At 42.5% G+C, this 251920-nt stretch overlaps 4 protein-coding genes across 5 annotated transcripts; 2 read left to right on the top strand and 2 right to left on the bottom strand.

The window, feature by feature from the left end:
- Nucleotides 1-15340: 15340 nt before the first annotated feature.
- On the bottom strand, nucleotides 15341-42435 carry FBXO28 (F-box protein 28). Its single transcript, XM_063124113.1, has 5 exons — nucleotides 42194-42435; nucleotides 26091-26200; nucleotides 22403-22541; nucleotides 21742-21937; nucleotides 15341-17577 (listed from the first exon to the last, which is right to left on the bottom strand). Exons 1-5 carry the CDS (start codon nucleotides 42410-42412, stop codon nucleotides 17183-17185), a joined length of 1059 nt encoding a protein of 352 aa, XP_062980183.1. The 5' UTR covers nucleotides 42413-42435; the 3' UTR covers nucleotides 15341-17182.
- Nucleotides 42436-61133: 18698 nt separating this feature from the next.
- On the top strand, nucleotides 61134-126138 carry TP53BP2 (tumor protein p53 binding protein 2). 2 transcript variants are annotated; one of them, XM_063124110.1, is made up of 18 exons: nucleotides 61134-61387; nucleotides 90375-90522; nucleotides 98160-98273; nucleotides 99189-99268; nucleotides 100477-100578; nucleotides 101379-101553; nucleotides 105200-105381; nucleotides 105726-105890; nucleotides 106227-106464; nucleotides 108124-108252; nucleotides 108430-108584; nucleotides 110022-110502; nucleotides 111864-112642; nucleotides 114941-115078; nucleotides 115305-115438; nucleotides 116073-116239; nucleotides 118775-118974; nucleotides 125356-126138. In XM_063124110.1, the coding sequence occupies exons 1-18, from the start codon at nucleotides 61361-61363 to the stop codon at nucleotides 125395-125397; spliced, it is 3456 nt and encodes a 1151-aa protein (XP_062980180.1). In that variant the 5' UTR covers nucleotides 61134-61360; the 3' UTR covers nucleotides 125398-126138. The 2 variants fall into 2 exon arrangements, with proteins under 2 accessions (XP_062980180.1, XP_062980181.1); XM_063124111.1 differs by lacking the exon at nucleotides 90375-90522.
- An 83-nt stretch (nucleotides 126139-126221) lies between these two features.
- LOC134397443 (calpain-2 catalytic subunit) lies at nucleotides 126222-177387 on the bottom strand. The gene is made up of 20 exons (XM_063124112.1): nucleotides 176965-177387; nucleotides 171795-171864; nucleotides 160706-160824; nucleotides 157496-157629; nucleotides 156451-156619; nucleotides 154020-154103; nucleotides 148777-148862; nucleotides 146426-146500; nucleotides 145413-145573; nucleotides 143598-143779; nucleotides 140183-140394; nucleotides 139039-139075; nucleotides 137460-137525; nucleotides 137246-137303; nucleotides 135266-135330; nucleotides 133580-133648; nucleotides 132884-132962; nucleotides 132186-132302; nucleotides 131124-131182; nucleotides 126222-128137 (listed from the first exon to the last, which is right to left on the bottom strand). The coding sequence occupies exons 1-20, from the start codon at nucleotides 177199-177201 to the stop codon at nucleotides 128114-128116; spliced, it is 2103 nt and encodes a 700-aa protein (XP_062980182.1). The 5' UTR covers nucleotides 177202-177387; the 3' UTR covers nucleotides 126222-128113.
- Nucleotides 177388-198453: 21066 nt separating this feature from the next.
- Nucleotides 198454-251518, top strand: LOC134398320 (calpain-8-like). Its single transcript, XM_063125594.1, has 21 exons — nucleotides 198454-198690; nucleotides 204252-204321; nucleotides 207757-207875; nucleotides 208947-209080; nucleotides 209627-209795; nucleotides 211318-211401; nucleotides 211985-212070; nucleotides 213961-214035; nucleotides 215063-215223; nucleotides 221836-222011; nucleotides 225119-225130; nucleotides 228227-228438; nucleotides 231168-231204; nucleotides 231625-231690; nucleotides 233876-233933; nucleotides 235887-235951; nucleotides 242107-242175; nucleotides 244409-244487; nucleotides 247256-247372; nucleotides 248749-248807; nucleotides 251495-251518. The coding sequence occupies exons 1-21, from the start codon at nucleotides 198454-198456 to the stop codon at nucleotides 251516-251518; spliced, it is 2109 nt and encodes a 702-aa protein (XP_062981664.1).
- Nucleotides 251519-251920: the final 402 nt, after the last annotated feature.

Here is a 251920-nt window from a genome sequence, read left to right as displayed (position 1 = left end):
TGCAGCTCTGTGACCAATATTTCATCCCTGATATAAATCTTGCATCCTAGTTCCCCACCCCCATTGTATTTTTCTCCCTTCTTGTTTTCTACCCCATGATAATGGAAACTCTGTTTTCCAAAGCAGTGTACCTCAGTACTAAATACTGGGGGACAAATGAGGTGGTGAGGAGGACTGTGGCCTTCATGCCCTCATTGTTTACCATACGCATCCAACTTCTGGGGGGAAAATGTTTATATTCTTCTCACCGTTTTTCTCTAGGAATTGTCTTGGCTTGATTATCCTATAACGTCTGCCTTTCCCTTGATTACACACCCACACATACTCCTCCCCCTCTTAGATCTAAAGGTTTTACACAGAATCTTTACAGCGAAGGCTTCCTTTTTATTGACAGATGGAAATAAAGACAGGTTGCTTACCTGTAACTGTAGTTCTTCGAGTGGTCATCTGTGCAGTCACACATATGGGCTCTGCGCCTGCGCAGGGCCAGGTTCGGAAACTTCTATAGCTGAAATTCTTTTAGGCGGGAACCCCTCCCCCACCGTCCACTGAGCATGCTCAGGGGTTCCCGCCTAATCCCCTCAGTTCCTGAAACCGCCTATACAGTCCCACTGAGGAGAACCACCAGGTGATCAAATAATGACACCATAGTGGGGATGGTGGGAGGGTTGTGTGAATGCACAGATGACCACTCGAAGAACTACAGTTACAGGTAAGCAACCTGTCTTTCTTCTTCGTGGTCTCTGTGCATCACACATATGGGCGATTAACAAGCTGACTTACCGGAGGTGGGTGGTGTCAGTTGGTATATTAGTAGTCATAGGATTGCCGATAAGACTGCACGCCCAAAGGCACAGTCTCTGCGCGCCCTGATGTCCAGGCGGTAGTGACTGGCAAAAGTCAAAGGTGTCGACCAGGTAGCTGCTTTGCAGAGGTCTGGTAGAGCGATCCCCTTTTCAAAGGCTGTAGAGGTGGCCACTCCTCTGGTGGAGTGAGAACGCACCTTACCCTCCAACGGGAGGCCAGCAAGTTCATAGGCTAGATTAATAGTCTGAACCACCCAAGCAGATATTCTCTGTGGAGATGCCTGGAGTCCTTTTTGCTTGCCCCCATAACAAACAAAAAGTCTATGGGATCTCCGGAGGGTGGCAGTTCTGGACTGGTAAAAGGCCAGAGCCCGTCTCACGTCTAGGGTATGTAGAGCAGACTCAATAGGTGACGTTGGCAAAGGAAAGAAACTTGGAAGCGTAATGTCCTGCCCAAGGTGAAAAGAAGAAACAACCTTTGGGAGAAAAGCTGGGTCCAGTCTAAGGACCACCTTGTCAGCGTGAAACACCGTGTATGGTGAGTCTATGCGGAGTGCTGCTAGTTCGGATGCACGCCTGGCAGATGTGACTGCAACAAGGAATGCCACCTTGAAAGTTAGTAATCGCAAGTCTGTCCTTGCTAAAGGCTCAAAGGGCTTGGCAGAAAGTGCCTTGAGCACCACCGAGAGGCTCCATTGAGGGACAAAGGAGCGGACTAGTGGGATGGTATTTTTCATGCCCTTCATGAACCGTTTTGTCAAGGAGTGCGTGAAGACGGAACAGCCCTGAACCCAATGGTGTGAGGCAGAGATAGCTGCTAAATAAACTCTAAGTGACGAGAACTTGAGTCCTTTTTTAAATAAAGAAAAAAAAAAGGAAAGCACTGTTGCTATTGGGTTCTCGTTTCTACTAATGGCAAAGGCAGAAAAAGCTGTCCATTTGTTTGCGTATGATTTCCTAGTAGCTGGTTTCCTAGCTGCTAGGATAATGTTCCATATGTCAGTAGGCAGCGGTTGGCTGTCTAGCGATGCCTTATCCTCCAAGCCGTTAGGTTTAGGGACTGGACATCTGGATGGAAGATGAGTCCCTTCCCCTTGGAGATGAGGTTGTGGCATTGAGGTAGTCTGATATACTCCGCTGAGGACAGTTTGAGTAGCGGAGTGAACCACGGCTGCCTTGGCCACCAAGGTGCTACTAAGATGGCGTTGGCGTTGTCGCTGCGCAGCTTTACGATGACTCTTGAGAGGAGTGGTATGGGGGGAAACAGGTACAGGAGCTGTCCTGTCCACGTCCTCTCGAAGAGATGTCCACGTCCTCCTAGAGATGCTGCCCCGTGGCCCCCCCACGTGCAGTATTGGCTGCAGATGGCGTTCTCTGGTGACGCGAATAAATCTATTACAGGCTGTCCCCATGCCTGAAAGATCCTGTCCAAAACAGTGTCCTTCATCCGCCACTCATGCGTGTCCACAAAAGTGCGGCTGAGGTCGTCTGCCAGGATATTGTCCTGGCCTGCGATATGAATGGCAGACAACGTCATGTCGTGGGCAATTGCCCAATGCCAAATGTCCAGAGTGAGGGAGATCAGGTCCATAGACCTCGTCCCACCTTGCTTGTTTATGTGCCAGACAGCAGCCATATTGTCTGTATGGATCTGGATTATGTGACCCGATAAGGTCTGCTGAAAGGCATACAAAGCTTTTTGGATAGCCATCAACTCCAAGACGTTGATGTGTCTTTTCCTGTCGAGGGAGCTCCATCGCTCCTGGATAGTTAGATCCCCGCAGTGGGCTCCCCAGCCCAATAGGGATGCGTCTGTCATTAGATGTTGTGATGGAATTTGGGGTTTGAAGTCCAAGCCTTGTGTGATATTGGAAAAGACCGTCCACCAAAGGAGCATGTCCTTTATTTTGGCAGGGAGCGACAATTTCACTCGGTGAGCGTCCAATGTATTGTCGTACTCCCGCAGAAGCCACAACTGTAGGGGTCTCATGTGCAGACATGCCCAAGGGACGACGTTGACCATCGCTGCCATGAACCCCAATAACCTTTGCACCTGGAAGGCAGAGGTAATTTTAGAGCGGAAGAGCTTAATTGCAAGTTTAATTAACGTATTAGCTCTATCCTTTGGGAGGAAAGCCCTGGAGCAGGTTGAGTCCAGAATTGCTCCAAGGAATTTAATTTTTTGGGTTGGATGAAAATTTGATTTTTCCTTGTTGATGCAAAGGCCTAATTCGTTGAGTAATTTGATGGTGAGGTGGGTATTACGGGTGGCTTCTTGCTCCATATTAGCCACTATCAGCCAATCGTCCAAGTAGGGGTAAATTTCTACCCCTCGAGTCCACAGAAAGGCGCAAACTGGTGCCATACACTTTGTGAAGACTCGGGGTGCCGTAGAAAGCCCAAAAGGAAGCACTTTGAATTGGAAAACGTCTTCCCCTACTATGAACCTGAGGTATTGGCGATGATCAGGATAGATTGAAACATGAAAATATGCATCCTTAAGATCGATAGACGTAAACCAGTCCCCTTGGGAGAGGAAAGGTAGGATGCTTGCTAAAGACTTCATCCGGAATTTTTTAGGGTTGATGAACTTGTTTAGCTCCCTGAGGTCCAAAATAGGCCTCAGCCCCCCATCCCGTTTCGGAACCGTAAAGTAGCGGGAATAGAACCCGCTTCCTAGAGTGTGAGTCGGTAATCGCTCTATGGCGCCCTTTTCCAACAGAGACGTAGTCTCTTGTAATAGAGTGTCTGTAGGTGGTGAGAACCTTGCGGTTCCGAGGGGAGGGGGAGGGGAGAATTCTACTTTGTAGCCCCGAGATATGATGTTAAGGACCCATGTATCAGATGTAATAGTGGTCCAATTGTAGAAAAAAGGGGCAAGGATGTCACCAAACTTAGGTGTTAGGCTGTTTGGTGTAAGATAGTCAAAGACGCCATCTTTGATTTGGGTCAGGTCTGCTCTTGTTTTGTTTGAACTGACCCGGGTGCTGTTGCCTCCTGTACTGACCCTGAGGTTGGTATGTAGCAGGGCGGTCTTGCAGTTGGAATTGCTGCTGCCTAGGCTGGAATTGCTGCTGTGTTCTGGGCCAGCGTCTCTGGCGGAATGGTCTCTGAAGCTGCTGTTGCTGCTGACCAATCCCCATTTTCTTAGCCGTGTTCTTGGCTTTTTGGATACTCTCCATGGACTCGTCCGTGGACGAGTGGAAGAGTCCTTCCCCATCAAAAGGGAGGTCCTCGATGCGTGTGCGTGCCTCCTGGGATAGTCCTGCGGACCTGAGCCACACATGTCGCCTCAACGCAACTGAGGCTACCATTGCTTTCGAAGCACAGTCAGTGGCGGGCCTTGCTGTGTTTAGCTGTTGACGTGAGAGCCTCATGGCTTCTGTGTAAAACACGTTTGACAGCTCTTTTTGGTCATCTGGGAGGTATGCAGAAAGCGACGCCATTTTCTCCCATAAAAAGGACTGATATTTTGCCATGGTGGCTTGGTAACTGTGCACTCTTAGGGACAGAGACGTAGAAGAATATATTCTTCTTCCTAAGCCGTCCAGCCTACGACCCTCCTTGTCAACTGGAGCGTTGTGTTTTCTCTGAGTGCGTCCTTGGGATGCCTCCACTATAATTGAATTCGGCTTGGGGTGGGTGAAAAGGAATGGAGCTGTCTTTTCTTGGATCTTATAGATGTTATCAAGCTTCCTCGACGTTGGTGGCATAGAGGAGGGCATTTTCCATGACTGTTGGGCGGTACGCAACAGCACAGGCAGGTATGGGATTGCCGCTGGGGTAGCCGATTCACAGTATAAGTCGTCGTATACTGGATCATTTAACTTCTCTAATGGTTGAGAAGTTTCGATCCCCAGGGACCTCGCCATTCTCTGCACTTGATCTGTAAAATGGGTCAAGTCCTCAGAGGGGGAGATAACATCCGTGGTTATCACGCAATCATCCGGTGAAGGGATTGATGGTGGAGGTGATGGTTCCTGAGAGGAGTCTGATCGATATTCCTCATCAGAGAGCTCATCTAACGCACTTCCCCTCATTCTAGCCGCAGGTAGGGCTTGCAGAGCCTGCAACGGTACCGATGTTGTCGGTGCCGTAGGTTGCAGCTGTTGAGGTGGAGGCCTCGGTACCGATGGCTGCGTTGGCAGCGGCATAGCGGTAGCCTCTTCCGCGGGTGGAGGACGGGAAACTGTCTCCGATGGAGGTTGCCGGAAGTGCGGATAAGGGGCATACTGCTCCTGATAATAACAGGAGTGTTGGTCCCTTCTGTATCTCCAGTCCTCGTAGTAGTAAGGAGGATACTGTGGAGGATGCCAATATTGAGCCGAATGAATCGACACCGGTGAACGGTCTCGTGGCACTGGCCGGTACTGACGGCTGTCGGTATCGGAGAGTGGCATGTCTCGGTACCGATGTGTGTCAGTATCGAAGTCTCGGCGCCGAAGTGCGTCGGTATCGAAGTCTCGGTACCGATGTGTGTCAGTGTTGAGCATCGGACGAGACTCATGTCCCTGTCGGTATCGATGTCCATCAGTACCTATGGGTGATTGTTGGCTTTGGCGGTATCGAGGGGAGATATGACCCTCTTCTGCCAGCGTTGGATCTTGTGAGGAGGTTCTGATCTCTCCTTCCGAGATTGATGCCCTTAAGCTTGTCTCCTCAGCCGGTACCGTAATGATATTGAGAGACGGTACCGGGGAAAGCATCACTTGCTCCGTCTGTAACGACGTCAGGGCCGGTGGAGAAGACGGAGTTGCTCTTCTCGGTATCGAGAAGGCTCTCGGTACCGAAAGCATCGGTATCGGACTTGCTGATATTGGAGGCGTCTTTTGCAGGGAAAGCCTCGATATCGGGGTGCTCGGTGCCGTAGGGCGCTTCGGTACCGAAGTTGTCGGTAACGGAGCCCTCGGTATCGACAGTTTTGACTTTGTCGATTTTTTCTTTCCTTCCTTCGATTTCTTTCGTTGGGGTTCTTCAGACCCAACGTGCTCTCTCGCTCTCTTAGATATCTTCTTGGCCGCTTTTGAGGAAGCGGATAGAGAGGAGGAAGGGGGGTGAACCGGGAAGGCATCACTCCGCGAAGGAGGAGGTTGGGGCATTGACTCCATAGTATTGGGAGATTTGGAGCGTTGAGACGTACTCGGTTTCTCCACTGCCTCCAACGCCTTTTCCCACAGTAACGCCCGAAGGCGATCTGATCGGTTCTTCCTGGTTTGCCTGGAGAATTTTAGGCAAAAGCAACAGGATTCGACGACGTGCGTCTCCCCCAAGCACAATAAGCACTGAGAATGTCCGTCGGTTTGTGAGATCTTTTGCCCACAACCGGAGCACTTTTTGAAGAGGCCTTGTAGTGCCATAGGCACCAAGGCTGAGGTAACAACACAAGAAAAATCTTCTTCTTCTTCTTCTTTTTTTTATAACTAGATAGAAAAGTTAGAAAACTGTAGAAGTAAGAAAAGAATGAAATTAGTATAATTCAGCTAGGTGTAACGATACCAAACAGAGAAGTCTCCAAAACGCTGTTGACCCTACAGGCGGTTGAAGAGAACTGAGGGGATTAGGCGGGAACCCCTGAGCATGCTCAGTGGATGGTGGGGGAGGGGTTCCCGCCTAAAAGAATTTCAGCTATAGAAGTTTCCGAACCTGGCCCTGCGCAGGTGCAGAGCCCATATGTGTGATGCACAGAGACCACGAAGAAGAACAGAGTCTTCTGGAATTTTCAAGGCTTAGGCTTCAATCCTATGTACACTAGTTAGTGAGTAATTTCCATTGAGAGATATTGTGTGAGAGTACTTTCAGATTACAGAAGGGAGGGATGAGTAGAGTTAAACCAATTAATAAATGATGTTGCATGGTTTCACGGTTGTTTTTCCTCCACCTTTATTTTTGGAGCGTCATCAGATTAGTGTTTTATCACACGCTCATTACTGCCCACTCATGGTTTTTTGCACGTCCTTTAGACGATGCCATCCATCTCCTGTGCACCTCACACTCCTTCTACTCGTTTTCCCATCATAAAAAAGACCCAGAAAATATGACTTATTTTTTAAAAAACGAAACTTGCTACCATTTCCTGCTGTGTGCAGGAAAACCAGCGCAATAAAAATACCCACTGAATGGGCCACGTGGTTGTTGCTGCTTCCTCTTTCTCTCCCCATGTAAAGTGATTGTTGCTATTGTGGGACAGCAGCAGGAGGCCATAGCGACGGTAGGGAAACGTGAAAATCCCCCTGTACAGGACAGGACAAACTGCTGCTATAAAGTCAAAACTTCTTGATTCCTGTGTATCATGATGAAAGAACTGTAGCTCTCTCCACATGAAAAATCAGAGTATTGCTATGCATGTGGGTTTTAATACATGTATTAACATACTTCCTTGAAGGCCACACGGAAGAGTTCAAAATCAGGTGGTTGCTGGCAGACACAGACAACTTTGTAAGGTACAGGGTGGCCCTCTTTGCCCCTAGCAGCATTAAAGTTCAGGAGAGCTTTTGTGGCAGGTCTGGATTCTGACCTTGGGTAAGGTAGACAATAACACAAAGAGTATGGCATTGATTTAAGATAACACGTTTTATTGCTGCTCTATTTTGCGTAATGTGTTAACTTGTCCTACCGTTTCAACAGTTTTAATCAGATTAATGTTTTAATGTTTTAACGTTTTTAATGTTTTTAATGTTTAAATGTTTTAATGTTTTATGATGTTGTGATGGCCATTGGCTACAAACAATAAAGAAAGAATGAGAATGAGCTACATGTATTAACATGGCTTAACTATTCTATTGCTCTTACGCTCAGGATGATTAACGAGTGGTCAAAGAGAAGAGTGGAATCTTTTCTGTGCATGCTTAAAACCAAAGTGAGAAGTTAACTCTTAGTTAGCAATAGCAAAGGGTGGGGTTAGAGGGTGAGTCAGAAATTCCACTGGGCTGTAGCGGTCTCCTTGAATAAGCCAAAGCAGTTCCTGGTTTTACTTGGATCCCAGGAATTGCTTTGGCTCATTCAAGGAGACTGGCGAAGCCCAATGAAATTTCTGACTCACTCCGTGCCATTACGCCCATTGAACAGATTACACCGCTGCCATACCATTATCAGAAGGTGCTTTGGGGATGAAGCTGAAACAAACTCTTCCAGGGAAGCCTTTATTCAGTTCCGATAACTGGAGCCTGTGATCACACCGGGGGCGGGGGGGGGGGAATCACGTTTCCTTACCATTGCTTCTCTGCCCACGCTTCTGTTCCTCATTACTTCCTATTTGGAAAGAGGAAGTAAACAATGTGAACGTGACCCATTCAGTGGTCCATTTTCATCGTGCTGCTTCCCCTGCACACAGCAGGAGATAACGGCAAGTTCTGTTTTTTTGTTGTTTGTTTGTTTTTTTAAGTCATATTAAAAGGGGTCTATATTTTGCTATGGAAAAATGAGTGGAAGGAGTGGGAGGTGGATGACATCATGTAAAGGATGCGTGCACATCTGTAAGTGGGCAGTAGAAACATTCTTCAATAAAACACTTTTCTGATGAACCTATGTGCCATCATCATGCACCACTGGCACCCAAATCAGAAAGGCCCTCCAGCAAAACCAAACAGGAGACCAGGAGACTGCAACTATTTCTCCTTGAAATGTCTGTTCATCAGATGCAGTAAATATGAAACTGGGGCTAAATCTACACTGCTGCTTTATAGCGGTATTGAAGTGCAATGAAAACTATTGGGGCACATTGCACATTCCACATACTGTTTTCATAGTGTTATTTCCTGCTCTTTATTCTACATTATCCAAAATACTGCAACAAATGTCATTGTGTTTCCTATGAGGTATAAATGCACAAGAGGAATATAGCGTCCCCAAGATGGGATCGTAATGATTTGACACAAGGTATAGATCTTGCCAGATTTAAGAGAGACCCATCATTTTCTGCTTCAGTTTAATGTAGAATTGGATGAAAGAACATTAGAGAACTGAGGAACTGTCCTGTTTGGGGAAACTATTAGACTTTCCATGATGTTATATTACTTGAATTGTATGTGTTAATGAATATATAGGGGTGTAACTTAAAATGAATTAACATAATTGATTTGAACTGTGAACAAAAGGATTTAGGAGTGCTGATTGATTACATAATTTGAATGAATAGAACTAAACTGAATTACCATTTGGATACATTTGTATCCTGTTGATTTTCTTGGACTACTCAGTTGCTTTCGATATTATCAACCCTGGTGTCCTTCTGGATGGACTATCTGGGCTAGGTATTAGAGATTTTGAAACCCAGTGGTTCTGCATTGGGTGGCTGATTCTACAAATGCTGCTAAGGGTTATTGTTCTGCCCCTTAGCACATGCCATAGGAATCCATTTTATCCCCAGTGCTGTTCAACATCTACATGAAACTCTTGGGAGTGGGGGATTATCTGGAGATGTAGACTGAGTTGTCTTGAATATGTGGATGACACCCAACTCTATATCTCCTTTTCATCAAATCCAGGTGAGGCAGTGGGTGTTCTAAATCACAATGCCTGGGTGCAGTAATGCCTGAGACTCAATCCAGATAAGATGGGAGTATTCTTAGTTGGTGGTTCTTCTGCCTGGATGAGTAATATTACTCAGCCTATTCTGGAGAGGGTTGCAGTCCCCGTAAAGGATTCGTAGTTTGGGGATGCTGTTGGATCCAGTACTGTCACTAGTGGTACAAGCTGCCTCAGTGAGGTGGAGCATGTTTTAGGCTGATATACCAACTATGACCTTACCTAGACAGAGATAACCTAGCTACAGTTATCTATGCTTTACTATCCTCGAGGTATATTACTGCAATGCATTATATGAGTCTGCCTTGAAAAACAGTCTGGAAACTTCAGCTGGTCCAAAATAGAGCAGCAAGATTGTTAACAGGGGCTGGCCGATTTCATAGTATACCAATGCTTTATGATCTGCACTGACTGCCAGGCCGTAGCTAGACCTAAGGTTTATCCCAGGATCATCCCGGGTTCGTCCCTGCCTGAGCGCTGGATGCCCTGTGTGGCACTTAGATGAACAGGTTTGACCCCAGGACTATCCTGGGATAAACTTTAGGTCTAGCTACGGCCCCAGTCTGTTTCCAGGCCCAGTTCAAAGTGATGGCATTAATCTACAATGCCTAAGCAGCCTAGGGCGAGGTTACATGAAGGGTCGTCACCTTCCAAACGCTTAGATCATTTTTGGAGGCCCTTTTCCGGGTCCCCCCACTGAATGAAGTGGAGCTGGCAGCTACCAACGAAAGGGCTTTTCAGTGCTGGTATACCGCTTGTGGAATACCCTCCCCAGAAAATCTCACCTGACACCTACATTGTGGTCTTTTTGGTACCAGGTGAAGACCTTTTCATTTTTCTATGCTTTTGAGTTCCATTTTAAAAGATTGTGTTGTTTTCAGATGTTTGCGCTGCTGATGGCTTTTATCTTGGTTTTTACTTTGGTTTTATTCTGTTTTAAATTTAAGGTGTTTATATGTGTTAATTATTATATTTATATCCCACCTTTCCTCCATCATGAAACTCAAGGTTGCTGCATGCATTTCCCAGGTGGTCTCCCCTCAACACTCTGACCAGAGGTGGACCTGAGTAGCTTCAAGGAGGGTTGCATCATGTGCCCTCAGAACATGCCCTGGGACCTAATCGAGATGTCCAAAGAATAGCCATGCCCAAAGTATATTTCTAGAATTGTTCCCTTGCTTTAGGTTCCACCATGAGGCAGTGTTTTGTACTGCCTGACTGCTAGTGGAACTGATGGCTAGTACAAGAAATCAGTTTTCAAAATGTGTGACAACACTTGCGACATGATCTGTTCTGATAACTTGCATTAGTGCTCATTTCTGAGGTTAGTTTTCAAACTGCTAGTTCCTGTTTTGTGGGAAGTAGGTTCTGCTACTGATAGTATAGAGGTAGTATGGATTTTACTAATGGAAACAATGGTGCCCGACATACTTCTTGTGTGGGAATCCAGTGCCTCCATTACTGATATATTTCAATGATTTGTGCTTGTTTTGGTAGTATCCAATTATGGATCAGCTTCTGTCAACAGAATGGGGAAGGGATGATTCATAAGCCCCTGCTCACCTTCATAATCTGCCCCACAGGGTTGGGAGACGTTCCAGAACAGATTTTTTTGGGGGGTGTAAAGGGCTATAGAGGAGGCCAAGAGTAAGGGTGAGTCCAAATGCACTGGTGGAATTCTCCCACAACACTGAATTTTGCTTTTTGCCTTTTGCTTTTTTTCTTTGAGAGTAAAAGTACAGAATGGATCTAGTGGATAGGGTGACCAAATGAAAAATAGGGCTGCGCAAATCTCAGGCCTCAGATTCGAAAATCTGAATCATGGAAGCCATTTTATGGTGGAGCCGCCATTTCCTTGCACAGCAGGGTCACCCAAGCCTAGTGTATAGATTCTCCACATGCAGAGAATTATCTAAAGTTTGATTCATGTTTCGGGTTGATATATGGATGCTTCTGTTGTAAGTTATCTGTTACGGGATAGGAAGAAATGTTACATCTCCCTTCCTCCTTTGATGTATCCAGAAACTGATCAAAACAGACAAAACAGATAAGTTGTACAAGAGTGACTTTCACGTCTGATTTTGACAATGAACTTCACAAAATTTAAAGTTTTGGAGCTATAGTTACGATAAAGCTCTTTATCCCACTGTTGAAGACACTTGGTGTTGAAATGCATCTGGGCGGGAGGCTGTGTACTAGTATAGCCTACTATATGATTACTAGAAACAAGTAATATCACCATGTTTGTGGACTGCCTAGTTTCCATTATGGTATAATTTTATATAGTTTGTTATATAATTAAATTTTTACAATTACTTTTATACTTGTGTTATGAATTATTTTATCACAGTTTATTAATGTTTATTTATTGGTAGCTCCATCCTAATTTTGCACTTTACAAGCTCTCTTAAACCCATTTTGCTTTGCGTTTTGAGTTTGGTTTAAGATAAGACATTTATTAATAATTGCAGTTAGTATATGTTCAATAAAACAGTTTTTGAGTCAAGGTTCTTTGTTTTCCTGTGATTTCCCTCCATTTCCTCAAATACTTTGTTAAAAAATGTTGCTATAATTTAACAGTTCCACCACATGTGAAGATGTGCCCCTTTGTTCCACTTCGCTCCAATAATTAGATCTGTGGGGTTTTGTTATATGTGCTATTTTGATTGATGTTATATATATCATCTGCGGGTTATTTTTAAGGGGTTTTCCTAGATGTGGGCTGAAATGGATTTTAGGGGCTTCCTTTACCAGGTGAGTTTCCATTGTTGTGCTAATATTTCAGTCCCAATGTCCTTCTCCTATGCTATTGAGCCCACTTTTAGTTTGAGAAGAATTTGATATAGTTTAGAGACTATACCTCTTGTGCCGTCTTCCTGAATTACTGATTTAAAGGATGAAAGGGTCCTAGAAGCCTGTTCCTGAATTTCCTCCATGAAATTGCCTTTTACAAAAAAATAAATCTCTCATTGGGGTCTCTCTCTCTCTATTGAGTGTAGCAATAATTTTTGCAAAGGCAACATCTCTCTCTCACACACACACACACACAAACACACGAAACTGACCAGACTGGCCATTCAATCATACTTCAACACTGCTAAGGTACAGTGCACCTGAGGGAAGCAGGCTTGCATAGAGGATGTAGTGCAGATTGTGCCACACAAAGTTGTTTTCCAACACCTTGCTACTGCTGCCTGCCTCTTAAGCATCTGCTGCTTGTAGCAGTCTCCCCATTTTGCTTCATGGTAGGGCTGATCCTGAGTTTGTGGTTACTGTATGCTGCCTCTGGCCCCTTGTGTTGCTTTACAAAAATGTGTATTTCTCCTTTGTGCAGGTATTTGTATGGTCTTTTACATTTCACAAATGTTATTCACATTTACCTCTGCCTTTCCATGTATGGATAGAATTGTATTTATTGGTTAATAAGTCAATGGCACAAATTCTTTTTGTATAGTTTGTATTGCTGCTTATTTATTTGCAAGTCTTTACTTTCTTATTCTTGGCTTGTTTTTTCTCTATGTGCAAGTCCACTGCATTGTGCTACTTATTGTAGCCCTTTTCTGAGCCTTTTTCTAGCAGAAAATATAAGTTCAGCAGCATAAGCAATTAAGCCGCCATTTTCCATGCATTGGTTGATAGAGTTATTCTGTCTACTTGGTAAAGTAGGCAAATAGGCAAACCTCATCTATAGTGGATTTTTACCTCGTGCAGTATAGGCATGACACTCTGTGAAGTGCACCAGGCTGTAAGTATTGTAAAAGCATTATCAGGCTCCCACTATATTTCAATGTTCTAGCACTACAGCTTTAAGTGTAATGTGCAAAACAAATTACACTTACAATGTCCTAGGGGTTTTTGCTCCCTGTTTTGGTGCTAATACATAGTGTGCTCATTCAGCGTCTTAAGCTTCCGGGGATGACTTTGTTTAGGGCACAATCCTATCAGCTGTGCCCTCAGTGATCAAAAGCCCCCAAACATGGAGTTGTGCAATCATCCAGTGCAGGTTGGGTCTTCAGCTGCCTGCCCTCCCATCCTGCAGATTTCACTAGATGGTCCTTTCAGCTAGCCCAGGGGCCACAGGATTGCTCTCCCAATCAGGTGACTAGAAAGTCTAACATTCTTTCTCCTTAATTGCTTTATTGTTCTCTTGTTTACAGTGCCCTACAGCACACTTTTAAGTTGTTTGTTATCTCACCTGCATTCCCTGCCTGAGGGTAGGTTTTTTTTAAAAATCTGTTTATTGCAATTTTGTTTTTTCAGAGAAGAGTGAGGAATTGTTGGCTCAGGAATTCTCAATTCAGGCCATCATCTTTCAGGAAGCCACTGGCTGTCATGAATTTTAATGGGCAAACATTTTAGGTGTGAAAAGGGAGTTTTCACGCACCCCTCCAATACTATTCGAAAGACACCGCCATCTTAAAGAACATCCCTCCTCTTGCCAGCTACATAATCCAGTAAATCAGGGCTCATCATGTATCAAGTAGCCATGGCTCTGTGTGTGTGTGTGTATCTATACACAAATTTAACAATTAAGACCAAAGACCTGTCTAGTACAGCTTCCTGTTTCCCCACAGCGACCAACCAGATGCCCAAGGGAATGCCACAAACAGGACATGGGGGCAATAGCTCTCTACCACTGGTGTTCAAATTTCAAGTTGTAGTTGCGAGTAAGACTGTTAGCACTTAACCCTAATGGAACGACTACTTGTAGGTTAACTGTGGTTTGTTTAACCCAAATTAATCTATAGTGTCCAGATCGGACATCACATAGCAACCCTTGATCAGTGAGTGAATATTCAAAAAGGCCTAATCACTGGATAATTAACCCATGATTTGCCACTGTTATGTGCCAACTGAGTCAATATGTTCAACACTGTGATCTTTGATTTTATAGTGCAAATATCAAGGCAACATCACCCCATGTATAATATGTATTGGTATTTCCAGCTTCCACTTCCTGACTGTCCACAGTTTTCCCAATTTCAACATTTTTACTGAACAGAAAGATGCTATTACAAATCTATAGTGTTTTTAATGAATAAAAGATTGACACAAACTACATACTGTATCCTGTAGGCTTTTGTTTGCCAAACCCTGTCCAGGTATTACTTTTAGTTAGTATAACAGCTCTCTAGGCTGCTAAGATGGCTTTTCATAATAATGTGAATTTAAAATTATGAAAAAGACTGTAAAATTTAATAATGAAACTTCATTCTTCTACACCTGTAAGAACATGCCCAACTAGGATATAAATGTTTTGTACATATTTCTTACCTGTGGGAATGTAGTTCTTTCCTATGCCGCTTCACAGGTAGGAACCACATTCACCAAACCACCATAATTCCCTTTTAATACTGGTGTAGAATCCAGCCACAGAAAAGTGGCATACCCACCCTTAACCACCCACCCCTTGGGTAATTCATGAAGCAGTTCTTACCATGGCAAGTATCTGGTTGAGGGCTTCTATATAGGTAAGCAGACTGATGTTTTGTGCAATGGTGCTAGGGTATTGGGGAGTAACCAGTGGTGCCTCTGAACTAAGCACTAGTGACACTGCACTAGCGTAAGTCAATGGTTGTGCAGTGTAACTAGCACTTGCTAGGGCAATGAGGAAAAGTGGCAATTTGCTACTAAAAGTTCAGCAGTAAATCACTCATTTTTCCCCATTGCCCTAGCAAGTGCTAGTTAAGTTGTGCAGGCAGTAGCTTGTGGTAATGCAACATCATCAGCGCTACCTCAGGGGCACAGGTGGAAATCCTGACAGTTTGTTCCAGAGGAAAAGATGGAGAGGGCCTAAATTTACCCTTCTTCTCAGGCATCACCAACATGGAGGAAAGCGACTGGATAATGGAACAAATTAAAACCAAATGTATTGCATATACAGGAGGAATGTAGTAATTGCTGGGGAAACGTCTATCCATTTATGAAGATCTGGAAAGCAACCTGAATATTATTCTTATAGTGATACTGATTTGGTACAATTGAGCACCGTAAAATAAGTAACGTTCAAATGACTGTTTCAAAACTGTTATATTATCCTTGAGACAATTCAGTGTTTGCCCACTGCTAAGATACAATAGCCTGCTCCCATTTAAAATAAAAAAAACACACACAGTAAAAAGGTCTTAAGATAGCAAAACAAGAATATAATTTAAAAAAATTAAACACTTCAAACTCTTGACATCAATTTGCAATGTTTTGTTTTAGGGAAAACCTATTCCAAATTATGAATTCATGGACTTTTAACAGCCCAGAACAGTCTTTAGGAAAACTTTATGTTTATCTGTGACTGACAAGAGAAAACAATAATTAAGCTTCCATTTTAAACAAAGGTACTTCAGCAAAATGTCTTTCAAGAGTGGTCTTTTGAGCTACCACTCAAATACAATTTTCTGTTCCCAATTTAATCTTATCAAAAAGCCCAGTTAGCAACAGCAGATTAAGAGAAAAATGTAACAGTCGAGCAACAGAGCTACATCATTTAGTAACACCAAATTAAACCATGGACAGCAATCTTTGTTGAAGGTTAAAAGAAATACAACTGGGGGGAAATCACTGTACATTACAACTTGGAGGCTGTTAAAGTGACAAATCCAGAGACTGTACAGTGCAAGACATGCTTTTCCAGTTACAACTTCTAAACAGAAGGAGTGCAAAAGAAATTAAAGCTTTTTTTTTGTCTGAAGTCAATTTACTTATTAGGATAAGGTAAGCTAGAACACAGTATTACAGAGAGTTCTTTCCACATAACAGTAAGGTCTTTTTCTCAACACAAATTTTTAAAACTTGAACCATGCCTTATCAAGCCTGTGTATTGCAAGAACAAATAACTTTTCGTCCAACACTTAATAGACTTTTAACCTCTGAGTTGGCATCAGTAGTGTATAATCAGAAACCTACAGGCAAAAGGAACCAACCTCTGAAGTTCTGCTTTAGCTAAGAATACCTGTGCTATCTACAGGCAAGCAGAAGCAGCAATACAACTTGGCTTATATACTCTCCTGCAAAAGTGAGACAAAACAGCCTCATAAGAAAAGAAACAGCGGTGCTGAAAGCATATGCAGAGTCATGGCTAAGGGACCAAGAAACTGCTCTACAAAAAGGTGGGAGAGGCCAACGATTTAACAGCAACTCCAGGCAAATGCTTTACCAAGCTGACTAAGCAATGCATGCATCTCTCCATGCAAGATAAAAATATGGCTCCAGGTGCTTAGAAGTAGGGTATGCATTTGTGAAGAACAGACTGAAGTCCCTTGCTTGTTAAATTTACAAAAATATATATAGCCAATACTGTAAGCTTAAGAAGTCATATTTACTCGTTATGCAGACTCTCAGATGTATAAACTACTTTTCAGACATTCTAAACAAGGTCACTTGCAACAAAAAGATCAACCTTTTTTTTCTGAATGCAAGATTTTTTAAAAAAGTGGGTCTTTCAAGTGAACAGGACACCTGCTGTTTATCCATTTTTAATTTTCTAGTCAATTAAACCTGGATTTATTTAAGATGCTCATTTAATGGGAACAGATGCATAAACGTAAGTTTCACTTTAATAGTTATCTGCACAGAAAATGAAAATTAACTTTCAGAACATGATAGAGCAGGTCTGGTTAGTACAAATCTATGGCAAATTATAATGATCCTGTGCAGCAAGCCCACTCAAACAGAAGCAGGTTGGGGCTGGGTTGGGGAGTAACGTCTTAGCAACGGGAAAGTTGTTGTTCAAGTCTATGGTGTTCTGAAGAACCAGCAGCCTAAATGACACCATGCTGTGCATCGCAGCATCCAGACCAGACAACCTGCTTGGGCTACTAAAGCAGTGCGTTCCCCTGGAGGTGCCATTTATCCAAAAGTTATTTATTATTTCGAAGACGTTTCGACTTCCTAAGCGAACCTATTGATTCGGCAGCCTTCTTCCGTTTCCTAGGAGCCTCCTCGCTCGGAGCGGATCCCGAGGAATCTCCTACTGCGCTTTCCATCACCTCTCGCAGTTTGCGTTCGAGCTCAGCCAGTCGGGCATTCTGCTCCCCTATGATCTGGGTTTGCTCAAGCAGTTTCTGATCTTGGTCTTGGAGCTGCTTCTGCTGCTCTTGCACTTTGGTGCGAAGCTCTGAAATTTCGCGCCTCAGCACGGTCACGCCTGCGCCGTTGGTTCTGATTTGCTGCTGGAGCTTGGTGACCTCCTGCCTTGACGGGTTTTGTTTGGAGAAGAGCTGCATTGTAGTTAAGGCTGCTGAAGGACCTGGAACTGCAGGGAGAGGGATTTAAGTTTCCCCCCTTCTTAATTTCAGATTTTGATCCTTTTGACTCTCAACCTCGAGCATCAAGATTCGTAAAGAGAATGGGAATGTGCAAATCTACAACTATTATACAGCACAGGAGCGCATAACATTAGGCCCAGGGTCTCCATCCAGCCCTCTGGATTTCCACACCGCCCCATCCTAAAGGATTGAAATGCCACTTCTAAGGCTGAGTGAGTGGCAGTAAGAGCTATCAGCTAAAATAGGGTGGTATCTTTGGTCTTCTTGGCCTCACCCATTAGTGTCTTCAGCCCCACACACCACAGGAATGCACCCCCCCAAGAGCTGCTCTGGAATGGAATTTGGCCCTCAGTGTGAAAGAAGTTCTGCATCCCCTGTTAGAACACACAAATATAACGTAACCTAGAACAGGGTTTGAGGACAGTCATTGAATGTTCTTTGTACATTCCTGCTTAACAGGTAGAGAAGAAGAGGCTGGCTAGAGGATCTATTACTCTGGTCTACAGCCAGTAGAACAGGTTGCACTTCAAGCTAGTATTCGCCTTGTGACTATTTAGATGTTGTTTCAATGTCACATTCCAGGCCCTGTATGCTGCCCTGTAAATGTTACCCCCTGGTGGATCAGTGGTGTGTTTCTGTAAACAGCTTCTGTGAGACTCGGGCAACAGTTAAATGACACACACACACCCTGGATGTGAATTGAGACTGATCCTATGGCTCTCTCTCATGGAAATGGCTCTCTCCACTTCCTGGCAAAGTGTTAACTGTCGTCATTGCACACATGATCACCCTTCACCAATATGGCGGCACAATTTAAATGGTATCCCTGCCATGCAGGAGTACTTTGGGGGGAGTACCTTGGGTTACACGGTAAAGGGTCCTGATGAACAGTACACACCCTCCAATACTAGGGTTGTAATATTGGAAATCAAGGTATGAGAATGAGGTTGTGATAAGACTTTTATCTCCACCTAACTCCTCCTCCCTTTTCCACTGGAAGTTTTCCCTGCCCCTATGTCCTTACTGGCTACCTAACCGCCTCTATTTCCTTACTTCTGTCTTTATAATTTTCTATTATCACAGTCATTACAAAGATATTCAGAAGCCTCTGAAAACCTGCATCTTGAAAGAAGAATAAGTTGCCAAAGTAAACAATTGCAAACATACTAATTCTAACCTTTGTCATTTTCATTTTAGTGAAGAGATGCTGAGAGGTTCTCTAACGGCTGATTCTAAGTGTAAGGAGTGGATTCTTTGAAGAAAAAGCAAGCTTCACCCCAATTACATCGCTCTGCTTTTAAGATTCAGATTTAGCTTAACAGTCCCAGAGCTGTATACAAAACAGAAGACTGAAGAAAGTGTACCAGATATAGACACTGACTGAAGTAGGAGCGCATTCATTTATGAATCTTGTGAAGCTCCTTGTAGTTAAATGTGATTGCAAGTCTAAATCTTCTGAAGTTCTGCTGGCATTTCATGTGGAAAATATGAGTGATTTAGTTATAAAAGAGATGGCCTGTTGGTAGCACAGGTCATGATGCCTGCGGACAAGCAGAGTGAAGTTATCCATGGTCTTCAAAAGAACTTGAAGCACGTTAGCTTGGTAAGAATCACACTCTCTGACTGGCTGGCTGGCTTAGAATTATCTTGTAATTTCTATGTTGCTAATTTACCCTAAAGTTTTCCATTTTAATTAATGATATATAGTGTTACAACAGCTCAATATTATCTTTTATTCTGTTTATTATTTTTCATTATCTTCTGCCACTATAGATTAAGCATTCTCATTTTGAGAATAATGTATTCTATTTATTTCATCCAGTCATTTGTTAAGATTCTCTTTTTGAGGTCTCATTATTACCTAAAACCCCAATTCCCAACCTAATTTGGATAGGAGCTAAATGTGGTAATCCAAAATGTATGCTAGCAGGAACCACAGCTTGACAGGATATTAACATGCAGCAGAATATTTGCAAAACTAGCACATTAAGGAAAGCTCCCCATGTACTATCTGATGATACAGTCCCAGTTAAGGCATGATTTTGCTGAATATGTACCTCTGCTTTAACAGTTTTAGGGCATCTGCACACCCTAATGAAAACTTCAAAGTTCTTCTGTTTTATCCTACCTGAAAGCTAGAAAGCTTAACAATCACAAATTATGTTGCTCTTCACTATGTTGCTTCTGTTAATGCAGCTTTATTAATCTAGGGTGCAATCCTATGCATGTTTAGACAGAAAGAAATCCTACAACTCCCAGCATTCCCCCAGCCAGCCATGTTGGCTGGGAGAATGCTGAGACTAGTAGGAACTTTTCCTATCCAAAAATGCATAGGATTGTGCTGTTAGGTGGTTTGCCAGTATGAAGTTGCATTCATTGGTATAAAAGACATTACTAACAAAGATGCCTACAGAATAAAGGTTCTCCTTTTTTTAGACAGCATGGAATTGGATCCAAAGGACTCCTTTTATTTACAGAAGGATGTCCAATCCAGCAGAAATTCCCACAAATAGAAGGGGGAACTGGTTTCCACCAATACCCCCTGCAGTCTCCTCCCATGGTGTTCCTGAGGGGGGCCCAACCTTCCTGAGCAGACATGGAGGGCACAAAGAGAGACGGAAGTGGCAAATATTCTCCCCCCCTCCATACAAGAGAACCAAAAGCACTCTTTCCATGAGCAGAACTCTGCTCATAGGATCTCTAGGTCCAACCAATACTTTCCAGTTTAAAACATGTTATGTTCTGCTTACTGAAGTCTAATATAAGCCCATTTTTAAATGATCACATTCAGAGGAGACAAAAAGTCCCCTGAAAGTGGAGCTATTACAGAAGGGTAGCTGTGTTAGTCTTTGTTGTTGTGGAACTATGATACCGTATTTCTTCGATTCTAAGACGCGCTTTCCCCCCCATATAAACACCTCTAAAAACGGGGTACATCTTAGAATCGATGGCGTCTTAGAATTGCCTGCAAAGTGCGCTGTTATCACTCCACCCTGCTCTCGATGCCCAGGCGGCTCGAGGGCTTGTTGAGCGTGCCTAAGCGGTTCTGCGCTCACGATGTAGGCCGGGGAATGCACGTGGCCTGATTGGGGGCCTCAGCGACTATCCGCAGCTGCCCTGGGCCTATTCGTGCTCCCCGGAGCTAACCGGGCTCACACGCACGTCAATGGAGCTCCAAGCCCTAAGCGGGCCCTGCCTGCCCGCCACGAGCACAGCCAGCCGGGTTGGGCCCAGTGGGCACAGCTACGCGGCTCCGGCCAGGTCGGGCCTGGCGCGCGCCTCACCTCGTGCATGGGGCCAGGGCGGACGCCGCTGGGCTCGTGGAGGGTTGTGCGAGGCGGGCGGGCGCCGCCGGCTTCTCTGCCACAGCTGCGTCTGCTGGTTCTGCGCAGAGGAGGAGACGCAGCAGCGCCGGCCGGGAAGACGGAGGCGACTCCCGGGAGGTGAGTTGCTGGGCTGGGGTGCGGGCGGGCGGGACGTGCTCTGGGACTTGCAGCTGCGCTGTTCTCACGCGATATGTGCGGGAGAGGAGCCCGGGGCGCCTGCAGGGCAGGGGGGTTCTCTCTGCCACCGCTGTGGAGCTTCCGCTGGGCCGGGGGTGGTAGTGCAGGTGCTGCCTTCTCCTTCGTGCCTCGGGGAGTTTCCACGGCCCATCTAGCCATGCCTGGAAGAGGCCCCTCAGCACTGGCAGCTGGAGCTGGCCTGAAGGTGGGCGCCTCGCGAACGACCCCCTCCCGGTCCCCACAAGAAGTGGTGGCAGCTGGTGAAGCCTTCGGGCCCTTGCAAGTGCTTCCCGGTTGGCCCCCGCCCCCGGCAGGTATCCTTCGCCTGGCAGGGCCCACCCCACCAGGCAACGTGGGCCTGCGACGTTAGGGGTAAGTGCCTTGTTTTTGGCTTACTTGTAACCTGTCCCAGCCCTGTGGTGCCAAAACCATTGGCCCAATAAGAATTGGCCACATCTCTTTCCTTACCTGCCTGCAATCCCCTCCTCATACCCAGGCGTTGCCAGGCATGGCGGAATACTTTCCCCCCCCATATAAACATCTCTAAAAACGTGGTGCGTCTTAGAATTGACGCCGTCTTAGAACCGAAGAAATACGGTAGTTTCCTACTGACTAAATACGACGCCTCAAAGAAGTCGAAAGAGGTACCTGGAGCTGCTGCTATAAGACGTCCTGATACATCCGACCCTGGCAATTTTCTTTTTAGAATTGGAACAATCTTCTCATCAAAATATTCCATTGCCATAGAAGAAATGTCCCTTAACTCCTGAAGGACTTCATGGGCTCTCTGAGGAGCTTTGGTAGAGTTTACATACCTTAACACACGATAAATTTCATCAATTACCTAAAACGAATGGGAAAAATTGAGATATGGCTACTGGCAAGATCAAAGAGAAGCATACCTTTCTACAAGGACTTGGTTATTTAAAATAACTTTCAAATTATTCTAAAAATAATTGAAAAGTATTTTAAATGACCTAGAAAACAACTTAGGGATCAATTACAATTTTGTTTGGTTTACAGGTACAGCAAATCTGAGCAGTGGGAAACTAGCCAAATTTAATCAACATTTTTCAGTGAGTATGTTTGCATACCATATTATCAAAGCCCTAGCAACTAGGTAAACCAATGTGTTATGACAAAAGAACAGTGGTCTCAATCAAGAGTGTGCAGATAACAAACCTTTGAGACATGACTACAGTATGTCTTTAACTTCCATCAGTGGGCTCCTCAAAAGAATATTTAGAGCTTATGAATGCTATTGCTTTTATTCCATTACAATTTAATGCAACACTTTTTTGCAATTTACCTTTCCCGGAATGAAGCAGCAGAGGTTAGAATCCACATACTTCATAAACGTCATATTTAGCAGCGACAGCCTTGTTTCTACAGCAGCAAGAATATCTGCGTGGCGAGCTAGTGAGTGATTTCTCCTTTCTGATTCCCGTCTAAAAAAAAAAATCATCCAAGGCAGCCATTAAGTAAAACGGCAGAGCTGAGCAATTAGCAGGAAATGCGAAGCATTGTAAGAAGGGAGAGTACTGAAGCTTTCACCCTTACAGGAGCAAGGTCAGATTCTGCCAACAAGAAAATCTGACCCCAGAACTGATGTGTGTTATAGGAACCAAAGCAAAACAACCAGTTCCATTTATCGTTCCGGACTAAAAAAAAAAAAAAAAAAAGTAACTTCATTCCTATGATTGAATCAGCTTCTGTTTAGGCAAAACAGTTATATAATTTTTTCAAGTAATTTTCAGACATGAGTGTAATGCACAAGCAAATTGCTTGGCAAGAACCTCATTCTTCACCTACAGCCCATGTCCAGCAGCCGTAGTCCATAGGTCCCTGTTAGCCCCCGTGTCCCTCCCGGTGAGGGCTCTACTATAGTTCGCAGCCCTTAAGCCCACAATGAGCTGCAGGAATATGCTCTGAAGTTTTCCTTCTCTTCAGCACATCCTTTCGAGTGGGCAGGAGAACACGTGTGTGTCATTAAAAAAATGTTTGAGGATCAGTTCTCTTTTACTAAAGTAACATTCTAGATTCAAAGGGTGAAGAGCACAACGCTTTTCAGCTTTACATTCTGATGGCTACATCAGGAAGTTGTTTAAATGTCTCCTCCAAAAAGATGAATTAACTTGTTTTGTATCTCATTATTATTATTATTATTATTATTATTATTATTTATTTATATAGCACCATCAATGTACAGCTGGTTAGATTTCAAATTCTGCTAACTATTGTCAAGGGTCAGCAAGCTTCCAGGGCCACTCATGCGTCACCTGAGCAGAGTACGAACAGCAGTTTGATATTTCATGATACAGCATAAGAACCTGGATATAGATAACGTTGCTTAAACTAGGACAGTAAACCTGGCCAACTTCAGAACCTACAAGTAAAATATGAAAAGCTGCTGCTAATTCATTTGAACAGTGATGTTTGCCTTTGACACCAACTCCTGCTCGTATGCCATGACTGTTTATGGCCTTCTCGTAGGGCTGCAACATGTAGCTGATTAATTGGCTAATAGATTAAACACAACTAAAAGGCACCTTATTTAAAACAAAAGTACAACATATAAAGGCTACATTTAGACTCAAACAAGCCATCATTTATTGCTATGAGAAAGCACCACAGCGAGGCCTGGCCTTTCAAGCTCTCCCTCTATTTTCCTTTGCTGAACTTGAGATCCTGTGTTTGGATGAAACATGAAGTGTGGTTTAATACAAACCAGAAATGAAAGCTTCACATTTCCTTTCCTTCACAGTGAGGGAGGGTGGAGACGTGGGTCCAAGACTTGCCATGGCACATTCTTGTAACAAACCATGGGCTGTTACTTCTGATTGTGGCCAAAAATGTAGATGGCAGACACCATCTTAGAAAAGGCATCCCCGTCTGTGTGAAAGATGGAATGATTTGGCTCACATAATCACCACAGTCCACCGTGGCTTATTTAAGGGTCATTCAAACTTGGCATGGGTGGCTTGTTGGGTGGTTAACGAACCACCGCACAACAACAGGCCATGAGTTCTGGGTGTTTTGTTCACCACCCCAACAAGCCACCTGGACTGGATTCGGACTACACAGGAAACCACAGCCAATGAGAATATTTATGAAAATCCGGCTGCCATATGTAGGGTGGTTAACAAGCCACCATGACTTAAAGGAGGTTCGCTTGGCACCTACATTATATGCTTTTAGACGCCAGGTGAAGACCTTTTTATTCTCCCAACATTTTAACAATCTATAAATACATTTTAACATGGTGTTTTAAATTTGTAATTTTGCATTGCTGCTGTTTTTATCTGGTTGAGCTTTTTTATTGTATTTTATATTATGGTTTTATACTGTTGTTTTATATTATGAATGGTTTTAATTTTTGTGAACCGCCCAGAGAGCTCCGGCTATTGGGCGGTATAGAAATGTAATAAATAAATAAATAAATAAATAAAATAAAATAAATAAATGACTGATTAACCACTCTCGCGTTGTGTGAACCAGCCCAATGCCTTTTCTTAGATGAAGCTTGGTTGGTTGCCAGCTAAATAAGCACTCAAATCTTCCCCAGCTAAATAAGCACTCAACAGCTTTTCCTTCAGACAAGATTTTCCTGAGCTGCACCCTAATTCCTCAGGAACAGATGCTGCACGCCTGTCTTTCTCTGCCTCTTCCTTATTATTTTGGCTTGTAGGAGCATTGAGATATTTCAGGGACTACTTGCTGAAGTTCGCTCTGATCAGACATAAAATAGGAAACTAGCTTGGTTTGCTCATAAAATTATTATGTTTGGTATATAAAATTTAAAAGTATAGTTTACTCAGACAATAAGTACAAATTTGCTAAGTTTACTTTTAAATGTTTTTAATTTTATTGATTTTATGATTAAACCAAGTTAAAATACATTTTATCTTCCTAAAGTAACACAGAGATTTTAGATCCATAAAGAGCACTAAAAAAAAAAATGAGTACTGCATATTTTCTCCGTGTTTCCTGAAATTCCCACCCATGGGGGAAACTTCTTTTTTCCATGGCTTCAAAATTTCTCAAAATTGTACATCTCTAGGGGATTTTTTGACAGGGGAGAAAGAGGGCTGAGGAGTGTGAAGCTGATGAGGGGGAAAGGAAAAAATGTTGCTTGGATCCAGTGGAGCTGTCCTAATGAGGTGGAAGCTGTGATCGGATGAAGGAAGCAGCAGTGGAGTTTGGAGGCGGAGTGGTACAGTCTGTGTGATGGGAGTCAGAAATGGCTGTGGGGAGCAGGGGATCTGAAACCTGCCATACAGAACGTCATCTCACTGAGGCACAATGGGAACACTATCGCACTGATGGGGACTTAGTCAACTGAAGTGTCATTACATTTTAAAAAGAGGACTATGGCATAGTGAAAGTGTCTTAAATTGAAGCTATTTATTTATATTGAAGCTATTCATTCACTCATTCATTATATAAAGTTTTTTTTTTAATCCAGAAACATCTTGCACTGGTTTCAAACTGTAATATGACAAGCTTGGACCTGTCATATTACAGTAGATCCACTGAAATCAGAAGCATTTAAAATCGTAAGGCAGGCAAGTCTGATTTCAATGGGTGTATGCCAAGTATAAGCATGTACAGATCCAAGCCTGGGTTTATAATGCAGTATAGATCACAACCACCCACATATCACTGTTGGAGCATTTCTTTGTATCTCCTCTGAAGGCGAGGCAGGAACTAACAAAGTAGAAAATAGCAATGTAGGCCAAGCAGAAGGCTCCATCGTCAGAATGTTCTAGGTTTGGATTGTCACACACAGCAGTAATAAGGCACACATAGAAGGCAGGGCATCCTTCATGCTGCTTCATTACTGCCATAAATCCTTCTGGCATAAGATGGGGATACTTTCTTCATCCTTTAAATAGTGATTCACAAGCTATTATAAGATAATTGTCTTTGTGTAATCTTCTACATACAGATACACCCAAGAATAATATTTTTGATCTTCAGCTGTGGTGAGTGCATACCTTGGAAGCTGTGCTTTAACCTGTTTCTGGCACAAGTTATGGTATCTTTCCACTTTGAGAAATCCCTGATTCAGCATTCTCTGGCAGACCAAGTCCATTCGCTTACAAACCTACATTGAAAATACAAAAACAAAACTTAAAACATCTGTCATAGTTAAGAAGCTGTAGGCCACCTTCATGATGTAAAGCATTCCAAGGCTACATAGCAATTTGAAATGGGTCTGACAGTGAAAACACCACTCAAAATCATTTCTTCCAAAGCTCCAGTCTTCCATCTCATCACACATAATTTTGAGAAAGGTGAGCTGAAATTCAAAGTGCAATCTTGACAGGTACCTACCAGCTTCTTGCTAAAATCCTTCTCTGTGATGCTTCACAGAGGCTGACATTTTCAAGATACTGAGCATGCATTTCTCACCATAGGGAGAAAATTGGGCTTTTAAAGCTACAGGGAAATTACGCCTACACTATAAAAATACGAATAAAATGATACATAAAGCTTATTAAATACATTTTAAATCTTATTCTTCACAATACTTCTGTGGTTAGGTAAGACTTTCTTGAGGGTTCATGTCTTCTCACATGATTTTTCTGGTAGTTCCAGAAGTCTAATGAAGCTAATTATATGCAAATACATATTTAAGACCAAATGGCTGCTTTTTCCAGGGCAGCCATGGGGAATCTCCAGCCGTTCCAGTCTGTGAAGAGCTTTCAGACAGAAACACTCTCTTCTGGAGACCCCACTCCCTTAACTTTGATATTGGGGCACTGGGATGAAAATCTGGATTTCTCTGCAACTCATATGAGTTGCAGAAAGGTCCCAATTTTCATCCCCAATGTGCCACGATAGGGGTTAAGACTGGGAGCTTTCTGCTGTGGAGAGATCCTGATCTTGACCTCCATTGGGGTAATTAGGCAGGGAGGCTTCAATGCCACAACAGGGATAAAAATGCCCGCCTTGTTGGCTGATCTGCACGGATCAGCTGAGAGAGACAGATCAGGGAATGGTGTCTGTGTGTGTAAATGTGGAGTGCATCACGCTGACAGTAGCTCCTGACAGATGTGGAGAATCTGTAAATGGTTCTCCATGCCTTTGCTAGCAGAAAGAGAGAATATTTAGGAGTTAGAGAGGTAACAGAACAAGAGATGAGTGAGCAGGGGAGAACTATGTGGTGTAGTGGCTGGAGTGTTGGACTGGGACTCGGGAGATCCAAGTTCTAATCCCCACTCAGCCATGAAGCTCACTGGGTGACTTTGGGCCAATCACTGACTCTTTACTTAACCTATCTCAAAGGGTTGTTATAAGGATAAAATGGGAGGAGAAGGATCATGTAACCCACTTTACCTTCTTTGCAAGAGGAAAAGAGGAGGGATATAAATACAGTAAGTAATAAACTAAACTGTAAAATACAATTATATTGCTTGGGCTCTCTCTTTACTGGCTCTGCTTCTATTAAAACTTTCTCTTGTTTGTCTGAAGATAATAATGTAAGAAGAGCAAAGCTGGATCAGGCCAAGGGTCCATCTAGTCCAGCATTCTGTTACACAGCGGCCAACCAGCTGACCACAGAAAACCCACATCGGTCAGATGCACCATAGCACGCTCCTGGTCACGTTCCCCAGCATCTGGTATACCGAGGCATAGTACCTCTGATATTGGAGGTAGCATATAGCCATCAGGACTAGTAGCCATTGATAGCTTTATCTTCTATGAATTTGTCCAATCCCTTTTAAAACCATTCAATTTGGTTGTAGTGAATTCCATAGTTTCATATGACCCCGGTCCTATCAAGAAAGAGAGAAAAATATTTCCCTATCTACTTTTTCCACATCATACATAATTTTGTAAATCTCTATCATGTCTCCCTTTATTCATCCTTTTTCCTAAGCTCCAGCATCTTGATCACTTTAGTTGTCCTTTTCCCAACTCCGCAGTGTATTTCTTAGGTGTGGTTACCAGAACTGTACACAGTATTCCAAGTGTGGTCTCACACTTGGAATACTGTATGGTACTGGCAGTTTCATTTTTTATTCCTTTACTAATTATGTCTAACATGGAATTTGCCTTTTTCACAGCAGCCACACTGTGACAGCTTCTCTACATTTAACACACACCCTTACTGTTTTCTGCTTCCGTTTTCATTCTGGTATTACAATCAGTTCAATTACATGGGCGGCCATGTAGTTTGGATTGAATATGTTCAATGTGCATCACTTTACACTTGTTTACATTGAATGGCATTTGCCATTTTGATGCCCTTTCTCACAGTTTGCAGAGATCCCTTGGAGCTCTACACAATCCCTTCTTTTGTTTTAACCTCTTTTTCACAATGCTTTTTTGTTTTAACAAAAAACAAAATAAAAATGGAGTTATCAGCAAACTTAGCTACCTCCCTGCTCACTTCTAATTCCAGATCATAAGAACAAGTTGAAAAGCAGTGTTCCCAAGACAGATCCTTGTGGGACTTCACTGTTTACAACCCTCCATTGGGAGAACTGACCATTTATTCCTACTCTCTGCTTTCTGTTCCTTAGCTAGTTAACGATCCATAAGAGGACCTCTCCTCTTATTCCACAGCTGCAAAGTTCCCTCATGAGTCTCTGGTGAGGGACTTATTCAAAAGCCTTTTGGAAGTCTTGGTAAACAGGGTCTACTGGGTCACCCCTGTTCATTTATTTATTGACATTCTTGAGAACTCTTAAGATGGGCTTAAGAGGATGTGGCAGGCTTTGAAATTATGTAGGCCAAATTACATGTCGCCTTCTTTGCAAGATATATCAATAAGCTTGAGTCATTTCTTCATTTCCACCATTTTATGGATAATTTATTTTAATGGATTAGTTGATCATGTTGGAGAAGCATTGAAAGCACTTGAAATTGGGCATGTATTTCTCTAATGGCAACCCCACCCATGCCAAACCATTTCTGAAACTGAGACAATTCAAGAGCCGTTTGTGACAAGACATGAAGAAGTCCCACTGGTCATGTGTAGCCCCTACACAAAGCAGTCCCTTGTATCCTAACCCAAAAGGCAACTTAACCTTCTTTGGAAGCCTTGCTGCCTCTCTGAAAAATGTAAACATTACAACATTTTTACTTTACATTGCTCTTTCTTTTATCGCTTCAGTAGTATGGGTAAAAAATTGAGGTCAAACTAGTTTCAGTTGGGATTAAAACACTTTTTGGAACTGAAGACTGAAAGTAACCAGAGGGAGCAATCCTATAGACCTTAGATAGCATTGGGGTGGGTGGGGCACATAGAATCTTTCAGATTCCTGGATATAAGGTTAGAGGCAGCACTCTGACCTTGGAGCCATGAAACTGCACTCCCCGCCGCTGGGCAGCCAGCGTGCAGAGAACCACATTGACCACTTTTTTGAGGTCACTTTTAGATAAAGGGGATATTTATGTTGGAGGGGAGGGGACTGGATAGGCTGGCTTATGAAGTATCCCCAGGACTCTCCAGTCTCCTTTCCTCCCCCTCCGCAGGGCCACAGCTAGATGCGCAAAAAAAATTCCTTCTAGTGAAAATGCAGAGCAGGAGGAGTACAAAGGTGAACATCGCCTCCACTGCTCCCCCACTGTGTATTGGATTCCCGTAAGCCCCCGAGTTAGGAGGCTTACGAACATTGGGATAGGATTGTGCCCTAAATCAATTAAGATACAAGCTCTGATGTAAAAACGGGACTAGAAATTCTATGAGGGGTTGGGAACCTTTAGAGCACCACATATGGTTTAATAATGTGCAAACACAGCTCATTTCTAATCTCAGTTGGAAATCTGGCATGTGAAGGGTAAAATTTGAGTTATACCCATCTGAAAAGTTATCTAAAGCCTTCACAGTATTGCAAGCCCTTTTTGCCCACCCAAAACCTATTTGCTATGGAAGAGGTTGGTTAGCAGAATCAAGACTTTAGAAATTAAAAGCCGATGTAATATTACAGTTTCGCGTGTTACAAATTTCACTGTTTACAGAGGAAGTTCATTGGGGCTGGAAGACCAAAGAAAAGCGTGGGTACATTGAGGCTAATTTGTAAGCAAGGAAAATGTGAGATTTTAGAAAGCATTTATTGCTTACATGGCACACACCTGAAAGCCAGGAGACCTAACTTGCCACTTCTATACTTCCAAGAAATGTTTTAACTCTTCTTTTAAACTGGAGGGTTTTTTTAAAAAAAATCTATAATCGTTTTTATTATACGTTCATCCCACTTTTCAGGCAAATATCTTCTAAAGAGGGTTATAAACTATCAAGAATTGCGAGGCAGGCTCTGCCCTTGGTCTTGCATACTAAAAATGCAGGATACACAAGGGAAAGAGAGAGGAAGGAAAAGGCAAGAGGGGAGAGATCAAAGACAATGCCAGAACAAAGTGCTACTCAGCTGGGACAAGCTGACCTGCCCACACAGGTATGCTTGCTTGAATAGAGGTGGTGTAGCGATGTGGTGGCAGAAATTGGACAGGTTCCTTCCCTTCTCTTTCGTAGTCCCAGAGCAGAGTCCTTTCTGACAGGAAAGGAGGAAAGCAAACTCTCTGCAGCTGCTCCTTCTCAAGCCAATGGCTGAAACCAGGGTGGTCTTCCCCTTGCCATGGGGAAAGGAAAGACAAGTTCTTCTTGGGTGTGCGTGTGTGTGTGAGAGCGACCTTTCAGTGACTATTGCTACTGGTCAAAGGAACAGAGTATGCTTCCCCTCTTTCCTTTCATTAGAAATAGTGGATTTCTGATTGTTCTTTGTTCTACAAATTTAACTACAAATATTCTATTTTCTCCACCCATTCACTGCCTACCCCCTCACAACCTTAGGGCCCTTTCTACACCTAAGGGTGATCCCATGAGGGATCGTCCCTGCCTGCTCCCGGAATCCCCTGTGTGGCATTTGGATGCACAGGAATGATCCCGGGATATAGGGCTGGTGTAGACATGCCCTAGGTTGTGCAGGTATGCTTTCCCCTTTGAAGGCAACAGATGCTAGAACTAAAACTCTTCTGTTAGAATTAATGAAGCACAGATTCCCCAAGCTCTCAGTGATACAAAGCTACTGGAAACTAATGGAGGGTGGGGGAGCTGAACCTCTGTTTTGGTCAGATTTTTAAAAGAATGTAGAGAGACTAGAGAAGATTACGAAGAAAGCAGAGTTGAACAAAGAGTTACAATGCCATTCACATGAGGCAAGACTGAAGAAACTGGTTCTGTTTATCCTAAAGAAAAGCTGAAAACAAACATCAGCAGAAAGGTTTGGGGTGGGTGGGTGTATCTGGAGGAATCAAGAAAGTTCTTTGCAAGCAGAAAACAAAGGCATGTTGCCTCTCCTGTCCCAGCCACCTACACAGCAAGGAGAACAGCTGACCTTCCAAACAGACAGCAAATAATAAATAAAATAAAAACTAGATCAAACCTTTTATTATTCTGATTATCCCTGTGCAGTTCAGGGTGGCTAATGGAAAAAAAGGCAGCAAAAACAAAAACATGTTCTTAGCTGTGTAATCAAAACAGCTGCTGAGGGAAGCTGTGCAATTTCCATCACCAGCCATTTCAAAAGAAGGAGCAAGGTTCTTGAAAGACACTCGACATTCCGTGGTCTTGAGCAGCGCCCAGCCCCAGCCCTTGCCACTCCTATATTTGTTGCCGTGGCAAAGCAATCTGTGGTATGCCACTGACATTTGATAGAGGCCTAAAAATAAGGTGCGCACCTTGTTTTAAAGCTACATTTAGCCACTGTTGCAATCCGCCGTTGAATTCCGGCTGCAAACCACCAATTGTTTGGACAACCCACTCCGAGCAAGACCTAAAGTCATTGAAGGTGCAATTGTATGAATGTTTAGACAAAAAAAGGCCTATAATTCCCAGCATGCTCCAGTCAGCCACAGTTTTTATTTTATTTTTCCTACATTGCTGAAACAATTTTCTAAGATCTAACAGGAAGACAAACACACTCTCAATGTTATTAATTTTTTACCTGAAAACAAAGGATCCAACAACATGCTTCTGAAACAGATGACAGCATTTGTATCTGAAATGTATACTCAAATACTAGAAGTTTAAATTTTAATGCATCATCAGTGCTGCATATTCTACAAATCAAAGCAGGTTTTGGCAAAATACGTAGTGTAAAGCAGGAGTAAGCAACCTGGGAAACTCTGGAGGGCAATTTCAACCTGCTACCCGCCCCTGGAGTATGCACTGCTGCTGTATGCTGGTGAATTTTGGCAACAGCAAAACAACTGTGGTTTGCAGTCAAAATTCAGTGGCAGATTGCAACAGTGGCCTAAAAAGGCTAAATATAGCTTTAAAACAAGGTGCGTGCCTTCTTTTAATTTGGCTTTTTTAGGCCACTATCAAATGTCAGTGGCAAACCAGAGATAGTTTTGCCGTTATGACAAATACAGACGTGGAGATGCTCACTGCAGGCCAGAGGCAGGAGGCTGTTTGTTGTTCGCCCAAGCTGTTAAGTCTCTGATCTTGGAGTCTCCAATTAAATTTGTTACTTTATCCCCTCCTGATCTTTCCCCACCACAAACCCATGGGGAGATGGAAAGTAGAAGGGAAGACAATTGCACTAAAGAGAGTCACAGCATAATTTTCTTGCTGCTTTGCAGATTGGAAAAAAACTATCTATAGCCTAAAAATTCATTGCTATGTAATCTCAGGATTACAGCTATAAACTTCCAGAACTTCAAGACTATAGTTTGCAGGAAATTGTGGGAAATCATGGGTCAATTAATCCACAAATTGTGGGGATGCATGCCATGCCGGGGCTGCACACTAACTGCTTCCTGTTTGTGTTAACAACCCCTGAATGCCAGATTCGAAGGTTGTTTCCTTGATGACCAAGCACGGGCACTGGTTAAACAACCCTAAGTTAACCCATGGCTTGTTCTTAGGTTTACTTGGGGTTGTTTAATCCACAAACAACTGCAAGTGTCTCTGCTCAGACATTTGTTGCATTTATGTTCTGCCTTTTTTCCTCCAAGGAACCCAAGGCGGCGTACATAATCCTCCTCCTCTCTATTTTTATCCTCACAACAACAACCCTGTGAGGTATGTTGGGCTGAGAGTTTGTGCCTGGCCCAAAGTCACCCAGTGGGTTTCCATGGCCGAGTGGGGACTAGAACCCGGATCTCCCAACTCCCAGTCCAACACTTTAGCCACTGCACCACACATCATGGAAGCAACCTTCAAAGGTGGCATTTGAGGACTGTTAATGCAAACAGGAAGTGACTTAGGTGCTATGCACATCCTCACAATTTTGTGGGTGTCAGGATCAGGTCTGTTCTCCCTAGTGTAGGGGAAGGGGTTTCAGGCTATCAGTCAGAATCAGATTCTGAACCAGAAGAAGCAGGACTAGAAATTTACCAGCCAACACACGAAGTGGGGGAGGAGATTTTCCCTGGCTCTTCAGGAGCCAGGGATGAATGTTCACGGACTTTATCTGAGAGAATGCCAGAAACTCAGAGTCTATAGAAACTCAGATTTACTCAGAGGGGGAAGGGATTTCAGAGTTGACCGATCCCAGATTCCACCGCAGTGTCAAGCAGGCAGATCTGAAAGCAGGGGAGAGGCAATGAGCTTGGCTAGCTTCTTACCAAAAACTTCTTCAGAAGAATCCTCCCTGAAGCAAAAGCAGCAATTGTCCCTTTTGTTGAAAGGACAATTGCCTAGTTTAATCAGCCAAGTTTAAGCCTAGAGGAAAGTTCCTATCGTTTACACTCCCCTTCAGGTGCAAATAGATGTTTATTTGCTGAATAAAGTATTGTGGATTACTTGGCAGACCTCTTTATTGTTTCACATCATAGCGGGAGGGCTGGGAAACACAACAGCGGGTTAATTAAACCACAAGGTCTATAAGTCTCTCAAGAGAACTCTAGTAATAACTCCTTCCTTCCCTCTCCCCCTATTTAGATAGCTATAACATCCTCTGTCCCATTGTAGAGTTGTATTGGTCAACTACTTAATGTCAAGATTCACCACGCACTAAATTTCAGTAGTTCCTTGATGGATAGATTGTATAGCAAATGGTAGTCCTCTGACATCTAGTGGCAAAACAGAAAACTGCAGCTACAAGTCAAGTTCCAGCTTGTAGACATAAACAAGATCTATGAGACCAATGCTATTATTCATTCATAAACAATTTAGTGCCAGAATGAATAGAGGGGAAGCCAAGTTTGCAGACAAATGGCCAAACTTTCAGAGAGGTAAATAATAAATAAAAACAGAAGATCTTCATAAGTCTTTTTCCAAACTGGAATAACAAAATGGCAACAAAATGGCAGATGAGTTCATCTAAAAACAGGGAAAGTGATGCATGTTGGGCCAAAGGAAAAACAACTGCTGAAGCCAAGGGGGGTCTTTTGGGGGATTATGGGGGGTGGGGTGGCAGGGGGGAAGACTCATGGTAACGCTTAAAAGCCTAGTTTTCATTGTATTTAAGGTTGCACTACTAAAACAAAAGGATATTTTTAAGAGTATTTGGCATGTTTATTTTAAAATGACAGCAAAATATCTGTAATTCCTGAGAAATAATCACATGTGGTCTTAAACAGTATTATTTATTTATTTATTTATTACATTTTTATACCGCCCAATAGCCGAAGCTCTCTGGGTGGTTCACAGTACCCCTGCTACAGCTATACAGAAAAGATCTTGAGACCATAGAAGAAAGGTCACTGAAGATGCTGACTCAGTATGCTACAACTGGGTGGGTGGGGTGGGGTGGGGTGGGGTGGGGTATGGCCCAAAGACAATGTTGGGAATTATTAGGAAAGATATTAAAAAGACAGCAAGAATCATAATGCCATTACAACAATATGGGGTGCACCCACATTTGGAATGTTCTGTGGAAAGGGTACCAAAGAACAAGAAAAGGAACCCAAAGTAAATCTGAGTAATGTAATCACATTCTCAAAGAATTCCAGAACAGTGGTGGTGTTCATCTGTTAAAGCCAAAACCAACCAATATATTATGGTCTGAACTGTCCTAAGCTATATACCCTGCATCAACAAATGCACAAAGTAGTCATGCACTTGGTGAAGTAGGCTATTGCTAATGGAAAGTTGAGGCAGAATACATTTCAGGCTTTATATGACCCAAGAGGCCCATGAATGACATGAAGAGTGTGAAGGGGGGGGGAATCACTCTAAGGCCTTAGCTAGACCTAAGGGTTATCTCAGGCAAACGGAGGGGTCATCCCTGCCTGCTCCCGGGATCCCCTGTGTGTCATCTGGATGCACAGGGATGATCCCGGGACAATCCCGGAATATAGGCCTGGTCTAGCCATGGCCTAAATATGTGGGGATGATCCATTGACACTAACAAGGCGGCAGCAAGTACAATTTGGCAAGGAAACATGTCAGGCAATGCATAGCTTATGGAGTTTATTGCCACAGGATGTTGGCACCTTTACCAGTGCCATCACTTTTTAAGAAGGAATGAATTCAATGAATTAGGTATTGACTATGATAGTGAGAAACGGAATCTAAATGGCAGTATACCTTTGATTACCAGATGAACTTCCCCAGAACAACCAAATGCTGAAGGTAAGAATGCTGGGCTAGATGGACTTTGGATTTGACGCTGCAGAGTCAATTTTATTCTGTTATCCTACCTTCATTACTTATATTTAAGACACATATTTTCACTCCATCTATTCTTGAGTGATCCCTCCCTTTTACCTTCCTCCCTAGCATGTCTGGTCTTTGATTAGATTGTAAGCCTAAAGGAAGGGCCTGATTCTCTTGGGCTGCAATCCTATGCTCACTTACCGAGAGTAAGCATCACTCAACAGAATGGGTCTTACTTCTAAGTAAATATGCGTAGGATTGCACTACCGATTTTCTTAACACAGCACAATTGGTTTTAGGTGCTTTAAGTTAAAATGTAGTAAAGTCATTGTCCAAATCCCTGGAGAAGACACTTTATATAGTTATATTAGCACAGCATGATATTGCTATCATTTTGAGAAGGGCTGAACAGAGTGATGTCGAGATTGTGGAAAGTCTACCTCAACATCAAGTTTAATGCAAATTTCCTTGTCCCACTGTCTTCTTATTTCCAGTTTCTCCTACCTTAATGAGTAATTGAGACAAACTTCAAATACCAACCCCTAAAATAGCCAACTGGCACCAATATCTAAAAACGCCCAGCTTGATATGTTTAGACATTTCCCAGGCAATAAGCCTGAAAAGCAACCAACGCTGTGAAAAAGAAAGTAAGAATTCTTACTTATAATGTCATATATAAAGATACAGATTGGTTTAAACAGGTTTCAATAAGAAAAAACTGTTTAGATTTTTTTTAAAAAATCCTTGTCAGTGCCACTGTATACGATGCCAAGTCCTCCCAGGCTATTGTTTCCACTCCAATGTCAGGAAGAAGAAGGTTCTACTGGAAATCGGCCAACATAAATGTAAGTCAATAATAGCCAGGGGTGGGCAGGCCGAGAAGGCTGTACTCTTCATGGCAAGTATGAAAGACTGAAAAAGAAGAGGTTAGCTGACTTTGCAACCTAGAGATACTATGAATGCTTCAGCATTGCAGGAATTTCTGGGGATGAAATATCTTGTCCTCATATTCTACTGACTTCCTCCTTTGCAGTTTTCATGGGTACAAAAGGAGCTGAACTTGACTGCTGAGGCAAGTGACAACCCTTCTGACTCCAAAAGGCAGAGAGAGGATGGGAGAGAAAGAGAGCACACGTGTGTCTACCAAGCAAAGGTGCCAGCTGGCTACATTTCCACTAGCCTTTAACACCACATAATGTCAGATCCACACATAGCCCAACATGGCAGCATCAAGTTCTAGGCCTCTCTAGCCTTCCTTTTCCTTGAATGCTCCCTGGTGAAGGACAATTGCTACTTCAGGCAAGTGGCAAACTGCAAACTTGCATTAACTGCTTTGATCTAGGACAGGTAAGACTGCCACTTCTTCCTCCAGGACTGATTAGCATTTGAACAATGGACTTCCCAGCTTTAACCATTATGCCATACCAGCTCTCAGAATGAAGTGTGAGGAGAAAACAGGGATGTATTAATTTGGCTGAACTTGGCAGCATAACAATATTTGTAATAGTCACCATGTCTCAAATTTTTGTTTCCTGCTATTAAGTATAGCAACTCCTATCCCTTGAATGGAGCCAGTCAGCCAGACGTCATTTTGAAGGAGGTACTCTATGTTGCAAATGTTTTGCTGTCAGTTTACTCCTATAGTGAAGTATACTAGAGACTCCTCTTTTGTTCAAAAGAATTACATTTTTAATCACCTCATATTTGTGGACTCCTGGAGGAAATATTCTTCCCAAATGGTAAAAACCAAAAGGGTCTTCACCATTTATTTATAATCTCTTGCCATGATGTCTGAAAGGCAGAAGGCTGAAGAAGACTAGCCCATGCTTTCAAATATCATCTTTGCAACCATAAAAACCAGAAACTGGATTTGGTGTTTTTTTTTAATTGGAAGTCTAGTCACTTTGGAAACTAGATCCTGGAGCTTTTCAGGTACTGATTGGAGAATGCTCACAGTTCTGTATTTCTATACTAGAATTCACATCTAGTGAGTTCTGCTTCAGCTAATTTAAAAATAAAATCAGTTTTAATGTGCATCTGAACGTGCGTCATACAGATAGCTTTTTCCTGTCCTTATTACAGCTTGGAGAACTATTCAGGGGCATTTTATAAAAAATAATTTCAAGGATAAAGGCATGTTTTATTCAGTTGTCCTAAAGCAGTAAGCAAAACAATATCTGAAATGGCCTTCAAGTTTTTTCAAAAGGCCTCTATTCTGATACTGGGCATGTCCCCAGCTGGATGGGGAACCATGTCCCGCACACGAAGTCCTTCCATCTGATCCAGCAACTAGACTGGGCATGCAAGACTTTTCATACAGTTTGTAATTGTACTAATCAGGGGGTAGGTTTCACTCCTTCCTGTGATAGCACTTTAAGCTTTTCGAAAAGGATTTGTGGATGCAGCCCTTGTTTCCCCCCCCCCCCCCTTACACCTGTGCACTTCTGTGGATTAGGCTGGTTCACTTTCTGGAAAGTCTAAGCATAGATATTTGGAGGTCAGTATACGGAGCAAGCTCAGGATGATGGCTTCTGAATACTTTCAAACTGAAGTGGTCTGAGCAAGCGCTTCACTAGAAAATTGTGCCAAAACCTGCTACTGTAAACTAACAGGATTAGCATGGCTGGCAACCATTGTGCTCAAACAGTGTCAAATTGTTGTGCTAGATAATAATGTCACCTTTTCTTCCACAACCTGCCTAAAGCTACCTGTTCTGAAAAGATTATAGTGTCAGGGTCTGGATTTATTCCCAGTATCCTTCTATTGTGCTCTTCCAGAATAGCCTTGGGGTTTACAAACATAGAATGACTTTGCATTACTTGAGGTTTGTCATGACCTAAGGCAAAATTCTACCATGTAATTTGTTTTTATTAACATTTATTTTATTTAAAATATTTATAGCCTGCCTTTCCACAAAAGTGCTCATGACTCTTATGTGATCACCTCCTCCGTTTCCTAAGTGATCCTACAGTTATCAGCTTTCCTCAGCTATTCAAAAAGGAAAAAAGTGGTAAAAATCATGCAAGTCTTCATACTCCCCAAAATACGGCATGTTCTTCTAGTCAAACACTCCAGCTTCCATTAACCAAAACCGCCATCTCAGAGGAGAGAAATGTACAATTTCTAGGATCTACTTTAGGCATGCCCCATCTCGTGGCATTCTGGTATTTTCAAATTGCTTCAAAAGGGATGTACAATGGAGGACAGTTGTTCAAAGCCTGTAAACCATTGGGTGAATGAAACTAGCCTCATCGCTCTGTGGATTCCAGGAGATAACTATCAAGTGATGAACAAGTGAGTGCAATTAACAAGGCATCTTAAAGATATAGTATTGTGATATCTCCTCTTCTTGAGCTACATTTATAAAGAAGTGAATCCAAAGAAAATGATTGGGATCAGGAGGGTAATAGCTTTCAGGTTTATTTTTATATATCTATCTGTTTGATAACCACTGTTATGCATGCTGCTGTGGGTATTAAGATGAAAATCAGAACTCTGAACAGGAAAAAAACAACCCAGAGCAGAACACCTGCTGCTATTCTATCATGTATTCATTTTTCTGATGAGAAGCTGCCTGGACACAAAGGGAGCCATCCTATGCATGTTTAGATAGAAAAAAGTCCTACGATAGCCAGCATTCTCCAGCCAGCTTGTCTGGCAAGGGCATGCTGGGAGTTGTAGGACTTTTTCCTGTCTAAACATGAATTATGATTGCACCTTAAGCGACAAATATCATATGCAGGTTATGCTTTAATGATAGGAATATAATCTTCTGCACTTTGATAGAAGGGAGTCCCAAAATTTTATCTCAGTTTTTGTAACTTAATAGCATGATCTGAATCTTCTGGATAAGATATGGGTAGGTGGACAGAATCATGGCCAACAGTGAAAATGTGTTGCCCGTATAAGACAGTGGTGCCCAGTGTTACACGAATGCAAGGTCTTTAAAACAGTATTTTGCTCTTCCAGAAAATGGAGAGATGAAGAAATGATAATCTTAGGCATCCTCATACATACTGTTCACAGAATCAATTCCATCTTGTACTGGAGAGACACTGTGCCCCCAAAACACGTTTAAATTCTGTCACCAACTGCGCAGACAATAGGAATGGATTGTACCAGGCACAAATACATCATACCAGGGGAACAACAAACAACTGGGCCTGCACAAGGTGTCTGCCCCTGACAAATGAGACAGCACAAATTTTAGGAAAGGAAACAAACTGGATGACTGTAGGATATTGAACCGTTTAGCCAGCTGATCTAAGTTTATCAGATTTTCATGGCATACTATGAATACAGTTAACACTCTTGAGATACTGAAACAGGAAGGGATTTTACTAGACCTTGTGTCAATTGCTAGGTACTCAGTGAAAATGGGTAGAGTGTGTTTGGTTGCTTAGCTACATTGGTTTGACTCCTGCTGTACATAAACACTTACATTAGCTGGTCAAAAGAAGAGAGGGTTTGGCACCTGCTTTACAAAATCAACTAGAGGCCCATTGTAACTTCCTTACAATGATTTAATAGTTTACCCAAGCTAGTTGTTAAATATCACAGTGAAGAAGTGGCTATCACAACAGTAGTTTTTAGCAGCCTTTCTTTAGCAAAGAAATTGAGCATCCAGATACATCAATACTAATAAAGATATTTAAGGTAATCCCAGCTGCAATACTAAATTTGCTTATGTGGGAGTAAGGCCCACTGAACAGAGTGAAACTTGGTTCAGAGTAAACATGCAGAGGGTTGGGCTGCATGTTAGACAACATCCCTTCCCCCCTCCAAAGATCAAAGGAATGATGCCCATGTGACAAAAGCATGGTGCCCATTTTCTCTTCTAATCCAGTGTTTGGACCAGGTGACATTATGGATGTCTACTAAGATATGGCACACATGTATCTATTTTTTTCAAAGGGCTGCAATACTGTTGATGCAGAAGCAACAGACAATGCAAACTGAAAGATGGAAATATCCTTCACAGCTTGACCAATTTCAACACCTTTACAAAGCTTTAGTTATTTTTGTGAACCGCCCAGAAAGCTTCAGCTATTGGATGGTATAGAAACGCAATAAATAAATAAAATCATGTGCTTTCACATAACATGCGCAGCAAGAGCACACAGCCGCACATATTTTCCAACAATTTTTGAAATGTTTGATATAAAGACATCATGGCAATATTTTAGCTTTCATTTATCAGCTAGCCTTATAATGTGTGTGAACATAAACAGCCACATTACTTTAGGAGGAGGATATAAGTCTTAAAGTATTACATTTCTACTTCTTTATTTTCAAATGCTAGAACAGCCTTCCGCAACCTGGCAGTGATCAAAATCCTCCATAATCACCCAGCCAGCGTGGGAATTGTAGTCCAACATATCTGGAGGTTGCTAAGTTGGAGAAGGCTGCTCTAGAAAAACTGACTGAATTCAGGCTTCTTGTTCCTTTACCAGAAAGCCACGTTAAGAGATGCTCCTATTATTCCACACATTTGCCACTACACCCCATTAATGCTATCCATCAGATGTATTTTCTGTGCCTAGATCAGCATTCCTCAAACTGGTATTCTCCAGCTGGGTTGAACTACAACTCCCAAGATAGCCAGCCAGGCTGGCCTAGATGAATTTGAGATCTTCACAGAGTATATACAACTGTCTCCAACTCCTTGGAATATTAATGGCATAAATTACAACATTTCCCCTTCCACACACTTAAAAAGCACTAGAGAAATTATATATAGTCCCAAGGCATATATTATCTATACCCTGTCACTGTGCATAGTGGAGCAAATTAACTGTTTAGGAGGAACCATATCCAAATAGAGGAGCAGTTCTGGAGACAATGCTATAAAGAGATATCATGATCTGAAATAGAAACCTGCAAATGAAAATTAAAATATAGAAAGCACCGTGAGCAGGGTAAAGGAAACAGTCCTACAAAGATGATGAACATATGGTTGCAGAGACCTCATTCCCACTGTTAACCCATCAAATTTCAATCCTTGCAGAAAGGTTAGCAGAACCGAGGCAACAGAGCTCTGTCGCAAAGGGGCTGCGACATGTGGCGCTCCTCTTTTACTCCTCCTCGCCAAACTCGGATCCTCCCCGACGAAAAAGTGGGCGCTTGATTAGAAAAGACGACTTCGAGGAAAAGGAGTCTAGAGGTCATCCCGTTAGACCACCAGCAGCTACACAACACTGGGATGTCATTTCCCCCACCACCACCACTTTTCCCGCTTGCATTGATTCCGGGCCACTTCCAACACAGTGGACAGAGAACAGCCAGTGAGGGAAGAAAGGAGTTTGGCTGAAGGGACAATCCGGATTCCGATTCGGTTTTGCCCCAAGTGGAAATACTTGTAATACCGGGCCGAGGGGTGGGGGGATGGAAAGCGAGGCTAACAGATGTTTCTCTTTCCCAATGTGCCCCCAGCGCCGCCCCTAATCCAACCCCAGACGGAGCCACCTCTTCTTCCACCTCGCTAGCCCCTTCCCCTCCTTTCTCCTCCTCCTCCCACCCCTCCACGACGACCCGGCCCCTCACCAGGCGGAGCTGGCTCGTCTCGTCGTAGGACAGGAAGCCGAGGATGCTCTCGATGGCCACGATGGGCAGCCCCACCAGGGTGTTGCTCTGCGGGAGCTGCTCCAGGGCTTGCGCTTCCCCACGGGGCTGGGGCAGAGGCGGAGGCGAGAGCCGTGCGGAGTCCATGGCGCCTCCTTCCCCCTCCGTCAGGAGCCGCTCAGCCGCCGCTACCGCCGCCATCTTGGGGCCTTTCCCCTTCCTCGGCTCCGGGAGGAGGCACTTCCTGCGGCGACGTTCCCGCCTCCTTCTCCGGCAGGACACTTAAAGAGACAGGCGCTCCTCGCTTAGGGTCTCGTTCTCGCTTCCTTTCCCTCTCGGGAGCTGGGAGATGGCTTGCTTGGCATACTTCCTGCTTAGCAGTCCCAGCCATGCTCTCTGCAAGCTCATTCCCGACGGGTTTGGGTTGGTTGTGATTACTTAGGAGCTTGTTTTCACGTGCATGGGTGTCACTATTTGATTTCCCTACACTTCTTCCCTGTTCATTTGGTGGCCAGTAATGTGAACTGGCTCCATATTGACCTGGCTAAACCAACCCACACTCCTTGAACCATGGTTCGTTGTGTTGTGTTAACTCTGTATGTTGATCACAAACAATTCACAGTTCACAACCCAGCAACAAAAGATGGGTTCTCTTAGTTGGTTGCTCATGGTTAAACATGGTTTGTTTAAAAAAACATAGTTTGTTAGGGTGGCTGCGTTCACTCAACACAACAATTCACAATTCAACAACAACCCATGTTTCGACAAGCCACACTCAACCTTGACTATGGGTTAAATGTGGGTTATTGTGTTGTGTGAACCCAGCCATTGAAAAGCATTGGTGTGAGGTGATACAAACTTCTTATCTGTGGTGGAATATCTGCAGTTGCCCATTCACACATGCAAGCAATCATGTCATGCAGCAGACATCAAGTGACAAACACGCTTGTATGAATCAGGCTGAATTTCAGTAACAGACAGACTCTAAGGTTGGAGTGGTGCCCATGGGCACCAATGTACTTATTATTATTATTATTTATTTATTTATTTATTTATTTATATAGCACCATCAATGTACATGGTGCTGTACAGAGTAAAACAGTAAATAGCGAGACCCTGCCGCATAGGCTTACATTCTAATAAAATCATAATAAAACAATAAGGAGGGGAAGAGAAAGCAAACAGGCACAGGGTAGGGTAAACAAGCACTGGGTAGGGTAAAACTAACAGTATAAAGTCAGAACAAAATCAAGTTTTAAAAGCTTTAGGAAAAAGAAAAGTTTTTACCTGAGCTTTAAAAGCTGCGGTTGAACTTGTAGTTCTCAAATGTTCTGGAAGAGCGTTGCAGGCATAAGGGACAGCAGAAGAAAATGGACGAAGCCGAGCAAGGGAAGTAGAGACCCTTGGGCAGGCGAGAAACATGGCATCAGAGGAGCGAAGAGCACGAGCGGGGCAATAGTGTGAGATGAGAGAGGAGAGATAGGAAGGAGCTAGACAGTGAAAAGCTTTGTAGGTCAACAGGAGAAGTTTATATTGGATTCTGAAGTGAATTGGAAGCCAATGAAGAGATTTCAGAAGTGGAGTAACATGGTCCCAGCGGCGAGCCAAGAAGATGATCTTAGCAGCAGAGTGGTGAACAGAAACCAACGGACTGATGTGAGAAGAAGGAAGGCCAGTGAGAAGAAGGTTGCAGTAGTCCAACCGAGAAATAACCAATGCATGAACAAGAGTCTTGGCAGAAGAGACAGACAAAAGTGATCAAATCCTGGCAATATTATACAGGAAAAAACGACAGGATTTAGCTACTGCCTCAATATGAGGAATAAAGGAGAGCGAGGAATCAAATATAAAGCCAAGACTACGAGCTTCCTTGACCGGAGTAAGCGTAATATCATTGACAGTAAGAGAGAATGAGAGATGAGGAGAAGGTTTAGGAGGAAAAACAAGCAATTCAGTCTTTGCCATATTAAGTTTCAAACGATGATGAAGCAACCAAGCTGAGATATCTGAAAGACATGCCGAGATACGATCGTGAACATCAGGAGAAAGATCCGGAGATGAAAGATATAATTGTGTATCATCGGCATACAGATGATATTGGAGGCCATGAGATTGAATAAGATTACCCAAGGGCAACATGTATAAAGAAAACAACAACGGACCAAGCACCGAGCCTTGGGGAACCCCTACTGAAAGGGGAAAAGAAGAAGACGAGCTGCCATTAGCCAACACGCTGAAAGAGCGACCCGCTAGATAGGAGGCAAACCAGTTATAGACAGAGCCACAAAATCCAAGGTCATGAAGGGAATCTAAAAGAAGATCATGATCAACCGTGTCAAAGGCTGCAGTTAGATCAAGGAGAATAAGAATGGAATAATGACCTTTAGACTTGGCAGTAAGAAGATCATTGGTAATCTTAGTAAGGGCTGTTTCAGTGGATTGCAAAGGACGGAATCCAGATTGAAAAGGATCCAGAGCAGAGTTACTAGAAAGAAAATCAAGACAACAAGAGTAGACCACACGCTCCAGGATCTTTGAAACAAACGGCAACAAAGAGACAGGTCGGTAGTTAAACAGAGATAGCCTATCAAGAGTAGGTTTCTTGAGAATAGGAGAGACTGTAGCATGTTTAAAAGCAGAAGGAAATGAACCAGAGGACAGAGAAAAATTAATAATATGAAGCAAGGAAGGGAGGATAGCAGGGATAAGGTTTAATAAAGACGCGAGAAGGAATCGGATCACGAGAACAAGTGGAAGGCTTCGAAGAGCGCAGTATTGTAGACAGTTCATCAGCTGAGACCGAAGGAAACGCAGAGAAATTTGCAGGAGGAACTGACAGATGAGGAACAGGAACTGGAAGTACTTACAGACATTGTACTTACAGACATTGGTCTCACCAGGCAGTTTGCCCTACTTGGTTTTTATTTAAGTTGTTTAATTAAAACAATCTGGAAGACTGGCATGCTGCAAAGGGAAGAGCTTCCCTTCGGCACCATCTTCAAAATACTAGTTTTATGTTTTGGAGCTCAGACACCACCTGTCTTGTTATGTGCTTAGGTTTTTGGGCTAGCTACTTTCCTTTCAGTCTCACCAATTTGCCTTCTGGGAATGGGGGTTTAGTGAATGGCCATGGCCACCATGGCAGCCATTTTATAAACTGGAAATCCTTGGCTCCAAGGCAGCCATTTTGTAGGAGCACCCATGGCACTCAAAATTCCAAATGTTTATTAGCAAAGTCTGGGAATCTGGTAGAAGCGAGGAGAAGGTACATTGGTACTCATGGGCACCACACTGGAGACCCCAGATCTAATATATGAGGGAGATACATGCATGGATTTTGAAAGTTGTGGACACTCATGTAAAAGACACCCATATCAGGTGTGAACAAACTCCAAGATAATGTCTATATATGGTCTTCTATGGTAGTTAACAGCCAGACCATTCAGCCATATGCAACAATTCACACAGACCCCTTGCATATCCAAGAGAGTAAGCATGGGGAACTGGAGGTTGGGCACAGTCAGTACAGCCCAGGGGAAGATTGGCGACTTTTGTATAAAAAGTCCTTGTGCCAGTATCACAGTATGCTTTGCCTCAGAAATGTCAGTTGTGATCATCATTTGTATTGCACTCATACCTATGGCAACCAGTTAATCAAGAAAAGTTTAGTTTAATTTGACTGTATTTACGTTTTCTGGTTTAACTGGTTTGTAGTTTGGAGGATGTGGCTCTTCAAGTATTTAGCTCATGGATACCTTACAGTTCAATTGCTTCGAGGATGGAAAGATATGTGATAGACACTACTGAGTGGCTGAATTATTAAATGTGTTACTTCTAAGTATATACTACAGTACCATTTAGACCAGTGGATGCTTAGCCTTTACACGTCCACAGTACAAAAGTAGAATATTCTGTTAAGATGCCAAGGATGCCAAGAAATGCAGTTCAGTGTCCCTGCTCCATATTACTCATTAATATCAGCGAGTTCGGAGGGTCAAGACTTTACCCACAAGTATTTCTACAAGGTGCTACCACTTTCTCTTGCTTAGATCAAGCCCATGGAACTCTTGTCCTGCTTCTCTGCAGTTCATAGAGTCTATTCTGGTAACCCTGACCAGCAGGAAGCTTAAGTATTTCAAGATGAAAATAGACTTAACTTGACTCTTATTGGATCTACAGATTTGTTCCCCCCCGCCCCGAAAGCTGTTGTGTTATTGTTGGAAAAGGGATGCAGTCATTTTACGGCCACATGCATCTCTGTCTTGCAAACTGACTCATTCAACATAAGTGCAGCTTGTGGCCCACTACATATTTAGCAAGCTTTAAAAAAAAATTAAGTTTGCCAAACTCATACTGGTTTAAAATCTGTATACACATTGAGTCACTCACAATGATGAGGTATGATGATGCTCTTACTGATTGTTTTGTTTCTCTTATAATCATTGATGCTCACAGAATTTTTTTCTGTGTTTTTAACTTGTTCTATTGTGTTTTGAAATTTTGTAAGATTCCTTGGGTATTCAATTGAAAGGCTGAGTGCAAATCACTATAATCAATAAAAAACAATGGCGTACACATGAATATCCATAATGAGGCAATTCTTAAACATTCATATTGTGCATAAACAATTGTCTACAACTAAATCTATCCTTTTGGGATTTGTTTTCTCTATTCAGAATCAAATACAAAGCTTGATTTTGTTATGGTTCTAATTAATAATGTATACCAATTTGAGATGTCTTTCGCTGGAAACTCTAAAAAAAAGACAATATTGTGTTAAGTTATTCTTTTCCCATTCAATTTCTTGTAGAGTTCAGAGTTTAAGGCTTAGGTGGCAATCCTGTGCTAACTTGCATGGAAGTAAATGCCACTGGGCAGAGTGGCTTTTCTGAGATAACATGTATATGAATGGTTTGTTAGTAAACAAATTGACTAGCCTCAATAAGTTAGATAAAGCAAAAGCATAACTTGGCTGCAATCCTATACCCAGTTATCTAGGGGTATATCCTGTTGAACTCAATTAGACCTAGTTCTGAGTCAATATGCGTAGGATTCTCTTTTGAAAACAGTGCAATCCTAAAGATAGCTGTTCAGAAATAAACCCCACTGAGCTTGCTCCCAAATATGTACACATAAGCTTATGGCCTTAGTCCCATGATTGAACACTTGAGGACTAAAGCAAATTAAATATAAGTATAGCAATTCAAATGACAGGTGGATCACAATCCATTTAAGTGCTATATCTGCACTGGCTGCTTATGAGTAATATTTGATTGGCATTCTTATGTAGCAAATAAAACGATTTGTTAAAAAGGAAGAAAAATAGTCAGTAGTACAGTAAGCATTTAGTGGCTTAGGACCTGCCTGTTCTTGAGAGGCTGCCTTTGTGTCTCTTTTACTGCAATATCCGCACACAATTGCAAAATCCTTTACCATCGAAACTCCTAAGCCTACGCTCCCTTTTGTTTAGGGAGGCGGTGCAATAAAACGCCAGTAGCTTCTTTCTGGAAATGTCATCACCTGTCTAGCTAGAGAGGTGCTACAGAAGAATGATGGATGATTTGGCAAGTGATACAAGATGCAACATCAACAAAGGAGCACTCCAGCTTAATAACAATGATACAAGACCGTCCCCTGCCCAAAAGAACATCCTGCATCCTACCAAAAACAGAGATAAAGTACTGGTGATTGTGTTACAGGAGACCCTTTTAAGTAACCAATGCTGTGTAAGTATACCGAGCTTTTAGTTTATACTCTTAAATGGTATCCTATATCAGATCCCTAAGACATCACTCTGTTGCTTTCCTCTTTTAGAAAATACTCAAATGACAAGCTTAATCACTAGGCTAGTTACATTATACTGTGAGGCCTCAGCCTTGTATGCTCTCTTCTTTGTGAAGTCATTTGAGCTTCCTAGAATGGCAAGTGTACTTATCCTTTTTGCCTTTCCTTCTGTATGTTTCTTCTTTAAAGTTCCCTGCAGCACAGAAGATGCTGAAATTAACCCAGGGAGGTTAAGCAGTTTGGTACCTTAGCTTAAATAATTAAATCAATGCTTTCCTGTTCTTTCAAACTTTACTAATATCTACAGTGGCCCCAGGAAGCCCTCAATCATTTGGCGCTGTGACTTATTGAACAATGATTCAATCTGTTTTGCTCCTAATTTTTTATTTCTCTTTCTTTATTTCATGGGGGTTAATGCTATCAATGGGTATTAGACATGATGGTTTTATATTACCTCCAGCATCAGAGGCAGTATGCCTCTGAATACCAATTGCTGGAGAACAGGAGTGGAAGGAAGCTATTGCATTCATATCCTGCTTGTGGACTTTCCGTAGGTATTTGGCTGGCCACTGTGAGAACAGAAACCTCACAAGCATCTGGTCTGATACAGCATGAATTTTCTTATGTACTTATACATACATACCCCTCCTTGGCCTTTCAGCTTGGCAAAAGATTGCTTACAAGAATTTAATAAGCCCTGTCACAAGGGTCTCACTGTTTAAGTAATGGGCAAGGATGCCTTCAGGCAGGGGTGGAGAGGCTCAGACACACACACCCCCAGCCAATTCCAACACACCTGGGGTCCCAATCTGGCCCTCTGGGGTTCCCTAGATTTCCTCAAGTTTTGCCCTTTCTCCTTTCCCTAGAACATCTGGTGGTTATCCAATTTTTGCACATCTTGTCCCCCCCACCCCAAATTTCTAAAAGGTTGCCTCTCCTAAGGCTTAGTTACTGGAGTAAGAGTTTTAAGTTAAAATATGCTGGTATTTTGGGCATGACCAGTACTGGAACAAGGCCCTCAAGAGCTTCTCTGAAAAGGAATTTGTTCCTCAGCCTTCAACACCCCAGTCTTAAAGAAAGAAAGGAGGGCAACGTAAAATATTTTTCCCCTTATCATTATTACTATTTTTATTATTACTATCTTGCCTTTTTCCTCTTGCAAGGAGCCTCCTCTTACATGAACCTCCTCATCTCCATTTTATTCTTACAACAACCCTGTGAGGTAGGTTAGGCTGAGAGTCAGTGATTGGCTCAAAGTCACCAAGTCAGCTTCACAGCCAAGTCAGGACTAGAAAACAGACCTTCCAAATTCCAATCCACAGTCTAACCACTACACCACACTGGCTCCTTTCTATTCACAAATATTTCCTTGTCTCTATTCATTCCTTTTCTGAAATTACAGTTCTGTCAAATGTATATTTTTCAGGTGTTTCGCCTGCCCCCATATATCCTCCCCTTGAATGTTCAGGCAAAGGCAAATGTTCATTCCCTACCACCCCCCACCATCTAAAGATGATATATCTGCTCTTCAAATTGGTTGAAAATTGGAGAAACAATTTACAGTTGGTAAAGCTGCAACTATAGTGGAAGTACTTCCTGACAGAGCTGCTTAAGGTCTTAGGTACTCTTGCATTAATCACAGGATGCCTCTGAGAACATGAAGAGTGCTTTCCTCACTAGGAAATCACATTTGAAAAGCAAATCCAATTCCAAGATAGCAATTCCATGTAATTTGGAATATATAAATTACCCTTCCCTTTGTATCCAACCTGTAGCAACATGTTGTGAAAGTGAATTCCATAATTTAATTATGTATTGTATGAAGAAGTACTTCCTTTTGTCCATCCTGAATCTCTCAACATATAGCTTTAGTGGGTGACCCATATTCTAGTACTATGAGAGACAAAAATATTTGACAGTCAAGTGTTAAATACTGTCAGTCCAATGGAGATTTGGAAGGATCCAAGATTTAACATGATAAATATAAAGACAATCAACCTACTTGTTAATTTCAGACGTGGCATTTTGTCTATTCTGCTGTTGCTTAAAACTAGTGACCTCAAGCCAAGAGCAGGAATAGGATGATGCTGAAAACTTTTGTCCCCTCCCATATTCAGAAGCACAACATACTCAGGCTGCATCTAGTGGCTCATATTGTTCCAGCAGAGTCCACTTTTAGTGAGATATTAATTGAACATTATATTGCATGGCAGAATATAAATGAAGAATACCTAAATGTAGCATATTCTCCCAAATAATCCCTATAAGCTTACCAAACTGTTGTGTTTTGACACATGTGGATGCAACCAAAGATAACTTCATTCCCTTCTTCCCAACTTTGAAAATTATCCCGGTACAGAGGGCATAACCATTATGTTCAACGGACAGGTTATCTGGACCATAATAAATGGTAGACATCTGTATGCTATTTTCATTTTCTGTGATGAAACCACTGCAAGGCTTGCCTTAATACTACCCCTATATATTAGTACTAGGCAACCTGGAGCAGCTGCCAAGGTCAGCAATTACAGAAAGCTCATCTTTTGCAGAAGTTACTCCTCAGCAGCAATAAGTGCACTGCACTGCACCTGCTTTTTCACCACCAGTACTGGCTTCTGGCCCTGATGCTGAAAAACCAGCCAGGACAGTCAACTCCCATATATTATTTAAGGATAGGTAGTTTGGCTTCTAGGTCATCGTATAGCTTTTCAGCAGGAGTAAACTAAACATACCAGCAATACTGCTTTAATATATTAGTACTGGGGGGGGGGGAACAAATCTCAAATTGAATTAACATAATAACAACGTAGAAGTCAAACCAGGAGAAGTAAATCTACAGGGCCAGCTTCAGGACTGAGGTGGCTCTGTGCAAAGTATGCTCCACTGCCCCCCCCCATCAGTGGGCCCAGGCAGGCTTACCTGGTGGCGATGCTCCAAGCAGCACCAGGTGAGAGGGTCTAGCTGCCATTTGAATTTCCCGCAATGCCTCCAACATAGCATCACTCCAATGCATTGTGAGAAATTTAAATGGAGGCCAGACCCAGCTTCCTGGCACATCTTGTAGTACCATAACAACAACAACAAAAATCATTGGTGGGCCCTGCCAGAGCACTAGGGCAACCTTCCAAACCTGTTGCCCTCTAGATGTGTTGGACTGCAAGTCCCAGCATCTCCAATAAACATGTCTGTTGGCGTTGTTGGCTGGAGAAGATGAGAGTTGTAGTCAAACACATCTGGAAGGCACCAGGTTGGGGAAGGCAACACCACCAGGACCCCAGCAGTAGCCCAAGGACGCCAGGTGCTGAGGCTGGCTCTGAAATCCTATCTTGATAAAAAAATTCTAGGGTAGTTTGTGGTTGATGTCATGTCTACATTAGAAAATAATGATTAGGTTACCAATTATAGATTGTAATTAGAACCTTCTAAATTACACCGATGGTGTGTTTAATGCTAAACAGGAAAGATCTAGGGTATAAGAAAAGAGAAAGGGTTTCAAAGGGCCAACTTGTGTGTGACAAGGGAGATCCATGATGAAATCTCTAGACTTCTTTAACTGTACAAAAGACACAGGGGGGTCCAAATTGAGGCAGACTTGTGGTGATGAAAGAAGGGATTCTTTAATCCTCCCACCCACCTTGGACTGAGTCGCTGTACCTATGTTTTTCTTTCTGCAAGGCAAATTGGAATGCTCCTCTTCCTATTTTAAAGTGAAAAAAGAAGAGCTGCCACTATTGGCAATGATTATTGCGTGGACATGCTCCAACATTATACTTCTAATTCTGATTGATTTCAGTGGTGGAGAGCTATGTCGGTGCTCAGCTCTCCCACCGAAATAGATTTGTCTTAAAATTGGTTGATCGTGCCCTGTGTCAGTAAAGGGTAATTAACAGTTTGAAAAAACTATGGGTCATTATGGCCAAGATATTACTTGGGAAATCTTTGCAGCTGATGCTAGTTGACAGCTTTGTTGTGCTGTTCCAGTGGTCTTTTCTCTCTCCATCCAGTTAGACTTCAGGTTACAGCACCATATACATTGATGGTGCTATATAAATAAATAATAATAAATAATAATAACCCATCACTTATAGATTGTATAGTTGTGACCCTCTTGCTTAAATTTATGCACACAGGATAGGGTCTCATGTCTTTCCTGATGGCTTTGTGACGTAAAAGTTCTAACATACTTTTCCAGAGGGGGACAGGACTGCAAAATATTGATGCTGTTTATTGTTATTTTGCTGATTTATCTGTTAGAAATTAGTTCCTTTTATGTTCTGCTGTGTTTTTTTTAAAAAATGTACTTTCTAAAATGTGGTTTTATTACAACTGATGTTTTGAATTCTGTTGTGAGCTGTCTTGTGGGGCATTGCTAGGCACTAAAAAAATTCAGGGCCCAGGCCCACTGGGCACAAACCTGCATATGAGTTATATATGCTAATTTATATCTATGTATGCCAATTTAGAAATACTAGGATTTATTTAAATTTTCACGATAGGCAAAGTCGGCCAATTAATTTATCATCCAATCATCCCAAATAAAAGCCTCCTTTGGCAACAATTAGGTTTTTTTTCTAAGCAACTGTCATGTTGGGGAGGCGTGTGTGTGTGTGTGTGTGTGTGTCACAGTGCACTGGAGAGGTTAACCATTCCCTCCCAAACAGCAACCTTCCTTGGAAATCCTACTGCAGGGCAATTAAGCTCAGAACAAACCTTCCAATAGCAACAATTGAAGTGTTTTTCCTAAGCTTTATTGTAATCTTGGGTAGGGTGGGGGTGTTGATTTTGAGTTGCACCTCATGGGGAGGGGAGGGATTAATCTTTCCCTTTTCAGCTTTGATTCCACCCTGAAATCACAATCAGTCACACACACACACACACACACACACACACACACACACCCCTGGCAATTAAGCTTAGGGAGAAAAATTCCATTGGCATCATTGGTGCTCTTGGTAATAGATCAGGGGCCCTGGAAAATAGATTCAGGGCCAAGACCCCACAATACCAATTCAAAAAAAGGCAATAGCATAAGTGACAGACTGACATGACTAACCCTCCTGAAGTTTTTGGAGATCAGTCATCTTATAGGCATATCTTAATTTTGTCTAAGGAATGAAATGCTGAGTATAGCCACATGCATGTCTAAGTTAAGACATATAAACTGATACAGATTTTTTTTTCATTATTGACTAAAAGAGAATATGTGATCACGTTGATTGTTCTAGCAATCAAGTGTCACCCACACCATAGCAACCTAGGTTTAGAGAGGTCAATGTGGCTTTCCAAATGTTTGCTTTATTTATTACCATAAATTATTAGGAAAAAAGTTATTTGCAATTTTAAAGTACAAAAATGGAGTGCAGTTTATGTAACACACACGAAAGAGTTAATTGTAGTGTTTTGGCTGTTCCAAAGCGTTGCTAAGAAACACTGTTGGGGCTTAGCCAATGAAACGCACCCATGATGATGTAATGGTTTTGCTTTATGTTTCTTACCAGTCAAAAATTACTGAAAATTTAACAGGCTACAATACTCTGGAAAACTAAATTTTAATTGCTGATACAATAGCTAAGGTTGTTGCTTCTTAAACTTCCATTCTTTTTTCTTTGTTTTTACCTGAAAATGTAACTCTTCCTGATATTGCAGCACGCTCAATGCACATTAAAGTATTTATACAGCCAAGTGGTCATCTGATTGTTTCCTATGTGACTAGAATGGTTTTCAGCTCGTGATGTAGTATACATATTTATATTGTGAGACTTACTTCTGAGTAAGCATGCATAGGATTGCACTTTTAATGTTACAATTAGATGTTGAGGGACTTAGTCTGTTTTGCTATTTCCAGTGTTTAAGAATAATAGCTTAACAAAATATTAGCTAATGGAATAACACTATTTATTGTTGTAAGAGCTGTAGCTGCCCAGGTTAGGGTAAGTGAAGGGCAGATTGTAATTAAAGTCTTTAATATTAAGTTACTTTCAGAACAATTAGAACAATTTCTATGGGAAATTCTTATTCCTAATTAGTGTACACAGTGTTTCACAATTCTTATGATCCTTTCCCTGCTGAATGTATTGTTGTGTCAGTGATGTGCCATCATTGCACAGTGGTTCCAAACAGTTTTCCTGTTTTTAGAGGATCAAAAAGGCTTTTCTCCAGCCTCTATTTGAATTGAATGGAAATCGCTTTCCAGCATTCAAATTGCAATTATCAGCTGAAGAGAAAATGCAGAGTTCCCTGCAGCTTCTATTTGAGTTTCAGTTCCATTCCGGTTGTGAATACTGTATTAATCCATGTGTTGTACATGAGGCTGCTGTTGAAGAAACTGCATTTGGCTCAGAAAGTGGTACTGTGCTGCTTTATGCCCCCCCCCTCTGTTGAGAGGGGGGGGGAGGTAAAACAGGATTAATAACGTGATGAAACATTTGAAAACCCTTATTTATTATGCTGTCCCTGCACTGCATACCAACTCTTACACACACACACACACACGCACACAGAGTGAGCATGGGTTGAAAATTAAAGCCCCAGGGTGCCTTGTGAATCTGTCATTGGTCCTTTCTTGATTATACCAGTTCAAATGCATTACCAGGGTACAGATCATGTCCTGAGATGAAGTCTAGAAACTAGAGGCTGGGGTATATGCTGGGAGAGATTCTGATATCAAAGAATCTATGCCTTTCTTTGACTCCCTCTGACTCCTTTTGCCTCTGTTGTTCATGTGTAAATTTAAGCTCCTTAAAATAGTGATGACAGTGGTGAGAGCAAGCAGAAACAGACAGGTATGCTAACCTTTATGAAATACTGGGGAAACATTTCACCAAACATTCTTCATCAAGTTAAGAGTACTGGTATGACATTATGGGAGTTCCTGCAAAAGATGTCTATTACCCTTGTGGACCATTCTGGAGTTTACCCCATATTATAAACCATTCTGGAATTTCACTCAACTGCAGCTCTTCAGCAGATTCCTTGATGCTCTTCCCTGAGTCTGTAAAAGAGTAGTGTTTAATAACTATGGCATTTTAAAATTATCCAAGTATTGCTTATGCTAATGTTGTTAAAATTCACGGTTTAACATGATTAGATGTTCAAATAAATAAATGCCACCTGAGTTGCCTCTCAGCCCAGCAGATGCAGACACCCAGATGTGAGTTTGTCTAGAAAAAAAGCTAAAGCTAAATATAGAAAGATATTTCTATACAAACACTGTCAGATCAGTCATATCTCCAGTGCCTGGAGGCTGTAATGGGCTGGATGAGGGCCAATAAACTGAAGCTGAATCCTGATAAGACGGAAGCTCTGTGGGTTGGTGGTTCCCGAGTCCGGGAATTGGGAAAGCGACCTGTTCTGGATGAGGTGGCGCTCCCTCTGAAGGAACAGGTATGTAGCTTGGGAGTACTCCTAGACCCATCATTGTCACTGGAGGCCCAGGTGGACTCTGTGGCACGGAGTACTTGGGGTCAGCTTCGGCTGATCTGTCAGCTATGGCCTTTCCTGGACAGGGACAACCTAGCCACAGCAGTGCATGCACTGGTAACTTCCTGCTTAGACTACTGCAATGCACTCTACGTGGGGCTGCCCTTGAAGACGACGCGGAAATTGCAGCTAGTGCAAAATGCAGCAGCTAGACTGCTGGCGGGTACATCTTACAGAGACCACATAACACCGGTCTTAAAGGAACTGCACTGGCTGCCTATACACTTCCGGTCAGAATTCAAGGTATTGGTTAAGACGTTTAAAGCCCTAAATGGCTTGGGACCTCGATACTTGAGAGAGCGCCTCTCCTTAAGTATGCCTGCCCGAGACCTTAGATCTGTTGGAGGAGCCCTTCTCCACATCCCACCAATGCAACATATACATTATGTTGGGACAAGGGAGAGGGCTTTCTCTGTTGTGGCACCCCGACTGTGGAATGCCCTCCCCTTGGAGGCCTGATTGGCACCAACATTGATTGCGTTTCGACGCCAAGTAAAAACATGGCTTTTTAAAAAAGCCTTTGATGGTTAAACACACTGGCACATTGTTTTAACTGTTTTAACTGCTTTTACTGCTTTTAAATTATATATTGTTTTAACTTGGATCATGGTTTAATTTGTTTTTAATCTGTACATTTGTTGTTTTATACTACATGTTTTTATCTGTACGCCGCTCTGTGATCTTAATGATATAGGGCAGGATATAAATATTTTAAATAAATAAATAAATACATAACTCAATTTGCATTCCATAGGGAATTGCTGTTAAAATGAAGGACTATATAGACTAAACAATAATTCCCCGAAATAATAATACCTTAGGCAGATAAGAAATGTAATAAATAAATGCAGACTCATTTGAAGTTACATATCACTGCCTTCATGATGTTAATTTTCTCACAAGATTTCATTGTCCCCTTTGTCATTGTTTAAAATTATTCTTAACTTTATTGCTTGCTGGTGTCTATGTAGATGAGCAGCATTTAGCATTTGTGTGAAAGACCTTGGCTGCATTTGGATGACATAATAGTCAACCTTGTGGGCATAGCCCACTCCACGGTTGCTAATGCTCAAATGTGGTGTACGTGGAGCCCACAGGGTTGACTATTCACCTCTCCCCTCACCTCTCCACCCTCCCCATAGAATGGTGGCACTGGTTCTTGCTTACTATATCAGGGTGCCGCCATTCCGTGGGGAGGGTCGCCGTTTCTTGCTGTGGCAACAGCTGCGGTGCGTCTTCTGCTGCGGCCACAGCAAGGAGGTGGGGGAGCGATATCCTCTCCTAGGATATTACTCCCCCACCTTGTTCTTGCTATGGTGGTGTCTGTGGCAGAAGATGTGCCACAGATATCGCCGCAGCAAGAAGCAGCAGATGGGTCTCCTTATCTGTCAGGAGAGGAGATTGCTGTGCGCCACTGCCTTCCCTGGCGGGGCTATAGCAACAAGGAAGGGGTTGGCTATAGTAACATGGGTTGTTGCTACAGTTGCCCCCTTCCTTATTGCTATAGCCCCACCAGGGAAGGTGCCGCCGCAGAGCAATCTCATCCCCTCTCAGATGAGAATGCTCTGCCATGCCACCTCCTTTTGGTGGGGCCAAAGCAACCAGGAATCAGGTGGCTACAACAAAAGCAGACCCCTGTTCCTATAGCTTGGTTGCTACGGCCCTGCTGGGGGAGGCTTTGCTGAGTGACACATCCCCAGAGAGGGATGGTATCCCTTCGCAATGCTTCCTTCCCCATTTTGTGATATGCTGAGGATGGAGAGAGAAATTGTCAGGAGAGTCTCTCCTGACAACGTCCCCCTGCCTTTGGCATAACAACAAATCACAAATGGACAGGATGCAAGAGGATGTACTCACTCCTCCTGTGCCCCGTTCTCTGCAAAGTGTTTGCGGCTAGCGATGGGGGATGCTAGGAGCACATGTACATCCCTGTGAACACGTGAAGTGCTTGACTGGGTTCGAACAACACAATAGTCAACTGTAGATTAAATAGTACACCTTTGACTATTGTGTTGTCTGTCAGGAAAAAACATGCCATTGCTGGTTATTTTCAAGAAATAACCAATGTAAATAATCAACAGTGTGCAGAGACAGACTTATCACATGTCTGACTTGTTTCTCATGGCTGTGTGCCAAAGCCTGTTTGGCCAATGCATAATAAATTCGATTTCATATTCGAAAAAAGAAAAGAAAGCCCTTAGGCTGCAATCTTATACCTAGTCCCCTAGGAGTAAGCCCCATTGAACTCAATATGCCTTATTTTTAGTAGACATGTATAGGCTTGTGCTTTAAAGATGCAATACCCGCTTACCTAAGAGAAAGCCTTAAGTGGGACTTAATTCTGAGTAAACATACACAGGATTTTATTGTAAGTTGACAAAAGTACATGGAGAAAGATATTTGAATCTGACCTCAATAAACATCAGGAGTGGTGAAAATTAAGAGCTCACCTGGGGAGTCCCTGAGAATGTAGAAGTTCTCAGTTATATTGTATTTTAAGTGTTTTAAAATTGTATTTCTTCTGTGTATATGTGTGCCACTTTAGGGGGCCTTTATAGGATCAAAAAAGAGGTATATAGATAATTGTACAAATAATTAGAACCCCCTACTTTGTATAATGGTGGTCCAATTTCAATGTCCTACTGGTCAGCATAGTAAGCACCAAGTTTGATTGATTGAGGGAATGATGAAAAAGTGGAGGGAGAAATCTTTAAGTGGTCCAGGAAAGCTCTTCTGAAAACCAAAAAGGTGGAAAAATAGAACAAAGTAGGAATAAGTGGGGGAAAACAAGTTCAAGTTAAGACATTCAGCACTGATTCAAAGCAAACTGGGATAAAGGGGTGTGTGTGTGAGGAGAGCATGCTAAGAGCGGTAGGACTTCTTTTCTGTCTAAACATGCATAGGATTGCACCTTTTAATTTTTTTATTTAACTCTTTTGATTTTATGCTGGTTTAGTATTTTAGATGTTTCACTGTTTTAGTTCTTGGGTTGTTTTCACTGTATTTTGACTGTATTTTGTTTTGTTTATGCATGTTTGTAAGTCACCATACTCTGAAAGACAGGGCGTATGTGATTTAATATATAAATATAAAAAGGAACAGTTCTAAGACAGTCTCAAGAAAAAAATGAAATTGATAACTATAGAAATGTTAACAAATAGACTGGGTTTTTCTGAGAGGGTTGGTAGCTTACGTCTAAAAGCTTTAAACGAAGGCGTTTAATAGTGCAATTCTATGCACGTTTACTGAGACATAAATCTCACTGTGTTCAGTGAGGATTACTCCTGGATCAGTGCGTATGAATCCTACAACTCCCAGCATTTCCCAGCTAGCCATACCGACTAGGGAATGCTGGGAGTTGTATGAGATTTTTCTGTCTAAACATGCATAGGATTACACATTATGAAACAAATGATGTAGAAAGCAGCCATGTAGGTTCTGATAAACAAAAAATAGTGGGAAAAGCCCACTGTGATAGTGTTTATTGACTTGTTTGAGCACACAATATAGACATTTAGCTCTTGAGTGCCAAGATGTAGGCAAAGGCAAGAGAGTCTTGAGGCACTATAAACATTAACAGATTTATTCTGCCATAAATTCCTGTGGACTATAGTCCACTTCATCAGATGTATGGAGTATTATGGAGAGTTTCAGGGTTTTTAAAATAAACTACATAGAAACTTATGCCAGGATAAAATTGTTAGTTTTTAATAGGGCTGTGCATTGCCTTGGATCCAAACCCTGAATTCAAAGCGGATTGGGGTGATTTGGACCCTTCTGAACCAGATCCGAGGTGGTTCGGGCGAAGGCCGAGGCAGCCCAAAGCCAATTGGCTCCGAAGCTTCGGGCCGCCTCAGTACTTCAGAGCTGGCCCTATCCCCCACCAGTCTCCTTACCTGCTGCCTCTGTCACCACCATCTTGGTTCTGGTGGCTTCCACTGCCACCAATGCATAAGATGGGAAGTAGGCTGCGTGGCCTACTTCCAGGCTTATGCGTCGGCGGCAGTGGAAGCCACTGGACGCAAGCGGACGGCGGGGGCAGCAGGTAAGTGGGGAAGGGGGCTTACCTTGTGGTGCTGCTGCCGGCACCCAGAAATGTCCGAGTTGCCTCAGAGGGCCCAAATTCGGGGGCTCTGAACCGGCCTCCGAGACAGATTGGGGTGGCAGTGGCTGCACAGTCCTTGTTTTAAAGGTGCCTGCTTCAAGTCTCTTTGCTGTTTTTGCTGCAATAGACTAACATAGCTACCCTCTGAAAACTGGTATAAGCAGTTTGGTATATGGATCAAAATTTCTCAGACATTTGAGGTGTGAGGAAAGTGATTATTACCTATTACAATACAAAGGTCACTGTCCCTTTAGGGTTTTTACAAGGGCATCTTCTTTCACACCTTTTCTATTCACCACTATAGAAATTTCCTTTTGCACTGTGGAAGTCAATTTCAAAATTCCACTTGGCCATGAAATATATATTGCTTTATTTATTTACTTATTTATTTATTACATTTATATACCGCCCCACAGCTGAAGCTCTCTGGGCGGTTTACAACGGTTAAAAATAGTAAACACTAAAAAGTACACAAGATTAAAAAAAAACATCAGAAGCATAAAAACAGTATAAAAACAACAGTATCCATTTAAAAACAACAATTCTGGGGTGCATTAAAAACAAACTTAATGTTGTTAAATGCTGTTAAAATGTTAAAATGTCTGGGAGAAAAGTCTTGACCTGGCGCCGAAAAGATAGCAATGTTGGTGCCAGGCGAGCCTCATCGGGAAGATCATTCCACAGTTGGGGGGGGGGGGGGGGCAACCACTGAGAAGGCCCTCTCCCTTGTTGCCATCCTCCGAGCTTCCCTCGGAGTAGGCACTCGGAGGAGGACCTTAGATGTTGAGCACAGTGTACGGGTAGGTTCATGTTGGGAGAGGCATTCCATCAAGTATTACGGTCCCAAGCCATGTAGGGCTTCATAGGTTAAAACCAGTACCTTGAATTGGGTTCGGAAACGTATAGGCAGCCAATGCAAGCGGGCCAGAATCGGTGTTATATGCTCAAACCTCCCTGTTCCAGCTATCAATCTGGCTGCTGCATTTTGAATTCGAGTGATGTGTCACAATGTACCAATCCTAAATTTTACAGAACAGTCCCTGTCATCCTAGTGTTAATATTATATAAAATATTCTATATTGGATCAAAAAATGGTGTGCGTATCTTGAGACTTACAAACAAAACAAAGGTAGGTGCAAATCGCTCACAACACGCAGTAATTTTGTTGCTGGTCATCATCTCTCGCTCAAGGTATTATACCATGTGTGGTAAGTGCCGCACGTTTTTATGGCAAAAAAGTCCCAAGCACATGAACAAAAGCGACTGCAAACGTTCAGAGGCCCCAACACCTTCTCAGCAAGTCTAGGGAGGAGGGATGCTGCTTCCAAACTCATGGCGGGAACTCCGTCTCAGGCCCTGCGGCAGCAATTCTCCTCACCCTTCCGAGAGGTGGAGAGACACGCGCGGAGCGGCTCGCCTCTTCCGAGCCGAGCCCAACCCGCTTTGGGGGTGGGACTCGGGCGGGGCTGGAGCTCTGCTGCTCCTCCCTGCCGGGCCGGCGGAGCATAGTTTAGGAGCGGGCTCGAGGGCGGCGGCCGCTTGGGTGAGGGGAGCCGGAGCGGGTCTCTGAGGAGACAAAGCGTCGAGCGCGAGCGGGGCCCAGGTCTGAGGGAAACGCAGGCCGAGACGAGTGCCGCCTAGCCTGGGAGCGACGCGGGTCGGAGTGCCTCTCGCAACAGGTTCCTAGCCCAGCAAGGCAGGCCGCTCCGCCTCCCCAGGCCCCGGCCATTGGTCTCCTCCTCGGTCCCGGAGGGGGGGGGGAACCAGCAACACCCGCCTCAATGCGGTTCGGAGCCAAGATGATGCCGGTAGGTGAGAGTATGTGTTGGCGGGGCGGGGGGCGGCATTGCTTGTCTCCGGAGCGGCGAGGTCACCAGAGTGGGGAGTCAAGGCTGCGGGCTGGGTTGCTGTTTTGCCCTCTGTCTGCTGCTTCGGATATCTTGATACTTACTTCGGTGTAGTCAGCCTGGGGCTAGTTGGCTCCCCCTCCCCCCCCCGCCCGGGTCAAACTTCACTTAGAGGGAGCAATTCGAGAAAAAGTTGGAAAACGAGGTTAAGGGTGGAAATGATAAGTTACAGCTAACAGAGTCTTCCGTAGCAGCGGGTACTTTTAGACTGTGTGTCTGTTGGTCAGCCTCCCTCGAATGATCTAAGATGGGGCAGCTCAGTCTGGGGAGACGCAGGAAGATCAGCAAATGGAGCTGCTGCTTTCTGCTCCTCGCAGCGAAATCTGGGAAGAAAATGGAGCGCTGCACTCTAGTGCCTAAAATTCCCCTTCCCAGAAATCTTTTCTGATTTAGGTTCCTTCTTTATGGCTTCTGTTAAAACACACACACGCGCTCCAAAACTTCCAACAAAACTGTGCTGCTTCCTGCTTCTCCTTGTGGTCAGTTCAGTTAAGGAAATGGAGGATTAATAATACACGCACCTTGTACAGAGAAGCGCTGTTAGGTTAGTAATAAATACAAAAGCACCACTGCCTGGTAGGTTTGCCAGGTTAAATCGTGCTCGACAGGAGAGCCTGAGTTGCTGAATGGTGAGGAGCAGGTAGTTTCCCAACAAAACATGGAAAATGTAGGCTGTCTTCCAAACATTTGAAGAGATAGATGGGGTTATTTATTTCAGAGAAGGTTTAAAATTAAAGGCTTGCTGCTCTCCGGCTTTATCGGTGTAATATGACTAAAGACAGTGTTGAGTCGGCGTTCATTATAAAACCTCTACTTTATTCTTGCTGATACTAATTCTTTTGTGTTCTGTCTTCTTGTGGGTTTTTTTTTTTTTGGTCACTAGTGGTATAGATTAAAAAAAAAGTCTTCAATATTTCCTTACACTGTCAGGGCAGAATTGCCTTAATTTTCTTCATCACATGAACATTCCTGAATGTGATTAAGAAGTCCCATCATATATCCAGAAGTGCTATTTTTTGAAGAGTTACTTATGTCTCATGTACGTATTTAGGCACAAGAGGAAGGTGTGTTTGTGCTTCTTTAATTTTATGATTAGTTCTGAAATATTCCAGTGACTGGGAGTCTAGTTTTGGTAGATCAGGTTTCATAAAAACAGTTCACAGCTCCTTAACATATTATGATGATAGTATATGAAAATACTTACATGTGTGTGGAAAGTACAGGAAGCCTATGTGTAGAATGTTATGTGTAAAAGTTATAGAATCATAGAATAGTAGAGTTGGAAGGGATAAGGCCATCGAGTCCAACCCCCTGCTCAATGCAGGAATCTACCCTAAAGCATACCTGAAAGATGGTTGTTCAGCTGCCTCTTGAATAAGTCCTAGTCCTACTTATTAAATTTACTGCGTATACATGCATTGGGAAACTATTATTGACCCTGCAGACTTGCATACGCAAAGCAAATTACATTCAGGTACAATTTCACAGGTAATGATTAACACAAATGTTATCTGTGTAGAAAAATCATTTGTGTGCTGACTCTTATGCTATTATTGAAGTAGGATAAAAGAATAGCATCGCATAGTCCTAGCTCAAAAGCAAGAAGTCACCTCATGTTGTCATTTGGCTAATTTTAAGATTACATCTGGTCATTTAGGAATATTGGAAACAAATGTAACATCTTGGATAATTCTCCAGCAGAGAAAGGCAGTGTGTGTGTATGTCTACCCCCCCTCAAATTTTCTTTGAGTATTTTAGACTAGAATATATTGCTGAAACTTTGAAATGGTTATTAGCTGTTCATACAGCATCAAAGCTGTTTTATTAAACAAGAAATATATTACTCAGTTATAAATTGTGGGGGTGGGGGCAGGGAGGTGAATCCAAAGGCTTTCTCCTAGCAAGCTTGTCTGTTGTGGAGAAACTTTTCTTAGCACTCAAACGGCAATATTTGTTGATGGGAAAATACTTTCCCATTCTTGTCTTTAATGCTCTGTGGAAACTGACACAACTGGAAACTAGTGGCAAACTTCTAACTGCATATTCTCTGTTCCTGGCTCATTTGGGGGTGGGGGAGAATTCAACACTTTTAAAGGGGGGTATATTTCAAGAGCTCATATTGTCTTCAAAAATATTGGCAGTTCTTAGTAAACACTAGGAAAACTACCTCTCACCCTGTCTGCAATTCTGTCAACCCCTTCCCTGTCTTTCCTTCTAGACTCTATGCTCTCTCCTTCCTTAGGGCTGGAGTGCAGATTTATTTATTTTTAAGTGAAATGGTGATCTCTTGAAGTGTGGCTACCATCCCTTTCATTAGGTGGGACAAGCCTATGCTTTTTTTCTCAGCAAATTGTGTTACAACCATCTTGAGAAGTCATTGTTCTTGGAAGGAGATCTTGAAGTTACTTTTAAGATGTATTAAGTAAGTTGCTTGGGAAAGTAATTTCAAATTGCAATAATAGACTGACATATTAATAGGAAAGTGAATTCCGTTTGACAGTAGATCTTGGTTATCTTTTATTAAATGTTTCTTTGTTTCAGGTAAGATGAGGTCTGCAACTTTTCTTATCAAAATGGAGATGAGCCTTTCCCTTACAAGAAGAGTGATAGATTGGAATGGGCTGGTAGAATAAATCAAGGGAAATGTTTGTTATTGAAGTAACTAATGATAGAGCAATTAATACAAACCCTTGATAAAATTTATCTGCTTGTGAAAATGAATAAACAGGATTGTAATAATAGGGCATCTGTTTAAAAGATTATTCAATTAAGCCAAGGAAGCTTTATGTCACCTGGCAATGAAACCTGCTTAGGAGTATCCTTATTAACTAACGTCCTGTTTCTTATGGAGCTTGCTTCAGATAATTTCATTGATGTTTCTAATTAGTCCACATTAACCATTTTCTGTACACATAACCAGGATGACTGGAGACTGATATAAGTGTAGATTTTCTCACTTTGAATTAATATTAATAAAGGAGCAGTTGTAATAAGTTTTTGTAAGGTGCATAGTGAAACTAATATCAAAGGTATGGCCAGACTTGTTATATCCTATTTTTGTTTTACTACTTTTGCTTTTATATTTTGAGAATATATTTGTCTTTGCTTGGGACAACTCTCTTAAGTATAGCAGCTGTGATTGCTTTAATGGTCTGATAACACTTTCTATGACAGAGAGGATACTGAAGTGTTCATTGCAAAATTATCATGGCACATTATCCAGCTGACTAAATCATGGCTTTTGCTTTAGCAGATGATTTATTATATTTGTATGTTATCTCTTCCTCGAGGTAGCTCAGGATGGTATAAAAAAGTATATCTTGTTTCCTCACAACCTCCCTGTGAGATAGGTTCCAGCCTTCCCTAGCCTTGTGCCCTCCAGCTGTTTTAGACTTCCATCAGCCCCAGCCAGCATTGCCTATGATGAGGAATGTAGTCCAAAACATCCTTAGGGTGCCTGATTGGGGAAGACTAGGCTGAGTTACAGTGGTTGGCCCAAGGTCACCCAGTAGCCATCATGGCTGAGCAGGAATTTGATCATGTGTCTTCCTAGGAAAGTTGGCCATTCTGCCATACTGGCTGTTGACTGTAATGAATTACTTTGTTCCACATTCTTCCAAGTCTAGCGTTTATATAACATATGCAATTTGAAATAGGAAGGCCTTTTTTTAAGAAGAGAAATGGCTCCTATTACAGCTGATAAGATACTGCATGGATGAAGGGAAAATATCTGAATACATTTTATCTTAATGTTCATCATTTAAAGAGGAGGTGATCAATCATACAGTTAAAAGGAATTACCGTATTTCTTTGATTGTAAGACGCCATTGATTGTAAGATGCACACTAATTTCAGTACTACCAACAGAAAAAAAGCTTTGATTCTAAGAAATAATAAACGCACCCACGATTCTAAGGTGCACCCCATTTTTAGAGATTATATGGGAAAAGTGCGTCTTAGAATCGAAGAAATACGGTATGTAGAATTGAAAGACTGTATTTCACACACATAAGATTTTCTGTTGGAAATCTAAATATTTTCATTGATGTTTCTTATTAAACATTTTCAAACATTCTTTACAAGTTACTCTTTTAACTTCATATTTTCTTACTGAGAAGTAGTAAATCTTTTACAATAATCTTTGCTTTGCAAGGCAAACGCTGACTGTGTTCAGATGTCATGATAACCCATGATGGGCTAATTAAGGTACAATGACTTAATTAACACATCATGCGTTATTGTGTCATCCTGTGGATTTTTTTTTTTTTACCCATTATGGTTTATTTGGCCACAATAATCCACTCGGATAACCCACGGCCTGCAAAGTGGGTCATATAACCCATTGTGGATTATCGTGTTGTGTGGCCGTCACTGTGAGCTATTTTGGTTGTCAGTAGAGTTGTGCAGCAAGAGTGGTGAAAAAAGTTGCCACTCTACTCTTCACTGGTTTACACCTTAGGAACACATTAAAGCCAGCAGTATAGAGAAGGCAAGATATGAGGTTTGATCCCGATCCTGCAAACCCACATGGTGTTATAGGCATCTTTCCCTTTTAGGCGCACCTGGGATTTTCACTGATTTCAGAGTTAGGGCGCTGGGTTTTTATAATGCATTGGATGATTTCTGCTCTGATCCAACAGCGTCCCAGTTCAGTGGAACTGAAAAAAATGGACTTCTCCCAATTCAGGCAGTTACAGCACTCACCCTGCACTTTACTCTGCTTTATTTCTGATGGTTTGGGCAGAGTCCTGCTGGCCTACATGAACGTCATCCTGGGATCCTTGTTCTCCCACTTCCCTTGTTCTCTACTCTGGAAAGGGAAAGCATGGTGAAGGGAATGAGGCATCCTCAGAAAAGAGCATTGCCTATGGTCTGGAATCCTGAGTAGCCACCAACAACTCTGCTAGCCCATTTTTCCTCTAAACGATAGTAGAAGGTATCCTAAGAACTTCTCTGTAACTAGCCAAATGTTGATATTCTAAAAATCGATATATCTGCACGTTGAAATATCTACATGGTGATATATCCACACATCCAGATATCTATACATCCTTATATCTACATGCTGATATATTCACACATCCATATTTTTATACAATGATGTAACAAAATTGCTCTGATACTGAGAGTAGCTATTTTGGATGGGAGAATTTTGACTTAATGCGAAATTGAAGTAATGGCCCTCATTGGTTGTTTAGTAATGCTGAGCTGAAATCCCATAAATCAGAGGAGTAGAGAATAGAGGTAGGTAACAATGTAGTGAGTGTAGTAAATGTGCAGGGGTTAAATTATCGGGTGCCTCCCAACTAGGAGAGCTTGTGTATGGAGTTTGGTCCTAATCTTGTAGCTCCCCAGTCATTTTCTAGGCACTTCCCCCTTTATTGGGGCACTCAGGATTTTCCCTCCTTTGTGAGCTATCAAGCAGGGGATTGATGGGGGAATCAGGTGCCTCCTGACTGGGGGAGGCTGTATATGAAATTTTGTCCTGATCCTGCAAATGCCCTGTGCTTCAGAGGTGAAACAGTGCTACTGCTTGGGTGGGAGGACTGCAGCAGGACAGTGGTTTGGGTCGAGGTGAGTCAAATTACATACAGTAGATTAATAAACTATTAATAAAGTAGCTTATTAGCACACTTTTGTGAATGGAGGTCATGGGCTATTTGCTCACAATAGCTTATTAACCCATCTTGGGCTATTGTGATGTCTGGACACAGCCACTGTATTGAGCAAAATGAGCTAGTGGTCAACAAAGAGCACTGCAGCAGAAACCAAACAGACACTGCAACAAGTGATATTACAAAATCTTTAATAGGGTATAGTGAAGTACTGCTTGTAGAGATAAAGAGTTAAAAAAAAAGTAAGTGATTAAAAGTTCTCACTCTTCCATATGGTGTAGATGTGTGGGAGTGTGACTGCTGCATAGCAGCAATGAGGGGCTAAAACATTTTAAAAAGCATAGCATTTTGCTATATAATTAGTCCCCTTTGTCTATTTTTGCCTTGTTGTCACACGTTACGTTTTAGCATGAACATGTTACAAACCCACGCTGCAAGAAAATTTATTTTAAATAGGGCTGTATATTACTTTTCAAAATCACGTAAGCTTTGGGTGCACATGGTTTTAAAAAAGATTGGGTTGGGGAAAAAATAAATTCCTCCGCTTCAAATGTAACTTTTTTTTTAAGAGTCTGTAAACTACGGTATGTCCTGTGTTCCCCTAAAATGTAATGTAGCTCTTAAAAAAACAAGAACAAAAACCCTGTAGTGTTTGGTATCTTGAACAGGCTGCATGAGCTCCTTGGTGTTCTATAGATGGAATAACATCAAGCCGTAGGATTAGCTAGCTCAGGGGTGATAGAGGTCCCATTTAATCTGAACATAAAGGTCTCCTTTCATCAAAGACTTTGTCTTGTGCTGTGAGCAGATCCATTTGCTTTGGACTCCTTGCAGTCTATAATTATTGTCACAGATGGGCATCAGGAGTAAGTACTGAAAATAATTAAAGTTGTTTAAGCCTATTGACATTTATAAGAGTCGTTCAGAAGACCAGAAATCTGCATTCTGGTGCTTTGACTTTACTGAAGTTATTCAAAATTATGCATGTCAATCAATTTAAGGTACTGTTAAGGGAAAAACACTTTGAAATTGATTTAATGCACAGAAAGGAAAGACAAGGTTTTTAAAATTTGGAAATGATTGAATAAAGTGTATCACATTTCTGGTTTGAATATAATGATATTTTAATTTATTTTACATTCTTACATATTGAAGGAAATTAGAAGAATTTGGAAACATTTAATGTGCAATACAAAATTTCCATTATCTAGAAAACTCTAAAATATATATTTTCTGTACACGGGCATTCTCTTAGGACTAACTTCAACATTCCTAATGCTGTGCTGCCTGCTAAGTAGATCCAGTGAAGTTTAACTATAAACACTTTTTCTCTGTAAAAATGATACACACTTTAAAGAAGCTCTTTACTATTTTGTTCCCATTATTGGCATTAAGTAATTTTAAAACAGTATATGCTATAATATGTTTTTAAACCAAACAACAAAAATGATTACAAGTATGTTTAAGGAAACAAAAGGAATTGTCTATATGCACAGTACATAAATCACCTATAGATAGCCCTCACCACAAGATGCTATAAAATCTGAAATATAAAAGGTTCAAGGAAGGATTAGATAAACAAGTAGTACATTAATGGAGTTTACTTGCTTGATGACTATAAATATGTAACATCTCTGAACAAGGAAGTTGCATCTTAAAATCAGATGTGGACAAATGGGTTGTCATTACCATCTTGTTAGAAGAAAAAATCTGAGGTTTTTCTGCTGGACTTTAAGCATTCAAGTGGATGTGTGTGTGTGTGTGTGTGTGTGTGTGTGTGTGTGTGTATGTGTATATATATATAATGAAGTTTGGAACCCCTGCCTTTTTGGCCATGGCATTAACCCTATGGTTGGTGTAATTCTGAAGAAGAAAACAGCGAAAACAGGATTAATTCACACCGGTAGCCTGTTTAGCCTATTGAAAGAAGCTTATGTCAATTCAAAAAGCCTATTGAAAGAAGTTTAGGTCAATTCAAAAATACTGTTGAGATTTGTATTTACATTTTATGATTCTGTGTTTCTACAATTGTATATCATTATTCTAATGTGTACTATGACCGTTTATAGTTGCTTATTATGTTATATAAACTTTTGTTTGATATAAGTGTTCACCCCTTTTTTAGTATTTAGTATATTGTATATTACTATAGTAGTTGTGTGCCTTTGGAACTCGTTGGTTGCTATTACCACCTTTATTGACATTTTCTTTCCCACTATGGATAGATGAACAGCTTAGTTAGTTTGGCTAAGACCTTGTATGGCAGTCCTAAAGGTGGTCTTTTAATAGAAAACAGGCAAAATAATATATTTGTCCATAATATTGTTAACCATAAGGAAATACTAGCCCAGGAGCCCCTGGTTACCAGGAATTGTTTGCAGGTGAATTAGTGGTTAGCTGCAGAGAGATGGATCACTTTGCCCACCTTAGAAACCAGGTGGGTTGCTAGAAGAGGAAGGCCCCTTCCCCTCGCCCAGCATAGAAATGCAGCTCTCCATCCTCCCGTTTCTCAGTCCACAGCAGGCTAATTTTTTAAAACTTTTTTAAAAGCTTGCATAAATTGGGTCTGTAATGCTTTTCTATCCTTAGTTTTAATATAAGTAGTTTTGATTAGAGACTTCCGCCCTGCATCCCTCCCCAATACTTCTTTCTAAAAAGAATACACTCTGTGGTTCTCTAGCATGAGCATTCTTGTTTTATAACAGTATTTTCTAAATTTCTACTTGAGGGTACCCCTTTTTTTAAAAAAGCAAAATTGGTCTGTGGGGTGAGGGGAAGCCTTAGGATAGATCCAAAGGCTCTATGGGCTGGAGTTTCCCCTACCCTTGCATAGACAATACTGAGTTAGATGGACCAATGATCCATCCCTGTAAAAAAAAATATCATGTTGACAAATCGAAAAGCTCATCCCTTTTGTGATTGTGGCTTGTGTTTTTTCATACTAATAAAATAATGCTTTACTAGTGTCCACAGGTCAGCTGTACCTTGATTAGGACCAACCAAAATGACACAAAAGTGTGCAAGATTTCAGGTTTTCTAGAACTCTTTATCAGGCTATGTCAGTGGTCCCCAACCTTTTTGGGTTTGCAGGCACATCTATAATTTTGAGAGTTGTGGGTGCTCTCATAAAATGGTTGTCATGGGAAGGGCTTATCCATTCATAAAATGGCTACCATGATGATAGGCAAAGCAAATCACAAAATACTCATTTCCCAAAAGGTAAACTGGTGAGGCTAAAAGAAATGTAACTTCCCCTAAGAACCCAAGTACAAGGCAGAGATGGGATCCAAGCACCTAAATTTAAACCCACTCTTTTGAACTCAAATTAAAAAAGGTGCTAGAGTAGGGTGACCATATGAAAAGGAGGACAGGGCTCCTGTATTTGCATAAAAAAGGGAATTTCAGCAGGTGCCATTTGTATATAGAGAACCTGGTGAAATTCCCTCTTCATCACCACAGTTAAAGGTGCAGGAGCTAGACTAGAGTGACCAGATTTAAAAGAGGGCAGGGCACCTGCAGCTTTAACTGTTGTGATGAAGAGGAAATTTCACCAAGTTCCCCATATATACAAATGACACTGGCTGAAATTTTATTTTCAATACAACTGTTAAAGATCCAGGAACCCTGTCCTCCTTTTCATATGGTCACCCTATGCTAGAGACCAGCTTGCAGTATGCCAGCCTTCCAGGTTTTGGGGTTTTAATAAAGAAAATCTTAAGAAATAAAATAAAAATCAGGAGGAACAAGGAGCGTGGTGGGTGCCTATGGTCATATTTCAGAGCTATTGGGCAACATGTAGGAAACCCCGTGGTTTGGTGGTACAAAACAGGGCATAAGGGAAGAAATAGAACAATTCAAAAATTTGGCCAGGTGTTATTGGCCTTGAGATCTGCAATTTAGATCAAGGGTCAAAATTGAGATTTGCTGGCTGAATGAATTAGTTATTTTTGGAGGTATCAGATTACACCTAGCAGTGTATTCTGGGTCAGAGAAGCAATGACTGATCTCTGTTTCTGAAAGCAGAAAGTCTGGCTTTCGTCGGTTGCCTTGGGCAAAATACGCAGGTTAAAGAGGTGGCATAGAGCACAAGTACAGAGAAGCATAACAGTCCTTATATTAGCAAAGCCAGTAATTAATTTTAGGCAGTGCATTAGGTTAAAAAAGAAAATTGAAGCCAAATTCTGAGTATTACCTAGTGGTTAGAGGGATTTGAAGTCATATGAGACTGAAGGATGAATCTTGAATAATTTCAGTAAATGTTTTGAATTACAAGGAGCTATAAAAGTTATTTGTTAGATGATCTAGTGTCAATTCCTTGATAACATGTGAAATAGCCATTATTTTTATGTGATACTACCTCTTGTTCCAGTGTTCTCGAATCAGTCCAAGCTTTTGCATCCAACTTGAGGCACATAAATAGTTGCATATTGACACTGCACAGCCAGGGAAGAAACATCTTAAAGACAAACAGTGCTTTTTATTGCTATATTATTACTCCGATATTATGAAAACTTTTAAATTAGAAACTTTCTGTAGTCATTCATTAGAATTCTTTCATCTGTGAAATCTTAGCAAGATAGAAGCCAATTCATACCCTGTTTTTTGTTAGTCACTTCGTTAGCCCTTTCTATTTTTGTTTGTGTTCAGAATTACTCACACAAATGTCACAACCTTTATTTCACATTGTTTCCACAAACCCAGACTTATGCTTATATTTAGAAAGGTTTAGTTGATGATGATATTTTCTTTTTCTGAGAAATGGAATGTAACTAGCTTGTCCCATCCACCTTCTGTCATTTATTTGGACTTAAGTAGGCAGGAATAATTTGAATAGTTGTGCCTAATTATTATAAATAGCTCATCACTTTTAAATTGATGAGTGCTAGTTTATGAGAGAGGACAATGTGTAGTCTTCTTTATATATTTGTACTATATCCCACACTTTTCTAGAGGGTACCCCAACCCTTGAAGGCAACTTTTTTGGAGTGTGTGTGCAGAGGGACAGTAAATATTGGGCACCCCACGCTATGTGAGTGTAGGTGCTTTCTACTAATATGCGGTTTTATCAAACCTTACATCTACAAGGCCCCCTTGGGAGAACTGAAAATTACTTAGGCCCACAGTCACAAAATGTCAGTGCCTGCTACAAAATGGTGATAAATGGAGGCAGAATTTGATGCAATCAGCTGGCAACTATTGATAGTATTTTTCGGAAATGAAAAACAATTCTTGTAAAAATAGTTCTTTAAATGCTGTAAAAACAATTCTTTAAAGGCTCTAGTACTGTATTTCTTCGATTGTAAGACGCCATCGATTGTAAGACGCACACTAATTTCAGTACCACCAACAGAAAAAAACCCCTAAGACACACCCACGATTGTTTATATGGGGAAAAAGTGTCTTAGAATTGAAGAAATATGGTAAGTAATAACAAAATGTCTTGTACATCAAGCAACAGGTATTCTTTCCATTCCGCATACTTGCATATATTAGGTTGTATCCAACATGATTAGGCATCTGGTCATACAACAGTTTTTTTCAGTTCCTTTTTGCACACTGTCTAAACCTCATTAAAAGGCGACCCTGAGAGTTTTTGGACCCTCTGGAATGGTGTGGGATGAGGCTCATTGGGCTTCAATGGGAGTGGAATTGCCAAAAACTATGCTGAGGCTACATATGTAAGAAAACTTTGTTTGTTTCAACTACTTCTATCCAGTTTTTAGCGATGCTCCCTTGCAATGTTCACGGTCTTTTCCTGAGTGTCCGCAACTTGTGGGAGAGGCTTTTCAGGGAATTGTAGGGTTCTGAGGGAAAGCCCCATTGCATGAGTGGACTTAGTTTTGTGTAATGGTGTATTGTGTAATGGTGTATTGTACTACAATTGTACTACTTCTGTAGATGAAGATATGTAACTGATAAATGAACGGTATGGCAGTTGTATTAAAGTAAATTAAAATGGCAGTTGTATTAAAATAAATGGGATTTACTTCTGAATAAATGACTGGGATCCAAAGAATTAACTGTACCCAAGAGGGGTTTTGGCTTATGTTTCTTGTCTAGCATTCCCGTTTTCTCTCAAGGCTGCATGGAAAATTGGCAATTGCTTTTTAAATTGAGGGGAGTCTAAAGCAGTATTTTATATGCTCAAACTGATAAAAATAACCAAAACCAAAATCTCACTGGGCTAGCACAATCTCTTGGCTTTGCCTAAAAGAGCTCTTGAGGACTCAGCCATCGTATTTATGGCTCAACTACATATATCTAACGCTCTCTGCTGATATATGATGGTGGCTAGTGATTTATTGCAAGGCACTTCATGAAAAGAGGATAATACAGCTGTTCTATACATGTCTACTCAGTTCAGTGGGACTCACTTCAGGTAACTGGTTATAGGATAGAGCCCATTCCTCTTTTTTGAGGCATTGTTGTGTAATACTCCATATGATTCTGGTAACTTTAAGAGATGCAGGCTTTCTGCTGCGTCTTAATATTTTAAGGGTGTAATCCTATGCATGTTTATACAGAAAAAAGTTCTACCACTACCAGCATTTTCCAGCCCAGTAAAACATTTTTCTTTCTAAATGTTCATAGTATCCCATCCTAAACATGTGAGGTTAATAGCTATGTAAATAATTGGCATCTAAATTTGGTTTGCTGTTCTGTTTTTTTGCGAAGGTGCAGAAAACTGCTAGTTATATAGGTTCTGAGCTTCAATGGATTGAGTTCTGGAATTGTCATTTTTTTGTTCTTTCATGATACCTGGTCTGTTGAATAGAAGACATACGTCTGTATTAATACTATATATTTTTGCTTTGTAATAAATCACTTGAAATTTAATTTCTTTTGTTTTCCTACTGGAGACAAAACATTCCCACTCATATTTTAAAAAATTAAGTATTTCCCTATCTGAAGTTGATTACTTGCCTCTCTTGAGAAGCCTGTTGTGTTGTATGAGTAGCTGAATTGAAAATACTTAGAGTTATAACATGTCTTTCTTAGTGGAGTAGATATGTTTTATGATAACGCTGTTCAAGAGTGCTTTGTTAGAACAACAAAATACAATGTTAACTGCTATGGATTTTTATAAATCAGTCAAAGCTTGGAAAGTGAACCAGTGTATGCTAAACTGTACGGTATTTTAATCAATTGATGTAATCAATAAGATTGATTTAAGCCATCTTGTATAACTGTGCTTGAAAGAAAGTTCGGAGTTCAGGGATGCAGGTTTTATTTGCTGAAGGTCATACATACATCAACGATTTAGTAGAACCCCAGAGCTCATGTGAAGTTTATTGCTACACTACATTTAAAATAAGAGTAACTCCCCCTCCCCAGCAGCACACAGAGTTGACTTTACTCTTGAGATTCATCATTATCTAAGAGATAGTGTATGTGTGTTGCTATAACGCTAGGATTTTTTTTATATAGATAGTACTCTAAAACTTCATATTATTTATCTATTTACATATCTAAATAGGTTCTGGAGTGGTGAACAATGAAAGATAAAAAGGATAAACCTTGATATTAATTTTTTTGTTTTTAAAATCAGAGTACCAACAAAAACCATGGCTGTTCAAGGAAGGCTTCTTGAAATAAAGGTGTTTTTAGGAGTTATTTCTGTCTTGACTCACATGCAGCCACCTTCAATAAATCATCTTCCATGCTGTACTTTTTGTACATACAAAGGCATGCTAAAACCCTTATTGGATTAGTGAGCACATTTGGAATTTTGATAAGAGTGTCACGTGTGCTCTCACAAAATGACTGCCATGGGAGCTTGTCCCTTCATAAAACGGCTGCCATCTAGTGGGAAACATTAATTTCCCAGAAGGTAAATGGTGACCAAATAAATAGTAACTTGCCCAAGAACCTATGTACAAATTGTAGGTGGGTCTGAGTTCCAAAACACAAAACCATTCTTTTGAGTGGTGTTGTGTTTTGGAGCTCACTATCAATTAAAGATGGTGCTCGAGGACAGCACTATGCTTTGCAGTATGTCAGCCTCCCTGTTTAAAATAATAATTAAACATATTTTAAATACCATTAAAAACATGAGGGGCAGAGAGCCAGGTGGGCACCAAGAGAAGTATCTGTATGCACATTGGTGCCAATGAGCACCATGTTGAGGACCCCAGTCCTTATTGTCTTGCTGGGGTTATTGCCTGTCCTCTAGTACTATTTTTACATCATTATGTATACATTTATATCTCCCCTCCCCCTAGCTAACTTTAGTCTCTTCTGTGCTGGCATCACAGAGCCGCCGCTGTAGCTGAGCAGGTGGTGGGAAGGGAGGTGATGCTGGCCACTTCAATTGATCCTTCCTTGAACTTTCAGTTCTCATTATTTTTATTTTTAAAGTAAACCTTTATCCCCTTTTCTTGTTGAGATAGAAGGAAAACCTGCTGGTGCTATTCTGACCCAATTATTCAGAAAGAAAAAAGCCTTCTATTGCGTTTCAGTGTTCAGGGCAATAAGTGCAAGGGTACTTGGATGATTGATATTTGAAGAACAGCATCTTAATTCAATTTTATTTCATTATTTCTTAGGTTTTAGTGTCTTGCTTCAATTTGCAGTGCTCTTCTCTTGTACAGTGTTTCTGGCTGTGGCCTTTCTTTTTGTCAGTTATTTCTGAATGTCTCTGCTTCAATCTTTGTTCATTACCACTTATTACATTTTTCTAGTCTCAGAAATGGAAGAGCTGGTGCTTTTTGCTTGTAACTGCAATGTGTGCCAAATACGTTCTGTAGCCTTTTGACTATTCAACTCCCGATCAGGCAAACTGATGTGATATCTGAACTCGGACAGTATAGGTTAATTGGTGGTTATCTGTGGATTGTTAACCCACAATTAACCTATAGTGTCCAAGTTCAGACGTCATGTAGTAACTCTGAATTGGAGATTGAATATTCAAAATGGCCATGGCCCATGACCAGCATGCACCACAGCAAATAATGGATTAATTAATTAACCCACAATTTGCCACCGGTACCTGCAAACTTGTTCTAAATCTAGGTAGTGATAATCAACATGGGTTCATGTTTCTCTGCATTTCCTGCCTGGGGTTGGTCAGGAATGATTTCTTGTATGTATAAATTGGCCATGTTGCTTCTGTATTAGTGCACTGATAGTTTTACGAGTAGAGTGAAATTTCTTAGAAAACAAGTTACTCCTGGTATGTTGTTTGGTAGGAGTTACTCCTGATATATTGTTTGGTAGGAGTTACTCCTGGTATGTTATTTGGTTTGGAAACTGATTTTTATTCCCCTTTTTATTTATAATCTCTAGCAGTAAATCTTGATTTATGTGGTTAACGATCAGTGCTATGTTCCTGTATAAAAGCATGTGTATGTTTTCTTGACTTCAGTGCAAATCTCTATTTACAAACATGCTCTGGAAAAGAAGGGGAAAGACTCTGAAACTTGGTACAGTATTACTAGTGGCAGTTAACCAGCAGCAATGTGAGCATTGAGCATAGTAGCTTCCAATTTCTCAGTATGCTCATCTTTGGTTGCAGACTTGAGGGGACATTGTCTTTGCATCACTAAGCAACATGGTTAGACGTCAAACTGTAGCTGGGGTGGAATGTTATCCTCTGTTATTCAAAGGCTGCTTCAGATCTTGCCATGCCATATGAAAGCTTGTGATAATGCTGTAGTATGGCAGTGCAACACATGGAATGTTAATGCTTCTATAAACAACTTGCTTTGTAGCCAGGGAAAATAATGTGAAATCTTAGCATACCAGCAGGCACTTGGGAAGTATGGAGCTTGTGTGGGGAAGTGTCACGTAATCCACCCCAGTCACTTAGTATGTTTACAAACATCATGGTTTCTGCACTGAGCTCCTTTATGTAGAAGTGTAACTTAATGCTTGTAGGGTTGGTAGCATTTGAATCAGCTCTTAGATGAAGAGCATTGTCCTTTTTATAGCATTGAACATATGTGCACACCAAACAATTGAATTTCTCACAATAGCATCCCACAGGGCCTCTATGAATACAATTCTGCTGGACTCTAGCCATCCACTGGCCTCACATAACAACACTTCTAACTTTGGGAGTGGCATTGCAGTGAAAGCACAGGACCTGTTTTTAAGGAAAGTTTCTATGCAAAATTGGCTTGTCTGTCTGACACAAGTAGCAAAAAGCAAAACAATTGAAGCATAAGGCTGCTGTATTCACAACTCCCTTTTTCAAAGATGGCCTTAAACTTTAACTTTGATGGCCTTAACAAATTGTGCAAACCTAACATATCAGGACCATTTTACCTCCCTTCTATATGATGCTGCATTAGCAGAGCTTCATATTTATTACGAAAACTGTGCTTTGCTGACTTTGTTCTGTTTGAAAATGCAATTGATTTTTCGAATGCTGACGGTGTGTTTTTGACAGCATATCAGGTATAAGGTGAGTGTGGTGTCTGATATGAATACAATCAAAAGGACTGAATCTGTGGTGCAGCTGGGGGTAGGAGTCAGTTTGAAATGAGGCATAAATAATCTAGTTCAAATTCTAGTTTGAATTTGAACCATAGTTAAATGGTTCTCATAAATCTCAGGTTTTATGTGAAGTGACCTCCCTATGTAATGGTTTATCAGTTGCCCTTGAGAAGCCAAACAAATATGAAGGAATGAAGGGGAAGTAAAGTGGAAAGTAGAGGAACTTGGCTATTGTAAGATGCTTCAGTGGGAAATAGCTGCCCTACTCCAGGTATATCTAGGTGAATCAGTGTTTAGACATTTCAGATCCAACCACTTGCTATGCTAATTGCATAGCGTGTAGCTGAAGCTTAGCTTTTTAAGCATGCATGGCCCTGATTCAGATTGGGACTGCCACATACCAGGAGGGGAGGATTAAAACTTCCATGCACCACACACCATTACATTAAAAAAAAATAGGCTCCATCAGTTTCAATGTAGGCTTTTTTTACTTCTTTTAAACTCTCCCTAAGTGGGAGGAAGGTTTAATCCTCCTCTCCTGTTGTGTGGTGGTCCCAGTCTGAATTGGGGCCATGCATGCTTACACCAGAGTAAATAAAGAGCTAAACTCTAAACATGAATTCAGAGAACAAAGATAATCAGGGGACTAGAAACTAAGTCCTACAAGGAAAGGTTAAAGTAACTGAGTAAGTTTAGCTTTGAGAAAAGAAGGCTGAAGGGGGATATGACAGTACTTTTAACCTAAAGGTTGTCACACATAAGAGGGCTGCAACCTATTCTCTATCATTGAAGACTGTAAGATGTGAAATAATGTACTTTTGTTAAAGGAATGCAGATTTTGGTTAAATATAAGAAAAAACTTCCTATAATGGTCTAAACAGTTAGGTCTGGAACCCACTGCCCAGTGGGGAGGTAGGTTATCTGTTGCTGGAGTTGTTCAGGCAGACTTTGGACAACCGTCTGTCAGAGTCAGGGACGTTTTAAACTGGATTCCTAGACTGAGGTTGGATTCAGTGGCCTCTTCCAAACCTTTGATGCTATTTGTGAGTAGCGTAACGTGCAGTTTGGCATTCAGTTTAGCTTCTGACTGAGTTTTGGAATCAAAATTCTTTTGGTCACGCTAGTGGATGACCTATGCCAGGATCCAGCTTGGGGGAGTGTGATGATCCTGTTAATTATCTTGGACCTATCAATGATATTTGATACCACTGATTGTGGTATTTGTACATTTATTTATTTATTTATTTATTTATTACATTTCTATACCGCCCAATAGCTGGAGCTCTCTGGGCGGTTCACAAAAATTAAAAACATTCAAAGTATAAAACAACAGTATAAAACCATAATATAAAATACAATATAAAAGCTCAACCAGATAAAAACAGCAGCAATGCAAAATTACAAATTTAAAACACCAAGTTAAAATTTATTTATAGACTGTTATCCCATCTAGATAAACAGTCAGGAATTGGAAACATTGCTCCCCAGTGTTTCTGCTTCTGCCTTGAGGATGCATGTGCAAATGTCATCCATAGGATAAAGCACATTTAATTGCTTTTGCAGCTGTTCTTGGAAAAAAATTACAGTTATTCAGGCTCTGGCAAAATTCAGGTTTGATTATATTTGCTATATGTGGAATTGCCTGAGAAGACTGGAACACAACCATTTTTGATTGTATGGAAAATCATAGGAAGCTACTTTATACTAAGTCAGACCATTTCTAGCACAATATTGTCAACACGGACTACCAGCATCTCTTCAGAGTTTTAGGCAGGATTTCCCCATAGAAACTGGGTATTGAAACTGGGACCTTCTGCATGCAATGCATGTAGTCGACCACTGAGCTACAGCCCCTCTCTTAAGTCTTGGGTGGCATGTCTGCTATTGTATTGCGCAAACTCATATATGTGAAAATCATTTTTTAAAATTGTGTTTGGAAACTGAGTGTCTTGAAAATCTGTGTGGTTATCATTGACTTTAAATGGTGATGTTAGCACTAGCGATCCAAACCACAGTGAAATGTAGCCTGGCTCTGAGGTAGCTTTTGATAAAAGCTCTGGTGTTGAATTATGTGCAGAGACAAAGTTGTGGCTAGGATAGGATCCAAAGAAATTGTATCTGCATGTGAATGAGAACCACATCTAGAACAGATACTTTCTTGGATGTGTGTGCAACTGTAGCTCCCATAGCTGAAAAGGAAAGCTGCTCTTTTAAACGGAATATTAGCTAGGCTCTTTGGCTGTGGGACCTGGTGAGGTAGAAACTCAGTGGAACTTCAGGCTCAGTGTGCAGCCCTTGTCCAGCCTGCAGTGGTGTTGGCCAAATGTTTTGGCAAGTGTACTACAAGGTACAGCCAAAGTAAGAGAGCCAATATAGTGTTTATTTTGGTGCCTATGCTGTCCCCAATGTCTTGGGGTGGTTTTGCTTATTCATTTGCCTCTGTGACTTGGAGCACTGTTCACCTGCTTAGGTTGGTGCACCAGTTGGAGGCTTACTTGGACAAAGAGCCTGGCTACAGGTCTCCATGCTCTGTTAACAGTAGTCCAGATTAAGCTACTGTAATACATGATACATGGAGCAGTTTCTAAAGATCATTCAAAAACTACATTTTAAAAAATACAGCTGTCAGGTTACTAATTGGTACCAGGAATTTTGATCACATTATGCCAATGTTATAGCTCCTTGACCATTTATGGGCCCAATTCATAGTGCTGGTTTGACCTTTAAAGTCAGTCATGGTTTTGATCTTTCATGGCTGACTATGTCACTGTCCGTACACCAAGATTTTCGACAGTAGCCCTTCTTTGGGTATCCCTGCCACCTGAGATGCAGTGGCTGGTTAAAGGTATTTTCAGTGATGCCTCCCCAGTTATGGGATTTCTTTTTTTCAGGGAGGTTTGCCTGGTTCCTGTTTCATTATCATTTTGGCATTAGACTATTTTATCTCTATTTTCTTTTGTTTCTGTTGAAGGTTTTAAATGTTCTTCTGTTTTTGTATGGTATTTTTAATTTATATTTTCTGGTTTTGCACATTCCCAATAACTCACCTTAAGGTCAGGGTAAACATCAAGAAATAATATTAAAAATAAACATCTTGTTGAATTGTATATTTGTTTCTCATTCCTGTGTCTGCTAGCTTTTTGACTGCAGGCATAACTTCCCTCAGAAAGCTTGATTTCAATAGATTGTTAGTCTAATAAGCTTGCCTGCTGTGTTTTGTATTTATTTTTATTTGATCCAGCTGTTGCAGTGATGAAACCCAACAATGTTTTGTGAAAGGTAACTGTTCAGGTAATCATTACTGTCTGTACTCTTTGCATTTCAATTGCCTCTGACAACACACTTTATGTTTTCCTACCCCACCCCCACATGTGTATAGGCCTGCCAATTTGAGGTTAACACTCCATGCATTTGATGAAGTGCCCACAAAGACTTATGCCAGAATATATTTATTTGTCTTTAAGGTGCCACAAGACTCTTTCTTAACTTCAGCATGGTTAGTTCTATATAAATCAGCATTTCCCCCCTATATTCAGATCCCCTTGTTTTACTTTTTCTCCTGTTAGTGTAATCAAAGAACATCTAACCAGGGTGTTTAATGCAAGAAAATATTGACCAATTGTCAGCAATCTTAGAGAACAGAAAGAACTTGCAAGAGGGAGAGAACTTCCAAGTTGCTGTATCAGCTTCATTTGGATGTGTTTCTTCTAACCTTTCTCAGGACATCTGTCTTGGAAGGTGTGATCATGAGGTTGGTGTTAGAACCATGAGGTGTAATAAAATCTTAATACTTTGCATTCTTGCTCTAAAATTGAATACATTGCTGAGAATATCACATTTATAGCTTGTGGCATGATATACTGAGACTGATGTTGACATTCCAGATGAGGGTGCATCATATATAATCCTATACATGTCTGCTCAGAAGTAAGTCTTATTGAGTTCTGAGAAGACATGCATCAGATTGTTCTGTTTTAAAACAGAAAAAAATACAACTGATCATAAGCATTTTATTACTTAATTTCTTAAACATTTCATAGGTAAGGTCTCTCTAGGCGTTGCACAGATTAAAACACAATAAATCCACAAACAATTAAAGTTCTGCACAGAAAAAAAGTCCAACAGATTGCTGTAGTGTATTAAAGGTATTATGTTTCTTCTCTGTTCTCCACTTTTGAAAGGCAGAGTTTCCTAAGAGGTGTGTGTGTGTCTGTGTAGTGAATGGTGAGCCTGCTGAGCAGTGCTCCGCTGGCCCTCTTCCGATCGAGCCAGCCTGCTGAGTGCTTGGCGTTGCTTGCGCCTGACACCTCTGGAAAGTATGCATTCCCAGCAGCACACCATTAGCATGCATGGAGAATTGCGCACTTCCGGATGCCTCACATGCACTTTCCCTCCCTCCCTCTGCACCCATCTGGGCCTGAAAGGGCCTCTTTTGGCTCCAGTGGGCAAGGGAGAGGGGAGAGGCACATGGAAGTGGACTTTCTGGGCTCTGGAAAGTGTGCACATTCCACGCCAAGCTAATGGCGTGGTTGGGGGAATCTGCCTACTTTCCGGAGGCCCAGAAAGTCCACTTTCCCACACCCATTGGTGTCTGAAAGGGCCTCTTAATGCTTGCATTAAGAGGCCATTTCAGGCCCTGGTTGGGGGGGAGGAGGAGGGTTTTCCCCTTCTACTCTAATGGTGGCCACCACTAGAGTAGAAGGAAAAAAACTCTTCTCCTCTCCCTCCCACTGATGGGGGGCTTAATGGCTTTGGTAATAGGGCATTTAAGACCCCCCTTCACTGAGGGAAAGGATTTCTCCACAAGGCTGGAGAAATTGCATATTTCCCCCTGCTGCATTAATGGTGGCCACCATTACTGCAGTGGAAGAAAATGGACAATGGGCGCGTGCAAGTCAGGGTGGAAATCTGACCAGACCTGCACCCCCTTTGTCAGCGTAGGGACCATGGGGCAAAAATCTACTGGGTGTGCTTGCTGAGATGCAAGAGGACCAAGCTTGGGGTATCTGGTGAGCTTGTGGGCCCTGGCATATTTTCTACCCATCCCTATGTATTTTTGGGAGGGAGAGTATTCTGTTGAATTTCTGAAGACAAAGGGTATTTCTTGCTGTCAAGGGTAGCCTTAATGACAATTTACATAGTACAAGTTATTTACACCATGGAGATAATTATGCCCTTATGGGAAGGGGTAAAATGGCAAGGGTTTTATGTTTTCATATGGGACAAATAAAGGGGGAGAAAGCTCCCATCGTACTCAGTCCTAGAATAATTGTAACAATTATGCTGCACTTCCTACTGTACTCCACCTACCTTGCATCATAACTTCCTTTCTCACAGTTGTGGCTAAATGCCAGAGCAGCACAAACTGGTCTGTCTGCAGTAACTGAGAAGGCAGGAACATATGCTGACCATCAGCCATAGATATAGGTAAATACTAATTTCCTGTTAAGACTTGCCCTAGGGCAGTGAGCAACTAGCTATGAAATGATTCAAGATACCAATGTATCTTGTATTTCTATTTGGTAGGTTGTTTTTAGTGTCACTTACTTTAATCTTCAGGAGGCATGCTAATATTGAACAGCTGAATATTTGAATAATTGGCATTGAAAGGTATGTAGAATTCCAGTTTGCTTGATCTGTAGCAGATGTACTCCTCTGAATCTTTGTTAAATTTGAAAACAGTTTTTATCCACAATGTTGTTTATTAGATTAAAAACCTGCCATTGTAGAGACTTCCTTTTGTTATTCAGAAAGTTGTAGACAGGTCAGCAAAAATTACAGAAGCATTTTTGCCTTTGATTTCTTTGTGGTCTGCTGGTGAAGAAATTATATCTATGTTTTCTGGGAACACAGGTAAGGTGAGCAGTCCTGGAACACAATGGTGTAAATGGGCTTTTTGTTTGGTAAAACTCTGAAACTGTTTGGCTATTTAAGTATGGCTACATAATTTTCATAAGAACATAATTGCTAGGTTTCTATTGTCTCCCCTCACTTAACTTAAAATAACTTTTGTTCTTGTTGGAAAATATGAATGAAGCCTTTCATGGCTTCTCAGAATCGGTTACTGCCTATGTAATTCTTTCCAAAATGTACTTATGCTATCTGTGAAGAAGTTTAGCTATATAGAAATAAATGTTGAAATTAATATAGCACAGAAGTGTTGGCTTTATGTGACAACAGGCCCTGCTTGTTGTCCATATTGAATATATCCTACTTTGTGAGACACATTCTTTAGAGGTCCTTTTAAAAGACTGCAATTAGTAACCAGCTATTAATGGCTTAGTTAAATTAATATGAAGTGTGCACTTTACACCACTGAAGTTATTTTCGGTATATTATGTAGCACTAGCTCAGATTTCTGAAGGATATAAACCATTTAGGGAAACAAAGTCATTTTGTTAATCTTGTTTGTGGCTGCTTCACAAAAGACCACTTTCATACATGGGTATCATATTTGCATAGGAAAAGTGTGTGTGTAGTGTATAATGTGTGACAAATGTATGCATCTGTGCTGCCTCATGTATGATGCGCTTTTGATTTGTGATCTGAACTTGAGAAGTTACTTTGTGGCTAGGATTTTTGTCACTTGTAAAGTGATAATACTACTTCAGTTAAAGATGTTCTTGATAATATTTTCTTTGTACTATATTCTGTCTTCAGTTCTATGCAAGTGTCTGCTTTGAATTTGAATCTGGGATAAGGAAAAGTCCTTTATTGTATTTTTGGGAGTTGTCTAATTGGTGTTTTTTCATCAAGAGATATGAATCTGGTCACAATAAGGTCTCTTAAAAGAAGATTTTGAAAAATTGGTATAGATGAGCATATAATTAACATTCTCATTGATTAACAATATTATTGAATAAACTATTATTGAATAAATTATTGAAAGAACCTTGGTATTGGACAAGGGCTGTGGAGACCCTAATTCAAATTCCTACTCATCTATTAAGCCCACTGGGTGACCTTGGGTCAGTCATCACTATCTTGTAGCCCAAATACAAGGGACCATGCATGCTGCAGAGGACCATGCATGCTGTTCAGAGCTTCTTCTTTGAGGAAGGGCAGAATAAAACTGAATGAATATGTTTGCGATTATTATGGAAACATCTGTTTCTTTTCAACAGTATGCATTCTTTTCTCTGATTTGGGGAACCATACCTAATCTTACTGTAATAAATTTGTTGTGAACATCCTGTATATTGTAAAAGGGCCATTTGAAATTTATTTGGATTTCAAACCTGTGCATCTTCCAGTGTGATTTACCATCATTTTCCAGTAATACCTACTGCGCTCTGCCTAGAATAGACAGGCCAGACTTTATGCAAAAGAATAAATATATATAATCTGAAATCAAGTATGGCAATATTAAAAAAAACCCAGTCACTTCAACATCCCAGGAAGCTCTGTCACAGATCTTAAGATGGCCATTCTTTAAAAAAGGGAATTTTAAAGACCGAGTTCAATGCGAAACCATTCTACTACAGTTTATCAAGAGATTCAACTCTTATCTTCTGTGGCTTGAACAGGACAGCGGGTTTTTTAATACTACTACTACTACTACTACTACTAAGTGTGTTAATCACTCTCCTGTGCAAGAAAGTCTGTGTTATTACCCAACAACTCTTTTGTGTCCACTGTTAATAAGGCAATTATCACTGTCTATACTTACTGCATTTTAGTTCCCTCTGCCCTTAGTCCAACCCACCCATGTATATATTCCTGTAAGAGAGCTTTGGCTATTGGGCGGTATAAAAATGTAATAAATAAATAAGTTACAGGGCAATACTTCATGCATCTGCTGAGCTGACTGTAGTTTATGAAAGCTTATGCCATAATAAATGTGTTAGTCTTCAAGGTTAGTTTTTGTTGTTTTTGAATAGGATACGGTTTTCTTTTTATAGTAGCAATGCTGTAGATAACATATGTGAGAGGGCATTAGTTGTAGTAATATAGAGTAAAATTATACAAACAAAGCTAGCTGACAGTATTGTTAGGAAACCTACAACATTTCATAAAACCCTTAGTATAACTTTTGCATTGAGTAGCTTAAAGAACAACTACACTTAATGTAGGGTGTCTCACATTTTAATTTGTACCTTCCTATTCCCACTTGTTTTTCCGGTTACACCCTTTCTTCCGGCCCCAGGGTGTGTTGTAGTTCTACCCTACAGAGGGCTATATTCAGTAGTGATATGTAAGGCATTTAATTAGCATGTTGGCAGGCAGGTGTTCAAGGGTATGTGAACACAAGATTTGAAATCAAAGACCAGGTTTTCATAATCATGGAGGGGGAATGAGCTACCATGGTTTATTTTTCCTCCCTGCATGTGTCAGTCACAAGCTGCCTAATTAGCAGAATTACCTTCGCTGGGCACGGGTTGTTGTGCCCAGGCTGGCTGGCTGGGGTGGTTTGCAAACCACCCTGAAAAACATGGCTTGTTCTAGGGCAGTGGTTCCCAATTGGTGGTCTGTGGACCCCAGGGGGTCCTCATAACCCACCCAGGGGGTCCGTAGCACCATTCACATATTCACCATTCATTTCTGGAGTCTGATGACGACGAATTCCTACCAGAAGTAAAATATAACATCACTGAGCACCTGCGTGATTTAGCAACTAGCTTCAGAGATTACTTACCTGCACCTAATCCTGAAAACTCATGGATAAGGAATCCTTTTGAACGTGGTGACGTACAACTAACAATTCTATCTGCAGAAGAGCAAGATGCACTTGTTGACGTGACTTGTGATGGTTCACTGAAGTCATTTTTCAAAGAATATAGACTGGACCAATTCTGGGTGAAGGTTTTTCCTGATAATAAGAAGTTAGATGAAAAAGCTTTGAAACATCTAGTTCCATTTTGTTCCACATACCTTTATGAACAAACATTTTCGACATTTTGTTATATGAAGAACAAGCATAGAAATCGGCTTGATGTTGATCCAGATTTGAGATTAAAAGTAGGAAACATTGAACTGGATGTGGAAGGGATTGTTCAGGACAAAAAGAGGCATGATTTCTCCCATCACATTTAGGTTTAGTAGCTGCTCGACAAGTCATAATTTGTTCAATTGTAAACTAGACGTTAGTAAAATTAAATTAGTCTTTATATTCCTGACTAAATCATTGTCATTTTTGTGTGGTAATATCACAAATTTTATGGTCTTTTTTTTTTAGTATACCTAAAATCCTTTGCTTATTAGGGGCTACCCCTTATTCTCGCAAAAAAAAATGCTTTGCACAGGTAACTACCATAGAGATAACAATTTTTTCAAAAGTAGGGGGTTCCATGGCTTGGCATTTGAAAAACAAGGGGTCCACAGTACTTAGCCAATTGGGAACCACTGTTCTAGGGCATCAATGTGGTTTGTAAACACCCCAGCCACCTGACCCTACTGAGTTCAAATGTCATGACAATCCATGTTTGGCAATGGTAATTATGCTAATTAGGCAGCTCATGAACCACATGCATGAGGAGGAAAAATAACTGGATTATTTTCCCTCTGTAGTTGTGCAAACCCTCCCAAAGCTTGTACAGGACGATGGTGAAGGCAGGGGACGGTATAAGATATATCCATAAAATGATGCTGGAATTGTATCCTGTGCACAAACCATTTTTCAAGTGAAATGTTAAATAGTGGAGCATAGTAACTCTTGTTGAAGACATTTTACTGCCGGAAGCATTAATCTGGCAGCTCTTGCAGATATAAAGATTCAAGGTAACTCCAGGAAGTGAATAAACATGCTTAATTATTTAGACATCATCAGAGCATGGGCTGGATACAATTTGCCTGGCTTTTTAGAAGCACTGAAAATCATAGCTACTCTTGAAATCATTATATCTGAATATCAGACATAGTATTTAACCTTTTTTGGTGGGTAGAGAAGAAACTGTCATCAGCATAGCTTTGAGGATTTACAGTTGAAGGGTAACTCGTCTTCTATTAAAGAGCTAGGTAAGATTTCCAGAATATAACCCTCTGCAGTTAAATTGAGGGAACAGCTAGCTAGAACAAATTTCAGGTGGCAATCTATTGAAAAAAATGCCATTGGAAATGAATCGTTCTGAGACAAGGTGAACAAGGTCGTAAGAAACTTCAAGGTTGTAGATTTAGCTTAAACATTAGGAAACATTACTTAGCTGGAACAAAGTTGTGCAGGGAAGTTTTGAGGTTGTTTTATAGGCATTTTAATGGATGTTTTCAGAGTAGAGACTGGGCTAGGTAAGAGTGGCTCTTAACAACACTAATATTTTGCGCTTTCATCATGACTTTCTAACTAACTTAGATTCTGTATCTTTAGTAAGAAGCAATTGTTGATGGTTGGTGGGATGATGATATCCAGAAAGTTAGGACCTCTTTGGGTCACAGACGTTTTGTAAGTGTTAGCAAGAGGCTGAGGGTTCTAGATGACAAGAGATCCCATCTGTTCACATATTTTGCCTTAAATAATAAAGATTTTGCAGGCTGATTTAACTTCACCTGTGGGGTTGTTAAGCTTTACTTTTGGATCAGGTGGGTCATTGATTATTATTTTTTAATTAAGCTAGCCTTTTCAAGGAAATTGCCTTGTCTTAACCAAAGTTACATTCATGCAAGTGAGAATAGCTGTAAGGGTTTTTCAGGAGATGATGGCTGGGTTCACACATCACATTAATCCATGATGAGTGGCAAGCTACAGTGTAGGTGGTTATGCAAACAATCTCCTTGCTCACATCAGATGATCAGGCAAACAAGCTATGCAGGGTAGTTTATTTTATCCCTTCCATACTCCTACTCCTCCCACTCAGCCTGGCAGGTATCGTGCTTCCTTTGTGGTGGGAATATAGATTGCTTGACAGGAGCAGAGCGTCAATAGCATTTTTGGATGTTTTTGCCAAGCAGTTCTGTAGGAGATCTCTATAACCCATGCTGCTGGTAACCCCCCATAGGTGTTTTTTTTTTAAAAAAAACCCTCACTGCAGACAGTGGCTCAGTTCAGACAACACGTTTCTGAATAGTGGTTTTAGAACTCCACGGTGGAGTTTTTACACCATTGTTGAGAAATGTTTTGTCTGGTTGGAAAAAACTACGCAACAGTGGAGGTTTTTTTCGGGGTGGGGGGGAACACTCCACACAGAACATCCACTCTGTGCAGAGGAGAGTTCCTGCATAACCGTTGTGTTGTGTGTTGTGTAGCAGGCTCCATAGAGTTTTCCGTTGAGTTGACTTTTTCCGCTGGCTACAGAGTTCCCTGGCAAAAGCAGTGAAAGGAGCGAGTGCTGCTCTAGGAGAGCCACTGGGATTGTTTTTAGCAGCAGTGGCTGATGGGATACCATTGGGAGGACCTGGGTAAGAGAGAGGGTAGAGGAACTGTCAATCAGACGTTGTGTTGGATTTTACTCAACTCCACTGTAGCCCATAGGCACACAATGGTGGAGTTACAGCATGTTGTGTGGGGAGTACCCCCTGAAAACTCAACCGTTGAATGGAGTTTTCACACTGCGTTGACTAACATGTTGTCTGAAATGAGCTAGTGGGTTCTTAGGGTGGCTTATTTGGGGGAAATAATTTGGCGTGGATAGGTAGGAACATCCCACAATGGGTTGTTCCAGCAAATAAACCATCATGGGTTAGTAAGTTTTGTGAACCCTGTCAGTGCCTCCAAAGCTATTTTTACTTTTATGCTTAGAAGTAAGTTACTTTTGTGGAGTATCATGATTGGTGAACAGCATGTAAGGAATCCTAGATTTCTTTTTGTCTGTCTGTTCCTATAATTCTTTTTTAAGGTCTCATCTGCATTTTATATCCTGCATGAAACTGTTGTAATGAGGTGCAGCCCTGTGCACAAATTACTTGCATGTAGGCGTTTGTGTATCGCTGCTGCAGCGGGGCTGCATTCCTGGGACAGCTCTGTCCCTAGACTCCTGTGTTTACTTCAGAAGTTTGAATAGGAAATTATACTCGTGAATGCTCATGCATTGGGGCTCCATACTATTCAGATACATAGTATTGCAGGGTATTCTGCAAGGTAGAGCTAGCCCACGGAGAGATACCTTAGGAGTATGGTTTGGGGGATGGAGCCGGGAGTGCAGCCCCTCTCTCGTAGCATATTTGAGTGCCCTACATATGAGTAATGCATAAGGTTAGAGAAAAAACTAATTGTTTCAAGAAATAGGGCCTCGATCTAGTTGCATTGCCACAAATAAAGAGAATTAAAGAGTTGAAGTTGTGGAGGCCTAAACTTACTTCATTGAAAACCAGAGATAAAATGCGCTAAGGATTTGTGAAACTCAAAACTTTTGTAAGATGGCAGAATCATGTAGTCAGATTCCACAAGCAGTTCTACTTGCCTTCAGTACAAGCATTTTGAAAGGATGGTAAGGGAGCAGAAAGCAACCTGCCCTTGTGGTCTGATGTTGGTTCATGTGGAGGATTGAAATGCTTGCATTTGTTAGACTTGAGACTGAACAGGCTTACCAGATTGATATAGGTAGGGAGGTGCTGCCTTAAAAAGAAACCCTTAAAAATTGTTTTTTAGTATTGTTTTACTTCAGTACACCAATTTGGAGCATTTGGTCTGGTAGTTCACAATTTTTGGTAGAAAGTATCGTTGCTATGCACTGTATAAGGTGTGTGCCAAAGGAAAACCAGGGTTTGTGCTAAGACAATAGAAATTCTACAATTAGTGATCACTATTCTGTTTTGCTGTCATGTGTTTAGATTTATGCTTTTGTCCAATGTTATCTGTGTGTAGTCGGGGTTGTGATATAGGACTTTTTGGTGAGAAGCAAACATTTTGGTAATAGAAATATCACTCATTACTTCAACAGATAACAGAATACCCTGATCTCTTTCAGATGTTTCTTACAGTGTACCTCAGCAATAATGAACAACACTTTACTGAGGTGCCAGTTACCCCAGAAACCACTTGCAGAGATGTAGTGGATTTGTGTAAAGAGCCTGGTGAAACTGAATGCCACCTGGCTGAAGTATGGTGTGGCTCAGGTATGTGAAACATGGCATTTGTAACTTACAGACATTTAGATAACTTGTTTTTGTTTATTTTAACATCAGAATTAACTAAAAATATTTAATTGAAGGATCACATGAATTCTGAAGAATATTTAAGTTGTGGAGCTTTGTTTTAATATTACTTGCTTTTATGTTACTGTAAAATGAAAATAGAGTATTATGTTAATAGAGCCTGGGAGAATCAATTGCACACTGGCAACCTGAGTTGAAATTCTGGCCAAGGCAGTGACTTGTGGATTTTTCACACAAGACACTTAAGGGGCGAGTTTGGATAATTGCAGTGGGGGGAGAAGCCATCGTGGCTTCTCCCCCTGCCCTTGCATGTGATGTGCGCATGACTGCCATTCGCATTATTCCCCACGTTGCAGCGTTGGTTGGTTTATCGTCTAAAAACGGCATGGGAGGTGGTGGCTTTGTACCCATCCTATACGTCTACTGCACATCATGGGTTGTAGGTTGGGTACAAAGTCACACGCACACCCTGCACTACATGCTGGGTTCAGATGATATGCCAACCCATGCTGCAGTGCAGGGAATACTGGAAATGGTGGATGCATGCATGGCACATGCGGAGGCAGGGGGAGAAGCTACAGTGACTTCTTCCACTGCCGTGACAGTCTGAACCCTGTCAAGGCCTGGTTTCCCCCCATGCCTTGTTACCTGTACCAGGATTTGTCTGGTTGACAATCGAACAAACCGTGGTTTGTTTTCTCAGTCCTTGGGTTGTTTCCCTCTTTTGCCCGCTCCCTCCATGTACCTCAACTGCCTTTGTGGCACTCCAGCACTAGAATGTAAAGAGGCTGATTGATTTTTACTGCTCACCTGCTACCTCTGTAGCCTAATAAAACAACCCATGATTCTGGGTTCTCATGTAATGATAACAGATGGTTTGAACAACCCACAGTTCACAATCCAACAATAAACCATGACCTGGTTTGCATGACACTCCAGGCTTACCATGGGTTATTCAACCCCAGATGAGCTGTGACATATGCCAGATACCATTTTGAACATGGAAACTGTAGTTGGGGCAATAGGAGGGTTGCCATATTGTGCAAACCCAGCCACCGTGGCATATTTGAGGGTTAAATTCTCTTAATGGGTTGTTTGTGGTTAACAGCCCGTAGGTAACCCATAGTTCTTTTTCGTGGTCTCTGTGCATCACACTGTGGGCTCTGTGCCTGCGCTGAGCCTTTGCTCCGGAAAGGTTTAGTAGCTGAAAAAAGCATTATTTTTGGTGGGAACCCCTCCCCCACTGTCCAGTGTGCATGCTCCCGCACGTTCCTGCCTTCCCCTCAATTCCTTTGTGACCGCCTTAGCTGGTGCTTTGTCGAAAGGTTCTCTCCTCATAATAGGACTTTGTAGCTGAGCGTTTTTTCTCTTAAAGTTTTCTTTCTGTTCTTCTTTCTCTCTATATCTTCGTTTCTAATCCTAAAAAATAAATAAAAAAATAAATTAGGTTTTTCCTCTACGTAGAAGTTTTTTCTCTTTCTCTTTCTACATTGTATGGCCCTTAAAGCGCCATTCCGTAAGTGCGTCCGCTGTGGTGGTAAACTGCCTGTGGCGGACGGCCACTCCCTTTGCCTCTTTTGTTTAGGAGAGGCACACATTGTTGAGACTTGCCACCACTGCCAATCATTCTCAAAACAAACAGAAGACACAGAGCGGATCATCTGAGGGCAGAACTCTAGAAACAAACTCTCCAATCTGTCGATAAGCCTGTTGTAGAAAAGCCTCCCATGGCGTCTACCGCACCATCGACGTCGAAACCTTCGACGTCAACAGCTCCTTCAACGTCAACAGCTCCTTCAACATCGGCAGCTCCCTCGATGTCGACATCCACGTTGGATCGACCATCAGCGGGCCACTCTCTCATGCTATCTACTGCTAAAAAGATATCAAAGAAGGTGAAAAAGGCCAAGTCTCCAACGGAAACTCATTCTAAAAAGAAGAAGAGGCAGCATACCTTACCGCCACTGGCGATGGCTACTGAGAGTTCAAACCTGGTAGAACGCCTGGCCATTGAACTTCTCTCCACAACGTCGGAGGGAGAAATAAGGGAACCCCCGACTCCGACGTATTTATCGTTTATCTCTGACTCCACAGGACATTGTCGATGTGGTAGCTCGAGATCGACGCCCTTCAGCTGAGCTTACTCGAACCCTGCCCTCTCCCCCTCGTCCGCCTATTGACAGGGATCTGCCTAGATCGGGTGACAGAGGAATGCCTCAACCATGGTTTATTTATTTATTTAAGGATTTTTATGCCGCCATTTAGCCAAAAAAGGCTCTCACGGCGGCTTACAAAAGTATTTCTTGACAGTCCCTGCCCACAGGCTTACAATCTAAAAGACATGACACAAAAGGAAAAGGGATTGGGAGGGAGGAGGACGAGGGGGAAAAGGAAAGGATCTAGAAAGGAGATTACACTGCCTCGATGTAAGAAGGGCGTTAGCCTTTTATAAAGACAGAACACAGTTTTTTCGTGAATCTCAGAGACTCTTTATTTGCTATGGTGGAGAGCAGAAAGGAAGTGCAGTGTCAACTCAACGCCTTACGGGATGGATACTGCACACTATCAAGCTTGCCTATCAATTATCAAAATTTGAGTTTTCCGCAGGGTGTCAGAGCACACTCCACTAGAAGTTTGGCCACATCAACTGCATTTGCTAGAGGGGTTCCCCTAGTAGATATTTGCAAAGCAGCGACTTGGTTGCGGCCACTAACGTTTGTCAAGCATTACAACGTAGACGTCCGTTCCCGGTCGGATTCTTCGTTTGGCAGAGCTGTCCTCTCTGCAGTGCTTTAGTGAAACCTACCCACCTCCGGTAAGTGGATTGGCTTGGTAGTCGCCCATAGTGTGATGCACAGAGACCACGAAGAAGAAGGACAGGTTGCTTACCTGTAACTGTGGTTCTTCGAGTGGTCATCTGTGCAGTCACACAACCCTCCCACCGTCCCCTCTTCGGTGTCAACTACTGATACGGAAGAGTACTGTTTTCCCTCTCGGTACCACGGTTGACCTGTTTTTGGTCACAAAGGAACTGAGGGGAAGGCGGGAACGTGCGGGAGCATGCGCGCTGGACAGTGGAGGAGGGGTTCCTGCCAAAAATAACGCTTTTTTCATCTACTAAACCTTTCCGGAGCAAAGGCTCAGCGCAGGCGCAGAGCCCATAAGGTGACTGCACAGATGACCACTCGAAGAACCACAGTTACAGGTGAGCAACCTGTCCTTCTTGGTACACAGGTAATGACATCCCACGATTCAGCAATCCATGATTTGTTGTTACGTGCAAAACAGGTCTTAACATTGTTTCCTCTACATCTTTAATGTAAATGTAAAAACTACTGTGGATAGAATGTGAATTTACTTTCGAAATGGTTCTCCCCTGCACACATAGAGCTGTACCTTTTAATGTTTCTGATCCTCTTAGCTAGTTGCCATAAATGACAAGTGCAAGCATTTTTTTCGCACACTACTTTTTTTAATCTCAGAGAGAGAAGAGAGACAGGAAAATTCAGGTTGAAAGGGGACAGCTCAAATTCAGGACATCAGCCCCCAATTTTGTTGCCTATCAAACTTATTCATGGTGGATGGACAGCAAGTGTTTTGGAATTGATAAGGACTCTTTATACTCAATCTAGGCACAGTAGATTCCCTGTTAATTTAAGATAATATTCTATCCCCTCAGCTCATGCCTCTAAAATGTTAAATGAATACCTAGATCCTAAGGACACACATACCTCTGATCACTCACATTAATTATGATAGTGTCTTATGTAAGGTAAGTGCGTATATACCACCTAGTGTTTTCTGTGTCAGCTACAAACATTTTCTAGTACCGAATATTCAGCTCTGTTCATTTATCCTATGGAACAGCTTTAGCAGTTCTTACTGTACTGTGCTGGCACGCTGACCTAGTCAGTTTGCCACATTGGCACAGAAGAATAGCTTGTGGTAATATTGCAGCAGTTATTCCGCCTTGCTCAAAACGCCTATTTCTTGGTGCAGTGATTGATAAGTGCAGGGTTTAGATATGGTAAGGCTTTAAATTAAAAGTTATGAAGCATCAGGACTTTCTGTTCTTTAATAAGCCCATCCTTGTACATAGGCTGCAGTTTGCTTGTAGAATTGCTAGTCTTCTTTACAGCTATGGGTTGTGAGTCACAAGCAATCGTGGCAGTTATTTAGTGAGAATCCTAGCACAAAAGGCATTCCCTTAACTTTAATTAGCTTTTACTGGAGTATTGACTAAACCCCACCATAAATCAGTCTTCTAAGCCTCTTCCAGACCCTCTTTTCCCAAATTATAGAGGTACTTTCTTCCCTTTGATTTAGAAGATGATCTGTTTAGCTGTCTAGACAAATAACCATGGAAGCTGCTTTTTCTGTAACAGTGACCTACTTGCTTGTACTGTAAAACTAATCTGCTTTGACAGTAACCCCAGAAAATTTCCTTCCTAGATTGCTTCAACATGGCTGCAGATTTTCTCTCTCTCCTAAAAGGAACCTCTCTTGTCCTTTAAAAACAAACAAACAAACCCACTTTGTGCTTATAACCTCTCAGGTGTCATAAAAACCTACACATCTTGTGAAGGGGGCATTCATAAAAGGGTACCAAAATTTAAACATTGGAATATGAGATTCACATACAGGAGTAGGGTGGGGTCTTATAATGTCATTAAGCATGTGTACACTTCAATCTTTATCCTTGAATTAAGATAAAAATACTGTCTTTCTAAATCAGTAATTACTTATAATTTTCAGTTTTTCAACATTTGTCATGATCACTTGAGTGTGATTGATGGTGCTATATAAATAAATAAATAATAATAATAATAATAATAATAATAATAATAATAATAATAATAACAACCCATTACCTTGTTGGCTTTACTAAGGCATTTGGATGCTGTCAGAATACAAATGATAGGTTATACAAGCTAAGTTTCCATTTATGTTTTTAAATTCAGATTCAGATTGAAAAGCCGTTGCTGCTTTTGGTTTTAAATATATAAAGATGCGGTGAGTCAGGTACTAAGGAGATGAGAGGCTCTTTTGAGATTATTTGAAGATAAACGGCTGCAAATACTAACTTTGACATCTCTTATTTGTGAGGAAGAAAATGTTTTTATAATATTCAGGCATATCAGTGGGATGTTATGATGGTTGGTATTGTGTAACTAAACTGGGCTGTTACTACTACTACTACGGAGTGTAACAGACCTGTTATCAGAAATATATTGGTTTAACAATAGTGGGTTTTTTTTTTCCTGTTTCCCTCGGGCTTTTCAAACAAACGGAGCCAGAGTTCCCTTCTGTACCAGATAAAGCATCACTTTAACAACAAAGTAACAGTATCACTGCATCATTTGCTTGGCTGTTAATACTTATTCAAACATGTCTTTTGATCTGGTGCTGAGAAGTGGCTGGTTGTCACGGCCTTTCTGTTGCCAAACTAGGAATTGGAAGTCATCTGCTGTACATATGAATGGTTACTATGGAATAGAATAAAAGGTTGCTGCACTCTGTAGGAAGCAGAGGACATCCTACAAGGATGAAGAATTATACCAATGCCTCAATCCCTTAGTGGCAGTTAGCAGTGCAAGTGGGTTAAATTTGATAGTTCTAAGGAATACAAGGATCAGAGCCCCCATGCCCTGCCAGGCTTGCTGATACAGAGGATGGAGGCTGTTTGCGCCTTCTGTGGTGAGTCTTGAGAGAGGTGGCATTTGGGGGCAGCCCCAGTTCGGGGATACTGGGAGTAGTACTTCTTTGTTGCTACAGTTGTGCAGGTTGTGGCAGGGTGGGGGTAAAATAACTGATGGCTATCGGAAAAAGAGTGGAGAGCACTAGAGAGGGGGAACCAGATACATAGGGATTAGGCTAGGCCGTCATTCTCATAATCTGGGGGTGACTCACGCTTCTGGAGAAATGGGGCCATCTATGCTGCCTGCTCTGAATTAGGGCAACTGGTAGTCGTAAGCATTGAAAGCCTGGAGAGAATTAAAGAGATTGATTATGAGAACCACAACTCTATATTTGCTGAACCGTAATAAATAAAAAGGACTGCATCCTATTTGAACTATGAGACCTCTTTCCTTAGGGAATAGGGTGGAAATGGACACCTCCAGCCTCTGACACTTGGAAATATCTAGAAGTGGAAGAGGGGAAAATTCATAGGGTAGTTGCGGTGTGAGCAGAGTTCCACTAATGTACAAAAATTACACTAAGGTATATATGTGTAAAAAGTGTGCAACAAGGGGGTTGTATTGGAGAGCTGCAGGGAAAACATAATTAGATAAATTGTTGATGCATGCTTAGCAGGGGATTACAATCATGCTATCACTTCACTCTCTAGGATAGCCTTCCCCAACCTGCTGCCTTCCAGATGTTTTGGACAACAACTCCCAGCATTCCTGACCATTAGTCATGCTCACTTGGGATGATGGAAGTTGAAGTCCAAAACTTTTGGAGGGTGCCAGGTTGTGGAAAGCTGTTCTAGGCAGTACAAGCTAGTGGCTGTATGGCAGAAGGCAGGGTCTTGATAAACCTACAGCAAAAACTGCAGGTCAACTCCAGCTATAGCTCAGCTGTCTGGCATGTTACATAATCATGGCAGGAAGCTTGGACGTTGGGCATTTCTGTCACCATTGGACTCACCAATTGAATTGGAGATGTTATGCTTCAGTTTAGTGTTCAGCAATGAGAAATTAATCATTGTGTCTCTAAAATTATATGCAATATATGTATGCATGTGTATATGTGCGCACGCGCACACACACACACAGCCTTTCAGCCTGAAACTGGGTCCCTGGCGGAGCATGGTCCAAGAGAGATTTGAAGTGAAAATGCACTTTGTTTCTGAAAGCTAACGGACAAATTCGAAAAGATCAGTGAACTGTTCTTCATAGCTGGTCCTTTTTTCACCAGACCTCTTCTGCTGAGTGCACTTAAAGCACAGCAACTTCATATTATGGCAAGAGTATTCTGAATAACCCTTTATGTTGGCTACAACAGTGTTTTTATGACAGGAATATTTATAGGAAAGAGCCTACTTCCATCAGATACATTGAAATGGACTAAGAAGGTAGCTGTGAATACACAGATAGTTAAGTTACAGGGAGAATAAGCCATGACAAAAGGCTTGTGGGTTCAAGAGAATGGGAACCCAATCTGTTGCTGTATTTCTTACTTGGTAAAAGTGTCATAGCTATCATACCTTTGTCAAGTTCTCTTAAATGTTAGACTTCCCAATATTTCTTGTTTCATTGGCTCTGTGGAATTTTGATAATGTTTCAGTTTCAGATAAGGCTTCTGCAAAACTCACCTGCTGTTCAGGATTTCCCTCTTATTCTTCCTTTTATCCCATTAAAGGCTGCTTTTGCTTATTAGAAAGTAACATACTTGTCATGTATCCAACATTTGCCTGCAGATGAACACTGAAACATTGAATATAAGATTGCTATGGACACACTGAAAATACATCTTTGGAATATCATGTAAAGTAGCCCTTGATGACTGTTCATGTCTCATGGAAATAATTTTGGTTTATTTGGGGTTTAAAGCGCATGGAAGAAAAGATATTGAGCTTGCTTTCTATTTTTCAGAGCGCCCTGTAGCTGATAATGAGCGCATGTTGGATCTTCTGCAGCGCTATGGAGTCCAGAGAAATGAGGTTCGGTTCTTTCTTCGCCATGAACGGTCCCCTAATCGGGAAACTGGTAAGTGATGAACCTACCCTTGTATGCATACCTGGGTTAAAAGCAATATGCTTGGGAGATGGCACACTGAATCCTCCTACAATTTCCTTTACCGTACATGTATAGGGCACCCTACTTTGTGTGTGGCAGAAGATCCTGTATGCTTTGCCTGCTGTACTGCAGAATATAGTCCTGTTCTTTAATGTTCTGAAATCTCTTGCCAGACAAATACTCACCTGTAGAGGACCCCATCCATTCTCCAGCCTGATAAGTGTTGCATGGTGCCCTTATGCCCCATTGAATTCAGTGAGAGACTGATTTCAGAACACACAATTCCATTTGCTTAACTCTGCATTTCTGAATATGTTGTCCTGAGGCTTCAGTCTCTTCCTAAAACAGATTTTCTAGTTTGCGTATCATTGCTATAGTGATTAAGTCAGGAAGCCCTTTCTACAGCTTTTGGGTTCATTAGGATGTCTATTTGAATTCTGGTGATGAATGCAAAATAGTTATACTGTAATGAAGTTAAAGTGTCTGTGTTGTTACAGGTTAATCCCTTTCATTGTGCTATAAAACTGAGTTTATGCAAAACACAGGCTTGGCTTATTGCCATATTCTGCAGCTTGTCTACTTACATTTTCGTGGAAAAAGTCATGTTTTATTTCTTGCTTATTGTCCCCTTCATATCAGACAAGGTTAATACATTTATTGCACATGCAGCATTTTAGTAGAAACATGGCCAGGGCTGCAACTTCAGTTACATTGACTTGCAAATGTTGTTGGATTATTTTGTACCTAGACTGAAGCTGCAAACCTAACTGACTTTTCTCCACTTTCTCCTTCCAACCTTGTAGAAGGAAAGCTATATTGAAAGTAATCCCTAGAATATTTTTAAAACTTTAACTTTTCCTTTGGTTCACTTTGTACTTAATAAAGGGAGTGGACCACGGCTGCAAGATCCAAGCTTGAAGAGAAACGGTGTAAAAATGCCTGGTGAACGAAGAATAGAGAATGGAGTAAGTATTTAGGTTAGCATTTCTTAAATGCAACTAAGCAAATAATTTTAAAGCATGCATTTACTTTATCTTTTGTAGCCAATCCCAGATTGGCTACAAAAGGTTAAAAAAACACCACTTGCCAATTAGAAAGATATGATCAGTCCCCCTACAGGGAACGTGCACCCTACTATTATATTTGAAAGGCGCCCCTAGCAAAACAGACAGTATACAATGTAGCGTCAGAAGCTACTGTATCATGCTACAAAACTCCCTCAGACTTGACATAAGAGAACAAGCTGCTTGAAAAACCAATGTAGTAATATGAAGTGTGAGGCTTCTTGAATTATTATCTTATCACGGGATACAAAAAAAAAAGATATTTGCGAAAAGAGTTAAAAACTTGGCATGTTTAATCATCAGGACTGGTGTAGGAAAATAGATTTGTAGCCAGTAAAATGTTCCTCTTGCAAAATTTGCTGAATAGATTGTGCTTATGTATACCATAAAGGAATATCTTTCCTCCCATTTGATCCTGTTACTGGGGTGGTACACCTGCTGTTGACTTGTGGTACTTAGTAGGTCAATATGTATTGGGTTGATGCAGGTGCAGCTGTATCATTAGGCAGAATGAGGCAACCATCAGATGCTGGGAGGCAGCAATGGCAGCCCCCTGCTTGTTTCTCCTCCATCCCTCGGCCCCGTTCCACTTCAGTGGAAGATGGAATTGCGTGTGCCACACAACCTGTCCTTCATCTAAACTGGCCTGAAGATAATGGTGGAAGAAGCTAGCCCATCACTAGATTGAAGTAAGATTGATCTGTCAGTTCAGTATGGGGGAGAGATGCCATCTTGTCCTTTGCTTCAGGTTGCAAAATACCTTGAGCTGGACATTGATGGCTCGATGCTAGTAGCTTGGTCTGGGGTTGGACATGGATGTCTTCTAGGTACCTTCCTTATGGGTTGGTGTTTTATTCAAAGGCCATTGGAATAAAAGTACACCATTAACTTAATTGTCTTTTTCTTCATGAGTTCTTGAGTAGTACTTGCTTTCACCATTTACTCTGTCCCCCAAACGGTGTAGCAGGCAGCCCTCTATTTCTGAAACCAGGTGGAAAATTTATTGAATGGGCTTCAACAAAACACAATGCTTATACCATAGTTTTTAATAATAATAATAATAATAATAATAATAATAATAATAATAATAATAATAATAATAATTGAAGGTCAGTGCTCCTCGGATGGATATGACTCTGGCTGAACTGCAGGAAATGGCATCACGACAACAGCAACAAATAGAGGCCCAACAACAAATGCTGGCTAACAAGGTATGTTGAAATAAGTTTCTATAAAAATTACCTGTGAATAAAAAAAAAGCACGAGAGAAAGCATTTTTGAAGTATGGATTTTGTAAAACACTTAAGACTGAAGTGCTTTGGTATCTTTGAATTTCTCCCAGTAGCCTGTTTGGGTAGATAATATGTTAAATGTGATCTGAGAGCTATGCCTTGACTTGGCCAGGGACACCCACTGAGTCCACAGCATTTGGGATTTGAATTCAGGCACTCTCAGTGTCGAATGTTTATCTATTTTGACCATACCATATATAATTGAATCATTTTCAAACTGTATTTTAGGGAATTCTGTGGTTCCTTGGATACATAGCATTTCTTCTGCTGGGAAGATCAGTAACAGAAGATGAGCTTCCCTGAAACCTTGATAACCAGTTGATAAAGTATAAGTGATCCTGAGAGGTCCTTGATCACTTTCCCACCGATTAAAAAAGGGAATTACAGGGGGCATGTTCACGTAGCCCTTGTCCCTGAAATATTTTCATTATTCAGATTGCACTCTTCCTCCCCACCCACTTGTTGGCTGCTTTTCCTCTGGTGTTTGTGATGGTGAGAGATGGAAACCCTAAACTATTTGTTTATTTTTTTTTGTAAGTTCTTCAGTGTTGTGGGAGGAATTACAATAATCAGTGTTGTTTAGGAATTACAATAATCATGTGAACTGTTGCAGACATGCACTATATTTCATCTATTCCAGAAATGTTATGTCATCAGTGTATTGCCATTATGTAAATTTATTCAAAGTTAGCATAATGCTTGATTTTGTTCATCTCTAGGAGCAGCGGTTAAAGTTTCTGAAACAGCAGGATCAGCGGCAGCAACAACAAGCTGCAGAGCAGGAAAAACTCAAAAGATTAAAAGAAATTGCTGAGAATCAGGAAGCCAAGTTGAAGAAAGTGAGAGCACTCAAAGGCCATGTGGAGCAGAAACGGCTCAGTAATGGGAAACTAGGTGAGCTGCTAGTGAAGGATTTTTATGACCATCTTATGATAACCTTTGTTTAAACTTCGTGTTTAGCTGTTCCTATTTAGAATAATTACACATTGACTTGGTTTGCATGATCACTGCTGCCCACCAGGGCATATTTAGGCTACAGTGGATTGTGGTACCTGTAGGCTTCAGGTTACCAATTCACATCCCTGTCAGTTGCCTCATGTCGTCTGAACCCAGTGAGGGTGGCTTGTTGAGGTGGTTAACAAGCCATCCCACAACCCTACAACAGAACGTGGGTTCTGGGTGGTTTGCCCAACAAGCCACCCTCACTGGGTTCAAACATCAGAAAAACCTGCATCTGGCAAGGATAATTTGGGAAATGAGCTGGCATGGAACTGGCATGCGGGGGGTGGGGTAAACAAGTAGAGATTTTCAAAATTGTTGGAAGACAGTAGGGGGTTGTTCTTGATATGATTCCAGGACTGTTTTTTGTTTTTGTTCTTTGTGCACTTTGATTAGATGTGTTTTTTTCCCTGGGTCCCATGATTTGCACAAATGAGATTGGGTATGGGTTGTTTTTTCATTGTTCAAGTCCAGAGTTTTGAGCAAATGAGATCTTTTTTCCCCTTTAGGCTTTTAAATTTGCACAAATGGGGTTTAATTTTTTTTAGTTTCTTTTTTATAGGTTTTTTGCCAGCTGTGTAGCTGTGTAGAGGCATATTTCTGTTGTAAAAATCCTTTTCAGTTTCATCCTTTCTACATACTACTTCATTTAGCCCAGCAGAGCCAAATTCTATACTTTTTAAAGAACTTGTCAATTTCAGCCTCCACTTTGGGTCCAGGCAAAGTAGCTGTGGAGCAGATGAAACTGATAAGGATATTTACAATGGGTATATGTTTCTGTGGGGTTAAATAGTAGACAGATGGACTTGTGCAAGACCCCTCCTTAAAAAAATAAAAAAAATAATTACCCCCATTTGTGCAAATTTGAACACCAGAAAGGGGGCAGAAAGATCCCATTTGCACAAATTGCCGATGCCATTTTTAAAAAAATCCAAAATCCATATATTGGATTGATTTTCTGCACTTTGAGTTGATGCCAGTGGGGTGCTTCATTAATTTTTTTCTGTACTCTCACTTGGAAAATATTTATTTATACTCTGATACCCTCTTTATTTAGTCACTATCTTGCAGGCTTTTGGTACAATAAGTAACATGATCTCTCATGCTTAGAGTTCAGCATCTAATGCATTAGAGAAAATAGTTGCTGTCAACCACATATTAATGCGTTTAACTTTCAAGTTTGTTTCAAGTGCTTAGTCCTACCATTTTTTTGGTAGCAGTAATAAGTCTCCTTGAGGGCCCTTTCTGGGTTGAAAGACAATTCAGAAATAATTAGAGGCATAAAATGCATCAAAGCTGCTTCACTGGCATTTAAAATCCTTTCACTTATTTAAATACTGACATTGGCTTGCAAATGGAAATAGGAATGATCTACTGGTAACAAAAGGAAAGTAGCTTTTTGGGAAATACATGATTTCTCTTTTCACATGTGTTGTTAAATTTGGGCAAACATCAAGCACCTAGCATGCTATTTGAGCTAGATAAATGGTAAGAAGTAGTAGTACTAGCAGTCTAGTTTGATTTGCTCATTCTTGGATTTAACAATATTTGTCTAAGCATTTGAACCATTTACCACTGAAAGTATAATACTGTAGATGATAGACCAGGAGTGGGGAACTACTTTACGGTGGGAGACCGAATTGCAACCAACCCGTTGTGGGCTGTACAGTGTCAGTGGGCATGGCGCCCCCCCCCCCCCCGCTCATTTTGCTTTTTTCCTTGTTGAGAGAGATCAGAGATAACAGCAGCATTTCCTCCAGGAGGAATCTACAGACGCTTCTTGGGCTGGGTTTGGAACCTGGAGGTTCCCTATCTCTTGATAAAGCAAATCTTACTTTGAAGGTTACTTGATAATTTCATGTTGTAGCTCTCAAGGGATGCCAAGTTTTGCTTCCTTTAGATTATAAAATTCTGACAGTGAGTTGCAGACAGTAATTTCCTTCTAGTCATTTCTTATCAATCTACTATATACAGGGAATTGTTTTATTGTGCTTCAAGACACTTTGTTTTCCTACGTTCTGTTAGCTATGTTGATCTTGAAAAGGGAGAAAGAGGAGTGGAGGGACAGATTTCAAACTGTAGTGAGCAGGGTGAGAGAAGGAGAAAGAGGGGGGAAGAGATCATGGAGAGGAGAAGGGAGGAAGAGAATATTGGGGGAGGGTGGGGGAGTGGGTGAGAGAAAGGAGTGGCGCTTGGCCTGCCCACTGCTGGCAGGACTGAGAAAGATTCCCTACCTCTGTTTTAGCCTTTCAGAAATTTACATCCAGCGATTACTACAGTGTAAATAATCTTGGCTGTCTCAGTACATTGATATTGCACCTTGCTTTAATATGTTATATTTGCAAATGGATATAACTCCCTGACCCAGATTTTCCTGTTCCTCACCAAGCCCTTTTAAAACAACAATCTGACCGAGTTTGGGTAATCAAACAACCCACGGTTAACAAATATTGGTTCTTCTTCGTGGTCTCTGTGCATCACATTATGGGCTCTGTGCTTGCGCCGAGCCTTGCTTCGGAAAGATTTTCTAGCTAAGCGTCATTATTTTTTGGCGGGAACTCTCCCCCACTGTCCAATGCGCATGCTCCAGCACATTCCCACCTTCCCCTCAGTTCCTTTGCGACCACCTTAGCTGGTGCTTTGTAGAGAGTTTTTTTTTCATAAAAATTGAGTATATTGGTTGTTCATGTACATGTGCCTGTGAGTGAGCATGCTGTTTCCTGTCTGTGCTCCCATTTTTGATTAACAACTCAGGAATGCCTTGTTTCTGGGTTGTTTCATGTCATCTGAACCCAGAACTCTGGGTTGTTTAGGGTTTAAACAACATAGAGTTAACCCAACATTCGCCTATGGTTTATTATTGGGTTTAATTCATAAACAACCCAGCTTTTCCGGTTTACATGTCACAAAATAAGCCAGGAGTGGAGCATTTCTGGGTTGTTAAATGAAAGCGGAAGTGGAGAGTGGATGGGAGGCAGCTTGCTCGCTCTCGAATGCCCCTGCCAATACCTGGGTTAAACAGCTCAGAAATTGGCCTGATGTGCCAACTGGTCAGTGTAGTTTTAAATTAATTTACTCATTGATGTTATTTATATTTCCTGTCCTACATCATTTTATAGGTTCCATATGAAGGAAAGAATTGGTTCAATTCACATTATGTGGCACTGCCCAGTGGCGAAACTAAGTCAAGTTCTCCCAGGACAAAATCTCATCTCTCAAATTTAGATAATTCACACATGCCTGTCTTTTTCCTCTTGTTTTCTCCATTTTAGCCACTGGGATTTAATATCTTCCTTAATAGACCAGAGTATATGTAGATGTATTTATCTTATATAGTTATATTAATATTACTAAAAATACATTCAAAATAAGGTTTCTTATGCTAGAGATCCTTTATAAAATCTGTAACTTGGTGTAGTCTTCTTTCAGCTCTGAGCTGGAGAGCTGTAGGGCGTTTCTGTCTCCTTAACAGCTGCCTTGGAAGCAGCCAACATTTGGTCATTTCTCAGCCACAGCTATTGTATTCTGTCTTCCTCTCCAGTGGAGGAGATTGAGCAGATGAACAGTTTGTTCCAGCAAAAACAACGAGAACTGGTACTGGCTGTGTCAAAGGTAGAGGAACTTACTAGGCAATTGGAGATGCTGAAGAATGGCCGGATAGATGGTTACCATGACAACCAGTCTGCTGTAGCTGAACTTGACCGCCTGTACAAGGAGCTTCAGGTAAATTCTGTTCTGCAAATCTGCAATCATGGCTAAAAGGGGCAGATCACATATTGCCTTGCAAAGGAACTTGCTCTGGCTTCTCTCTCGCCACTTATGACAAGAAAGCCAGAATTATATCATTTGTTAATACGTTAGGTTTTCATCTATGTTCTTAATGTAATTTTTTATCTACCTGGCAGGCATGGTATGTAAAGAAGGAAAGCCTAAGCAGAACTTGCTTGCATTGAACCTCTAACCTTTTAAGAACTTGCATTTTATTTTAATATGTCAAGTGCATCATGGCATCCACCCTGAAAGTTATTTGTTTTGCATTCTTGATTTCTCCTCCTGAATGCATTCAGTTGAGGAACAAGCTGAACCAAGAGCAGAATGCCAAGCTGCAGCAACAGAGGGACTGTTTAAACAAACGAAACTCAGAGGTGGCAGTCATGGATAAGCGTGTTAATGAGCTGAGGGAACGGCTGTGGAAGAAGAAGGCTGCCCTGCAGCAAAAGGAGAATGTACCGGTGAGTGCCAAGGAACAAAGCATATTTTCTTCTACTGAAGCATATTTAACTTATTGGGTGGGGGCGGGAGGATGCTGAGAGGCTATGTGCATCTGCTATAGCCCAAGCATTTCCCTTGTAGCGTGAAAACCACTTTAAATAATACATTGGCATTAACCTATTTAGTTTTTCATAGAGAGAAGAGTGCTCCCCTACCCCTTTGGTGCTTTCTTTGTACTAAGGGACACAGCTAGGTAGTAAAAATATCTTTACAGGAAAATCCTACTGTATTTCTTCCCCTACATGGGCTGTGTTGTAGCATCTACTTTTTTCGTAATCTGTATGCATCTTATTTAGGTGCCTTCAGATGGGAATCAGCCACAACCTGTGGTATCTACTCCAAGTCGAGTGGCGGCTGTTGGTCCTTACATCCAGTCCTCCACCATGCCGCGAATCGCCTCAAGGAATGAACTTTTAGTCAAGCCAGCCTTTCCAGATGGGACTCCAACCTTACAAGCCCCAGATGGCCCTTTGAAAACCCAGACTCTGCCGAACATGAGGGCTGGGGTCCTTTCACAAATGAAAGCTCCTGCCGGTAACTATCAGCCTTTCGCTCCAGCTTTTAGTTGTGCAGAGTAGATTAGCATTTCCTCTTGTCATCTACTCTGACTTATCACCAGCTCGACATGTAAAATGCCATGTTCCACAATTAGCGTACTCCATTTCATTTATTTGTCTAGAAGTAACAATGATATATCTTATCTGTCGGCTTTCTCCAGTCAGCCTAATCATTTAAAGGTAGTGCCCAACTTTTAGATAAGCATTTGTTTCATTTTATATGATAGATTGAAGAGTAAACTCTAATGTGGTAAATGCAAAACACAGATAATTTGGTATTCTCATTGCACAAAAACGAAGTTATCTAATATCTATTTTATCTTAACACTAGTTTCATTAATATCGTTAGGAAATATCCCACGTTATGTTAGCAAAGAACGTTCTGAAAATTAGGATTTTAGTATTGGCTTATGCTGTACTTGGAAGTACTAGGAGCAAGTCAGTCATCCAAAGTAAGGCAGTGAGACATTGATGTATTATTTTATTCTGTAGGGAATAAAATAATGTAGGGAATCCTGGTTTTGTTTACAGTGAGCAGACTTCAGCTTTATTCTATGATATCATGAACACTTTGAATAGAAGGGACTTATGAGGGATATGCAAAATATTCATGCCCCTGGGGAATCTTATTTTTAACCAGACACTACTGCTCAGTGCTTTACACTAGTTTTAAAATTACATCTTGTACTTGTAACATAGATATTTATATAAGGATGTAATGCACTTTCATGCAAAAGCTACAGCTGTTGCAGCTGGAGTTAAGAAGAGGTGCACGACTTATGAAAAGTTAACCATAATAGTAAATTTTCAAAAGTGTTCTTGCTATGAATTTGTACTGATTTTTAAAACAATGCTACGTATTGTGGTTACAGATATGTAAAGAAAGTTTCTATTTCATTTTGTATGTGACTTCCTGTATCTAGATACTTGCGACTGAATACTTGTGGGAATTTTTTTTACAGTGTGTGCACTCAAGATTACTCCCCTCCCCCGCCCCAACCAGGAGTTAGGATAGGAAATTATATGTAGCCCTCTGCATTTTCACAATTGTTTGAATACGGGAAATACTTAAAGCTTGGATTCTCCTAATTGTGCACCATCATACCTGAACTGTTCCCAAGTTTGACATTCCTTTTAGCAGCAGAATCCTGTCTAGCTTTGTTGAATTGCAGTGATTAGAGAAACTCACTGATTTTAGATACACATTGAACATAAATAGGGTTCTTCTGGTTTTGGACTAAAATTAACTTTGTATTGGTTTTCCATAAATCTACTACCACCATTATTATTTATTAGAAAAATAGAAATTAAAAATTAGCATTTGTGGGATACACTCTAGAGCTTCTAGTAACACAGATAGTATTAATACCTTTACTAATGTGGCCAAATGCTACTAGTGCAAGGTAACATACTAGTCAACTCCGAGAGGAGCCTTCTCTGGGTCCATCTGTTCATACAACTGGTGTACAAAAAGCAGTTGCCCTTACAAAAATGATACTTTTCATGCTGAGGCCAAAAAAAAACCTCTGGGATAATACTTTAAAGTATCACTAACAATCTAGTGTCTTGTTTAGTGGCTTATGATAAAAACATGTTCTTAATTTCACTGCTTCTCTGTTCTTCCTTTCTATTCTAGGTATTACAGTTGCTGGTTCAAAACCTGCACTCACTGTCAGTGACTGGAATAATTCAGTTGCTGATAACTTTATCAACCAAGGGCTAACTTCCTCAGTGACAAAAGCTAATGGTAACAATGAAGGGCAGGGTGAGTTCCTATGGTGCAGTAGTTTATTTCATTTGTGGTTTGTTATGGTAAAAAAAATACTTTATGGATGTTTGTGCATCTTTCCAAAGTCTAACCTAGCAGCTCGTTTTTTACAACACTAATATTTTGTTATTGACAAGTATTGCAAATACTTTAATTTAGTCTCTTTTTTTTTAGCTGGGGATGGCGATGTTCCTCTTCGAGAAAGAGAGAAGAAAGTACGCCCCTTTTCAATGTTTGATTCTGTTGAATCAAATGGAGGTACTGCAGTGCCTACAACAGGTACACTGCGAAAAAACCAGAGTAGTGAAGACCTCCTGCGCGATGGCCAGGTATTCAGAAAATATGTAGTGTCCCTCGAGTTCTTACCTGAACTTTCTCTCTACTTGTATCAGAAGAAGTATTTGAACCCATATGGTAGCATGATTACAAATTTGTGCCAAGTTTCTCATTGTCTCATTAGCCAATACGATCTACTCGACATAATGTGGGACCTGGTTTTTGGTTTTGTATGAGCTAAGAACTCACTGGGTGGCTTTGGCAAATGGCAATCTCTCTCTCAAGTTCTCCATCTGTCAAACCCGGAATGATGGCAAAAGAGCTCCGTTATAGAGTGATGTTTTTTGCATGAATGAGAAGGAAATGATGCCACCTGCCTTTAGGTAGGGTGACCACATGAAAAGGAGGACAGGGCTCCTGTATCTTTAACAGTTGTATTGAAAAGGGAATTTCAGCAGGTGTCATTTGTATATATGGAGAACCTGGTGAAATTTCCTCTTCATCACAACAGTTAAAGCTGCAGGTGCCCTGCCTTCTTTTAAATCTGGTTACAGTATAGCTGCAGTATAGCTCCTGCACCTTTAACTGTTGTGAGGAAGAGGGAATTATCACCAGGTTCTCCATATATACAAATGATACCTGCTGAAATCCCCTTTTCTATGCAACTGTTAAAGATACAGGAGCCCCGTCCTCCTTTTCATATGGTCACCCTACCTTTAGGGGTATAGGAGGTGATCTAAATTTTTAAAAGGAGATTGTACAAATATGATTTGCCCCTCTTAGTCTTAACATGGGACTTAAGTATGATATGACCATTTTATGGATCTAATTTATTTGTTGCCTGCTGAAGAACTGAGAAATAACTGGGAGTGTTATCTAAATATATATTTTGAAGCTGCATCTTAAAGCACACCATGTCCGGGATTGAATTTCCATTGTCCACAGTTTTAGGCTCACCCCGGCTGATGCAAGACTTGCAAGATGTTTCATAAGACTACTCAGATGTCAAGGTTAATTGCCTGAGTATTGGCAGGAGTGGTCTAATTGTCAATCAGTGCCAATCAGTGGCTAAATTGTCTGTATAGATAATGTAAAGTATATAAGTCTTGTGTCAAAATACCCTACGCTTCTCTCCTGTGTAAAATGCTGTCGGTACTGTGAGTATGAAATGCTGTGCTGTAAATATATTCATGCAACCTAAGTCTAAAGCCTCAGTAAAACGTTATTGAAGAACTGCTGTATGCTGTGGTCTGTCTCTTGCTGTCTGTGCGCACGTAATATCTTTCTAGCTGCGTTCTCTCCAGCCGGTGAGAAACTTTGCTACCGACACACCATTCATGAGAAAGGGTATGAGATAGTAATCTCTTAGCATACTATTTGCAGACCCATGTATGTCTTGGATTTGCTTTCCTAGAATAATTTAGTTTTCGCTTTGACCCAACACTGTTAGAATAGTTTTTGATTTTCTTGGTTATTGTTTTGCTTTGCAGGTGGGCACTAAAAATGTGGCAAAAATACCACCGCCTGTTCCCACCAAACCAAAACAGATCAATTTACCATACTTTGGTCAAGCTGGTCAGGTGCCCTCCCCAGATGTTAAGCCTGATGGTAATGTTCAGAAACTGCCTCTGACAATTGCAGCCGCGGGGAGCAAGCAGAAACCACCAACCCCACTGACCCCACCAGCAGCTCAGCAGGTGCAGCAAAGAATCTGTGTGTCTCCAAGTGGCCCTGCTACGAATCCTGATCTCACTCTTCTCAAACAAGAGAGCCCTCCTGCAGCAGCTGTGAGACCTTTCACCCCTCAGCCAGCCAAAGAAGCCCCTCCACCCCCTTTTCGGAAGCCGCAGACAGTGGCGGCAAGTTCAATCTACAGCATGTACACCAAACAGCAGACACCTGGAAAGAACTTTCAACAGGCGGTGCAGAGTGCACTGACGAGGGCACAAACCAGACCACATTTTCCAAGTGGTGAGTTTGGATGCCATTTCACTTTTCCAAGGCATGTTCTGTTTCACCAAAGGAAACTGGGATTTTCTAAAGTAGGGGAAGGGAACATGGTGCCCGCAGACACCAGTGTGCCTGCAGACCATTTTCTTGGCACCCACTAACTGCCCTACCTCTCCCACTTTTTCTTTTTTTAAAAAATGTTTCTTACTAGCAGCTGGGATCAATGTAAAGTGAGTGCCTTGAGCTGCTCCAATCTTTTCCCATGAATGCCTCTGGGCTACAGTGGAGCTCAGAGGCCTACTTAGGAAATGAAGATGGCAGGTGGTTGCAGGCTGATGCTTTCCTTTGCAGTGCACCCATTTTTTGGTGGTGCCCAGAACAGTTTCTCAAATTGCCAAATGTGCCCGAGGGCCCAAAAGGTTTGCCTACCCCTGCCCTAAAGGGGCATTGGAAGGGGCCATAAGCCAGGAGTGGGCAGCATGTGGCCCTCCAGATATTTTGGCCTTCAGGATAGTGTTAAGTTTGGGATTGGCTGAGTTTGGGCTTAGGCTGGGGAAAGAACAGATGTTTTGTTGCAGTTCCTCAGTTGTACACATTTTTAATTGTATTCTTATAAAATACTTTTTTAAAATTGGGTTTGGATCTTGACCTTCAGATGTGTGTTAAGGAAAAATGCCTTAAAGCACAGGACCGATGATTACTCTTTCTGTTGCTGCAATTCATAGGTTTCCTTAAGGCCAGAGGGTCTTAAATGTTATGGCTTCGATCCAGACTTAGTTGTACTTAGACCACTTGAAGTAGATGAGACTCACATTTGTCATGACTAGTTCCATTGATTTTAATTAGCGTGACTAAGTCTGGACCCAGCCCTGTACCGAGGATCACTATTTCTGATTTGCCGCAGTTGTCCCTTTGTGACTGTAATCCAATGAAGCTATGAATAAAAATCAAGCTCACAGCTTGGAGTTTCATTGAAAATTTCAGTGCAGATGTACTGCTGAACAGGCCAGCTGCTTTTCAGCTGAAATATTAATATTAAAATCAGCCTATGGTAGAAATGACACTTACGCATTTACTGTACTTTCTTTGTGATCTACAGTGTACCAGGGATGATTTAGTCAAAAATAGGAGAAAGTGATCACTTAAAATAAAGCAAGGTAGGAATGGAACTCAGGATCCCTTATGCTCTATCATATTCCCCAAGGAATATGGGAGAGAGAGGGGTGCATGTATCTGATGGACTGCTCATATTAGCAGTTTTGCTGCAAACTACTGAATTTGTGTGATGTCTTATTTATGCAAAGTGCTTAGTAGTTAAGCTTTGCATTTGCTTGTTTTCTTTGCCAGACATTTTATGGCTTACTTTCTGAATTTCTCCTCAGTGTATGGGAAGCCAGTTATTGCTGGAGCTGGCCCCCCTAATCAACAGCAGCAGATGGAGAATGTTTATTCAAATAGCCAAGGCAAGCCGGCCAGTCCAGAGCCCGAAATGGAGGCTACAGCTTCGGCCAGTGAAAATAACGAAACAGAACGTATTCCTCGTCCGCTGAGCCCGACCAAGCTTTTGCCTTTCTTGTCAAATCCTTACAGAAATCAAAGTGATGCAGATCTAGAGGCTCTTCGGAAAAAACTATCCAATGCACCAAGACCGCTGAAGAAACGTAGCTCCATTACTGAGCCAGAAGGTCCTAATGGCCCTAATATTCAGAAGCTCTTGTACCAGAGAACAACTCTGGCTGCTATGGAGACTATTTCAGCCCCATCATACCCATCAAAGCAAACTTCAGCAGTCATTACTGAGAGCTCAGCTGAAATCCCAAACCCTTACCTGAGCACAGAAGTGACAAAAGAAGTGGTTCCTACACCACCTGAGCCAACTATTGCAGAGGAGGTGGAAAGCCCAACTACTGATCAGAACACTGGTTCTCTGCCTTCATCAGGACTAGATAGTGTTCCTGAGGGGACATCAGACAACGCTTCCATTACTCAGCCTGAAATGGAAGAACCAAGTCTAGATATGCCCATGCCCATAGAAATGTACATGGAAGAATATCCTCCCTACCCACCACCTCCATATCCTTCAGGAGAACCAGAGAATTTTGGAGAGGACTCATTCAGTATGCGACCCCCTGAAGTCACTGGGCAGTTCTCTTTACCACCTGTAAGTAGAAATAATCTGTTTCTGTCATTTTAGGCACTTATCATTGAAATGGTATATTGTGGCATTTCTGCCGTTTAGGACTCTGTAGTCAAGGTGACACAGCTCTATTGATTGTCAGCCACACATTGCTGCTGTGCATTATCTTCTAACTTCAACTTATGGAAGCTCTTTTCAGACTGAAGTGAGAGAAGGATGTGATTCAGTGATAGTCAGTGGATTGTACCTGTTATTACAGAAGAGGTTTTAGTTCTGTGGGACAAATCTCAGCTAAATGTCTCAGGTCATATTGACGGCAATTTAATCAGCATCTCCTCTTGACATTGATAAGTTAGTAATACCTAAATACCTTCAGTAGCATTTCTGGATCATATGTTAGAACTACAAGTTACTTGCAATGGTAAAAGTGAGGGTATGGCTTGCTTTGCACAACATGTAAGGTTCACCTTGGGTTGTTTAACCTCTGATGAGCTGCAGTGCATCCTGGGCACCATTTTGAATATGCAACCCCCAGTTGGGGGATTGCCATGTATTTCGAATCAGGCCACTGTGCGTTAAGCAACCCTTGTATAACCTTACTACAAACCAAGGGTTATTTGAGGGTTGTTTTACTCAAATAACCTATGGTGGCCAGATTTGTACGAGATGGCAGCTCCCCAATCACCCCGATCTGGGGTTGATTATTCAAAATCGTGCCTGACACACACCTTAGCTCATCAGGGGTTAAACAACCCATGTTGAGCCTGGTATGTCATACATGCAGGCAGTTGCAAATACTTAAGGCGCAAATTAATTTTCTGCATTTCCCACTGCACCCTGACAACTTGCACATGCAAGAGAATTTGCTCTCTCAGAACCTTCTTTTCACCTTCATCCAAAAATAATTTTTGCCACCAGTCTCTTGGTTTTGAATTGGCTTTTGGACTGTTTTCTGTTTTGCTGTTGCTTTTCCTAATGTTTCTAGGATTCACTTTGGAATAGTCTTGCTAATAGTCCTTTAATGTGTCGTGCTAAATAGCAAAACGGTTAAATGTGTCCTAAATCCTTGGTTTCGAAAAGTTGGGCAGGGGGAATCTCCAAATCCCAGTTTGCCACACAAACTGTTTTGAATTGTTACCATTTTGCTTTTTTGAGTTAATTATTTATGTAACTGGTTTGGGATGTAGTAATGCCATACTTAAAACACACAGATGCTTTTGTACTTGAAAGATCACAAATGTTTTATAACTGCTGAAAGTAGATTCTGTGAAGAAGTGAGGAGCCTTTTCCCCCCTCTGTGATGTGAATTGCACTACAGTCAACATGACTCATTTCTGTTGACGTTTTTTAGCCTGACATCTGTCAAAATTTACATATGCCTCTGAATAGTGTTTATTGCTGCTTCTCAACCAGCTGGGGTCAATATTGCTGTTACAACACAAGTATTAAACACAGAAATCCTAGGTCAAACATAATATGCCACAGAATCTGAACTTTATTTCACATAGCTGTAAAATGTTTTATCCTCCCAAGTTCCTCCAGTGAGCAACTTCCACAATACCCATTTTCACTTATCAAATACTGAAGGGTGGATAGAGTTATTTAAGTTCTTGCTTTGGGATTGTGTTAATCATTGCAAGTATTTATGATTTTGAAAAATAAAGTAAAGAAATTACTGGATTGGAAAGCTAGTACACAGTTTAGATTTTCACCAAGTATTCCCCCCGCCCCCATTGTTACTCCATTGAAATCATACATGTTGCTTGATTACTTATATCCTTACATTTTGGTTTCTCATTTTTGCCTCCAACTGATGCTTCAGGGGATATCAGTTGTGAGATAAACGTCCTTACTAACTCATTCATATAATGACTCGTATTTGCTACACTAATAATGACCCTATCCCTTGTTTCTGGTACAGCATCAAATTATTATTATTATTATTATTATTATTATTATTATTATTATTATTATTATTTCTCCTCCTCCTCCTCCTTCTCCTTGCTCTGTTCTTCATGTTTTCATACCCATCTCATCTAATTATCAATGCTCTTTTTGTGCTTTGCAGCTTTTGCTTCTTCTTAGCCCCCTTTGTCCCTTGCTTCATCCCATCCAAATTTTCTAATAGCCGCTCCTCATTCTTCAAAGGAAAGTATGTGAGCTAACTACTTGAGGTTTTCATCATAATGTAATTAGTGATTTTTCTAATTAAAGCTTTTAGCTTCCTTTAGAAGATGGTATTATTCCAATAGATGTTTCAATTTTAGAATGATTTTTCAGTACAATTGTCCCTATAAACACTTGTCTTATTTTTCTCTCCAGGGTAAAAGGACAAACTTGCGCAAAGTCGGCTCAGACAGGATTGACCATGGAATGCGAGTGAAATTCAATCCTCTTGCTTTGCTTCTAGATTCCTCTCTTGAGGGAGAATTTGACCTTGTGCAGCGAATCATTTATGAGGTAAGCACCAGTATTGTGTGAGAAACTTTGAACTTCTTTTAGAATTGCATGAATTCTTAGTTATAGTCATATTCAAGGATGGCATATGTGAGTTCCACTTCTGAGCATTGTCAGATGATGATATAATATGGGTTTACATATACAATAAACTGAGAGATATAAGAAGGTACTGTGCTTAATAGAAACATTTACTTAGGGTTCTTTGCCTCTTCCTTTTGCTCCATAGGTTGAAGATCCCAGCTTGCCCAATGATGAGGGCATCACTGCACTTCACAATGCTGTGTGTGCCGGTCACACAGAAATTGTGAAATTCCTGGTACAGTTTGGTGTAAATGTAAATGCTGCAGATAGTGATGGATGGTAAGGGTGATCTTCAGCTTCTTTGAATTCATGTATATAAGTTTATATGCTACTGAAGTCTGATACTGAAGTGTCAGCCAAATTTAATAAAGGATATGAATTGGACTAAATAAATGTGACAATCATAATTCCAGTGCTGCTTCTCTGCCTCACAGGAAAATTCCCTTTATGAACTTTTCATTCCTTGGAGGGAGGAGTTGCCACCAGTTGAATAGAATAGTTGATAATTCAAGCAGCTGTTGAATGATGCTCTGGATTAGACTTACTCTTCTGATGTAAAACAGAGCACTTCAGTTAGAGTTACTGACAGTGTAGGTAGAGCACTCTGTTAGTGAGATGTGGAGGGAAGTTTGGGTTGAGCGATGGCAGAAGTGTGCTTTCTTCAATTGTAGATACCGTAGCATGAATGAAAATGGTTGTCCATATTGGTTATTCACAGCAGTTTCTCCTGCAGAAAGCAGTTGTGGTGAAGTATAGCTGTTACCAATAAAAGGGGTTAAGAATTTTTCCCACCCTCTTCCACGAACTTCAGTTGACCAATGTTTCACATTTTAGTAGTTTTTTTTTTCATGAGTAAAGATATGTGTGAAAAGATAATGAGATGCTTCTTTTTCTTCTTCTTTGCAATTTGTAGGACACCATTGCATTGTGCAGCATCTTGCAATAATGTCCAAGTGTGCAAATTCCTAGTGGAATCTGGTGCTGCTGTGTTTGCCACAACGTACAGTGACTTGCAGACTGCAGCGGACAAGTGTGAAGAAATGGAAGAAGGCTACACACAGTGTTCCCAGTTTCTTTATGGTATGTGCCATAATTTGGCTTCTTTAGAATAGCAGTTATGCTGGAGGTGCATTTCTCTTGGTGTTTAGAAGCTATAGAATAAAGATTGCCTCATAGATAGCAAGTTAAAGCACTGTTAAAGGTTAATGAAAAGTGTTTTTTGGCTTTTGTTTTCTCAGAACTTCTCTGGAGGCAACAACTCTTGTTTCCTTTCTGTTTTAAGGTTTTCTGCTTCTAACTGGGTCAGTTTCTTCTCATTAACTACTGCCTTTCATTTACAATCAGTGACTCTCCTCTGAGATCTCTCTCCTTGGTTTATGTGTTTTCCCAGCTGGAATAAGCCTAGAATGATGAGGCCATAAGACTCTAACGTATTGGTTAGGAATGGATAGGGGAGTTAAATGTGAAAGCGTCAAGTGGAGATTGAAATCAACTGTTCCTTTGTGAATATGAAAGATATAGATTGAGAAGAGTATATTGCAGTAATATTTTAATGGTGTGTTTTTTTGGCTGTTCTGAGATTTAAATATTGCAAGTAGACTCTGGTCATCCACCACTAATGTTTACTTACTATTAAACATCATTGCTTCTGGCATGGAGGTAGATCAGATTGTTTCTGTCTTTCTGCACTTTCCTATGGTATTTTTTTTAATGGATTGAAATCTAACCATCAGCTGTATCTGGAAGGAGCAGGATAGAAATGACGACTTCTTCTTCTTCTTCTTCTTCTTCTTCTTCTTCTTCTTCTTCTTCTTCTTATTATTATTATTATTATTATTATTATTATTATTATTATATAAACCAGAAAGACTTGGTATATTTGACAGCAGTAAAGAAGATACTATGCATTCCTGTGTAATATTTTCCTAATCCCTTTTAGTTGCAAAGAACATACATACATAAAAGCTGCTTCAGCAAGTCTTAATGAATTTAAATTAATCTTTGCTCGGAGAGTTTAAGTGTGCAATCTTATACATTATGCGTTGATGGCTTTAACATCTCTTAAGATGTCACATACTCTTCGATATATTGGGGGAAATGAAATTAACTCTCGACTGCATTCAAATACTTCACTTTGGTTAGTTTTTCTATAATGTACTAATCTACATTGAAGAATGGTGCTAAAACAGATTGCTTATATATCGTGTAGATGTGTGGCCTTCCAGATGATGTTGGACTGCAGCTCCCATGATGCTTCATCATTGGCTGTGCAGTCTAGGGCTGATGGGAGTTGCAGCCCCAAAATATCTGGGGCTACATTTCCTAACTCTGATGTAGAAAGGAGTAAATGGGCAGGATGGGAGGAAGCCTGCTTTAGGAAATCTTTTGAGCAAACTTGCTAAAGAATCCTTGGATAAGCATAGCTGCCTTCCCTGGAGTCAGACCATTGGTTCATGTAGGTCTGATATGGTGACTAGTAGCAGTTTTCTAAGGTCTCAGTCTTTCCCAGTCATTGCTGTATCATAAATCCTTCCAGTGGAGATACAAAATATCGAACTTGGGGCATACATGTACAGAATGTATATTTTCCCAGTAAGCTTGGATTGTACCTCTGTTGCCTAACTCCATACCCTAGGACTCTTGTGTTGACATATCTACCCAGAACCATACTGTTGTATTCATATAGTGTGTTATCTGTATTACTCTTGCTCTTATAATTAATTGCATGCAAGACACCCTTGGCCATTGAAAGTGTGGTGATGGATGGTAAGGGTGATCTTCAACTTCTTTGAATGAGCAGATATGGGTTAATGTGCTACTTGATCGTTTTGGTGTGGTGGGTGTTATAATTGAGGGGTCATCCAAATTTAATAAATGATCTGAAACGGAATAAAGAAATGTGATAATCACAATTCCATTGCTGCTTCTCTCATAAATTCCCTTTATGAACTTTTCATATGTTGGAGGGAGGAGTTGGCACCAATTGAATAGAATAGTAGATGGAAGCAGTGAGATGGACTAACTGTTGACCCACTCACAAGATTGAGCTGTGGGTACGATCCACTATTCAGAATGTTTTTACCCTTAGTGGTATAAATGACAGGGATTTCTACTGGGTGGTAAATTCCCATAAGTGTAGGCCAAACAAATGAAGGAAAACCTTGTTGAATTGAAAAGTAGAAAATGGATATGAGAACTGAATAATTTTTGCAATAGATATGATGATGGAACTAAGGGGAAAAAATCATGTTTGTCTATTTTGTTCATTGCAGCAGATTATTTACTTAGTATGGACAAAATATTTACTTCATTACTGGAGAGAAGCAATAATTCTGTGACTGCAGATGGTGTGTTAATTGCTGCAGTCTTCAGGCAATATTTTCACACTTTGAGTTGCATACTAGTTTATTCATACCATTTTGATCCTATAATTGCTTGGACATTCCTGCAACCTGTTCAAAAAACTCTTTAATATGTTTATAATTCCTATGTTTGCTCTTGCCTTTCCCAGGACTATTAATTCTGATTATACAGTTCAAGTTTTTGAGCTAGTCATCATGAGGCAAACTGTGGTTTCATATCAGATGTGACTAAGTTTTGGCTTCTCTGTTGTAGGAGTACAAGAAAAAATGGGAATAATGAACAAAGGAGTGGTCTATGCTCTCTGGGATTATGAAGCTCAGAATGATGATGAACTGTCCATGAGAGGAGGAGACTGCATGACAGTCCTTCGCCGGGAAGATGAAGAAGAAATAGAGTGGTGGTGGGCACAGCTAAGCGACAAGGAAGGATACGTGCCACGCAACTTACTTGGGGTAGGTAGAAACAGTTACCATCAAACTATTCACACAGCTAAAACTGGCCCAAGAACCAGCTGTTTCAAGTTTTATAGCACATATTTTTGGCATGCCAGAGTGGTGGAACAGTATTGTAAATTCCTTTCTATCTGTAGAATTGAGTGGTTGTGCCTATCTACAACCTTGATGTCTTTCCCAAAAGGTTCCCGTGCATGAAATCAGTCATGCAGTTGCTTAAATGGTACCTCTTTACAGGGTAATTCACCCCCTCATATGTAACAAACAGTTACATTTCTTTGATAATTTCAGTTGTTCATTATGTTGTATTGGAGCATGTGATATATTGGAAATAATATTTTGAATGATTATACAAATTTGTCTGCCATCAAACTGGACCCTAAAACAACAACAACAACAACAACAACAACATATCTTTAAAATAGAAACAAAAAGGTGATTTTGCTGTGAAAATGCAGGATTTATTATACTGGAATCCAAGGGATCTAACAAGAGCCTTGATTAATCCCCAAACATTTGTGAGAGACCTGACTTTTTGATGAAAACCTCCTTACATGGCTGCTGCTTGTGTGTTCTATTTCTTTCCTATCTTTCTCCAAGAAGGAAAGCATCTAAAGCATTCTTACAGTATTTGATCAGCTACATATTTTACTTTGCATAAAATTAGTGCATTTTTATGGGAGGAAAGGTAGTAGACTCTTAGTGAAATATACAAGCTTCGATTCCCTTCCCTATTTTTGTTTGTTTGTTTGTGAAATTGAGGCATGTCCCTTTGGTGGCCTTTTAAAACAGTAGCTAAGTGCTCCAGTTTAAGTCCTACTTAGAGTAGACCCATGGAAGTGAATGGGATGTTAGTCAAAATTAATTTGTCCCATTAATTTCAGTAGGTCTACTGTAAGTAGGACTTACATTGAGTTTAACTCAAGTATAATTTGAACACTGAATTGTGGCAGTTATGTCTTATATGTCAGTATGTGTTTCTCTTTTTGACTTTACTCAATTTTCAGGTGTTTGCTAATCACTTTTGGGATCCGTAAAAGTTCAATAACAAGTAAAGGCAATATATAACAGTGATGAATGCATTTGATTTCTCCTTTTCTGTTCTTCATGGCACTGTACACAGCTTTTTTCCCATTTGTATCATTCTTGGCCCCTCCATGCTACAGTAAAACTGTAGCAGATGGACTTTGGCATCACTTTATTTATAATTCCTCTCTTTCTTAATCTCTTTATACATGTCTAGTATCTCTGGTCCAGCAGATAATCCTTCAGTGCTGGCAGAGTTTTAGCTTGTCTTGGTTTCAGCTGATTGGTATTTGATGATCAGCATCTTCACAGATTATCCGTGTATTCACAAACATGAACATTTTCAAAAGGCAGCTTTGAAGAATGGAATCCTAGGTTTTCAAAATGAGCTTTATAAATGGAATACCCTCGCTTCACCCTTATATTTGTCAGAAATACTGCCTTCTGCTGCTGCTGCTTATCTGTCCTTAAAATGCTTCTTTCAGAAAGTATATCTTTAAAATCCTTGAGACTACCTTCAGCATTTTTTCCCTTTTCTTCAAGCAACACTTTTTAAAATAGTGTGAAATGGACATATCTGCTGGAATTTTGCTTTTGTTTCAAAATGATTCTGACATTTGTGTCTTCTGAACCATAGTCCCACCTATTTAAGCTTCATTACCCATAGTTAATTTACTCATTTCCTTTACTCAAGTCCTTCCTTGACTAGCCAGTGATTAATAGTCTGCCATTATTGGTATTGGATGTGGCATCAGGATTTGGAGGTTTTCAAGAAGGATGCAGATACGCTGGAGGGGGTTCAGAGGAGGGTCTGGAAACAAAGCCCTATGAGGAGAGACTGAAAGAACTGGGCATGTTTAACCTGGAGAAGAGAAGACTGAGGGGAGACATGATAGCACTCTTTAAATACTTGAAAGGTTGTCACACAGAGGAGGGCCAGGATCTCTTCTCGATCCTCCCAGGACACTGAATAATGGGCTCAAGTTACTGGAAGCCAGATTCTGGCTGGACTTCAGGAAAAACTTCCTGACTGTTAGAGCAGTATGACAATGGGACCAATTACCTAGTGAGGTCGTGGGCTCTCCCACACTAGAGGCATTCAAGGCAGCTGGACAGCTATCTGTTAAATATGCTTCCAGGTAGATTCCTGCATTGAGTAGGGGGTTGGACTCGATGACAGTATAGGCCCTCTCCAACTCTACTATTCTATGATTCTGTAGTACTACTACTCTGATGGTTTTTTTTAAAATACAAGGCTAGGGAAGCAGCACAACGAACACAATTAATGATGTCTACTGAGGAGGATGAAAGCTGTTGATGGTATAGAAGCATGGCAACTTTAGGAAGAATAAAACACTGTAATGAGAGATGAAAAAGGTAGAACATGTGGCATTTCCCCCCAATAAACAAGCTTTGACTTTAAAAAGTGGCTGTGAGCTGAAATTGCCCCCACCCCAACTATGCTCCTATGGGCATTTCCCAGAAGGCAAATTGGTGAGACTAAAAAAAGTAAGTTGCCCAAGAATCTTAAGTACACGGCAGAGGTAGGGCTGAGCTCCAAAACCCAAAACTGCTCTTTTGAACCCAAATAAAGAGGGCAGCACTTTGCTTTCCAGCATGGCAACCTTCCAGTTTAATTTTTTTTAAATCTTAGGAAGTAAAACAAAACTAGGGGAGGGACAGGGGCCTGGTTGGCACTGAGAAAGGTGTCAGTGGGCACCACATTGGAGTCCCCAGCCTTACAGCTTTGCAATGCAGACTACACAGGCACTACCAAACCACAGCTGATTGTCCTGTTGTAGAAGCTGTTAGGAACAAAAGCTGGAAAAGTACCTTTGAATGTGTGTACACTGTAGGGCTTAGAAGTGCATCGGAAACTTTGCTTTTAGAAATCTCCACGGACATGTCCTTGTGTGATGAAAATAGGATGTTCTTCAATCCTTAGTACCAATAATGGTTTTATGCAGCTTGCTTTCCCATTTCATAGCTCAACAAGGATTGCAGATCACAAGAACTTGGTTACTCTTGGCCTATCCCTATAAAACTTTGGCTTCTTTAGGAAAGCCACAAAATACCAAACTACTGAGCTGCTTGAATGTTGGCCTTATGGCTTCCACTTACTGTTAAGCATTTGTAGTGAAACAATCTCTAGCAAACAGTAATACTTGGAGACACCACTCTACAAATTAAGGGCTAGAAGATGCTAGAAGGAGATGCAGTTTATATTGCTTTCGTTGTTGATCAATTTCCTCAGACAAATATATTTAAAACGTGTTGGGAATTATTCATTAAATTATAATTGTGCCTAATTTGCATTACCTGTTGCATTTTTCCTGTGCTTCCAGCAAACACAGCTCACAGGAGAGAAATTTTCCTCCGTGGAAAATTTGGGGGAAGGAAAGGCTATGTAGTTTCTCTTGCTTCCTATTTGTCTTTGCAGAAGCCAGCAGTTTGCACACACTGCAAAAGCCCAGCACAGAGAGAAACCCATACCCATCACCCAAATTCTCTGCACATGCTCCAGGACTCTAAAAGGAGAAGGTGTGGTGGTGATGATCATAAATTGTGGCTGGTTAATAAGCCAGGCCTAAATTTGTGCACCCCTGACTGTCAGTTCCATGCATCGAAATGACATATTCAAAGGCCAAAATAGAAGTTATGGTTGCCAATAGAGACTATTGCCATGGTTCAATCCCCCTCACATCAATAGGGCTGCAAAGCGGTCTTCCTGACATAAACAGAGTGTATTCCAGAGCACTTGGCATAATAATTATTACATCATTAGGTAGCACTTCACAGAATACAAGAGCATAGATCTCAGCGCAGAAGAGCTTACCATCTAAAATATATCACAAGAAACGGGGAAAAAAGATAGAAATGGAAGCAGGGAAAGAATTAAAGGGTTATAGGAGAGCTCCTTTAGATAGTGTGAATGGCCAACAACAACAACAAAAACTTCTATCATAAACCTCAGGATTCTACTACTAATAAAATTACACCTGTTGAGTTAATAACTAAACTTGATGAGGTCTTCAATTGTGCATAATTTCAAACTGATCCAATACAAATTGCCATAAGTACAGCAGTTAAAAAGTGGTGAAAGTTAACATTTTTGTACTGGTTAATCCAAGCTGTGGTCAGTCCGTTCGTTTCTGTCCACCACGCTGCCGCGAAGATCATCTTCTTGGCTCGCCGCTCTGACCATGTTACTCCACTTCTGAAATCTCTTCATTGGTTTCCAATTCACTTCAGAATCCAATATAAACTTCTCCTGTTGACCTTCAAAGCTTTCCACGGTCTAGCTCCGCCCTATCTCTCCTCTCTCATCTCAAACTATTGCCCTGCTCGTGCTCTTCGCTCCTCTGACGCCATGTTTCTCACCTGCCCAAGGGTCTCTACTTCCCTTGCTCGGCTTAGTCCATTCTCTTCTGCTGCCCCTTACGCCTGGAACGCTCTTCCAGAACATTTGAGAACTACAAGTTCAATCACAGCTTTTAAAGCTCAGCTAAAAACTTTTCTTTTTCCTAAAGCTTTTAAAACTTGATGTTGCTCAGACTTTAGACTGTTAGTTATACTGTTATACTGTTAGTTTTACCCTACCCTGTGCCTGTTTCCATTCTCTTCCCCTCCTTATTGCTTTACTATGATTTTATTAGAATGTAAGCCTATGCGGCAGGGCCTTGCTATTTACTGTTATACTCTGTACAGCACCATGTGCATTGATGGTGCTATATAAATAAATAAATAATAATAATAATAATAATAATAATAATAATAATAATAATAAATATCACTTTCAAATTTTGTGATAAACAACTAATGTTTGGGCTTGTGGAAGAGGTCGTTTGATGATATTCTGAGCAGTGGTATAAAAGTTATCAGGGGTTTTCTGCCCCATGAAAAACGATGGCAGCAGCTGCTGGTAGAGTTATGTTGGCTATGCTCAGTTTCACTCAGAAACTAGAATGCTGCCAGTATTTCGAAACAAATTCCAGTATTCCTGTCAGCATTCTGACAGTGTGGAAGGGGTAGCAGGAAACCACCAACTGAGATAAGAATGAGGTAATTTTTAAGGCTGAGGAAATCACTCTCACTGATTGACAGATCAATAATGAAGGTAGCGAGGAAAAGGAAAAAGCTATGCTGGAATCATGTGCAAGCTTACTCAGGGACATAGCTGTTCATTTGTACACATATACTCAGTTAATGGCTTGTTCATGGGTTTTTTTTTAGTTTGTGTTTCTCAGAATACTGTCATAAGCTCCTCTTTAAAAACCAGGGAAACTGAATGATTAAAACAAACCTGCAGGTTTAAGAATAGAGTTATGGCTATGGCTATCTCTTGCTGGCTCAAATGCCACAAAGCCAGGAAATTGGAAGGTAATGCTGGACATGCCCTGTGATCCGTAATGATGTGCAGTGTCACAAATTGTGCTTGCTTATAAGCAACAAACAGGTATGGGTCAACTCACATCGTTCTTCCAGAAATACAGTGAGGTTCAGATACTTCATAAAGCAATTCAGGACTAAGACAACATGGGACATCTTTGCTGGTCCCAGGCACTCCATCCTCCACATCTGCATTTGGGATTGAAAGATTAGGAAAAGTGTGGGTGCATGGAGGATAAATTGTAAGCAAGCACATTTTGTGATACTGCGCCAAGTCATTACTATCACGGAGCAGGCACTTCCAATTTCCTGGCTTTATGGAGCCAACTTGAGATAACTTTAACTACGGTTTTAGACCAGCAGATGTTTTGATAATTGAATATGCAATTCTTTCAGTTGAATATATTTAGGCTTGGTTAAAGGTATCTTCTTGTCTTTTGGAATCATAAAGTCATTGGCTGTTTTGGATTATAACAGGAGGTCCAGTGCACTTGGGAAATATTGTTCAGTATTGTTATCCTATTGATAACGAACTATGAGTAACTGAGAACATAACTTTAAATGTCTTCTGTTTATAAAGGACTGACATACATTCTGTTGCTCAGTGTGCTTGTGTCAATCTATTGTTGTACCTCTCTGAATTAACCTAAACACTCAGTGCAGCTTGGAATCTTCTAAAGCATTGCATCTCATACTTGCTGATCTGTTGCTACAGTTGATAGTGCTCTATAGACTATTAGTTCCCAGGAGTCTAGCAACAATTTTTAAACGAATTACTAAAAAATTTCTTTTTGCTTAATGGATGCAAAAAATGGATGCACATAGTATGTGTTCTACTAAAGATGAGTTGCATAAGATAGTATGCACTAACACAACTGAAATATTCCTTTTATATTTACAAATTCTTGAAACGTATTTTATGCAACTTGAATTGCTTTTTTAAAACTCTCTCTCTTTCCCCCCCAGCTCTACCCTAGGATTAAGCCAAGGCAAAGAAGCCTGGCATGAAAACATTTGGAAGCAATTTTCTGAAGTACCAGCCACAGAATGATTTTATCTTTTTGCTAGAAAAAAAAATGCATTTTTGTGTTGGCACCAATTTCATGAAACTTACTTCGATTTCAATGTGATATGAAAGCAACACTGAATATGTTTTGAAACAGATGAAGGATACACTGCATTCACAAATGGTGGAAAATATTCCCCAATCTGGAATGCTACTTTCAAGCAAATGAACTTGTCTCCATTTAGGCAAACTAAGCCTAATGGCGAATCACTGCCTGGTCTGCCTTTGCAGATGGCTTCCCCACTCTTCCCTTTGGATTCTCTCTTGATGGTACATTACAATCGTTACCCTAGACAGTCACTGTTCTTATGCTCCTTGCATTCCCTCCTTTAGAAACTGCGCCAATATAAGTCAGCCAAGCTATTCATACAAAAATTAATATCAAACCTTCTGCTTATGAAATGTGTCTTAGTAGCAGAGTTAACTGTATGAATGCATCTTAAAATAAGGAACCTAAACCAATTCTCTGAGCAATAACTTTTAAAGTGCAGTAGCATTTTAGGATTCCAAAGTATTTGAAATATATGCTATCTCACAGGTAATGTAGCTTATAGTGTTTTTTAAAAAGTCTTTTGTAATTTGGATATTAAATGTCGAAAATCTGTGTAGACCGTACATCTCACAAATTTTGTTACAACTATCTTTTTATTCTTAACTGTGATTAAATTTTTGCTTCAGAAATACCAATTTGCCTGGTGTCAAGTTTTAACACTCAGCCATACAGTGCTTTTGTCATTGAGCTGACCTCCTCTGCTGACGTGGACACATTAAAGGCTACAATTTGCAACTCCGTATCTTGTCAGCATTCTGTGGTTATTAGGTTTGGAAGATGTTCCCTTTGACTTGTAACTTCTATAAATTACATGGCACCTGATATCTGAGCCCTCATCAGTTTATCCCAAATTGATTAGTTTATATTGCTGGGCTTAGGGTGGGGGCGGATTTGAAAAGGACACCCCTTGTACTAAAATGGTTTTCTTGTATCTAATATTAGCAACAGCCTGCCTTCTTGAATTATGATGGATCTGCCAGGCTTCAATTCTGTGGCCTTGAACTACAATATTCCCCCCCTCCCCAAGACAGCTTTTTCATTGGAGGGTTAGAGGCCAAGATATCTGCTGACCATAATTCCTCACCCTCATTTAACAAACCTTTATTGTTTCTTGTTTAAAAGCCTTCCATGTAAGTCAGTGTTCCAGTAAGAGGGGCAGAGCTATTGCAAGGTTTTCCAGTCATCTATGATCCTATCTTGAAATTTGCTTTCCAGCTTCTTTTTGTTCCTATCCCAGTACGCCTGCAGAGTGATGTGAGATCTGCTGTGTGTGCACATTGTATATTTTAAAAGTGGCATTCTCATCTGAAACTCTTATGTCAAAATGCTTTAAAAGAAAAACTGGAAAAAACAATAATATTCTTGTACATGTTGTTAAAGTGCATTGAGTGCAACATGCTAATTAATCATTTTTTTAACAAAGTAACTCGCTTGTGTTAGGAACAGGAAAGTGAATGGTCCATTGCCTTTCTCTGTAATCTCAAGAGTTCTGAAATGGCCTTTGCCTTGTCTCTGAGAGTATGTGATATATTATTCCCTTAAGCCTTTTTAGGCCAGGAACATTACCAATATCCAAAAATACCATGAGCTATAATTTTCTGAAATGACAGACTTACCACTGCTACACTTAAGAGGCAACATATGACAACAGTAGACAATTTGGCACTGCATAAACGCAAGAAATTTATTCCATTCTCAGAAGTTAAAAATGTTACTAGCTCAGCTGACTTTATAATTGCTTTTTAAAAATCTCCCATATTAGGAAAGGCAAAGTATCTTGAAGTCATTCGTGAAAAGGAATATTATAACATGACATAATTTAGTTGCCGTATTCTGCTACCATCATTTCTGAGCAGCTGCTGAGATACAGTAGTTCTGTTTGGCAGCAGCTTTGTTTTGTGATGATCAAGTGTAAACCTCTTGATTTTATTTGAGATTTACAGGGGTCTTGCCCATCAAACAGGCAATAGTGCTTACTTGGTATAATTTAAGAGCTGATTCTCCATCTTTAAGATGATGGTCAAAGCTTAAAAATCATTTGAATAATATTAAAATCTAAAGGATGGTGTGTTTTGGGGATGTGAAGTAGTTACTACCATCCTATATATGGGTGGCAAAGTCAATGCAGTTCATTAAATACTGGCATGAGTTTCAGTTGGCTAGCATAAACACTGGTCTTTAATCCCTGTAGCTTGTGGTTGTAAGAAGTACATTGTATAACTTGCTTTTAGAGTTTATAATTCCTAATCATTAAAGTCTGAATAACATACATTGCACTTGGCCTTCTTAAAAGTGGAGGTTATTTTCTTAAAAGACCTGTGTTGAGATTTCATTTAAACTTTAATTTCTTATAACAAACATGGAAATAGCTTAAGCGAATAAAATTATACAAAAAGTTAAAGCTTGTATATTGAAGCTACTTCCACTGTGCTTTCATTTTGCTTTTCAATATTCTTCCTCTCCTTCAGCAGCTTCATTCATAAATATAAGGTACACATTAGTGTTGAAATATAATAGCACTTCTTCTTTTTTTGCATGTTTCATATTGGTCATAAACTGATGCTCATGTTCCCAGGAGAAGTCCTTAACTGAGGTCCATTGGTTCTTCATATGATAGTAAAGCACACCCACTATGGGACAGAAGGAAAAACATAATATAAGTTAGCTTGAATAAACTTGGTACAGTTAAGATCAACTTCGCCGAAGTATTTAGCAACTTCCTAAAAGGAAATGTATCTATCCACAAAAAAGCACTTGAGGCAAAAAAGGGAAGTTTAACTCAATCTATAGATGAAATTTGTGGTCACTTTTTTCTCAGCCTTTTTAGAGATTCCAGCTACAAAAGGTAAGAACTGGCACTACTCTGCTATAACTGATGAAATTAAATGACTAGCCTTCATAAAGGCCATATGTCCCTGTGCAAATTCCTCTGTGATTTATCTCTAGGTAATGGGAATGGTGTACATAATGTCAGATGACACAGGTTGTGATTTGTTTCCCTATCAAAAGTTTTAACATTGCTCCCTTGTGGAAAGGTGGGGGGAGACATGACGACAACCTTTTGGAAATGGCTAATACGGGGTTCCACAATGTTTTTGGACCTGTGGGCTCATTTGGGAATTTGAGATACTGCTGTGGGCACCACCACAAAATGACGAGTCAGTGGATCGCCACTTTGGCATCTACGGATCCTAGGTTTTACTGAACAAAAATGTTTGCTTTGTGTCTATTGGACACCACAATATCTCTTTAATCAGGGATTGCATAATTCAGCTAATTGCTGGCACTGCAATACAGCTAACACTTCTTTTAAATATATGTTTTGGCAATGTTCAGTAGTTGCTTCTTTTTGCAGGGAGGTTATTACACAGAAAAAATATTGTACTGGAACAGTGTTCAATATTCATTGAGAATAGAGTGCAATCCCATGGAGCCAATCATCAGCCCCCCAAACTCGAAGGCTGACAGCTACCCAATGCAGGGCAACTGGAGCACAGAGGCAATCCTCACCTCTGGGCACCCTGCAATTTTGCCTGTATAGCTCGGGAGATCTGGAGTGGGAGTCAGAGGCCACGTAGGAAACTGTGTAATGCGGCTTCTGCAATCTCCTCTCCCCACCCCTTTTCCCTGTCTCTGCACAGGAGGCGTGGTTTCTGGGAATCGTGATCACAGCCCTGGCTCCAACCATGGTTCCCAGAAACCAAAAAAATCCTATGGCTATAGGACTGCACAAGTACACGCTTTTAAAATTATTTACCTGCTTCATGGAAATTAACAATTGGCGGCCTAAATGGATTCTCTGAACCCTTTTGACAGCTAAAAGACTAATATTACAATATTAGGAGGATAAACACTCATCTCCTATAATGCTATGGATTGAGGACCTTACATCATTTCAGTATTTGAAATGGTTGCATATAGACATCACGTCCAAATAGATACTTATTTGGCCCACTTTTGTTGTGCCCCATGTATAATTGCTAGAAAGTTTTATGCATTTCATACAAATCCATGTATGTACATTATAAAAAGAGGAACATAAATATTTTTCGAGTGACCCCTGGGTTAGCATCTTCCCAGATAATAATGAAATGCATTAAGAGTAGAAAATGTATGAGGGATACTGTAAAATAATAGATACACAACTTAACTAACTGTACTTGTCCCTAGTTTCTGCTCATCCATGTGATTATCTGCCACCGTACAAATGTCTTCTACCACTTGCACTCACATAGATCAGGTCTGTGCTCATTTTGCCCTTTGGACACCCCCCTCCCACTTTGCAGAGCATATTTTTTAAGGCATCTGGAGTGACTTTGGAATGCCAAAAGGGTCATAATAAGTCTCTTTTCAAGCTAATTTGGAACCTTTTCATGCTCCATACTAGCTACAGAGCACTGAAATAGCCAGAAGTTCAAAATGACTGCTTATGGGTTTTGTTTTGTTTTAAAGAGGTGTTGTTTTTTGCAATTTGGGGGGGGGCGGGCAGCCTGCCGCTTGCACGTTGCCTACCCCTGCCATAGATAAAGGAGGCCATACCTAACTATGAGCTGTTGTCACAGTAATCGTGTGCAACTGGATTATTCACATGCTACTTCTATGTGAATGTAAGCAAAAGCAAGGTAGAGAATGCTGGCAGACATGATACCTAGTGCTGTTTCTGCCTTTGGTGCACTTGCAGACAAGTAATTTGAAAGATTGGGAGCCAATTCACACATTTTCATTTTCAAAGACGCAGGAGCGCAAGTGACTTCTGGATCTGCCACAACTTTATGTCTGTCGGGAAGAGGTATGTGCAAAGCAATAATGTGCAAAATTGCATATTATTTTACTAAGGTGCAATGAAGGTAAGTATCCAAGTTGAACACAAAAAGAATAATTTCAGGATGCTCTAAATGACTATTAATGAAAAGTGTGATGCATTCAGCCTCTTTCTGTAGTATTAGGCCTTCAAAGGGTTAAAAAAATCTTATAACAGATTGTGCCATAAACACTAGCAACTGTGTTTATAGCACATGGCAATCTGATAAGCCTCTCTGCAGACATGCTTATAACCCTTCAAAAAAGGCCAAATATTACAGTAAGAGGCCGAAACATGTCGGGCTTTTCATCAATAAATTCCCTTACAGTATCCTGTGATTTTTCTCTCTTTGTGTACATTATTTTACTACAGAGCTCTGAAAATGGATGACGTGCATGTAAACGGTTTGCGCATTGCTTTTGACATGCAAGCGTGATCTGTGCATGCAAAAAATGAGGTTGGAGAGAGCAGTGTGGGTGTCTGACCTGGTGGCTGTGCATGCTCCCTAAGGTGCTTTGTTGTGTGATCCAGCTCATAGTTACAGGCAAATCCCCGTCTTAGTGTTGTGCAGAAATCGCTGCCCTGTGCTTTCGAGCCCACAAACATGTCTGTATTTCTGATCAGCGTTTACGAGCTCAGCAAGAAACCATGCATGCCTCAGATACTTGGCAAAAAGTGTCTGGCGTAGAAGCAGAGCACGCGTGTTGAGATTGCCAATTAAATACAAATACAAACACTTTGGAGCACTTCCACCAAAGTGACTTTAGCCTGTGCCAAAGCTGTGCTGTTTGATCTTGACAGGCTTGTTAACTTACAGTGACAAGATTCATCTGTATTGTTCCTGTTTTCTCAGTATCCAGTTTCTTAAATATCTCTGTGGGGGTGGGGAACAGAAAATGAATAACAAAGCTCAGGCTTCCAGGAAAGAACAAAGCAACAATGAAATGTTTTCTTCATAAAAAAAATAAGGAGAGAAAACTGGTAGTTCATAAAAATTAATAACACGAACCTTGAACAACTATTCTTTAAGTCATAGCAGCAGGCAGGAGGGTCTTAACTCTTCTCCCCAGCTGTAAACCCTCTGAAAACTGACCCACCTGCCACCAACCTGTTCTGGCACAGCAATTAGGCTTAGGAAAAAGCACCCTCCTATTCATGCAAATAGGAGCTTCTTTTCTTGGAATACTAATTCCCATGCAAGGGAGGCTACAGGCTGTATCCAAAGGCACTGTGGGCCACATCCACTTTGCAGGTTGGGAGTTTCCACCACTCTTGCTTTAAGCCATTCAACAATAACTATAATATTTCATGTCTGTAAAAAATAAAATAAAAAATGGGGGCAGAATTTTTTTTAAGGGGGGGCAGGCCCCCTCCGCCCTGACTACCCACACTTCACCTGGAGTAGAGTGACTGTTTTACAATAACTGAAAGGATCAAGGCGATAGTTGGATTGTATGCAAGAGTAACACAGAGCTTTCTTATGTGACTGCAGTCTGCTTCAGTGAGGATATCCGTCAAATCTGATAATTATTACACGAGTTGGTTGTCTGAATAGGCCTGGTGGTGGAGGAAAAAGCAATCTATTAGGATCGCTCTTGTGAATGTTTAATTGACCACTATTTTACTGAGCTAGGAGTTCATGTTCATAGGAACCTATAGGTTCAGTGCCCATGGCTGGCCAGCTTACAGACCAGAGAGGTTAAAGGGTGGGGTGAGGTGGAGAAGTAGCACCTGCCATGCCATTATATTGCAATGGAACGTGTTGTGTTAGAAGCCCATTTGAGAATATTGTAAGAGGAAAAAAAATCTCAATTAAAAACTTAAGTTAGGATGGAGGCCGTGACAGAAATGGATGACGACGATGACAAATTACTCACTGAACAAGGTTTCCAGTCGAATCAAGCACCTCACGAAATTGTCAAAATCAATAATCAGCTGCTCATCAGCAAAACGGGCCACGATGACTTGGTGCAACTGGCAATCCAGCTTAAAGCCTGAAACACACAAGCAAAGAGGAACTCATTGGCACAGGTACATTCTTGGATGGTGCAACTCGACATGGAAACCGCGAGAGGGGAAGGCACTAATATGCTAAAAACATCCTTTCACTCAAGCTTTCCCATCTTAATTTTTCCATATTTACTTATTTATTTGTTACATTTATATCCCACCCTTTTTCCTTGAAGGAACCCAAGGTGGCATACACAATCCTCTATGTTATTCTCACAACAACAACCCTGTGAAGTAGGCTGGGTTGAGAGTCTGTGATTGGCCCAAAGTCACCCAGTGGGCTTCCATGGCTGAGTGGGGCCTCGAACCCCGATTCCCAGTCCCACACTCTAGCTGCTACACCACACGGGCTCCCTGTGAAGTAGGCTGGGCTGAGAGACCGACTGAACATGGTGCTTGTTACTCTTTTAGGTATGTATTTGCTGAAACTAGTAAATACTTTGATATTATATTTTATTTTTGGAGTTATGTTTTTGTACCGTGCACCACTTTGGTAAATTCCTTTGTTAAGCAGTACATATTAATTTATTAATTAAAAAAATACAGAGGATAGCACTAGAGGTACCTGCTTGTTCTAAGGCTTTCCGCATCTCATAGGAGTTCATGGTTCCAGAACGATCCACATCCATTTCCCGGTAAATTTTCTGAAAAAGGCAAAACTTGGATAAAAACTTGGCAGCAGCTGTGCCTTACGGGGGGAAAGGAAAAGCCATAAAAATATGGAGTGCTTCCTTTGTTTTAATCACTCCATTATTCTTAGTTTTCCTTGCATGAAATTAAAGAGCAGTTCTTCTATTTAAAAGTGACTCTTGGGCCACATAAAATTGACCTGATAATGCTGGTCTAACTGAACATTGCTACTGGTTGCAATGTTTACTGTTAGACAAGTGGAGGCTGGTGGCTCCAATGTCAGTGGGGCAAAGAATCCACTCCAGGTTTCAGTCAGAACTCTCAAGGATCTATCCAAGATACTGAGCCTATTTTGGGGGTTGGGTTCAGCATCTTGGATAGCTCCTTCAGAGTTTTGACTAGCTCTCACTGGAACCCAGAGCGGATTCACTGCCCCACTGGCATCGGAGTCACCAGCTTCCACTGTGTTAGGCCACTGCAAATCACTGTGCATGCTCTGAGGTGTAATGGAATATCTGTCGCTTGATACTGATGGCATAATCATCCTGGGAAGGTTACATCATGTGCACACACTTAGGTGCCCAAGTAAAGAAACACATCTCTCACTCTACTTTTAAAGATGTCCTCTTACCTGATACCTCTGAATCTTCGTCCAAAGTACATGAAACTCCTTCAGCCCCAGTTTACCACTTCCGTCACACTGTTCTGGTTAAGGATACTCTAATTTCAAGCAGTAAAAGCTATGTTTTCCCAAAGTTGGGTATACTTTGGCCATAATAATAATAATAATAATAATAATAATAATAATAATAATAATAATAATAATAATAATAATAAGAAGTAGAGACCAATGCCAATCTTGATCTAATTCAGGTTCTTTCTTCTATGTACTGGCAAATTTGCTGTTATATTCTGCATGCCTAAAAAAGTGATGGTCAGCAAGGCTGTTTGGCAGATGTTACAAATTCCAAAGAGTTTCGAGACATGGACAATCCTACCCAAGCTCAAAATTCTGTTCCATTTACTGGTACCTACCTACCAGTTGATCAAGCACTTTGCTAATGCCCTTTTTTGTGTAACAGTTTTGTTGCTCGCTTCATTTGGTCTCTGACAGACTGTTTCGTACTTCTTTGTATGTTTTGCACATATAGAGGCTCATGTGTTCACGACTTTTGGAGAGCCACTGCCTGATATGTGCATCACCACACCTTGGCATAGGTGTTTGGCTGACACTACCGCTGCATATTTGGGCAGCACCATCAATATACACGATGCTTTGTGCTGCCCAGCATCTCTAACCACTGGTCATGCTGGCTGTGCTTGAAGGGAATTGATGTCCAATAGCTTTGGAAGGCACCAGGTTGAGGGAGGCTGTTTAATTCACTAGCAAGAAAAAAAAACTGCCCCAAAGAGACCTTATGGTCTAGCTCAGCCTTCGTCAACCCTGGTACCCTCAAGAGGAGGATGGTGGGTTGTGGGACTGGAGGTCACAGGGAGGGACATAATGACGGAAAGGTAGAGTGGAACAAGCCCATGGAGAGCTTTGTAGCCTCATTTGATACTTTAGGATTGGCGCAGGCAAAATTATTCCCTTCAAATGAGAAACTCCTTCTGCTTATACGCAACATATACATTATATGTACAGGAATGTACTAATTAGGCCCATCTCATGCACGTATAAAGATGCTTATGCAGAGTCATACTGGTGGTCCGTATATTCCAGCCTTCCTCCATTCCAGCACCCTCCAAATGGGTTGGTCTACAACTTCCATTAACCTGGTGGCTGGGGATGATGGGGTGCTATAACCCATCATATCTGGAGGGTGCCGGATTGGGGAAGGCTGGTCTATTCTGACTTGCAATAGCCCCCCCACCCCCAACCCAAGCTTTCAGGTGGGGATCTCTCAGCCTGCCGTCTGAAATCTTTTCAAGCCAAGGCCAGGCATAGATCCTTGAAGCTTCTCCGTGGGAAGCATGTGTCCTGCCAAGGAGTCACAGCACCTTCTAATATTGGATATCTGCTAAAATAAGGCAGTTATGAACAGATCTGATTTGCTCTGTGATGTTTTCCATCTCCCCACCTATCCCTGTCCCTGGATGGATGGGAGCCAGCATCTGCGGTATATACAAGAATCTCAAAATTGCAAGACGCGTCGCTCTTTAAGGTCTTGGGAACTACTTTGTACCTTTCTTGTCATGCCACCTTCCTGTTTTCACCAATATGCAATATGTTTTCACCAATATTCCCCCTACCCCTTTGATGTGTTGGTCTTGTAAGCACAAGACATGCAGTCAAACAAAATACACTGAAGGATACATCTAATAGATCAACCATGATTTTACATGTTTCAATGCTGAAGCCATCTGATTTAATGTCTTGGCCTGCAAGCAAAAACGGCACAGTCGTTACGCATGGAACCTTCCCCCACATCATTTTCCTGTTTCCATAATAACAATACTACTCTTACTTCTTCTTTATTAATTTCAACTCTTAAAAGCTTGGAATGCAATGAACATCGTCATCGCGTCTAGCGCTAAGAATCAGAAGGCATTGTACAGCTAATTCTGTCTTTTCTTCAGAAAAAAGATAGGAAGAAGCTATGGGAAAACACAGAAGGACTCCAAGCTAAAGATGACAATGCCTGGACTCCCATGTAACACCCAAAGAAGCAGTGGGCAGTATCCAGTACTGCTGCTCTGCTCGTTCCGTAGCATTCGTTGGCGCAACAGGAACTAGCGTTTCCCCAAGAAAGTCCAAAAATGAACAGAAACACTTATTTCCAGAATGGCCTGGTGACTTGAGGCATTCTGGAAACAAGTGTTTCTACTCATTTCCGATTGGTTTGGGAGCCGCTAGGTTCCCATTACTCTAGCATGGAGGTCAGTATTACAAAATGCCCAGCGCAGTTGCACAATACAAAACTTGTCTGGAAGCACTCACTGTAAAAGGTGAGTGTAGAAAGAATGGCCATTTCAGACTAAACTGTTAGTGTGGAAGCAACCAGTGATTTCATTCCAAAGAAGCCATCTAGAAATTGGTGTGTATGTATATCGCTGCAAGGGCAGGAATCAATCAAGCAACTCATGGCTACACAGACACTCGAATGGTTCCTAGAGTGTTTCTAGAGTGTTAGCTTTGCGGAGGCTGAGTTCAATTACACATGGAAAAAAAATGCCAATCAATAACACACTAACATCCAGACAGAGAGAGAGTCAACCTTGTCTGGCATATTGGTGCCAGTCCTTCCATATATTTATCTTCTTGGATTAGATGTTTAGTATCTAATGGGAGCAGCACCCAGCAAAAAATGCCAGAGCTACTTCCTGGCAGTAAACAAGATAGAATAAATAAATAAAAGTAAAGTCAGGATCATGAGGCTCAAAGAAACCAGTCCCCAACACAAATCTTCCATACAGCAACCTGATCCAGACTGATTAAAAGAGTCCAGCATTACAAACAGAGGACCAGGGGGGAAAAGGTGTTGGTGGGGGTTTGCTTTGTCAAGCAGATCACTCTCGACCTATAAGTAATTGAACCAAGTTTGGACCTGTTGCTTCAGGGCTTCCAACAAAGTGTATAAGATGGGTAGACATCTTTAGGAGGCCTAAGGGCAGTTTTCAAACCCCTCTGGACTCCTCCCTCAGAGGCCACATGCCTGATGCCATCGCAACTGAATTCATCAATGTGGCGGCGGTGGCAATCTTTATCTATTAAAAAAACAGTTTGCTGTCAGTTTTTGGCAGCAAACTGTGAAAATGATGAAATTTAGCATAAAACAAGCAGAATCGGGCTGTTTCAGCATCCTTTAGTGGTTTGCTGCCAAAATTCAGTGGCAACCTCATAGCATGGCAAGGGGGTTGTGGTGGCCGCACTGCAGGGCAGCAGGGCCCCCACGTGTCATCCAGCCCTGGTAGAAGTCAATGTTCAGCCTCGGCTTTCAATAGGATAGATCTGTGGGGAACTTCACTGGTCTCTTTTGGTACACAAGGTCTACACAAAGAACCACAAGAGCTAGAGAAGTCTAGGGAGAGTGAAATCTGCATAGCTGGCTTCCTGTGGGGACAGCCTGTGGGGAAAATGGACTGGCTTTTTCCTTAGCACAATGCAGCATATGTGCTAAGTGCATATGTGAAATTTGCACCTGGGCGTTACGTTTCTGCAGGCCTTCAGTGCTACCTCTAGAATCTGTGGCACCACTTCCGATTCCATGAGGAATGGTGGACATTCATGGCCAGTGAGGTAAAACAATCTTAACGGGGTAGTGAAACAGTTCAAGAGGAGGAGAGAAGAACTTACGTTTCGCCATGACTTTTCTCAGAATATTACACAGCTCAAAGGCGGAGATCTCAGCATCCTGCGGAAATGGAAGGCAAAGACAGGACAAGGTGAACAGTTTGCTTGAAATATCCTCTCTAATAGTACTCTTAATTCACATTTTCCCCCAATGCCAGCGATTATGCATTTTGTAGAGAGCTGTAGGCCCCACCTTATGGAAAGCTAAACCACTCACCTCTCCAGCCAATTGCCCAAACATTTTCTTAAAACCCGGTTCAATTTCATCTTCAGTGACTTCTTTCTAGGAAGGGAAATTAATAGCAGGGGAGGAAAAAGATCAAAGGACTCATCATTTGTAAGCAGATTTCTAGGGTTACATTAAACATTTTTCTTTTGCTGTGGCAGAGATGGATTAAAAATTAATTTTCACCCTCAACACCTAGCTTGAATTCCATTCCGACTGAATAATGCATAGGTCCTTCAGTGAATCTCAGGTTGCCGCTCCTGTGCAGCAGCGTTAAGATTACGAACAGTTCAGGGGGGAGGGGACCCCATTTGAATATTTGCTATGAATTATGGAAATGTCTTTCAGTCTAATCCAGGGAGGGAAAATGTGAGCATAGAGAGATGTCTTGTCTGATTTGGAACAAAAAATAAAACGAAGACGTGGCTGACATATTAACCTCAGAATCAAGAAATAAAGTACAAAGGTGAAGCCATAATTGTGGTATGATTTATGAGCATCCTTCATCATACAGACTTAGGGCAAAAATAGATGTTACATTAAAATGTGATTGAATTCGCCCCCTTTAAAAATAGCCATGGAAATGTGGGGGAAGGAGGATTGGCACCGTGGGGTGTGTGCGTGTGTGTATATATAGAATTTAATCCATTTTACCATGTTGCAGGCCCATCAATACCACCCACTTCAGCTGCTGTTCACCCCAAAGAAAGCTGCCAATAACACCAATGGTAATTTTCCTCCCAGAACAAATCACAGCTGGGTATTTGTGTCAGGGCTGCAGCACTGAGGAGAGGGTTAGGGTGGCCATATGGAAAGGAGGCCAGGGCTCATGTATCTTTTAACAGTTGGACAGAAAAGGGAATTTTATTAGGTGTCATTTCTATGCATGCAGCACCTGGTGAAATTCCCTCTTCACCACAAGAGTTCAAGTTGCAGGTGCCCTTCCCTCTTTTGTATCGAGGGCAGGGCTCCTGCAACTTTAACAGACGAAGAGGGGATTTCTCCAAGTGCTACATGCATACAATTGACACCTGTTGGAAATTCCCTTTTCTATCCAACTGTTGAAGATACAGGAGCCCTGGCCTCTCTTCCATATGGTCACCCTAGTTTTAAGTTAAAATTTCTGCTGGTACTTTTTGTTTTTTGGGCCATACCCCTTTGGCCCGGCTTCCTTTGCCTTCAGCCATGCCTGCCCCTGGAATGTGGCCCCCCAAGAGCTTCTCTGAAATTGAAATTTGGGACTTGGGCTGAAAGGGGTTCCCCACCTCTGGTCTAGAGGTTTGGAATGATGGGCTCATATTCACAAACTCAAGCATTTCTTCTTCCTGACACTGAGCCTATCACAAACTTGAGTTTATACCTGCCTCAAAGTTCGGGCCCTCCAACAGACACAGCTGCCGCCTACGTAGCTCTAGGCCCACAATGGCCTGAGCATTCCTAATGGCTTCGTGCATGTCTTACCACCATTCAAAAGCCTAGCAGACGTGGAAAGCAAACAGACACACAAAGAGTATTTGCTTCAGGCAAATCTGACTTCAGCAAAAACATGCCTTTATATTACATAGCATACCTCTTCAATGTTGGCCTCAATTTCATCATCAACAACCCTAAAAATAAAGACAGGAAACAATAGTAAAGCTGATGCAGGGGGGTTTAGATTGACATTAACACTTTGAAATGCTCTCTGGGTGTTATTTAATATTAGGGAGACACCATTTCTCTGCCAGAGAGATCTGTCCACAGAAGGTGAAATTTGCTTGAGGAATGGGACTTTTTCCATATCTCCAAATCAGATTTTGAGGGTGTATGGAAGTGCTGGATGGTAGAAGTGGGGGGAATCACTCCCATTGACAGAAGCAGTTTTGTCTGCAGGATCCCACCCACACATTTGGACTGTGATGGTCATTCACACCCCGTTAAGGTCAATGTAACTTAGAGTGTGGTGGTCATCCCTTGTGCTCAACCCACAGCATTTGTACTGAATTGGGGCTTAGGAGGGCAACAGATAATTCTCCTTCATTTCATAGCAATATAAGAAGCTGCCTTATATTAAGTCAGACCCTTGGTGCATCTAGCCCAGTACTGTCTACATTGGCTGGCAGCAGATCTCCAGGGCTAGAGGAAGGACGTTTTCCAGCCCTACCTGAGGAAGCTGGGGATCAAACCTGGGACCTTCTACATGCAAACTGGGTGCTCTACCATACTGAGCCACAGCGCCTCCCCAATGAGCTGCATGGTAAGTGAAATCACTACCCACCCACCCCCACACGTCCCTCCAGCAAGACAGACAGGGTGTGTGTTTGCCAGTGATCCAAATTAGTGCAAGTATAATGAAATTCTGATAATCATCATCATCATCATCATCATAATCCGATCCTGTCATTCAGCAGATGACAGAAGGAAAGACACTTAACAATCTGGAAAACACAGATATAGATCAACACAGCTGCTGCATTTTCGGTATCTCCTTGGGGGCGTGGCTGTCAAGATGAGTGCCTGCACTTCAGCATTTAAGATGACACCACTGCTCTGGTCAATCACAGTCATGGATTTGTTCTAAAAGAGGTGGCAGCAACAGCCACCTTTTAATGTTCACCATAGGCCCCAAGTGCTAAAAATCAATCCGTTACAAGTTCCATTTATAGGACATTTCAGAGTCATAGGATTTGGGGTGCGGGGAGGAGGAAAAGAGGACTGGCCAACAAGGGACGTACTGTGAATCTGCGTTCTTTTCGGAGAAGACTCGGAGGCAGAAATCCCCATTCTTGTTGGGTTCAAAAGTGGACGGCACAATAATGTACTCTCCTGGGGGGAGCTTGAATCGATTTAACACCTCTCGGAGGTTGATGAATGTGTTTGAGCGTTCCTTTGCTCGATTGGTCAGGAAGTAGTTTTTGCTCAGGTGGACATTGGTTTGGCCAGAAGACTTAATAGAAGAAAACAACAAAATGGAACCTATTATATCAGTTTAGAATGCAACAGAAGAGAATACTACCCATAACTTAATGCAGGCTGCTGAATTTCAGGCCTGGGGCCCAAATCGTTGGTCCCCAGATGTCCACACACCCCTTCTCCTGACCTCCACCCCTTTCCCACTGATCATTGGGTGGTAGTTTTCCAGCTTTTGTGCAGTTTTTCCTCATTCTAACAGTAAGAGTTTCTAGCTAATATCTGTTAATACATGCCTTCAGTCCCACCCACCAATGGAATACGTCTCCCAAGAACAACTCTGAAATTAAATTTGGCCCTTGGGCTGAAAGAGGTTCAACACCCCTGTTTTAGGATAAATATGTGATGTGAATTGTGCTGACAAAAGGGGTGTATCGTTTCAAGCCATCAATAGTGATCCTATTGTACAGTTTTTATGTGGTGTACAAATTATTTAGTACAATTTTAAATAAAATGTGTAACTTGCTGCAGTTTTCTTGGGATTCCAGGACAAAGACCAAAAAGAGCAATTCTGTCTCTTGAATACTGTTCACATACTGTTAACATTTGCACTGTTAACAGTAAATGGTACAATAGTTTAGGATTTACTTTGTTTTGTAAGAAGAGTTCATTTGTTAAGTTTCTTAGAGAGCAATCCTGTGCCCCCCCCCCCCCCAGACAACGTCTGGGATGTGTGGCATAGGATAAGTTTGGATTCTTGGCTCTGAGGGTGGAGACAGTGCTCCGACTTCAGACTGAGGAACCCAAGTTCCCTGTCATAGTCGCCATGAGAAAACCACACCGACTGCCTCTCCAAGGTCACAAATGTGACTTCAGAGAGGACAGGAAGGGCATGGTTCTGTGGGCGGGGAGGGGAGCTATCCCCAGCCTCCTCCCCTTCCTCTCCACAGAGCCCTAGCTACACAGGCAAAAACACCTGTCTAAGAAAAATGTAGAGAGGGAGAAGCACGGAGGCGATGAACTGACAAGCATCTGGATAGGATTGCACCTTTAGTCAGCATAGGGCCTGCTTACTTTGACAATATTTGTCTGACAAGAGCAGCTTTCCTCAACCTGGGGCGCTCCAGATGTGTTGGACTACAACTCCCAGAATGCCCCAGCTCTGGCTGGGGCATTCTGGGAGATGCAGTCCAACACATCTGGAGCGCCCCAGGTTGAGGAAGGCTGGACAAGAGGGTTTTCGACTGGTCAGTGAGCCACCCTACCTAGGGTCAAATATTTTAAACTGTTTTCAAAATAAGTATAATACAGCTTTCTTTCTGGACCAATAAACCTGAACGTCCATAAAACGATGGCACATTTTTAATTCCTCACACTGATAAATATTTTTAGATACAGTGAAAGACAAAAGCGTCCATGATAAAACTACATACACTTCTGAAACTTGAAACACCAGTGCTTCTTTAAACATTGATTGGAAAGTCCCCTTCATTGGGACATTCAAGGGCTAAAAAAGAAAGAAAGCTACGCCCTACAGAAAATGCACACTACATACCTGGCGAGGTACCTGTTGAAAGCAAAAAGAGAGAAAAATTATGCATTTGTATTGAAAACATTCAACAATGAAACAACTACAAGTCTTCCACAGCGCCAGTTTATCTGGAACAATCCTGAGCTACTTTGTTGCTTGTTAAGCTAACAGGTGTGTATTTCTCTAGAACAGGGCCTCCAATCTTCTGAGGCCTGTGGGCACATTGTAAATTTGAGGAATTCTCCTCAGGGCCAAAATGACTATCATGTGGTGTGACAAGCCTAAAAAATGACTACCAAAGGAGAAATAACTTGCCTAAGAAACTGAGTGCAATGCAGAGATTGGGTTTCAATTTCAAATCCCAAACTATGTATTTCACCCCACACAGCACAACCGGTGACCGTAAGAAACAAGCAGCTTGCCCATGATCCTGAGTACAAAGCACAGGTAGGATTGCAGTCCCAAAACACAAAATGACTCCTATGAATGCACAGTTGTCTGCTTTAGCAGAACACCCATTTCCCTGGAGGCAAACCAATTAATTTCTCCAAATGACTTCTAACTACATTCCACTAAAATGAATTGATTCCCCAAAATGAATAGAGAGATTGCCTCCAAATCAATTTTCCCCAAATCAATTCCTGTTTAGTTATCTCTCCATCTATTCATTTCTCTTGTGTCAACCCAACCTACCACCCACTTTGTCCCTGGATCACCTCCCAAATACACACACACACACACTTTCTCTCCCTGGATCACCACCTGCCCCTGCACAAACTCAGTTTTTCTCTTTTACACACACCTATTTACATTCATTCATTCTCTTTGCCCCCTCCCTTCTCCCCCACCCCTCAGCCTCAGTCACCCTACTGCCCTTCCCCCATGGTCACTTCCTCCCCATTGTCCACCATAGCTTAACAGGCACAGCCGGGAAGAGGGTTATTTAAATATAGACACCTGCCGTCTTAATTTCCCCAGGTCTTCTCTAGACCAATATAAATTAAGATGGTGGGTGGCCGATTCATAGATGTTATAAGGAATGGGAAACTTCAGGCCCTCCAGATGCTTTGGCCTACAACTCCTAACAGCCCTAGGCAGCAAAGCCCATGGTGAGGGATCATGGGAATTGTAGGCCAAAACATGTGCAATGCCACTAGTTTCCCATTCCTGATGACATGTATGTAAATGTAAAACATCAGCTGATGCTATAGGCAAATGCAGGATGAACATGCAGTTGATGAACTGGACTTATGGTAATGGGTGGGTGTGTTAACTTTTGTCCATCTACCACCCAACAAACTTGTGAGGAGACCATGGACCTGTAACCTTGCAACCTACGCATGATACATTCCTGAATGTGTCAGCTTTGTCCCTAAAAAGTAATGATCTACTCTCTTTATCAGGGCCAGCCCTACCATTGGGCAGGATTAGGCAGTTGCTTCAGGCAGCAAATGCTGGGAAGCAGCAGCAAAGTGCTAGAGGAGAGAGCCATGTGCTAAGACGCCTGCCCTGCCCTCCCTAAGCTAGCTTGGCGCCTTCATGTGTAGGGGAGGATGCTGTACCATGGCCAAACTTGAAGAAAGATTCAACTGCCAGTCCAGCCAGCTTTTGTACATAGCGTGGGAGGGGGCACCATCTTGTTCTTCCTCTCAGGCAGCAAAATGTCTGGGGCCAGATCTGCCTTGGTTGGCAAAGAAGAAAAACAGTACAAGTGAGCGTGCCTCATAGATGGCAAAGCCAATGGTATGCATATCCTCCCCCATCTTCCGTTGCTTCCGGCGGTGCTTCTGAATCAGGCCAACCAGGAAGGTGCAACCTTTTTCGGGATCGTCAGGATCTTCATCCTCTTCTTCAAGTTTAATCAAATACTGTGGGTTCATCCAAAATGTATCTGATGAAAGAGAGGAGGTTACTGAAACAGTCCTCTGCTTATGGTGATTCAGCTGTTGATTCTAAGCAGTCATCCTGACGTGGAAAGAGACAACCCTTCCATTTTATTGATTTATTTACAGCATTTTAATCCTGCTCGTCAGCCAGAAAAGGCTCCCAGAGATTAATAATGAGACAGTCCCTGCCCTCAGATTCACAATCTAAATGACACTGAAAAAGAAAATGTATTGGGAGGGAGGAGGGGGGAAAGCAAAACGAAGGCGCCAGTTCCGAAGGTCATATGGGTGATTTATTTTCTGGCAGGGAAGGGTGAGATTTAAGGTGGCCATGCCCTAAATGTACGTCTGGAAATAAACTTGGGAATTATTTTTCCATAAGATGTGGGTGCTTGTAGATCTTTTGAACCTCCAGTCAAGGTGAGGTCATAAATGCTACTAGTTGTACACCAAATCCCTGAAGGTCAGGGAATCAGAGGGCACTTTTTGACAGGGGCTTAAGTGACAGGCCTGTGACCAAATTTCTGGTGCTCTCTTCTACAGACTGAGCCTGAGGAGGGTGAAATCAAGGAGTTACCTGGCAGGGACAGTTAGCTACTTTTGTCCAAATATAGGGCTAGACAGAAGAGAACTGGCTTATACTGAAAGAAAGAGAGAGTGAGAGAGCGAGAGCATGTCTACACCATGCTTTTTCCCCCAGGGTCATCCCTGGATCATCCCTGTGCATCCAAATGACACCCAGCAGATCCTGGGGGCAGGCAGGGACAACTCCTCCATTTTCCCCGCAGTACTGGGACCATCCCAATGCCTGTGGGTGGTCTGCCGCTCGCTCCGAGGGCCTGAAAAGGGCACAGAGCTGCGCGGGGTGGCTCTGTGCCCATGGGGTAGGGGGCAGCAATTTCACCATCCCTGGGATGGCGGGGTCGGTGGGTTGGGGCACGGTTTTAAACACTTATCTGCGCAGCTCCTCTTCTGAAGAAAAAAAATGGCGGCTGTGATATCCCTCCTTACTTTCAGGATGTCACACTGCCATTTGGATGCTGGAGGAGGATCACGGAAGCAGGTAAGTCTGCAATCCTTACCCCTCCCTCCCTCCCTCCCTCCCTCCCTCCCTCCACACCCTTAGGTGTGGACAAGCCCAGAGAGAGAGAGAGAGAGAGAGAGAGGAAGGAGTGTGAAGATTCATAGTTCGTAGGTCTGTTGACGTGGAAAAGACTAGAGGTGCGAACTGGATAAAGCTAAGGTAAGCTTTAGCAAACTAAACTGTAACTTCCAGGGAATGTCCAGGAGATGGAATAGTTATGAAGCACAAGGGGAGCTTTCTCCAGCCTGATGCCCTCCTGAGTTTTTGGCATACAACTCCCAGCATTCCTGACCATTGCTATGCTGCCTGGGGCTGATGGGAGCTGAAATCCAAAGCATCTGGAGGGCACCAAGATGGAAACGGCTGCACTACAGTCACAATAAAATCCTATAGGCAGGGAATACAATTTGGAAGAGATACTCCAGTAATCCTAAACATTGAATGAAGTCCTGACACAGGAAGAGCTCTTCTCTAATTCTGTTTGGCAGCTGTTTAGAAGACACCAGTGAAAAGCAATCACTGTGAATGCAAGCACAGGCTAAAGAATGACTTACCGGGGTAATTTCTGCATCCACCAGCTGTGGATCCTCTTCTCCAGTTCCCATCCATCAAATTCAGACTCCACTTCTTGTACTTGTCACTAGTCAGTGTGTCTGGAGTCAAGTTACAGATCTCAAGGCGGGAGTAATGCCTCAGGAATTCATTAAAGGCCATCCTATGGAGCAATGCCACAAAATCCATCCATACAAACATATATGCATAATATAACGCCCCAATCAGAAAGGGTGACATGTTTCTTCCTATCGGCCGCTCCACTATCAGTGAAACCAAATGCAGTTAAGCCAAGAACAACCACCAGATGGATCAATCCGTCAGTTTCAGTCTCATGAAAACTGGTGGGGTTCCCCCTGAAATATTCTTTACTGAGGTCAAGCTCATCCCATCCCATTTCCACATGAGCTTGCAATTTAAAATAAAAATTAAAAAATCTCTATGGAAATGTGTATATGTTCCTCATAATGTACATATTGATGTATGCATTTTATACACACATTTTATGTGTTTTTTGCCACATATGGGCTCCTTGACTAAACTATGTTTGTATACTTTTTGGAAATTGTACATTTTCCTTTGCCCATTTTTCAAAGGGTCACATGTGACAACACATTGTGTTTCAGTCTGTGTTTGGGTCTGGGAAGTGATGATTAGGTAAATAAGATTTTTTAAAAAAAACTTTGATGGAGTGAATTTCTCACTCATCCCTACCAGCCACCAAGATGGCAAACTGCAGCATCAGTTGGCAATTATCCCCCTGGCATAACTAACGTGTTGTTTTTTAAAGAAACACCCAATTAAAATCTTTCTTTCACAGGCTGTTTAATGAGGCATGAAGATTCTGATGGTCCACAATCCGGCAAAATGCTCCAGGGTACAATATAAGTCTATGCTTATTTCCATCAGAACCTGTCCCAGATATCCATGTTACGGTTCGATGATGGCATGTATGTCAATTTTAGTTTTAAAGAATCAGTCATGTCTTCCTCCCCCTTCGGCAAGCCATCCTTACCAAAATTCTCCGTCTTCATGTTTCCTGGTTAATCTCTCTTTTACTTTAGGATCAACATTATTCCAGTTTGGACAGCTAAAAAATAAATAAAAAGCTCAAGTTATGTGATATATAAAGTTTGCCTTTAGATCAACAGATGGCTTCTGTAGCATTCTGTAGAGGCCGTTTGATTAGACCCGGGGGCAGAGCCTTAGGCCTTGGGGCCAAATTTGGCCCAACTGGGGTCCCAATCCAGCCCTTTGGGATTTCCCAGAAGCTCATGCTCCTTTCCTGACCTCCAGTCATGGGGTGGTTTCCCAGGTATTGTGCTGTTTCCCGCCTGTTCTTAAAAGGTTGGCATGCCTCAGTGGAGGCTTAGCGGCAGTAAGGCCTTTAAGTTAAACTCTGCTGTTATTTTGTTCCTGCCCCTATTTGCCTTTGGTCCAGCCCTCTTTTGCCTTCAGCACCTCTGAATGGGGCCCCTGTAGCAGGTTTAACACCTGGCCCCCAACTTGACAGCGCTGCTTTGGCGCCGCGACTCCTCTGGCTTTCGCACTTGCGTTCCTTCCAGGCATCTGCATGGGAAGGAAAGCAAGTGCAGACTTTCCACCACAGCTGCCGTTGCACTGAGCGCTGGGAGGGTTTAGGGGAAGAACGAGGCAGCCAGAGGAGGATTAGGGGAGGGATGTGGGGTGCCTGAGCCACCTCTCCTTCCTCTGACCTCCCTCTAGATGCCTGTTCCTCTCCTCCCCCCCTCCATTTTTTAATTATTATTTACCATGGGGCTCTTCTGAGCTCCTGGAGGTCAACTTCCTTCCCTGTCCAGTTGATGGCAACTAATCAGGGGGTGCCATCGGCTGTGACACACCTCCGCAGACAAAAAAGACACACCCGACTTTTTTTCAGCAGAGTTTCTGGGGTTTGCCCCTGGATGGCTTCACAATGGCGGCTGCGTCATGTAGATGACCTGTTGCTACTGTGAATCCACCCCGGGGCAAACCCATCATCTAGACAAGCCCCGGAAGAATAGCAAAGTGTCTAGTGAGCTCCCACAGCCACGTCCTGTACTGTGTTCTAAGCGCACAGAGACACGTATTGCCTAGTATAACAGGCAGCTTTTAGTTAACCAAGCAGGCCTCTCATATAAGTTACCAAGCAAATACAGCTACATATGTACAGCTGTGTGGCCTCCGCCGAGTTACCTCACCCCTCTAAGATAAGGATGTTGTGCTTTGTCTCATGAAAGAGCTGAGAAACTCCTCCTCCCCTGCTGGAATGCAGGGGCCCTGTTCTCACAGGAAAAGGTGATTTCTCTCCCAACCTGTTTTGTTTCAGGCAGCTTGTGTAACATGGGAAATAGCTATATAAGCTTGTGCTAAGAGTAAGACTAATTTGGTCTCACTCCAGGGGGAAAAGGGGCACTGCCAGCCTGGAGGAATCTGTTGTTCCGTGGGGCAAGTTGCCCAGCTCTGTTTTAGAGAGATGGGCCCCAATCTGTTGTGCTGTTTCACACCCAAAAGCACAGAGCCCCTACACGTGAGGAGTATATCATCTGTGTATATGCAATACACTGTTAATTCGATGACTCTGTTTCACTTTGGGACTCCTCGAATCTGGTTTAACTGGGACCTGAGTGAACCAGACCCCTAGAATTGATACAGCCCCAGGAAGCTTCTCCAAACTGGAATTCGATCCTCAGGCTGAAAGAAGTCCTGCTGCCCTACCTTACCTAATCAGGTGAAGGAAACGGAGGTGGGGAGGGAATGCAAGAAGGAGGCTTCAACACTGCCGGACCATCACCAGCCATGTAGTGATTGAATTGCATCCAAGTCTAGTTGCAGGGCCACATGGTCAAGCATGGAAGGCAGGTAAGCAAGGGGAAATCTTCTCCCCCATGCTAGCTGGAATGGGTGCAATGACATATAGAGCCACTCTGAGTGTCCTTTTCTTGGTTGAAAGGCAGGATACAAATCAACAAACAAATAAAGCCAGAAAAGCAGTAGCATGTGCTTAACTGAAGCAGAGAGAGAATCCCACATCACCATTAAAGTGCTCAAAATGCTTGCACTGATTTAGGATTTACAGGGCAGCATCCAATGGTAGCTCTACTCAGAGTAGACCCATTGAAATGAATGGGATTTAGGTTAGTCATGTCTAACTTAAGTCCCACTCATTTCAATGGGTCTACTCTGAGTAGGGCTACCATTGGAGACTACCCACAGTTGCCAGAGTGCCTTCAAGGAAGCCATGGCAGCAACAGCAGATTAAAATATGGTAGCTCGTGATGCAAAACTCTGCGCCAAATGTTTAGCCCAGGTTTTCGTGTGCATGCAGAAAATGGGGCAGCTCGGGCCTCCAGGCTCGAAACTCACTTATCGTTCCACTTTCCGGTCCATTCGACTTCCCCCCAGGGGTTTCGAATTCTGATCAATTTCTGCATGCTGCCTCGGAAGTTCACCTGGTGGGATTAGAAAAACAAAAATCAAATCACTATTAGATCAAGTACTTTGGAAAACAAGAAAAGACATTGACTGCAATGATGATGATCAGGGGTCTAGAAACAAAGCCCTATGAGGAGAGACTGAAAGAACTGGGCATGTTTAGCCTGGAGAAGAGAAGATTGAGGGGAGACATGATAGCATTCTGCAAATACTTGAAAGGTTGTCACACAGAGGAGGGCCAGGATCTCTTCTCGATCCTCCCAGAGTGCAGGACATGGAATAACGGGCTCAAGTTACAGGAATCCAGATTCCGGCTGGACATCAGGAAAAACTTCCTGACTGTTAGAGCAGTATGACAATGGAACCAGTTACCTAGGGAGGTTGTGGGCTCTCCCACACCAGAGGCATTCAAAATGCAACTGGACAGCCGTCAGATATACTTTGATGTGGATTCCTGCATTGAGCAGGGGGATGGTCTTGATGGCCTTATAGGTCCCTTCTAACCCTACTATTCTATGATTCTATGCTTTTAAATGATTTCCCTTCTGCTTAGAACACGGTGTATATCTGGGATCTCCAACATAGTGCCTGTGGGTCCCAATATGCCTGCAGAAACCATCAGCCTCTCTGTCTCTCCTAATTTTTACTTTATTTCTTAAGATTTTTTTTAAAAAAATTAAGGACGTTAATGGGGAGGCTAGCATGCTCCAGGCATCATCTTTCTTTGGGTTCAAAGGCATTGTTTTGTATTTTGGAGCTCATCCCTCCCTCCCCCCACCTCTGCCTTTTAATTAGGTTCTTGGGCAAGTCTATTTTCTTTTATTCTCACCAGTTTCACTTTGGGAAAATTAGTATTGTGTGACTGACCATGGCAGCCATTTTATGAATGGTCAAGCCCCTGATGGCAGCCATTTTGTGAGAGCACCCACAACAGCCTAAAAGTTCCAAACATGCCCACCAAACCAAAAAGGTTGGATACCCCAGTGTATATGCTGAGTAGGCCTGTGCTGTTACTGGGATTTGTTTGTTTAATGTTTTTGCATCAAGACTGAAATTTCCTGTGGAGTAGGAGTTTTTCATCTGATCAATAGTTAAATTATGCCACGAAATAATAAAAAAGGATGTTTTATATTAGGGTGACCATATGAAAAGGAGAACAGGGATCCTGTATAGACAGTTGTATAGAAAAGGGAATTTCAGCAGGTATCATTTGTATGCATGCAGCACTTAGTGAAATTCCCTCTTCACCACAACAGTTAAAGTTGCAGCAGCCTTGCCCTCTTTTGTATCTGGTCACTCTAGTATAGCTCCTGCAGCTTTAACTGTTGTGATGCAGAGGGAATTTCACCAGGTGCTGCATGCAAAGCAATGATACTTGCTGAAATTCCCTTTTCTATACAACTGTCAAAAATACAGGAGCCCTGTCTCCTTTCCATGTGGTCAGCCTACAAGTGCCCTGTTGATTCCTGCCCTTTGTGTTTCCATCTTGTTAATCACCTTGTGATGGCAGTGGGCTCTGAAAGGCTGAATACAAATAAATGAAGAAATGAATGAAACGTGTTCCAAGAGCAGAGCTGGTGTGATACGCAGGGCAGGAGTATGTGAGAACTCACAAAGGAATACTCAATCAACTCATTCTCTCCCAACTTCAGATCCCACATGTGTAAAATGAAACTACTGTGCAATTGCCTTAAAGATTCTATTATTCCGGCAGGCTTTCCCTTTTTCGAATCTTATTGCTTACCATTATACATTGTTTTTATGCTGTTTGATTTTATTGACTGTTTTATCATTTTAAAATTGTTTTTAACATTTTTATGCTACCTATGGTATTTTATTGATTGTTTTTACCTTGTTTAAATTGTTTTAACTTTGTATGCTGCCTAGGGTATTCTGCATATTTTTTAAAAATGTATTTATTACATTTATATCCCACATTTTTTTCTCCAAGGAACCCAAGGCAACATACATAATCCTCCTTCTCTCCATTTTATCCTCACAACAACAACCCTGTAAGGTAGGTTGGGCTGAGAATCTGTGACTTGCCCGAAGTCACCCAGTTGATTTCCATGGCTGAGTGGGGACTAGAACCTGGATCTCCTGACTCCCAGTCCAACACTTTAGCCACTACACCACACTGGCTCAGGGAATAAACTGAATAAACAACAACAACTAAAGGTGACCTAACTTACAGGGCTATTGTGAGGACGAATGAGAAAAAAAGCTGTTTGTCATATGCACAGTGACAAAGACTGATATACAGCATCAATAAAAGCCAGCAGTCGCCCTTGGCTTGCGGGCTGGAATATAACAGCCTCTTGCATCCAGCTTGGAGGAGACTGGGTCACTTTCAATCAGAGCAGTGTTTTGCATCTGACTGTTTACACTGCAAAACGTCAGAGCCCAAACAGCCAAGGCCAGCTCCAATCTGATGCCTGCCAATTGCTCATTATCCTGCTCAGCTTTACACAGCCTGCCAAGGACTCGGCTTTGAACAACATTTTAATCAGAAGGGCAGGGATGCTTCCCGTGTAATTACTCTTGGCCTCTTCCAGAGCTCGCTGGGGTGAGCAGAAAGTTTTTACAGAGTCTCGCTTTTCTTACTTCCCTTTCTGCCATATCTGCTGCCCTCCAGGTGCCCAGGCCGACCCTTTCCCAAGAGTACGCTCTCACTTTGTCAGCAGAGAACTGAGTTGGTAGAGAACAGGGGTGAACAGCGAGTTATAATGCTTAGACAGACGCACCACTTTGAGTCCATAATAAGCTGGATGGCCCTATGATAGTTTGTCAACAGAACTCCCGAAGAGAGACAGGCACTTTTCCTGCTGGAACATGCACAGGCCACGTTCACCACTGGTCCTGCATTAATCAGCCAAAGCCACACAGGATGGTAGAGAACTGGGAAGGCCTTTTCTGCCGGCAATGGGTTTGTCACGTTTTACAAGGCAGACCTCTGCCAAATGCAGGCGGTGCCATGCAGTCAACACAAGAGCCCTCTTCTCACTTTGCTCATGTGAAGGGCTTTGCCATGCTGAAGGAGGAGCGGAGCCGTACTTTTAGCCCCATCCTGACATCTTGTGTCCATCTGAGCGTGGTTGTTTGCAAAGGAGCCTCAACACACACGCAGCTCCTCACGTGTAGGGGCTCTGTGCTTTCGGGTGTGAAACAGCACAACAGATTGGGGCCCATCTCTCTAAAACAGAGCTGGCAACTTCCAGGGCCAATTTCCCCCCTGGAATTCCCTGGGGGCCACCCCTCTCATCACTGACAAAATCACTGCCCAATTTGCCACTAAAGTTTGGCAGAGTGGTAATAGCAAGAAGGCCATATTTTTTGCTGCCATGCCACTGAATTTCAGGGGTGCAGCAGCAGAGGCTGAAAAAAGGCTGCGGGGTGGCAGGGATATCTTAAAGCAAATGTTCCAACTGCGCAAATGCCCTGACAGACACCCCCCCGCTCCCACTTCCAAACACATTATTTCTCTTTCACGACTGAACAGATTATTACCAACACTAGTAGCACCTTAAATTTAAAGACAGATTGACAGGACCATACGGATACCCAAGAAGGATGACAGACCAAGAGACGTACACCACTGGTTGTCACCTACAACCCCCAATTGAAACCACTGCAACAGATAATCAGTGAACTCCAATCGATCATCTGCATAGACACTTCTCACAAGCCATGGGAGGTAGACCAGTCCTGGCCTACAGACAACCTCCCAACCTGAAGCAGATGCTAACCAGTAACAGTATACAGGACAGAGACACAGACAGATAGACCAGACCATGCAATAGACCCAAGTGCCAACTCTGCCCCCTCATCTATTCAGGCAACACTGTCACAGGACCCAACAACATCGGTCACACCATCAAGGACTCATTCACCTGTATCCTTATATAATTTGTGTTACATGCCATCCCTGACTTTGTCTATTGTTAAGTTCTTAATAAACGCATAACACGTGTCTTTTTTTTCACTACTTTTTTCAAATGCACATTATCAGATTTCCAACTGCACATTCCCCCCCCCCACACACACAACTGCACATTTTGTGTCTAACTGCACACTAAAAAAAACAACCCTGCAGGATGGGGGCAGCCCATGGGTTGCTCACCTGGACTCTTACAATCGTACACAGAGACTGAATTGGCAACGAACGTCTCGAATAGCCCGGCCCTCTCTGCCAGCAACTAGTCTGTCATGTTTTACAAGGCGGTGCCGTACAGTCAACACAAAAGCCCTCTTCTCCCATTACTTGAGTGAAGGGCTTTACTATGCTGAAGGAGGAGCCGGGCTGCACTTTTTGCTCCGCCCCCACATCTTGTGTCCATCCAAGAGCGGTTGTTTACAAAGGAGCCTAAACACGCATGTAGCTCCTTGCGTGGAGGGGCTCTCCTTTGCAAACAACTGCACTCAACGCGTGGATGGCCCCAAGAAGGTTGGGATGGGGCTAAAAATGACCCCCCCTCCATTCTTCCTTCAATACAGCAAGGCCTTTTGCAAGTAATACATGAATAGGGTTACACTGAGTAACTTTCCCAGACGTTAAAACTGTTTCTAGTGTTTCATGGGCTGCTGCACAAGCTACAGAAATAGGGAGCCTACCACATGTTTTTAGGGGTGTAGGCATTTATTGCACTGAATGTAAAGGACGCAATAAGAAATACCCTGTAGAGAGCCAGGGGGCAATTACAGTTCCCCATGATGCTTGTAGCCCTGCCATATATTATGCCATTCCACACACAATGCACATTAAACATATAGACCTTGTTCACATGACATACTAAACCATGGTGGTTAAGCATGTTGAGCTAAACATTATGGCTTAGCGTGTCGTGTGAACTGTTCCTAACTATGGTGGCTACATAATCACAGTTTAAACATGCTCAATAAGCATTAGCTTAGCATGTTGTCTGAACAGGCTCAACATGTGTTCACTCATTGCTCATGGACAATGTAGGCCACAGTATTCCTCAGCGTTTTATGGACATTGAACACAGCAACCAACTGTTGTGAGACTGCACAGCCATTAGAGGGCAGCACACCCAAATATTTCACAGAGGATCCCACCAACAAAACAAGATGGCATGGGAAATAATACTGATTTGCCATTAATATCACATCCTTAGCGCACAACATTTTCCGCTTTCCCCTTATGGAGAGGTTACCTCTTCTGCACCCGTTACAGAGTACGCATGCCCTTTCACGAGCTTCTGTGTTGTGACTGCCTCTGTCTCAGCAGCACTTGTGATCTGCAAAGACAAAGAAAAATCAGCGATACTTAAGCTTCTGGTAAACCTAGGAAGGCAGTACTATAAAGCTCCATTGAGTAATACCATACCCAAACTGTACATAGGTACAGTATTAATTGTAGGGAGAATAAAGAGATCAATGGCTACTAGCTATACGTTATACACCCAATATCCGAGCCACTGTGCTGCTGGGGAACATGAGCAGGAGGGGCCTGCAATTGTGCTCACGCCCTGCTTTATTTATATATTGCATTTATATCCCACCTTTTTTCCAAGGCAGTGTACAAGGCAGTGTATCTCCCTCTTCATTTTATCCTCACAACAACAACCCTGTGAGGGAGGTTGGGCTGAGAGTCCAATGAGCTTCCATGGCAGAGTGGGGACTAGAACCCAGATTTCCTGACTCCCAGTCTAACACTTTAGCACATCTTGTCAGCCACTGTGGGAACAGAATTCTGGACTAGATGGGCCTTTTGCCTAATCCAGCTCAGCTCTTCTTTTGTTCTTAGACATTTGGTAAGATAAAATAGGTAAAGCATTTTCTTTCATCGGGTTAACTCTTTTTTGTGTAGACATGTGCCTGCATGCTTCTGAGTTACACTACACTCTTCATCAAGAAGGAGGCATATTTAGATATTGACACTAGCCAGCTAGTTCCTCAGGTAGATAGAATCATGCACCTATATTTACTGCTAAGACATCCTGACAACCATATCCAGTCAGCTTCCTCCATCTATTCCCCAACCTACATAATAATAATAATAATAATAATAATAATAATAATAATAATTTATTTCTTGCCCGCCTCTCCGATTGGATCGAGGCGGGGAACAACAGCAAGCATAAAATACATAAAATACTGATTATGTTCCTATGTTCTTATGAAGAGTTCTTAAAAGCCTGCACATCTTTGGGTGATCTTTAGCACGCCTATTGCCACCCCTAGGCACGTCCCTGTCATGGTCTACCCCTATAGCCCCCTGAGGGATGGGTCTGTCCACTCCAGCCCCCTTAGATGGAGCTGCCCACAGCAGACAGGAGGGGGCAGGCCTATAACTCAGACTACTAATCTTCCCTAGCTTCAAACTGTGCTTGTTCTCTTTTTTTTTTTCATACTTTAACATGAATTTTACTGGGTTTTCCCCCCTCCCCAATATTTGGTCTTGATTTTTTTTTAATATCTAAAAACCATGAAAACCATGTTGTATGGTTAAAATCTGCTCACTGCAGCACTGAAACATGATGGGAAGTTTGGTTGAAATCGCCAAATGGTATTAAAGCAGTAGAAGTTAAAAAAAATGATTTGCCGCCTTTTTGGTTCAAGATGGTGGCCAAAATTTTCACTACGCTTAAAACCATCCCAGATACAAACACTTCCTTTTACTTATATAGATGGAAGAAGGTCATTTATTTAATTTGATTTGTACACCTCAAGGCAGCTCACAATACAAATTTAACTGGATTAAAACAATAATAAAACAAATGCATTAAAACACAATTATAAACACAACAACAGCAGAATAAAAACAGTGTCCAACCCAACAGAGAGGTTTACACCCCAAAGGCCTGCCTGAATGAAAAGGTGGAAGGACAACAGAGAGGGAGCGTACCTAGCAAAAGGAAGTTCCACAGCTGGGAGAGGCCACCACTGTTTACAGGAATGTTGCATCCAACCTTTAGCCCTCTGCATTTTTTGTTGAAACCTTGTTGGAAAGGGGCCAGTTTCTCAATTTCAAGCCTGAAATTCAGGCAACCTCAAGGATCGGTTCTTGCAGCAATTAAGACTAGGGGACTTCAGCAATGCTCATCTTTGGGTACCTGTTATTTGTGGCTTTTTTTGTTGATGCTAATTACAGAGCTTAATTTGTCAAAATCCAGAGATTCTGGAGCCAGACTTAAGAACTGGATAGAATATTAGGCTTGGAGGGGGGAAACATCAGGCTCAGTTCCCCACTCAGGGTGAAACTAGTTGAGACAGTAGCAGACTTTCTGGTTTTCAGCCCATGTATGGCCAGAGCTGGGTGTGTGATATAAAGCAAACATCCCATTGACTCCCGTTTGGATCCTTCCGCTAGTGTGATTGGCTAAACATAACGAGGAAATTTAAGCTTACGGTGACATCCAAACTCAGCCTACAACTCCCATGATACCTCACCACTGGCTGTTCTGGCTAGGGCTAATGGGAGTTGAAGGCCAAAGTATCTAGAGGGTAAAAAGTTGTCCATCCCCACTCTGGTTTTAAGATCTATCAGCCTCCAAGGCACAGCCTCTCAGTACACAGCTCCCTAACCAAAGCAACTTGCCAACAGCTCTGCATCTCAAAGAATGTTGACAGCAGGCTACTCACATCAATGGAACATCCAAGGAGAGAACCTTTTTGAAGAGCTTTCTGGATGATTCTGAACAGGTTCGGTGGTGCTTTTTGCAGCTCGTACCACTCTGCAATTCCACCGGTGAAATCCTCAAAGCCCTCAGTGGTGCTTCCTCCGGAGAGTGCCTCATATGAACCATTCGCCCTACAGGAGATGCAACCAGGACATGTAATAGTTCAAATTTCTCTCCTCTCTGTGAATCCAAGTGTAGTAGAGGGAAGACCCCACTCTTTGATGCCTTTATGGTTTCTTCTTCATCTATAAAAATTCCAGTGTCAACAGGGGATTTCTCACAATGTTCCTACATCATGACCTTTTCAATTGTGTGCAGTGGTTTTAATATTATTTCATTGTTTAACATGGTTTTATTGCTTTTATGTATTCTTGGTTTTATTTGAATTGTAGCACACCACCTTGATGACACTTGTGGAATGGCAGTATATAAATATTTGTAATAACAACAAACACACACACTGATTTGATCATAAATCTTGGCCTATAACTATACTAAATTAAGGGCGCAACCTTATGTAGGTTTAGTCAGAAAAAAGGCCTACAACTCCCAGCATGCCTCAGCCAAAGCAGGCTTCCTTTGGGAGGGTGTGATTGGGAAGCCATTTCTATTCAAACATTTATATGCTGCCCTTCAGCATACAACGTTCCCACAACTACAAAGAAACAACACACCATAACACAGCAGGAGAAATAAAAACTGAGCAGCAGGGAACAGCTCCCTGAGATAAAACAAAAGCAGTTATTAACATTGTTGTTAACAAGGGCGCATTTACACAAATCCCTCTGAAAAGTTAAAGAGGGGCCTGCAAATCCATGCAGCTCAGAAATACAGATCTGCTGCAGAATCCACAGGTCAAAATCCGAACTCATTTGAATCCGTTGTGGATTCCTCCAACATCCCTGCTCCTATCTTAATTTTAATTTGGGGCAAACAAGTCAAATATCAATACTCAGATGCCTTCTGAACTTCGTATTCAGCAGAAGAATGGTCATGACTCCACTTACTTGGCATAGGCTTTCTCCAGCAGGGCGCTCCAGAACTCACTCCCCTCCGCTGAGTGAACGAAGAGGAGCTCTCCATTTTTGGTAGGTAGCCGGTCATCAACAACAACATCCGTCCACTCTCCGTACTGCCAGAACTGAGGGGGAGAGAAAGAAAACATGCCAGTCAATGCCTTATGACAGGTACTGGAGCCACACCCTTGACTCTAGCTGGAAGTAGTTGGCTGTGATGCTTAAATTTGGCCATCTAGATTCCTTAACAAGTATTTGAGTAAGTTTTAAGAAAGATTTATGTATATCTCCAAAGCGTGCCTATTTATGGGCCACTATTTGCCTTAATAAATAGCTACAAGAGCTTCGGCTATTGGGCGGTATAGAAATGTAATAAATAAATAAATAATAAATAAATAAATACAAGCCAGGCTTGTACACAGACACTTGTTTGGTCACCTGTGGCAAGGAAGTACTATCTCCAGGCAAGCAAGCAGCTCGAAAGTTATTTTAGGCCATAAATCAATCCCCACCTTGAGCAATTTTGGGGGGAAAGACAGCCTCAAGTTTATTGTAAATCATCAATATTGCCCAATAAAGAGCATCTCTTACTTTACTTTTGCTGTGTGGGGAGGTGGCTGTACCAGGGCCAAACTATTATACTGAAGGGTCCTATGAGGAATGGTCAAAAGAGCTGTGTATGTTTAGCCTGGTGAAGAGGGTGCTGCCATCTTCCTGAGGGGAGCATAGGAAGCTGCCTTACATGGAGTCAGACCATGGTTGACTCCATGTAAGGCAGCTGGACAGATGGTTGTCCAGCATTCAAGAGGTAGCTGGACAACCATCTGTCAGGTATGCTTTATGGTGGATTCCTGCATTGAGCAGGGGTTGGACTCGATGGCCTTATAGGCCCCTTCCAACTCTACTATTCTATGATTCTATGATTCCATCTACCCAGTACTGTCAACACTGACTGGTAGCGGCTCTCCAGGGTTTCAGGCAGGAGTTTTTCCAGCACTAACTGGAGATGCCGGGGATAGAAACTGGGGCCTTCTGCGTGCAAAGCAGGAGCTCTACCACTGAGCCATGGCCACTCTCACACAGGCGGTAGTATTCAATCAACTCTTCCTGCTAGCAAAATGGCTTCCATCAATGGAATTGGGAAGGAAGAGATTGTCCCTCCTAACTGCAGCCTCCTAGTGAACTCACAAAATATGTTCCAGAGGGTTGGGGGATCCTTCAGAGCAGATTTGGGGGACAGGTGGAGAGGAGTGGGGGGGAAACCCAGTCACATAAGCATAAGACTACTCATGCGATGTTGGATTTCACCCAGGGCCTTTGTTCTCTTGTGAATTCCTGCTTGTCTTCTGGTGACTTTTGATATAGCTTGGAGATACCAGAAACCAGTGTCCTGTGCTTCATGTCCTTTTCCTTCTACAAAACTAAAGCTGCAATCCTATACAACCTTACCCGGGAGTAACTACTAGGGGTGTGCACGGACCCCCCGCTCTGCCCCGCGGGCCGATCCGAAAATTTCAGATCGGCCCACTCCACTCCGTGCTGCTCCGCCCATACTCCGCTCCTCTTCGCCGCGGAGCTCCGGCTCCGAATCGGAGCTCCGCAGTGGAGGGGAGTGGTGCCAGATAAGGCTGGGAGAGGAGGGTGGGTGGGGTTACCGGGCCCTGCCGCAGAGCCCGGTAAGGGACCAAGGGGGAGGGGGGCCTTACCCGCCTCTGTCCGCGGTCCGTCGGCTTCTTCAACTGGGCCCGCGGTTCAGCCAGGAAGTCTTGGCCGCAAGTGCGGCCTAGACTTCCTGGTTGAACCGCAGGCTCAATTGAAGAAGCCGAGGGACCGCGGACGGAGGCAGGTAAGGGAGAGGAGGGGGGGTTTACCAGGCCCTGCCGCTGTCGCCGCATGGGCGACAGCGACAGCGGCAGGGCCCGGTAAACCCCACTTACCTTTCCGGCGGAGCTCCGGATCGAGGCAAAGGATCCACCTTCACCTCGATCCTCTTCGCCACGCTCCGCCGGCCCCCCAATCCTCTTCGCCTCCGCCTTAAGGGGAGGCGAAGCACCCCGCTCCGCTTCTAATTCGCCGGTCCAATTAGAAGCGGAGCACATCCCTAGTAACTACCACTGAACTTAATGGAGTTTACTTTTTAGCAGACTTGTCTAGGATTGCACGGTACGCCATTTATAATTTTGAAGTTGCAATCCCACACACGCTTATCAGAGAACCACTCTGATAACCAGGCACAGGATTTTTCTGTAAATTTAATAAATAGGAGAATTGTATAGGCCAAGTACATTTTTATATAAATTGTACCGAAGATACCTTAAACCATGGCTTTAACCATGGTGGTTAAGCCACAAAGTCGGGCTGTGTTTAGAAGACACCTTAAACCATGACTTTAACCATGGTGAATAAGCCTTATTCACCATGGTTAAAGCCATGGTTTAAGGTGCCTTCTGAACACAGCCTGGCTTTCTAGTTTAACCACCATGGTTAAAGCCATGGTTTAAGGTGGCTTCTGAATGGGCCCATATTGTTGAAGTGTTACACCATCTAAGGTTTGATAAGAAAGTTCAGCATTGCATACAGAGCTGGTGTCAACGGTAGGCATGGTGGGGCACCAGCTAAGGGCCCACACCCCAGCAGGGCCCTCCTGACAAGTGCTCCCTGGACTTGTTCCTCCTTCTTCAGCGTGGCAACCTGCTTGGTCACCTGCCATCTCTCTGGCTCAGACCATGGTGGTAGCAAGGAGGAGGAGCATTATATACCACTGCCAGCTTTCTCACTGGTTCTCTGCTTGTCAAGCAAGCAAGTGGCACCAATGATAAGAAAGAGGAGGAGGAGCAACAGCAGCTGATGACAATGGCATCCAGAACATAGACTCAGTGAGGGAGGAGGCCCACTGAGGTGCCTTGCCCAAAAACCTGGCACTGGCACTGACTGGATGTATTTCAATCCCCCTCCCCCAAATTTCCATTTCTCTCCTCAAGCCTTACAGGTTTTCCAGAAATGTTTACATCTTTGGTCCTATACTTCTGCACTACATGGAAATGGGGATGTCGCTTGGTATGGCAAGTGCTGCGTTAATATAGTGCCAAGAGAAAGCAGTGTAACCTTCCTGGAAAAGACCTCTGTGGGGACAGGGCCCTCCTTCTGTGCACCCTGGTTAGTTTTGCATCAGCGAAAGGCAGAAAGCCAGCCTCTGTGTACCTGGAAGTGGAAGATGCCTGCATATCTGTCCTGGAAGCTTTGATCACTGGGAACAACTCTAGCCAAAACTTCTTCATTCAAAGTGAGAGAAGCGATGGCCGCCAGGAGCCAACAGTCTCCTGTGAAAACAAAACAAAAGCGTCTCCTGTTACACTCCATGCCATGAAATAGATAAAGGACGGAGGAGGAAATCAGGCTCTTTTAAAGTCCTATTGATGTTTAAATTGGATGGATTTAAATAAATGTCAGCCAGAGCTGTCCTGTACTATGATCATGTAAGGTGGGGAGATAGGTGCTGCTACATCAGTGGAAAAGCCACTGCATCCTGTGTGTGTTCAAGCCAGAAGGGTAAAAGCACCCAACCAGAAAATCTGAAAATGGTGTAGAAGGGGCAGAGATGTTCTCAGCATCTCTGGAAAACTCCACTTTTAGGTACTGTCGATGACACCCATGTACCACTCCCATAAGGAGGCACTCAATGAACCAACAGTGACAGAGACGTTCCCCCAGGACAAAATCACTTTCATCACAACACACGCACAACAATGCCACAGCGTCCTTGAACCCATCAGCTCCAGTGGCACAGCCAGCAACGTCTTAGTTCTGTCCAGCTCCTATGCAATTCTGCATCTCCCTTAATGATTCGACTTGGGTTTTGTGTGCGTTCCACAGCCATGAAAGAATGCTGGACTCCAGTGGGGGCTGGTGGCCCTGATGCCAGTGGGGCGACAAATACGTACTGGATTTCAGTCAGAACTCTAAAGGAGCTACCCAAGAAGCTGAACCCATTTCGGGGATAGGGTTCAGAATGTTGGATAGCTCCTTTAGCGTTCTGGCTAGCTCTAATTGAAACCCAGAGTGGATTCACAACCCCACTGACATCCACCAGCCCCCATTGCTGAATTGGAGCACTCAACTTTCCCTTTCTCTGCTCAGCCACTCAGAGACAAGAGGCTTCTTTTATTTCATAAGCTGTCGTCTTTCATGCAAATGACATTCCATGCCAGGAGTGGAATGTGGTTGGTGCTTCAGGGCAAGTATGCTGTGATTTGAACAAGCTGCATCCAGAGGCAAATAATACAACAGGATCGGCTTTACTTCAGAGCTGTGAACCCAGATACACCATTGCATGTTTATATTTTCCTTCCTTTTTGCTCTTGTGTAATGACAGATGGAGTCCTACTTAATGCTGTGTTTTCCTTGAACAAAGAGCCAATTTACAACTTTAGCAAACTGTGTGTGATGACCTTTGCTGAAAGAGGGGCAGGCTGAATGTGACACAGTGTCAGTATGAGGCCCGGCTCCCTGGTGTAGATTCAGAATCAGACTTGGAAGCTGAAGAAGGAGAAGACCACCTGAGACCAGAAGCAGGGGAGGAAATTCTCCAAGACTCTCCAGGAGTCAAGGAGGAATCTTCCCAGGAGGTTATCAAACAGGAGACCCAGGCTCAGAGACCATCCTTTCTGTCCCTATGAACTATGTCAGAGGGGGAGGGAGCACCAGACTTGACAGATCCCAGAGTCTGCTGCAGGGTCAAGCAAGTGGAGTTGAAAGAAGGTGGAGGTGTTCTGTTAGACTAGCTAAATGGCAGAGTTTACAGCTTGAAGACCCTCCCTGAAGGAGGGGTCTGGTAAAAGCCTATTGGGAAGAGTGGGAAACTGTCCATTTAGTTGATAGGCAACTGCCTTGCTTCATTAGGCTAATTAAGCATAGGGAATAGCTCCTAGCATTCACATTCCCTTCAGGTGTGAATAAAGGTTTTGTGGACTGTAGTGGATTTCCTTATTGTCTCATATCTCGGTGGGAGGGCTTGGAATCTCGATAGCCTGTTGAGAATATTACTGCTTGTTCCTTTGTGTAGATCCAAAGCCCTGCTGTTCTAGTCGTGTCTGGAATAGACAGAGGAATCATAGGTACTGGGCATATTAATGGGTCTCCTCCTTCTTCCAGCATCACCTTCGCTGGAGATATTTGTGTGTGAAGGAAATCTCTCATTCAGTCCATCCACAAGGCTCCTCCATCTAGCCATGAACAAAGCAGCATACGCTATGGCACTGGACTACGAGGAAGTGGCTCCCAGGCTGCCGTAGCATCATAGGAATCTAGACAGAGCATCCAGTTCAGTCAACCCAGCTCATTCAGTAGCCATCACACATAGAACTGGGCAGAACAATCATATGGTGTGTGTGTGTGTGTGTGTGTGTGTGTGTGTGTGTGTGTGTGTGTAGAATCCATGGTGAAAGAACCACCACTTCCTAAGACCTGCCAGTTTGGACTAACCAGGAAGGAAGGTGGGATGGGATTTTCCATAGCATCCATCTCTCCCCACCCCCACCATCCCAGTTCTGCCTTTAAAATTTGCCCCTCCTCATGGACACTAGCAGGAGGGAAAATACATATGCCAGCTCCAGGGCTCGCATACTTTTTCAGAGCAATAGTGGTGGTGGTTTCCATTGCCACAATGAGGAGCCTGTTGGCAGATCCTATTTTCTACCCTTGGTTGTATGACCATAAGTCACCTTGAGTGCCATTTGTCTTGGCAGAATGGTGGGGCACAAATCAAATTAACCTCCTCCTCTGACCACAGAGAGGTAGGTCCTCAATTAACTAAGGCCCCTGGGATGGTCTCTCTGGGCCCATAGAATTGCAAGCTTGGAGCTGTAGATATCTAAACTGAGCTCTAGGATCAAGGCACGGCAGGATGCAGAAGTTTAAGCAAATGTGTTGTCCTCGCAGATAGTCTGCAGGCGTCTCAGCACTGCCAACCACCAACACTTCATTCATACTTCATAGTAATATTTGTCAATAATTCATCATGATGTTATGGAGAAAACTCAATTAGGTGTAGTAATGAGGCATTTCAAGCTTAAAGACTTTCCCCCTTCTTTATATGCCTTGTTTTAACTAAGCAGAAGCTGTCATTAATTATATTTTACAGATTTTATGGCTTAAGCAGTTATTTTGCAACACAGGCTATCCAAACTAATTTGTGGCTTACAGACTGAAGCTCTAGCAAGCTTCTTGCAATGTAGAATTCATAAAGCTTTATTTCTTTTTTTAGAACATGTGAATTAATTTATCCTTTTAGTAACTATTTTGAAGTTTCCTCAAATTCTATGTATATACACTCTGTGTGTGTGTGTATACACACACACACACACACACACACACACACACACACATATATATATATATATATATATATATATATATATATATATCTAGCTGATATGCCTGGCATTGCTTGGGTCCATGAATAATGTGTATAACATTTGATAAATAATAAATTTCTCTGCAACATATTCATCTTTAGGTTGATTGTTGTTTTTTTAGTCTGGTTGAATTAGTAAATTGTTTTGTTAGAATAAATGGGAAATTGTGTTAATAAGAACTGTATTTTAAATTAGAGCTTCCTCATAAACCACATTTTTTGTTTTCTCTGAAATGCCTACACCTCCCATCATGCCTTGGCCAGAGCAGCCTTCTAAACTTCAAAAACAATCAGGACACACAACACCCTTTCTACCAGCTAAAAAAGATGCAAACCTAAGAATATGTTTTCAAAACATACCCAGCATTGCCCAGATATCTGAATAACATATAGTAGGGAAGCAGATCTCAGTGACTTGGGCCTTTTATTTGACATACCTGCACTCTGAAGTTACACCATGGCACTTTTTTTTAAAAAAAAAATTGTTTAGCTAAATGGTCAACCCACCACCTTTTGGTGCTGGTGGCATTATGCCATGCTATAGAGCCACATAGAAGATTAAGCAATTTTCAATATCTCCTGCTAAAGAAATTTTATTTATTTATTTATTTAATTTATTATTTATTTATTACATTTTTATACCGCCCAATAGCCGAAGCTCTCTGGGCAGTTCACAAAAATTAAAACCATTAAGAACATCATAAAACATCCAACAATCTAAAAACCCAAATATGGAATGTCCTGAAGGAATAATAGCAACTTGTACTGGTCATGACCATGAGTCATAGTTTGGTGGCAAGAGAAGGCTCTTGGGAGTTCTACCCAAGGCATGCTGGGAGTTGCATAAGACTCAGATTTTATTAAATTCTTTAAAAATATTTTAAATCCAAAATTTCATGTTTTTAGATTTTTCTGGTACATTGTACAGCCAAACCTATCAGTGTGCCAAATTTCAAGTTTCTACCTGGCATTGCCTGGGTCCCATAAGATATATGTGAGGTAATCATCTTAAAGTAGCAGGCTGGTGCTAGGCCTCTGAGTTAACCTTTAAACAAATTAAATTCATTTCTTTTTTCCTCTCTTACTCTCACAACCTGCAAGGTAGGCCAGTCCTAGGCCCGTGAGGTAACTTTAAAACAAATTAAATTAGTTTCTTTACTATCTCCAGGTGCTCTCCCTTCAGGCCCAGGATGGTGAGCTATTTCCAGATGATGGCTGCCAAACCCTGATAAAACTTCCCTCCCACCCAAGGCATGCTGGGAGTTGTAGGCATAAGCCTAAGTTTTTATTAAATTCTTTAAAAATACTTAAAAACCCCAAATTCATGGTTTTAGATTTTTCCTGATCCATGTACACAAAGATCTGTCTGGGTGAACAGAATTAAGGCAGTACCATATGTGGAAGTGGGTAAATATTTTGGCACATACGTGACACACATACTTTCCGCTTTATAGGTAGAGATACATATATTCAGTTACACAGTGAAATGTGGCTACAAAACTCACTGAGTGCAGTGAGTCATTGTAGCAGAAGAAACAATGGTTTTCGCAAAGAGGAAGCATGTTCAATATTTATATATTTTTCAAAGGATGTTGCCATGGTATCATAGCAATGACCTTTAAATAGTTCGGTGCTTCCCCTCTGATTTTGGTGGCAGATTTCTCCTTCCCAGAAAAAAAAAAGTATAATAAAAATTCATATATGTGTCTTTCTACAGCAGTGTGTTACCCTGCTGTGAGGATCTCCCATTTTACTTGCTAAGGCTGTGTACAAATGTAACATTTTTGGCAGCAGGGGGGCAGTAGGGTGGGGAGTTGACAGCACCATCCCTGCTTGCAATACATAAATTCATTCCCCCCCCACCCCTTATCCTGCTGAAGGATTTGAGGTGGAACAGTCTAATATGTATATAGATGGAAGCAGTTGAGCTTTGCCAATTGCTTCTATTGATTTTGCTTCTTAAAAAACATCTCTTGTTTTCTTTCAAGTGTCATCTTCTTGTGCCATTTCTAATTTTGCCTTCGCTGAAATCAAGCTTTCCCCCCCTCCATGGAAATACCATACTATATCAGAGCAGTATCCTGCCCTATATATTGGCAAAGGAAAGAGGATGGTGCCCTACCTCTCCCACTTTAAAACCAACAAAAACAATAACACATTTTCTAACTGGCAGCTGGGATCACTGCGAATTGGTACTGAAAACTGGGTTCAGAGGACTTTAGTGTGTTTGGTCTCAGACTTTTGGGCAGGATACTTGTCCTTTGCTATGCCTTCAATGGCAGCCATTTTGTGTTGTTGTTGTGGGTGGTACCCAGGACAGTTTCTAAAATTGCCAAACGTGCCCATGTCCCCAAAAGGTTGCCTACCCCTGCTACAGAGAGTAATGGGGAAGGAAAGTCTAGTGTCAAGTGCATGTCTTCTATAAAAATACTGGTTTCTGACCAAATACTTAGGAAAACTGGATTTCTTAGCAGGAAAACAGAAGGAAAACAATCACAATTTTTAGAAAGTTGAGGCAGAATTGCACATTGCAGTTTCTACCGGCCACTGTAGAATGATGGCTGAGGAAGACAGAAAGAGCTATGTGCTTTCCAACTATCACTGTTGAGCAGAAACTAATGAGGAAGAGTGCAAGGTGCAGGTGAAGCCACTGTACAGTTGCACAAGCCAAGCAGTCCACTGGCTCATGGCAGTGTATGCCACTATGGGCATATGGACAGCACCTGCACTGTAAGTGATGGGTAGGGTGACCATATGGAAAGGAGGGCTCCTGTATCTTTAACAGTTGCATAGAAAAGGGAACTTCAGCACGTGTCATTTGGATGCATGCAGCACCTGGTAAAGTTCTCTCTTCATCACAACAGTTAAAGCTGCAAGAGCCCTGCCCAGAGTGACCAGATACAAAAGAGGGCAGGGCTCCTGCAGCTTTAACTACTGTAATGAAGAAGCAATTTTACCAGGTTCTTCATATATACAAATAATACCTGCTGAAATTCCCTTTTCTATGCAACTCTTAAAGACAGAGGAGCCCTGTCCTCCTTTTCATATGGTCACCCTAGACTGCTGGACCCACTCTGACCTGCTCAGCACTGACATTCAAGACTGGAACACAGGAAGCTGCCTTCTACTTAAGTCAGACCATTGACCCATCTAGCCCAGTATTGTTGACACTTGGTTCACATAACATGATAACCCACACTCAAGGATTAAGTATGGGTTGAGTGTGGTTTGTTGTTGAACCATGGATGTTGTTGAAATGTGGGTTATCGTATTGTCTGTACTCAGCTGTACTAATGAGCTATGGTTTGTTAACCACAAACAATCTCTAGTTGCTTTGATGCACTATTGCAGCCTTCCCCAACTACAATTCCTATTAGCCCCTGCCAGCAGAGTCAACAGACAGGGATGATAGGAACTGTAGTTTAACACATCTGGGAGGCTGCAGTAGTGGGATTTGTTAGCTTGCAACTAGCATCATCAAAAAATTGACTGTGACAAAGTCACTTTTATTGAATTTGAAATACTGAACTTTTTCCATGGACTTTTTAATTCAATGGAGTTGTGTTTGTGTGTGTCTGTGCTTGCTAAACACAGCATTCATGGCAAGGTAGGGAACCAACTGGCATGCAAACAGAGCAGATACTGGCTCACATCCAGCAGGATTGGTTAACGGTAACCATCTGAAGACAGAGACGTTTTTCAGAGCTTCCCTGACTCACAGGTAGCAAAAGCCTGAACATGGAAAACTCCGATGAAGCAGAAGAGCATCCGTGAATTTCCACTCATCAGTAAGAAGGGCCTTTTTTGTAATCATCACTGAGATGGATCTGGTTAATCCAGAATCCTCAAAGCAGGGTTCTAACAAACAACAACAACAACAACACACATTTGCAGCCACCCAAAAAAAGAAAGTACATGTGAAAAATATAAGAATGCTTATAATTCTCCCCCATTTGTCTTGTGAATAGCATATTACTATTCTCATTTAATGGATCAGGAGTTCTCCACTATTCTTCCCCAAACTATCAATGGGCAGGTTAAATATATTTACGGTGCAATCCTATGCTTGCTTAGACAGAAAAAACCCCCCAACTCCCAGCATGCTCCAGCCAGCCATGCTGGCTGAGGAATGCTGGAAGTTGTCGGACTTTTTTCTGTCTAAACATGATAGATCAAGGTCACAGGGGGAAAAAAGACTGGCTGAAGAATGCTGGGAGCTATAGGACTTTTTTTCTGTCTAAACATGCATAGGATTGCCCCCTACATTCCGCTGATTTCAATAGGTGACTTGTAGAGCAATCCTATATTCAAGATGTGGTGGCTAAAGGGAAATAGGATTTGGCAGGAGCGGATCACCAGATAGGCTCCTGTTGTGGCAGGTACACCAGCTGAGCTCACCAAATACGTCAGTGGAACACTCCATGGTTGTAGCTGTTCTGCCATCAACAATACACCATAGGAATGGCTAAAATGGGGCAGGGTTCATAGATCCATAGAACTGTGGAGTTGGAAGGGACCACAAGATCTAGTCCAAACCTCTGAAATGTTTAGGAAAACCAATTAAACCATCCATGAGATATGGCTGTCCAACCTGTTCTTATAACCCCCCAGAGATGGAGAACCCACAACCTCCATAAGTAGACTGTTCCACTGTTGTACAAATCTTACTGTCAGGAAGTTTAATTGAAATTGAAGGTAGCTGTATCCTCTACCCATTATTTCGTGTCCTAATTTCTGTGGCAATGGGAAATAGTTCTTGACCATCTTCCCTGTTGCACCCTTTTATGTACCTATTAACATGTCTCCCCTCAGTCTCCTTTTCTCCAGAATGAACACCCCAAGTTCTTTCAGCCTGTCCTCATAGGGCCTGCTCTCAAGTCCCTGTATCATCTTCGTTGCCCTCCTCTGAACCTGTTCTAACCTGTCAAAGTCCTACTGGAAATGTGGTGCCCTGAATCATACACAATATTGCAGGTGTGGTCTCACTAGTGCCAATTAGAAAAGAATAAGGACTTCACACGTCTTTGATACAATGCTTCTTCTAAAGCAGCCCAAAACTGCATTGGCCCTTCTAGCAGCTGTCTCGCACTGCTGACTCATGTTCAGCTTGCTGTCGACAACCACACCCAAATCCTTCTCTGATGTAGTGCTCCCAACCCATGAATCCCCCATCTTGTGTGTGTATCCAAAATTTTCCCTCCCTAAGTGTAATGCCTTACATTTCTGCCTGTTAAAGGACATCTTGTTCCTCTCAACCCAGTCTTCCAACCTGTCCAAATCAGACTGCAGTCTCATTCCATCATCATGGATGTTGGATAGACCTCCCAGTTTTGTGTCATCCACAAATTTGATAAGAAACCCATCAATCCCATCATCAAGGTCATTAATAAAAACGTTGAATAATACTGGCCCCAAGACAGAACTCTGTGGTACCCACTGGTTACTGCTCTCCAGCTTGATGTAGACCCATTAATGCTGTCTCTCTGTAGGGTTGTTGATTTGAAACGGGTGGCATTGCTGAAGAGTACACTTACACCATACTATAGACTCCTCCAGACCACAGCCACACACCCAATGATGGTGGAAGTTTACACCAGCCCCAAAGCCAGCCCAAGAAATCCCCCACCGACTTCAATAGAAGGGAAACATTTTAAAAATAGCTGCCCCTAAACCAATGACAGCACTGCCCATGTCGCCATGACAAAGATCAGATATGCTATAATTCCACACCCAGTCACAGCACTCCATGGCCAATATATAAACCCACAAGCCAGACAATACGGCATGCAGCTATATCTCTCTGGCTTCACGTCATGCACACTTAGAGCTCATGACATGGTGATAACAGCTATGATCAACTTGGAGCTCATAGGATTGCTCTCTAAAATTATAAAGCAATTTTAAAAATACAAATAAAACAATTCCATGACAAAAACTAAGAACAGCAGCAGTTTATTTGCAACACTTTTAACAATTGTTAAGATCCATTTAAAAACTAACTAAGATGGGGCCATATGTACTTATTTGGGGAGAGAGTTCCAAACATATGGTGCTGCTATTGTAAAGGCCTTGTCTTTTGTGTCCACCAGTCTGATGTATTTTGTCAGCAGCCTTACAAGCAGAAGGTGATCTTAAGGCCTGGCAGGTTTGTAATGGGTGCAGGTGGACCTTCAAATAACCAGGTCCTTAACCATTTAGGGCTTTAAACACCAGCAATTAAAATTGAGCCTGGAAACAAACAGGCAGACAATGCAGTTGACACAGTATTGGTGTTATATGCTCTGAATGCTTTCCCCTCCACAAGCAACCTTATTAGTTGCATTCTTTACCAGTTCAAGTATTGGAACTGTCTTCAAAAGCAGCTCCATGTAGCGTGCATTACAGTAGTCTAGTCAGGATGTAACCAGGACATATGTGACTGTGGCAAGGTCCACTTTCTGCAGATGGGTTCACAGCTGGCAAACCAACCTAAACTGGAAAAAGGCACCATCTACTGTGGGACATGGGTGGGAGGGTGCTGTAGCACCCGTGTCCTGCTTATGAGTTCCTCATTGACAGCTGGTTGGCCACTGCATGAACAAAGTGCTGGACCCTCGGTCTGATCCAGCATGGCTCTTTTTGTGTTCCTATTTATTTATTTATTACATTTTTATACCGCCCAATAGCCGAAGATCTCTGGGCGGTTCATAATAAAACAGCCAACAGGTTAAAAACACAAATACATGGTATTCCTAGTCGCCAACACCACCTGGGCCTCCACAGATAACATCAAGCCCAGGAGAACCCCCAAGAAATAAATGTGGTCTTTCAGGTGAAGTGCAATACCATCAAAAACCAGTTGCAGCCCTCTGTCCTCATCAGCAGACCTCCCAAACAAGCTTCACCTTGTTTACTCATCTGATCCAAAGCTGAAAAAGAGAGGTGGCGCTCATTGTTACCCACTTTTTGATGTCATATTAGCCCAAACCTTCCCCAATGTTTTCGTGTAGATGTTAAAAAGCATGGGGAACAAATAGAACCTTAAGGCACCCCAAAGGCCTCCGGCACCACCTCTGGATAGTCCAGAGGGGGCTTCATGTTTTTACGTTCTTATGAGATAATGGCAGCCGCTCCAATAAAGCGAGGTGTAAAATGGAGTGGGAGGGTCCTGAGCTAAGTAGTGAAGACAGTGGAGGCTGGTGGCTCTGATGTCCATGGGGTGGTGAATCCACTCTGGGTTTCACTCAGAACTCAAAATGAAACTCGGAGCAAATTCACCTCCCCACTGACATTGGAGCCACCATCCTCGATTGATTAAAGATTCTAAAAATACGCAATCCTAACACACATTTACTACAGAGTAAGCCCCATTCAACACAGTGGGACTTACTTCTGAGTAAATACATAAAGTATTGCACTGCACAGGATTAACTGTGTTTCATCCGTAGCAGCTAAAAGGGAAAAAGAAATCAATATCACCTTCGAAAAGGCTAAAAGTTCCCACTCCAGTAGATGAAGGCAATCAATACATTAAAGCAACATCAACAAAAAGCAATATAAGTTGCAACCTACACATTAAAAGCTTTTCCAAATGATAAGCTGCAGTGTAAGAAGCCAATTTCCATTAGAACGTAATGTTCCCCCATCCCTCAAAAAGGAAGGGTTTTCTCACTAGCACTGAAAGAACCACTGTATGCATTAGCAGCTCTCCAGTCACAATCAACAACAGTGACAATGGCACAGGATAAGGAACACTCCATTAAAGGCAGTCAACAATTTGGAAAACATCTGGCACAGAACGGAACACATCAGACACAAGGAGAACAATACTGAAACAGTGCGGACATCGTGTTAAAAGTGTTTCCAACAAGGAAGTGAAACATACAATCCCGGTCTTACCTAAAGCTCCTTGGCAGATATCTGTCCGAGTGGCACCTCCGACAATAAACTGAGGGTTGGAACACAACTCCTGGCAAAAAAGGGAGGAGAAATATATTTTATTTAAACACATGGACATTCCAGGTAGGTTTCCAATAGTCACCCTGGTATCAGTGCATGTATGGAGCACTGAGATCACGTTTCATCATCATAAAACATAAAACAGGGGCGTAGGACTTCCAGCTTGGGCCGGGGGCAAATCTGGTCTTCTGGTGGTTCAAATCCAGCACTCCATGGTACCAAAGAAGGCCTCAACTCTCCCCCTTAGCTCCACCCCATTCCCTAGGGTGACCATATGGAAAGGAGGACAGGGCCCCTGTATCTTTAACAGTTGTACTGAAAAGGGGATTTCAGCAGGTGTCATTTGTATGCATGCAGCACCTGGTGAAATCACCCCTTCATCCCAACAGTTAAAGATGCAGGAGCCCTGCCCTCTTGACCAGATAGAAAAGAGAACAGGGCTCCTGCAGCTTTAACTATTGGGATGAAGAGGGAATTTCACCAGGTGCTGCATGCCTACAAATGACACCTGCTGAAATTCCCTTTTCTATACAATTGTTAAAGATACAGGAGCCCTGTCCTCCTTTTCTTATGGTCACCCTACATTCCCAAAACCACCAATTGTTTGGTGGCTTCATGAGTTTTGTTCCAGGTTTCCCCTCAATTCTAAAAAGTTGCCATGCCTCCACTAGCCAGAAGAGTTACTAGCTTAGTTACGAGCAGAAAGAGATTTTAAGATAAAATATGCTGGTATTTTTGGCCCGTTTTGCCTTTGGACTAGAACGCAGCTCCAGTTTTGTCTGACATGGAATTTGGCCCTTGAGCTGAAAGCACCTAAACCACATAAACAGTTGCCAATAGAAGAGTTGTAAAACTTAGTAAGAAGTTAGAACTCCTACAACCCTCTAAATATTTGTTGTAAACTGCTTATTTCAGAATCTTGAGGGTAAGTGGGAGAGGGGTAGATGGGAAACAGTTTCTCGTGGAATTTTATGCTGCAACCTAACCCTTTCCCTACTCCAGAATTTTGGTTTTTTTTAAAAAAAATATCTTGATTGGGATCATGGATGGAGACAGCATGGGAGATGTTCCCCTCCATTTGTTCCACCGACGGACAATGCTGGGAGCCAAGGGGAGAGAGGGATACCTTTTTTCCATAGACTTTTTACTTTCCCATATTTTCCTCTCTCTTCATGGCCATTAAGCATATAACTGGGACCTGCAACAGAGTTTTGCAGTATAGAGTGTTCAGTGCCTTCTTCCAGAATACTCCATTCAATTTCTCCTCCTTCCTGCCCAGTTTTTGTTCCAACTCCCCATCAGCATTCATGCACACTGTCCTTACTGGGTTGGTTTTTTTGGGTGTGTGTGTGCCTCCTCTAGATTTCCCCCCTAAAGATTTTTGTACTTTTGCAAACCTGTGCTTCCTTCTTGCAGGGGGAGGGATGGTGCCATTTTGGCTATGCAGAAATTTTGGCTATGCAACGGCACACACACTTGAACATCAGAAATAGAAGGATTGACTATGGACCCACATGGTCTTATTCTCTATTTTGAGTTTTATAGTACTATGCTGTTTGTTGGAAACCCAAGCAGATTTTTCTGGATTTACCCAACTGAAATGTGAACACCCTGCCCTTATGCAAAGCATGCAGCAAAGGAAACTTTGTACAGGCTCTTTCAGTCCACTGCCTTGAATAAACAGAGGCCTCCACTTTCCTCAGCTGCCTCCCTGTTTTCAAAGAACATATTGACAGGGTTCTGGGATCTGGCCGGCTTCTCTCAAGAATGCGTATCTCCCCCCACTCCCACGTGCTCCTGGCACTGTTTGAAAGCTTCTGTAAATGCTGAGCCAAATGATTATTTATTTATTTAAATGATCCCTTTTGTTCAATTGGGAGCTACATCACAAGGGAAATGGGCTTTCTGCCTTGTAAACAAAGGATGTAAACATCTACACAGCTGCTTTGATATCTGCTCCTGCAAAGTCTGGGGACTAAATGGATGCAGATGAGATGCATCAGCAAGAGAGCAATCCTATGGTCCCTAGAGGGTGTCTGGAGCTACAAGCATGGAGGATGAGATGCAGTCATAGGTCTTCCCTCTCCCTCCTTCTCAGCTGCCAGAGAAAGCTTCTCTTACGAGGTCACTTCTAAGAGAAGTTGGAGAGGAAGCTAAAGCGGCATGCTGGTGGGCGAAGAGGGGAGGCTGGCATACACAGCATCCTATGGCCTCCCCTGTCCCCTCCCCACCCACTGAAAGCAAAGTCAGGTAGACTAGCCTGTACTTTAAATGGTGGAAGGCTCACGAAAACACCTCTGTCCTCCTCTGGCCCTGCCCAGCAAGAGTACTCTGAACCAGGAGCCCTCTGTCAATTGAGAGCACAACCCATAGGGCTGCACTCTAAATGCAACTAGAGAAAACAACCGAATGCCAAGACAGCGAAGGGTGGCATGGAGCCTAATTGGAAGAGTGGGAATCTGTGGTCCTTTAGATGTTGGACTCCAGCTCCCATAATTCCCAACCATTGGCCATGGCAGCTGGGACTGATGGGAGCTGGAGTCCAACCACATCTGGAGGGCCACAGATTCACGGCTCGTGGACTAATATAAGGAAAAAGCAAGAAGAAGTAGGTGCGGCTGTATGATTTATTCTCACTTCTGAAAACAAAAAAGAAGAATATTTCACAATGCAGGGATAGGTTGTGGAATGCAGGGAGGGTGTAGTGCCTGAATAGGGCTCACTATCTACACCCATCGGATGAATAGAACCAAATTATGCAAGGTCACTGTTCGATGAGAATTAAACCCAGGACTTCACCTGCTCACTATACCATGGGAATGTCACCAAAAACAACACCTGCCCCAGCCATAACATCAGAAGACCTTAATATTGTGTTAATCATCAAATGAGGTCTCTTGACAATGGCTGCATGGATCATCCAGCCAAGGCACAGAGACTCTCAACATGATGGTAATTCCCATTAACAGCTCTTCTTACAGCAGAGAAACTGTTTTCAGTGGCATCCCCATGGCAAGTGTAACATATAGACCAGCCTGTCCCAACTTGGCACCCTTCAAATGGGTTGGAAAACAACTCCCATCATCCCCAGCTAGCATGGCACTAGACTTGCTCTGGCAGAAAAGGTTAACTAGTCCTGATGCCTCTATGCTACCCCTAGTATCAGAAGCAGTATGCCTGTGGACAACAGTTGCTGGGTAACACACTGCAAATAAGATGGAAATTAAGAATTTCTTAAGAGCATAAGAGGAGCCATGCTGGATCAGTCCAAGGGTCCATCTAGTCCAGCATCCTGTTCATACAGGGGCCAAACAGTTGCCCATGGGGAACCCACCAGCAGGACATGAGTGCCACAGCACCATCCTGCCATGTTACCCAGCAACTGGTGTTCACAGGCACTGCCTGAGATACCGGAGGTAGCATAGAGGCATCAGGACAAGTAGCCCTTCTCCACTGATAGACTTTAGCCTCCTTTTAAAGCCATCCAAAATGAACTTCAGAATTCAAACTACTATTTATCCATTCCATCTCACTTGATCTTTCTGCCTTTGTACTTTCAGACTCGGCATATTTACTAAATTCCTACAACTTTCTTTGCCAAAACTTAAAATACACACAGATAGTTGTGGATTGAGCTTGAATGAATCAAAACCAGACAATCACATTGAATCTATAGGATTAGTACTGACTTCCCCAACATGACGTCTTCCAGATGTTGTGACTGGACTACAGGTCCCATAATCCCTCACTCTTGGTCATGATGACTGGGGCTGATGGGGTTCATATTCCAAAATGTCTGGAAGGCCTGCCAGGTTGAGGAAGGCTAGGAAGCAGCCTTATACATAGCCAGACCATTGGTCCATTTAGGCCAGTACTGTTGACACTGACCGGCAGCAGTGGCTCTCTAGGGCTCTAGGAAGGAGTTTTTCCTGCCCTCTCTTCTGCATGCAAAGTAGGACCTCTAGGCTCGATTGGTATCTTGCCAAACCTCTCAAGTATCAGTGGCAACTAGCCCTGATGACTATGTGCTACCTCCAGTATCTGAGGCAGTAAGCCTACGTACGCCAGTTGCTGGGGAAGATGGGTGGGAGAGTGCTGTTGCACTGTGTCCTGCTTTGTTTCTCCCTGGTCAAGAGCTGGTTGGCCACTGTGTGAACAGAGTGCTGGACTAGATGGACCCTCGGTCTGATCCAGCAGGGCACTATTTATGTTCTTAAGTACTGTTGTATTTGGGCAGATGGGATGTTCTACCCATTGGCATGTCCGGTTGCAGGCATGTTAACTTCCCTTCCTTGTACAGAGCGACAAGAATATTTCGAGATTGTGTGGGGGTCTTAATGTTGAAAAAATGGTCTTACCGCTTGGTAAGGTGTCATGGCTCCACAGCATCCTGCAGGAGCCAGTACCACTTACCTTGTCCCCGTGTACATAGAAGCAAGTGAACAAGCTTCTATGCCCCCACCCTCCTTTGCCTCAGTTAGAAGGACCTGGCTAAAGCATGATCATGAGCCTTTCATTATACACCCCTATTTTTATGGTTCTAACTGAATTTCAAATATTTTATTTAAACCCTGTGAACTTGTTTTTTGGGAGGCATATAAACATTGCCAATAAATAACCAAACAAATTCTGATCTGCACAGAATGATCTTGAGTAGTAGAACTTTTTCTTTTCCTCTCTTTTTCACTTGCGATGGGCTGCCCTGCCCAAGATTCAAACATCTGGCAAAATTCAGAGGCTGAATTCATTCGAAGGCTGGCCAAAAACAAGGCATCCGATCTGATCTTTGGCAATGAAGTGGGGCGGGGTAGTAGGGAGAGAAGTCATTTGACTCAGGAATTCAGGGCTTCTAATAAAGGAAAAGTTCATCCACAGTTCGTAAAAACCCAAACCCAAAACCCAACAATCCACTGACTCCAGTTTTGAATTCAGATTTAACTTAGCCGTTTACACCCCCCTCTTCTCTGTTCTCCTCCCATCCCAAACCGAATGAGGGAACCGCAGGCTCAGCACCGAACCGACCTCCTCGCGTCCCCTCCGTCCTTCTCTCTGGCCGACCCCTCCCACCCCCGGCGGAGGCCTGGGCGAGGGCCCCTGCCTGACGTCCTACCGTCGGTCTCTTCCAGACGATGCCTTTCGTTTTGTACGAGTTTGGTCCCAGTTCATTGTAGCCCAGGGAAGAGGCAGCCGCGGGGAAGGAGGGGTCCTGGAACAGCTTCCCCGCCTCCAAGCACTCGTCCCTCAGCACCCGAAAGTCCTGATTTAGGTATTTCACGGCCTTGGCGTTGGAGCCCAGCCCTTTGGCGACCTCCCGGTCTTTGGCTAGTTTAGCGGCGATCCCAGACATGGCTGCTGCCGCCGCGTTCGCCTTCTCCTGCTGCCGCCTCGCCAGAGGCTGACATCAAAATGCCAGCCTTCCTGTTCGTCAGCGAAGAGACACGCGAAACCTCGGGCGAACGGCGACCGGGGTTTCATGCAGAGCCAAGCGGGCTGCCGGTGATTCATCGCAAAGAGCGGGGAAAGAGCCTCGCTCGGGGTGTGGCCACGCCGGCCTGCAAGGTTCAGGCTGCAGAAGAGGAGCAGCCAGCCAGCTGCTGTCCCCCGCTCGAGCTACGGAGCTGTCGGGGCCCAGTGTAGACGGGGCGGATCGCTCCGGACCGCAGCCCTTCCAACGATTCGGTTCGGGGATGGGTGACGGGGAGCAGCGTTAAGCTTTTCCACGCAGCGCTGTTTCCCTGATCCTGATCCCCCCCCCCATTATTTATTTGTTGCCTCGCGAGGAGGGAAAGCACATAAGGGCGCAATCCTAGCCATGTTTAAACAGAAAAAGCCCAACAGTATCGGCTGGGGAATGCTGGGATTTTTTTTCTGGCTGGAGGATGCTGAGGGCATGCTGGGAGTTGTAGGACCCCCCACCCCGTCTAAACATGCATAAGATTGCTCCTGAGGTCTTTCTCCCCTCCAGGGTCATGGTTTTCCGAAGGCTTATGCACAGACATTGCTAGAAGGAAAATGGGATGTAAAGTGGTGGTGCCATTAGGGTTGGACCTCAGGGCCAAAGGTCCAGGACCCCGTAAACCCCTTCGAAATGACTGCAGAAACAGTGGCAAACAGGCCAGGCCTGACCCGGCCCCAGCATCAGCGTCTGGGGCGACATCAGCATCATAGTGTCCTTTCTTCATATAGAAAAGACTGCTAGACTAACTCTGAAGAATGTGTCTGCATAAAACCGTTAAGCCTATCAATGGCTACTAGTCCTGATGGCTATATGCTACCTCCAGTATCAGAGGCTGTAAGCCTACGTACACCAGTTGCTAGGGAACATAGGCCGGAGGCTGCTGTTGCACTCATGCCATGCTTGTGGGTTCCTGGTCGATAGCTGGTTGGCCCCTGTGTGAACGGAGTGCTGGACTAGACAGACCCCTGGTCTGATCCAACACGGCTCTTCTTACATTCTTATGTTCTAACTGCAGTGTCTAGAATTATCTAGCTGCACCACTGAGGCAAGCACACACACACAGCCCACCTCCCTCAGACATATAGCCCACCTCCCCACCCTCATTGCTGGACCTCTGTAGAAATGCTAACTGAAGCTGCAGTCATATACTTGTTTACTCAGAAGTAAGTCCCATGGTGTTCAATTGTGGTTTGCTTCCTCCTTAGTAAATGCATTCAGGATCACCACCTAAATCATTCACTAGAAGTTAACATTACAATCCTTAGCATGCTTGCATGGAATGCTAACTTAATTAAAATAATAATAATAATGATGATGATGATGATGATTAGCTACTGTAGAGAAAACATGGGAGATACGGTGGGAGCATTTTCTCAGAAAACTAACATGTGGAACAAAGCTTGCCCCCCCTAAAATTCACTTTCCCATTTTGTCCCCCCTTCCCACTCTCCCCCTTTATCTCATGCTGCTATTGGCTTTGTTTGTTTGTTTTGTTTCCAGGATTTATGTGCCACTTTTCAGGGCAAAGCTCGCTTCCCAAGGCAAACCACATAAGCAATTAAAAACAAAAGCAGAACTAAAACAATCCCACTGAAATTAGAAAACGAAAAATAGCACACTAAAAATAGGATGCAGCACAGCAATTCTGAGAAAACAGGTACAAAACAACCACTAACAGCAATACAACTCTGCCATATCCTGACCTGTGCTGTTTTCCCTCTCTCTCTCTCTCTCTCTCTCTCTCTCTGTCTGGCCGTGTCAAAGTAGTACGCTTCCCCTATGTGGCAAGTATGCATGCTAGCCCCACACTCCTCAAAGAGGCCCAGTCATGCCAATGTGATGTGGATATTTACTACATGACCCAGAGGAGCCTTGGGTGAAGAGGATTTTCAGATGTCATCGGACCTGTGTGTGGATCATGCAGAATTGGTGTGGTAGAAACCCACCATTATCTGAACATTTCTGAACACTTCAGTAAGATCAATTATTATACAGATTTTTGTCTTTCCAAATGCTACATTAGTCTGCAGAGAGCTCTACACTTAGGCCCTTTCTACACCTAAGGATTATCCCAGGAAAATGGAGGGATCGTCCCTGCCTGCTCTCAGGATCCCTTGTGTGTCATTTGGACATACAGGAACGATCCTGGGGAAAAAGGCAGGTGTAGAAATGGCCTCAGACTGCCTTTCAGCTAGTTAAATGTGCTTCTCTTCTTGCTCCACCCTCTGCTAGTGGGAGGGAACCCCCAACACAGCCCAGTAAGGACTGAGTGTGCTCCATAGCCATGGAATGCCTGCTAATTGGAGGTGTTGGTGTTGGAATGGAGAACACTGGAAGAGGCCACTGTGCAAAATTCTGTTGCAGGCCCCACTTGAATATATATTTTCTTAAACTTGCAAATGTATACAGGTGTGGAAACTGTGGCTGGGCTGTAGCTCCCCCATGGGTGGGTGCATGCCTGCCATTCACATTTTATGTGGTTGTTTGTGTTGGATAATAGGAACAACTCCACATGCTTCCAGACACCAGGAGGTAATAGAGAAAGTTTTATAGCTTGATCAGTTTCAACGCTGTGCTCCCTTCCTCTTCCCTCTTCCCCCCTTCTGCAATAAGCATCACGTGGTGTCTCTATGAAGAAAGCAACTAACCATATCTCACTGCTTCACTCACACACTCCGCTTTTGGTGGTGCTTGTAGTTAAATAGTTTTGGATAGCCTGGTCTGACAATCTATAAAAGCACTAATAAAGTTAGTTGATTTGAACTTCTTTAAAACTGGCTCTAGCCTGTGTTTATTGCATTCAATGCTAATTGCCATGTTGCCACGCTTTCTCTGTATAAAGCAACTCTACTGTAAAAATCACCTGACCTAACTATGCTAGTTTCAGCCAAGGCTGTGCACTCATTCAACTTAAACCCTATGTATGTAGCCCTTAGAAGAAAATTACACATTATACACTGCAGTGCTTTATTATTGTTGTTATTGTTACTGCTCCTGTTACTTCCAGGCTGGGGCATGCTGGGAGTTGTAGGACATTTTTCTGTCTTAACATCCCTAGGATTGTGCCTTAAGCAAAGCAACTTTAGGAGAAGGGAAGAAGTGTGGCAAGGCAGAGAGGAATGCTGGCTATGCTGGCTTAGGATGATGGGAGTTGTAGTAGAACACCTAAGAGCCTCAGGTTGGAGAAGGCTGATCTAGCTCTATTAAGCCACATTATAAAAAATGAACCAGAATATATTCCTGTTTGCTTCATGCAGACCTTTCCCCCACTTTTTATAACGTCACTTCTTTGGGCAGATTTCAACTTTGGCATCATTTAAATATGAAAGCTGTCTTGGTACATATGCAGGGGAACTCAAAGCTTTACTCAGATGGTCCAACCCCCTCCATTGTGCAGTCTTTCCAGATGACTGTGTTAAATGCAGGGGCAGTCATTACTCAGTGTCTGTGGCAGATCCAAAGTTCCTTCCTCCGGTAGCACATTGTTTGTGATAGGCCCCAAACATCATTTCCCCCCTCCCCACCTAGTAATTCTGCGGCAGGGAAATTAATCTTCAAACCTCACTTTGCTAAAGTTGCCCCAAAACGTCTGGAATCCAGCCCACTCCCGCAGATTTTGGGTAGAAGGAGGGGAAGGATTTAAAATCCAGTGTTACCATCGACCCCAGCTATGAAAACAATGTTTCGCTGTCCTTGCGCCGCCGTTCCCTCTCATGCTTGTAGGGCTGCCTTGCAGCTTTGCTCACAAAGTTGAGCCCTGCAGCTGTGGAGGAGGAGACGACACCCTCTGGCAAGGAGAGCTGAACCTGGAGCAGTGGGAGGGAAGGGAGGGGTCGCTGAATTCCAGGGTTATTTTTTGGTACTTGCGAGGCTGTTCCCAGTCATTTTTTCCATGCAATTGCAACATTCCTGGCCATCTGGGCTGCCAGCTTTTCACCAAACAGGGAGGGCCTAACTGTTCTGAAGCGGCAAAGAAGAATTACAGATGAATGGTTGTAAAGGCAGTTTGTAAAAGAAAAAAAGGCAAAGAAAAGGTGGGGAGAGGGAAATGGCCGTTTACTATTAAATAAATGCAAAAGGACCAGGCTCTCATAGCTTCCCAGAGGGCTGCCCTTAGCATCAAAGTCCGTCAGAACCCTGCATTCCCTTTGGAATTGATGGCTTGAGAGTCCGTATTCTGCAATGAGTGTTGTTGTTTTTTTAAAAAAATGTTTTGGATTGCAACTCCCAGAATTCCTGACCATGAGTGATGGGAGTTGCAGTTCAATGGCCAAGCTGGCTGAGAATTATGGAAGTTGCAGCAACACATATGGAGGGTTCCAGGTTGGGGAAGGCTGCTTTATAGAGCTTCTTCACATGAGTGATTTACTGCATGCTCATGGTTGGTCACTCATGGAAGTTTGTGGGTCCTTTTCATGGCATTGTTAACCTCTAATGCCTCTCCCACTGTTTTCAAGTGGGAATCTGCCATTTTATAAAACCCCATTTTGTTTATAAAAATGCTGTAATAAATGGAAAACATGCTATAATGTGGCTGTAAGGGTAAGGTGAGGGTTAACTGGGACTTGGGACTGGAATGTCTTTTAATTTGTAAATTTTATGGTTTCATAGGAAGAGAGATAAGGAAACCAGCCAGCTGTATGGGGAAGAAGACTGGAGCCAGGCCGGTTGTAACTGTCTGTCCTTGAGTGATTAAACGGCCCAAGCGAGAGGTGTGAAGACACTCCACGCATCAAAGCTGAAGGGAGGGGGGAAAGGAGTGAAAAGGATGATATAAAGATATCCCCTGTGAAGGGAACAGGGGGTGTCGGCTGAGATCGGTCTGGGGTGACGTATGAGATTGTAGTCTTAGTTTTAGCTTGCCTGCGCTGGGTTCTTATGTATATGCATGCTTTTATTATATTTTTATCCTGCTAATCCCATGTATTCCTACCCTTTTCCTAATAAATGGTCTTAAACCTCACGTTGTGAGCTGTGAGTGTCTGTGCCTGGGGATCCGTGCTAAATCCAGTCAAGAAGCCAGCTGGGTGCTGGGTGCTCTTCCTTTACAGTGGCAAGCACTAGACTGGAGAAGGTTGCCCTCACCTGTTCTGCTGTACTTCAGCCCCACCAGTACAGATGGCAAAACTGCAGCTATATGGGGTCAAGTAATACTCCGCATTTAGATAAAATCCCATAGCCTTACCAGGGCTTTGACCTCCAGAGTCTGCATGGGTTTAAGGATCCATGCACCTCCCTCTTGTTTTTGCCAGTTCGTTTCCATAGGTTTCGATGCAGGTGGCGCTGCTCTAGAACACGTTTTCTATTTATTATAGCATTTTTGAGGGTTCTTAAAGTGGCAGATTCCCGCTCGAAAGTGGCGGGAGAGGGATTGGAGGTTCACAACATCATGAAAAGGACCTGCAAGCTTCTGTGAGTGATAAATCATGAGCTAGCAATAAATCGAAGATGTGGAGAAGCTCTATAAGGCACCCTACCCTAACTGGTGCACACCAGATGCATTGGACTGCAATCCCCATAATTCCCAGCCAACACAGCCACTGGGAGTTGTAGTCCAATGCATTTGGAGGGCACCAGGTTGGAGAAGGCTGGTATGAAACATCTGACTGTGATCTGGCTCCTCAGTCTGAATAACAGAGCTGCTTTCATGTCCATTTTTTCATTGCCACCTTTTAGCAATGAAATCCGCAGACAAGGCTATGTGAATCTACACAGCCAAATATCAAAGAGCAAACAGGACCAGACATTACATGTGATGCAGAGGACTAAATTGGAGTGGGAATACTCATAAAAATAATAATTACTTTTTTTTTTTAAGAGAAATAAATAAATTGGAGAACTGGATGTCTTCGGAAGACACAAGATGATGAAATCACAAATAGATGAAATCACATCTATTTCATTATAGATGAAAATGGGGATGTTCTTGTATGTTTGTAACACCCCTGACATTTTTTTTTTAATATCAAGGGTTATTGCCTGAGCAACTCATGCCCAATATCACCCATTGCTGAAGGACGTTTCATTGACTGTGCAATAGTCTGCCACTGATTTAAAGATACACAAGACTTGGGGGAGACTCAGTGTAACTCAACGGTCGAACACAAAATTTATATGCAGAAGGTTCCATCTTCAATCCTTGGCATCTCTAGGTAGGGTTGGGAAACATCCCTCTCTGAAACCCTGAAGAGCTGTGTGCATCCTGAGGTAGATGGACCAATGGTCTGACTTGGTATAAAGCAGCTTGCTATGGTCTTCAGACATCAGGGCTGGCCCACCCATGAAGGAGGCTCATGCACCCACATCAGACAGTGAAGAGGGAGCAGCAGCAGCAAATTGCACCACTTCCCCTGCCCCTATCAGGAGCACTCCCACCCACCACTGCCACCATTGCCCCAACTTCTCCAGTGGTCACTCTCTGGAGCAAATGCACATGCTCTGCTTCCCTTGTTGAGAGCTGCACAGCCAGAAGAAGTGGCTGCCCTTGTCTTGCAAGCTCTTGCCAGAACTGGGCAGCTGCTTCTTCATTTATTTATTTATTACATTTTTATACCGCCCAATAGCTGAAGCTCTCTGGGCAGTTCACAAAAATTAAAACCATAAAGAGCATAAAAACAACCAACAATCTAAAAACACAAATACAAAATACAATATAAAAAGCACAACCAGGATAAAACCACACAGCAAAAATTGATATAGGTTAAAATATGGAATTAAAACAGCAAAGTGTAAATTTTAAGTTAAATTAGGTGTTAAAATACTGAGAAAATAAAAAGGTCTTCAGCTGGCGATGGAAGGAGTATACTGTAGGCTCCAAGTGAACCTCTTTGGGGAGCTCATTTTACAGCCGGGGTGCCACTTCCTTTAGCAGGGGCTCACGGAGAAGGACCCCTGTGGATGATCTTAAGGTGGTTCTCCGTATTGCTTACATGGTGGTGGCAACAAAGGTAAGTGGATAGGAGACACAATGTCGTGATGGTGATGGGGAAAGGCGTGTGTCTTCTTCGCGCCTTCTTTCCCACTTCAGGCAGAAAGAGAGCTTGTACTGGTGGTGTGAGACAGCGTAATTGTGCTATAATATATCCTGCAGTGTGTGTGTGTGTGTGTGTGTGTGTGTGTGTGTGTGTGAACAGCAGGCTGTGAATTCAAAGGTGCCTTAGGTGCATTTCCCCAACTACAGTCATGTGGCATCTACTCTCCACTCACACAGCACAATCCTATATATTAGCTGTCCCTGACCTGATGCCTTCCAGATGTGTTGGACCTCCATAATTCCCAGTCATTCCTGGGAAGTGACAAGTGGTGGGAGGCTGTGCACTTGCTCTCTCCCACATGGCTCTAACAACCCATGGTTTAAACAACTCATGGGTTGTTGGTAAGTGAGAACTGGGATAGTGTAAGGCAATTTACTATGTTCCTGTGCTTGAAATCAAAAGAGATGTCAGTAAAGTTAACAAAACAAATTGGTCAGTTTGTGTGGGAATTCATATATATAAGGCAGTCTAAATGGTAGATATACTTTCAGTCAATATATTACATTCCTGGTCTTAGAAACTAGATGATGACTGTAGAAAATACTTTAATTTTGTTATTTTGTTATAGGTTTGTTTGTTTAGCAAAACTTGGTGTTATTATTATGGCTGCAATCCTATACATTTACCTGGGAGTAAGTTTCACTGAACTCAACCGGGTTTAATTTTGAGTAGACATTTATGGGACCGAATTGTCTAATGTTTACTTTGTCGCATGCAATATGGAATGTGGTAAGACAGGCAGCACAGAGCTAATAATTGGCCCACGTGGCCTGTCTCATAATTGGGCCTGCGGGCAACAGCTTTTATTCAGGGAAAAGAGAATGTCACTCAGAAAAGTAAAGGGAGGGAGGGAGAGAAAGGGTAGATTATTTGCAAGACTGTTTTTCAGCATTACCTTCAGCTAACCATTAAGGACCAGTTCAAACATTAAGTGGCAGAGGTGGTAAAGTCTTCCCATGGAACACCACTACTGCAGTTTTTATGTAGATACTCACTCGTTTGCATTTTTTAAAGGGATTGAGGGCAGTGGTGTAATGGTCCATTTTGAAGTTTATTTATTTATTTACATATTGCATTTCTGTACCGCCCAATAGCCAAAGCTCTCTGGGCGGTTTACAAAGTTCAGGCTCTTCTCATGACAGTCCCTTAGCCATGCCCCCCAAATGCAGGCAACTATGTTGATTCAGCAGTAGATAACATTATTCTCTGTTTATTAGGATTGGCTGATAGTCATAGAATAGTGAGCTGGCAAAAGGCAGTGTAGTGGTTAGGACAAGACTGGGCAACATGTGGTCCTCCAGATGTTGTTGGACTGCAACTAGCAACATAGCCAATGGTGAAGGACGTTGGTAGTTGCAGTCCAACAGCATAGGGAGGGCAGTGGAGGCTGGTGGCTCCGATGTCAGTGGATCAGTGAATCCGCTCTGGGTTTCAGTCAGAACCAGTTAGAACTCTAGAGGAGCGGATAGCTCCTTTAGAGTTCTGATTGGTTCTGACTGAAACCCAAAGAGGATTCACTGCTCAACTGATATTGGAGCCACCAGCTTCCACTGCTGGAGGGCCATATGTCCCTTATCCCTGGGTTATCCCTTTGGTAGGAGAGATATGAGACTTTGGGAGCCATCACACAGGGGGAAATCATGTTTGCTTACCATCACTTCTCTGCCCACGTGTTTGTCCCTCATTACTTCTTCTTTTGAAAGAGTAAGTAACAATGTGCATGTGGCCCATTCAGTGGGCTGTTTTGATCCCACTGCTTCTCCTGCACACAGCAGGAGAGAGCAGCAACTTCTGTCTTTAAAAATAAGTCAGACTTACTGGGGTGGTTTTTTGTGGCGCAAAGAAGGTTAGAAGGTGCGTGGGAGGCAGACAACATCGTGACAGGGACCCATGGAAATCATGAGTGCAATAAAATGCTTGTCTGATGGAGCTCTTGATGAGAAAGGGAAAGAGAAGAACACAGCATGCCTCCACCATCTCAAGATTTTCCTGGAGTTTCTTTTCCTATCACCAGGAAGAACCATTTTATCTCAAAATCAACAGACCAGTGCTAGCTGATTTTATCTCCCCTCAGGAGCAAATCTTTTGTAAATCTAACGAGTCTTAATTGCTCATTCCAGACCAAGCCCCCACTAAGACATAATTACCACAGGGATAGATCACAACAATATATTGTTGTTGGGGAAAGCCATTTTCCCCTAGCCAATGTGAGGATTGTAGCTAAACTGAGAGGGAGCGTTGAAGCCATTTGCTTTCCTTCTTGTGACCAAAACAGACATTACTTTAAATCCTTATCTTACAGCCACAATTTTTCCACATTTGCTCTGGAGCAGGTGCTGGCCCCCACTCCATATCTTAAACCACTGCCAACTTCCCACACTAGGGTCCTGATCCTAGAGAAAAAATGAGCAAAAGGACAAAACAATGTTGCTACCAGAGAAATATGTCTGTTTTGACCCTCAGTGTAGCTAGCTAACTGCTGAGGTATTTTACTATATTCAGTGGTGTATAAACACCACCACCAATAAATAAATAAAATAGCTAGATTATTGATTAATTGTCCTACAGGAAGTGTCTCTGTACAGGTTTTATAGTTATATATTTTATGTTTTTAACATTGATTATAAACCCTGGTTTGAGGGCCATTTGAGGCTGCTTCGAGGGACATTTGCTGACGGACAAGTGACATATAAATGTTGAAATAAAGCTATGATTTAATGAGAACGTCGAAGCTGCCGTATACAGAGTCATACCATTGGTCTATTTAGCTCTCCTGGCTGACATAGAACTTGAAAGGTGACAAAGAGATCAAGTGGCATAAATGTGGTTATCTTGTGTTATCCTCACAACAACCCTGTGAGGTAGGCTAGATTTAAGCAACATTTGTCCACAGGGCCAACCCTGCCATGCAGCAAAGTGAAGAGACCTGCTTCACAGTGTACCACAGGAGGGTGGGATAGATGAAGTCAGGAATTGGTGTCTGAATGCTACATTTTTAAAGCAGTCTCCTTTCCCCAACCTGGCGCCCTCCAGTTGTGTTGGACTACAAATCCCATAACCCCATCAGCATGGCTATTTATATTGGGTGGTAGTGTTAGGATTTGCAGTCAAAACATCTGGAGGGCACCAGGTTGGGGAAGGTTGCTTTAAAGAGTTGGTCTGTGTGTGAGAGTGTGTGTATCTGACCATTTGGGTTCCACTGTTCGGACCACCCATTTTGCTTTTTGCCTGTGAACAGCAACGCATATTATGCAGTCAGTGGTGCTACCAGGTTGAAGGACCCTGGGCAAAATGTCCTCTGCCTGTGATCCACCCCACCCCGGTTGACTGTGTTGCACCTGTTCTCTGTGCTCCTTCTTGTCCCCCTACTAACGTTCTCTCCTGCACCCCCTTTACCAGGCAGCCTTTTCCATTTTTAAAAGAGACTGGTCACACTGAAAGGCAAAGCTGTAATTTGCCCCTGCATGTTTATTTTCCCAGCTTGCCATCTAGAGGCCATCTTGGAAAATGAAGACGCCACGCACTACTGCAACTATCTTTGACTGCAACCGTATCTCTTTTAAAAGTTGGAAGGAAGGAAGAGGGTGCTTCTGCCTGGGGAGAAATGAGTAGGAGGAAGTAATTGGAACAGGCAGTGTGTGTATGTGTGTGTGTGGGAAGCAACTGTGGTTGTGGGAAGAGACCACATGGAGTTGTGATGGAAGAGAGCAAAGCAGAGCATGGGGCTGGAGAGAGGAAGGGGGAGAGTCTACATTTGGGGGCCCTCCATGTTGTGTTGCCCTCCATGTTGTGGGTCCCCAGATCTTCGTAGGTACATCCTTAGCGGCACCACTGTATGCAGTAAACATGATTGCTGCATCTACAAAATGTTACACTGGAGTTTCTTGCAGCAATGAGAATGACCTGCACTCCCAAGAACTAGTATGTGGGAATCCTGACGCAATCTGGGTTTATATGGACTTTGTATAAAGATGTCTTAAAACGCATGTACACGTGTGTCTGTCGTCCACAATGCTGCAGGAGAATGGGTGTAATACCGGTGCTCACATTTACAATGTAGTACATGTAACTGCCCTGAGCAGGGATTCCAGCTAGTCCTGCTTCCGCTTGTATGCGGTGTTTTGGCTTTGCAAAGCACACTCTTTCTTATTTTGATCTGTCATTAAGCATCATTCCTGTCCGCTGTTGTCATGTCGCACAGCCAGGCTTTCGAATGCTGCAAGCAAAACACAGGAGACGCTTTTGAATATGCTAATCGCCTCACTCCACTCTCCTTTGTTCAGCCTAAAATCGCAAACTGCTAATTTGCTGCCATCTCAGGGTTTTTTCAGTGTCTGTTCTCCCGAACACGGCTCCTTCAGTTCTGTGATGTTCTGCTGCCAGAAACTGCTGGAGCACAACTGCTGCCAATGTAATATTATTTTGTACCAACGGGAAATTTAAACCAATTGTTTGCATAGTTTGTTGCTGAGTCAGTAAGTCCTTGGAGCCAACCTTGGTTTATTCTCAAGCAAAGAGTGATTTTTAATATTCTGTGCTGAATTCATGAATAACATTTAAGAGCCATCTGTCCATTATCTATACGTGTGGCCATATGGATTGGTTTATTTATTTATTACATTTATATCTTGCCTTTTTCCCCCTCCAAGGAACCCAAGGCAGCATACATAATCCTTTTCCTCTCCATTTTTATCCTCACAACAACCCTGTAGGTTGGGCTGAGAGTCTGTGACTGGCCCAAAGTCACTCAGTGGGTTTCCATGGCCGAATAGGGACTAGAACCTGGCTCTCCCAACACCCGGTCTGACACCTTAGCCACTACACCACACTGGTTTGACATCAGCAGCGTGCTGGTGAGTTGCTGTCCCATCATGCCGTCCCCACAGGCTTACTCTTATAGGAGGTGCAACAGAAACATTGCATGTGGATCGCAAATACTATTGATCCTTATTACCCAAAGGGGTCTGGAAACCAGGTCCTATGAGGAATGGTTGAAAGAATACAATGGGTTGGATCCAGATTTAAGTTGTATCCACTGTGTTGGCGGAATTGGACTTTCCCGCTCTTTCCTTCCCTCAGCAGCCCCTCCAGTCCCCTTAAAATGCTACACTGCCAGCAAGAGACTGTGCCAAATAGGGGAAGCTGTGGTGTGGCACGGAGGAAGGATCCCCTCCCAAATTATATTTTCTGAGAAGAAGGGGCTCAGGAGAAATGGACTGAGGTAGAACTAAAGCCCAAGTTAAAGTTGGAATGAGCAACCCTGGGCCAAAGCAGGGGTTCTTCTCCTTCCCATCTCATCCCTTGCAACAATGTGGTCTCAGTCCTACCTCCATGGGTCTCATCAGGCGGTTGTAGGATTTCTAAAGGGACAAGGAAGCACATGCTGCAAGTAAAGTGGGAATTACTCCTAGGGAGTAATGGGGGGAAAGTGAAATGTCACATTCCTTCCTCTTTTTAGTATCAGCTTCTTTCCTTGACAAAGGTGCCAATCAAGTTGGTAAGTGGGAGAAGAAACATATGTGACGAAGAGGGAAAATGTCACAGGGGAGAGTGTGTGTATATGAATATCTAATTCATTCTCAGATATTGCCCCTCAACTAATTGAGGGGCATCAGCCTTGGCTTATACATGATTAAGCCTTTTCCAGAGGAAAGTCTATAGCTCTGTTTGGCAATTCGTTTTGATAGCAAGTCAATTTGAAGGGCATGATATGAAACTAGCCAAAGTCTCCCCAGCTTGCCTTCTGGCCAAATCAACCATTACTCCCATCCTTCTCCTTCTCTCTCTCTCTCTCTCTCTCTCTCTCCCTCTGCCTTCTGCATTGCTTGGAATGATTTGGTGGATGGAAGAGACAGGGATGTATGAACAAGCTCGACCTACCTTGAAACCATGACTTGAAAGGTTAAATTTGGCAGTCATTAACTATGCTCAATTCCCTTGACAACTCTTAATGGACATGGAAATTTCCATCCCTTGTCAGGCAGGACCAAGCAGAACATCCATCATTGCTTGGGAATTAATTATATTCTCTTTTCTAGCCCTCCCTGTTGCCTCTAGGTGGTGCTTTTGTGTCAGGTTTTTCTGTTAATTTGTTACTAGTAGCGACAGTAGATCATGAGAGCACATGGCAGACATAGGAGCAAAGCTAAGGACCACTCCACGCAAGAACATTCTGCTGACACACACAAAGCAATCTCTTTATAGGAAAACCACACACACACACAAACACCGTCGCTTGTGAAGTGAAGTTGGAGTGTTTAGCTTGCTGAATACATGGGCTAGGAAGTCACTGTACGTGCTGGGAAAGCATTGTGCGTGAAAAGGCCTTCAGAAGAATAGGTTTATCCCTCAAAATAGCCTTTTGCAATGACATTTAATTAAACTCTCTTTTTTTGAATGTGTGGATATAGGCACAGTGTTTTGTTGCAGGGGAGTTAGAAGTGTTCAGGGCCAGCCTTACTTTAGGCAAAGTCAAGTAGTTGCCTCCTCAGGCAGCAGAAGTTTGGTGATGGAAAATGGCCAGGAATGACAAGACAGCCCTATATGGCTTCAGAGGAGTCAGAATAATTGCACACACAATTCCTCCACTGATTAGATTAATGGGAGTTGCTCCCATGGAATTTCAACACCATGCAAATGCCTTTCTGATAGCCAAGTCACTGCCCCAACAGATTCTGCAAAGTCTGCTCTATCTCCATTTCATGGATTGTCTGGTGCCTTTCATTCTTTCTTGACAGGATCAGGTCCCCCCCCCCCCCGCTCCGCCCCTGCCAATTCCCCAAATTTGCATTTGCAAACACTCCAAATGTGCATTTTCATGCTTTAGCCTACAGGGGAAATGCACATTTTCAGCCAGTTTTTTTTCTTTTAAAATATTTTTCTATGATTAAAATTGCATAAAATTCCAGGAACTTTAACAAATAAAACAAGTATGCAAGCCCATGGAATCTGTGCAACTCCGGAAAAGCTGAACCACTGTGGAATTGGCATATCGGATTCATAGAAATTCAAACTGATTTGATTCCATTCCAGATTTCTCTGACATCCCTGCACCTAACTAGGGATGATGGCAGATTCCGGTTGGGGTCTTGAGTTTGGCAGGCTACTGCCCGCTCGGTTCCCTGGGCTGGAGTCCGCGGACAGCTGCACTTGCTTGACTCAGGAGGCGCCGAGTCGAGCAAATGCAGCAGGCCCCGCTCCTTCGGCAAACTGCCAATGTGCGCAAAATGGCGGTTTGGCCTTTTTAGTAAAGGCTGATTTTATGTAAATGGTTGCCATAAAGAGGTCCATTTACCCCAAATTACAGTGTAAATGGGCCTCTTTATGGCTGCCGTAAAATCAGCCTTTATGGAAAAAGCTCCCACCGCCTGTCAACCCTCACACTCTCCTTGCAAGGAAGGAGAGCATGCGGAATTGCAAGGAAGGTTTTTGGTTTTAAGTCTAGTGGTCGAGCAGAGAACAAGGAGCATTGGAAAGATGCTACCAAAGGTCTTGAACCCAACTTTTTCGACTTTTTTTTTGGGGGGGGGGCAAGTCTTCTTGCCTATCTACACCTAAGAGTGTAGAGGGATGCAGGGGAGACGAACCTGTGATTTCCGGCTTCTGGGATCGTCACCCTGCATCCAGATGGCCACACAATGTCCCGGAAGTGAAGAGGGACATCGTGCCTATCATGGCCGCCATTTTTTAAAAATAAAATAACATGAGCCAGAGCGCACTTGCGCTCCAGCGCAAAAGTAAGTGGAAAAAACAAAAACAAAAAAAGCCCCGTTCCCCACCAATGTCCCTGGACTCTCCCCCCCGCCCTGTTCCCCCCCTCTGCTGACCCCTGCCACTTGGGAGGAGGGAAGAAGCTGGGACAGGCACCCACACAACCTGCAGTCCTCGGGATTATCTCAGGACTGCAGGTAAATCTGGGATATTAGTGGTCCCAGAAATCCTGGGGAAATGGAGGGATGGTCCCTGCCTGCTACCAGGATCCCCTGTATGGACACACAGGGACGATCCAGGGATGATCCTGGTGAAAAAAGGCAGGTGTAGAAAGGGCCTATGTCTGTTATTTTCTTGGGTATAGCCCAGTCTGAGAAGCCCTGTTTTGAGGGTCATTTTAAATCTTATTTTTAAACTAGCTTAGGGTGCAACTGTATGCATGTTTAGACAGAAAAAAGTCCTACAACCCTTGCTAGTGAGATGTGCTTGGAGTTCTAGGGCTTTTTTCTGTCTGAACTTGCATATTATTGCACTCTAAGCCTCTGTTTGGTCTCGTCATTCATACCGTGAGTACCAAGAGATCAAAGTGTCCAACAGAACCACCACCTGGATATATCACCCTTTTGGCTATCTGACACTATATAATTTAGCACAGAATGTGTGCTTTAGCAACTTGAGACTTTCCCCCATTGTGATTCATAACTAAGACCTGGAAAGAGTTGTGACCATGGTATTCTGCTAACTCTGTTTGACCAAGTGATGTCTTTTGGGTTTCCCTTATTCTGGAGACAGGTAATTATAATGACTTATGCTCTATTTCTTTTCCTTTGTTCCTTTAAATCGTTTTGCCCCTGCAGTGCACCGTTTTCACCAGCACCTGAGCTTCCTGCTTGTATAGCTTTCCCAATCCCCCTGTTTTCCCATTTCCATAGCACCTCCTTGCACTCCTTACATGGTAAACATGAACTTACCCAGTGTCTGTATTTTCTCTACTTTTGTGTTAGGACTGTTAGAGTTCCTATACAAACATGTATGTGTGTAGAAAGAATAAAGTTCATAAAAATAATATTGGACACAAATGTTTGTTTGAGCAGTTTCACCCCATTTTATAAGTAAGTAATCCCCACTTTTATTTGTTTATTTACAATATTTATATACCACTCCCTATCCAAAGATTTCAGAGCGGTGAACAAATAGAATAAAAGAATAAAAACAGAATAAAAACACCATTAAAAATCACATTTTTAGAAGAACAAAGTTCAGATAAAACCGCAACCAGTCATTCAGGGGAAGCTTCTTGGAACAATAAAGTTTTCAGGAGGCACCAAAAGCAATACAACTTTGGTGCCTGCCTGATCTCCAAAGGCAGGGAATTCCATAGGAAGGGGGCCACCATACTAAGGCTCTTCTCCTGGTGGACTCCAATCAGACCATAGATCCATGCAGAATCATCAGGAACATGCCCTCAGATGCCCTCAGTGACTTGGCAGGTTGGTAAGGGAGAAGGCACTCTCTCAGATATCCTGTTCACAAGTTGTTTAGGGCTTTGTATGCTAGTACTAGAACCTTAAACCTGGCCTGGTAGTGAACAGGCAGCCAGTGCAGTTCCCTCAGTAAAGGAGTTGCATGCTGAAAAGGGGCAACTCCCAACAACAGCCAAGCTGCTGCATTCTGCACTAGCTCCAGCTTCTGGAACAGCTTTAAGGGCAGCCCCACGTAGACCACATTGCAGTAATCCAGACTTGAGGTTACTAATGCCTGTACCACCATGGCCAAGCTATCTCTGTTCAGGAGACGTCGTAGCTGGCGAACCAGGTGAAGCTGGTAAAAGGCACACCGAGCTGTCACGGCCACTTTGGATCTTATTGTACCTCCAAACTATGAACCTGATCTTTCAGAGGGAGTGCAACCCCATCCAGAATAGGTAATGAGCCTATCTCCTGGATTTAGGAAACACTCGCCCACAGGGCTTCCATCTTGCCAGGATTCGGTTTCAATTTATTGGCCCGCATCCAGCCCATTATTGAGTCTATGCACTGGTCCAGGATTTGCACAGCCTCACCTGATTCAGATGTCACAGGGAGATAGCTGTGTGTCATCACTTTGTGTAAACGCAATGCATAAATGTGCTATATGTGTGCCGCCCCTCTGGTAAAGATCCCCTTACTCTTGCATGTGTTGTTACACATGTGAGCACACTTCAGCATTTGAACGAGGATACTTGCAATGGTTTCAATCATTGTCTTGGAAAACAGGAAAAAATAAAGTAAGGTCCCAATTAGGGCTTAGGAGAAAGTTACTGTCATGGCAAATGCAGATGCAGTGTTGTGTTGTGAGTAGAGTGCTAGACTAGGATTGAAGAAAGGCAGGTTCAAATCCCCACCCAGCCATAAAGCTCACTGGATGACCTTCTCCTAGTCATTCTCTCTCATCCTAATTAACATCATAGGGTTGTTGCAAGGTGGTGGAGAAGAATCTTGTGCACTCTCCTGAGCTTCTTGGAGAAATGTTAATGAATGTTCCAAGTGCTTAGGGACGAAAGCTATAAGGGTTAGTAATCCAGTTTCTGTGAGAGAAGGGAAAGCTGGCAGTTTGGCTGGCATTAAAATTGCACATGGCTCCTATAGACAGGAATAGTGAGGTAGGATGAAAACTGGAAAGTGATCCTGAGAGATAGGGAAACTAAGGGGCAGGGAATTCAGAGGCAAAGAGGAAAGATACAGAGTACAAAGAAGCAGCAGACTGTAAAACAGGAACCAAAGGGTGAAAGAGAGGTTCCAAGTGAATTTCAAATATTTATTTTAACTAACCAGTCAATTCTTTGGCTACAGGCTTCTTGTAAGAAAAGCTCTGTTAAAATAAAAAAAGTAAGATGCACTTCCCCTTTCTGTTTTTTCTTCTTTTTCATGGAAGTTGGTAGTTACTGTAATGTTTATATTTAGTGATTCTGCATCCTGCCTAACTTAATTTGAAATAATTAATCTTTCTGCTTTGGTAACGGCTCTGTGATTTGCAGAGGATTTGATTGCTGTGCTCATGTGTTGAATCTGTAGGTGTGGGAAGAAAAATGAACTTTCAGTGGGAGGAAACCGCCCATGAGATAAGGGCACATAAGAAAATGTAAAAAAGATACAATGGATATCAACAGCAAGGAGTGTGCAAACAATTGGAAGTGAGTAGTCCACCTAGGCACTATTAAGAGTAACAATGGCTGGGCATGTGCAGTGACAAAACCACTGAATGTAGATTATTAAGACCGCTTCAGATATTAACAAAACTAATGTGTAGGAAAACGTTCTTCATCCAGTCACTGCTCCAGTAGGAGGAAGAGAAGCTCAGAGGAAGTCTCTAAGCTATATTCCATGGTTTGGGGATGGAATTCAATAACTAGGGGTACTTGTTTCTTAGAATCATAGAATAGTAGAGTTGGAAGGGGCCTATAAGGCCATTGAATCCAACTCCCTGCTCAGTGCAGGAATCTACCTTAAAGCATCCCTGACAGGTGGTTGTCCAGCTGCCTCTTGAAGGCCTCTAGTGTGGGAGAGCCCATGACCTCCCTTCTTAATCTTTTCTCTTTTGAATGACCACGTTAATGAACCTCCAGCCTGCTAAGAGGGAGGACTTACTTGAAGCTTTTTCCATATTGCTGTTCCATCTACTGGAGGCCTGAGCCATGCTGCCTGTGTATGTATTTAAAGAACTCATCCAGTATTTGGCATGGGGGGCTATGGTGTCACCAGCTTCTGTGACGTCTATTTAAACTTCTCCTTTGCTGCTAACACCCTCTTCTTTATCTTCTAAAAGAATGAGGGTGACAATAAACCTTCTTTTAAATAATTATTTGTGTGTATGAATGTGGTTGGTATTGTCTAACTGACGTAACACACGTGGTTGAAATAACAAAATAAGAATATACTTTATTCATAAAGTAAAAGTTTTTTAAAAACAACACTTTAAGCTTGTTCAAGTTGTACACATAAATCTACCTCCCTCAACTTCCCAGGAAATACTAACCACCTCCAAATCCTATAACCCCATTTTCCTAATCTTATCTGATCAAGCCTCTACTAAACCCCACTCACTCCTAACCCTGACTGACTCTCTAACTAATTGCCAGACTGACACTTCACTCTCCCCTTACTTTCTATCTTCAAATCAACCAGCCAATCAGATGTCACCATTCACACTGCTCACCATTCTAACTCTCCCCTCCCACTTACTTACCATTTCCTGAAAAGAAAAGAATTGGCCACAGCAAATCCAACCCTGAACCAAACACTTAAACATATACATATAAACAATAACATATAAAATATCCTTTTGTCACAGGGGCCCATTTGCAATTGAACTACCCTACCAAAGACCTTAGTTCCAGAACATTCCCTTAGAAAACGGAGGTTCTGTTTTGGGCATTGATAGTTCTGTTGTATTTCATGTCGTATAATAGCAGGCAACTGTGGTTACACCAATCCCAAGAATTGGGGGGAGGGAGGAAGCTAACGATGTGAGTCATTCATCAAGAGCATTATAAGATCATCATGTCAAGGTTGACTGGCTGAGAATTCATCTACATTTTTCTGCTTTGAACTTCAAGTGCTGTGTTTTTCTTACACTGAAGGGGATATCTGAAGCTAAGCCCAATAACTGAACAAGGTACATGTGAGCATTTCAATTCAAAGATGCAGGTTTTGCAGTTTATTCACCTCTCTCTAAGCTGCAGTCCAGGAACAAATTATCCCATAACTTTCTCTAAACAAGCGATTTATGGCACGCTGGTGACTGACCACTCACAGAAGTTTGTTGGTCGATTACATAATGTCGTGAACAGCCAGTACGTCTCATGTGCTATCCCCCTTAACTCACTGTCAGAAAACACAGAGATAATCACTTTTTTTAAAAAAAATAATCCACAGAATCACCCCGTATAAAGATGGCATTGTGCTATAAATCTTCCACTAGATGGCTCTGTTTTATTGAGTTGAATGGAAGATGCAGAGATAGGAAGTAGTCAATCCAAACCACATGGCTGCCTGTGTAATTGAGCCGATTGGAGTCCCAGGACAAAAACGGAAGCAGAAAGCAGATTTTATTTATTTGTATGTCTTAATGTAGAGAAGCTCCATGTCTTTGAGTTCAGATGACTGGGCTCTGTCTCCATAAAGGCTGAATGAAAAATGTAGACCCCCCCTCCCCAACGTGGGTTAATGGAAGGAAATGAAGGGGAGCACACCTCCAGAACCCTTTTTCAGAGAATGAGCAATATCATTTGCTGGAGCACCAGAGTAACTGATGGACCTGCCCTAATCTGGCAAATGAATGAGGTAATAATGAGGCTTTCAAATTATACATGATGGAGTAGCAAACAGAAAGTCATAGGACCCATTCAGAAGACACCTTAAACCATGGCTTTAACCACGGTGAGTAAGGCTTTTTACTTTATTCACCATGGTTAAAGCCATGGTTTAAGGTGTCTTCTGAAAGGGGCCATAGAATGAGGAGAATAATTAAGCTCAGGTTGGATACTTCTTTCTTTGTCTTTGATGCGGCTTCCTACTTCACTCGAACAATTTAAATGATAACAATTCTTTGCAAGAGTGTCTGTGTTTCTAATTAAAAGCTGGTGTGTTCATTTCAGCTGGCTGGAGATCTTTTGTTAAAGCTTGTGATTTACAATTGAATCTATCCAGTCAGAGGTAAGCACTACTCAGTTCAGTGGAGCTTATTCCCCAGTAACTAGCCATAGGATTATGGTCATGCCCTGTAAACCTAATTGCAGGATGTTATTAATGGTTTGTTGAATGTCTGCTCTTTATATGGAATTTTAAACTAGAGTGTTAGCTCTTCTGAGTATAAATAATAGAAAGGCAGGTGTGTGTGTGTGTGTGTGTGTGTGTGTGTGTATATGTCTGTCTGTCTATCTATCTATCATTTCCTGGAGACATGGCTATGGGGGCTGTCATGTTGAGCTCCTGTGCTTCAAAATTTACCACCCCATCACTGGTCAGCCTTCTGGAGAACACTGACATGTTGGTCCTTCTTCTTTCTCCTTGTTTGGATCCTTTATCAAATGCCCCTTTTACCCTATACATTTTTAAAGTTCAACAGCTACTTCAAAAAACTAGCATTCCCTTTTCAGAGAAAGAAAAGAGCGTTGACTGAATGCTACTGTCAGTGGAAGGTTCTTTTTCACTCACCTTTACTTACATCCTTCTAACCCTTTCCTCTTGAATTGTGTACATATTTACCTCAGAGTGTCTCCTCCTCCTTTACAGGTGCAGGACTGTGGAAAGTGTTTGTTTGCTCCACCCTCTCCTGGCCAGTCACTTACACACTTCCCAACTCGCGTTTAGGCTTTAAGACCTGTCGTGTCCTAGCACTTCACAGGAAGCCCAGTGCGATGGCAAGTGTAGCAATCAAATTGGCCAAGGAGAAGGAGGTATTAGAAGGCCTGGGTTCAAATGGGAATGCAGTGAAATACCTAAAACAAGATTTTGAGGCTCTGAGGAAGCAGTGTTTACAGTCCGGTACTCTCTTCAAAGATGAAGAATTTCCTGCTTGCCCTTCTGCTCTTGGATATAGGGATTTGGGACTTAATTCTCCCAAGACACAAGGCATTATCTGGAAACGGCCTCCGGTAAGTATGTTGGATTGTGTTGATAATCTGCTGGGTTCAAAAAAAGTTCCGTCTGCCCAAATCGTGCTCTCCAAATTCTCAGTGGCTGTAATATTATGCCACTTCTATGCACCTTGGAAAAGGTTGGTTTTAATATTTCTGCAACAGCCTTCACCTAGATCATGCAGACTTAACCTGTGACCTGTCTCTATTTCTTCTAAGCCCTGCAGTGGCACTGGGTCAATTATACGATGCAGCTGTTGACTTTCAGCCATCGCGAGGCTTTCCGTCAAAACTGTACAGTAAAAAAGTTGGGAATTTACCCAGACTTTTTCTTCTTCAAAGCAAGGTCCCCATGGCCCTTTCACCGTATGACCTTGCTCTGGGGTCGGGTGAGTGGTGGTGGATGGCAACCTCAATTGGTTGCTCGAAGCTGGGCAGAGGGCAGGGTTGTGTTAATTAACTTCTCTGATGCTGTCTTAATTCACCCCAATTTATATCCGAAACTGCGCATTTGTGGAGGGAGCTTTTATCCTTTACTTTGCTGATGCACAGCTGTGCATCTCCAGTTTATAAAAATAGACACCTGCTGCGTTACCTGGCAGTTTGCTCTAATGGGGCAAAATTCTGGCGGGGGTGCTCTCATAGGGAAAGCACCCCCCATTTTCACCCCATTCCAGCAAACTATCAGGGAATACAGCAGATCTCTGTTTTTATAAACTGGAGATGCACAGCTCTGCATCAGCAAAGTAAAGGATAAGAGCTCCCTCTGCAAATGCGCAGATCCTTCATTCAGATTTTGCCCTGGATAATGTAGGATTTTTGTTTCTTTATTCAGGAGCTATTAATCCTGCCCCCACCCCATATGTTTTCCCAGCACAGAAAATCCGGGTTTTAGGGACAGCTAGCCCTGCCATATAACGGAGCAGAGCCAATTTCACCATACTGAGGAGAATAAGAGCAATGGGCTTTTCTCCCGTACTCGTCAAGATGAAGTCCTGGAATGAAAGTGCTGAGACTTTTTCTCCAGAGGGTTTGTCCTTTGGCAGTGGAGGCTGGTGGCTCCAATGTCAGTGAGGCAATGAATCTGCTCAGGGTTTCAGTCAGAACCAGGCAGAACTCTAAAAGAGCTATGGGTCCAGCACCTCAGATAGCTCCTTTAGAGTTCTGACTGGTTCTGACTGATATCAGAGTCGCCACCCTTCACTGTTCTCTGGAAACTGCAACTGTAATCATATTGTCTGAAATCAGGAGCAGTTTTGGAGTGGCGACATCTGAATTAAGGGGCCTGCATTTATATTGCATGAAAATGTGAACTGTGAAACTGAAAGGCATCCGATGTGTTCTGTGGACTGTGACGGCCTGGAATAAGGGACATCTGGCAACATTCACAGTTGAGAATGCCTGGAAATGTATTCTTCGCGGATTTCCTTCTATGCAGGGCCAATTTTTGAGGTTTTAATAAGCTTGAACTTTACAGTGCTTATTTTGAAGCTAGTAATGGTTTCAAAAGCATATTTATGACATGTGCTTTCAAACTAGGGATAGGGGAGCCTGTCTATTCTGGGCCCATATTATTTTTGTAGGGTTTTTTTTTTTTTTGCACATAATTTCATTCTGTTCTCTTTTAGCATTAAACAGATTTTTTAAAAAGGCTAAAAACTCATTTAAATATGTATTTTAAGATACTATTTTCTCTTAATATATGAGCATTTTCTCTTAAAACATGTATATAAAGAACATTTTCTCTCAAAATACAAATTCAAATGCATATTTCTTCTCAATGAGCACATTTAAAGGCATATGTTGATAAACTTAAGCTGCTGTAAATTGCATGGTAACATTCACAGAAATGTGAAATCCAGTAGATAGCTAAATCTTAAACCACAGATTAGTTCAGGAACTGCATAGTAGGCTGTTTTGTATTCATATAAAAATAAGTACTAGTAGCCTTTGATAGCCTTCTCCTCCAGGAACTTATCCAACCTCCTTTTAAATCCATCCGAACTGGTGGCCATCACCACATCTTGTGGTAGTGATTTCCATAGTTTAACTACGCAGTGTGTAAAAAAATCCTTCCTGAATCTCCCACCAAACAGCTTCATCAGATGACCCCGGGTTCTAGTATTATGCGAGAGGAAGAAAAATATCTCCCTATCCACATTCTCCACACTATGCATAATTTTGTATACCTCTATCGTGTCTCCCCCTAGCCTCCTTTTCCCAAGCTAAACTATCTCAGCTGTTCTAACCTTCCCTCATAGGGGAGATGCTCCAATCCCTTGATCATCTTAGTAATAAAGTAATGAAGTAAACCTCAGTTTCACTCTGAAGCTAGAATCCTGTCAGTGCTCCAGTGCTTTCTAAATAATTCTGTTACAGAGGGCTTCTATATGAAATGCCTATTCATTTACTTATGGAATATGACCTCACAAGATGAGACAATGTGTTACTACACACACAGATTGAGACTGTACCATGGGGGCACAGGTAGGGAGACTTTAATTCTTTGCCTCCCCCTCTCTTCTGGTTCCAGTCTGGGTTAGGCTCACCATGCTTCCAATTTACATTGCCAAAAAGGCATCCAAGTGTAACATAAATTGCAAGCATAGGACAAATTGTTAAAGCCCCCTACCCACCACTCCAGTGTCCTGAGTGTCCCCCTACCCACCACTCCAGTGTCCTGATCCATATGAGGTCCCATAAGCTTACTTTTGATTAAAACAACAACAAGCTACATCTTTAAAGCAACATGCAGTTTGTCTTTCAAAGAATTTGGGGTGGGTGGGAATGGAATGCACAGGTGTGGGGAACAGAAGGATCAAATTGGGGATCCAAATTGGGGATTCAGAGTTGTCTGGACTGCAAATATACTACCACTACAATTTTATTTTATTGATTTATTACATTTATCCCTCATCTTGTTTCCTCTTGCAAGGAACCCAAGGCAGCTTTCATGATCCTCCTCCTCCCCTCCATTTTATCGTCACAACAACCCTGTGAGGTAGGATAGGCTAAGAGTCACTGAATGGCCCAAAGTCAACCAGGGAACTTCATGGCCATGTGAGGGCTAGAACCCGGATCTCCTGAGTCCCAGTCCATCACCCTAACCACCACACTGATTCTCAATGTCTCTACTGATCTCTTTGGGGGTTTGGGGGCACTAGTGGACACATCCTCATGGGCTTTCAAGCTTTTAAACTACTGTCTTCAAAAAGGGTAGTTTAGATCAAGCAAACAAATAACATTAAGTAATGCTGATATTTTAACAACTTCCAGTACGATACTGGAGTCTTGGCCCTACCTTTCCTTCATTATTCGAAGGCTCTAGGCTCCTGCCTTGTAAGCTAGCTGATGATCTTGCTTCGTCTCTAACTTGCATGCTAGAGGCAAGCCAAATAAGCCGCTGCTCACTCCGTATGCTGACTCATCTCAGGATCTGACAGTGCAACTTGGGGGAATCTGATTTTTTCAGTAACTGCTGGAGAGGGGAAGTTGACTTCTCTCTTGAAAGTGATACCGCTGTCCGTCTCATAGCACCAGCCATCTTCTACATGGTTCTGTGTTCACCTTAGTTTAGGGCTGTATGCTTGGAGCAAAGGCAGATTTTCTTTGTTTGCTTGTTTTGGTCCCTGGAGAATCTGTACGGATATGCCATGAATTTCAAAAGGGCTTTTCGTATCTGATCTGCTGCTTTAAAGTTTTGTTTTCTGCTGCTCTGAAATGTCAAAGCCTTAAGTTTGTATGCTGCTGTTAGTTGTCTTGGTAGATTGTTGAAGTTTTAGTGTAACTGAGTTTTGATTTTATTGATTGTTTTGTAATTTTGAATGCATTTTTTCAATTATTGACTTCAGAAAAAGGAATGTTAGTGGTTGTTGTGATCATTGTGGTAATAGTAGTAGTAACTGGAGGGCTCTTCAGCTGTTATGTAGCTTTCTCACCAGTGGTGCAGTGCAATCAGGGGTGGGTTACTACATTTTGAAGGAAATGGAGTTATACACAATGCAATCTAAAGAGCCCCCTTGCCTTGCATTAGACCATTAAGTCTAGAGTATAAACTTACTTAAGTGCACCACTGATTGCCACAAATACTAATTTATGTTTGGGAGCCTTTCTACAAGAGGCCTTTATTTTGTGCCTGTGATTTCTCACTTACGGTAGTTTGCGGGTCCTTTACATGATGTTATCATCCGCCAGGGCCTCTCCTGTGCTTTGCAACCATTTTAGTTGGGGGTATTTTCTAACTGTGAATGAAGGGATAAAGCCTAATGTAATTCTAATTGGTCTATACCATAGTGCCACCTAGTGATTGTGTAATGGAACATTAGTGATGGAAGAGAAAGAAAAACTCTGGAAGAAATACATTTAAAGAAGCCAAAGTTAATCTTGCAAAGAATCTGGAAACAGGAACCTTGGTAAAGTGGCAAGTTAAAAGCCTCATGTAGAAAAGCCCTGGGTATCAGGTGAGTGGAGTTCCCTTCTGGGAGCTCAGCTCAACTGGTCGATTTTACTCATTTGGGTTATTTTTAGAAGCGCCAAAGCAATGTTGGGTGAGTACTAGATCCTGCGAGTTTATGGGCATTAAATACATATAGGAGTATTTTCATTGTGAAAATCTTTTTTGTCAATGTCATGAAAAGAAATTCTAGATTCTACAGTGATGCTAACCATTCTGCAAAATTGACTAAGAAATATGCTGATAGTTTTTTAACATTAGGGGAAAAATGAAAGCTGACTTTTTCAATGATCTTGGCGTTTTTACTGGTTTTGATATTATTCTTTTTGATATAGTGGAACAATCGGTTGTGATTGTGATTCACCATGTTCTGGGAAACCTTCCAAAAACTGTTGGACTAGAACTGGGAAGGCAACACATGCTGGAACATCCTTTAAGCCTGGTAGTTCATTGTTATTCACAGAGAATAGTCCAGTGTGGTGCTGCAATATTGTGTGGATATATTCCTATTCCATTGCTTTTGTCCTTGAGGTTTTTATTGAACTGGAATTTGTTGCCACCTTTGCTCTCTGGAGGAAAGGCAGGGCAAACTTTTTTTTTAAAAAAAGACACACCATATAATTAAAAAAAATATTGGTGTGGATAATTGAAATAAATGTTTACTGCATCCATCCCCAATACGGTACCCTCCAGATGCTGGCTGGGAGTTGCAATCCAGCACATCTGGAGAGCACCAGCTTGGGGAAAGCTGGTCAACTGTATGTTAGCAGCACTGAATCAGTAGGAAGAGTTCAAGCTTAGTAAAAATGCTCAGACAATGAAGGTGAAAACATTACTATTCCAGAATCCTTTTTGGTCAAGGGTCAAGGACATATGAGATGCAGTGTGTGGATATAATGATTTAATTCACTCATGAATGTTAGTTTTATTGTCCAGTGTGCCTATTTGATGTGTTGTCGTCCCTCTCTTATTGTTTTATTATGATTTTATTAGAATGTAAGCCTATGTGGCAGGATGTTGCTGTTTTATTCTTTTACTATGTACAGCACTATGTACATTGATGGTGCTATATTATTATTATTATTATTATTATTATTATTATTATTATTATTATTATTATTTACAGGAGCTAGTCCCCAACCCTCAGTTCATTGTGGGAGGAGCCACTAGAACAGATATTCGTCAAGGTGCTCTGGGTGAGTAGAGGAACAGCACAAACTCTCTTTTTTCCCTTCCTCTTTCTAGTGGGGAGGGTGAGCTGCAATGCACTCCAAATGACCGGGTGCCATAATCAGAGGACAGGTGTACAAAGGTGCCTGCAGAGCATCAAGATGTCCAGGTGACTCGAGCAAATACATATAGAAAGACCAATATGAGAAACCTGGTGCTTGAACCCAAAATTTACTGCTTGCTTTGAATGTGCCCCACAGACTCATCTTTGAAGTAAAATCAGTGAAGGCTGGTGGCTCCGATGTCAGTGGAGTGGTTAATCCACTCCAGGTTTTAGTGAGAACCAGTCAGAACTTTAAAGAAGCTATCCAAGATGCCAGAGTTCTGAATGGTTCTGGCTGAAACCTGCCCACTGACACCAGAGCCACCAGCTTCCACTGAGCAAAAGCCCTGCTTGCGCTAATCTTCATCTTCTGTGATTCGCTCAACCCCAGAGCTAGCACACACTGTGTTTAATTGAAGTGAATAAGAGACTGTCTCTAAGGTCTTCCTTCATCAAACTTTATTTCTTTGTCAATAGCAAAAGAAAATCTCAGCTGGGCAAATGTCAAGAGAACTCGAAAGACTCGGAATGCTTGACATATATTGTATGAATGACCTGCTTTTAAAAAAAATACACACCGCAAAACAATAGCTCAGTGTTGACTTAAATGCATAAACACATGCATAACATGGTGGATAGTATGATTTAATGGGGATCTTTGAAGGCTCTGTGAGTTTCTACATATATGTAAGCCTTATCGTTTCTCTCTACATTAAAGCTTTCAAATGGCAAATGACAGAGGCTTTTCTTCTTCTTCTTCTTCTTCTTCTTCTTCTTCTTCTTCTTCTTCTTCTTCTTCTTCTTCTTCTTCTTCTTCCTCTTCTTCTTCCTCCTCTTCTTCCTCCTCTTCTTCTTCTTCCTCCTCCTCCTCCTCCTCCTCCTCCCTTGGAATTTAAACTAAGTTTGAAATATCTTGCCATATCCTTGTCATTTGCACTTACTGAATGCCTTGAAGTGTAACAAAGCAGCAAATACACTTGCAAGGCAAGGTCCTTAGGTGATATAAATTAGATCAGCATTCTACAAACTTGTGACTTCCAGATGTGGCACTACAGCTGCCATCATTCCCAGCATCATGACCAATGGTGTGATAGCAGCGGAAGGTGGGAGCTGTAGTCCAACACATCTGGGGGGCACTAAGTTGGGGAAGGCTGATCTCGATGCTTCCATAATTTTGTACCAACACATATTTTGGTCCTTTTTACTCAGTATAGAGAGGATCATCATCATCCGCTGAATAGCCTGCACTCTGTCCCATTCTACTTTCCTAACTGAAATCCTCCCTTTCAAGCTATTATTCATTCATATGGTACTTGTATGTTTTGCCCTGTGTGGCACATATTTTTTGGGGGGAGGGGGATTTCAACTGAGAAAATACCATTCCCTTCCCCCGTTGCTGAAGTTCTGATCCAAATCAGGGGCTCGATAGTTAATTTTGTATTAAAACACAACAGCAAGAAATCTTATTCATTTGTGTTATTTGGCTCCATGTTACTATCAGCCATGGACAACACAGTTACCTTACATGACTGCCAAAACTAGGGGGGCAGATGTCCCAAGAGGCAATTTAGGAAATTCAGTAGACTTGATGCAATAGGCATGGTTTGGTAACCCTGATCACCACAGAACAGCTACAAAGTGTCAGGTTGAGGGTGAGAATTGCAGGGGGAAAGTGCCTTGAGGCCCAGCATTGGGCAAAAGGTGGGATATAAATAAATGGATGATGATGATGATGATGATGATTAATATATGGAGGTGGGCAGGCATCTGATCCTTCCCCAACCTGAGCTTTTCCCCCTACAATCCACTCCCACCACTGGTCCTTTCTCTTGCCAATTGGAAAATACACAGCAGGGAAAGGGAAAATGACTGCAGGAGACATCAAGAGACGAAGTAAGGGTTAAGCGCCTCTCCCCCATCGGTTTCTTCTTCCTGCGTATTGCACTGTCCACCAGCCGCTTTGCAGGTTCCCAAGCTACTGAACATCTAGTTTGAACCCTGGGACGCACTTTTGAAGGAGCTTTTGCTTCCATGACAAATTAAAGGGAAATTCCTTTCTGAGAAGTACTTGATGGCGGCAGTTGGAGAACCAATGTGGAGGATGCCAGGAAATCCTTAACGTCACAGGGAAATTCAACTGCTACAATTTGATTGTAGACACACAGGACCCTAATGACATTATAACAGCCTGTGCAGTGATCTCTGTGTTTGCAGATATGAAACTGCTTCTGGGGACCCTAATAACTTGGCATCCGCACTCAAAGGGAAAACAGCTACGGCCCTTAGCTGAGGTGAAGCTTTGATGGTTAAGCCTTCACTCCCCTCTCTTTCAGGATCACAAATTATTCTTCTTGTCTCTGACCTTCCCTCACTGGCTTGAACCAGTTGTTATAACATCAGTGAAATTCACAACAGTTACAGCCAGGGTTCCCACTGCAGGGCCGGCCCTACTGTTAAACCAGCTGAGGAAGCTGCCCCACGCAACTGATTTTGGGTGTCCTGAAAGGATAGCAAATTGCTATTTTTTTATTCTTGTATTTTTACTACCAAAGAGTGGGAAAGATGTTTGTAGGGTGGTTGTTGTTGTTTTGCCCCAGTGCCAAAATAGCAATAAAATAACATTTTATTTTATTAAAGAGATTCTCCTTCCCCCTGGCAGTCTCCCCTGCCTCCAAAAATCTACTTGGGCAGGGGGACACTCTAGGGCAGATTTGGGAGGGGTGTATGTGTTTGTGGCTGTGGGGGGAGGAGAGGATGCTGTGCATGGGGGCTTCCTCTCACACAAGGGTCCAACCTACAAGAGTTGCATCTTTGTTATATAAGTGTCCAACAATGTCATTCTGCTAACTCGCTACCAGAGCTCTACCAAATCTCTCCATTTTGCAAGCGGTTGTGAGTTATGCTTGTGCACATGATTGAACAATGGGTTGTGCAAGTGCATTGCACAATTGCTTACAGAATAGAATGCTTGAGTGTAATGTGCAACTGGTTGCACAGTGCGTTCTGCAATGTAATGCACAATTGCTTTTAATGCACAACCATCTGTGCAACTGCACTGGCACAAATGTTAACTTTAGATTTTCCCTTTTGCATAGTTTAGAACCTAGTTTCTGCTAGTTCAACCTCATTTGTGCTAGCAGAATGACACAGTTGGACGATACCTTATGATTTCTTTTTTAAAACCACACCTTGATTATAATTTTGTAGAGGCACCAGGAGCCAGATAGAATTGATTCAGGAACTGGATCTACGGACTGCCAACTGGCCGCTCTTGGAATAGGCAATCTCGGGTTGGATGGAATTGAATATGTACATATGGTATTGTGTTCAGCTCTTTCATGAAATCTAATGTTCGCAGGAGACTGCTGGCTTTTGGCAGCTATAGCATCTCTCACATTGGATCAAGAGATTTTAGACCGGGTTGCTCCTAGAGATCAGAGCTTCCAGAAGGACTATGCTGGGATCTTTCACTTCCAGGTATCCCTTCTCTTCCATATTATGTCTATTTAGTGGTAACACTGAGTAAATGCGAAGAAATAGTCTAAGGGAGAGAGCCTAGTGAAACTAGTAAATCCAGAGTCACATTGCAGAAAGGCAGAAGAACTTTATCAGGTATGATCTGCTAACTTGTTTTTGTAGTATATGTCAGGTTGGGAGGCTTCCCAGTGGCTATGTAGTCAGACAAAGAAGTCATTCAAGTAAGGTAACACTAACTAGTTTACCTAAAGATCCCTTAGGATACACAACAATAGAAGAGAAAGCTGTTGCGATTCTGATACTAGTCTACAGCACAGAAAGACTTTCTCAGTCCTGCCCTCGGGGAAGATCTTCCTCTAGAGACCTCCTATGATGGGCCAACCAGGAAGACCACCGTACTTCCTTATGCTGCTGCTCCCACTTGACTCCACATCTTAGGCTTGCATCTATCATGCTTACCTCCCCCCACTTTGTGAGTTGCTGGGTTTCCTCAGAAGGAGAAGTTCCCACAGATGGCGTTTTGATCAAAGTAATTAGCATGTCCTTGGGAAGGTTCTACCTTGTCTTTGTCTCCTTAAATTCCTTGAAGCTCAGATTCCTATCCCACCCCCTCAGCCTCTTTGTCCTCTGACTCTGAATCTTCTTCCACAGTCTCTGCAAGGAGCCTGGGCCCAATCCTGACAGTATAGTCTATGTTTCATCTTAGCAGAAACTGCTTACTTTGCTTTCCCACAGTCAGTCAGATATTATGACCTCACAGTGGCCCTGTTCAGAAGACACTTTAAACCATGGCTTTAACCACGGTGAATAAGGCAAAAAGCCTTATTCACTGCGGTAAAGCAGTGGTTTAAGGTGTCTTCTGAATGGGGCCAGTGTAAACTTTGCAGTTATTTGCACAGAAACTAAAGCATTGTATAAAGCTGGTTAGTTATCTCCATGCATTATTATTATGATTATTATGATTATTACCCCTAGCTTGAAGTGTTTGTCCTTGAAGTGCTTTCATTCAGGCTGATTTCCAATATATTGGCTGTCCCTCTACCTGTTTTGTTTTGTTGTTGTTTTGGTCAGTTCTGGCAGTATGGAGAGTGGGTGGAAGTCGTCGTCGATGACCGGCTTCCCACCAAAAATGGACAGCTCCTCTTTCTGCACTCAGAAGAAGGCAATGAGTTCTGGAGTGCCTTGCTGGAGAAGGCCTATGCCAAGTAAGCCACAGCTAATTCTGTAATAAGCCCCGCTAAGAGCTTTGCTAAGTACCAAATAAAAATAAAATACAACCATTAAAGTATCAAAATTATATAATATCAAACATTAAAAACATAAAAAATATTAAAAACACAGAGGAGTTTGCAGTAAAATAACAATCAAGCATTAATTGCTGGCTGAAAGAGGAAGGTCCAATTGGCTACCTCCAGTATCCAAGGAATGAGTCTATATACACCAGTTGCTGGGGAACATGGGCAGCATGGTGCTGTTGCACCTGTGTCCTGCTTGTCAGTTCCTTGTCAACAGCTGGTCGGCCACTGTGTGAACGGAGTGTTGGACTAGATGGACCCTTGGTCTGATCCAGCAGAGCTCTTCTTATGTTCTTAAGGTCTTAACCTGGCATCTAAATGTACAGAATGAGGGTTTTAGTAAAAGGACCCAATTATGTATACATTTACTTCATCTGTATTAATGGGAGGTGTGTGGGGAATAGGCTCATATGCATTGATCACTCCTCTGCTTTTCTAACTATTTCTGTGCTGTAGGTTGAATGGCTCCTATGAGGCACTTACAGGAGGATCAACTGTAGAAGGCTTTGAAGATTTTACTGGTGGCATCTCAGAATCGTATGAGCTGAGGAAAGCTCCACCTAACCTGTATCAAATCATCCAGAAGGCCCTGAGAACTGGTTCCCTTTTGGGTTGCTCCATTGATGTGAGATGCTGCCCTTCTAATTCCCGCCTTGCCCCCCTATATTCTAGCCTGTAGTAAAACTTTAGATCAGTGCCAGGTATTTCTGCCAGTGAAATCAGCAGGAGGCTTTGCATGCACTTGAATGGACTAGGAATGACTAGGAAGGCAATGATCCCCCTTAGAGGAAAAAGCAGGGGCTCCATAGCTAAAGAAATCATGAGCTGGCTGTTTTGATAAAGGTCTGGAATTGCCATCCTTCATTGAGAATCCAGAATATATCATTGCCAAGCTATAGCAGTCCAGCGGCCATGCTGGTTGGGAACGATGAGACTTGTAGTCCAACACATTTGGGCAGGATCTACACTACTGCTTTAAAGCGCTTTAAACTGTTGGGCCCCAGGACACACTCTGTATACAGTTGTCAAAACTGTTATAAAGTGCTTTAAAGCAGTAGTGTAGATCTCCTGGAGGCTGGACAACACTGATCTAGGGACTGCAGTCAATCATGAGTTGAACCTAAATCAGCAGTGTGACGCAGCTGAAAAATGGATAAAGCAATTTTAGCCTACATTAATACAACCATAGTTTCCAAGTCCATTTTACTCTGCACTGGTCAGATGATATCTGGAGTACCGTTCAGTTCTGGATCTTCTGTCCAGTTCTGGGTCTTGCACTTTAAGAAGGATGTAGAGAAATTGGGATGGATTCAGAAGAGGGCAAGGATGATGGACAGGGATATGGAAAACAAGTCCACTGATGAAAGTTTGAAGGATTTAGCCTGGCGAAGAGAAAATGAGTGGGAGTAGGGGGGTATCCCACTCCTCAAATACCTGGGGGTGTCTAAACATCGTCAAAGCCCCATGGTGGCTACGAATTGGTGCTGCATCAGTTATATGATGCAGCTGCCAATTCGGAACCACTGTGGGGCAAATCGATGAAGCTGCTACAGTGAGGTCACCACAGCTCTTCTGCCTTCTAACCTTTTTCTGGCGTCACTTGGGGGGTGTTCCAGGCAGATGGTGACCATTGATTGGTTGTCAGACGCCTGGCAGGGGGCAAGCCCAGTGAGCTGAATGGCTGCTGAAAAGCCTGCGCTACCTCCTGCCATCAAGATTAGCCACCGCCATCCTGCAGCAGCAAAAGTGCAGGGTTTAAGCAGCCACGCAGCAGCATCCTAGCGCCATGAAGACACCCCATTGGAGTGCTGTCACGTAGAAAGGCCAAGTACTTTTTTCCATTGCTCCAAAGCCCAAGACTTGATCTATGGAGCTTAATTTACAGGAAGATTTTGGTTGAGCATTAGGAGAAATGCCTTAACGGTAAGAACAAAGGAACCGATTACATAGACGGGTGACATGCTGTTCCATACTGGAAGTCTTGAAGAAGCTGGACAGCCATTGGCTGGGGATGCTCAAGCGCTGGATTTCCTGTACTGAGCAGGGTGTTGGATTAGATGGCCGACAAGACCTCTTCCAACTCTATGATTCTATGATTTTCATCTGCATTGCACACATCGCATCTTGACAATTATTTCATCCCTTAGATTACCAGTGCAGCTGAAACTGAAGCAATCACAAGTAAGAAACTGGTCAAAGGTCACGCTTACTCTGTAACTGGAGCCGAAGAGGTAAAAACATCATTTTTAAAAACAACAACACCTGCAATGAAGTTAATATTTGTAGTTTGCACTTCTAGTTCGTAAAGCCACTTTCCTTTGAATACTCCATCCCCTCCTTTCAAAACTTATACTCTGTTTTTAAACTGAAGTTGTCAAAGTGGCTTCCAAAATATAAAACAGCAATAAACCCTAAAACATATCAGTATAAATGCAAAGAGGGAAAATGAGTGTTGTTTTAGGGCAGATGTTCTGGACAAACTTTCCATCTATCCAGAGGATGAGCTGACGACATGTAAGAATGGTTGGACCATAGAACACATTTGCCAGGGAGTTTGTGAAATCCCTGGAGTTTTTGCAGAAAGGTTGTGTCTGGAGAAAATGTGCTGTTGCACGGAGTCTACTAAGTGACCCACGAGATACTTTTCTGTTCCACTTCATGGTTCCCTAGCCTCTCTGGGAGCAACCAACTTGCAACAGACCACGCCAAATTATATATACTATTTTCATTCTTAACGAAATTTAGTTTGTGTGATTTAACAGGATTGTAGCAATGAGTAGAATATCTGCAATTCTGTTTGGGTGCTTCCTACAGGTTAATTACCGTGGCCGGCCGGAGAAACTAGTCAGGATGAGAAATCCATGGGGTGAAGTGGAGTGGACTGGAGCCTGGAGTGATAAGTACGTTTTTATGCTCCATGTGTTCTTTCTTTTCTCCTGGATCACTCTTATGTGATCCAGGAGATCACTCTCATCCATTTTCCATGTCTGCATAGTAACTTCTGAAAGATCATCCATTCATCTACTTATTGATTGAATTTATACTCCACCCTTCTGCCAAGGAATTCAGGGAGGAATTACATGGGATTATTCTATGCTAACTTTATATCAGCCCTGTGAAGTTGGTTAGGCCTAACGATGCTGACTAATCCAAGGTTACCCATCAATCATATTAACAGTCATATTAAAAATAGCCCAAAACCCAGTAACATAAACTTTGACCAGATTTTAGAAATTACACTTACGTGGCTAAGCAAGGATTTGAACACATTTATTTATTTTATTTACAATATTTATATACCACTCCCCATCCGAAGATTTTGGAGCAGTGAAGAAATAGAACAAAAGAATAAAAACCGAATAAAAAATCAGAATAAAAACACCGTTAAAAATTACTGCTTCCCTAGTTCACATCTCATACTGAAACTACTTACTAACTACATGCACTGCCCAACCTGTTAAATATACACATGTTCCCCCAAGCATATTTGACTTTGGCAGTCCATCGTGGGGAAGATGACCATGTCACTTTGTTATACATTATGCTGCAAATTAGGGGGAAAAGGATGCATTAATTTCTCTTGAATCCACTCTGGTACTTCCTTATAACATATGAAGCTCATTTAAAATTACATTGGGAAAAGTTAATCAGTCAAAATGACATCTGACAGGGAAAAAGTAATATTAATAAATTTGTAGGGCTATCTATTAATTTATACCCAGACATGGTTATCCACGCTTGGTGAGTAGGCAGAAGTTCATTGTTAGGGTCAGGAACACACAAGAAAGCAAATCTTTCTAAGGCTGCAATCCTATATACACTTGCCTATGAGTAAGTGCCATTGAACTCCATGTTACTGACTTCTGAGTAGAGATGTATAGGATTGTGCTATTTTTGAGAATATTCTCAAGCCCAAGTAAACACAGGGCCAAACTAGACGTGACAGTCAGTGCATCTTTGCTTTAATGTGCGCATTTTCAAAATTGCAGCTAGCAGCCTCTGGGTTGGGTTGGGAGTCTGATAATTGCCAGAATTACAGCAGCTTTTCCCTTTGTTTAAAACAGCCCTACTCCAACAGGGTGTTTTCCAAATGTGTTGGACTACAACTGTTATCTTCCTCAGCCAGCACGGCTTGTTGCAATGATGGTAGTTGTAGCCCAACACATCTGGTGGGCACTTGGTTGGGGAAGGCTGGTTTAAAACATTTTCCACTCACAGACTTCATGTCAAGGAACAGGGTCATGTGATCATGTTCTCCAAGAGCAGTAGTTGCTCTGAGAATATTAATTCTCTTCTGTTCTGTTCTTGTATTTGTTCCCTTATTCCTACAGTGACGACACGCCAAGCCACAGTGGTTAAGCATTTTGAGCTAGACATTATGGCTTAGCGTATCGTGTGAACCATGACTTTGCGTGTTGTGTGAACCACTCCTAACCATGGTGGCTACATAACCACAGTTTAAACCATTTGCTGCAAAAGGGATAGCAGCCTAACTATGGCTTAGCGTGTCGTCTGAAATAGTGTGAGGAATTTTTTCCTCTTTCTTTTTCCTGCAAATTTATTTATTTTTATTATATGAATAATGACATAAGAATATATTTATACAACAAACATATATTAAAAAAAGCCTATTTCAGAAGTTAAATATACAACATGGAGGACTCAGGTGAGAACTAATTTCACTCTCTGGTGTGTTGCTGACACCCTCCACCCCCACCCCCACCCCACTTTCTAAATCATGTTTTATTTTATCACGGTCAAGAGCACCTGCCATTCTTGTATCCCTGCAGTGCTCCTGAATGGAATTATATTGACCCCCAGCAAAAAGCTGCCCTGGATAAGCAAGCGGATGATGGTGAATTTTGGTAAGAACCTTTTAATCTTTAGCAGAGTGTTGACAAATGTGCCTTTGTGGCTGCAGTCCTGTGCATATGGACTGATGAGTAAGAGCAAAACTAGATGTGGTGCTAAACATGTCACCTGCGATTGCATCTTTCATGGGCGGTGGATGCGCACATGTCAGCAGCAGCAGGCCAGAGCCAAAAGCGGGTCATTCTCCCCTTTCCTCTTTCTGCCACACACATTTCTTTATCTCTCTCTCTCTCTCCCTTCCCACCCAATGGGCTGCTAGAGACAGTGGGAAAAGTCAGGATAAAAGTGGTGCCCGTTATCCTGGGGAAAGGGAGGGATCATCTCCCCCTGCCCCCCGGATCCCCTGTGCGTCATGTGGATGCACAGGGATGATCCCCGGGATATCACCCCGTCTAGCCATGCCCTCAGACTCACTGAGATTGTTGGATTTTTTGATGTCAGGTTTGTTCCATCCATTTCAGTTTAGACAAAAAGCCCACACAACATCCTCATAAAAGCTTGTACACATTTTTCATAAAGCATGCATGAATGTATGCATTTTATGCTCATTTTTGGACTCGTTCACCCATTGACTAAAGCACATTGTGCGTGTTTTGGAAATGTATGCCTTTTTCAAAGGTGCACATGTTGTGGAACACACTTTTTTGTTTTGCGGAATGTATCACGAGCACAGGAACATATAGATTTCTGACTGCAAATTGCATTTGAATCTTCATTCAGGTCCAGGAGGTGCAAATTGAGTAAATCTGTAAAAAATAAAATTTCTCACACATCCCTACTAAATTCTAATCCAGCGTGAGCCAAGGAACGTGTGATGCCTGGATTCAAAAAGACTACTCAGTGAGAATGTTAGGTCTTAAATATTGATGGGAATTCCTAGAAGTTTCAAGGCTTTGTAATGCCAAGTAATTCCCTTGTGCTGTTTCTGCCTGCTGCCTCAGTAGAAAATAAATCAATGGCAAGTGAGCGTGGCCAGGTTCCAGATTCACTAAATACTCTTGTATGCTCTTACGGTGGCAGGATGTCCTTCTCCGACTTTCAAAGGCAGTTTACAAGGCTTGAGATCTGCAACCTGACTCCTGATACCCTGACAAGTGATCACATTCACAAATGGGCCATGACATTGTTCAATGGAAACTGGCGACGAGGTTCTACAGCTGGTGGCTGCCAGAATTATCCAGGTAATGTCTCCAGGGAGAAACCAACCATGGCTACTACTGATGGAGGCAGCTTTGGCATTGCAGGATTGCATGCGCGTGGTTTTAGTGCTACTAGTCCTGATGGCTATAGGCTACCTCCAGTATCAGAGGCAGTATGCCTATGTATACCAGATGCTGGGGAACATGGGCGGGAGAGAACTGATGCCCTCGTGCCCTGCTTGTGGGTTTCTGGTCAACATCTGGCTGGCCACTGTGTGAACAGAACACTGGACTAGATGGACCCTTGGACTGATCCAGCATAGCTATTCTTATGTTCAGCAATCTCCCTCTAATAGCCACTGTGACAATTGCACTCAGCGCGGAACAGGAGGTAAGAAATGCCCGCTGTGCGGAGCAGGGCCTTCACGGCTTGAATGAACCTCCCACCCATCCAGGATAAGTTGTGGAGCTACTGCTTCTTCTACCTTTCTGGAGTGGATGCAAAATGTTTTTATTCCAGACAGAATTCAGCTGTTAAGATCTGCTGCTGCTTTGTTATGATTTATTGGTTTTATTAGAAACTTAGATAGCCATTTCTTAAATAGATAAGAAGAAAAAACACATCCTGAATATTTTATTAGGACAACCCAAAATGTCACACAAGATTATGCAAGGTTTTGAGTCCCCCAAAACTCTCCATCAGGCTAGGTGACAGTAACAGGGGATGGGGGAAAGAACAGAAAAATCCAAAGATTATGCTGGGTGTTGCGGCAGTTTAGACCCAATCTGAAAAGGGAGATTTTTCAGATTACATTTATCATTCTGGGACAAAGATGCAATGGCTGTTTCCTCTTTCTGAAAACATAAATGCCTTAACTCAGATCTGCCTCTTGCTCTGGGTGAAACACACAGGTTCTTGGATAAGCAGAGAGTAGAAGTAAAGTGAAGAGAAATGTGATTGTCTTGCATTAGCAAAACCAGAGACTAATGTTAGGTGATCTACTTGGGTCTCGCTGGTGTGTGGGCAATAGGAATGGCTGTCTTGGGGAAATCCAACCATTTTTAAGCATGATGGATTTCCTTGGAGCACCTGGCTCAGCTTGTATTTGGGAGCCCAGCTGCAGGCTTTCCCCACAATCCAGAAACTTTCCTTGGATTTTTTCCCCTTAAAGCAACATTTACACAAATTGTGATTGTAATTTGCGTAATCTGCACAAATTGCAGGAGCAATTTGTGCAAATTGCAGCTGTAATTTGTGCAGATTGTAATGTTTTAAATTGCACCTGCAATTTACGCAAAATTGCAGGTGCAATTTGTGCAAATGAAGCATATTATGGCCACAATTTGCACAAATGAAACTATTTGCGAGTTGGAATGACTTGAACTGCATCGAGTTGGCTCGGCTCATGGATAAGCAAGTCAAAGTCTGGGGGCCAAGCTGCTAAAAGCTTGGTGAACTTTAGCCCCCAGACAGATTCCTCCAACATCACAAATGGGCAGTACTGGATACTGCCCATAGTGGAAGTCCCTTAGACTCCAGTTATTTGGTCTTCTTCTAAATGACAAGCAAAAGCTAGCCTCTATTTCAAAGCCCAACAGCCCCCCCCCCCGATCCAGGGGTTTAAGGCACTAAGGGAATCCTGCACCTGTTCGGTTTTAGAATAAAAGCTAGATTTGGCCAGCCCTTGTGTCTCTTTGCAGTAGGTCTATTTGCAGGCTCAATCAATGAATGTGCTGTCATTTAGAAACAGGCCAAATAACTTGAGTCTCTGGGTCTTCTTTCTATGGGCAGTATCCAGGGTTACCCATGTATCTGGGGGACCCATTTCAGTCTCAACAGGAAGCTAGCACTTTCTAAAGTAACCAGAGCTAAGCCTAAACACTTATTTCCAGAATGCAACAGGTCAGTGTTGTTGGCAGAAGGGAACTCCCCTGACCTGTCCTGTTCTGGAAATGAGCATTTTGGCTCATTTCTGCGGTTTTAGGAAGCGTTACCTTCCTGCTTTGCCAACGGAGGGTCTCACTGGGGCATAGTGGCAACATTAGATACTGCCCAAAGACTCAATTTAACCTGGACTAAACAGAACTGAGAATCTACATGGATCTGGAAATATATGTGTTCATTCTTTGGGCCCTATCCTTGTCTTGTTTGCTCAGGAGTAAGACTTGTGGTATTCCATGAGACTTATTATTTATTTATTTATTTATTTATTACATTTTATACCGCCTAATAGCCGAAGCTCTCTGGGCGGTTCACTTCTTAGAAAGATTGCAGCCTAAATTGTACATGTGATGAAGTGGCAGTGATAGGAGGTTGAGGGTTATCTTCAAAGCCAAAAGAGATCTTTGATTCCTGATATACACATTTGCATGCTTATGTGCTTCTGATTACTGGGGACTTCATATTTAACATCTGAAGGTCCCAAATTCCCAATGTAAAACTCTGCTTTATAGTGTTCATAGTCCTATTTTCATTGTTTTTCATATTTTTAAACATGTTATTTATATATCTCATTTAGTTTTCGGTACTGCATAACTATGCTAAAAAGTACCAAACCACACTGTTTACACATTGCATATATTAACAGTCTAGCAAAGCAGTTTTGTTTTTATTTATCTAATGCTAAATTAATTTCTAAATCCATTGCCATATGGGGATTCAGCTCTAACATGTAATTAAAATGAATAGCAGTGTGGTGTGTGTTAATTACGCATTTGAAAAAAATGACTTCAAGTGGGGAAATAGCTTTTCTGTGGGATAATAACAACATGATTTTACTTGTAAGAGCCATTTCATGGCAAGTCCCATGCTGTAAATATGTAACTCTAAAAGGCATTATGACATCTAATTTTGCTATAATAATGAAAGCTTGCAATCTCAGTTATTTGAATATTTCCACTGTTTGTATGGAAGCAATGTCACATTTCACCGTGGGGTCGTGTTTGGGGATGCTGCTGTGACACTGCTGGGGAAGACATCAACATTAGAGAACAATGGAAGTTGACAATTCAGTTAATAAATAAAATTTAAGGGGGAAAAGTGAATAATTTAAGGGGAAAAGTGAATAATTTAAAAGGGGAAGTATTTAGTCACATTTAGACATAAATATGTTGCTAGGGTATTGCTAGGCTTTGTCACATGTCTCCTGGTCCCCAAATGTCAGCCAGCTTCCACTCCTCAGCCACCAGGGAATGGAACCTCCCTGCAGTGCTGGTTCCAGATTTTTGAGGGTCATTGGGCAAGACACCTTCAATGGGCCTGCCTCCTTCAGTGAGTCCACCTTCTCACCACCATTGTCACCAGCTCCTTTGGCTCCTCATTGTCTTTCTCATCACTTCTACCACTTGCGTGCTTGACAGGGAGAGAGCAGGCCCTCATCTATACGACCACAGGATTGCTCCTCATTATTTTTTAACCTGATTTTTCACAGATTCGATTCTGCTCACAGACCGTCACACTGCAGCATTGTTAATGTGCACCTCCATACAATCGCGGGCGAGCGAACTGGTCTACCTCCATGATCTTTTCCTACCCCCTTTTATTTACATTGAATCTCTCTTCGAGAAAAGGGGTGGTATGGGAAGTAAAAGGCGGGTGGAAAGATCTACCTCCATGTTCACATATGGAGATTGGATTGATGGTTGCATTACTACATATTGGATTGCTACATTCATTTATATTAAAGAAGTAAGGAAGAAAAAATTGTGATGTCCAAGTTTCGCCCATGGTTTTGGGAAGGCGGGAAATCAGCAAGCCAATTACTTTGTCCTGCTCTGAAAGCTCCGCCCACACTTCAAAATCTGATTTTACTCCCCCAAAGACACATTACTATTATGTGGTTTAAACTTGAAGGTATAGCAAAAGTCGCAGTAAATTGCATCTCCGAATATGCACATTTTCAGGCTTAAAGACCGGCGCTGCAGCAAATGGATGGCTGCATCGTGTTTCCGAGAACGCGAAAATGCACAGTTAAGTGTAAAGATGCCATATAGACAAGCCCCCTAGTGAGCAAGTATGCTCCTCCTTCTCACCACCACTGTTGCCTGAGTGAGGGCAGGTGAAAAAGCAGGTTGCCATGGTGAAGAAGAGGAACAAATCCAGTGGGCTCTTGTCAGTGGGCCCCACATGGGGTGTGGTCCCCTAGCAGGTGCCCAGCCACACCTATCTTTGATGCTGGCCCTGCCCACTCCAGGCAATGAATTGGAAGGACAGACATTGTCCCAACTCCAGCTACACTGTCAAAGCCCCTCACCACTTTCTCCTGTGATGGGAGTACAGCGACTACTGCACTTCTATCCATAAAAAAGCCAGGACTAGATGCTGGCTGGCTAGACAATCCACAGTCAGCCTGGGACCAGGCAGGGCCTGCTGACAGACAGAGGCCATGCCACATGGAGAGGGACTTTAAATAGACCTCCTCAAGTCTTGCCTGAAGTAACACAAAACTTTGCCAACACTTGTGATACTTTGAAGAAATTCACAACATCTTGAAGACTTCAGTCATGATTTGGGATGCCTATATAAAGTCTCTCCATGTAGCCTGTTCTCAAGTCTGTGAGTGGCCACCACTAGGTTGGGTGCTTCTACTTCTGAACTGGGTATTTTGCAAACCATAGTTAAGAAACTAGGATATCCTTGTTTGATATCCTTATTTGTTATCAAACTACAGTTTCTTGTATGTGAACAAAATAGGAAACTAGTTTGTTACAAACCATGAATAGAAGCTTTAATTTCCTTCCCTCATGTGCAAAGAGTAGAAAGCTAGGACGTGTGCAAGCCCAAACATTCACCACAGTATGTTCTCATTAGAACAAACCATGAACTGTTGTTACATCTGAATGCACCCTTTATCATTTTGACAAAGAATGCATTTTCTCTTTGATAACTGCATCACACAGTCATTGTCACAATTTGGATGTCACCAAATCCAACTCTATTACCCTTTAATTTCAGTTATTTTCAAGAGACACAGTTTTATACTGAGAAAGTAAGATGAAGACCATAAAAAGTCAAGAAAAAAGTTTCACAGAGTGCAATTTCAGGCTACTTTCGAAATGTGATAGAACACATCTTCCTCAGCAGGCATTTTAATGTAAGAAATCCTACAATTTGTTGGAGGAGAAACTGTATTCTGACTTGGATTGTCCAGCAGTCCAATGTTAGACCTTGTCCATATATTCATGTCTGCCATGCTTTTGTTTTAAGACAATGAATTGAGTTGGAAAAATGGGGATTATTTTTCCCTCTGACTCTTTCTCGGTGGGGGCGAGTCTCTTGTTTTTGGCAGCTTGTTATTGTACTATAGGGTGTTAAACCAGCTCTCTGAGGAACCCTGTAGGCTTTTTGTAAACTCCTATTACTATTAACCCCTTGTAGAATACTAGCAGTACGTTAGGTGTGGGATACAGAATAGAAGTCAAACAATTCCCACTGACTTACCCTAGGATTCCAGAATCCATTTCTCTAAATCCAGTCATCCATATTTCATCCCATTCTCTCATGTTCTGTCACACTGCCAAGTGACGATATGTCAGAACCAGGATGAGGCTGCGGTGCGGTGTCCCTGAGTATCTATCTCACGTTCTTTTTTCTTATATGGTTGTCAATCACTCCTGTGGGAAAAGGAAAGCACTGTGCTTGGAGACATTGCTGTCTTGAGAGCAATAATGCCTTCCACCTTTGACGCTGGGTTGCCTGACCTACTCCGATAGGGATCCCATGGGGAAATGTAATGTGTCCCTGTGCAGATTGCACAGCGATCACTGCAGCACCCCGGGAGACCTCTCTGTGCATACATTTCACCTGCCGCAAGGATGGGTATTTTGCTAGTACCTGAGTATATAATGAAGAGACCAAGTGAAGGCAGCAAATCTCCCACTCCACCTTCCAGGCTGTAAACCTGTTTGGTCATGTACCTTTGGAAGTGGCGTTGAGCCATGAACAAGCAGTATTGTATGGGCCCAAATATAATTGCAATTTAACAGTTCATAGTTAGTGGATTGTTGTTGTTATTGTTTTAAACAGGTTCATTTTCAAGCCACATTGGAGAGTTGTATCTTTCAGGATATGCCACAGTAACAGTCTCCTGGGGATAAATGACTGGTTTGTGTTAATGACTGTGGCCTTTCTCAGCTGGTTATTATTCCCCCCAAGGAAAAGTCTCTTAGTGGCTTGATTTTATATTACTGCAATAAATATATAGCACAGCTGGAGAGAGAAAGAAGCATAGAATATCTAAACATAACGGGAAGGCAGGGCCGGAAGTCAAAGTAGAGTTGATTTCTAAGAACTATGGCCTGCAGCTCTAGCAAGAGTGAACTTGTCTGCCTTCACCAAATATGGTTTTGGTACTTTTTTTCCTTAATATTCTTGGGTTTTAAAATTTGATTTTCTGTTTTATTTTATTTTTTAAAAAATGGTTGGACAGTGCTTTGGTTGCTTTTCAGCAGAGAATTTGGTGTATAAATGTTAATAAATTAATTAGAAGTATTATTATTCTTATCAAAATATTGTTTCATTAATAATGTATTGATTGATATTAATAAATATTTTCCTGTGTTTATTAATTATTAATTAATTAATAGTGAAAAAAAATATAAAGTGACTGGTAGCCCTGCTTATTTGAAGTTTAATTTATACTTTGGCCTTGGTAGCAACATACTGGACCAATCCCCAGTTTAAAATTAGCCTGGATGAGCCAGATGATGGCCATGAAGGAAATGTGAGTGAACCATGTTGCACCATGCTGCTGGGCCTGATGCAGAAGAATCGCAGGAGGGAGAAGAAGATGGGGGAAGGACTGCTCAGTATTGGCTACTCCATTTATCAGGTATACAACTCATTGCCCCTTACTATTTTAACTCTTACACAAGGGTGTGCAACATTTTTGCCCCCGAGGGCAACAGGCAGTGGGTTAAGGCCCACATACCAGTTGGTGGGGCTGGAGCTAGAAGTGGGTGGGGCCTAAACTGCTAGTTGGTGTGGCCAGGAATGGTGTCCCACTTGCCCACCCTCACACACGCATACACACACAGCCTCTGCCCACTCACACATGCACTCACACACATTCATGGGGAGGACAGATACATGGAGAAAGGAGGTGTGCAGGAGGTGTGTAGGTACCTGGGGAAAGGACGTGTGCAGGACGGGTCAATCCTGTGTGCTAAATTCCCAAGACAATTGCATAACCCTCGAATTGCACAGCAGGGAATGTGACTTAAAGCAGCATTCAGCAGAGGCAGTGGCAGCAGGGGGAAATTCAGCGCCGGCGCACTGGGCACCCATGTAGGCCATGCTGAAGGCCTCTGAGGGCAGTGTACGGCCCAGAGGTTACCTTACTAGTAATAGTAGCATTACTTTTCTTTTGTATTTCTTTGGTCAGGCCATTTCTCAGTGCAGTTTTCCCCAACCCTACTGCCTTGTAGATGTATTGGACTGCAACTGCATGGCTGGTTGGGGCTGCTGGGAGTTGTAGTCCATCACGTCTGGAGGGTGCCAGCTTGAGGAAGGCTGGCTTAGTGATAGAACAAATGTGGTGCCTATGCCAGGCCCCAGCATTGGACTGGAAATGTTGGAGAACTGCTGCCAGTCAGAATTGGTAATACTAGGCTAAATGGACCAATGGCCTGACTCGGGCAGTTTCATATATTCATAGTGAAGAATAAATTTGATCCAGCATCCCTGATCTCTCAAACAGCAGTGTGAAAAAGGCCCTTGCCTGTGAATTATAAGTCAAGAGACAGACAGGGGGCATGTATACACAAAGGGTTTGCCCTGGGGTGGCTTTGCAGTAGCAGCACAACATCTACATGACACAGCCGCCATTGCAGAGCCATTGAGGGGCAAACCCTGGAAACTCTGTTCCAAAAAAGTCGGGCATTTCCCTGACTTTTTTGGTAGTGGAGGCTTGTCACAGCCCATGGTGCCCCCTGATTGGTTGCCATGGGCTGGACAGGGAAGGAGCGGCCCTGCGCCTCTGTAAAAATAAAAAATAAAAAGAGGGAGGAGAGAAATGGGGCCCCTTCTCCCCCCTTTAAAATTTTTTATTATCTGTATCTATGCAGCTGCACAGATACAGATAATAAAAATTTAAGAAAAATGGGGAGGGGGAGGAATGGGCAGCCAGAGGGAGGTCAGAAGGAGAAGAGGTGGTTCGCCCAGCATCCCTCTCCTCGTGTCCTCCTCTGGCTGCCTTGTTCCTCCCCCGCCCCCGTTTTTTAAATTTTTTTGGTCATCTGTATCTGCGCAGATACAGATAATAAATTTTTTAAAAGGGGGGAGGAACAGCCCTGATCCTCTCCTCCCCCCTTTTAAAAAAACTGTATAGAGCAGGGAAAGTTCGCAGTTGCATTCCTTCCCATGCAGATGCTGGGAAGGAACGCAAGTGCGGGAGCCAGGCACCAAAGCGCCTCCGTCAAGACGGGGGCAGGCACAAATAAATACCTTCCAGGCTTTTTATAAAAGTACACTTAGGGATAATATCAGTCTACTCTATAATAGTGCATCTGGTTTCTCTTACATGACAGTTTGGAAACAAAAGTGATGCAGGACTGTTCTGTAATTGAATATAGTGGGCTGAGACCAATGGTTATGTCAAAGATGAAGAAGTGGTTGCCTTTGGGTGCTGATGCTGAACTGTAATAAGATCAAATCTCCCCCCAAAATGATTGCATACTTATGTAACTGTGATTGATTGTATGTTTGACTGAGTGATCAACGTTTTCTATGTAAATACATTTGCCTTTACAAGAAGCGTTAATTGCTATTTAACGCTGATTGTGAGCAATCCATATCCATTTTCCCAAGTGAAAAGCAAATTGGCTGCTTAACCTTCCTATATGATAAATGTGGAAGCCACCTATTCAGGTGTAACTGTGTGTGGAAGAGAGATTTAAAAATATGTATCTGGAATGACTTAGAGCCAAATGTGTTGAAGCCAACCCTGTTTCAAAGCTCCATTTCATCATTTCCTCAGTAACTGTTGTCCAAATATTATTGCTGGGTGCCCTGCAAAATTGAGAAGTGACATAAAGCTCCATCTGACGAGCGTTTTATTGCACGATCGTTACTGGGCACTCATGGAGTTTTCTCAGGTCACTCACATGATGTTGTCTGCCTTGTGCCCCCTTCTGGCCTACCTTGCACGACAAAAAAACCCCCCTCTTAAAGTCCAATGTGGTTTTAAACTCGGAATTGCTGCTCTCTCCTGCTGTGTGCAAGAGAAGCAGCGCCATTGGAGCAGCAGACTCAATGGGCCTCATGCACGTTGGGTACTTCCTCTTTTGAAAGAGGAAGTAACTGAGAAAGGAAAACTGAGAAAGGAAAACACAGGCAGAGAAGTAAAGGTAGAGGAGCATGTTAATCCCCGGTGTGATGGAGTTTATAGTCTCTGTTCAGAGGGCTCACAAAATTAAGGTAAGATTAGAGGTGAAAGGAAACTGGAAGAGTTGCTATCAGAATGACCCCTTCACCCTGGATTTGCAGTTCTCTCTTTCCTAGCAGTTTTATCAGCAAAGTATTATTCTTATTATTTATTTATATAGCACCATCAATGTATATGGTAACATTAAGTTAACATAATAAAGTAACATTATTAGTGCATAAAGTAACATTATTAGTGCATAACTAGGGAAGGCTAGTGTGGCAGGACACAACTAGATTGTAAGGCAGTACTAGGAAGGACTTCAAGATGCTTGTAAAACTGACTGTGGGCTCAGATTTCAGAATGATTGGCAAATATTGGATTTCCTACTCAGAGCAGAGATATTGCAGAGGAAGTGTCATCCATGGCCAAGCATACAGCACATTAAGGTTGTTAGGCATAAAAGACCAACTGTTTGGATGCGTTAAATGTTTTGCTTGTTGATTTTTCATCCTGTGATTTGTGAAAAGCACGTAGCTGCCATATTTCATCAATCCCCTTTTTATCTTTTGCAGGTGCCAAAAGAGGTATATACACTGTGCTGGAGATTTGCATCCTCCAAAATGGCAACCCCTTTCCAGGGCTTAAATGTATAGATCATCTACTGCTCCTTGAAGGTTGATGCTCTCAAACTGACAATTGCCCTGGTGACATGTGGGGAGATTTGGTATTTTCCTGGGGAAATATGAAATATGGTTTCTAAGGGTGTGTACAGACTTTTTTTTTAAAGTAATAAGAGAATAGCACTTCGGCCTTCTTAATTCTACTGTCTCCAGCGTGGTGCCTGTGGACACATCTCTTGGCGCTCACCGGCTTCTCCTGATTTTCATTTTATTTCTTAAGATATTTTAATTACATACCTTTTAAGTGGGACGCTGGCCCTCCAAGGCCATCTTTATTTGGGTTCAAAAATGGCTGACCCAAAACCTCTGTCAAAGGAGAGGAAATAATTCAATCCTGAATTTCCTATCCACAAATCCCTTCCCCAAGCCTAGGCCAACACTGAAGGTGGTGGAAAATGTTGCAAGACAGGATCTACAGGTCTGAAGCCACGCCCACTAGTACAAGTTAGAATTCTACTAGATTGGAACATACATAATTTAGTAAAACACAGAAACTACAATGACCCCCCCAATACCCATCATAAATGTGGATTAAAATAGATTATCGAAGGAGAAAGAGCATCAGGACCATGGGTTGGGAATGTGTTGTGTCAAGTGAGCCAAATGTTGCAGTACTGATAAACAAACAAACAAACAAACAAACAAGACCCATGTCCCATTCACATGCACGAGGAGGGTGATGGTTAAGAGAACTATGAAGAGGGGAGGGTTAATGGAACTACTGCAAGTGGTCCCGTCACATAAACACAGAACCATGCGGCACTCCATGGTTCCACTACCCACCTCCACTCCATAGTTACTGCACATGGAACAGCTGCACACTGCTTTTGTATTGGGAGCACTGGGGTCCTCTGTCTGGAAGCCCTCCAAGTATCATGCTAGATTATCAGAGTAAAGATCTCCTGGGCTATGGGCAGTATCCAATACTGACACTGTGCTTCCATCCATTTCTTTGTGCCCATGCACCCACAGGTCGTGCAACGAGGAGATAGTGTTTTGGAAAGCAACGATGGAAATGAACAGGAAACATTCTTTCCCAGATTCAGACAGATCAGCAGAACGCCCTTCTGCAAGCTCAGCTGACCTAACCCATTCTGGAAATGAGTGTTTTGCTCATTTCCAGTTGCTTTAAGAACTGATAGCTCCCTGTTGCACTGGGGCATGGGCGGGATTGGATACTGCCCTATGATTATAAAGGTGGGGAAGCATAATGCACCAAGCTAGCACACAAACGCACATCTGATTTCAGTTCCTAATGTATTGAGTGTGTTTGTTTTATGTCTTTCATAGTTAAGAAAGATATACTATCAGTGCATAACGCAGTACACCCGGTTTCAAGCCAGCTCCACCTGGCTTGTACGGCTGCCTTAATGGGTTGCATTTTGAAAAGCAAGCTTATGTAGTAAAGGTGGTGTTTACACATTGATTATTTTGCTTTCATGCCTTTGTTCAACTTGAGGCAGCTAATTTGCTTTATAACTCATGTTTGCACAGTGTTGGTATGGATTTATGTCATCAGTTACACCAAGGACACTTGAATATTGCAAGCTCAGTCGGTAGTTTAGCACTTAGGTTCGGTGGGAAGGGTGTACAGAAATCAGCATTGAAAAACTGCTCTTTTGACATTTGCACTGGCAAAAAGGGTATTTCTGCATTCTGTACAAAGCTGCTGACTTGTTATACACATTCATCAGTTCTGTGGAGAGAAAATGTTTGGGATGAGAGGAACATGGACTGTGGGTGTGTCTATACAATGCCACTTTGCAGCTGCTCCCCCCCACAAAAAATCCCACAGCGTCGCTGCTGCAGGGTGGGAACACTAAATCTAGATGACTACTAGGGGGTATATAAGGCGTATAGACAAGCCGTGGCAAGATAGTGGAGTAATAAATATTGCAACACATTTAGAGGCCAATATGCTCTACATCAGGAGTGTCGAGTTTCTTTCAGCCCTAGTGCTGAATTCTATTTCAGAGAAGCTCTCAGGGGCTGTATTCCCATGGTGGGCGGGGCCAAAGGGGTGTGGCCAAATACCAGCATATTTCAGTTTAAGGCTCTTACAGCTAAGAGCCTTAGAAGAGGATTTTCAACCACTTAGGATGGGAGAAAAAACTGCACAAAGCAGAGAAACTACCAAATGATTGGTGGGTAAGGAGATGGGGCAGAGGAAGGGAGCATGGCCATCTTGGTCACCTTGGAGGGATGGATTGGGTCCCCAGGCCTGACGTTCTACACCGCTCCACACTTATTAGTCATGGCTGGCCAAAAACGGTAGAGCCAGGGATCCAAAACACTCCTTTTCAGAAAGATGAAGCAATGTTGGCCCCATTTGTTCCCATCTTGTTCATAAACAAATGTTGTTAAGCCTGTTGGAGAATGTAGCATAAACATATAATGAAGAAATGGACTATGTGAAGAACTAAAACTGCAGGTGCACTGCGCAGTCATGCACAGTGGCTACTCCATGTGAAGCATTTGTGCTCCGAGAGTGCATTCAGGTCGCTATTAGGCAGGTGAAGGATCTGAAAAATGCCATTTTGGACATGAGTAAAACAAGCATGGGAGATGTGGAGACATGTCCCTCAGCCAACTTTATTTTTGCTGCTTTTCGCATCTGTGCGCATGCACATTTTATTCAGGTGTTCAGTGTGAGGGAGGAATAAGGCTATGTTCAGGCACAGATGGCTTATTCCCTTTGCACATTGAAAGGAGCTTCCAATAGGCAAGAATGGACTTCCCGAAGCACTCTTTGAATTCACCAAAGGAAAGGCCCAGCAACTCCCAACTTTTAGTAATACCCCTTGGTGTTCAGCAAGGAAAATGTGCAGGATAAAGTTGAGGGGATGCTCAGCACTCCAATGTATGTTGGCTGGGGAAACATTAAAGCCGGTGAAGTCTAACATGCATGGCTTATGTGCTCGCTTGGGTGGAATGTTTGTTCTGCCCTATATCTTGGTAGCTGTTTGAAACTAATTTCTCCACTCTCGCTGTTCTCCCTAGTTGAGAAATCACACTGATGTTCACCTGAGCAGAGAGTTCTTCTTGACAAACAGGCCCGTGGCTCGCTCCGACACATACGTCAACTTGCGTGAAGTCTCGAATCGCTTTCAGCTGCCTCAGGGAGAATACCTTATTGTGCCGTCCACCTTTGAGCCTTTCAAAGATGGGGAGTTCTGCCTCAGAGTCTTCTCTGAGAAGCAGGCCAAAGCTCAGTATGTATAGTCTACCAGAATGTGCCAAAAGGTGCCAACCCATTCTGCGGCCAGCACAGGAAAGCCGTTATCTTGTTTAGGTGTCTAATCAGGTTTCGATTTCAGGACTTTTTTGCTCTCCGATTAAGCCAGGTGGGCAACCCAAGGCCCTCCAACTACCATCAGCCCCCACCATTGTGGCCAATGGTCAGGGGTTATCGGTTTTGTTACCCATCAACATCTGGAGGGCCTGGGGTTGCCCACCCGTGCATTAAGAAGACATGGCTATTCAACCATGCTCCAGTATACCTGCTGTCATAGTGACTGGGTTTTTATAATAAAAGTTGTATAAGAAGGTAGTTGGGGAAAACCTGGGAGTTTGTCAGAGATAAACCTCAATACATATACACATCTAAATAGGACCCAAGTAGTGGAGGCTGGTGGCTCTGGTGTCAGTGGGTGGTGATCCGCTCTGGGTTTCAGTCAGAACTCTAAAGGAGCTATTCAAGGTGCTTCACATCTTTGATAGATTCTTTAGAGTTTTGACTGGTTTTGTCTGAAAACTGGAGTGGATTCACTGCCTCACTGACATCAGAGCCACCAGCCTCCACAGGATCCAAGATAAATTGTGCTGGTGGTGCAGAGAACATCCTGCCCATCAATCTTTCCCCTCCATTCTCTTTCCCCTGCCTTCACCTGCACCTGTTTAACCTGTTCCTCCTCTTCTGACTGCAATCAAATATGCAATTACTTGGGGAGAGTTTATTTTTAGGAATTGGGTGAAAGTGAATCTGTGTTTATCTGGAAATTATAGGAAACAGGAAAATGCATACAATTTGGCACTGGGGTACTAAATGAAAATGATCTATTTTGGCCATGGTATTTATATTACCGTAGTTTTATTTATTCACTGTGTTTATATCTGCTTCCTGATAACAAAGTTCTCTGAGTGACTCACAAAGATAAAATGAGTAAGACACAATATTTTAAATATTATTTAAAAATTGCAGCATAATAATTTCATGCAGAAAGAGACCACCAAGCAAAGGCAGAATAACTAAAAATACACGATGTGCCAAGGAGTGGGATAACGATTGAGATTGTAAGACTGCCGAAGGCTGGGAGAATAAAAGAACATTCACCTGAAACCAAGGGGATGTCTATACGGGTTCTTTACCCTGACCTAAACGTGCAGATTCGTGTTTCAGGACACATGATGCAGCTGCCCATCGCTGCGCTGGGGTTGTAACGCAATAATGCGCATATTCGTAGTTGCGATTTACTGTGAGTTTTGGATCAAGATCCAAGTTTGCACCGTGTTATAGCTATGTGTCATTGGAGGAGTTAAATCATATTTTGAGGTGTGGGCGTAGCTTTGAGGGCCGGGCAAAGTGATTGGCCGATTTCCCGCCTTCCTAGCTATCGCATCCTCCTCTGGCTCCCTCGTTCCTTCGCACTATTTTTAGTTTGAATTATATGATTCTGTGGAGCTCCGCAGATAGAGCTTATAATATTAAAACAAAGAGGGGGGAACGGGCAGCCGGAGGGAGGAGACGTGTTCAGTCCCCTTCTTGCATCCTCCTGTGCTGCCTCGTTCGTTCCCCCCTCCCAGTTTTTCTCTTATATGAATCTGCGGCGCTCCGCATATAAAATGTATAGCTTTGCTCATTCAATCCATAGCATCATAGCATCGTATGTGCGCATGTGCACATTAATAACTGCTCTACAAAAAAAAATTCAGGAGATAAATCACTGTTGCTGCTGCAGTGTGGCACCCTTTGCCTAGATTCGAATCAATGAAAATTCGGGTTTATATTCAGTGAGGAGCAATCCCGTTATCATATAGATGGGGGTCTGAAGGACCATTGAGAAGCTTCTCTGGGGAGACTCTTCCATAGTCAGAGGGCCACAGCTGAGAAAGCCCTCTCCATAATAACCACTCACTTCACTTCACTTGGCAGGAGCACGTGAAGCATGATCACTGAAGAAGGCCTTAAGGTTAAAGGCAGGAGTATATGGGAGAAGGCAGTCTTTCAGGTCACCAGATCCCAAGCCACTTACAGTGCAACCCTACACATGTCTACTCAGAAGTAATTCCATTAAACTTAATGGGGTGGGCTTTCTGGTAAACATGTATAGGATCACCCCGTAAAGCAGACTTCCCCAACCTGGTGACCTCCAGATGTTGCTGGACTTCAACTCCCATCAACCCCTGCCAGAAATGCTAGGAGTTGTCCAAAACAACTGAAGGGAAGGGTTGGGAAGGCTGCACTAAGGACTTTCATATATAAGACCATTGTAGATCTGGTCTTGGTTCTGGTTACCATAAGGACTGTCTAGTCCCATATAGACAGGCATCCTCTATTCCGTACCTTCATCCCAGGTTGTCAGGCAAGTAAGCACAAGCTAAGGCCTTCTCAGTGGAAGTACCACACTTCTGGAATATCCACACAGTAGAGATTTATCAGGGTCGCTCTTTATTATCTGTTTGATAGAGATTAATTTTGTTTTTATTTCAACAGGCATTTAACATGTAATTCTCCTGCTGAGTTTTGAATTGACTGCTGGGTTAGATGGCCATCATTTTAAGTCACAGTTTTTATGGTTTATATTTTTGTAGTTGTTTGCTTTTACTTAATTTCATTGTATTTTTTGAGCTTGTAAACTACTCTAAATGCTATTAAGCTAGGAAATATGCCCTTATTACAATAGTGATAATATTCTTGTATTATTATTATTTTAAATCACAGAGAAATTGGTGACACTGTGGCTGCAAACACATATGAGGTAAATAACTTCAAGAGGGTCAAACTAACTCATTTAATTTGGTCACTTGATCTTATGACTGGGAGAGCTGAGGACTTGGAGGCCAGAGAAGCTCTGTTGCATATTAGGGGAAAATAGAGCTTTACTTTGCATTGACAGAAAACTGAAACACTGCATCTTGTAGCTTAAGATCACAGTGCATGACAAATACAGCAGACTCTGCAAGCTTCTGTGTAGAAAATGCAACCGTCATAATATCTGGGTGCTACTTCTGCCTAGTAGGACAATCATATGATTTATATTCAACAGCATTAAGTAGATTTTGTAGACTCCTGCTCCTTTCAGAAGTTATTTTGGTAATCCGGGTGTCCTTCACAGCCTCAAACCCCTAGACAGTCTGGTAAAACTGTGGTATTATTCAAGATTTTTTTCTCTGTTTAGCCTCATGTTGCAGGCAAGGACATAGACAGCGAGTTCAAGAGCCTGTTTCAAACACTTTCTGGGGAGGTAAGAGAGTTACCAAGGTAATTCAGAATAACCTTGAAAATGGCGTCTGTCTCTGTTGGTGCCTTCCTTTTTACTAACTCAACTACATCACTGATCCAGTTTGTTAAATTGAATGGTACCTCTGTCTTCTTTTCCTTCATAACCTCTATTGCTATAAAATTTCTGAGTGTTTGCTTTGTCTAATGACTTCACTTAGACCTGCCCATTCTGACAGTTTGGGAGTGGTGAACAGTTTGAAGCCTAAAATTCTATTAACACAACTGGGTGGGGAGGGGATCAGAGGCTGCAAAAAAGGCTGGGGGTGGGAGTGCCTGTGCCCCTAGGTGATGGGTTAGATCCTATGTACCAAGATCTCTGCACAGCATCAGACCTGTTGCATAATTACTTCCAGGAAAAGTGTGAACTTAAGTTGTCTCTTTGGATCTCTAGCTATTCCAAGTAGGACCCACAGACTTTAAGCTTCATCCCACGTACATGTTTCCCTCGAATTATACCCTACAGCATTTAGCTGTCATTGTCGTTGTTGTTGCTAGCTAAATCACACCCCGGGCGGCAGCGCTCCTAAGATCCTTTGCATACCAGGAAATGGGTTTAAGGTGGGAAATGTAAAAAATCATAAAAAATCAATGGATGACCCAATCTGATTCAAATTTTGGTATGCTTAAAGCTCTCCTTAATATCTATTACTGTGCCAATTTTGATGTCTCTATCTTTAAAACCTATGCAGATATAAGCATTTGTTTAATTTTTCTTTAAACATATCAAATCCTGCTCCTGTACCCCCAGTGGCCACTCGGAAAACAACAAATGATTCGCTCCAAAAGTAGTACCAAAAAAGAGCAGTTCTTTTGCCTTTGAAGCACAGTTAAAGCAGGATGCATGAGAGTACTTCACAGTCAAAGCAAATTATAAGCTGGAAAACTTTGAAGTCCTTTGCATGCAATTCACAGTGATTGCACAGTATAACGCTGGTGTGATAAAGCTCTTTATCCCTGGCATTTTGTTCCCAGCTCACCTAAGCCTTCATCACACCTACACATTTCCCTCGAATTATCCTATAGCGTATGGAAGCTGTAGTATTTGTTGTTGTTATCCCCATCTCACCACCTGTGGGGGGAGAGGAAGGAAACTTTGTGCGGGCTAGACAATCTCTTTACAGGGAGGGTGGGGGTGACAAGGGAGAGATGCTCCCTCAGGGCCCCTCTGCTTTTTCTGTGTGTGTTTTTACTCTAGAGTAAGCACACACACACACAAACACACACACCACTAGCAAACGCAACTTGAAAAGAGCTTACTATTTCTGTGACTGGCAAGGGATAGGATCGAGCTGTTAGCCTGTTTACTCAGAAGTAAGCGCCTTCCTGAGTGCCAGAACGCTTACTTTTCAGTATGGAGGGCTCCGCGCGGCACTTACTTGGGAGCTGCAGAGGGAGGCGGCTGGGCGACTCTGCTCTTGTCATCCTCCTGCGCCCCCAGTGGCTGCATGGAGAACAAAAAAAGATTCGCTCTTAAAGGGGTACTAAAATACGATGATTCTTTTGGCTAAGAGACACAGTTAAAGCAGGATGCATGGGAGTGCTTCACAGTAAAAGCAGGTTATAAGCTGGAAAACTTTGGGGTCCTTTGCACGCAGTTCACAGTGATTGCACAGTATAACGCTGGTGTGATGAAGCTCCTACCCAACAACCGAGGTCATATCCACTAAAAATAAATGCTACCGTATTTCTTCAATTCTAAGATGCCGTCGATTGTAAGACGCACACTAATTTCAGTACCACCAACAGAAAAAAAAGCTCTGATTCTAAGAAATAATAAACGCACCCACGATTCTAAGATGCACCCCGTTTTTAGAGATGTTTATATGGGGAAAAAAGTGTGTCTTAGAATCGAAGAAATACGGTAGTTTTATTTGGAGAGCCTAGCTATAGGAAAGGTGTAGAAAGAAAGCCCAAGGTTAGAAAAGGACAGAAAGAAGATCTGCCTTAATATTTCCCTGCTTAATGAAGACTGTCTTAATTTTTTTTAAGGGGGCAGGGAATGGAGAACTTCATGAGTGCCATTGGAGGTGTCTGCGGGTGCACTGAAGACACCCGGCCTAGAGGATGAGGGTTTGGTGACTCTGGCTAACTGTGTCCCTTTTTATTGTGGGCAATTGCTAAGTCTCTGATTTTCCTCTTTTGTGCAGGATTGCGAAATGTCTGCAAATGAACTTCAGACTATTTTGAACAGAGTTATGGCAAAGAGTAAGTTTCAAGCTACTGATTAGAATATAATTTTCATACCAGTAGAAATTATTTTGCTTAATAGAACCATAAATACTAATAATTGACAGTTCCAGAATTGTTCATTTTCTTTGGCATATGGTTGAGATCTCACAGATTATTGTAAAAGTAATTTAGGATCAGTGTGAATGCATGAGCAGCTTGTATGGGTCCCATTTATTTCCTTTCATTTGCACCATGAATGGCAGGGCAATAGAGCCGGTAAAGGTTTTAGTGAAGGAGGGAATATTTGGGCTCGATACATTATATATTGATAAAACATCCCTTCTCTGAATTTCTTAAATAAGATATATACATTTTCACACTCACTTGTCTATACATTATATGTTTCTTTGCAAAATCCAAAGTTATCAATGAACAATTTCCTCTTCTTTATATATCCATGCATTTTATAAATAACTAATACTTAATAATAGGGTGCAATCCTATGGCAGTGCCCATAAGCCTCCAGACCTGGAGGCTTACAGGCATCCTATGCAGAGTGGGAAGAGTGGCTTAGGTGAACTCTGCTTCCATGCTCTGCAGTTTGGCTAGATGGGCTTTTCGCTGTCTAGCTGGGACATGCAGAGCGGGATGGAAGGAGGTTGGGGATAATCATCTCCTGAGTTCCCCAGTCCTGTCCTCCCCTTCCCTGCTTGCTCACCGACACGCTCCCTTTACCCCTCTCTGAGGTCGCCTTTGAAGCCAGCGCAGTTTTCTCTGTGCTGGCTGAGATGGGGAGGCGGAGGGGAGTGCAGATTCCTGGATCCACAGTTGAAGCACTATCTCCGTCCTTGGATGAAGGAATTGGAATTATCCTACAGCCCCCACCTCCAGACTCTGTCTAGGGGACGTAGGATCGCTCATTGAAAATCAAATTGAACATCTGGATATATTGCTTTGCATCTATAGAAACAAAGAAATTAGATTAGCTTTGTGTGGAATGCGCTCTGGGTTCATGGTTAGTTCCACTACACACAGTGAGAAGAATCCATGGATTAATGTCCATATGACCAAACCATGCTCTAGTCCGCCCTGTGGCCAACAGTAGCATTCAAAAGCAAGACGTTCTGTAAAATAAAACCAGTGAAACTATGCTCAGAAATCCACAATCAGACTGGATACACACAAAAAGCTGGTCATTACCACTTGCTGCTTTTAATGTTTTTGTTACAACATAGATTTTATGTGGGTTTTGTTGTTGTTGATAGAAACTCAGTTTCATTTATGAACTAAAACTTTTTTTAAACTTTTTTTTTAAAGAGTTCATAGTAATACTAGTAAAAATAATTAATATTAATGGTTGGGAGAGTTCATAGGTTCATGTCGAAGCATTAAGACAGCTGTAATGCTTCCTTTGTATTTGTATAAATATTTTATTTATTTATATCTTATCATCATCACCATCTTTTATTTGTACCCCATTCTTTCTTCTAAAAGGAAGTCCAAAATAGCTAACAACTTCATCATACAGGAAACAAATACAACAGTACTGAATAATACATCATCATCATCATCATACATGTGAACTGCCCAGAGAGTTTCAGCTATGGGGCATTTTTAAAAAGCATTTTAAAGCCATCTTTCCAAAGCCCTCTGTAGTGGGCTTCGTGGTTCTTTATTCTTTCTCCTTGTGTGTTTATATTACATTTTAAACAATACTTATAATAAAGGTGTTTATATGTTTTTAAGGCATGATGACAGCTGCTTTGTCATGAAATCAGCACTTGCCCGGTAACCGTATCTCAATTTCCCTGTAATCTTCCTTCTGTGAGGTGCTGAGAGCTGTCTTCAGAATGATCTAGCAGAAATAAGGAGCCTATTTTGCCTTAAACTGCATAGGCTAACCATGCGCAAAGATGACTCCCTAGTGTTTCCTTGGGATTCAGATAAATATTTGTCTAACATTTTTTTTGCCTCTGCTTTATTGTATAGGAACAGACATTAAAAGTGATGGATTCAACATAAACACCTGCAGGGAGATGATCAGCCTCTTAGATGTATCCTTTAAATGTCACTCGTCTCAACTGGATTTCCCTTGTGAACCTTTTGAATAGATAAGGAAAGATTTACACGTCTCATTTTCCTGGCGCATCTGTCTTCACTTGCCACAGGCATAAAGCGCAGAGTGCAGATCTTTATGGCAAGGAGAGTAACCCTTTATTGCTAGTTGTGTGGTTGGTTGGTGCTCCCTGTGGTCTTGAGTTTTGCCTGGATGCACGAGGACATCCCTCACCGAGCCCTGCCTGGGCTTAGCAGCGGTTACCTGTGCTGTTATACAGGTAACTGCTGCCGTTATAATCCGAATGAGGCTCCAGTCCAATTGGACCATATGTTGCTCTCCCTTTGTACATGAAGAAGGCACAGAGAGAGAGATCTTGAGAATTGTAGAGGGGGGGATAAATCGATAAGCCGGTGCCAGCCCCTCCTATCCATCTGGCTCAGAAGGTGCGGAGGAAATAAGAGATGGAGGATCTGCCGAACGGCGTCGTCACAGCATGTTCTTCTCTCGCAGGAGAAAAATTAACAATGCAAATGGTTTAACATGCTAGAATGAATTTATTATGGATGTGTAGCCAGGTGGTTGGCAGAAAGCCACAGGCAGGCCTGGTAGAGAGAGCACGCTATAATCTAGAGGGACAGGCCTTGCTGCTTCAGCAGATCTTAGGATCTTTGCATAGAAAAAAATATGTATACTAGAATTGGACGAAGGTGGGATGCTCCATGCCTCGTCAAATCTCAGCTCAGCCGTCTGCTTACAAAGTGGCTTTTGGCCTGTCAGTCTCCATACCAACCAGATGGTTCAAGTCCTGACTTTTAAAAACTTGTTATTTTTCTACTGTCAGCTATCAGATGGGGATTTTATCATGCCATCTTCCTGCCTCATTCATGGAGTTTTATGGGCGGATGGGGTGGGGGTGGGGTGGGGTGGGGTCATCTTCAGTGGAGGCTGATGGCTCCGATCTCAGTGGGGCAGTGAATCCACTCCAGGTTTCAGTCTGAGCCAGTTAGGATTCTAAAGGAGCTATCCAAGAGTTCTGACTGGCTCTGACTGAAACTCGGAGCAGATTCACTGCCCCACTGACATCGGAACCACCAGCCTCCACTGGTCATCCTATTGTTATCTGCCACTTGTAAGGCCCCACCTCTGTGCTTTCCTACTGCTTTCCTCTTTTACATTACTGCAGAGGTGGAGGAGCCACAGGCCTGTGGGAAAAATCTGGCCTTCCTGGGTCCCATCCCAGCCCTCCAGCATTCCTCAGATGGCCCCACCCTCTTTCTCTGGCCCAACCCCCTTCCCTCCCTGACTGCTGATTGCTTGGTGGTTTGAAGGTTGAAATTCATTCATTTGTTTATTAGCAACACTTACATACTGCTCCTCATCTAAACAGATTCTCCAATGGAAAACAAGAGATGAAATGATAAAAAAGTAAAAAGAATAAAACACCATATTACTCTTACTGAAAACAGAGTGCCTGTTAAACTATGGCTGTTCTATCAAGGAAGACTTCCTGGAAAAGAGCTGTTTTCAATAACACAGTGTTGGCACCCGCCTGACCTCCAGAGGCAGGGAGTTCCATAGTAAGGGGGCCACCACATTGAAGGCTCTTCTCCGGGTGGACTCCAAACAGACCACAGGTTCATGTGGAACCACCAGGAACATGGCCTGTGATGACCTCAGTGACCCGGCAGGTTGATAAGGGAGAAGGTGCTCTCTCACATACCCTGGTCCCAAGTTGTTTAGGGCTTTGTATACTAATACCAAAACTTTAAACCTGGCCCGGTAGACAACAGGCAGCCAGTTTCCTCAAGAAAGGAGTTGCATGCTGAAAAGGGGCAGCTCCCAACAAAATGCTTCTCTTAAGGCTGACAGTAAGAGCTTTAAGCTGAAATATGCTGGTAGTTTTGGTAGTTTTGGGTGCAATTTTGTGCCCATCTCATCCGTTTTGCCTTTCACCCTGCTCACCAGTGGAATGCAGCCTCTGAGAGCTTCTCTGAAGTCAGATTTGGTCCTTGGGCTGAAAAAGGTCCCCGACCCTGCATCAAGGAGAAAAAGACAGAATAGCAGCACCTTACCTTCTCATGGGTAGTGCCAGGAGCTCTCCACCTGGAAGCAACCCAAGTCTTAAGGTGCTTCCAGTTGTGAAGTTTTTTCCATTTCCCCCTCCTTAACAGATTTCTTGCGGTAAGAAAAAGACAGACGAAGCAATAGGAAAACGTGGGAGGGTTATGAGTGGAGGACAATGACCTCTGGACCCCCTGTAAAATTCCATGGACCAGGCAGGACGATTGCACAATGAAACCGTCATCTGGAAGTACCTTTGGTCTATGCATGCAGCAGGCTGAGGTAGTAGAATAGACTATACCACTTCAGAATGCAGGAGAGAATCACATTTTTGTAAAATAAATAAATACTCCTCTACATTTAAAACACAAAAATAAACACAATTCCTTGAAGTAAGAAAACTAGCTGATTTGGGTGGTGGCTGGGCTATGACATCTCTCCCAGATGTGCTTCTATATATATAGGGAACAACTGAAAATGGGTAAACCCCTACCTACAATCTCAAGAGTACATTTTATTCTACTCCCTCCAAATTATTCTATCTCCTTCTGATGCATGTGGAGACCAGGCCTCAGTGTCCTCCTTTGTCACCCTCTTCAATTTCCTTTCGTTTCTTCCACTCTACACAAGCTTACTTATTGTCTTCCCTTTTATCTATTCTGTATGCCTCTGTCTTTCTGTTGCTCTAGCCATGACCTTCTTCACTTTCAAATTCCTCTTCAAGTTTCTTTAATTCTGGAGATAGACAATAGTTTTTAAGAGAGTTGAAAGTGGGATGATAGGAGGCATCATTGCCTTCGTTTCACATACATATCTTGTTTCCCATTGTCATATCTGAAACACCACAAACACCTGTTATGAGACACAATAATAGGATGATTCTATACATCAAAGGTAAAAATGCTTCTCTCATATCACCTTCCACAGTTGGAAAAAAACCCTCCTATTTTCTATCTCCAACAAAGACTTTCTGAATCACCCTGGCTTCAGTTTACCTGTTCTTCCACTGTCTCTGACTCTCTCCACCTTTTAAGTCCTGTCTCTATTTTATCTACATTATGAGTTTTTATATATAAAGCATTTCTTGTGTGCTCATCATCTCTAAAACCCATTGTCTATGGGTTCTTTAGACAATGTTATGACCCTCCAGTTTTGCTTCTACGTTTAAAAAGCACTTCAGGGAGTTTTTTTTTTAAAGCAGGGAAAATGTGGTATTTGTGAAAACATTTTTTTCCAACTTGTGTATTTGTCTTCTTCTGGTATACTACTGTGCCACCTAGAGGTTATGTAGTGGAAAAGTAGGAAAGAAAAACTCTTTGTGTAGTGCTCGGATCTCAGTTCTAAATGTTTCATCACAGAATAGCTTCAGCTATTGGGCGTTATGGAAATATAAATAAATAAATACAGACAGACAGACAGATACAGCACATTAACAGCCTTGTATAGAAAAGCCCTATAACTCTTTGGGCAGGGATTAAATCATTATTGTTTGTAGTGATGCTAGGTAATTTTAGACCCTAAACGTAATGTTCTTCCACCAGTTTAGACAACCATGTTGCATTCCTACAGTTGTGACACACACAATTAACATTTCTCTTCTCTTCCCCCACCACCCCAATGTCATGCTTTACAACTGCTCTTACAGTGCTGATATGACAGAACAAAAAACAAACAAACTAGGGGTGGACTCACCTACGTTTGTGCTGCACACTGCTCATCGAACCCCAGTCGGCCTCCCGCTCCTGTTTAATGTACTCCACAGTCTGCAGGCCTGTGGTCTTTCGTTCCCTCACCCAGCTGCCATTTTGGGTAAAAAAATGGTGGCTTTTTTTAAAAAATAAATAAAAGTCCTTTTATGTAAATGACGGCTGTAAAGTGGAAATTTACGCAACATTACAGGCATGAACACACCATTCATGCTATAATCTTGTGTAAATGGCTGCTTTACAATCACTATTTATGCAAAAAGCCTTTTACAAAAAACCCAAGCTGCTATTTTTATGCAAAATGGTGGCTGGCCGGCCAGGCGCTTGCAGGGTGGCTTGTCCAGGGAGCTGAACAGGGCAGGTAAGTGGCACCATCATCCAGACTCCACCTCCCTTTGGACTCCTGTGGCATCCCTAAAACTGTTTGCCGACACTGATTTAAATAATAATAATAATAATAATAATAATAATAATAATAATAATAATAATAATAATCTGAGCATATGCAGTTTTCACATTTCCAGGACTACAGGAATAAAATGGAGCTTGCTTCTGCTGCCTTGATGCTAAAGCCGTTTACTTGGGAATAAGCACCATTTTGTTGTAGAAAAAGGATAATATATTTTTAAAGTAAAAATAATAAAACGAACAACTGTAACTACCCTGTACATACCCTGGCAATCAGCCGTCCCCTAACCATAAAATACTTTTGAAGACAAGAAAACGGCGTCCACCCCAGTTGGTCCTGGCCTACCCATGCTGGTCCAGGTGTCAATGCTGAGCCTGTTTGCCACCCCTCTCCCCATCACTTGCCACTCTCTCTGTGGTCTTTTGAGAGCTCCTTGGGTGTTGACCTTATGGTCTATGCTCCACCTGCCCCAGTGACTCCTGTTATGCCTCCTAGCATACTGTTTGCTGCTGCTTGGATAGGAAGGAGTAACTGCAGTAAGGCCTTACTGAGAATCATCATCACCAGCCTCATTAGCTTGTGAGGAGAAGCACAAGGGCTGTAAAGTTCTTTACACAAACAAATAACTTTAGAAGTAAGAAAAATATTAGCAGCCCTTTCCTGTTTGTGAAGTGATGGAGATGCGCAGCAGACCCGGTAACATGGCTGTGGGATCAGTCCTTTCCTCTGACAAAGGTCCTAACTGGCTATGTCAGAACTGGACATAGAGACCTGGTTCGCAGTAATGAGAAGCCACCATTGGGTGAATTTCCACTCAGGGCTTCCCATTGTAGCAGTGGCTGCCATATTGAATCTTTGGGCACAGCAGAATCATGCCGTAGCTTCTTGCTACATGCAAAACCAAGGAGGGTGGGTTGTTGGGGTGGTTGACAAGCCACCCAGAAGCCATGGGCTTTTTTAGGGTTGCGGGTGGCTTGTTAGCCACTCTAACAAGCCACCCTCACCAGGTTCACCGGTAACGAAAAACTAGGTCGTGCCCCTGCCATTTCCTGATTATTCAAAATGGTGTCTGCCTTTGCAACCAAAAGCTCCACAGGGAAATTAATTTACAGTGAATCCATGCAGCTGACTAGGTGACTTTGCGCCAGTCACTGATGCTCAGCCTAATCTATCCCACAGGGTTGTTGTGAGGCTAAAATGGAGAGGAGGACCGTGTATCCTGCCTTGGGCTCCTTGGAAGAAAAGGCAGGATATACATGCAACAAATAAATAGATAAATAAGAATAAGGTCAGCCATTTTGGAGACGATCCAGTTCTACTGTAATCAATAGGAGGTACATTGCACCCTTGCAGGGTGATCCTATGCATGCTTCCTCAGAAGTATGTCCAATGTGTTTCATGGGTAAGTATGCATATAATCACAGCTCAATTATGTACAATTCAGCAATAAATGCCATAGTAAATGTCTTGTTGTGGCAAAATCGAACTTAAGACAGTGTGGACCTAATCCGTGCCTGCAAAATAGGCCAGTAAGAGCTGCTTGTGTCATTGTGAACCTTCTAAAGGCAAAATATGATATGATAGAAATGTAATAAATAAATGATAGGTTTTCTGCAGCCTAAAATGTGTGTGTCGGATTTTCAACTCGAGTCTTTTACAAAAAAGACTTAAAGCAAATGGCTGCTTCTTACAGTCCACAGGGTGAGCATGACCTATGTAGCCCAACAAAAATGATAATAAATCTCTCTGCAAAAAAGAGTCCAGGCATCAACACACATCCTTATCTAAGCAAACTGGAAACAGCAGGTGTGTCTCCCCTGGGTGTGCTGAAAGTGCAGGTTCATGCATCACTTAGAGTGGCACAGTGTACATTTTAATGAGTCATTCATTTTTATCCAGTTCAAAAGCTCTTACTGTTTAAGAAGAAGAAGAAAAGTTCTTTGCAATGTTGAACTAGACCTTAACACTCCCCAGAACCATGGAACTGGTACTTTGGGACTTGTAGAATTCAAGATACTTTGGATGAAGATTCAGAAATATCTGGTAAAAACCCACCACCCTGCAACCCTTTCTAAATGCAACATCCTGTATGGTAAATCTTTAAAAAGATGAGAAATTGGGCTTTAAAGGCCAGGAAAAGGTCTCCGTGCAGCTGTGGGATGCAGGCTCCCAATCTGGGGGGTTTGTTTGGGGGGTGTTGAACCTCTTTCAACCTGATGGTTGAATTTCATTTCAGAGAAGCCCTTGGAGGCCACGTTCCAATGGTGGAGCCAAAAGGGGTGGAGCCAAAGCCCTAAAATTACCTGCATATTTTAGCTTAATGCTTTTATTGCCAGTAACTAAGCCTTCGCAGGGGGATTTCAACCTTTTAGAACAGGGAAAACTGGACATGGGAAAGCACCGAATGGTCAGTGATTGGGGAAGAGGGTTGGCGCCAGGTGTGTGGTCATATGGGGAGCCCCCGAGGGCTGGACTGGGACCTGAGGCAAGTTGGATTTGGCCCCTGAGCTTGAAGTTCTCCACCCTTGGTTTAGTTCACAATTGTTCCGCATCCCACAGACAGCTATCCATATTTTAAAATGCTTCCTCCCTGCTTAACCTCCATGCAAGTAAGGCTGTAAATTGTGACAGACAAAATTCTGGTACATAAATGCTGCAAGGGCTTCTTTTTGATGATGGTGCTTTTGCGCCGCAAGGCCCCAACCCCCCACTTTTGCGCTCCTTCGCATTATCCACCCACGGAGGAGAGAGTGCCTCCTCGCATCCCAGTCCCCCTCCCCTTTACTTTGGAGGAGGCACCAAGCCAGTGCATGGGGGTGCCCGCGCCGCCTTGCATCCCCGTTAGGTTTTTTTTTTATCCTTTTGGGGGATTCTCCCCAGGCCAGAGAAGCACAGGGGCGGGCCAGTGGCCATTCAGCCCACTGACCCACCCCTTCCCCCTTCTGGGAAGATGGCGACCAATCAGGATTCGCCATTTGCCCAGACGCACCTCCAAAGCAGCTCCAAGTGAAAAAAGTCATGGTAACTGCCCATACTGCATTGGTGGTGGTTGTGTGTGTATAGACATTTGTGTGTGTATAGTTGTGTGTGTATAGACATTTGTCTATACACAATGAAAGCCTGGGGCGGTTGTGCGGTAGTGCAGTGTCGATTATATGATGTAGAAACCACCACACAGGCATCCCGGGGCTCCCCCCTGAAGCAAAAAAGTTGGGGACTTACCCCAATGTCTTTGTCTGGAGTGTGGTGAGGACAGCGCATTGGCGTCTGTCGCCGCACTCCAGGGTTGTGGGGGAGGTGTGGCCAGGCAGATGACGACCCCTGATTGGTCACTGTCCCCCAGGCAAGGGGGAGGGGGTGAGCTGGCAAGCTGAATGGCCACCAGAATGCCCCTGTGCTGCCTCCAGGTGGGGAGAAGAGTCCTCCTTTTGCCTTGGGGAAAAGTTCTCCTTTCCCTTGGCTTCAATCCCCACTTGGTAAGGGGGGAAAAGCCAGGGAAGGACAGGCAGTGGTGGTGGCAGCAGCGGCTCCCCCCCACATCCATATAAACCCCACGCTTGCTCCTTGTGTGGGGATAATGTGGTGCAACCCCACAGGAGTGAAACTGCGGGGTTGCGGAGGCTCGTGGTGCCAATGCACCATCATCAAGGCAGCCCCTAGAGCATGGGAGATGTCGCACTTTTTTCCAATGGCAATTTTTGACATCCACCACATGCATGAAAATGACATGAAAATTACGCTAATTACATGCAGCTAAAATAAGCAGATTAGCTGTCTGGCTCATCATACATTTCTTATCGGGGTCCTCAGCAGTCAACATTTGATTACTTTCCCTCTACTGGAAAAAGTATGACAGAGCATGCATGGCAGAACGTCCCACTGAGTTATAGGCCAGAATAGCTTCTAATTACACAGCTAGAGCTGCATAAGAAACCATTTGGCACCGAGAACTGTCTGTTGTTCCTTTCAAGGATTAATCTCAATAGAGTTTTATATTACAGCCTTTGCCAGGGAAAGGGGTGATTTCTCAAGGGCCTATTTGCCATGTGGGTGGGCGAGCTGCCAGTCCTAGGCGACCGTTTCCCAGGGCACACAGCTTGCCATTAGCTAATTGAATCCCCCCCCTCTCCATTCTGTTGGTCATTAAGGCTTTCAGAGACTACAGGCTGCCTTGCCTGGCAGGAGCAGCCATTGCACATCCTGGCCAACCAGACAGGTCTTCCAAAATGAGCCTAATATATAGCAGATAACAGGCTCTCCTTTTTCTCTGGCTTAGGAAATCTATAAGGAAGTGGATACTGACTATTCCGGAACCATAGATGCACATGAAATGAGAAATGCTCTCAAAGAAGCAGGTCAGTATACTGAAGGAGGGTTTAGGGGATTTCTCTCTCCCCCTCCAGGAACTTGTGACACATTGGCTTGTCTGCCAAGGAATCCTGCACATTTCCCACAGTGTATTGCAAAGGATTCTGGGACATGTTGTAAGGTACCCATTCCTGTGAGGTACTGGCTAGGCCTGTTGGGCCTGATGGTTGCCTTGCTTGAATTAAGGATATGCTCTAGATTAGCGATGGGCAACTTTGGTGGATCTGATGGGGGCATTTTCTACGTCATGGACCCAAAAAGCAGTACGACAATGGAACCAGTTACCTAGGGAAGTTGTGGGCTCTCCCAGGCTAGAGGCATTCAAGAGGCAGCTGGACAGCCATCCGTCAGGGATGCTTTAAGGTGGATTCCTGCATTGAGCAGGGGGTTGGACTCGATGGCCTTATAGGCCCCTTCCAACTCTACTATTCTATGATTCTATGACCCTCTTGGGGACTGCATTCCTGCCGGTGCTGCACCATTGGCAAAAGAATCGGAGGTTTACTGCTGAATGTCAGTAGCAAACTGCAACAAAAGCTGAACAGGGGCACATTTTTGCTGCACCAACCATACAGCAGGAGATAGAGGCAACTTCTGTCTTTAAAAATAAATCTGACTTACTAGGGTGTTTTTTTGTGGCTTGAAGGCTAGAAGGGGTGGGAGGCATGTGGAAGGCAGACAACATTGTGAGAGGTACTCATGAAAATCTGTGAGTATCCAGTAAGGGTAGTGCAATAAAACACTGGTCTGATAGAGCTTGTAGTGATGGCCACCAATTTGGATGGCTTTAAAAGGGGATTGGATAAATTCCTGGAGGAGAAGGCTATCAATGGCTACTTGTCCTGATGGCTATGTGAAACCTCCAGTATCAGAGGCAGTAACCTTATGTGCACCAGTTGTTAGGGAACATGGGCAGGTACGTGCTGTTGCACCGTGCCCTCCTTGTGGTCCGCGGTCGACAGCTGGTTGGCCTCTGTGTGAACAGAGTGCTGGATTAGATGGACCCTTGGTCTGATCCAGCAGGGTTCTTCTTATGTCCTTGTAAGACCTGGCAGCCATTTTGCAATGGAAAAGTTGCTGCCATGATGGTGGAAATGGCTGCTCGAGCTTTTATCTTCGCAGCAAGAGCAACCTGTTCATTTTTTAAAAAAAAGAAAGAAAAAGATAGATGCGCTTTCCCCACATTCCCCAGTAGCAGCGCGCATATTTTCCTCTTCCTCCTCTCTTGCTAAAATGGAGGAAACAGGCTTTTAAAAGCCTAATTATCCATTAGCCATCAGTAAGTCTGCTAGCAATTATTTCCACAGATTACTATACAAATATTTGCTTTCTTCTTATGGTTCTTTTTAATCATGCTGAGGAGTCGTGCCGTACAATGCTTCCCAGTTATTATATTATGTGGGCAGCAATATAAATGGACACCGAGTTATGGTTCAACAACAGGACTGCAAAGGGAGTCTCCCGTGTGAAACTGCCAAACTGAAACTTACCAGTAAATTTGACTTTATTAATTTAGGCTATTGAAACCATTGAGACAATGGTTTCCTCTCCTACTACAACTGTTAATTTAACATAGTAAAGCTCAGGTGACTGTAGTGCTTTCATGCTGTGGCCATCGGCTCAATTGTTCACAATGTTTTTCTCAATACCCATAGGAAGGCCGCCTTGAGGTCCAGTATTGGGCAAAAGGCGGGATGATGATAATAATAATAATAATAATAATAATAATAATAATAATAATAATGAGTCAGACCATTGGTCCACCTAGCTGACTGTGGTCTGCAGCGATTGGCAGTGGCTCTTCAGGATTTCAGGCAGGAGTTTTCCTAGCTCTACCAGGAGATACCGGTGATTGAATGTTGAATTTACCATGTGTGCAAAGCATGTGCTCTATCACTGGGCTATGACCTTCCCTGTAGATCTCTGCCAACTGAGGATAACATTCCATGCAGTGAAGGCTGGTGGCTTCAATGTCAGTGGGGTAGTAAATCTGCTCCGGGTTCCACTCAGAACTCTAAAGGAGCTATCCAAGTACCTCGGGTAGCACCTTTCAAGTCTCACTGGAATCTGGAGAGGATTCACCACCCCACTGACATCAGAGCCACCAGCCACCACTGATTTAATGTGTCCGATAAAGTTAACATTAGCTAGTCCATAAAAGTGTATGCCTTGACAAAGCCATTAATCTTTTCAGTTGCCAGAAGACTCTTCGTTGTTTCTATAGGAGAAAAAAGTAGCTGGGTTTTCTGGAGAAAAGAGAGATTATCCCTACAATGTGAGAAAATGCTGACTTACGGCAAGTGTGTTTCTCCATCCAGGCTGGCAAACTGGGGCTGCAGCCAATGCTTAAATGAAGCTTTAAAAATGGATAAAAAGTATATTTTGTATGAAACTGACTCCCTGCAATAGAGTCTGTTTGGCTGGAACCCCAAGAGTGCATTAAAGCTGCACTAATTAGGTGCTTACCTTCCGAATATAGGACAAGAGAACTCCAGTGAAATGGCATAAAAATACGTTGCTTTTGAAGGCATTACGAGGGATTGTTAGGCCTGTGACTATTTCAGAACAATAGGTACTTGGAGGGAGCATATACTGCAGAGATCAAGAAACCTGCCAGGATGAATAGCCAATAATCCTTCACCAGTGACTGTCTGTAGCTGTAAACCATACGAAACAGGTGGAATTAAACTGTGCAGTGGCTGAGCACACACAGCTCCACGTCCCTTTACTAATTTTCAGATTTCCTTCTTCTTAGGCTTCACGCTCAACAACAAAGTCCAGCATAGTATAGCTATCCGCTATGCCTGCAGCAAGCTGACCATTGACTTTGATGGCTTCGTGGCCTGCATGATTCGCCTAGAGACTCTCTTCAGTAAGTTTTCTTGAAGCCAGGACATGGTGGTGGTGGTGGGAATCTCCCGGTATGCTCTCCACCCGCCCCAGGCTTTTGACTAACAAGTGAAAGATGTCTCCCTATTTTTAGCCTGAGTACAAAGAACAGCATGTCAGCGAAAGACAGCCATTGCAAAACGTCTGTAATTTGCAAAATTAGATAAGTAGCCAACTATCTCTGTTCCCCAGCCAGGATAAGATCCCAAAGCTGTCAGCCGCTATACCTGGCAAAGCAGATACAGGCACTCACAGAAGACAAATTGTTCTTTTCCCCCACAAGGCCAAAATCTAACCAATAGCAGCGTTCAAAGAGACCAATTTGCAAACTCTTCCTAAGAACCCATAGTGTGACCACCATTTTGCTATGTAGCAACCAGTGTAACAGCCCAAATGTGCCAGCATGTGACCTTTCCAGACCATGGGATTGCTTTGCGCAGGAATTCACAATGGCCAGAGCTTTCAGACAACATCTCCTCAGCAAGGGTATCTTGTGTGCAGAAAGCAGACTTTCTCAGTACTCAGGCTGCAATCGTGACCTGATGGGGGCAGCATGAATTTTTGCACACGTCAGTGCAGAAATTACTGTTGTGAGTATAAGGTGCAATGGGAATTCATAAGTAGTGAACAGCAAGCTCCCTGGGAGATTGCTGAGCGCTGCCCGGATGGCCTTTTCCCAGTCAAGCCAGCCTGATGGGCACTGTTGCCAAGGCCTCCAGAAAGTGCGCAATTCCCTTGGCACACCATTAGTGTGTTGGGGGAATTGCGCACTTTTTGGAGGCTTTAGATGTATGCTTTCCCTCTTTCCCCACGCCCATAGGGGCCTGAAAGGGCTTCTTAATGCTTGCATTAAGAAGCCCTTTCAGGCTCCGATGGGTGCAGGGGTGGGAGGAGAAGAAGGTTTTTCCCCTTCTACTCTAACAGTGGCCGGCATTAGAGTGGAAGGGGGGGGGGAATCTAGCTCTAGAGCTGTTTTCTGGTTGTGGCATTCAGGATTGTCTGGGATGATCTTGGGTGGGTGTGCAAGTATAGATAATACTGTCTTTGGGCTGAAGGGTTAGATTAGATGGTCTCTGGTTTTCCTAATTCTATTACCTTCTGTAAGAAGAAAAATGGTTTGTGTGTACATTAGGGAAAGCCTGTACACATCCAGAATCTTTTCTCCTCAAAGGCCAAAATGAGATTGTGGCTATTGTGTAAGCATCCTTATAAAGTTATGCTTAGCAGTAAGTAACTGAACTTCTAAAAGCCAAGGTTCTAGAAATTACCCCTTCCCCTCCACCCCTCCCCAGATTTTGTGTTCTTATGTATCAGATGATACTGTTTATATATAATTCCTGATCTTCTTTTGCCATTTAGAAATGTTTCAGACCCTAGACAAGGATAAACGTGGAATTGTCCAGCTCTCTCTGGCTGAGGTAATAATGATGAAATGAAACTATTGTATAGTTCGGTTATAACAGACCGGTAATAAGGTGTCGCTATAAAATTAATAAAGGCAGGGGGAAAAGGAAGGAAGCCAGGGAAAGAACTGAGAGTTTCAGCCATGGGTGGAAAGATACTGTCTGGATACTAGGACCCTATTCAGACAACACGCTAAGCCACGGTGGTTAAGCACTTTGAGCTAAACAGTATGGCTTAGCGTGTCGTGTGAACCATGACTTAGTATTTCAACTCATTTCCATGTAATATGAATCTTATGCAGTGCCCAATCTAATGGAATTAGAATCAAGGCAGGCCCCAGACATGTCCTGAGGTGAAGGACAAGATGACACACCCCATTATATGTACAGAACCTGACAAGACTGGATTAGACTGACAGTTGAATCTTACTTCAACACTGGTGATGAAACATCTGAGGGCAGCAGGCTAGCTTAGGTGGCACAAGCAGGCCACATGGCGCACACACACAGCTCTGTCCTCCGCTGTGTGGCCCCTCCAGCCTCTGTTACCTGAGGCAGCCACCTCATCCTGCCTAATGCTAGTGCCGGCTCTGCTTGGAAAATGCTGCATGGTTTTAAAGGGCCAGGGGGGTGGGGGGAATCCAACAACTACTGTGTTTTAGCTTAACTTTGATTTTTTGGCTTATAATATATGATTAGATTGTTTTAATATGTTGTGAGAAGCCTTGAGAAGGTAGGGTGACCATATGTCCGGGTTTTTGATGGCAAATCCGGGAGGGGAGGGGAAATCCGGATTTCCCTCCCCCCAAAGAGCAGATCTAATGGGAATTAACAAAAACGCTTATAACTCCATCATTTCTTAAGATAAAGACATGAAACTTGGCACAATGGTAGCTCTTAGGAAGGGCTTTAGTCATACCACATTTGAAACAGATCCGTTCATCCATTGATTTTTTAGGAATTTTTTAAAAATTGAGGTTTTAAAATTATTATTTTTAAAACTGTCATTTTTAAAGATAAAGAGCTGAAAGTTGGCACCATGATAGCTTTTAGGTAGAGCTTTAGCCATACCAAATTTGAAACAGATCTGGGGCTAGTAGCAAACCCTGTTAAAAACAGTCAGAAAAGATATTTGAGGGAAGGGGAGAATGTAACACGCGGAGTATAGCAAAAGCTTCAAAGTACAGCAAAACCTACAAAAGTAGGAGTGAGTGAAGTTAATTTCAGATACATTGAATCTCTCACTTGTTCTTTATTTCAGTGATTTTAACATTAAGATGTTATATAGAACAGATATGTCTTAAATGTGTGCTGTAAAATCAGACATGTGACCAAGGCTATGTTCGGGTGGGCACGCCCCCTTGGTGCTGGACACGCCCCCTTGGGGGTGAACATGTTGTCCTCCTTTTTGGTTTCCAAAATATGGTCACCCTAGAGAAGGTCAACCCTGAAAGGCCTCCTATAAACAAACAAGTAAACAAACATACTTAGGGTGACCATATTTGGGAAACCAAAAAAGAGGACACCTAGTGTGTGTGTGGGGAAGCAGCTTTCTGAGTCTTGCAGAAAGTACTTTATTCCCCCGCCACCTTAAAGAACCCGATTGGAGTGGAGGAGGGGAAAGGATTTCATTCTGCACCACCACCATCCACTCCAATTGGGGCCTTTTCTATAATGTCCACGAATGACCCATTTTCCCCTTTAAGACCTCAATTGGAGCTCAGGGTGGGAGAATGATGTGCCTCAAGAAAGCATGTCATTCACTCCTGCCATGCTAATGGCAGCCTTAAAGGGGAAGGTGTGTCATTCCAGGACATTATTGAAAATTATAGAAAATCCCCCCTGACACCATGGAAAGAACAAAAACCAGGACAAATCCGGGGAAATCCTGACAGTTGGTCACCTTAAACATACTTGGAATAGGCAGTTCCCCCACAAAGATCAGATTCATAACTAATGTGGGGAAAACAGAGTGCTGTGGAGGCCAGAAGCCTTTAAGACTATCAACATTATGTTGAATTGTGTTTTATGGATTTGTTTTTAAGTTACGTTTTAATCAAGATTTTGTTTTTAACCTGATTATTATTATCGTTAGCCACCTTAAGAACCAATTTTGGTGGAAAGACATAAATTAAATTAAATTAAATTAAATTCAACATACATATATTGGAACCTCACTGCCACCTGTCTCCAGTTCATGCTACTTACTAAGGTGTGGAATACAGAAGGTTGGTTTCCGGGAAAGGTACAACTTGGCTGACCCTGTGTAAATGCAGGGGTATCATGTGCATTCTCAAGTCAGCCCTCTACCACCACCACCACCATCCCACATTCAGTGGGTAGCATGAAGTTTGGGTGAATTGTGGGAAGCATCTAAACCACACTGGCAGGGGGCTGGATCACAGAGGTCTTTAGGTACCAATGAGAAGACATAAAAATTAGCCTGCATCTGCTGCATCCCTTCCAGTGTGAACTTGAATGCTCAGATGTTCACAGTTTAACTGGATGTCCAAAATTATCTCCAAATATCCAGGCAACCAACTCAGGTTTGGAGAGCCTTGTGGTCCATGTTGCAACAGGAGCACTTTCAGCAACCATAGAAAACATTACAATGGCACAGTGGGGTGGCAGAGTTTGTGAAACTTTCAGTAGATGTCGTAGCTAAGTAATTTTAACTCTTCCATCCTCTTTTTCTTCCCCAGTGGCTGTGTTGCACATTGGTTTAAGGCACCATTTTGGAATTCACTTGAGAGCTTCACAACTTACTTTTTCATCAAACCGTTCCTGGGAAAGTGTTTATTCTGTAGATGCCATAAAGACATGAAGAAAGAAATCAATTTCTTTGTCCGGCAGTACAATTTAATTTAAAATGATCACTCAGAATATAAACAAGTATATATGGAGACAATAACTGGGCTATAGAGCAAGTATATCCGCATAAGCAGCTTTGATATAATGAATTCCATATGCCATAAAGCCCAAGCTTCAAAGCACTGATTAGATTTCAAATGTGTAGTATGGAAGAAAGCTAGGAATTCTCACATCAGCCAGTCTCCTTTTACTCATTTTACCACCATTTAACTGTTAAATTAAACCATTAAACTGTTAAACAATGCACTGTGAGGTGT

This window comes from Elgaria multicarinata, chromosome 4 (genome assembly GCF_023053635.1).
Source record: "Elgaria multicarinata webbii isolate HBS135686 ecotype San Diego chromosome 4, rElgMul1.1.pri, whole genome shotgun sequence".
Lineage (NCBI taxonomy): Eukaryota > Metazoa > Chordata > Lepidosauria > Squamata > Anguidae > Elgaria > Elgaria multicarinata.
This window is presented reverse-complemented; position numbering and strand designations above follow the sequence as displayed.

Bases quoted from the DNA above. Each gene is read 5' to 3' on its own strand.
- FBXO28 (XM_063124113.1), bottom strand. From the start codon at position 42,412: ATGGCGGCGGTAGCGGCGGCTGAGCGGCTCCTGACGGAGGGGGAAGGA. The intron at 26,201-42,193 runs GTGAGGGGCCGG...TTTTCAATGTAG, and splicing joins AGACGAGCCAGCTCCGCCTG to GTTTGTAAGCGAATGGACTT. The intron at 21,938-22,402 runs GTAAATTGCAAA...CATTCGTTTTAG, and splicing joins GCTGCTTCATTCCGGGAAAG to GTAATTGATGAAATTTATCG.
- TP53BP2 (XM_063124110.1), top strand. From the start codon at position 61,361: ATGCGGTTCGGAGCCAAGATGATGCCG. The intron at 101,554-105,199 runs GTGAGCTGCTAG...CTTCCTCTCCAG, and splicing joins GCTCAGTAATGGGAAACTAG to TGGAGGAGATTGAGCAGATG. The intron at 106,465-108,123 runs GTAACTATCAGC...TTTCTATTCTAG, and splicing joins ACAAATGAAAGCTCCTGCCG to GTATTACAGTTGCTGGTTCA.
- LOC134397443 (XM_063124112.1), bottom strand. From the start codon at position 177,201: ATGTCTGGGATCGCCGCTAAACTAGCCAAAGACCGGGAGGTCGCCAAA. The intron at 140,395-143,597 runs GTACTGTTTTTC...TCTTCTATTAAG, and splicing joins TCTATGAGGCACGCTCACTT to TCTTCTGGCCAAACCAATGT. The intron at 133,649-135,265 runs GTATCCTTCAGT...TAACCAGAACAG, and splicing joins TCATGGTTGATCTATTAGAT to TGTGACGGAAGTGGTAAACT.
- LOC134398320 (XM_063125594.1), top strand. From the start codon at position 198,454: ATGGCAAGTGTAGCAATCAAATTGGCCAAGGAGAAGGAGGTATTAGAA. The intron at 228,439-231,167 runs GTATGTATAGTC...TTTAAATCACAG, and splicing joins GAGAAGCAGGCCAAAGCTCA to AGAAATTGGTGACACTGTGG. The intron at 248,808-251,494 runs GTAATAATGATG...TTTCTTCCCCAG, and splicing joins TCCAGCTCTCTCTGGCTGAG to TGGCTGTGTTGCACATTGGT.